Raw genomic sequence first — 275,252 nt, forward strand, 5'->3', positions numbered from 1 at the left:
GGTTGGTTTATGGATTTACAGGGAATTGGGGATGGGGAATGGTTGGTTTATAGATTTGTAGGGGAGTAGCTGGTTAATGCGTTTACAGGAGAATAGGGATGGGGAATAGTGGAGTTATAGTGGAATAGGGATAGGGAATTGTTGGTTTATGGATTTATAGTGGAACGGGCATGGGGAATAGTTTATGGATTAATAGGGGAATAGGGATGGACATAACTGATTTATGGATTTATAGGAGAATAGGGATGGGAAATCACGTTGATTTGTGGTGGAACAGGAATAGGGAATGGTTGGGTTATGGATTTGTAGGGGGATAGTTGGTTTATGGGATTACAGGGGAACAGGGATGGGGAATGGTTGGTTTATGGATTTATAGGGGAATGGGGATGGGCAATGTTGATTTATAGAGAAATAGGGATGGGGAATAGTTTATGGATTAAGAGGGGGATAGGGATGAAAAATAGTTGCTTTATGGTAGAACAGGGATGGGGAATGGTTGGTTTATGGATTTATAGGAAACAGGGATGGGGAATGGTTGGTAAGTGATGATCTTTTAAGCTAAGAAGGCATTTGGCTGTGCCTTAGTGAGGAGGTGGGTAAATCCTGGTTATTTACACAGCAGAAGTTGGGCTCATGCCCAGAACAAACATACCCTGCCCTCTGCTTTCCATCTCCTGCCAGGAGGGTTGGAAATCCGGGCTTTGGGGCTGTGGTTGGGTCTTGCTGCAGCCCCACAGCAAGAACAGCCTGGAGGAAAAGATGGGAATTTGGGCGCCTCTTCTGGATGGAATTGATGGAAAAATGCACCTTCCTCCCTTTGGGGTGAGGGTCAGGCTTCAAAATGCATCCTAAAGCAGCAAATAGGTCACAATTCCCATGACTTTGGGAATGAGGTCTTTGAATGAGCCACTTCTGAACGTTGCAGCCTGAAAACCAAGTCAGGAGCTCATCAGGGGGCACCTCCTAAAAAGTGGATTTATCCTGTATGGAGAGGAAGCTCCAAATAACGGTTTAAGTGATGCTGAATGGAGTTTTCAGGCAGGAATGTCTTGTAAATTAAGTGGGGAAAGGTGTTTACAGAGCCAAATAAAACTACTAGAGAGACACTGTAATGATTATGACAATCATGGTTTTCTATTAAGAAAATTGTAGATGGCTGCATTCCTTTTTTCTTCGTTCAACTCAAGCTACAACACACTTAATTTATTGCCTTCAGGTGCCATGGCTGCATTTTTTAGTTGGTTTGTTTGTTTTTTTTTCTACTATCTTACTTATTTTTATTCGCTTTGAAATATTCCCGTCCAGGAGCTCTGAGCACATGGATGACCCATTGATTGGTTCCACTTTGCAGAGGATAATTGTGTCTAAGTCCCCACCCACCTCCTGATTGCCCAGGATGGAACAAAGTGGGTCGAAAAAGAAAAACAAATGTTCTGCAGCTTTAGAGGAGAAGCCTGGCCTGGAGAGCAGCCAGGGAATAATCTGGGAATCATGGAAAGTAAGAGGTGCGAGAGGAAAGCCCTTTGCCTGCTGCAGGAACCCTCCCTTAACTCCCACAAATGAGGCGTCAGAGCTTTCACCTCGGGAGATTTTGGGTGTTGATTTACGGAGGGGAAAGCGCCTTGTGTTTAACGCCTTACCCAGGGACCAGCTCGAAACAGCGGCACAGCTGCAATTCCAGGATATCCAGCCCCAACGGAGCACACGGGAGCAGATGCAGCAATCCATCCATGTGTTGTGTTCCGAGGGTTTTCCCTGATGGGGGCGGGTGGATGTGTTAGTGGGTGGAAGGGCTGCATTAGCGCTGGGTGATAGACTTCATTCTTCCCAATAATGGCATTTATTATTCATGTGCTAATCCCGCTGTAATTCCTCCTGATGGCTCTGCGGTGGAGGACTCATCTTCGCTGCTGTTTTCCCGCCTGGGAACAGCTCTGGACCCTTTGAGTACCTGGCACCTCCAGGGGCCATCGCTCCACTTCACAGCCCAGCGCCTGGAGAGAGGCAAAAGCAGCTCTGCAAAAGCCCGACCGAGCCGTGCTGGGTTTGTGTTAAATATCCCGGGGGATTTGTTCCAGCTGCAGTTTTGCTGAGGTGGCCTGGCCTCACTTCCCTTCAGCAGCGACAGTGATTCATAAAACCCTCCCGGGGCAGCCTCTGACTCACAGTTCCAGGATTACAGCTGAGGCACTCTGAGATGTTGCCATCCTCCAGCTGGCTTTTTACCCCTGGTCTGCCAGGATTGCCCTTTCCAGCTGTGGGGGGGTCACAGCTGCCCTGGCTGCATCCCCAGTTCGGCATCACAATCCCTGGAATTATCGAATTCTGGGAGCAGTGAGCCCTGACAGGTGATGTCTGAGCAGCCCTTCCTACTTGCCCACATCTGCTGTGGCACAGCAGCTTCCAACACATTGGGAAGATTCATAGAATCCTGGGATACCCTGAGCTGGAAAGGACCCAAGGATCATCTAGTCCTGCCCAGGACACCCCAACAATCCCCCCCTGTCCCTCAGAGCGTTGTCCAAACGCTCCTGGAGCTCTGGCAGCCTTGGGGCCGTGCCCACTGCCCTGGGGAGCCTGGGCAGTGCCCACCACCCTCTGGGGGAAGAACCTTTCCCTGAGATCCATCCCAACCCCCCTGGCACAGCTCCAGCCCTTCCCTGGCTCCTGTCCCTGGTCCCAGAGCAGAGCTCAGCGCCTGCCCCTCCGCCTGCCCTCGGGAGGAGCTGCAGCCCCCGAGGAGTCTCCCCTCAGTCTCCTCTGCTCCAGCTGAGCCAGCCAAGTGCCCTCAGCTGCTCCTCAGACCTGTCCCCATCTCCCTGTCCCTCCTTTGGACACTCCCCACCAGCTTTATCCCTTCCTTCATCTCTTTATTTTATTTCAATCTTCCAAACGGCTGCAAACAGAGCCTCTCATCCATCACAGTCCTGAGGCTCAGGTTCATCCCAAACCCAACACGGGTGTCCCCAAATACACCACCAAAGTGCACCACAGCCTTCTCACCTCCAACAAATCCCTTCCAAAGGGCCGGCACAGCCCCCAGGCGGGAGGTGCTGCAGGGATATTGTGTCAATTGTCAGGGAGCTCCTCAGGGAGCTCAGGGCAGGTCCCAGTTGCTCCAGCCTCTTACACAAGCAGGTCACAGCAAGTGGGCTGCGTGAAACCACCTGGGAAAGCGCCTTGGACAGTCTGAGTTCCTCAATAAGCAGAGCACTTAACGCAGAAAGTACAGAAAAGCAGCAGCACAGCTGAACTCTGTGTTACGGATCTGAGCTGCAATTGTTTCAGGCTGAGGAGTTGCTTTTCCTAGAGTTTCCTTCTTTGGCTCCTTTCCTCGTGATTTTCAGCCTCTTCTCACTAAAGAGGTCTCAAACATCAGTCAAAATCACCTCTTAATGATTCTTTGTCCAGCTTCTGTGGGTTTTAGTTCCTGAAACAGGTTGGAAGAAGAGTTTGTGGCAGCACAGGAAGAGCTTAAAAGTCAATTTGGAAACTGGTGGCTGCAAGAAATGGGCATGGGATAAGTAACTGTCTTTCCTCTTCGTTGTCTTTCCAGGTTTGCAAGTTCAGGTGGCACCAGATTAGTGCTCAGAAAGATGTTCAGGAGCTGAAACACTCCTAAGACCTGTTGGTTCTGAGATCCTGAAACCATAGTTACATGTTATATTTCAAGGAGGGAAGATAAAGCCTTCTGTTGTCCAGGTGACTAAAGCAGAATTAAATAACCCAGCTGCAAATATTGGTGCTTCTGTGCTTTGCTGCTGCAGAGGAGGCTGCTGGAGCAGCTGCAGTTGAAGCAGCTCCTGCATCCCTGTTCTAGAGGAGCAACAAAAAGAAAGCTCCAGGGAAGGGGGAAAATAAATTCTACTTGACATGTACTTTCTGCTCAGCTGCATCATCCTGTCATTGCTCTTCCTGAAGGTGGAAATAGATGATTATGGCATTTGGCATTGATCTCACTCACATTCGCTGACCAGGGAGGGCAACAAGGAAAAAAAAACATGAGCTCTCTCCTAAAGCATGTGCAGTCCACATTTAGTAACTCCCCAAAAATGGTAATAAGGGATATTAATTAATTAATTCCTTGAGCCAGGCTCTAAAATCAAGTGGTTCTGACTGCCCTTTCTCTCTGTTTCCACTGCAGGAAGACTCTGCTTGTGCTTACAGTTGTCAGAGGTGTCTAGAGATGCAGCCAAGCACCAAAACAGGACAGGAGCTGAGGCAGAGATGTCCATCAGGACATGTTTTCACAGAAATCACTGTGTGTGATGACTTCACCCTGCAATTTAGCTGGTTTGAGTCATGGAATAATTGAAATGTTCATCTTGGTCAGCCCTGTGTGGAGATGAAGGACGGCAAAGACTTGTGAGGCTTTATCAGAACACTGGACGGGGTTATCTCTAAAGTTTTAAGACCTACATTTTAAAAGTGATAAAAAAAAAAGGCTCTTAAATCAACCCAACTCCTTCCTTAGCACTTCATCTCCTCACAGGTAACAGTTAACTACCAGTTATCTAATTTTAAACACTCCCCCACTAAATCACCATTTAGCGTGTCAGAATCTATTCTGATCTTTGTGGGACAAGTAATTAGAACACCTTTTCTAGCTGGAAAACTCTCATTTTCTCTGTGAGAACAATTTTGTCTGAAGGTCAGGTTTTCTGCAGACCCACTTGAGCTGGAAGGAGACTCTGCCAGTGCCAAATGGGGCAGGAATTTTAGGTGTTTACCAGCACAGGCAAGAATTTCTTTCCTAAGATCTTTGGGGAGATACCGAACTAGAAGAAAGCAGTCACTGGTTCTGGCCAACCAAAGAAACTTGGGATCCCTGTTTTTCCACTTAAAACCAGCTGGGACGAAGAGAAATTGAATGCAGATGAGGGAACAGATGTTTAAAACGCTTTCAAATCTGATGTAGGGGGTGGAATCCAACGTCACCTGGGAAGGGCTGAGTTGTTTTCTTGGAGCTTGCAGGGTCAAACCAACCAGGAGCTGCTGCTCAAGCTTCCACCTAAAAATAACGTGGGGCTGAGGAGGAGAAGGTTGAGGTGAGAAGAGGAAATAAAATCAGCTGGAGAAGTGGGCTGGCCAAGAGCAGGAGACACAAGGAACGCTCCAGGAACGGCACCCTAGGATTCCTTGGGGAAGAAGAGTGCTCGGGCACTGAGTTTTTATTTAAGATTAATGTTCCCTAAGCCTGATCTCTGCATCGATTTTCCTCTGGGTGTTGCTGCCAGCCACGAACAAGGGGCCATGAGGAATTCCCAGGTGGTTACAAAACAATGAAGTGAAAGAACACCCCAACACCCTCCCCTGGAACAGTTCCTGTTTCGTTTAATTTTTGCTCTCTCCCACAAGTCCATCACCATGTGCAGGACAAGCCGCTTTCCCAGGCAGGTGAGAGGATGGGCAAGGAGTGGCTCGTTTCTCGTTTCCCTTCAGCTCCTGCTGTGCTTGGAGCAGCCAAGCTCAGGGATGAGGAAATGCCCGCCACGGCCCCGGCTTGGCTTGGCTTGGCTTTTTGTCAGCCCTCGTTTCGTTTGGAAATGTTATCAAAACAAACAGATGCCGGCAGGATGAGCGTTAAGACCTGTGTCTAAAGTCTGAGTTCAAGAGGCAGCTTTGCCTGCTCAAACTTCACCCCAGCAGCTCGTTAAAATGCAGATATTCCAAGGAGACTTCCCCACCTCCCCCCCCCATCAGATCGTTCCTGCGATAAGAGCATATTTTCCCACCGATAAAATGAACGAGCCCGGAGGGCAGGGAAGGTTGTTTTGCCTGGAATAAGTCGTAGCCCACGCTTCCCCTTAAAGTGTGGCCAAGGAACCGGTTCACTCCTGAGAACAACCTCTGGCAGAGAGGGATTGCTTCCCTCTTTGTGCTGCTTTATTTTGGGTGTAAATCGCTGTGGATTCAGTCACTCACGGGGTGGGGGGTGCTGCAAGGAGGGACATCCAGCCCTGGCAGAGCTGCTCTTGCCAGGCTGTTTGTTTGAGCTGCAGGAGCCTCGTGCTTTCTGCCCACGAGCCACCCGTGTCTGAACCAATATTTACTCAGGGCTCTGTGCACTGGGATCGTCAGCAATCCCTGCACCCGGAGCAGGGCTGGAACCAGCCACCCGGCCAGATTAGCAGCTTGGCTTGTTTACATTTTAAAAATAATAGAGAAAAAAAAAAAAAAGTACTCTCCAATTTCAGGCTGAGGGAAAGGTGGCAGCTCGAGAGCTCCAGGGAGCCTTTACCCACACACAGGCAGAGCTGTCCCTGCAACAACCTGCCCAGAAAGACCCCTCTGCACAGCACACCCCGGCCTGTGCAGGCCTTGGCACCCCCCAAAAGGGACAAACCTGCTCTGTGACAACCCAAAATCCAAAGAACAGGTGTTTTACGTGGTGTCCCCAAGGGCCTGACAGCAAACTCTGCCCCCGAAGGAGGCACCGAGCTGCCAACACACCGAGGAGGGGAGGCTTGAACCGAAGGCAGCTCCGTTTACACTACTAGAATTTTCCAGTTTTCCCACAGGTTTTCGTTTATGAAGCTGGTCTAGCTTACAGATTAACTTGCCCTGCCTCCTGCTTGTTGTTAACTCTGAGATTCGAAGGGTTGGTTGATGTGGGAAGGTGTGACCGCAGCGCTGGCTGTTTTCCAGCTGAGAGCAGCACCGTGCCTGTCCTGGGGTTTCCAGAGAAACCAGGTTTTAGGGAGCTGTTTCTTCCCACAATCTGTGTCTGTGAGCCCACAATCCACCCCCAGAGGCAGGGGCAGTCTTTGGGGAGGTGAAAAACCCTCTCTGTGCAGAGCTGAGCGGGCGCTCAGAGCTCTTAATGAGACCGACAGATTTCCTGAGGTGCTGAGAGATAAAAAGGTGGCTCAGGGGAAGGCAAGAATCCTTGAAATCGCTGTTCAGGGTTGGAGCCACGACCTAGTTAGTCTGATTTGCTGCTCCCAGTGACTTTTACCCAGTAGTTCAGGTGATGAGCTGAAAACCTCCTGCCTGGGAGATGGAGGAAAAGACAGGGAGTGGCTGTGGCGGCTGAAAATAAACAGGACAGGAGTTAAGAATTCGTGCTGAAATCTGTTTTTCTGGGGTATTTTAGCTACTGAACCCGTTGCTTTTTTCCTCTGGACGTCTGTCTGATCCCCACATAAGTGTTTGTCCATTCTGGGCTCAGGGTTTCCCTGCTGGGTGAGTCCTTTCCCGTTGCTCTGCCTTCCTGCTGCTCTCCTGGACTTTCATCCTGCGGCACAAGAATTTCCCAACTCACAGTTCCTTATTCCCTGTGAGGGTTCCACGTTTGTTTGGCCTCACACACGGACACATCCTGGAAACAGGAGCTGGGCTTCACGTGTTTAACCTTCCAGTGCTTCCTCAGTCCTTCCAGCCCCTTTGGAGCGTGGAACTTCTTCCAATCCCTGTGGATTGGGAAGCTGGGGCTGGGAGAAAGGGAAGGACAGAGGGAGGTGGGAGCTGATCTCACTCCTCTGCTCCCTTCAGGTGCCTCCTCTGACCTCAAATCCTGTGGAAAATGGACTTTCAAAAGCCTCCTCAGCATCCTTTGAAATAGCCAGAATCATATTCTCTTGCACCTGAAACCTCTGTCCCGTCCCTGGGACTGTGGGTGTTCCCCAGACAGGGAAAACAGGAGCTGTGCTTGATGAGATTCCAAAGCAGCCCCTCAGCCCTCACAGCCCCTTTGGAGGCTGGGGGTACTGAGGATGTCTGGGGGGGGGGTCCCTGGGTTGTGTTTGGGGGTCCTGGGATGTCTGAGGGGGTCCCTGGGGTGTGTGTGATGCTCCCTGGGGAGATTTGGGGGCAGTTTTGGGGCATTCTGCTGCAGTTTCTGTCATTTTGGGGCAATTTTGTGACACTGTGGGGCACTTTTGGTCAATTTAGGTATATTTGGGGGTATTTTGGAGCAGTGCTGGGACATTTTGGGGGCAGATTCTGGGCATTGTTTTGTCATTGAACCTGAATTCTCTGTCCTTATCCCACCTCGACTCCCATTGATTTTCATGACTTTTTTTTTTTTTTTTTAAATCTCTGTTGCATTTCAAGATATTTCTGGGAGATTATTCCTTGGCAGTGATAACCATGTTTAATTCTCTTTTCTATTACACCGTGGTTGCCTGTTGTCCTGCTGCTTGGCATTGGCAGGTCTGTGTGTGTTGTGGTTTTAAGATTTTTTACCTCCTGCTGGTGGTCACTGGATGCTTTTCCCCCCACCCAGAGGTAGCTGCAAGATATCAATGTGTAAAAACCTGTATTTATTGTGCTTCATCCTTCTCAGGGTGATGGTGATGGGAGTGACCCCACTGGGGCTCTGCAGGCTCATTGTCACACCACACCAACACCCAAACTCTGGTTTATTTGTGTCTTGGTGTCCCCTGGGATTTAGAAAACCCTTGGAATTTTAACAACAAGCCTTGAGCTGAAGGGATCAGAGAGGACCATGTTTTCATCCTGGTGTCACAGGAGGTATTTCCTGCTGTTGCAGAAGGGCAGGTAACCCCTGATCCTGCCCCAAAAAATGGATCAGCTTTTCAGGACTCCTCCCTGAAAATGTTTAACCTGTTCAGAAAACCCTTCAGTGACGAGAGCCCAACATTTCCCTACACAGTCCTTCCAACACTTCCCTGTCTTTACCACTACAAAATCTTTGGGGTGTTTTTTTTTTCCCCCCTTAAATTCCTGCTGTTCATCCCTCACTCACCCTGGGCAAGAGCAGCTTCTCTCCAGTCTGTCCTTTTTCTTCCATCCAAAATACTCCTTTGCAGCCGTTCCAATGAGCCCTTTTTTCCATGATTTTCTTCCCCCTGACCTCCAGGTCCAGCAGCTCTGTCAGAGGAAACCGTGGGATTGGGGAAAAAACAAGCTGTCCTTCATTTTCCTTGAAAACAACTTGTTGTTGCAGCTCTCCCAGGTTGTTGTTGTTGTTGTTATTATTATTATTATTATATTTCATGTGCAGCAATCTTACCCTTTGTTTTGGTAGGCAGAGCAAACTTTGGGAAGAGCCTCCTTCCCCCTTCTCCTGCTTCTTGTCAGGGAGGGCTCTCAGCCATCCCAAATCATTCCCACACAAGTTATACATGGAAAGCCTCTCTCTGTGACCACCCAAGTGCCAGCACCTCCTTAGGTGAAACCCAAGTGTTTATAAATTCCTTTGCTGGATGTTGGAAAAGGAGCTAAAAAGAAAAAACAATTAAAAAAGCACAAACAAAGAGGGAAAAATTGGGCAGATCCACCTGGGATCGATGAGGATGGTTTGGGGTGGAAGGGACCTTAAAGGTGGGAAGGAGTTTTGGCAAAACCTTGCCCTGCACCACAAAAATGTTGCTTAGAGAGTCTCCCAGGAGTCTGGTTTAGCCCCTGTGTGCTGATCTTTGAGGAGGAGCGAAGGAAATGATTTTTTTTAGGGGGTGAAAATTGGTGGCTTTTCATCTCCCTTCACACCCAGAGCTCAGGATTCTCTCTCTCCACGTGGTTCCCATGGGACTGGTGGGAACCCTCTGTGAATTGGGTGAAGAGACTATTTACAAGGGACAGGACACAGGGAATGGCTTCCCAGTGCCAGAGGGCAGGGTGAGATGGATTATTGGGAAGGAATTCTTGGCTGGGAGGGTGGGCAGGCCCTGGCACAGGTTGCCCAGAGCAGCTGTGGCTGCCTCTGGATCCCTGGAAGTGTCCAAGGCCAGGTTGGACAGGGCTTGGAGCACCCTGGGCTAGTGGAAGGTGTCCCTGCCCATGGCAGGGGTGGGATGAGATGAGCTTTGAGGTCCCTTCCAACCCAAACCAGTGTGGGATTCCATGAAAGGACTCAGGGTGGGAAGGGAATTGAGGATAAAGAGAAAAAGGATCATGGCAGGGCTTTGCAGGACTTTGGGTTGCCCCTGTAGGGCTTGGGCTCCCCTCCCCAGCCTCATGCCCTTGGCTCCAGAGGTGTTCAGCCCCCACTGGAGCGGGAGATGGTGCTGAAGGTGCCCCTTGCTCCCCTCTAAACCTCTCACCCTGAAAATGGCACCAGCAAACCCTCAGGGAGCAATCCCTGCACAGAGCGTGGGGAAGGAGGTGTCCCGGTCGGGGAGGGGGGGATTTGGAGACCCTGTGTGAGTGGAAGGGGCTGAATCCCAGGAGAAATCGGGCAGGAGGAGGAAGCAAACCCTGCAACGATGGTGCTGCACCAACCCCAGACCCCGGCAGCGTTTCCTCCGTGCCAAAGCTGCCCCAACCCCTTTTCCCCTCTCCAAACCCCCGGCCCCGGGCACGGCCCGGTCAGGGTACGGTTTGCTCGGGGCTGGGTGAGGCTGAGTCAGAGCTGGGCTCAGCTCTGGGGGCTGGAGCGGGAGCATCTCCCGCGTTCCTCCCGCACCTCCATCCCCGGCACCGGCGGCTGGAGCAAGACGGGGCCGGTCCCTGCATGTGCCTCGCCTTTGTCTGGGCTGGGTGAGCACAAACTGCCGCAGGGAGGCATTTTAACCACGAAAAAAAAAAATAAAAACCACGCGGGGCTCGATCGTTCCCAGAATCCGTGGAAAATTCCTCCCGTTCCCTCTCCCCTTTGCTCGAGCGGCTCCAAAACGTGCGCGGAGGGGAGGGCGGAGGTGTCCGTGCCTTTGGGGTGGGAGCTGCTGCTTATTAATTCCTGCCTCTAAATGATTTCTGGGGAAAGACTCGCTGGGGGGAAGCGCAGCGATCGCGGAGCGTTTTGGGACCGGCCGTTTAAATGTCAGCGGGAAAAGAATGGGAAGAAATGAATCCCCACTGTCCCATTCCCCATCCTATCCCTCCCCTTCTGGCCCGGGCCAAAGCAGACGGCAGAGGTGGCCGTGGCAGAGGGTGCTGGGCCATCCCTGCCCCGTCCCGAGCTCCCCTGGGCTGGGGGCACTTCCCTGGGCACAGGGGCAGGGAATGGGCAGGGAATGGGCAGGGAATGGGCAGGGATGGCAGCAGGTGATGTGCTGGCCCTGGGCACTGCTTTGGTTCTCATCCCATAAACGCTCTGGGTCCCTCCATCCTTCCACACCCCTCATCCCGGGTGCCCTCCTGCCTCTTCCCCCGTGGATTTGCTTCACTCTGCTTCATTTTTCCTTCACTGCCTTCTTCAGACCCTGCCTCTTTAACCCCCGAATTTCTGGCTCCTTTTCTCAGCCCCCTCCCTGATTCTTTCCCTGGGTTTGAGGCTGGCTGGGATGACTTTTTAGCTCCCTTTCTGAACTCCCTGTGCAAACCAGCACTGCATCATGGGCTGGGTGGGGAGGGGGATTCCTGATTCTGGGATGTGCTGAGCAGGGGATCAAGGATCATTTCTGGTTCTGGGATGTGGTGAACAATGGATCAAGGATGATTTGGGGTTGTGGGATGTGAACTGTGGATCAAGGATGATTCCTACTTGTGGAATGAGGTGAGCAGTGGATCAAGGAGGATTTTGGGTTGTGGGATGTGAGCAGGGGATCAAGGATGATTCTTGGATGTGTAATGTGTCAAGCAGTGGATTAAGGATGACTCCTGGTTGTGGGATGTGGGAAGCAGTGGATCAAGGATGATTTGGGGTTATGGGATGTGGCAAGCAGTGGATCAAGGATGATCTGGGGTTGTAGGATGTGAGCAGTGGATCAAGGAGGATTCCTGGTTGTGGGATCTGGCAAGACAGGGATTGAGGATGATTTCTGATTGTGGGATGTGGTGAGCAATGGATCAAGGATGGTTTGGGGTTGTAGGATGTGGCAAGCAGTGGATCAAGGATGATTTTGGGTTATGGGATGTGGCAAGCAGTGGATCAAGGATGATTTGGGGTTGTAGGATGTGAGTAGTGAATCAAGGAGGATTCCTGATTGTGGGATGTGAGCAGGGGATCAAGGACAATTCCTGGTTGTAGGATGTGGCAAGCAGTGGATCAAGGATGATTTTGGGTTATGGGATGTGGGAAGCAGTGGATCAAGGAGGATTTGGGGTTGTGGGATGTAAGCAGGGGATCAAGGATGATTCCTGGATGTGGAATGTGGGAAGCAGTGGATTGAGGATGATTCCTGGTTGTAGGATGTGGCAAACAGTGGATCAAGGAGGATTTTGGGTTATGGGATATGGTGAACAATGGATCAAGGATGATTTTGGGTTATGGGATGTGGTGAACAATGGATCAAGGATGATTTTGGGTTATGGGATGTGGGAAGCAGTGGATCAAGGATGATTTTGGGTTGTGGGATGTGGGAAGCAGTGGATCAAGGATGATTTTGGGTTGTGGGATGTGGCAAGCAGTGGATCAAGGATGATTTTGGGTTGTGGGATGTAAGCAGTGGATCAAGGATGATTCCTGAATGTGGAATGTGGGAAGCAGAGGACTGAGGATTATTCCTGGTTGTGGGATGTGGTAAACACTGGACCAAGGATGACTCCTGGTTATGGGATGTGGCAAGCAGTGGATCCCTGGTCAGGGCACAGAAAAAGCTGTTGCTTGGCTGCTGGAAGCTGAACTGAACAAACCTCTGGGAAGATCCTGTTGTTATGGGGGGGTGAATTTAGGGTTGAACCCCATGACAAAGACTCAAAATGCTCCAGGAAACTCATCTGGGATCTTCTACAACCCATCCCCATGAATTTCTTTACCCTCCTGTGTTATGGAGCACAGCAAATGTTATTCCCTCTGTTCACAGGTGGGAAATCTGTGGGATTAGCCCTGATCAGATCCCAGACCTGGAGCTCAGCCCAAACCTCCCAAGGCTTTTTTGCACCCAGGACACTCAGGTTGGGCCCTTTGGCCTGCACTTTTGCCTCTCCAATTTGTTTTCTTCTGCTCTGAAATCCCTCCTGTGCCCCTGGTGTCTCCAAAACTCGGTGGGAGCCTCTTCCCAAGGGGTGGAACAGGAGATGCAGATCCTTGGCTGGGGCTGCCTGTGGGATGTGACAGGAGCCACCCAACTGCCACTGCCATTCCCTTCACTCTCCAGTGCTCAAATTCAGGTTTGCAGCAAATCCTGACTCCCACAGCAAGCAAGGGAGGGAAAATCCTGGAATGGCCTGAGCTGGAAGGGACCCACAAGGATCATGAGGGAGCTGCTGCTGTCATTCCTCTCTATTTGTTCTCTTTTTCCCACAAAACTTTGAGCTTTCAGGTCTCTCTGCAGTGCCCAGGCCTGGCCAGGGGACAGCAGGGAGGGACATTTGAAGGGTTTGTTTCATTTCAAGTTCTTTTAAAGCATCTGGGAAGTTGCAGCTGAACTGCAGTAACTCTGCAGTGACCTCCTGTCCCTTCTTGCCTTTGAATTCCTCACTTCCCTCTTTTTCCATGGAAGTGGAGAGCTGCTCTGTTTAGGGACTGGTGAACTCCCCATCAAAGGCATCTCCAGTCACTTTTCTGCTCAGTTTTGGCAATGATTTCACTCACAAATCAAGACCTGAGCTCATGGGACCGGCGAGTTCCGTGGTCGAAGCGATCCCACAGCATTTTTTCCGTATGAATAACCCCAAGAATCCCTTTTTTTGGGCACACCTGGCATCCCACCCTGGGCACAGTTACACCCAGAGGCATCCCCAGGCACCAGGGAACCCAGAGCCCCAGGGAAACTGGAGAAAGGTGGGGTGGAACTGATGTAAATCCACAGTGATTCCACTGGTTCTCCTGGAGCTCCACCAGGATTTCTGTCCCTGTCCCCGACATGTGGGGACACAGCCTGAAGGACAGGGGGAATTGAAGCCAATCTGGGAATTTCCTGGCACTGACCTTCGTGCCAGGAGGCAGAAACTGGGACAGCAGCAGAAGGAGCAGCTGGAGGTTGGATCCAGGTCAGATCCTGCCGTGCCCGGGAGTTTATTCACTGTTTTCTTGCTACACTTCATCTCACATGGTCTGTAAATCACCCTCCCTTTGCACATCCCCAGATCCCAGATTGGCAGAAGTTACACAATTTTACCACCTATGCCCGTTTATGTCCCGTAAATTAAGTCAGTGATGAGCTTGGCACGGGATCTGGGAAGTTTTTCCCGGCAGGATCGGTGTCTTTAATTAAACATCACGGGTTCCTCGTGAATCCTTGCACTGCAAAAAGCCTTCACGCAGTAATTTATGGGAAATCTGGTTTGATGTGCAGAGCTGGGCCCTGCTTTTAACCTTGGACACAATTCCAGAGCTCCCTGGGAATCATCTGACTGTGCTGGGCCTGCGAGTCGAGGGCTGAGCAAGCCCAAGTCTGAATTTAGGGGGAGTCTGAGAGCACAGGCCCTTCCTCCAGGTGGGTTTTAAACCTTTTCCCGAAGTATGGAACACTTGGCTCCAGCTGCATCCCACAGCAATGAGATCCAGGACTCCCTTCCGTGTCTGCAGGTGCTGAGCTCTGCTCTGGGACCAGGGACAGGAGCCAGGGAAGGGCTGGAGCTGTGCCAGGGGGGTTGGGATGGATCTCAGGGAAAGGTTCTTCCCCCAGAGGGTGGTGGGCACTGCCCAGGCTCCCCAGGGCAGTGGGCACGGCCCCAAGGCTGCCAGAGCTCCAGGAGCGTTTGGACAACGCTCTGAGGGACAGGGGGGGATTGTTGGGGTGTCCAGGAGTTGGGCTGATGATCCTTGTGGGTCCCTTCCAGCTCAGGAGATTCTGGGATTCTATAATGAGTCTTTTCTGGATTTCAGCCTGTTGCTTTCTGGTTACATCTGGACCCCAACTTTTGTGCTTTGTGAGTTGGGGGAGGACTCCTTCCTTCCTGGAGCTCTCTGGGTTTGTTCTTTCCCTTCCAAGCTGACATTTTCCTCTCCCTGTGCCCCATTTGCTCCCACACCCACCCCTTCCCTTTGCTTATCTGTGCCTTTTCGAGGGGATCAGAGAGTGCTCAGGGGATTCCTGCAAACACAGGATGCTTTTTATCCACCACCATCCCTCCACCACTGCCAGCAGTTCCCTGGGAAGCCTTTTTGCTGCCTCAGCCCGAGCTGACATTTGCACAGCTCCATCCCCAGAGGTCCCTGAGCAGCATCAGCTCCTTCCCAGCCCAGCTCTGCGCCTGGGTTATGGCTTTTCAAGGAGCCAAAGTGATCCTGGTGGTGTCTGGATCCCACCCCTCCCTCCTGCAGCTGGAGAAAGCTCCAACCAGCAGCAGGGAAAAGGGAAAGCAGGAGGAACATCCCTGGGATGGAGGATTTCCCTGTCTGAGTGGAGGAGTCCCTGCCCAGCCAGGGCACTCCTCCTGTCCCCCTGAAGGATGGGGGGCACAGAAAGGGCAAGGAAAGCTCCTGCAGCCCCTCTGGGCACAGCAGAAGCTGCCCCAGGTGATGGTGCTTTGAGCCACAGCACATTCCCTCTCCTTGTCCAGGGGCAAATCCCGGGGGGCTGGGACAGGAGGGCTCCAGGCAGCTCCATCAGGCAGGAGGTGCCACAGGGCCGTCCAAAAGCTGGGTTTTAAAAAGCAACCCGAAGTGCCAACACGTGGGAAACGTCTGCTTGGCAGGGACACCCCATGTCCAACCCTGCCATGGCTCTCAGGTCCTTTTCCATCCCTTTTCCATCCCTTTTCCATCCCTTTTTCCACGTCCTCGCCCGGTGTCATTCCCACCGCCCTGCCCGCTGAGCCCTGCTCACACAGCGCCTTTCACCGGAGTCTCTGGGCTTTTAACCTTTATTCTTGGAAAATTATTCACTTCTTGGACCTGCCACGGAGCAGTTACTCACCCAAACTCCTCCCCCAGCCCGACTCGAGCAGAAATTCCCACGAGGCAGCATCGGATTCCCCGCGGCCAAACCCCGGCCGGGCCCTGTGCCGGGGCCTGTCCTGGCACATCCCAGGATTCTCAGCCTGGCTCTGCTCTTCATTCACCTGCACAGAGGCTCTGCTGCCTTTGATGCCTCTCCCATGAGATCACAGGGCAGGAGCAAAACACTCCTGGGACGGGATCCTGGCGCCGATGGGATCCTTCCCGCGGGTTCCTTCCTCGCTCCCTCCTCGCCACCGCAGCGCCTGGAGGTGCTCAGGAAACACCTGGATGTGGCACTGGGGGACGTGGGGGTGGTGCTGGTTGATGGCAGGGCTTGATGACCTTGCAGATCTTCTCCAGCCTCAGTGGTTCTGCGGCTCTCTGGTCGCTGGAGGACGGAAGGTCCCAGCGGGGACGATCCCAACAATTTACAGAGCACAGCTCAGCAATCTGGGGTGGTTGGTTCCCCAGCTTGGGATGGATTCTGTGGAGCCCCCAGCATTCCTAAAGCACCTCCTTGGGCATTTGGTAGGGTGGGAAATAACCAGCAGGGTGTTGGAGATGGGTGTCCCCCAACACCACAAGAGCCTGGTGGGGATGGAGAAGGTTCTTCCACCTCACATCTCCAGAGAGCAGAAGTAGTTGAAGGGGTGGTACCTTCTGCTCTTCTTGCTCTTGCTGTTAAAATCCTTGGATATCCACAGCATGGAAACACCTGCAGAGACCTCAGGGACAGTGCCCTGCTGGACCTGCTCCTTCCTGAGGTGCAGATCCCTGAGCCTGGCAGGGATTTGGAGACTGAGGCTTCTGCAGTGTTTCCTGTGGAAAAAAAACACCCCTCGTGGTTCTGAGTGGCTCATTTGGGGCCTCACTTGGGGCTGGAGGAGGAAATTCCTTCAGGCTGTTGTTTGAATTTCAGTGGAACAGGAATAGAAAAAAACCAGCAGAAGTTCTCAGCTGGCTCTTCTCTTATCCCCCAGTGGGCACTTGTGGGGTGAGGAGGAGGGAGGGGGAACTGGTGAAGTGTGAGTGGCTGTGGTGAAATATTTGGTTTGAAGTTCTGCTGCAAAACTTGGGTCCCTTGAAGAGCTTCAGTGCAGCCTCTGAGGCACCACCCAGGGGCACAGCTGGGCTTCAGCCAAAGCAGGGGCTGGCAGGGGACACCCAGGTCCTGCCACTGCCCTGCAGACCCCCCCAGCTGCTCTGCCCACAGCTGGATCCAGCTGGGATGGACGGAGTCACCAAACCTTCGGTGTCACTTGAGGATTCCTGAGCCAGGAGATCCTGGGATCCCACACTGGGTTGGGCTGGAAAGGACCTTAAAGCCCATCCAGTGCCACCCCCTGCCATGGGCAGGGACACCTTCCACTAGCCCAGGGTGCTCCTTTGATCCAACCTGGCCTTGGACACTCCCAGGGATCCAGGGGCAGCCACAGCTGCTCTGAGCAACCTGTGCCAGGGCCTGCCCACCCTCCCAGCCAGGAATTCCTTCCCAATATCCCATCTCACCCTTGAGACTGTTCCCCCTTTTCCTGTCCCTCCATCCCTTGTCCCCAGTCCCTCTCCAGCTCTCCTGGAGCCCCTTTAGGCCCTGCAAGGGGCTCTGAGACCTCCCTGGAGCCTTCTCTGCTCCAGGTGAACCCCCCCAGCATCTCCCAGCCTGGCTCCAGGGGTGTGAGGGCACAGCCAGGGACAGATCCCAGCTGGCAGGGACACTGAGCACTGAGTTCATCTCCTGCTCCTCTGCCCACTCCTGCTCCTGTGTTGCCACTGTTCCATCATTCCATCATCACTCCCAATATTGGTTCTCCTGCCTCGGCTCCTCCCTGGCTCGCTGCCCTTCCCTGCGTGTCTCTGCACCTTCCTGCCCCAGCCTGGGGCACATTTCATTACTCTGGGCCTTTCTTTCGTGCCAAGAAATACCAGACTGGTGTCGTAGACAGTCCTGGGAACTCAGTCAGTCTGTGCTGAACTCTGGGAGCCAACCCCTGCCCCGGAATACGGCCCAGGCTGCCGGGATTGGGGTGGGAATGAGGGTCTGGAGGGAAAAGGGAAGGGTCAGTGCTCACCTTGTCACGTGGGATTGGAGGAAAAACAGCATAAAAACCAGGGCAGAAGTCCAGGCTGGATGATCCCTTAAACTTTTGGGAGCCACTCTGGGTGGAGGGACTTCAAATCCCTTGGAAGATCTTCCTCCAGGAGCCCCCTCGCACTCAGGGTTCGTTCCTGAATCCTCTTCCCTGTCACTCCTTAAAGAGATCCACCAAAACTTGTATTAATCCTGGCAAGGTGGGGATTGCAGCCTGGCCTTTCCAGGGTATTTACTTCCTTGTGGTGATGATGGAGCTGAGGAGGAGGATCAGTCCCAAGGAGGGGCCTCTGTGATGCCAAAGAGCCACAGAATTCCCTTGGAAATCTCCCCCTGGAGAGCTGGGGGGTTCCGCTGGAGAAGAGAAGGCTCCAGGGAGACCTGAGAGCCCCTTCCAGAACCCAAAGGGGCTCCAGGAGAGCTGGAGAGGAACTGGGGACAAGGCATGGAGGGACAGGACACAGGGAATGGCTTCCCACTGCCAGAGGGAATTTAAAAATACAAATCCTGTTGTGTTTACATAAATCTTGTTGTACTTTAAATACAATTTACTGTTTGGGCAGGACATGGCTCGGGAACACACATCCAGCTGGGACATTTTGGGAAAGACCTGGAAAACATTAAACACCATGGGCTTTGATGCCTTCTTCCTTTGGAATTGGTGGCACTGGACAACCCCTGGTCTGCAGGACGGGTTAAGTGTGGTGAGCCAAAAAATTAACAACTGAGAATGTGGCTTTGGAAAGGGAGTTTGCTGCTATTTTGAGGCTATTTAAAGCTATTTTGAGGCCTAAATGGTTCCTATTACATAATGTATTTCATTTGGCATTGCTGGATGAAAGCAGGGAGAGGGAAAGCTGGAGCAGAAGGAACTTCACTCAGAAACCTTGTCCCCAAGTCCCAGCCTCTTCTGTTCTGCTTTTAATCAGGAGTAGTTTGGACACCAACCACGATTTTGGAGAAGGAAAATCGTCCTCAAAGTTTCCAGAGCTCGGAAGGAGGACAGAACTCCCCTGGGAGGACCCAGCAGGTGCCTGGCAGGGACAGAGGGCACCGGGGCAGGTCCTGATCTTGCCAAGGGGCCAAGGGAGCAGAGCCCAGACCCCTCCAGCCACCCCCAAAGTGTCCCCAAGGAACTGAGAACCACGTGGGGTGAGGGAGGGAGGAGAGGGCAGATAGGCTGGTGGGGTGAAACTTCTGCCCTGGGTTTGTGGAGTCTGCTGAGTTTTAATTTGGGAATTCCTTGCCTGAAAAAAACAGAGAAGGGAAATGGGGAATCTGAGAAGCTGGAAAGGCCGCCTGAGCCTGGGGTGGGTGGGGAAGTCCTGTGCTTTGTGCTGTCCCTGCAGGACTTTCCACTGTGCTTTGGGGTGGGTTTTGTGCCTTAATGACCCTCCTGAGACCCTGAAGCTCTCCTGGAGCATCTCCTCCCTTCGCTGTCCCTGCTGCAAACTGGGCTGGTCCCAGGCTGGGGCAGGGGGATGTTTCTCTACACAGGGACTCACTGTTTTGGAACTGGGGGCTCAGGGGGGGTTTGATGTCACTGGTGGTGTCAGGGAGCCCCGGGAGAGGTGCCAAATGCAGCAGGACCTGCTCCCTGTGGGAGCAGAGGGGAGCAGCTCCGTCCTTGGGAGTGGCCTGGAAAGGGAGGAACAGGTTGGCATCCGGCAGCCCCTGCAGTGCCAGAACCTTGATGGGCCAAGTAGTGCCACCCCTCGGGGAAGTCAGGAAAGATTTGGGATTATTTGGGTGTTATGTATTCCCAGGATGTTCCACCCAAAGCTTCACTTTCCCCTAAATCTCCTTGTGCCTCCAGATCCAATGACGTGGCTGTTCCCAGCCCAGAGCCCGATCCCTTTGGGTTGAGAAAAGACCTCCCAGGTCATCCAGTCCAACCCCTGAGCAAACCCCACCTTGTCCCCCAACCCAGAGCACCGAGTGCCACAGCCAGTCCTGGGCATCCCTTTCCCACTCCTGACCACCCTTTCCATACAGAATTCCCTCCTGATGTCCCACCTGAGCCTCTCCTGGCACAGCTGAGGTTCCCTCTTGCCCTGTGGATGCTCCAAGCTGGGGTTCATTAAACCAGGGGCTGGCCTGGGGTAGCACCTGCCCCCAGAGCTTCTCCCTGCCCACTTCCACAGCCTCTCAGACCCAGGAGAGGAGTCAGGAGACCCCCTTGGCTGTGTTTTTGTGGGTGAACCAAATCCCTGGAGCTGCAGGGAGGGCCCAGTCTGAGTTCCTGCAGCAGAACTGGCACCAGATGCTCTCCAGCCCCAGGGCAGGGCAGAGCCTGTCCAGGTACCAGCTGTGGGTATTGGCTCCATCTCTCTCCCTGGGCTCCCTCCTTGTTCCCACTGCAACACCTGGTGCTGGGAAGCCACGGGAAGATCCAGCTTCCCAAGTGCTGCAGGCTCTGAGTTATCTGCAGCTCCTCCAGGAGCTTGCTCAGCTCCTCATGTCTGCAATCCCTGCTGACAGATGGGGATTTGACAGGAGAAGCTCAGCTGGCACAGGGAAGACGTCTCTTCCCTTCCTGTAACTTCCCAAGTGCTCCTTAATAACCCCAGAGCTCGGAAAGGCCCGTGGTTCCTGCAGTCCCACGGGAATAATCTCCCTGCTGGATGCGGCGGCACCTTGGGGGAAGGAGGCAGCAGCGTTGTGTCAGCACAGCCACTGCACAATTCCCACCCCTCCAGGGTGAGAAGAGCTGATGGAGGGGCTGGATCCAGCTGAAAGAGGGATTTGGGGTCAGCAGAACATCCTTGTCAGCGCTGGGGTGTGGCCAGTCTGCCCTGGGGACACCTTTGGGTTGTGCAAGGAACTGGGATCTCCTTCCAGCTGATTTCCTGAGGAATGGTGTCTGTGGGCTCCTCTCTTCCAGCAGGGATTTGATTCCCATCCCTCAAACCAGACCAAGAGCCCAACCCTGCCCTTGGGAAGTGCTCCTTCCGAGGGCTGGAAGGGGTTTGGGATTCCCAAACCTTGGGAACCAGGTCAGGCAACTTCTGATGGGGCCAAGGGTGAAATCCAAAGGGAAGAGCTGCAGCCAAAGAGCAGCAGGAGATCCACCAGCATGTCCAGCTGGAGCTTCTCCCTGCCCAGTTCCACAGCCTCTCAGACCCAGGAGAGGAGTCAGGAGACCCCCTTGGCTATGTTTTTGCAGGTGAAACCGAATCCCTGGAGCTGCAGGGAGGGCCCAGTCTGAGTTCCTGCAGCAGAACTGGCACCAGATGCTCTCCAGCCCCACGAGCCACAGTGAGGGCAGGGCAGAGCCTTGGGGGTGCTCTGTGTAATTCCAAGGCCAGTGGAAACCTGGAAAGCCAGGGAAGAGAGACTATGACGTCAAGCCAAAGCCTGGAGTCAATATTTAGCCTGGAAGCTGCTCCCCTGCCCTCCCAACTCTTCCACCAGCAGCTCTCACAGCCAGATCAGGTTTCCCCCCTCCCAGAGACACTTTTATCAGTCTCAGGGCAAGGGAAAAGCCGGGATTTGGGGAGGCAGGGGGGAAGAGTTTCAAGGGATTAGGAAAGAATTTGCCTGTGGGAATCCCTTTCCTCCATCTGCCTGGGATGAACTGTGGGATGGAGGGGGAGGCTTTGCAGCTCGGCAGGGAACTGCTCCCAGCTGAACATGTGGAGGCAAAACCACCCCTGGTCCCTCCCTGCTGTGGGAAAAGGCTGTGGAAAGGTCCTGGAAAGGGTGAGGAGAGTTCTGCACCCTGTGGATCTTCCCTGGGAGGAGCAGCTCACCCAGGGGAGGCAGGAAAAAAACCCAGGAGCACTGTGGGGAACGTGATTAGCTGGGAGGAAAAGGGCTTTTCGTTTGGCCTGTTGATGATTTTCAGCTTTCACTGTGTCCCTGCAGAGCAAACAGACTTTAACCACCTTAGTGGAGTGGGAATTCAGCTGGGAAAGCTGCCCTGGTTGTCTGAGCACTGCTGGTCCCAGGGGATTTGTCCTCCTCCTCTCTCCATCTTCCCTGTGTCTGTCAGGTCTCTGAACCACCTCTGCATTCCTAAAGTCATCCATCCCCTGCATCCATTCATCCTATCCATCCATCCATCCATCCATCCATCCCTGCATCCATCCATCCATCCATCCCTGCATCCATCCATCCATCCCTCCATCCATCCCTGCATCCATCCATCCATCCCTGCATCCATCCATCCATCCCTGCATCCATCCATCCCTGCATCCATCCATCCCTGCATCCATCCATCCATCCATCCCTGCATCCATCCCTGCATCCCTGCATCCATCCATCCCTCCATCCAACCCTGCATCCATCCCTGCATCCCTCCATCCATCCATCCTCCATCCATCCATCCTTCCATCCATCCATCCATCCTTCCATCCATCCATCCATCCATCCATCCATCCATCCCTGCATCCATCCATCCATCCATCCATCCATCCATCCATCCTTCTATCCCACAGCTGGCTCAGAGTGGGGCCAAACAGGGGCTCCGAGTCCCAGAGGGTCCTTTGCAGCTCCCCAGATGGGATGCTTTGTGTCCTGGGAATGGCTGGGACGGGACATCCCCCTCCCACCCTCCTGTGCCTGTGCCAGGGCTCCCGGGAACGCTGCTGCAGGAACAGGGACGTGGGAGGGATCAGAGGTTTCCCCCGGGAGTTCTCAGAGCCCTGCCGGCCCCGGGGGGGATTTCTCCTCCTCCCTCTCCATGTCCCCCGTGCCTGGCAGGTCTCCGAGCCCCCCCTGCATCCCACAGCCGGCTCAGATCCCCCGGGGGCGCTCCCGGAGGGACAATCCCCGTTCCCGGTGCCCTTTGGAGCCTCACCCCGCGCACCCCGATGCCCGGGGCCGGGGGCCGAGCTGCGGGGCTGGGGCAGCAGCGATTGGGTGCTATTTTGCTCCGGCCCCTCGGGCAGCTGTTGCTGTTCATTACGCCGAGCCGGGGCCAGCCCGGGGCTGCCGGCGAGGAGGAGGCAGCGCTGGGAATCCCAGGTACGGCTTTGGGGGGGTTCGACCCTCCCGGTTGCACGAGGGACACCCGCGGGCCGGGGGGATTTGGGACCCCCGGAGCCCATCCCGGGTGTGTGTGAACCGGGAGAGAGAGAGAGGGGCGGGCGGGGCGGCGATTTTTGGAAGTTTCTTTGATGTGAGTCAGCGGTAAAAGGCACCCCCGGGAGCTCCGTGCAGCAGAAGTGCCGGTGGCAGCGGGGCAGAGCTGGTTATTTGTTAAGAGGTGCGGTTTGGGGGCGTTCAAGAGAGGGGCTGGTGCGAGGAGTGACCGGGATGGATGGTCGGGCAGGTGCGGGGGAGGTTCCCTGGGCAGGGTCGGGATGAGCCAAGGGCTGGAGCTGGAGTTGGGGGCTGTGGGTGACCAGCCCTGCCGTGGGCAAAATGTCCCTGGCATTGGGGACCATCCCTGGCATTGGTGACCATCCCTGGCATTGATGACCATCCCTGGCATTGATGACCATCCCTGGCATTGATGACCATCCCTGGCACTGGTCTGGAGGCTGTTTGGGCTCCTCCATCCTGGGAAAGCCCCAGGGGTGGAGATGTGGAAAGAGGGCTGGGCAGCCCAGCAGGGCTGTGATGGGGTGGCACTGGTGCTGCCACCCGCTCGGGTTTAGCGACAGCCCCCCCATGTGATGTGGCAGCAGGTCCTTGTGTGGCACTGGAGGAAGATTTGGGATGCCCTGAGGCCCCCAACGAGCTGTTGGGTGGGCAGAGAATGCTCAGAGGTGGCCAAGGAGGGGCGAGAGAAGAGGCACCTTGTCCTCACCAGGAGCTGCCAACCGCAGCCGTGGCTGTGCCAGCACCTCTGCCAGGGCGTGGGAGGCTCTGCAGGAGGGGGCTCAGCCTGGCACAGAAGGCTCTTCGTGGTGGTGTGAAATCACGGGGGTGACCTGGGGCACTGAGGGGCATCCACGTGGCACCAGCTCCGTGGGAGCACCAGCCATGCCCAAGGAGCAGAGGAGAGGAGGTCGTGCCCTCCTCCATCTCCCTCACACTCATCTGAGCCCCAAACCTGTCCTAAACCCCAGTGAATGGATGTGAAGCTCAAAAACGTGGGAGAGAAACCCATCTGAGGAAAAATTCTGCATCTCTGTGGCTTTCCCTGGGTCTGGGAACCCCATGGAGGCACCACGAGAGCCCTGGGGAAGCTCCATCCCTTCCCAGCACAGAATGGACCAGACTCACCATCACTCAAACAAACCCAAAGACTGACTTATTTATTTATTAATTTTTATTTATTTACTTATTTATCTTTATTTCCTCTGGAAAGCAAAGATCTTTCAGACCTTTGGTCCTTGGCCAAATAAGCTTTCCTCCTTATTTACCTGTTTTGCTCCCAGTATCGAGTCTTGAATTTCCTCCTGGGAACTGGTGTTTCTTCTCAGTGTTCCACGAGGGGAAAATAAACTGAAAGCAGCTCGAAGAGGGCAGAAAAATTTCCTCCTTCTGGCACCCAGATCCCAGCAGAGTGAGGGCTGGACTCGGAGATGCCAGGAGGGCTGAGGGGTGATGGGATTTGTTGGTGCCTCCTCACCCCTGCAGTCCAGGCAGGGCAGAGAACCCTGAGGAGCCCAACACACCCCCCAGCCCTGCTTTATTTCAGAGCTCTGGGGACATTCCGGTTTTTTCTCCCACTCCACAGCTGGGAAAAGCCCTGAGAGTCATCCCAGAGCTTTGTGACCCTCTGGGGTGCCTTGAGCTCTTCTCTGAGGTCTGGTTGCTCCACGGTACCCGGAACTTCTCCTTCTGCCAAGCCTCCAGACACGTTTGCAGGGTGCCCTGGCACTCCCTGGGTTGTTCAACCCCCTGTGTGCCTTGGCAGGGGGGGAATCACTGTCCCCTCAGGTGCAGCTCCACAGGGATATCCAGGATTTTGGGGCTCAGACGTGCCCGGTGCTCCCATTACACCCCGACCTCCTCAGCCGCTGCCTCCACAGCCCAGGGGTTTTTTTTGCAGCACTAACAGGGGAAACGCGGCCGTGATGTCCCCTCTCTGCAGGCCAGGGGGTGGCATCGAGGTGCCCGCACACCCCCAGGCCCGGCAGTTCCCACCTCCCCGAATTTGTCCCCCAGTGCCCCCCTCTGTGCTTGTCTTTGCCAGATGCCAGCGCTGGGGTGAGCGGCGGCAGCGACAGGAGAACAGGAGCCCATGTAAGTGCCCGAAAAATGCGGGGTGAGGGTGCCAGGGGGGACCCCCGTGCCAGGGCAGGGCAGGGGGATGAGCAGGGGCTGTCCCACGGCATTCCAGCCGGGAAGGCTCTGCGGGGTGTGCAGCACGTCCGTCCCGGGGGGGGACCTGAGGTCCTTCAGCTGTCGCTGTCACTGATCTGTGCCCATGGGCAGCTCTGGGTGCCGCTGGCACCGACCGTGACCCAACCCCGGCCACCAAACCCCACCCGGCACCCAGCACAGACCCCAGCGCGGCTCCCGACCCTGCCGGAGATCCAGCCAGGATCCCGGACCCCGGATCCCACACGCTGCCCTCCGTGGATGCTGCAACCCCGCAGCCCCAAACGCAGCCCCCAGGGCTGCTCCAGGGTGGGGACTCCTCAAGCACAGCCTGGGGGGCCACGGCCACCGCCCACCCGCGTGTGTCAGGGCCGGCTCGGGGCTAAATCCGGCTTAGCAGATAGAAAATAACCCCCAGTTTGGTTTTAAGGCTGCTGAGGGAACACAGCAGTGCCCACTCGGGGTGGCGGCAGGGGCAGCTCAGCCCCCGGGGGCAAGGACAGGGTGGGCACTGCAGGGGTGAGCGGGCAAAGGGACTGGGGGGGGATGGCAACAGGAGCGGGAGGGGTGGAAAAGGGGCTGGGAGGAGCAAAGGAGTTGCAGGAGATGGCAAAGGGGTTGGGAAGGGACACGGGGTCGGGGTCTCTCTCCCGGGTGCTGGGGGGGCCCCAGACCCGCATCGTGCCCCTTCCAAGCCCACCCGGCCACCTCACCCCCTCCCCTCAGGGATTAGAGGGGGGAGTGCCCGGTTGGTGTGTGAGCAGCACCCGGAGCAGCCCGAGCTGAGCTAAACTGAGCTGAATTGAGCCGAGCTGAATTGAGCCGAGCTGAATTGAGCCGAGCCGAGCTGAGCTGAACTGAGCCGAGCTGAGCTGAGCATGCCAGAGCCGGCGTCGCTCGGAGGGGAAAGGAAAGCGGCGGAGAGGAAGCGGGTGGAGAAGGTGGGAGCCAAGGCAGCACCTCCAGGTAGGTGTGGGGGGAAGATTCCCTGGAAATTCCCCGCGCCGGGATGGCCACCCTGGCCTCAGGTGGGGCAATCCCGTGTTCCCAGCCTGCCTGGCCGCGGGAGGAGCTCTGCTCTCCACGGTCCCCTGGCAGCTCAGGGACCTGGGGCTTCTCAGCCCCCTGGCAAATCTCCCTCCTCTTCCTCCTCCTCCTCCTCCTCCCCACCCTGCCTAGATTTTCTGCTGGAGGGAGAACACGGGCAGAGGTTTTCCCAGTGTGATTCCCAGGATACTCTGATGGCCCAAATCCCTCGGGCTCAGCCCCCTGGGACACTCTGCTCTCTGCTCCTGCAGTGCAAACCCCTGGCAGGAGCAGGGCAGGGACCTCCTGCCCCCTGTCCCTTCCACCCCTGCCTGTGTCCCTGTCCCTGTCCCTGCTCATTTCCCTTCCTGTGCCCCCTTCTCTGTCCCTGCCCAGGGTGGGCTGTGCAGGAGAGGATGTCGAGACCCCTTCCCACCCCCCATCCCAGATCCCTTTGGCCCTTCCCAGCTCTCCCATTAACTCTGTTTTCCTCGGGGGGGTCCCCAGTGCCCAGGAGCCTCCCTGTGCAGAGCAAGGCCGAGCCCCCCAGCCTGGACCCCTCGGAGGAGCCGCTGCTCTGGGAAGGGCTCACCCTCAACAAGTGCATCCTGGTGGCCTCGGTGGTGGCCCTGATCAGCGTCACCTTCCAGGTGCTCCAAGGTGAGCTGGGGGCCGCAGGGAGGGGGCCAGGGTGGCCAGACCCTGCTGCCACCCCCTGCCTCTCCACCCTCCTCTCTTCCAGCACCATGCTCCAAGGAGGGGATCACCCGAGGCCCGAGGCAGGAGCCTCCACCAGCACCCCCTCCCCTTCCCGGTGGGTTCAGAGCTCCGCGTGGTCCCAGTCCCACAGATCCAGCCTGAGCTGGGGCCATGTCCCAGGGTGGGGTGGCCCGTGCCTGGGACATCCCACCCAAACATCCATGGCCTGTCCCTCTCCCCTCCCAGAGGTGCTGAGCCCCAAGGAGGAGGTCCCAGAGGTGAGCACAGCCCAGCCTGTCCCTCCGCAGAGCAGCGCAGTGGAGGGGGGTGGAGATGAGGAGGAGGAGGAAGAGGAGGATGACGATGACAGCGAAGCCGACAGCAACCTGGTACGGGGCTGGGGGGGAGCATTCTGGGGAGGGATGGAGGAGGGTCCTGTCCCTGGGGCTGCATCACCACGTCCTGGTCCCCTCTGTCCCCGCACAGGGAGAGCCCTGGATCTTCAAGAAGTGGTTTGGCCGCGCGACTCCAGAGGATGAGGACAAGGACGAGGACAAGGATGGGGACAAGGATGAAGACGAGGACAAGGGTGAGGATGAGGACAAGGATGAAGAACCCACAGATGTCCCTGAGGTGCCACCGGCTGCAACAGAGGTGAAGAAGAGCCAGGAGAAGCAGGAGAAGAAGATGGAGAAGGAGGTGGAGAAGGAGGAAGAGGAGGAGGAAAAGGAGGAGGAGGAGGAGGAAGAAAAGGAAGAGGAGGATGAGGAAGAAAAGGAGGAGAAAGAGGAGGAGAAGGAGGAGGAAGAGGAGGAGGAGGAAGAAGAGGAGGAGGAGGAGCAGGAAGAAGAGGAGGAGAAGGAGGAGAAGAAGAAAAAGGAGAAGAAGGAGCAGAAGAAGGCCCGGGAAGGCCGTGCCGCCCATGCGGAGCGGAGCAGCCGGAGGGAGGCACGAGCCAAGGACAGGACACCAGGGGACAAACCTGGCAGAGCCCCCAGGACCCCCAGGGAGCCTGAGCAGCAGCCCCAGAAGAAACGGGACCGGGAGAGGAAGGAGAAGAAGGAGAGGAAGGAGAGGAAGGAGAGGAAGGAGAGCCGGCGGGAGCGGGACGAGCCCAGGAGGGAGGGGGGGAAGGGCCGTCCCAGCCAGGAGAGCCCCAGGAGGGACTGGAAGCAGCAGAAGGGCAGGAAACCCTGGGAATCAGCTCCGGGCAGGGACAACAGGGCCAGGGAGGGCAAGAGGCGCGACTGAGGCCGGGGTGGCCGAGGGGCTCCATGACACCGGATCCAGGGGGATCCAGGGGGATCCACGCCTGCCACTGCCCTCTGCTCCTGCCTGTTCCCCAGAGACATCCCTGGGTCATGGGCAGCACCCCAGGATCCCTGGGCAGCAGCAGAGCAGCCCAGGAGCCTGGCACGAGCCTCCCCAGGAGCTTTGGGCCCCCCTGGATCAAATGGCCAAAGGTGACCTGGAAGGACCCAGGAAAGGAGCTTCTCTTTGGGCTTCGTGTCACTGCCCCGTCCCCACCCGAAATCCCCCTGCAGGTCCTCTCCACCCACGGGGTCATTTCCACCCAGGGCAGCACAGTGGGGCCCCACTGACCCCAGGGAACAGAGTTTGTCTCCAGACTGTGCAGCTCTTCAGTTACTGGTTTTATTCAAAGCAGATCAAGAGAGAAGAATATCCTGGGTTACAGAACCAGAGGGACGTCGGGGACAGGACCCCCCGACCCTCAGTCGGTGCCATCGCTCAGGGTGGCACAAAACTTGCAGGAAACAGAACCAGGTTGGAGCCCCTCACTGGGGATCCCTTCAGGCTTTGCCTTCACCTGTTTCAGGAAGGAAACACGAGGGCAACCTCACCCAGCACTGGAGCCACTGCAGGAGACGTTCACAGCCCCAACCCACGGCAGGTTTCGGTATTTGCCGAGTCAACAGAGGTTAAAATAAACTATTTTCATTTTTAATAAGGTGTTCAACTGGATATTTAAAAAAAAAAAGGGGGGGAAGAATGGAAAGAAACACCAAGAAAAGCCCTTGTCCCTGGCTGTGTGGGTGTGTTTTCTGTGCCCCCCAGCCCTGAGGGGCTCAGGGCTAACCCGGGTGTCCCTGTGGGGCCGCAGGGCAGGGCCAGTGGGTGCCAACTCAGCCCCGTGGGGACACTGCAAAGCCCAAGGGCTGCTCCCAGCTTTGGGAGGTGCAGCCAGGGACAAGCTCAGGAGCTGCTTCCCAAGGGTTTGGCTCCCTGTCTGAGGGCTGGGCTCAGCTGGAAAGATGATCCGGGTGCTGATGCCGGCGGGGACACGGAGCAGGTGCTCTGGCAGCCGTTTGCTCCCGCTCCCATTAATGGTGTGAGAGCCTGGGAGGTGTAACGGGATCACTCCCTCCCTCCCTCCCTCCCTCTGGGAGCGGGGTCAGGGCAGGGTGCCAGGGGTGTGACCCAGCCAGGAGCCCCAGGCCACGGCCAGTGGGTCCCCACGGCCCCACTCACACAGGGCTGGTCCCTGCCAGGGCATTTGGCCTCTTGCTCTGGGAGTCGAGTGGCCGGGGAGGGCTAATGATGTGTTGGGAAACGGCCAGGGGGATGCTTGGAGGAAGCAACACCTTCCCTTCCCAGCCACTACGGGAGCAGAAAGGGAGGGATAAATAAGCGCACCCCTGGCTGGATCTGCCCAGGCTTTGCCCTCCCCCCACGGCCCCACAGCCCCCCACGGGGTCAGAGCCCGCGGCAGGGGCAGGAAAGGGATCAGGGAGGGACTGGGAGGAGATGGGGAGGGGACTGGGAGAGGATGGCAAAGGAGCTGGGAGGGGACGGCAGCAGGACTGGGAGGGGTGGAAAAGCGACCGTGGGGAGCAAAGGAGACACCAGAGAGACCAGAGAGAGACACTAAAGAGCCAAACCGTGGGGAAAGGACACCCAGGAGCTCCCGTCTGCACGGGAAGCGCCAGCTCCGGCTGCCAGGGGGTGGGGGGCGGGCCGGGAGGAGCCTCACCGACATCCACACTCCTCTGCCACCATGTTGGGGAACTTGCGGACCTCCAGCCCCTCCGGCGAGAGGCTGATGATGAGCTGGTCGGAGTAGCGCACAGGGACGCAGCAGGGCGGGCGCTGCAGCGGCGACCCCCGCTCCTGCATCCCCAGCAGCAGCACCGTGTGCGAGTAGTAGCTGGGCACGCGGGTGGACAGTGGCAGCCTGCAGGGCCCCTCGCAGTTGTTGGCCGCGTACACGGTGGGCATGACGATGAACTTGCGGTCGTGCAGGTCGATGGTGAGCTCCTGGAGGCGGCAGTGGGCCGGGGGGCGGGCGCTGCGGTGCTGCCGCTGCACCTTCCTGCGCTCCTGCCACCGCGCCCGCACCGACTGCAGCGCCTTCAGCAGCAGCAGCGTGTGCAGCTTCCTGGAGCCCGGCACCCGCTCCGGGGCCTCGCCCTCCTCCCCGCCCAGCGGGAAGTAGCAGAAGCTCAGGAGGTGCTGGAAAAGCGCCGTGTTGGCCTGGAAAGCCGGGATGTCCCCCAGCTCCTGGATGACCCCGCGCAGTTTGCCCGTGAGCAGCTCCAGCACGGTGCCCTCGGGCTGCCAGTGCCCCAGGAGCTGCTCCAGCACGGCCCCGCTGTCCTGCGGGAACAGCAGCACCGAGGGCTCCTCCGACTGCACCAGCCGCTCCAGCGCCGCCTCCCCCGACAGGTTGAGCAGCTGGTGAGGGAGGGTCTCCATCGCCTGGAAGTCCAGCCAGTGGTGGGCGCTGGGCTGGGGGGGCGGCTCGCTGGAGGAGCTCAGGACCTGCCGGATGAAGCGGGTCAGCATTCCCAGGAACTGGCTGCTGCTCCCGGGAGCTGGGGATGAAGCGTTGGCCTGGCTCGGGCCCGTGGGGGTCGGCAGCTCCTCGGTCCCGGCCTGGGGTGGGCTGCAAGGAGAACACAGGGAGGGTCACGGGGTCCTCGTGTATCCTGGAGGTCTCACCAGGTCGTGCTCCACATCCTCCTGCCGTGGTCCCGCATCCCCTGCCTCCTAGTCCTTGTGTTTTCCCGTTCCTAAGGCCACGGACCTGAACTGTGGGTACGGAGCCGTGTCCACCACCCCGTCAGCAGAGAGGTAGGAGGAAGGGGCCAAAGCCGCCTCCTCCTCCTCCTCCCCGCGCCGTGCCTTGGCCAGCAGCAGCAGCACCGGGGTCATGCGGGTGAAACATTTGTCGTCGGAGCCGAACAGGAGCTGCTGCACCTCCGAGGGGGGCAGGGGGGCACCTGGGGGGACGAGGAGCGGTGAGGGCGGTAATCTGGGGTCCACGGCATGTCCCCACCCCCTCGGGGGTGGAGAAGACCCCAAAAACCCGAGTGGGGACGCTCGGGCGGGTCCCCCCGGTCCGTACCTCCCTCGGCGCCGCGGAGCGTGAGCGATGCCGAGAAGCGGAGCTGCTCCGGGCCGCGGGTGACGGAGCCGGCGGCGGCTCCCAGGACCAGGTACTGGGTGTCCCTGGACAGGCAGAGCCTCTGCGCGGGGGTGGGAGACACGGCAGAGCCGGGGCGTGGGTGAGACATCCCGGGCACACACCCACTCGTGGGTCCCTGCGGGCCCAGGGTCACCCAGCCCGCGGTGGCCCCGGGACGGTGGCTTTGTCCCCAAGCCCGGAGCTGCTCCGGGAGCCCACGGGACGCCCCGGGTGGGCAGAGAGCCCCGGGGCAGGCGGGGGAGCGGGACCCCCAGACCGGGCTGGGCACCCCGGGCAGCCCCTCCGGCCCTTCGGGAGCTGGGAACGGGATAAGAGCTCCATCTGCAGGCACGGCCCGGCCGGAGGGAGGCACAGACGGGGCGGGAATGCCGGGATGGGATGGCAAAGGGATGGGAAGGGTTGGCCAAGGGACCGTGAGATGATGCCATAGGGACTGGAGGGGGTAGGAAAGGATGGCGAATGGACTGGGAGGGGATGGCAACAGCACTGGGAGGGGTCCAAAAGGGACTGTGAGGAGCAAAGGAGTTGCAGGGGGTGGCAAAGGGACTGGGAAGGGATGGGGAATGGACTGGGAGGGGATCATGAAGGAACTGGGAGGAGACGGTGAAGGGACTGGGAGGGGGTGGCAAAAGAACTGTGAGGAGCAAAGTCGCTGCAAGGGATGGCAAAGGGGTTGTGAGGGGATTGTGAATGGACTGGGAAGGGCTGGCAAAGGGACTGGGGGAGGATGGCAAAGGAGCTGGAGGGCGTGGCAAAGGGGCTGGGAAAGGATGGTGGATGGACTGGGAGGGGATCACAAAGGGACTGGGAGAAGATGGTGAATGGACTGGGAGGGGATGGTAGCAGGATTGGGAGTGGTAGAAAAGGGACTGTGAGGAGCAAAGGAGTTGCAGGGGGTGGCAAAGGGACTGGGAAGGGATTGGGAGTGGACTGGGAGGGGATGGCAACGGTGCTGGGTAGCAGAGCCGGGACATTCCCGCCCCAATCCCACCCTGGCCCGGCCCCCGACCCACCTGGTCCCTCGCCAGCCCCGGGCCCGTGACCAGCAGCTCCTGCGGGCGCCCGGAGCCCTCGGACCGGCCCAGGTAGAAGAGCATCGCGGCCGCCTGCAGCTCCCCCAGCGCCCGGCCCAGCTCCGCCTGGAAAACCAGCTGGAACCGCAGCTTGGCCTGCGCTTCCCACTGCACTGGAACGGGGGAGACACGGGGTGAATCCCTGAATCCCCCCCGGCACCGCGGGGACCCCGGGCGGTGAGGAAGGGGCTTCAGGGCTGAGCCCCGTTCCCACGCAGAGCTGGGACAGCAGGGACAGGGTGGGAAACCACGGCAAATCCCTGTCCCCGGCCCCGGGGAGGTGGCAGGAGGCAAACCCTGCACCCGGAGAGCAGGGGCTGCCACCCCCAGGTCCCCATGGAAAGTTGTCATTGGAGTTGCCATCCAGGGGCTCGGGGGCATTGTGGCCACTGCCCAGGGAAGCGCCACTTCCCCACTGCCCGACCTGGAGAGTTCAGCTGCAATTCCAAACCGCGGGATGGCAGGAAGGGATTTCAGGAAGAGGGGACTCTCTTGCTAGGGATAAAACAGCGGGCTGTGCTCCCCCTGCAGCGCCAGGATCACCCCCGGGATGGGACACGGGAAGGTGTTCCTGGTTTTTCCCTAAGCCTGAGCGGCTCCACAGCCCCCGTGTGGGAGGGGGCTCAGGGCACAGCGGGATCAGCTGGGTCCGACCCTCCCCTCTCTTCTCGGAGTTGGGACAGTGTCCAAACCCACATCGCTGAGGCAGAAAGCGAGAAACACTCATAATCTCGAGAGCAGAGCAGAGACCACCAAGAATGTGACACCCGGGTGTCACCAGGCAGGGACAGAGGCAGGGACAGGTGCCCTGTTGCTCAATCCATCATCCCTGCTAAACCTCCTTAAAAACGTACCCAGAAAGACACAGTAAAGTGCCAGTTTTACAGCGCTTTTTAAGAAGATTTAGCACTTACAATGTCTTTCCCTTATTTTAAAAGGAATCCAACCCCTCAGGTTTAATTCCGTGTTTAAATCTGACTCGGGACCAACAAACAGCATCACCCGCCCCCCATCCCAAAAACCCCTGCATCCTCCCCTCTGTGCTCCTCCCCGGCGCGGGGATGTCCTACCAACCTTCCTCCAGGTGCAGGACGAGGAATCGCTCCGGGCCCGGCTCCACCAGGTGCCCGTGGATGCGCTGCAGGGGATGGGGAGCCGCTCCCTCCTCCGGGGCCGGGCACAGCCCGAAGCTCCGCCGGACGTTCCCGTCCCAGGCGCGGCGCCGCCGCAGCAGTTTGATGAAGCCGCTCTCGTAGTGGGTGAGGACCCCAACCACGTCCAGGTGGCCCGGGGCGACCCCGTCCTGCTCCATCCTCACCCTGCACACCGGCCCTTCCAGCCCGCCCAGCGGCCAGGGGTGCTGGCGGGAGCGGGGCCATCCCTCCTCGGCCGTTCCCTGCAGGCATTTGGCTCCTGGCTCCGGGAAGAGGCGAGCGGCCCTCCTGGATCTCCCCGCCCAGCTGGGTCTGCCTGGTTCCTGCCAACTCGCGTTTTCCCTATTTCTCCCTTCTGCTTGCAGCTCCTCCGGGCTCAGGGAATTCCTGTCCCCCTGCCTGGGCAGCGCCGCAAGGGGAGGGAGCAGCAGCAGGCACAGCGGGAACATCCCGAGAGCGGCTCTCATGGTCCCACCTCAGCCGTTCCCAGCTCTGCATCCCAAACGCTCCCGGGGAGGGAGGACTCTCCCTTTTAATCACCGGTGGCCTTGAGTGGCCGAGGCCCAACACACCTCCCGTGGGCAGCCCCGGGGCCTGTCCTGCCCGAGGGGAGGCTGCGAAGGAGCTGGCTTTGTTCTATTTTTGGGTTTGCAGCTCGTTTTGGAAACGTGCAAAAAAAAAAAAAAAGCGAAGCTGTTTCTCCCACTCGTGGGGACGCACGGCCTTGACTTGGGATGTTTTCTAAAGGAGGGTGGATGTCTGGGCTTGGATCCTCGGGGGGACTGGCACGTCCCATCCCATCAGCACCGGGAGAGAGGGATGAGCCAGACTGGGAGGAGGGGGACAGACACAGATAATGGACAGAAACTAAGTAAATGTATGGAAAGAATTCCCTGTCCTGGCTGGAAAACCTCCCCCTCGGCTGGTACCTCACACCCTGCAGCTCAGAGAGGCCACCCTGGAAGGACTGAGAGTGATGAGGGGCAGCAGCAGCCTGGGGACTTGTAACTCTTCGTATTTCCCTTAGAGGGTCTCACACACATCTTCCTGCATGAGATGCCAATCCTCACTGGAACAGCTGGAATTCCAGCGCCTAAAGGGGCTCCAGGAGAGCTGGAGAGGGACTGGGGACAAGGGATGGAGGGACAGGACACAGGGAATGGCTTCCCAGTGCCAGAGGGCAGGGATAGATGGGATATTGGGAAGGAATTCCTGGCTGGGAGGGTGGGGAGGCCCTGGCACAGGCTGCCCAGAGAAGCTGTGGCTGCCCCTGGATCCCTGGAAGTGTCCCAGGCCAGGTTGGACGGGGCTTGGAGCACCCTGGGCTAGTGGAAGGTGTCCCTAAGATTTAATATCAGTAACAGGAGCATTTCCACGGCCCCTCTCAGGGAATGAACTCCATGAAGGGCTTCGGTTGAATAAAAACTGATTAACGGGGGTAATTAATGGGACACTCAGCAGGGTGACACCTCAGGCCAACATTGCTGAGGTTGATGGAAATGTCCAGTCAGGAAAGGGGTGCCCTGAGAGTCCCTCTTTTTTGCCTCCTCTTTGGAAAATTCCCAAAATATCAGCAGACTGAGAATGTTTTCTGTCCCTAAGGGTTAAAGGACGTGGAGCCACGGCAGCCTTTGCACCCAAACCGCAGGAAAACAAGAGAGGAAGGAAAATGGAAAAGCTTTTAATGAACCTACAGGATTCAGATTCATACAAAACAGAGCCGATCCCTGAAGGGGGGGTGATCTGAGGACACAAAGGGACAAATCCAGCAGGGCCAAGTCCAGGAGGGGCCTCAGTTGGAGGGGGTGAGGGGGATGGTGCCCGGGCCCTCTGTGGGGAGCGGCGGTCGCATCATGGGGGGCAGAGGGGCAGGGGGGCATGCCGGGGCTGGGGGCAGCTGAGGGGGCACTGGTGGGGTGGCACTGGCCCCGAGGGGGCATGGGGGAAGGGTCATGCCCCCAGGGGAGGGGGGCATGGAGTCGGGCAGGGGGGGCCGGGGGGCAGCCCGTTCATCAGCGGAGGGGGCGGCGGCCGCTTCACGGTCGGGGGGCCCGGGGCAGATTGGGGGGAGCCGGGGGCTTCTCCATCTTGAAGTGGAACTGCAGGAAGAACTGGGGAGGGGAGGGAGGCAAAGGGAAGGGAACAATTAATCACGGGACTGTAGAATCCTGGGATGTCCTGAGCTGGAAGGGATCCACATGGATCGTCCACTCCAACCCCTGGCCCTGCACAGACACCCCACCAACCCCACCCTGTCCCCAAGTGCCCCATCCACAGGTTGCTGAACACTCCCAGGGATGGTGACTCCATCACTGCACTGGGCAGCTGTGCCACTGCCTGACAACCCTTTCCATGAAGAAATTTTTCCCAGTGTCCAATTTAAATCTCCCCTGGCACAACCTGGGGCCGTTCCCTCTCCTCCTGTCCCTGTTCCCTGGGAGCAGAGCCCGACCCCCCCCCCCAGGTCCCCCCTCCTGTCAGGGGGTTGCAGAGCCAGAAGGTCCCCCCTGAGCCTCCTTTTCTGCAGACATTCCTGTCCCATCCTGCTGCTGCCAACAACCTCCCTGGGCAAATCCTCACACAGATCACACATGGTCAGACCTCTCTGCCAGGGGCTCCCAGTGCACACTTGCATTGAGGGAATGAAGATCTTCACATCAGAGCAGCAGGGACAGCACTGATGTCACTGTCCCTGCTGCTCTGCCCTCCCTAACCCTTCCCACAGACAGTCCCAGTTACCTGTTTGGTTTCCCTGTTCCAGTGGGTCCAAAACTTTCCTTCTGCTTTGTCGATTTCCCTGCTTGGCACCTGCAGCAAAAGAGAACACAGAGCTATTCTTAGCAGCCCCAGATTAGCTCAAAGGCCCTTTTTAGCCCCAGAGCCTGGGAGATAAGCAGTTATTCCAGGCCTTGGTGAGCTGCTCTGTTGTTAGATGGAGGTGGGGGCAGGAAAGAATTAAAGTTACTTCCCTATCGGTCAAGGACAACCGAAAACAAAAAACCCTCCCTTAACATCTGCACAGGGGCTGAGGAGGCTCCTGCCTGTGCCAGACACCGGGAATTCACAGCTCCCCAGAGCTCAGCAGTCTGGTTTTCAGGCCAGAGTCCTCCAGGAACTCTCACTGGGGCTTAATGACTTCCAGCCACTCCTGACCCCCTTCCCACTCCATTAACCCACAGAAGTTGGAACGGAAATCGAGGCGTTCACTGGGAATGAGCCACGGAATCACAGGATCAACCAGGTTGGAAAACACCTCTGAGATCCTGGAGTCCAACTCCTGACCCAACACCACCTTGTCCCCCAGACCATGATACTGATGCCATGTCCAGTCTGTCCTCAAACACCTCCAGGGGCAGTGAATCTACCCCCTCCCTGGGCAGCCCATTCCAGTGTCTGATCCCTCTCTCTGGGAAGAAATTCTTCCTGATGTCCAACCTAAACCTTCCCTGGCACAGCTTAAGGCTGTGCTCTCTTGTCCTACTGCTGGTTCCCTGGGAGCAGAGCCCGACTCGCCCCAGCTCCCCCTTCCTGTCAGGGAGTTGTAGGGAGTGAGAAGGTCCCCCCTGAGCCTCCTCCTCTCCAGGCTGAGCCCCCCCAGCTCCCTCAGCTGCTCCTGGTGCTCCAGCCCCTTCCCAGCCTCGCTGTCCTTCTCTGGAACTGTTCCAGCCCCTCAATGTCCTTCCCAAACTGAGGGGCCCAGAGCTGGACGCAGCACCAGTGCCAAGCACAGGGGCAGAATCACTTCCCTGCTCCTGCTGCCACACTGTTCCTGAGCCAGGCCAGGATCCACTGGCCTTCCTACCCACCTGGCTCATGTCCAGCTGCTGTCACCAGGTGGACGTGTCAACCAGCACCCCCAGGTCCCTTTCTCTCCAGCCACTCTGTCCCCAGCCCGTGGGGCTGCCAGGGGTTGTTGTGGCCAAAGGGCAGGACCCGGCACTTGGCCTGGTTGAACCTCATCCCCTTGGAATCAGCCCAGCTCTCCAGCCTGTCCAGCTCCCTCTGCAGAGCCCTCCTGCCTTCCAGCACATCACCACTCCCCCCCCAGCTTGGTGTCATCTGCAAATTGGCTTGGAGATGTCTCGGAAGAGAGGGAAGCGTGCCGGGGTTACCTTGAAGGCGATGGTCTCGTAGGGCTCGGCTGCCATGAGCAGGTACTGCCAGCGCCGGTCGGGGGGCTCGATGCGCTGCTCGTAGGCCGACATGAAGCGGTGCCGGGGCATGATGCTCTCGGCAATCTCGGGGTAATCGATCTGGGGGGCACAGGGCACCGTCACAAACATCCCCCTGGCACCCTCCAAGCACCAAACACGGCCCTCGGGGTGGGCACGTGGAGAGCAGTTCCCAACAAACACCGCAGCAAACAGGCTCGGGAGCACAGAAGGATTTGGGTCGGGAGGGACCGGAAAGAACTCAGATGGAAAGAGGGGAAATGAAGGGGAAATTGTTCCCTGTGAGGCCTTGGCACAGGCTGGGCACACTTCCCCATCCATGGAAGTGTCCAAGGCCAGGTTGGACCAGGAGTAACCTGGGCTAGTGGAAGGTGTTCCTGCCCATGGCAAGGGTCGAAACTGGATGATCTTTAAAGCCCCTTCCAACCCAAACCATTCCATGACTCTGTGATCATCTCGTTCCAACTCCTGCCCCTTCCACTACACAGCTTGACAGCTTTGCTCAGGGATCTGCTCTACACAGTCAGCTGTAAAAACCAGGAAAGTAGGGCCTTTTTTTATTATTATTTCTTTCATGGGTCCAGCAAGGATCTGCTCACTTAGCAGCAGTTTCACTTGGATAACCCTGACAGCGAGAATTTTCACCCTGCCCTTACCTGGAAGAGAAGGCTCTGCTGGCCTGTTTCGGGGTCCCTCTGTTTGGTCACTGTAAGGAAAATAGAGAAGATGAGAACATCCCCCAGCATTATTCTGCCCCAGGAAACACATAAAGCTTCCAACAACTAAATATTACAAGATTTTTCTCCCATTTATCAAACAAAATGTCACATTGTCTTTAACCAAAGCTATGGCTGGGAGGGTGATAAGGCCCTGGCACAGGTTGGGCAGAGAAGCTGTGGCTGCCCCTGAATCCCTGGAAGTGTCCAAGGCCAGGTTGGAGCACCCTGGGCTGGTGGGAGGTGTCCCTGCCCATGGCAGGGGGTGGGACAGGATGGGCTTTAAGGTGCCTTGCACACCCAAACTGTTCTGGGATTCTGTGATATTACTGTGTCCAGTCCTGGGCCACTCATGACAAAAAGGACATTGAGGGGCTTTAGGTGTCCAGGGAAGGGAAGGGAGCTGGGAAGGGGCTGGAGCAGCAGGAGGGGCTGAGGGAGCTGGGGGGGGCTCAGCCTGGAGAAAAGGAGGCTCAGGGGGGACCTTCTGGCTCTGCAATCCCTGACAGGAGGGGGGAGCTGGGGGGTTCAGGTTCTGCTCCCAGGGAACAGGGACAGGAGGAGAGGGAACAGCCTCTGGTTGTGCCAGGGGAAGTTTAGGTGGGATACAGGCAATTCAAACCATGAAGGACACCAGGAGAGAGCCCAGTTCTTATTCATGGGCAGAGCTGCTAAACGGGCTAATTAATAGTTCACATCCCAGCACTGCAGGCGCTGCCCACAGGCACCCACCGGGCACCCCCCACCCACCTTTGTAACCTGGGCGCCCAATTTTCACAAACTTCTTCACTTCCACTTTGACCTTCTCTGGGGCAGGTTGGGCAGGGGCTTCCTTGGCTTCCTTGGCAGCTCGCCGGGCCCTGGGGAGGAATTTCAAAGTGTAAGGGTTACCACCTGCACTTGTTTCCAAAGGAATCACGCCTGGAAAACCTACTTCCCTTCCCCAGGGTATCCATCCTTCCCCAGGGTATCCATCTTTCCCCTCACCGAAGGCTGTCACTCAGTTATCCACCCCTGAGATGGCCTTGGTGCCTGACTCCACAAATGCATTTGAGAAGATTTAATTCTTGACATTAAAAAGGAAAAAAACCCCACAGCTAAAGCAAAGTAAACTGGATTCCTTAAAATAAAACTGATAAACTTCTCCCAACCTGTACTGACAAATCCAGATCACAGAATCCTGGAACATCCTGAGTGGGAGAAGGGACTCACAGGGATCATCCAGTCCAACTCCTGGCCCTGCACAGGGAGCCCAACAATCCTACCCTGTCCCTCAGAGCATTGTCCACAATCATCATTTTAATGGAGTTAAAGGTTTATAGATGAACACAATCATCATTTTAAAGTGCCTCAGTAATGAATAAAGTTGTGGTAGAGAATGACTTACAAATTGGTCTGATGCTTCTTCCCCTGGGTATGTGCTAAGTAACTCCCCTGAAATAAAAACCAAGGTAGAAGAAAGTTAAATGAAGGCAGGACTGGAAGATTCGTGTCACAGTGGGGCTGTGTCTCACACTGACACTCACCCTGAGGGTGTTTTCACCCTCACAGCCCAGGTTCTGGCACCTGAAGCTACTGTTACCCCAAAATTCCTGCTGCTGGGATCAGCCCAGGCAGCTGCTCTCCTCACCTCGTTGTTGTGCAGTGTCAGGCAGAGCTTGCACTCGTAGGAGCCCAAGTGATTTTTCATAAAATAGGGGTCCTGGGAAGAGAATGATGGACACGTTACAAGGAAAATCCACGGCAAAGCAACAGGATAACCAAAATACTGCAGAGCTCTCCTGCACAGGAAGAACTGGTCAGGCACTGCCCAGGCTCCCCAGGGCAGTGGGCACGGCCCCAAGGCTGCCAGAGCTCCAGGAGCAGTTGGGACAACGCTCTGAGGGACAGGGGGGGATTGTTGGGGTGTTCTGGGCAGGGCCAGGAGTTGAACTGGATGGTCCTTGTGGGTCCCTTCCAGCTGTGGGTATTTTATGGTTCTATGATTCTACAGCTGAGTTCAGAATTTAAATCAACAGCACAACGGAGCTTTAGGAAGACAGAAACAAAGAGACTCAACAGCAGCTCTGAGCATCGGTGACAGAGTTCCCAATTGCACCAAGAAATGGCAAAGTACAAACCAGTCCTGAGGAGACTGGAAATAACTTCAATACAAAGTGCTGGCACCTCCCTGTCAGCCCCATCCTGAATGTTCCTCATTCAAACCCAACATTCCCAGAGACACAAGTATTTAAACACAATCCACCACTCAGCCTGGAGAAGAGAAGGCTCTGGGGAGACCTGGGAGCTCCTTCCAGGGCCTAAAGAGGATCCAGAAGAGCTGGAGAAGGACTGGGGACAAGGACCTGGAGCGACAGGACAAGGAGAATGGCTTCCCACTGCCAGAGGGCAGGGATAGTGGGATACTGGGAGGGAATCCTTCCCTGTAAGGGTGATGAGGCCCTGGCACAGGTTGCCCAGAGCAGCTGTGGCTGCCCCTGGATCCCTGGGAGTGTCCAAGGCCAGGCTGGCGCAGTGGGAGGGGTGTCCCCACCTTGTTGATGTCGATGGTCTCCAGGGCCAGCTGCCGCAGCCGCTCCCGCCGGTCCCGGTTACTCTCCGAGGCCGAGGCGACGCCTCCGCTGCCCGTCTTCCCTCCAGGGCGGTGCTGGAAATCCATGGTGGGGAATTCTGTCCTTCAGCCCCCTCTGGAGAAAGGGAAGAGTCTGGAGGAAAGCAGGAGAAGCAACGTGAGTGGTGGGTGGGCCTGAGGTCACAGAGTGTTCAGCCCCAGCAGTGAGGACACGGGATGGGAACCCCAAAAACGCCCTGGGAACACGGCAAGGGATGAGATTCCACGTGGAGCGGGTCTGGCACCACCCACTCAGTAAGCACAAGTAAAATGATGCAGAAGAACAACCCCCAGAGCCCTTTCCATCTCCTCAGACACTTCCACACACAGACATATCCCCCAAGCCCAGACTGGGTCCCAGAAAGGCTGAGAGCCCCCCAAAAACACACCACAGCCCACCAGAAACAGTGAAAATCTCCCCCCAAAACACTCCCAGGCCCTCAGTGAGGATTGAGGACCCCAAACATTCCCAGAAAGGGTCAACCCCATAAACGTGTCCCCCAACAGCTCTGCAAGTGTTAAAGGCACCCTCAAATAAGCCCCCCAATGCCTCAGCAAGGGTCAAAGCCCCCCTCAGATACCCACCAACTCCTCAGCGAGGAACAAGCCCCCTCAAGCACCCCCAGTAAGGATCAAAACCACCCCTCAAACACACCCCAACACCTCACCAAGGGTCACCCTCCCTCCCCAAACATCCCCTCAGGACCTTCCAGATCCCCTCACAACCCCCTAAATCCCCTCAGGATGCCCCGGATCCCATCAGGACCCCCCCCCAGGTCTCCTCAGGACACTCCACATCATCTCACAACCCCCTGGATCCCCTCAGAACTCCCCAGGGCCCCTCAAAACGCCCCAAATCCCCTCATGTCCCCTCAGGACCTCCCAAATCCCCTCAGAACCCCCCAGGTCGCCTCAGAATGCCCCAAATACCTTCACAACCCCTAGAACTCCCCAGATCCTCTCAGAAAGCCCCCCCATGTCCCCTCAGGACTCACTAAATCCCCTCACGATGCCCTAAATCCCCTCAGAATCCCCCAAGTCCCCTCAGGACCTGCCAAACCTCGTAAGATCCCCTCAGAACCCCCTAAATCCCCTCAGGACCCCTCAGATCCACTGAGGACCCCTAAAATCCCCTCAGTTCCCCCAAATGCCCCGAAGACCCTCCAGGCTCCTCTAAAACCCCTCATAACCCCCCTTAATCCCCTCAGGATCCTCCAAGTCGTCTCAGGACCCCCCGGATCCCCTCAAGACCCCCCGGATCCCCTCAGCATCCCCTCAGGACCCCCGATCCACTCTAGACCCCTGGATCCCCTCAGGACCCCCCGAATCCCCTCAAGACCCCCGGATCCCCTCAGGACCCCCCGTGATCCCCTCAGGACCTCCCGGATCCACTCAAGACCCCCCTGATCCACTCAGGATCCCCCTGGATCCCCTCACAACGCCCGGATCCCCTCAGGACCGCCCGGATCCACTCAGAAGCCCCCTGATCCACTCAAGACCCCCCGGATCCCCTCAGGATCCCCTCACGACCCCTCTGATCCACTCAAGACCCACCAGATCCCTCAGGATCCCCTCATGAACTCCAGATCTCCTCACGACCCCCCTGACCCACTCAGGATCGCCCCGGATCCCCTCAGGACCCCCTGATTCACTCATGACCCCCGGGAACCACTCAAGACCCCTCGGATCCCCTCAGGACCCCCCCGATTCACTCAAGACCCCCAGATCCACTCAAGACCCTCCCAATCCCCCCCGTTCCCCTCACAAACCCCGGTCCGTCCCAGCTATCGCGCGGCTCTTTTCCTTCTCCCTCCTCCTCCTCCTCCTCCTTCCCCCCCGCTCCTCCCCTCACGCTCCCCGCGCGCCTGCGCGTGCCCGCCGCGAGCGCTTCTGGGAGCGCGCGAGCCCTTCCCGGGCACCGCCCGGGCCCTTCCGGGAACAACTCCGGGAATAACACCGGGAATAACACCGGGAATAACACCGGGAATAACAACACCGGGAGCAGCACCGGGAGCGGGGGGCTCCGGCCATGCGCTACAACGAGCGCGAGCTGCTGTCGCTGGCCCGGCAGCCCGCGGAGAAGGCGGCCGAGATCCGCATGAGCGTGCCCAAGAAAGGCAGCGGTGAGCGGGGACGGGCCATTCCAGCCGGGAATCGATCCCAGCCGGGAGAGGCACCGGGAGAACGGGGCGGTGCCGTGGATGCCGGGGGATCCGGGCTGGAGCAGGGCGGGACTGGGAGAACTGGGATGGGAAGTGGGGGATAGGACTGGCTGTGTTGGGAATGGACTGGGAGAACTGGGAGTACTGGGAAGGGGGGATAGGACTGGCTGTGTTGGGAATGGACTGGGAGAACTGGGAGTACTGGGAAGGGGGGATAGGACTGGCTATGTTGGGAATGGACTGGGAGAACTGGGATGGGAAGGGGGGGGATAGGAGTGGCTGTGTTGGGAATGGACTGGGAGTGCTGGGAGTGGGATCAGGGCGGGACTGGGAGTGCTGGGAGTACTGGGAGGGGGAGTTAGGATTACCGGCGTTGGGTGGGCAGGACTGGGGAATTGTGACTGGGAAGGTGGGGATATGGGCAGGGCAGGACTGGGAGAGCTGGGAGAGGGGATGGGACTGGCTGTGTTGGGTGGACAGGACTGGGAACGGACTGGGAGGACTGGGGAGCACTGGGTGGGGAGAGGGGTAGGACTGGCAGTGTTGTATGGGCAGCACTGGGGAGACTGGGGAATTAGGGCTGGGAAACTGGGGGTAGGACATGGGAAGGACTGGGAGCACTGGGTGGATGGGTACTGGGAGAACTGGGAGTCCTGGAGGGGCAGGAGTGGGGATACTGGGGAATCAGGACTGGGAGAACTGGCAGGACTGGGGGTACTGGGGGTTCCCCAGCTGGAGCTGTGGGGGACAGGGCTGGACTGGAGGAGGGGCACTGGGAGAACTGGGTGCCCTGGGGGTGCAGGACTGGAGGTACTGGATAATCAGGACAGCACTCGGAGTACTGGGCGAGGAGGGACTGGGGAAACTGGGGGTGCTGGAGAATCCAGGCTGGGAAAGGGGTGAAGGTCTGGGAGAACTGGGCAGGAACTGGGGGGTCAGGACTGGCTGTACTGGGTGGGCAGCACTGGGGCTTACTGGGAGGGCTGGGGGGTCGGACTGGGGAGCACAGGTGTGGGATCCAGGGTGGGACTGGGGGGAGGTTCTTGGAGCTCTCCCAGGCCGGGTCAGTGGGCTCTGCCTGCCCCGGAGCCACTGGAGAAGCTGCTCATGGCTTTGTCACCCCGAGGCTGCTTTTTGGAGGAGCAGCTTCCCTCTGTCCCCCTCCCTGTCCCAGCTGCCTCAGCGCTTCCTTTCTCATTATTTTTATTTTATATTTTTATTTTATTTTCATTTTTATTTTTTATATAATTTTAATTTAATTTTATTTTTATTTCTGTTTTTATTTTTATTTCTATTTTTATTTATAATATTTGCTTTTTATTTATAATATTTGTTTTTATTTTATTTTTTTATTTCATTCTAACTTTCTATTTTATTTTTTTTATTTTGGTATTATTTTTATTTTTATCTTTATTTTAATTTTAACTTTATTTTATTTCCTATGTTATTTGTATTTTGGCTTTATTTTTATCTTTATTTTAACTTTTCATTTTATTTTTATTTTTATTTCTTTTCATTTTAATATCTGTCTTTATTTTTTATTTTATTTTTATTTGTTTCTATTTTAATCTTTGTTTTCATTTTTATTTTATTTGTTTTTATTTTAATCTTTGTTTTCATTTTTTAATTTTTATTTTTAAATTTTTTTATTTTAATCTTTGTTTTCATTTTTTAATTTTAAAATTTTTTATTTTAATCTTTGTTTTCATTTTACTTTTATTTCTATTTCCCATTTTTTGTTTTATACTTATTTTAGTTTCATTTTACTTTTATTTCTATTTTTATTTCATTTTACTTTCATTTCTATTTTTGTTTCATTTTACTTTTATTTCTATTTTTTTATATTTCTATTCTAAATATTTCTATTTCTATTTATTTTATTTTTATTTTATGTTAATGGAACCGCCCTTGCAGTGCTGAAGAAGCGCCTGGTGAAGCTCGTGGTGAATTTTCTCTTCTACTTCAGGACAGACGAGGCCGAGGTGTGGAATGTGCTCCTGGGTGGGCTTTGATTCCCTCCCTCTTCCTTCTTTTTCCCCGTGGATTGATTGTGGGGACTGGGAAAGCTCTGTCCCCTTTTCCTGGGCACAGCAGGGCTCCAGGACAGCAGGAGAGGGATGGGCACAGGACACAGGGAATGGCTTCCCAGTGCCACAGGGCAGCTTGGATGGGATATCGGGCAGGAATTCCTGGCTCTGAGGGCGGGGAGGAGCTGGGATGGAATTCCCAGAGCAGCTGTGGCTGCCCCATCCCTGGAAGTGCCCAGGGGATCAGAGGAGCACCCCGGGATGGTGGGAGCTGTCCCTGCCTGTGGCAGGGTGGCCCTGGATGGGCTTTGAGGTCCTTCCAGCCCAAACATTCCATGGAATGCGCAGCAAAGGAGGATTTCAGGCCCTTCCCCGCTGCCTGATTGGGGTCTCTCCCAGTGGGTTGCTCTCGCTCCAGGCCGTGTCCCCTTGCTCAGGGCTGAGGTAGTTCCTGGTGTCTGAGTGTCCCTGGAGCTGTTCCAGCTCCCCACACTCTCCCGCTGCCAGGCAGGGACAGCCCCGACACAGCAGGGCTTGTTTTGTGTCTCCCAGGGAATATTCCAGGGAAGCAGCAGTTCTGTGCTGTCTTCAGGCCACAGTGAAGGCCGGGGGCAGAGTGATTAACACCTCATTAACATCCGCGGAGTGCTGCAGGTCAGACTGGCACTGGAGGCACAGAAAGGTGATTAAAGAGGGGTGGAACCCCGCGGTGAGAGTGAATTATTGCAGAGGAGCACCGGGGTGTCAGACTTGCATGAAAGGCTCCAGGGAAGCGCTGTGGGTTCGGTGCTGGGGGCACTGTGGGTTAAACCCCTCTCTCCGTGTGTTTTCCAGCCCATTGGAGCTCTGCTGCTGGAGCACTGCAGGATCACCAAGGAGGAGGAGAACGTCTTCTCCATCAGTGAGTGCTGCCTGGGCATCGTCCCTGGGCCTTTCCCCCCGGGGGCAGAGTGAAAGGAGATGTTTTGCTGCTCAGTTCCTGCTGCTCTGGTGACAGTGGGGTCAGCCCAGCCCTGCCCCTCCTGGCTGGGTCAGTGCTCCTCAGAGGATTTTTGGTCTCTCCTCCCAGGGAACAAGGGACAGGACGAGAGGGAACAGCCTCAGGTTGTGCCAGGGGAGGTTTAGGTTGAACATCAGGGACAGTTTCTTCATGGGAAGGGTGTTCAGGCTGCCCAGGGCAGTGGTGGATCCACCATCCCTGGAAATACCCAAAAAAACCGTGTGGATGTGGCACTTGAGGACAGGGTTTACTGGTGACTGTGGTGGTGGTGCTGAGCTGATGGTTGGGCTTGACAATCCTAAAGATCTTTCCCAGCCTCAACAATTCCACGGCTCTGTCCCTCAGCTGCCAGCTCTTCCTGCCTGTGCCACGTCCCATCCCGAGCACGGGGCCACTCCAGGGTGTGGGGTTTGCTCAGCTGCACGTGCAGAGCAGCCAGAAATCCCTCCTGGGGGGGGTTTATTGACAGATCTCTGCTGTGCTGCTGCATTTTATCCACCCCCCCCTCTCAGCGGGCTCAGATAAAGCCTCGGTGGGGCTGAACCAGCCCCTCCTCCCGCCGTGCTCCGTGTCCTTGTGGCGATACCGCGGCTCCAGCTGGATCCGTGTCCCCCGGGAGAGCCTTTCATCCCACACGTGCTGACAACAACAGGATGTTCCTCCAAGGCCATCCCTGTATCTTTTGGCCTGGCTGCAGGGGCACAGCTGTGTCTCCTCCCTGCTGCTGTCCCTGCCTCCAAAGGGCCCTCCAAAACGGCCCCAGCGCTCCAGGCTCGCCGGGTTTCGGGGTCTGGGGCTGTGTGAGGATTCCTGAGGGAAGTGTGGGCTGCTGTGGGGCTGGGGCTGTGCCACACTTGGTGCAGCCTGACCCACTCACTTGGCAGCAGCAGCTCAGCCCCCCCAGGGGTCTGTGCAGAGCAGAGCTCTGGGCTCAGGAATCTCTGACATCCCCAGTTCTGTCCCATGTGGAGCCGGAGCTGCGCTGGGATTTGCACGGCACTGCATTCCCAAAAGCCTCCAGCCAGGGCAGCTCGGGGCCCTCTCCCAGTGCAGTTCCACTCCTTAGTGGCTGCTCTGTGCCTGCATCCCAGGCCCTTCCTCAGGGCTGGCTTTCCCTTCGATTTGAATCCCTGGAGGCTTCCCCAGGAGCCTTCAGGGAGTTCCAGGCCCAGGTCTGGTCCAGTTCAGTTGCTCTCACGTTGGGAAGTTGCTCTTCCCAAGGTCTTTGGCTGCTGGAAGCTGACAAATGGCCTGGGCAGCTGGTCCAGGGCACCCAGAGCAGGGAGGGGACAGGAGAGGGGCCAAGGCCGGGATTGTGGCCTGGCAGGGGAGCATGGGCAGCTCTGCCAGGACCTGCCCTGAGCCCTTTCCTTGTTCCTGGCAGGTTTCATCGAGGAGCCAGAGAGGAAATACTGCTTCGAGTGTGCCAGTGAGGAGCAGTGTCAGGAGTGGGTCGAGGCCCTCAAACGAGCCAGGTGGGAAGAGCCGTGGGAGGGAGCTCTGGGATCAGCCTGGGGGGAACCCGGGAGCACAGGGGTTGTCTCCTCCCAAACCAGCTCCCCCCTCCCCCAGCCCTAAATGGCATCTGCAACTTGCCCACGTCCTCCTGTGCTCAGCAGGGTCTGGTCCTGTCTTGCAGCTACGAATTCCTGAGGAGGAGCTTGATTTTCTACCGGAATGAGATCCAGAAGATGACAGGGAAGGTGAGTGAGGCCCTCGGGGTCAGGTGGTGACTGATGGGTGTGGGCAGGAGCTGGGGATTGGTCCTGCACAGGCTGTTTGATCTGGAGGGAGATCCCAGATTCCATAGGGAGCCGTGGGCTCCACAGGCACACCAGAGCACCCTCCTGTGCTCACTCTGACCCTGGGATACACACATCCGTGCTGGAGTGGGCCAAGGATTGGAGCTGGACAGGCCTGGCTGGGCTCCCAGCAGGTCTCTGGAGGAGTTCAGCACCAGCCCTGGCCAGATCTGTGGGTGCAGATGCTGCTCTCACCCTGCCAGGCCCCTCAGAGCATCCCCAGGGGCAGGGGTGGCTCTGAGCCCCTGTGCCCACAGCCCCTGCTCACCTGCTGTGTCCTGGGTCCTCCCCTTCCTGCCCCCCTCACTGGTGCCTCGCTGTGCTCTCCTGCAGGACCCCCTGGAGCAGTATGGGATCTCGGAGGAAGCCCGTTTCCAGCTGGGAACACACCAGCAGGAATTCCCTCACCTGGGCTGAGCTGGCTCCTGAGTCCTGAGCAGGCTCCCCAGGGCCACCCCAACCCCTGGGAAGGACAGCAGAGCCCCACAGTGACCAAGGGACTCTTTTATTTATTACCCAAATCGGTTTTTATTCCTTTTTTTTTTTTTTTTTTTTAAAAAAAGGGAATTCCTTGTACATTCCCTCTTCCCCAGCTGTGGAGGCTCCCTTGTGGTGGGAGCAGAACCCCCTGGGATGAGCAGAGGCAGGGGCTGCCAGAGCTCCCAGCACCTGCTGTCCTCCAGGGCCTGGGGCTGCTGGAGCTCCAGCCCTTCTCCTCCTCCTCCTCCCTGTCCCTCTCCTGAAGGAGCTGCTCGGCTTTCCTGCCTCAGGATCTCCCCTCAATCTCCAAGGAGCCCTTGGGGCTGGGAGAGGGTGCTGTGATCACATCTGTGCTCCAGGGTTAACCCCCTGCTGTCCTGGTGCTGGGCCATCAGGCTGATGGCTGAGCCGGTGAGCAGGGAGGGCTGGGAATGCTCCCAGTCACACTGGGAATGCTCCCACTGACACTGGGAATGCTCCCAATGACACTGGGAATGCTCAGCCTCTGGCTCTTGCCCTTGGGGGTTTCCCTTCCCCTTCCCTGGGCAGGTGTTGTGATTCCTGGGGGCTGGAGGGGTCCCCACAGTGCAGCCCATCTGAGGGGACAAAGGGAACAGTCGGGAACAGAGACAGGGAGGGATCCCTGGGGGCTCCTGCCCCTCTGCAGAGCTGTGGACTGAGCTCTGATCCAGCTTCCCAGGGAGGAGAGGCAGATGGAGAGGTTGGCAAAGGCAGGAGCTGCTCCCTCTGGCTGGAGGTTCGGGCTGCAGGGTGTGAGTTCAGATGGGCATTAACCCTCCAGCCCCTGAGCCACGGCTGCAGCTTCTCCCCTCCTTTGGGAATATCCAAAGGGGCAGACCAAAAACTGTGCCAGGGTCACTGCCAGGGATCCAGGGCTGCCAGGGATCCAGGGCTGCCAGGGATCCAGGGCTGCCAGGGATCCAGGGAACCAGGGCTGTCAGGGATCCAGGGAACCAGGGCTGCCTCCCTGGGGCTCCTGGAAGGGTTAAGGAACAACATCCCCACCCCACCAGCCGTGGCTGCAGGAAGGAAAACTGCCCAGAGATGAGGGAGGAAAGGAGGGAGGGAGGACATTCCCCACACCCAGGGCTGCAGGACACCCCCATTCCTCACTGCCACAGCAGCTCCCCTGGAAGCAGCCCGGGAAAAGCCCCAGGAAAAGCCCCTGGAGGGTCCCAGGTGACACAGCCAGGGTTGGTGGCAGAAGGAACAGGGTGGGGGCCCGAGCTTTGGGGGCTGCAGCTCTGGGTGCTGTTCCCCTCCAGGGTGGGTGGAGCAGCCTCTGAGCTGGGCTTGAAGGGAAGTTTTGGGTCTCTTCCCTCCTTGGCTGGGAATAAATGCCCGAAGGAAGAGCTTTAGTGGCCTGGCCTTCCCTCTTTGCCCCTCCCTGCTGGGTGCCAGCACAGTGACAGCTGTCACCCAGGCTTTCTTTTCAATCTCAAAGCCAAGGTTTTTCCCTTTTCCCTGCCCCAGATCCTCCCTTTCCCTTGAATCATTCCAAGTGCTCCAAAACCTCACCGAAATGAGCTGGGGGCAGCTGCCCTGCAGGAGGAGCCAGGACAGGGAGTGGGATCCAGGGGGAATGTGCAGGCAGATGGCAGCTCCAGGGGGAGCAGCAAGGAGGGATTAAAGGCAGGAACCCACAGGAGCTTCTGCTGGAGGGAATTGGTGTCCTCAGATGGCTTTGAAGTGCATTTTAATCCTCACCAGCTCTGCTTTCCCTCAGGGCAGGGGCACCCCTGACCTGGAGAGGGGACAGGGCAGCTTTTACTGTGAAAAGAGACTGGTCTGGTCACTGGGGGGAGGATGGAAAGGCAGATTCCAGGTTGGCAGTGGGATAATGAGCTGGGATGAGAGCATGGGCTCCCCCACAGCTCCATCCCACAGCCCCTGCCCTGCAGCTCCAGGGGCAGGACAGCCCCATCCAGGCTCAGCTCGGCACTGCTGGATCCTTCCAGGTGTAGTTTGATCCAAACCTCGGGAATTCTGCCGGGCTTGGAGCATTCCCTGCACACAGTCCCGTGTCCTGGTGCCGGAGCAGGACCCCCCTGCCACACCTGGGCACCTTCCCCGCTGTCACCCTGCACAAAAAGGGCATTTTGGTTGCTGTTCTGGGCCACGAGAGCAAACCCCAGCCCTCGTCCAGGAGGCACCAGTGACATTTCTTAATGAATGTAAAACAAATGCTGTGAATGAAGAGTTCCAGGAGCTCAGATCCACTCCGGAGCAGGGCTGGGACAGGGGGTGGGGTTCAGCACTGAGGGGAGATGGGAACTTGTAGACGCTTCAAAATCCGCATCAGCTGCTGGTGATTTATAGACAATTGTTCATTTTTTTCACACTCTGAGTTTTGTATTTCAGTCAGAGCTGGGTCCAGGCTCCCCCAGAGCCCTTTCTCTGTTGTGCATTGCCAATAAATCCTGTTTTAATCTGTGTGGGGCTCAGAGCTGTTCTGAGAAGGGAGGGGTGGTTGCAGGGCTCTCACCTGAGCACCAGCAGCTCCAGGGGCTCTCCAGGTGGGCTCCTCCCCCTGGAGCAGGAGCAGGGATGGGGGGAAGGTGCCTCCCCAGGAGCCAGCTGGGGGTGATGGCTCCACGGTGGGATTTGGAGAGGATTCTCCCTGGAACAGTTTGGGTTGGAAGGGACCCCTAAAGGTCAGCTGATGGTTGGTGGTGGAGCCAGGGGGCAGCTCCGGTGCCAAACCTGTTTGGGATGAGCTGGGTCAGGCCCAGCAGAGCCAGGAGCTAGGAAGGGCTGAGGGAACCCAGGGCTGGTCCTTGGTTTAAGAATCCTGCAGTGAATCATTCCCCTTGGGATAACTGGCCCCAATTCCAGGCCCCTGTGACCCAGTGAAGCTCCACAAGCTCTCGGTGTATTAAAATACAGACACTTTAATATAAAGACAAAACTTCAAAGCATCGTTTCAATTACAAATCAAGGGGAGAGACACCAGAAATTAAGTGGAGGGAGGGGGGAGCAAAAACTAACTCTTACATTGTGGAGAATTAGAAAGGCAGGGTGGAAATATATATATTATACATACATATATACACACCAGAATTCACACTATTTCTATGGAGGAATGAAAGGAATGACAGGACAACTTACCAGTATAAAATAAAATAAAATTTTAAAAAAAAAAAAGCAACCAAAAAAATTAAAGAAAAAGATAAATTAGGGGAAGTTTGAATTTTAAATAATTCAGTTTAATAGGCTAAATTATATAAACTAATTCCTATTCACTAGGAAACATCCCATATCACTGTCCTAAGAAAATGGGTTTTTCAAAAAAAATCCACTGGAAAATGGATTTTTTTATTAGTAGTTAAAAGTTTACTAATCAATTCCTGAGCAACAGCAACCTCATCCTCTACTGCTTTCCCCATCCAAGTCCCACTCAGCGAGGGCAGGCTCTCACTCCTAAAAACTTTGAGTGGAACAGAGACCTAAAGAGTTGGGTTTTAATTGGAAAAAAATCCATCACTTCAAAGATTAATAGGTTAAAAAAGCCAAGCAGGATGGGCCAACCCATTCCACCTGTTCCTCAATAACTCCAGAGACGAGACCTTTAAAACAAAACAAAACAAAAACCACCATTTGACTGCACCAGAAAAGCAAGCAGAGATGTACCTTGAGAAAACCTGGGAACTTCAGGGTCAGCATCTTCCAACCTGGAATTATTTCAGGGCGTGGTTTTTGTCTTTACACCATAAGAAAAACTTGGGAGCCTCTTCAGGAAGGTCCCAAACAGCAAAAGTACTGCAGAAATATCTCCCAGGGTTGGGTTTTTTTTTTTTTGTCTTGGGTTTAAACCCTGAAGTTCTCAAAACCAGCATCTTTTAATGCAATATTCAGTCTAAAATAGATATTTATATATTTATAATGCATAAGGATAAATAAAATATGGCACAGCAACATTTTGAAAACTGGTTCTGCAGCTTTTGGTGAAAACCTGATCCACAAACTACGGAAATGGAGCACAAAAACAAACAAAAAAAACAACAAAGGAAGGAAAAAAAACCCTCTTTAAAACCAGTAAAACTTGGAATCCTCGTTCTGTGCTCCCAAAACCCCCATTCCTGGGAGTTTTCCCTCAGTGCTGCAGAGATAGTTCACAAAAACACTGTCTGGTTTCTGCTCCCCTGAATGATTTCCCAACATTGAGGGGTCACAGCCTTGTCCAACATCCCCCCCTGCTCCAGAGAGACACCAGAAGCTCCCAACCCTGACTCCTCTCCCTGCTTCTGGCTCAGGCAAAAACAACAAGAAAAGCAAGGTTTTCCCCCACAGCCACTCGTGGGAGTTGGGAGAACTCCAAGGTGGAGCCATCCAAGGGACAATAACGGGGACAATCCCCGGGGTGAAGGGTGGATTTCAGCACCAGAAGTCAACAGGTCCTGCAGGACGTGCCCAACCAAAGCCACCCCGGCATCAGCACCAGCACAGACCACCCAATCCCGAGGAATTCCACGAGCAGCACCCACTGGGTCCACGGGGACAGTGCCCCCTGTGCCCAGGGCTCAGCACCAGCTCCAGGCCCAGCCAGGAGGGGAAGGAAGGGCCAGGATGGGAATCACCAGCAGCAGGTTGAGAACAAACCCCCAGCACTGGGAATGTCCTCCTCCAGCCATCAGCAGGACAGGGAAGCAGGAGCATCCCAAGGGCACAGATCCCACAGATCCCACAGTGCCAAGGGTGGGCCCAGGGGAGCTGGAAGCACTTGCTGGCCCTCAGAGTGTGTCCCCCACCTGATCCTGGACTCTCCTGTCACACAATCCCTCGGCTTCTCCTCTGCCTGGACTCTCTTCCATGTGGATAAACAACAGGAGGGGGGAGCAGATGCTGCTTTCCAAAGACACAATCCCAGCAGGAACCAAACCAGCCTGGATGCCACCTGTCCATGGCTCGTTATTCCACGGCAAAGGAAAATTCCACCTTCTCCTGGCAGGGCCAGCCCAGCAGGGCAGGGAGATCCAGGCTCCTCCAAGGGAAGGCTGGGGTGGGATGGGATGGGATGGGATGGGATGGGATGGGATGGGATGGGATGGGATGGGATGGAACACACGCTGTGGTGTGGGGGGTTCTGCAGGAACGGGGGGGCAGGGCTGGCTCACAACTCCTCCCACCCACCTTCCAAGTCCAGGAGACCATCCCAGACAAGGATCACAGAGATCACAGGATAGGCCAGGCTGGAAACACCTCTAAAGGTCATCCAGTCCAACCCCAAGAGGAGGAGGTTGAAGAACTGTCCCCAGCACGCCCCTCAGAAGGAAACAGGGACACCCCCTCACAGCCAGCCCTGCCCAGGCCCAGCAGCTCTGGGTTGCAGATGTTTCCAGAGGTGATGGGAGAGCTGATCAAGCTGGAAACCTTCGTACTGCCAGGTCCCAACTGCACAGGTCACCTCCTCAAGGACTGACTGAAGAGACTCAGCACCTGAGCCAGAGCTGGGAGAGCTTCAGGCTGAGGAGCAGCAAGTCCTGGGGGTTCAAAAAGGGATGACCAAGTGATGCAACCTTCCTGCCTGGGGGGCTTCAGCCACTGGGGATCCCAGAGTCAGACCCTACCAGCTCTCCTCCACCCCCCTGGCAGGGGGGGATCCAGCTCCCCACCCCAGGCTGAGCCCAAACCCCAGCCCAGAGCAGGGGCAGCACAAAGCAGGCCCTGAAAGATGAGGTGCTGTCACCACCAGGAAGGAAGGAAACGAGATGGAAGCACAAGAAAGTCCTTCTGGTCTGCCTGCTCAGGGAGACACGAGTTCCTGCTGATGGGAGGAACCAGCTGGAGGTGATGCCCAGCCCCAAATGTCCTGTACAGGGAGGATGTGCTGCCCTCCCTGCTGCTCCCCCTTCTCCTCTCTCCCGCTGCATCCATCACACTGAGAGGTGAAGGTGTTCCCAGCACTGCCTGTCCAGGCTGATCCATGCTTTTCCTAAACGAAACAGCCCCCTGTGCAGCACCAGGTGATGGTGGGACAGCTCAACATCCCCGTTATCCCACACACCAGCTCAGCTCCGGCACCACAAAGCTCTCCATCCTCCAGCAGTGCTTCCCCACTCTCCCCCTCAGCATCCCAGGGTGCCTCCACACCCCTGGACAGTGCAAGAGTGACTGATCTGCAGCAAATCCCCAGCCCAGGTGCCTCTGGAGCCCTCCCAGGGGACTGGGCCTGGCGAGCCAGAGGAAGCAAATCCCCAAAAAAACCAAAGAGCTTGTTCCTGGAGGCTGACACTGAGCAGCAGGGACAGGTTTCCCTCAGCCCAACACTCAGGAAGTTCCATTTTCTTTTCCTTTTTCTTTTTTGGCAAGAAGATGCATTTCAGCTTCCTGACTGGTGTGGAGGAGAGGGGACCTGTGTGACAGCCACGGCTGGGCCCAGCACAGGCAGGATGTGGGAACACAGAAGGAATTCTCTCTTTTTCTTTTTCTTTTTTTGGCTTTGATCACTCCAAAGTATCTTCAGTTATCACAAACAGGTCTCAGGCTCTGGCTGGGTGCTCAGACAGAGGGGTCAGGGGGTCGTGGGCCTGGAGCCACGTGGATGAGATCCCAGCTCGAAGCTCTTCCCAGTTTGCAGACAGAGGAACAAGTTGGCCAGGGCTTGGGTTTGCTGATCCCTGGGGGTCACTTCCAACCCAGGATTCCAGGGTGCTGAGTGGAACTTGCAAAGCCAGAGAAGAGCAGGGAAGGGGAAGACAAAGCCAGGAATCTCTTGGCCACATCATCTCCCAGCTCACCCAGCACTGACACATCCCAACCTGCACTCCTGGCTCCCCCCCCAGCTCTGCTCTGGCAGGCACCACGTTCCCAGGCCCCCTCTGGGAGCACATCCCAGGGATCAGGACCGGGTCCATGGCACAGGGAAGGTGCCAGGAGTGGGGGAAGACACTGGTGAAGCCAGAGCAGCTCCAGATTCCAGGGGGGTGCCAGGATGGAAGCAGCACTGCAGTGGCAGCAGTGGCAGGTGCAGAGGTAGTGAGGGCTGAGGCTCAGCCAGACTGGATCCCCTTCCAGCACATCCCAACATCCCTGGGGCAGCTCTGATTTCCTTGGGCCTCCCTGGATGACTCTGGAGATCACAAACTTCAGGGCCCTGGGGGGCTGGCTCAGTAACAGCCCTGTGCTGTTATCCAGGGGCTGTGCTGCCCATTCCAGCAGGGAAGCTGCTGATCCACAGCCCCAGGGGACACCGGGGGACAGGGGAAACCCTTCCTGCAGCACCCACTGGACAGCAGAGGGCAAACTGCTCTCCCAGGGTCATGGAATCATGGAATCACTGAGGCTGGAAAAGAGCTCTGAGATCCCAGAGTGCAGCTGTGAAGAGCCACCAGTGCCTGCCCTGCTCCTGGAACGCTGCGAACGCCAGGACAAGGAGGGCCATTCCCACCACAAGGATCTGTCCATCCTCAGCATCCAAGGAGTGCCAGCAGTGCTGGAAAGCAGGGGGGGTTCCACAGGGTGATGAAAAGCTTCTCCTTGTCTTTGCTCTTCTCTCACGGAAGGTACCAAGGATGGGGGGAGTGTCACTAATTGAGGTCTCTGCCCTTCCACTAATCACTCATTAAAGCCTCCAGAGGCCCCAGCACCCTGCCCTGGGCTGGCAAAGAAGCTGGAGCTGCCCAGCTCCCAGCTGCAAAACATCTGGGTGACACTGTCCTCCTGGATTCCAGGACACTGTGTTTGGCTTCCACCAGAAGCTACTGGATGTTCCTCCCTCTCCCCCTCGGAGCTCTGCTGCCCTTCCCAGGCTTTCATCGTGCTGTCAGTCCCTCAGCAGGAGCACCACTGCCCAGTCCTGCCCCACCCACAGAGCAGAAAACATTCCCCAATGTCCCCAGTTCCCAGGGCTGTCACTCCCTTCCCTTCCCAGGGAATGAGGAGGCGAAGTCGGATCCCCAGTTTGCTCACAAAGGCTGCCCAGGAACCATCAACACAACTGCACTTGGCCCTAAATCTCTCCTAAAGTTGCCCTTGGAACGCAGCATTCCCAAGCCTGCTCCTGGCTCCAGGCAGCAGGAGAGCCCAGGAGGGCAGAGGGACCTCAGCTCCTCCAGGGGCAGGAGTTTTCCAGCTGCTGGTGATCCCGGGATGCTCCATGGGGTGCTCACAGCCAGAGCCTGGCTGCTGGAGGAGGGACACTCCCCAGGAGGGATTTAAGGACACAGAGCAGCCACTGCTGCCCCTCAGAGCACCAGGCCCAGCAGGGAGGTGTTTCCCAAAGCCTCAATGTGGTTTTTCCAGTCGCTCCCCTGTTCCATCTGTGGTTGCCTCTCTTGGTGCTCGGCCCAGCTCGAATCAGCCCAGCCTGATTCCTCCTGGAACTCCTCCTCTTCCTCCCCTTTGTGCACTCAAATAAATAACTTTTCACAAGTTCACCGTGCATTGCACAACCTAAAAACGAAAACCAAATACCGGAAAATGGTGAAGTTTTCCCCACATCTCCATAAAAATCGGCCTTTTGGAGGCCCTTTCTGTACACGAGTCACGACACAACCCAGTGCCCCGGCGGGCACAGCCAGGCAGAGCGGGGTGTTTTTGTGAACTACCACTCAGGACCTACTGAAAGCAGAGGAACACCACAGCAAAAATGCACTTAGTCAATAAATGCACAGGGCTAAGCCAGCTCAGAGTCAAGTATCAAAACCCTACCGGAACAAAACACTGGGAACAAAAACCAGCAAGCCAGGGGGGGATCTGCCACCTGCAGCAGGACAGGAAACAACGAGGTTCAGTCTTCCCGAGGCTGGGAAAAGGGCTGGACCCACACCAGTGATGACACGCCCTGTTCACACCCCCACGGGGAGCGACCAGACACGGCTACCAAAATTCACAGTGACCCGAGTGCCACCAGCAAATGGCCCAGAGGGGGAGTTTGAAAGGGGCAGCACTTGGAAATCTCGTGTTCCAGCCATGCCCTGGAGCTCTTGGCCACGCACACAACTCAAACCCACCCGGCTGGCAGCGCCTGGCCCGGCCCAAATCACCCCCCCAGGGAGGGGAATTCCCTCCTCTGCCGCCCACTCTGCTGCCAGCCGGGTGGATTTTGGGATATGAACAGTCAGGGGGATAAACGAGCTGCAGGCCTTCCCAAGAACTGGGTTTGGCATTGGTCACCCCTCCAAATCAGCACCAAGGGTTCAGACTAGAGGCACAGTTTCTGACGGACAAAATAGCACCGAGGAGGCTCTTTACGTCTCTGCTGGTGTGCCAGTCCTTTAGTATTCAGAGAATCCAATAATAACTTGTATTCATGAGTCTAGGTGGAATAAAATAAGTCAAAATTGTTTTTCACTTTAAAAAAAGATAAATACTTTATCTAAACTATCAACAATACAAACTGGAGCTTTAAGCGTTTCTTTTGCCTTTTTCTTTTTTTTTGCCTTTTTTTTTTCCTCTTTTTTTTTTTTTTTGTTTTTTAAACTCAGATTCACAGTAAATGTTTGCTCTGTTGTTTAGGTCTTTTTTGTGTGTGTGTGTGGTTTTTATTTTGTCCAGTAGTAAGAGAGTAGAAACCCCTGCACAGGCCAGGTGAGCACCTTTCAGTGGAAGCCGAGTGAAGTTGGTCCACGTTGTCCTTGCATAGGTCACATTGGGTTGAGGTAGAAATCCTAGTTACCTGCACAACAGGAGGAGAGGAAGAGACTCATCTAAATAAAAGACCAAAACCTGCTGGGTGTTAAGATGTGTCAAGCATTTCTACTCTGCTCCAAGGCCTCCTCAGCCAGCAGAGACGGAGCAGCTCTCAGCCCAGTCCCACTTAGATGGAAGGATGGATGATCCAAGAGACACAGGGCCCCTCAACCTGCAGCTTTTTGAGCTGACAGTGGAACTGTGATGAACTCTGGCTGACCTGGAGTGAGGGAGAAAGGATCCCCCCCGTCCCCAGCACTTCACTGTTTCTACCACACCTTAATCTGCTTTGGATTTTTTAACACCACGAGGGAGAACCTGTGAATCCCAGGCTGGTTTGGGTTGGGAGGGACCTTAAAGGTCACTCAGTTTCAACCCCCTGCTTTGGGCACCTTCCACTATCCCAACCTGGCCTTGGACACTCCCAGGGATCCAGGGGCAGCCACAGCTGCTCTGGGCACCCTGTGCCAGGGCCTGCCCACCCTCCCAGCCAGGAATTCCTTCCCAATATCCCATCTCACCCTGCCATCTGGCACAGAGTGTCCTGTCTCTCCATCCTTTGTCCCAGGTCCCTCTCCTGGAGCCCCTTTAGGCCCTGCAAGGGGCTCTCAGGTCTCCCTGGAGTTTCTCTCCTCCAGGTGAACCCCCCCCAGCTCTCCCAGCCTGGCTCCAGAGCAGAGAAGCAAAGCAGGTTATTTGAGCCCCCAGTGCCAGATGGTTCAGCAAGGTCTGGGCACAGATAATTCCCTCCACACAGGTAATTAATTCCCTCCACACAGATAATTCCCTCCACACAGACATTCCCTCCCAAACCAATGGAACTGCTCGAGTCACAGGGAGCAGGATCACCACCAATCTGCCATGCCCCATCAGTTCTGCTCCCCTGCTCCACAATCCAGTTTTGTCACCCCCCTCCTCTCCTCCATAAGCCATTTTCCTGTCCGTTATCCTGAATTTTGAGTGACCGGGACCACCCTGGCCTCACATCCAGGGGTTCCCACCACACAGAACCCCAACCCTGACCCTCCTCACCAGCCCCACCCTCACTTTTCCCCATCCTGTCTCTGCTCAGGCTCTCCCACACCACACACAGGCTCCTCAAAGCCCGTGGGGAAGGACGGAGGGAAATACTTACGTGCCTCACAAACCCCCCCCAACCCGGGGAGGCTTTGTGGTGCCTGGGGAGCAATTTGGTGAGGAAAAACGCTTTTATAACACAAGGCACAAAGAATCTCTCGGGTATATTGTAATTTTTATAAGCAGCAAAAAAAAAGAAGTGTTTTCAACCACGCTGGGAGCTTTGGGATCAACGGACACAACGACAGCACGGACCTACAAGGAAAGCACGGAGCCAACTCCAGGGCTGGTGGCCCTTGGCAAGCAAGGAGTTGTGTGACAGCAGGATGGCCCAGGTATTGTCAGCACCCACAGCCCCCCACCCTGGGGTGGCACAGTTTATTCTGGAGCTGCCCTGCAGACAAATACCTGCTTGGGGAAGAACGGACACAGCCTGTGGAACCCTCCTGTCCTCCAGCTCCTCCCTGCATGGGGCACCCTGAGCATTCCCTGAGTTCTCATCCATGGGGTGCCCTGCAAGCCCAGGGAATTTGCCCTCCAGAGCCCAAAACCCAGAGATTTGGAGCTGGGTGATTGTTTAGAGCAGCTGCTGTTGACTGGCAGCAAAACCAAGACCACCACGGGCAGGCCCCAAGCGGCACCAGCGGACAAGTGTGGGACAAAAAAAACCCACCTAAAACTCCCTAAAACCACCCTAAAAACAGACATTTCCTCCTGCCTGCTGACCCTCAGGAGTGAACACTGCCCAACAATCCTGAGCACGACCCTAAAAAGGGGCAGAGCAGCTCCCCCTGTGAGCACTCCTTGTCGAGAAATCCTGACTCCCCGAGCACGGAGCGGCCTCTGCCAGCGGGGGACCTCCTTCCCACATTTCACAGGGGTTTGGGCCACGATTTTGAGGATTCTTCCCCCATTTTTGAGCATTCTTCCCCCATTTTTGAGCATTATCCCCCCCATTTTTGAGAATTTTTCCTGTTTTAGTGAGTTTTCTCCCCATTTTAGAGGATTCTACTCCCATTTTAGGGGTTTTCTCCCCATTCTAGAGGGTCCTTTCAATTTTAGAAGTTTCTTCCTCTTTTAGAGATTTCTTATCCCATTTTAGATGTTTCTTCCCCATTTTAGATGTTTCTTCCCCATTTTAGAGGATTCTTCCCATTTTAGAGGTTTTCTCCCCATTTTAGAGGATTCTCTCCCCTTTACAGGTTTCTTCCCTTTTTAGTAGTTTCTTCCCATTTTAAGGGATTCTTCCCTCATTTTAGAGGATTTTTCCCCACCTGAGAGGTTTCTCCCCGAGTTTTAGAGGATTCTTGCCCCATTTCACAGGATTCTTCCCATTTTAGAGGTTTTCTCCCCACTTCAGAGAATCCTTTCCCCATTACAGTTTCTTCCCTTTTTATAGGGAAGAAATCTATTCTTCCCATTTTAGGGGATTCTTCCCTCATTTCAGAGGATTTTCCCCCCATTTTAGAGGATTCTTGCCCCACTTTAGAGGATTTTCCCCCATTTTAGAGGATTTTTTACCCCATTTTAGAGGTTTCTTGCCCCACTTTAAAGGACTTTTCCCCCATTTTAGAGGATTCTTGCCCCACTTTAGAGGATTTTCCCCCATTTTAGAGGATTCTTGCCCCACTTTAGAGGACTTTCTCCCCCATTTTAGAGGATTCTCACCCCATTTCACAGGATTCTTCCTGTTTTCGAGGTTTTCTCCTCTTTAGAGAACCCTTTCCCTTTAACGACTCTTCCTCCCATTTTAAGAGATCCCTTCCTCACTTCAGAAGATTTCCCCCCCGTTTTAAAACATTCTTGCCCCACTTTAGAGGATTTTTCCCCCATTTTAGAGCATCCTTGTCCCGCTTTCAAGTATTTCCCCATTTTAGAGGATTCTTGCCCCACTTCAGAGGATTTTTCCCCCATTTTAGAGCATCCTTGCCCCACTTTCAAGTATATCCCCGTTTTAGAGCATCCTTGTCCCGCTTTCAAGTATTCCCCCCCTGTTTCAGAGGGTTCTTCCCCCATTTCAGAGGTTTGTCCCCCCCACCCCTCCCACTCTCTCTGTGCCCAAACCGAGCCCTCCTGACCCTGGGGTGTCCCCCGGGGGTTCTGTGCCAGCCTTACCTTGCAGAGCCAGCCCCGCCGGCTCAGGCCGGGCGCCCTTAGCGCGGTTTAACCCCCGGCAGGTGCGAGGCCAGCGGGGGCTGCACGCCCAGGGTGACCCACATGGCGCCGGCACCGGTGGGCGGCGGGGCCAGCGCCGCGCGCGGCACGGCCGGGTGGTGCACGGTGAAGGAGGGGCGGGAGGGTTTGTGCTGCAGGGAGGCGAGTTTGAGAGACAAAGAAGAGTTAGACTGGACAGAGGCAGCGCAGGAGGAGGAGGAGGAGGAGGAGGTGGTGGTGGAGGAGGGCAGGAATGTTTCTCCGGCCGGGAGGGACGGCAGGTTGTGCAGGAGCGCGGGCTCGGGGTTAGAAGCGAGCAGAGGAGGAGGGGGAGGCAAGGACACGTTAGGAGGGGGGTGGAAAACGGGCTGCACGGGCGCCCTGCTGAGGGGCTGAGCGGCTCTAGCCTCGCTAGATGTTACTAAATTAGAGGCAGAGGGTGGGAAGGATGAGGATGAGGTGCTGGCAACAGCCTGCAGAGGGTTTAAGCTTAGCACCGTGCTGCTAGAGACAGCACTGCTGCTGAAACTGGCTCCAAACTGATGAGAGGAGGAGGCAGAAGGCACCGCGTGGTTAAAAATACCTGCAAACAGGAGAAGAAAAACTCAGCTTCAACAAGACGGGCTTTTGTACAGTCTCAAAGTGACAAGAGAAACCAAACAAAGAAGCAAAAAAAAAAAAATAAATTAATTAAAAAAAAATAAATAAAGCAAAATTATAATGGTCCAGCCCCATACAAAAATATGCAGCGTGAGAAGGCAGCAAGCGATGGGAGATAATGGTGCAGGCCAGGAGGTACAAAAGAGTCCACTTACCTTTCCTACTGCCAACCTCTAAATGCCACGAGGGAAAATGGTCAGCCCCAAGAACTGTCAGTTCTACAGCACAGAGGCAGGGTTGGGATGAGATTACGTGGTCTTTTAGAGTTGGTTTATCTGGAGACTCAAAGTGCTGCTCTTGCCTCCCCACCCTCCTGCTCCCCCAGCTTACAGGGCAGCAGAGGGGAGCTGTCACTGCAGCCAATCTACGTGCTGAGAGAGGGGAGAGTTAGGATTTCCCGACATGGAGCCTGAGTGAGCATGGACAGGTAAGGAAAACCGCCCTGGACACTGAGAAACGGCAGGTCCAGCCTATCTCCTGGTCCTGCCAGCTTGTCCCCGGTGTGGGCCACAGAAGCCAAGCCTGTGCAGAATCCCAGAAGTGCAAGGTGCATATGGCATTGCCCTTCCTGGCCAAGAAACGCTCTTCGTGTCCATTCAAGAGCCAGAACTGCTAGGAAACTCCCAACACCATCTCCTCTGATGCTCTGCTCCTCCTGGATCACGCTAAATCCACTCCAGGCCTAATCCCAACCTCAAGTTCACAAGTCAGAGATCCTTAACTCGGTACCACGACAAGTGAAATCTGTTACCTGCAGTCAGACCTAAGTTGGTTCCAACACAGCAACATCTGAACAAGCAAACATAAGCAATCACAAAGTCTGGGTGCATTGTTTCATTAGGGTGATACAACAAGCTCATCTAGCAGACAAAGCTCATGAGACTTCACTGTGGGGAACTGAACTCATCCTAGCAAATCCGAGAGAGAGAGAGACAGAGAGAGAGGAGACCGCTTATGTGGGACACATCTGCTTCACATCCTGTAGAAATGAAAGGGTTTCACCCCTGGAGGGGCAGTGTCAGGCTTTCCTTTAGGCCCTGCCTTATACCAGAGAAAGAGTTCTGCCTACCTCCAACTGTTCCACCTGTAACCCCAGGAGAGAAGTTCCCCATAGTGTGAGAATTAGTCAGTCTGGTTGCAGCTGATGACACGTGGACCAGACTGGCAGCAGCTGGCATGGAATTAAATAAGGACTGCAATACTGAGGAGTTTGTCACCGAGTTGAGGTTTGCTTGCAGGGCCATGGGGCCGAGGGGGAACTGCGATCCAGTGGTCAGAGTGTTGAGGAAGGGGTGGTGTGTCGGGACAGAAGACGCTGGGTTGCCTGCTGAAGAAACAGCAGTGGAAAGGCTTTTCCCGTTCAGAAGGCCACCAGACGAAACAGCAGCAGAAATGAAAAGGTTGTGGCCGTTTTTGAACTCCACCTCTCGGTCCCTGCCCTTGCCGGCCTTCCCGTTGTGCTGCAGGGAGCTCTTCTCCGAGGAGCCCCCCGCGCGGCCGCTCAGCTCGCCCAGCTCTTTGCCCTTGGCCCCCGGGCGGCTCAGCTCGTCCCCCTTGGAGCCGCCCAGCCCTTCCAGCTGCCTCTTGTTCAGGAACAGGTTGGTGTCCGCCGCGGCCGCCGCGTCTTTGCCCCGCTGGAAGCCCAGGGAGCAGTTGGGAGCGGCGCCGTCCGGAGCCTTGTGCGGGAGGGCAGCGCCGTCCATGAAGCTGTGCAGGCCCAGCTCGGCAGAGAGGCCCCCGTTGTAGGCGAAGCCGTTGGAGGGGTTGGTGCCGGGGCTGAGCCCGTCCGAGCCCACGGCCAGGCCCTTCCTGGCGTGCGCCGCGGCCTTGGCGCCGTCCAGGGCCAGGCCCTCCTCGGGGGGCGGCCGGAAGGCGAACAGCGAGGTCTGGCTCAGGGCAGAGCCCGTCTGCAAGGGGCTGTCCGTGGTTTTGGTCAGGTTGACGTCAGAGATCGGGGAGAAAGTCGATTTCCATTTGCTGCTGTTCATGTTCTCGGTGCCTTGTGCTTGTTTCCGCCCGTTCAAGCTGCCGCCTGGGCCGGGGAGAAGATTTTGGGGAGGTCAAAAACCAACGTTCACTGGATTGAAGGCATTCAATGCTCAGTTTTCATTGGGAACAGGGTTTTATAAACCCACGTAATCATTGAGGCTGGAAAGACCTTTAAGATCATCGAGTCCAACTACCAGCCCAGCACCACCACCACGGTCACCACCAACCCCTGTCCCCAAGTGCCACATCCACAGCATGTCTGAACACTCCTGTGGATGGTGACTCCACCACTGCCCTGGGCAGCTGTGCCAGTGCTTTACAACCATGGAGAAACATTCCCTAATATCCAATCTAAACCTCCCCTGGCACAACTTGAGGCCGTTCCCTCTCCTCCTGTCCCTCATGCCCTGGGAGCAGAGCCCGAACCCCCCCAGCTCCCCCCTCCTGTCAGGGATTGCAGAGCCAGAAGGTCCCCCCTGAGCCTCCTTTTCTCCAGGCTGAGCCCCCCCAGCTCCCTCAGCTGCTCCTGCTGCTCCAGTCCCTTCCCAGCTCCCTTCCCTTCCCTGGGCAACACCCACATTTTTTATCTCTCAACACCCACATTTTATGAGTCTGATCCAAAGGCAGAAATAACTGTGAAGTCAGCTAAGAGCTCTTAACCTTCCCCTTACTGCTCTGAAAAAGTCTGAGAATGCTGATCTACTCTTCCCTCAGCCTTTGTCCTACAGACCCCTCCCCAAACCCTGCATCACTGAAAACAGTGGTCAGACCTTTGGTGACCTGTGACTGCAGAAAGAAGTGACCCAAAATCTCTAATTACTGGCCACCTGTCTCAGTTATAATTAAGAACTTCAGTCTGCCCAGCAGCAAAGAGAAACCTGCTGCTGACTGGCAGCTTCAGTCAGGGGCACAAACCCAGCCCCAGGTCCCACCACCATCACCACAAACAATTGACACTCCCCTCACGTACCATTTTCAACAGTCTTCTGTGGAGATTTGCTTTCCAATGATATTGTTGCAATTTTCCTCTCAATTCTAGTGGGAAAACAATAAAGGTTAAAGCATTTTATTGCAAACCTTCTGTTGCACATTTACCCTCACAAAGTAAAAAGCTATGACAGAATCTTTGCCAAGATTAATGCACGTTCAGAGGACTTCATTGCTGCGTTTCTTTCAGAATAAGAAGCAGAACCACGTTTCTGGAGTGGTTATTTGTCATTTGGGTTGGGAGGGACCTTAAAGCCCATCTCAGTGCCACCTCCTGCCATGGGCAGGGACACCTTCCACCAGCCCAGGTTGCTCCTTTGATCCAACCTGGCCTTGGACACTTCCAGGGATGGGGCAGCCACAGCTGCTCTGGGCAACCTGTGCCAGGGCCTCCCCACCCTCACAGGGAACAATTCCTTCCCAATATCCCATCTCACCCTGCCCTCTGGCAATTTAAACCCAATTTTCCAGCACCTTAAACAAGGAAAAAATTGTACCCCCAGGCAAGCAAAGGGGGTCAAGTTATTTGATTTTCAGAGCAAAACATCAATAGTTTGGGGCAGGAAATGAAGAATTTTGAACAAAGCTTCAAACTGAGAGTAAGTGGGAAACATCCTTAGAGATCACACACAACCTCAGTGCTCCTCCCAGGCAACCCAGTAAGTAAATCACAAAACCATAAAATATCCTGAGCTGGGAGGGACCCACAGGGATCATCCAGTCCAACTCCTGGCCCTGCCCAGCACACCCCAACAATCCCCCCTGTCCCTCAGAGCGTTGTCCAAACGCTCCTGGAGCTCTGGCAGCCTTGGGGCCGTGCCCACTGCCCTGGGGAGCCTGGGCAGTGCCCACCACCCTCTGGGGGAAGAACCTTTCCCTGAGATCCATCCCAGCCCCCCTGGCACAGCTCCAGCCCTTCCCTGGCTCCTGTCCCTGGTCCCAGAGCAGAGCTCAGCGCCTGCCCCTCCGCCTGCCCTCGGGAGGAGCTGCAGCCCCTGAGGAGTCTCCCCTCAGTCTCCTCTCTTTCCCCAAACCATTTCCACACCAGTCCTCCCAGAGGCCAGACCCTGCCAGCCTTGCAGACACAGCAGCAGCAGGTTCCCACATCCCAGCTCTGCTGCCTAAATACCTTCCCTGTTCCACGTAAGAGGCTCGGGATAATCGACCGGGTCTCCAAGCCAAGGGAACAAAGAGGCTTAACACAGCCCTCCAGTTCAGAGCAGTGTTATCAGCTCAGAGAAATCTCCTGCTGGAGCTGTGCCTGGGCATTCACCTGCTGCTATTGTGCTCATCCTCAGAGCCCTGCTCGTCATCCGATGTCAGGGGGGAGTAATGGACACCGTTGGTCTGAACGAGGGGCTTCTCCTTTTTCAGCACGGGGGGCTGGTCATTGTCCTGGTAAGGAACAGGAGAGTTCTTCAGGGAGTTTTCAGGAGAGGAAATGGCTGTTATTTCTAAGGGCTGGTTAATGTTATTGACCTGGGCAAGAAGGAAAGAGAGGAGTTACAGGTGAGAGCATCCCTTTGGAAACAAGGCATCTTGTTAAGGGTATTAAAGGCAGGTTTAACTCGCTCTAGGACATGCAACAGCTGCTTCTTTAGCACTACATCCCCCCTCCTGCATTAGAACCTGGGGTGAAAGGCCAAATACACCTTGGAAAAACTGCTAATTTTCATCCTTTGATTTCATGTTTCAAGGCAGAAATGAAGACACAGGATAATCCTTTCCCTTTCAAACTGCACTGCAGGATCACACGAGCACAGCTCTATAACTGGCTTCATTAGCAAGAATGCCATATGCTTCTGGCACTCCTAGGCTGTTTAGTCAATCTTAGCTTAAACTATTTTCAAAATATTGACTCTGCAGCCTAAATATCAACTTCAGCGCAGAAACGAGCTCTTTGTCACGAGGGAAGAGATTATTTTGAATTTTTAAGGCTCTGGCAGCGCAGAACTCTTTGCAAGATGCTCAAACTGCTCACCGAGTTCGCAGCAATTCCCAGAGAGCCTTCACACCCATTCCAGCTCCAACACGGCTGGAGCTTATCCCTAACTCTGAGAAGGAATGAGGGATAAGGGCAGGGCTCTTACCATGGAGTTGATGTTGAGGGGTGACCCCGACGGCTGCGTAAAGAGCCCAGACACAGCAGGGAGGGATTTGCGCTTCGGGGAGACCCCGGAGCTCCCGCTGAGATTCCCAGATCTCTTCCTCCGGCCCCGCTTCTTCCCGTCCTGGGCGTGGGCTTGGCCGAGCTCCAGCCGAGCGCCCGCGGGCACAGGGCTGTGCTTGCTGGGAGGGGATTGTTTTACATGTCCTGTATTAGGAGAGATTGTAAAGATGATTCTTCTCTTGGCCTCGGTCTCAGGATCTGCATCAGACTGAAGGTCCCCCTTTGTTCCTTCGGCAAAGATCTTCTGAGCATCTGCAAACTGCAAAACCCCTACCAGGCTCTGGGCACTCAGCCTGGGGCTCGCCGAGTGCTGCTGGGCAGGGGAGCTCTGCCCAGAGTTCCTCGGCTGCATCATTAGCAAAGGATGTTGTGGGGTGGAACTCCGAGACCCTACAGAGTTAAAGAGACTCCCAGAGTCGTCCAGAGCTGCCTGATCAACACTATGGTTAAGATGGGCTGGGCTGTTTGTAAGAGTTCCATTGACTGCCACGGAGCCAGAAGAGTAAGAAAAACCTGTTGAAAGGGAAAGTATAGATCATTGCTGGGGCTGAGCCAGAGGTCACCGTGCTGCGGGGCTGGGAGGGATTCCAGACTCCAGCCAGGGCCGTGGATTACACGGGAACACAACGGCTGCTGCTCCACAGGGCACTGACAACGTGGCTCGGGGTGCTCAGCTGCCACTTGGGGGTCAGGGACTTGCACTGCTCTCCTGCAAAATTCCTCTTATGTGGAGGTCTCCTCTGCTCTCCCCAGTTTTAAACGGAATTCAAGCGCAGGTTTTGTTTAGATTATTACATTTCCTGAAATCAGGGCTCCTCCACTCTCCACTCCTTCCTTTCCTCAAAGAGATGGCCAAGCTCAGCCCTCTCCTTCCCCAAGCAGAAGGGCTCTGCCATGCACACAGCCCAGCTCCTCCAGGTAAACAGCTCGGGAAGTGCCGAGGATGGAGCTTGGGAAGGGAATTCAGGATTTGCCAGGGGGTGCCATGCATGGGTTTGGTGCTCAAGTAAGGCCTGGGCTCTCTGGATAAAAGGGGTGGGTGGGAACATGGTAATGGTTTACAACAAGGGGTTTTTAACACTTCACTGGATTTACAGAACAGTGCAGCCAAGCCCTTTTGCAGAGCAGATGCTAAAACAACCCAAGCCCCTGGGGGTGGTGAACTCTGAGACCAAAGCTCTCTCTGGTGAGGGAGCAGCTGTAGAATCACTTCTGTACCCTAGAACCTACTTTTCCTGGCCAACCCCATTCCCTGAAGGCCACAATCCCCACAGATGAGTGAGTTCAGCAGCAATGTCTGCCCCCAAAGGCATCCCAGTCCTCTCCCATTCGACTTCTTCCTCCCCAGGCACCTGTGCCTTTACAACTGCTCATGAGGCATCTCTTTAACCTTCACCGAGAAATTCATTTTGATATTAACCCCCCCCACACACACACCCTGTAAAATCCAACTTTTAGAGCCAGCCCACCAGCTCCTGGCCCAGCTGGGCAATACCCTGGGGGTCTGTGAAGGTGGGAATCTCTCGCTCCACACGGAGTTTACAGGAGCAGCTCAGCCAAAGGCACCTCAGCCCAACCCCTGATCCCAGATGCCTCCAAGCTGGGGGCACATCCTGCCTCAGAGCATCACCCAGGGGTGCTGGCTCTCAGAGTTTTGGGCCCCAGAACACATGTTTTCACCCAGCACTGCCTGAAGGAGCTGGTAGGGAGCACTGGGAAAACTCAGCTGGGAGCACTTGGGAGCCGTCCCCACACGAGAGCACCTGTGCACAGGTGAGGTGTTACCTGAGGTAGCCAAAGCCAGAGGCTTGTTTCCAGCAGCATTGCTTATGCCATTATGAGAACTAGCACCAATCTGCTTTTCAAGTGTTGCTGAGTCTCTGCTCTGATGAACTGGGCTAGGTGTGCTTCTCTGGGGAGAGAAACAAGGCATTTCAGTACAGCAAACAGCAACAAAATCAACAGTTTCAACCACGTTCACATGCACTGGTTCTACCTAGGGATTGTTTGGAGGAAAAGGCAGATCAGAACGTTGTGGGACAGAAATATTGGGGTGAATTACACTGCAGTGGTGGGCAGCACACAGCAGACCCCGTGCAGAGAGGGAGGCCAGGCTCAGCATCCCAGAATATTTAGGGACCATCAGAGCAGGAATGCCTCATCCCACTGCTCTGCTTCACAGGCAGCAGGGCAGAACCCAAAGGTTGTGTATCTTGTCCCCAGGCCTGGCCACACCAAGTGCCCCAAAACAACCCCACCCTGAGCACGGAGTGTGTCAGGCCACGTTCTCTGGGACACTCCCTGGGGGGGTTTCCTAAAGCAGGGAAAGCTCCTGTGAAGTGGCAGCCTGACCCAACAATGTTGGAGGGATTGGTGCCACCCAGGGCTGCTGTTCTCTGTCTCTGAGGACACAGGCTGGGCAGGCAGTGGTTCTGCTAAAACCAGGAGTCTTCAGCTGGAAAAACGTAATGGATTCAGCACCGTGAATTGAGCCCAGCTCTCCCACTATGGGATTGTAAGGCAGGCACCTGGGGATGGATGGACTCTGAACTCACAGCACCTGCAACACTTGTGGGGCAAACTGGACTATTTTAAATCCCTCTTCCACTGAGAGAGGCACGGATTTGTCACAGGTCAAACAGAGATGGCCCCAGAAGCTCTGTGCTGCAGAGCAGGCACTCACACAGCCCCAAGGGGCTGTCCAAGCCCATCCTCCACACGTGTGCTGAGGACAAACAGCCCTGAGGTGACTGACTGAGGCAGGAACGTTCCCCTCCCAGGCTCCTGCATGACAGAAGGGCTGAGAACAAACTGCCACGTGCACTTCTCTGCTTCCACTGCCCCTCTCAGGCTTTTCCACCCAGCCAGACACTCGAGCCCAGGATCCCCTGAGGCTTTCACTTCCCTTTCCTCCCTGGCTGAAATCCCCCCCAACCCCAGAGAGGGAAATCCTACAGAAGCTCAGAGCAGCCCCAGCAGCCTCCCCCGAGGGTCACACAGCCAGGAGGAGCCCAGTGAAGGTTCCTGGGGCTCAGCACCCCCATTCCTGCCCACTTAGGGATGGAAAGTGTTGACAATCCCTTACTCACCACCTTCTCAACACGGCTAGGTAGGACTACGCTGGCCAGAGGGATACTAACAGGGAGTTTATTGGGCTGCACTGTGCTCAGAGGAATACTGATAGGGAGGCTGGTGATAGTTTCTCCATTACTCACAGAGGTTCTCTCTCTCAAAACCTGTAAATCAAACAGAAAAAAGCCAAGTTCTTTCGGGTGTTATTGCCGAAAAGCTCGTGACAACCTGCTTGTCCCTGCCTTTGTGTCATTCCCCCTCCTTCTGGCAATAATCAGCACAGGCAGGGTGGGGATGGAGGAGCACCAGGCTCCTGGGAATGCAACAGCACAGAAACATGGGAATTCAAGCCACTCATTCCCCAAGCCTCAGGAAAAGGATGCCTTAGGAGCTCATTTCCCTGTGGTTCGGTCAGAGCTCTATGGAAAGATGACAGAATTCCTACCCCGAGCCCCTTGGAGTGGCCACGGCAATTCCATGGAAACCAACCTGCTGCTGGAGGCACCTGCTGCTCTGAAATGAGCCCAGTGTGATCCAGGCCTGGGCCAATTACAGGGACCATTCTTTTGTTACTTTTTATAACTAAGAAGGACTTTGCAAATTCAAGCAGACACTGCCAGGTCCAAATAGCCCCACTGCTTTACTGCAAACCAGTCCTTCAGAGGGAGCCACACCTCTCTCTTCCCCAAACCAACTCCAGTTTGTTATTGTTTTTATTGCACCACCCCACCTGCTGCCTTTTGTGCCATTCCCATGCCCAGCTGGCCCCAGAACGCAGCATTCCTGCCTTCCCTGCTCCTGCCAAGCCTCCCCCTGTCCTGCCAGGGTGGAGCCCACCCCTCACCTTCTCTCCTGCACTGGGTAAGGCCGCTGGGGAAGAGGGCCGAGTTTCCTGAGGACTCAGCTTTATGCCATTTGCAATTCCAGGGCTTGGATAGGTAAGGCCATTCTCTTTGACATGCTCAGCTCTGGAATGGAGACACACAGTTATTACAGGATACAAAAAAACCTAACAACTTTTCCCTTGTACCGAACTCAAAGCCCACCTTATTTACCCCATAAATTGACATAAGTGTTTGCTTTCTCCAAACAGAGCTTTTTAAAATACAGAAAAAATTGAAAACAGTTTTGGACAATCCCAAACAAAGAGTGCCATTAAAACCCACACTTTCCCACCCTCCCCCCTCACCTCTGCATCTCGCTGGCCGCCGCCTTCCCGTTGACCCCGTGGTCTTGGTTCAAGTGTCTCCTTAGTGCTATTTTAGCCGGGGAAAACCTGGTGTAGTCCGGGAGGGCCAGGCTGGTCACCTTGTCTGCCTTCTGCCTGCCGTGGCTGGGGGTGCAGGGCACGATGTCGTGCTCCAGGTGTGAGGAGGGGTACTGGGGGGTGTTCTGCTTGGACGAGGGCCGGCTGAAGGCGTGCTGCAGCTCGTAGGGGGTGGCGTGGCCGTTCATGGACAGCTCGGGGCTCATGCCGTTCACGTGGGGCAGGGGCAGCTTGGAGCACTCCAGCTCCAGCTGGAACCTGCCCTGCTCGGCCTCGGGGTCCCGGCTCAGGTGGGGTTTGCCGTGCAGCGGCACCGGCAGCGGCTCCTCTGATGGCGTGTACGACTTGAGCTGCAGCAGCTCCTGCTGCCGCTGGCTCTTCTCCAGCTCCACGATGCTGATCTTGAAATAAAGAAGAGCAACAGTGATTAAAAGACCACTCCCAGCAATTCTATCACGTGGTGGAGCTCTGCCTCCACCTGCTTCTCAGGTAGTGTCCCCGTTTCTGGGGACGAGGCAGAACAAGGGGACCCAAAATCTGAGACATTAATTTCTACTTTAGAGCAAAAGGCCCAGGTGAGGGGAATGGCTCAGAGGCTCTGGGAGAGAACTTGTCAGATCTTGAAACCAAGCATAAAACATCTCCAACTTAACATATAGAGAATATATATATTTATAGAGAGAGAAACTCAGTACTGCCAGGCACTGAAGGGAAAAGTCACCCCATGCAGAGGCATCCAGCAAAAGGCTGGAGTAGCTCTAGAGCCAATTTCACAGGGAAGGAAAAGCTCTTCACAGAAAGGAGTTCAATTTCTTGTCACTATGGCAAGTGCCATTCTGTGGGAATTGATTCCCACTCCATCCCTGGAAGTGTCCAAGGGCAGGTTGGAGCAACCTGGGCTAGTGGAAGGTGTCCTTGCCCATGGCAGGGGATGGAACTGGATGGGCTTTAAGGTCCCTTCCAACCCAAACCATTCTGTTATTCCTAAATTGAGACATCAACCCACACATTCAACCAACCAGGACCTTTCTTTCCATCAAGTCATGCTTTTTAATTATATGTGATTGTAAACCATGATTCCTTCTTCCACTGCACTACCCAGGAATCAGGACACAGCATCTACTTCCTTTAAAAATTATCCTAAAATACTCTTAACAGAAAGATTAATCTTTGGAACAATAAAGAAAAGAAGAGAAAAAAAAGAAAGGGAAAAAAGGGGGAGAAAGGGTAAAAAAAGCAGCCCCTGGTTTATCCTTTACCACCATCTTTAGTGTAACACCCCTAACTGCCCCAGTGCCCAAGAGGTCACCCAGCTGGTGATTTTGTTTCTTGCTCTCTACCTGCAGTTCCAAACAGTGCTTCTGCTTCTCAGAAATCTGGTTCTTCAACGCCTGCTTCTCCTTCAGCAAGTTCTCCAGGGACAACGTCGACCAGTCCAGCTTCAGCTCCTCACACCGAGCCTTCAGCTGCAGGGACAGGGGACAAACACATCAAAACACACCTTTCACCTCCTCCCCTCAGATGAACACCCCCAGAGTTCTGGCCCAAGGAAGCCCTGGACACAGAGCTGTTCAGGGACACACAGAGCTGTTCAGGGACAAAGCCAGCTGTCACCTCAGCATTTGCTCAGAGCTAATTAAAAGTCACCCCAAAAAGGTCCCCCTGAATTCTTCTGTTACAGAGGGTGGATGGATGTTCAGCCCCCCAGCCATCCCCTGTCCTGCACCCAGAGCAGCATCACCCAGTGCTCAGACCATGGGCTGTACCCACCAGCTGCAGGCTCTGGTTCCTGAGTTCACTGTTGTCCTTCTCCAGCTGTTTGGTCTGTTCTTTCAGCTGCTGGTTGTGAGCAGAGATTTCCTTCTGAGCCTGGATCAGGTCGTTGTACGTCAGAGCTTTCACTCCCAACTACAGGATGAAGAGTGAGAAGGGATCAGTCAGTAATTCCAGGCAACTGTCCCGTTCCAGAGTGGATCTGGGATGATCTGCAGAACTTGGGCAGCTCACAGGAACATTCTCCAAGGCTCTTTGTCACTGCTCAGGGACACCAAGGAAGGACAGAAGTACCTTGTTGAATGTTCCAACCACTCAACTTTAAAATAGGAAGCCAAAATAATACTGTTTTTGTGGAGAGCCCCCACATTTCCTTCTGAGCTTGCACTGGCAACACAGAGTTTGTTCAAGCAGCAGGGGGTGAATCCTTCACTGATCATCCCATGTCTGTGGCCTGTCCCCCCTTCCCCTGGACACAGAGTGACCCACAGCAACCCCAACAACGAGGACAGGACACAGCCAGAGAGGGACACAGATCCCCCATTTCTGAGCCTGATCTGCTGCAAACCAGAGGCTGAAGGCTGAGACTGCTCTGGTCCTGTTCAGCTTTACCCCAAATGTCTGTAAACAGCTGAGGGAGAGCTCCAGTCCCACCAGCCCAGCGTTACCTCATCGAGCTTCTGCTGGAAGAGCCTTTTGATTTCCTCTTTCTGGGCCTGGCAGTGGGTGAACAACTGCTGTGCTGTCCCCAGGAGCTGGGCATTCTTCTCCTGCAGGAGGCAACAGTGAGGAAACACTCATTTAGCCCCAACTGCAGCACAGTCCACCTCGGTAAGATGTTTACACCCGTTTTTTGTAGCATGTTGGGAGTGAACTGGAGCTCTGAGGAGCTCCCCCAGCTCAGCCCCCTGTGACCCTCCACCTGTTAGTGTGAGATACTGAGGAAGTTAAGTCAGCTGAAAACAGCTTTCCAGAAGGTTTTTTTCCTGCTCTGTGGTAAAACACAACCAAGAAATGCCTAAAAACTCATTTTTATCCTCCCAGTGCACTGTAAAGCAGCAGCAACAATCACATCACCCAGGGCAGAAATAGAAGTGGGAAGGATTATCTGTATGAAATCTGTTACCAAACTGGGAACTGGATCTAAATCCCCAGAGCCCCAGTTCATTTTCTCTGCACAACACTCAGGGAAGAGATGCAGTAAATGAAAATACACGGAGGGGGAGGCATGAAGAAAGTCGTAAATAAGCCCAACCAGTTTTACTGCTTGTGCCACAATAACTTCAGGGGGTCACCCGACCCACTCACAGCACATTCCCTGCCCAGAACATTCCTGCTCCCTCATTCCATGGCCAGGCACTGTGTGAGCAGCAAAAAGCAGGACAGGACTGGCTGAAGAGCCTCATTTATGCAGGGATGGAAAAAGGAGGAGGCAGCAAGGAAAGAGATCCCCCCTGTTCTCCAACTTGTGCTGCTGATGCCAAGCAGGAATTGGGCAGGCACTGAGCCTCTGATCCCAAAAAACTGGAGGACAAGGGCAAAAATCACCTTGATCTTTCCCAGCTTTAATGATGCCCTGACTGTGACCCCAAGCAGGGAAGGAGCAGTGCTGGCAAGTTCCTCATGTGCATCTCTGTTTTCAGCATCAGACACTCCCTTCAGCCCTGCCAGGCCATGCAGGGACTGACAGCTCCACCTAAGGGCACTCTGGGAACCAGCAGCTCCTTTTAAAATCATTATTACAGACATTTTTCTTGTACTTCAAACCCTTCCTGTAAGGGGGAGTTATTGAATAAACCCCATCACAGCCCCTCAGCCAGCCCAGTTCTGCCTCTGTGAGGTTTAATTGGCCATGAAAAAAACATTTTCATAGTGAATTCCTCGTTTTAATGTTTAAAAGTATGGAACAGCTGTTGGACACACACACAAGTGGTGACTTTTCTCAGTGTAGGGCACAAGAATTGCAGCCCATCCTTCCCCTTCACTTCATGCTGACTCTCCTGACAAGATCAAGCAGAAGAATCTGCTGGTGAAGGAAAAGAGGAAAACTCAAAGTGCTGATGGACTGGGAAACCAAATGGAAACAAGCCCAGAAGAAAGGTCTGCACTAACACCACATCACATCAACCAGTGCCCAGTGAGGAACAAGGTGGCACAGCGCTCTCAACTGGAAAGAGTTCCCCACAGGGACACCTTTCCCTATCCCAGGTTACTCCTTTGATCCAGCCTGGCCTTGGACACTCCCAGGGATGGGGCAGCCACAGCTGCTCTGGGCAACCTGTGCCAGGGGCTGCCCACCCTCCCAGCCAGCAATTCCTTCCCAATATCCCATCTCTCCCTGCTCTCTGGCACTGGGAAGCCATTCCCTGTGTCCTGTCCCTCCATCCCTTGTCCCCAGTCCCTCTCCAGCTCTCCTGGAGCCTCTTTAGGCCCTGGAAGGTTTTAAGTGGAAGTCAAAGTTTATTGTTGGGCATTATTGGGAAAGGTTCCTCCACAGAAGCACCAGGCACAGCCTCTCTCATCAGGGCTAATTTATAAAGCAAATAAGACATTCAGAATTGAGATAAAGCAAAACAAGAAGGGGTTTAGGCAGGGAATTTCCTCCCTCTGCTGGTGGTTCCATCCCACTGCCAGCTCCAGGGCCTTCCTTGCCTTTCCATGTATTCCAGCCCATGACTTGGTAAATTTAAATGAATGAAGGGCCACAGGGATGCTCCAAGGGCTGCAGCCCCTCTGCTCTGGAGCCTGGAGAGCTGGGGGTGCTCACCTGGAGAACTGAAGGCTCCAGGGAGATCTTGGAGCCCCTTCCAGGCCCTGGAGGTTTATAAAAAGGAGGGAGAGGAACTTCTTATATGGGCAGATATGGAAAGGACAAGGGGCAATGGTTTTAAAGTGCCAGAGGGCAGGGTTTGATGGGATATTGGGAAGGAATTCCTGGCTGGGAGGGTGGGCAGCCCCTGGCACAGGTTGCCCAGAGCAATTGTGGCTGCCCCTGGATCCCTGGAAATGTCCAAGGCCAGGTTGGATCAAAGGAGCAACCTGGGATAGAGAAAGGTGTCCCTGCCCACGGCAGGGGGTGGAATAAAACGAGCTTTAAGGTCCCTCCCAACCCAAACCATTCCATGATTCCATGTCAGCCTTAGCAGGTGGAAGGCACAGAGGGAAGAGGAGATGGGTTTCTCTCCCAGGCTGCAGATTTAGGCACACAAAGAGTTTGCCATGAGGTGCCCAAAGAGTCATTCAGCCTCAGCAGGACCTGGCAGAGCCTTTCCCCCTGGCCTGGGGCAGCTCTGCTCTGAGTTCCACAGCTCCCACCCCCAGCATTCTCCCCCACACTGAAGGTACTTCACAGTCTGGTAGTTTTGTTTAGAAAGGTTAAAAGGGACACCCACCTTTTCCTGCTCCAGTAACTGTTGCAGACTTGCTTTGTACTGAGGGGTTTTCATGTAAGCCATGAACTGCATGTACTGGATCTTAAAAGAGTCTGCAAAAGAAACCAGGAGATGATGAATTTCAACAGAGAGTAAGAGCAATAATCCTATTTACCCCTGTTTGCTCCCCTGCCACCTCTCCCCTCCTTTGCTCTCTTTTGGTTTGGACTGTAAGTCAGGCCAAGCCATTAAAGCTGGATTTAGAACATGCTGGAAATCCATCTCCTGGTGCCAGGGGAGCTCTTGGATCCATCAGCTCCTTAGAACAGGAACTGGTGGAAGCCATGACAACACACTCAGGCAGAGGGAGGTGCTGGGTGTTAGTGGTGTGTTTGCATGAGCAGAGAGGAGCTGAGGGGTTTGAGTTCCTTGTAAGCAGAAATAATAAGAGATGAGCTGTAAGAGCCCAAACCCTCCTGAGCTCAGACCCTCCCCCTCCCAGCACCACACACAGGGTCTGTTCTCCTCCTCCTCCTCCCTCCACACACACCCATGAGCTCTACACCCAAGTTCCTCTCCCCTTTTTGGCTTCTCATTATCCTTTATCTCCAGCAATGACCCCTCCTTCCCCCCAGCCCTCCCACCATTAAAGGATGGAAGCCCTCAGGATGAAGCCCAGTCTGCTGCACAAAACATGGTGTACAGACTTCTGCAACAAAGCCTAGTCCAGACAAGTGTCATTCTCCCCCACCCTGCCACCAAATGTCCCTCTAAATCACCATTTTCCTCCCTCTTTCTCTACAGAAAGAAATCAGCCAAGAACTAAGACACCACAGCAAGAGAACACAAGTTAAGGACATCCCAGATGCCCTTGGTCTCTACACAGACAGGACCATTATATCAGATCCCCAAGAGGATCCTAAACTGGCCAAAGCACAAATAGCTGGGAGGGGACAGACACCAGAAGACCCAAAAAACCACCCTGCAAGTTTTTCCTTCCAACCACACCTTTGTGTGGCCTCAAAATCTCAGACAGCGCCTCATTTATTAGCTCTGAGTTTTGCAGAGGAAATGGAGTGGTGTTCCCCAAGACTGCACCATTTCACTACAAGAGAAGCTTTTCATTTCAAACAAAGAGGTTTCTGACCAGCCATTTCCATTTACAGTTAGGTTGGGTTCCTCCTGAACCCAAGTTTATTGCCTTTTGGGCCGAATGAGAGCTGAAACAACGCCAAAGAGCAAATGCAAAGCAAGACAGCAACCTGGGCAGCAGCAGAAGGGACCTCGTGGTGATGCCGAGGGATGTGGGGAGGGTGGGAAGCAGCTCATCCCTCTCCTGCTCCATGCACCCCATCCCACTGTGGATATTATCAGCCCTCTGACTTACTGAATGTACAGGAACCCCAAAGGAGGGGTTCCCATGGCAAACAAGGTGGGGAATCAGCCTTACCAAGCAGCTTCTGTAGTGCAGGAGGGGTGGGAGTCACCAGGAGCTGGTTGGACGAATGCCGCTGTACTTTCGGAGGTAGTTGGTAATATGGGCTGTGAGGTGACTTGTAGGCATCTGGAGAGGGACAGACACAACCTCAGCTCCTAAGGTCAGTGTTTGGGGCAAGGACAGCAGCTTTACAGGCATTTACAGTGTGGGCTCCAGGACTGAGCTCCACCAAGCACCCCCAGACAGATCCCAGCCCCGTCCCCACCGTCCCGAGGGCAGCTTTGCTGTGGACTGTGCTGGGTTTGCATGGCCAGGGTTTGGTACCAAAAGCTCCTCCCCTGTCTGGCAGAGCCAATTCCAGCTGCTCCAGGATGGATCTGCTGCTGGCCAAGGCCCAGCCCAGCAGAGATGGTGGTAACACCTCTGGGATGATGCATTTAAGATGGGGAAAATGTTACTGTGCAGATGGAAGCGGGGGCAGAGAGCAGAGTGAGGACATGTGAGAGGAGCAGCCCTGCAGAGCCCCAGGGCAGTGCAGGAGGAGGGGCAGGAGGTGCTCCAGGCTCTGGAGCTGAGGTTCCCCTGCAGCACATGAGGAGCCCATCCCAGAGCAGGGGGTGCCACAGCAGGATGGGAGCCCTGGGAAGGCCGTGCTGGAGCAGGTCCTGGCAGGGACCTGCAGCCCCAGGGGAGAGGAGCCCACATGGAGCAGGTTTGCTGGAGGGACTCGTGACCCTGTGGGGGACCCACACTGGAGCTGTTCCTGAAGGACTGGCCCCGTGGAAAGGGACCCACGTTGAAGTTCACGAACTGTCTCCCGTGGGAGGGACCCCAGGCTGGAGCAGGGGAAGGACTCCAACTCCTCTCCCTGAGCAGCAGCAGCAACAAATCTGTGATAAACTGACCATGACCCCCATTCCCATCTCCTCGTGCCCAGGAGAGGGAGGGGTGTGAGGGAGGGAAGATGTTTTTAAGATTTATTTTACTTCTCATTATCTTGCTGTGATTTTAGTAATAAATTCAGTTTATATCCCCAAGTTGATGGTGATCAGTGAGGGATCTCAACTCATGAACCTCTGGATATACTTTCCCTCCCCTGCCCACTCGTGGAGGGCAGTGATGGAGCAGCTCTGGTGACTCGAGCAGGGCCAACCCATGACAGGTGGGCACGGGCAATTTCTGACACAAAACCAAACTGCACCTACCAATAAAGGACCAGAGCTCAGAGCCCCCCTGAACTCACCCTGAGGAGAGGATGAAGATGTCTGGGAGACAGTCTGGGCGTGCAGAAGTTCCAGTGCAGTTTGGTTCTTCTTGGTCTTGCGCTCGGTGCTCGCCGGGTTCATCTTCTTGGGGCGGCCCCGTTTCCTCCCAGCCATTTTCCTTCCTTTCTTGCTCAGCTTCTTCTTCCTTGCCTTGGAGGGAGATGGCTTTTTGACAGAGTTTGCTGCAGCTTTTTCTTCCTCAGCACCAGAATCCTGAGAGGTTTGGAAAAGCCAAAAGCTCTTTAAGCCATTTCTACCTCGAAGCAAACGTTAATGACTGTGTTTAACAGCTTTTAAACTTAATACCTCAGAATATATATATATATAATATATACCTAATACCTGTAACCTTAATGACTTTCTGAAAGCAAACTGATGCATTGTAGTTTAATAACTGCCAGTGAAGTGGCCTCGCTTGGGATAAGTGCTGTTTCCAAGGAGTTGTCATCATTCTCTTCTGGATTTAGTCATTACAGGAAAGAGGGAGGGGAACCTTGGGGGGGATATTGGGAATAAATTCTTCCCTGGCACAGGTTGCCCAGACCAGCTGTGGCTGCCCCATCCCTGGAAGTGCCCAAGGCCAGGTTGGAGCAATCTGGGCTAGTGGAAGGTGTCCCTGCCCGTGGCAGGGGTGGGATGGGATGAGCTTTGAAGTCTCTTCCAATCCAAAACCACCCTGGGATTCCGCTAAATCTGAACCTGTTGCCTGAGAAAAGCTGATTATTCATCCTTTACTGACTAAATCCTTCAAGTGAACTTCACTTAAAAGTCAAAGTACACTCAGTACTGGGTATTTTTGGGCAGGAACAGTCACTCATCTCCGGGGGATTCCACCAGGGAGCGAGGAAGGAAGGGGGTGTTTGCAGGAGAGGCTGAGCCCAGAGCTGGGCTGTGATGGGACAGCCCAGGGGGGACATTCACCCCATCCACCCCCACCAGCTTCCCAAGGGCAGCCTGGGGATCCCTCCCTCGTGTCTGGGCCCTGCTGGGGTTTGAGGGCAGAGCCCCCCCGTGTCCTGCTGAGCCCCCAGCTGAGCCAGGCACGGACAGGACACGTTCCCTGCAGGGAAGCTCCCGAGGCTCACCTTGTTCTCCTGGACCTTGGTCGGGGTAGTCGTGTTGCTCTTGTTTTCCCTCTGCTGACGCCGTCGAGCTGCCTCTTGTTCCTCCTGGGGAAAGGTTGGGAGGATTTCAGTCAATAAATTGTCTTTATCACACACACATATATATATATTTGATACATGTATCGTGCATATTTATCACTTTTTAATACAGATCACTGTGTTTCCCAGCTCAGTTTTCTATAAGGAAAGGGGGGAAACGTATTATTTTTAAATAAATGTTTAATTATTATATTATTTAAATTACATGTTTAGTATTTTAATTATAAATATTCTGGAGTATAATACATTTATATTATTATTTGTGTAATTATATTTATTCTTATATATAACATATTATAATAATTCTTATAATATGTTTATTTTGCATAAATAATATATTTATTTTATATCTTTACAATTATGATTTATTTATTATTATAAATTTAAGTTAAATATTAAATTACTATATTATTTCAACTGCCAAATCAATTTTAATTATCTACATATTATCTATTTTTATATCTCTATTATTATATCCATGTTTATAATTTATATCTAAATTATATTTGTATGTTTGTAATTATATTTATTAATATAATTTAAATGTTATATTGTTGCATTGTTTTTATTTCTATTCTGTTCATAATATATATTTTTATATTTTATATATTTATAGTTATGTTGTATTTATACTTATAATTTACATTGGTTACATTTATAGTGTTCTATTTATAATTGCCGATATAAATATAATTTAAATATTCCATTTAATAATGTAATTTAAATTAATATTAAATTAATATTAAAATCCCAACACTGGTTGGGAACAGGGAGGTGAAGGCTCTGCATTCCCTACCCCAAACCTCCAGCCAGGGATTAAATCCCAATCTCTCCCCATATTCTCCCCTCCCAATCCCACCCCTGTATCAGGTTTTGGAGTTTTTTGCTGTATTTTTTATTATTATTAAATATTTCAGCAGTTTTACCACATCCCCAACTTTTCATGTCTCGATCCATCACTTTAAAAATCTGACGTTTGGGGGAAAAAAAATGTGGAAAAAAAATTTCTGAACAAAGATCTGGAAATGGCAAATCCATCACTCATCATCCCATTCACCTTTAACCACATCTGTCCAGGGGATGAATAAAAAACAAAAGCAGCAACTCTTAAGGTTGATTTTCTCCAAGGCAAACAGGAAATTTCCTCTCTTAGAAAAAAAAAAAAAATCTCTTGTTCTCTCAGAAAAAGAAAAAAAAACAAAACCAAAACCCTCTTTCAAACCTGACATTTCCAAGAGCTCAGTCAAAGCCTTTCCTGCCCCTTCCAGGTGGGATTTAATCCGTGTAAGAATCCTGGAGATTCCAACTCCTCACCCAGAGCATGAGAAAGGCAGGTTGAAGCAGGGAAAGTCAGAATTTCATGGATGCCACCCTCCAATTTTTGGGTTTGGATTCCCAGAAGTCCTTTTTTCATCCCCCAAATTTGAATTTAACAGCCTGAAATCACCTGATTTCTGACCAGGTCAGTCCTGCAGATGAACACCCACCTCAGGTTTTTAATGAAGTGACCTCACCTCATTTTTCTTCCTGGCAATTCCAGCCCCAGGTTATTTCAGATTAACATCCCCAAAATCCTCTGGCATTTTAATGCCAGCTCGTTGTGTGTCCCAGCAGGGACGTCCCAGGGCACTGGGACAGACTCAAACCATCCCTGCCTTCTTTAATTGCAGCCCTTTAATGAAGAAAGGGCTCAGCAGAGCCCCCCAGAGCAAGGTGGGAGCACCTGGAGGCTGCCCCATTAATTCCCCATCAGGAATCCAGGGAACATAATTGAATTAGTGCTTGATGGGCTCTGATGCTTCACTTCAATCAGCTCCTTGCCCTCTCCTAATCAAGAAAATCTGATTTCCTCTCAATCTGGGCATCTGTGACCAAATCCTTCAGTGGCTGCTCCAGTTATTTTATTTTATTTTATTTTATTTCATTTTTGAGTTTTCTACAGTGAATGATTGAAACTTACCCTGAGTTTTGGATTCTTGAGACTAGAAAAATAGTTTTCAAGCTGAAAAGAAAAGGGGGAGAGAGTCATTTTCAAAGCCACCACAGCTGAGCACGTCAGAATAAAATATCAGCTTAAAACAAATGCACAAGTGCAGAAATTCTGACTGGTTTGCCCCTGATAAGCTCCATTTTCAGTCACTCTTTTCAGCCATGCAGCCTGTTGTGTAACAGGACATAATCCAACCTCTACAAGGGGTTTTTTATCATCTCCAGCACTGGCTGGCCTTGTTTGAAGGCTTTGTGTCACATATCTCCCTTCAGCAGAGGGGAATCTGCAAGGGAGTTATTTCCCCTGCCCCCTTGTACTCCAGGATTTATCTCCACTCTGGTTTATTCCTCAACAAAAAGCACTATTAGAGCCCAGCAGAGTGAGGGAAACAACCTTACAGTCATATTGGAAATAAAAATTACTGTGGAATAAATGATTCCTCCACAAAAGGTTTCATTTTTATAGGAGGGTTTTTTTGTTTTGTTTAATTGAAGGGGGAAAAAGAAACAAACAGTGGATGCATCAGTGTTGTTGTGGAGCTTGGGCTGGTCCTAAAACTGGGATTTACTGGTTGGCCAGGACCAAATGGAATGGTTTGTGCAGCACAGGGAGGAACCAGACACAGGGACTGGACTCAGTGAGGGACTGATAGAACAAGATCAGGATTCTGAAGGGGTTTTATCTGTGAATCTTCAGGGAATTCCCAGCCCTGTTCATACCCAGGAGGGGCTGTGGAGCAACAGGGTGGTTTGCACAGCCAGGCCAAGCACAGCCACTCCCTGTAGGTGTCTTACAGGTCTGTAAATCCCTAAAGCACCATGAAAAGCATTCCCAAGGGCAGCTGGAATGCTGCTCCAGGCTGCCCAGACTCACTGTGGTTCAGTCAGTACCATGCAGGTAGTAAGAAATCGGTTTTTTGTTTAATTGACAAAAAAAAACCCAGTGGATGCATCAGTGTTGTTGTGGAGCCTGGGCTGGTCCTAAAACTGGGATTTACTGGTTGGCCACGACCAAATGGAATGGTGTGTGCAGCACAGAGCACAGGGAGGAACCAGCACAGAGATTTCACTCCATGAGGAAGTTCTGGCACAAGACTGTGAGGAGCTGCAGAAGGAATTCCATTTGTGAATCTCCAGTGAATCCCAGCCCTGGCCATACCCATGGGGGGGGGATGTGGAGCAGCCAAAGCCCTGCAGGGTGGTTTGCACAGCCAGGCCAAGCACAGCCACTCCCTGTAGGTGTCTTAGAGGTCTGTAAATCCCCAAAGCACCAGGAAAAGCATTCCCAAGGGCAGCTGGAATGCTGCCCCAGGTGCCCATACTCACTATGGTTCTGTCTATAGTATGCAGGTAGTAGGAGACTGGTTTCCCTGTCCAGGACACGGATCCCTTCAGGGGTGACAGCTCCACAACTCTCATTATAGTGCCAATATCTGTGGGAAGAAAGGGAAAAGCTGCCTCAGTTCTGCTCAGCTGAAGCCACCAGGCACCACCAAAGGGAAATCTGGGTTTCCCATCCTAGAGAAAAGCCCTGCAGTGAGTTTAGAGGGAATTCTTTCTTCTCTTGCCACATCACAATATAGAAAACCACCTTTTATGTCTGAAATCACAACCCAGTGAAATCACAACCTTTCAGCAAACAGGAGAGCTCAGGGAACTTTTCCAGGACCACACACGTGTGCCAGGAGGGCTGAGAGGGACAGACCCGGCCCCAGGACGTCACCAGCCCCTGGAAACCGGGCACTGTGTTTGGACTGGGCACAAACATGGTTTGTGTTTGCTTCCCTGCCTCTGTTCTGCTCTCCACAATTAACAGCTTTGGGATGTGCCCTAAACATCCCCACAACCCCTGAGCCCGTGGAGAAATCACAGAATGCTTCTAATTAAACAGAAATTACCCAGAAGAGGCCAAAAGCGAGGTTTGGGATCCAGCAACCTCAACCCCAGTTTTAACCACACTTTAATGCCTGGTTTTGTTTGTCCAACTCTTTGCACATTTCCATTTCTTCTTCCAGATGGAACTGCTGAGGACAAAGCTGGGACTGAGGGAAATGGTGTTTCTTAAAGCTTTTCTTCCCCACTGCATTTTGTAAATTATTTAAGATCAGGACACCAGTGACATTCCCTCCAGTGCAGGACACTGGCCATGGCTGGGGACATCTCCCTGGAAGTGTCACTTAGGACAGGCCATGGAACAAGGCCCAGGCTCAGCACATTTCCATTTGATATTGGCATTTCCCAAATACAGGATGGGATTAAGACCTAAAATTTATTCCCACTATTTTCCCCAGTTTGCAGCACACAAAGGTCATTTTTTCCCAAGTCCTTTTATCTGAATCCTTGGAATTTTCCTGCTAGTGGGAGTTGTTATCCATCCTTTTGCTGAGCCACCTCTATAATCACCTATTTCTATATAATTTTAACAGCAGCATTCCCTTTAAGCATTAACATCTAAAATTCAGTGTTCTAGAAAACATTCCCAAGGAATCCACAGCCCACGTACCAAAGGACTGGCAAATCCAATGGTTAATAAAGCCCAAAAAACCAAGAGATGCACCCAAAAAAGGGTTTTAAAGGGCAGGTCTGGGGGTGTGACGAGTGGGACATCCACAGCAATCCCAGCCTCATAAAAATGCCTCCCAAGGGCACAGTTTACTTCATGACAGTCCATAAATTCCTGTTCCTGAAAAGCAGTTTGGGAGTGTGAGGCCAAAAGCAAGCACAGCTTGAGATTTGGAACTCAGGGAGTTACAAACCACGATTGCACAGAGAGGGGAATAAGGGGGGTAAATTTAGGGAATGTTGTGCACTGGACACAGTAAATATGTGTTAAAGCCCAGCTTGGATCCTTCTTTTCCTTGAGAAATTTCACGGGATATGGAACATGCTGAGCTGGAAGAGACCCCCAAGGATCACCGAGTCCAACTCCCGGCCCTGCAGAGCTCAACCCCAATTCCAACGAGGGAAGCTTCCAACAGCTCAGAAGCAAAACCAGCACCAAGGGGCATTAACCCCTCAAAAAACCTGCAGGTCAGGTCCCTGCAAAGGGCAACGCTGGCAAACCTGGAGGCTGGGGTGCTCAGAGGGGAAGAAAAGCACACAGGTTTGTTGGCAGCAAAGCGGAGCCAGGGCCGGGGGGTGCAGGGGGAGCTTTGTTTGCTCAGCTCACACACGGGGAGTTCAGAGGTGAACGCTGGGGGGAATTCTCATGGAATGGTTTGGGGTGGGAGGGAGCTTAAAGTTCATCTCATCCCACCCCCTGCCATGGGCAGGGACACCTTCCACCAGCCCAGGGTGCTCCAACCTGGCCTTGGACACTCCCAGGGATGGGGCAGCCACAGCTGCTCTGGGAATTCAATCCCAGCCCCTCCCCACCCTCACAGCCAACAATTCCTTCCCAATATCCCATCTCACCCTGCCCTCTGGCACTGGGAAGCCATTCCCTGTGTCCTGTCCCTCCATCCCTTGTCCCCAGTCCCTCTCCAGCTCTCCTGGAGCCCCTTTAGGCCCTGCAAGGGGCTCTCAGGTCTCCCTGGAGCCTTCTCTTCTCCAGCTGAACCCCCCCAGTTCTCCCAGCCTGGCTCCAGAACTTCCAAGCCTTAGGAATCACGACTGGTGGGGTTCACCTGGCCAGGTTTAATCAGCTACAGCATAACCTGGCACTTCCTTCAGCTCCTTTGTGGCCAAAGAAAAGAATCCCACCCTTGAACCCCTCATTGCTCTGCAGCTGCTCAGCCAGGGCCACGCTGATGGTCCAAACACCAAAATCCAGCAGCACAAACCCCACCAAGAGTGTCTGTTCCAGTGCTGGGGGAGGTTTTTACACACTTTGGTTTTAAATCCATGACACTTTGGCACTTGTGCCCCTAATAATTCTACTTATTTACTCAGCTACTTATTCATTTCTACTTCTTTACACAACTCTCGAGAGCAACAAACCCCAGATAATGAAACAAAATCCCCCCCCAGACACGTTCAGATAATGAATAAACCCCCAACTGTTAATGAACAATAAAAAGGACAACCATACCACTCAAGTTTCGACTGTTAATTCTAAAATTTAGAGGTGCAAAAGGTTTTGAGGACACAATTCTCCCACCTGGAAAAAAGAAAAGAAGGGAAAAAAAAAAGGAAAAGAAAAGCAAAGTCAGCCCCACTGTTTGTTCTAGAAATAACTACTTATTAAATATAACCTGGTACAGAGCCCTGAAGAGCAGCCCCATAAAAGTACCACTTGTACATCATTAAAAAGAATAAATTAGCTAATTCTCATTCTGACAGTCTCCAAGAAAGTCAATCTTTGAGGTGACACCTCAAGGATCACTTTAAAATGACAGATTTAACACACTTGGAAAAGAAAGAGCACGTGGGTTCTCAGTGGCAATCTGAAGAAATTTCAATTATCTCCTTCCTAGTTGGGATCTTTTACACACAAACCCCCAAAGCCCTTTTATTCAAAGGCCATAATCTCCATTTCATGGGTATTTGGGGTCATTCAGCCCAAGGCAGAGCCTGGGCACGTTCTGGGAAGAGAAATAATGTTTCCCCACTGTAAAAAGTGCTTGCACCATCCCCAGCTTGCCACTGCTTTCAAGCCACCCTTCAAGAAGTTTAAAAAAATCATAAAAGAAACCAGTAAAATTAAAGAAAACAGCTTAATTTGGGGGGTTTTATGGTTTGCACCAGAGCCCAAAAGTCCCATTATTTATTTCAGCACAAAGCTGTGCCATGGGAAGCCACAGATTCTTTGCTCACACCACACATTTTTCTTTCCAGAAATAGTTATTTTTGGCATTTCTGCCCCAGCCAAACAAAACTGCTGCTTGTCCCAGTGGTTAAGAGCAAAGAGAAAAGACACCCCGGGCCAAGGCAGGGCCATGGTGGGGTCAGGGGGTGTCCCCAGTGTGCTGTGGCACTTCTAGAGGAGCACCCAGGATGTTTGAACACTCCCAGGGATGGTGACTCCACCACTGCCCTGGGCAGCCTCTTCCAGTGCTTAACAACCCTTTCCATAGGGAAATATTCCATAATATCCAGTCTAAACCTCCCCTGGCACAGCTGGAGGCTGTTCCCTCTCCTCCTGTCCCTGTTCCCTGGGAGCAGAGCCCGATTCCCCCCCAGCTCCCCTCTCCTGTCAGGGATTGCAGAGCCAGAAGGTCCCCCCTGAGCCTCCTTTTCTCCAGGCTGAGCCCCCCCAGCTCCCTCAGCTGCTCCTGCGGCTCCAGCCCCTCCTTCTCTTGCCTGAACACCTCCAGGCCCTCAATGTCCTTCTTGTCATGAGGGGCCCAGGACTGGACACAGTAGTATCACAGAATCCCAGAACAGTTTGGGTTGGAAGGGACCTTAAATCCCATCCAGTGCCACCCCCTGCCATGGGCAGGGACACCTTCCACCAGCCCAGGGTGGCTCCAAGCCCTGTCCAACCTGGCCTTGGACACTCCCAGGGATCCAGGAATTCTGGCCTTGGACACTCCCAGGGATCCAGGAATCCTGGCCTTGGCTGTTGCCTGCTTTGTAGGTTCCCATGGGAGGTAAGGAAGGACCAGCAGCTCCTCCCAGCCCAACTCTGCTCCTCAGTCTTCCCACCCCAAGGAGCCAGGGAGGTGTTAAGGTGGGAAGCAGAAAGCCCAAGAAATAACCCCTGTGTGCAGACACTTGGCCCCAGGGCACAGAACAGCCCCTCTCCCAGCCCAGCTCCCACAGGGACCGGGAATCCGAGAGGAAAACACTTCCACGAGGGATTTACCTTCCTTCATGTTCGCAAATCGCTCCTTCAGCTGGTGATCCACCTCGGGGCCGAAGGCAAAGTTATTCACAAAAATAACACTGCAAGGGAAAGGCCAGGTGAGTGAACAGCGAGCCAAGAACACACCACCCCCACCCCCAGCCGTGTCACAGGGACAGTGACAACCACAGAGCTGCTCCTGCCCAACAAACAAACACCTTCCTCTTGCTCAGGGACCCAAAAGGTCCCTCAGCTTTACCTGCAGCCTGGGCAGTTACATTTAAAACCATTCAACAGGCCCCACTTCATCCTGTTACTTTCTCCCCCTGCATTTAAAATATTACAGTAAAATAGCAAAATATGTTTTAGAATCATGGAATGGGTTGGGCTGGGAAGGACCTTAAAAAGCTCCTGAGTTCTACTCCCTGCCATGGGCTGGGACACCTTCCACGAGTCCAGGTTGCTCCAACCCGGCCTTGGACACTTCCAGGGATGGGGAGTCCACAACCTGTTGCTCTTCCAGCTGTAAATTCCCTGTAGTGCCATAAGACAGTGCCATCTGAGCAATGTTTGCCCTGTCCTAAGCCCAGCACTTCACCCCCAAGGGAGGAGTCAGTTCTTTCTTTCCAGGTTAGAAAATCCAGTGAGGGGGTTTTGCTCCTGGAACAAAAAATCATGTGGAAACACAGAAACCTGCCCAGAACCCCACAAAGGCGTTAATAAATGTGGATAAATGTGTTTGAGAGAGAAACACAAAATGCCACAGAGTGAAAAGAAATAACCCCAGAGCTCAGGGAGTGTTTGGACAACGCTCTGAGGGACAGGGGGGGATTGTTGGGGTGTCCTGGGCAGGGCCAGGAGTTGGGCTGGATGATCCTTGGGGGTCCCTCCCAGCTCAGGAGATTCCAGGGTTCCATTCTGGCATGTTTGTTTCCACATGAAGAGCTGGTTCTTTTGTGAGAGGTCTGAAACCCCCCCTGCCAGAGCCTCCCCACACAAAATGTGTTCAACAAGGACAGGGAATTTAAGAGCAGCAGCCAAAGCTGTGAAAAACCACCAATGAAAAGAAAATGTTTATACACCAAGGGAAAAAAAAAAAAAAAAAAAAAAAAAAGAAAAGCTCTTCTTGCTACGCCTTGCACTTGGAAATTTGGGAAACCCTGCCTGGCAAGGAAAGCCAGCAGGGGTTTCTTCCTCCTCCTCCCCATGTGCCAAAAAAGAGGCCTTGCAAAAGAGCCAAACATATTAATGGGAGTAGAAAACATCCAGGAAAGGAAGGGGAGAAGCCAGAGCTTGCAGATGGGTGTGTTTACACTGCTCCTCCTGGCCCAGCACTCGCTGTGCACGTGCAGGGCAGGGGGGCCCAGAGCTCCCTGATCCCGGCAGGAATTGCCCAGCCATGGGAATGCTGGTCCTGCAGGGCTGGTTCCACGTGGCTCTGGGGTGTGGGGAGCCATGTCCTGCTCCCACCATCGCTCCCTGGGGCTGTCCCAGCCCTGCAAGTGCCCAAATCCAGGCTGGAGCACCCTGGGGATGAGATGGGCTCTGAGGTCCTTCCCACCCAGCCCATCCCGGGATTCTGCAGCAGGGTGAGGTGTGGGGAGAGCACTGAGATACACAATTAGTGCATCATCACCCAAAATAAACACCTGCCAGCACCTCCCCGTGCACTCAGAGCTCCTGCAGCCCAAAACTGCCCTACAACATTCCCTAAGCTGAAGGGAAGTGGCCCAGGCAGCAGAGGAGGCTGCCCCTGGGATAAGAAGCAGCAAAGCCAAACCCCAGGGAGCTGCAAGGCCAGGCCAAGCCTGTCCCCAAATGAAAAGGCACCTCCAGGAGGAATTAAGGCCCATAACGAAGCAGAAGTCAGCAGCCTCCTCCATGGGCTGCTCCTAAACCATTCCCTTGGGAGCAGTCCAGGAATTGCCACAACTGAAGGCTTTCAGAGCCCTCTCTGACAACTCCCTTCCATACCCCACATAACAGGGTGGCCCAGAAGGTCATATAAAAATAAAGAGGGTGTTTTTCGGTTTTTGGTGGTTTTTTTCTCTGCCCATAAGGCTGAAAGAATGCAAAGCTTTAAAAATACAGACGACTTTTATGGCTTTTAACAAATTTTCTCCCTCTTTTTGCTCCCTCAAATGAAAAAAGAGGAGCCTGACCCTCTCTGCACGGCTCTCCACATAAATAAGCCTTCAAGACAATTAGCTGAAATGAATTTTCAATTTAAGTTGGAACAGACTCACTTGGGCCCTTTGCTTTTTATTAAAGGGAAAGTGAGCCCCCACAGCCAAGATAATTAGGGTATTGCCAGAATCCCTGACAGGATCTACAGGGACATGCAGAACAAATGGAGGTTCCTGCTCCTCTGTACAACTAGGATTTATCTTGGATACACCCTTGGATGCAATACCATGGGACATGCATTTAAAGCCATTCTTCCAGTCAGAAAGCAGGATCTAAAGAGGCCAGTATAGGAGTTGGCAGATCAACCACTGGTATTTGCTATGGAAATTCTATATAAAAAGCTGGCCAGGCTCCCAATTTCCATTATACAAACTCCCAAGCATCCAGTTCCTAAAGCAGCACTCAGTGGCTGTACTGTACCTTGTGTTTGCAATTCTCTCCCTCCATTCTTCTGAGAGGAAGTCACCTCTTTCCAGCTTAAAAACAGACAAAGAACACAAAAACACACACACAGAGGAGTTAACGTTGTTCCCTTTCCCTCTGGAGAGGGACAAAGGTGCTGTGCCAGCTCCCTGGTCCCACAGCAAAGCAAGGTTTTGGGGGAGTACAGAGGGGATGAACCCAGGCAGGGCTGGCTCTGCTCAATCCTCAGATCCCAGAGGTGCCTCCCTCCCTGCTCCCACCCAGGGATACCCTGGGAATGGTCTCTGGGAATCCTCAGTGCCTGTGATCCCTGGAGATTCCACAGCTGCTCACCAAGTGGCTTGGGGATGGGAACAGCTCCTGCTGGGAACCCAAACCCAGGCTCTGGTTGAGCCCAACACCCGATTTCCCAGGGTGCTAAATACAAATCCTGGCTGCTCCTACCACTTCAGAGGTGGAAATGAAGGAACAGAAAGGTCTGATTTGGAAAGAAGCACAGCCCTGACCCCAGTGACCTGGGCAGACCTCTCTGATAGCACCACAATTCCCAGGTTAAAGCTCTCCCCACATGAACATTTTCCCAGGGGTGTTTTTTGGAAGCCTCTGCTATGGCACAGGCTGGGGGAGGATGATAAGAAGAGGAGAGGGAACAGTGAGATGCAGCTCTGTAATTAATGACCACTGACACCCCTTGAAGGGCTGAGGTGATGGTTTATCCCAGAACCTCAGAACATCCCAAGCAGGGACAGTGACTGCTCAGGATCCTTTCCCTGCCCAGATTTCCATACAGTGACAGCTCAGAAGAGCCAGCACTGCAGTGCAGACACTGAGACAGCCCCCACAGCCCCCTGGCTGAGCTGGGCACTGTCCCAGGGAAGCACCAGAGCCCCCTCAGAGCCACAGACCTGGCTGTGCCACCACGAGGGACAAAGCCACGGGTGCCAAGAGCGGTGGGGCTGCTCCCATGGGGAAAGGAGGGATAAAAACACACACACAAAAAAAGAAGTCCAAACGTCCTCAAGAGGGCTGAGAACAAGTGAATATTGAGGGTTTTCAGGGAAGAGATCAGGAACTTTCTCAAGAGCTTCAAGTGTTAAGAGACTAAACTGAAAAGAGCAGGTTAGAGCAACACGAGTGAGTCAGAAGAACCTGCTCCACCAAACAGCTGGGCTGAAATGAGATTAAAACTAGAATTAAGGCCTGCTGGGAGGGGATGCACCTTTGACATCCCTGCTCCAGTGAAAACAAAGGACAAGCTGGAGGCTGAACTCTGAGATCTGACCCCACAAGATCCTGCTGGGCAGGGGCAGAATCTAAACCAGGAACTCAGGGCAACATCACTACTGAGATGAGGGGTTTTTCCACCTCATATATGGAAGTATTTTTTCCTGGAGTTCTACATGTGAATGGAGCCCTCCTCTAGATGAATTTTGGAGAGATAATTTTGCCTCCAAGCCTTGTAGTAAACAGTTCCATGGCTGAGTAACCAAGACACAGTCAAAGAAAACCCACATGACAGGCGACCGTATTTATTTTACAACTCTTCCTGCAAGTCAGCTCCTCCCTGGCATCCTCCACACCACCTCTTTCTCAGGTCTCCACAGGGTTTTCAAACACTAACAGGGGAAAGAAAAACATCTGAGAAGCCAGGAAGGCCAACCCTGAGGCCACAAGTTTGAAAGGGAACAAAGGAACCAGCGTAACACGAACCGATCCTGAACTGCTACGCTCCACACAAAGGTCTTGAAATCCAACCTTAGTTGCTGTTGGGCTTTCCTTGGATCCACTTTCCCTGTGTGTTTGCCCTGCCTGTGTGGTTAGAGGAGCATTTATAAGCCAAATCTCCCTGTTTAACTTGATATCACCCGTGGAGGGTGAACGTTTGCAAGCCAGAGCCATTTAACAATTCAAATGAAGCACAGCCCTGCTCAGACACATCTATTTTTGTGTGGCACTGCTTCCCCAGCTCATGCTTAGGGAAAAATCTCAGCAGGAAAAACACTGGAGTGCAGAAATAACCAGATGGTCAAATGGGGCTGGGAGAAAATGGGTTCTTTTTCTTATTTTTCCCCTCTGGAAGCAAGGCAGTGATTCCTGCTCCCCTCAGAGCCAGGCCACAGATACCTGACCATGGGGCAGTGACCAATAAAGGACTCCCAAAAAGCAGGAAAGCAGCTCCTTGCCCATCAACTGACACAGGGAATCCAACAAAACTCCCCCAAAATCCCAGAGGTTCGCAGGGATTTTGAGAGTGAGACGAGAACTGGGGAGGAAAATGCAGCTGCATTAACCCCAGGGCTGAAGCAGAACGTGGCCCAGGAGGGTCATCCAGGGAGAAGGTGACACTTCCACCCCAATCTCTCCACCTCTTCCAGTGTCCCCACCCCCATCCTGCCACTCCCTCTCTCTTGGAAACTTAATCTCCTTAGTGAATAATGAATGGAAGGGACCATCTGTAAGGCAGATATTTTCATCTGATTAGACAATGCAGGAGATGCTTTCTCTAACAGGATAATTAGCTCAGCAAAATCACCCCCAGAGCTGCACTGCTGCTAAATTTAGAAGGCAAACCAGGTTTTTATTCAGGTTTGTTGTTTGGGTTTGTTTTTTTTTCCAGCCAGAAATACACCCAACAGCACCTGGAAGTGGATGAGAAGCAGCAGGTCAGAAGCAGCCAGAGGTGGAGAGCAGGAATTTGGGAAGGTCAGGCCTGGAGGAGGGCTGGGATCTCACCCAGGGCTGGACTGGGGAGTCTCTGTGTGCCATAAATTCACGGGCAGGATGGCTCCTTCCAGCCGCCTCCGTGCAAACACTCGGCTCCCAAATCCCAGCCCTTTCTGCCTGGAAAAGTACACAGGGTTATTTTTAGGCCCCTGTTCTCTTCCAAAATAACTGGAGGCCTGGAGCCAAGCCTCCCAAAACGTGGCACTGTTTCAAAGCCACGGGGGGGGGGACATTGGGAGGGCTTTCCAAAGCCCAGCCCAGAGAGTTTCCCGCTGAAATGGGACCTTCAGGAACACCTGGAGGGAACAGCTGAGCCCTCCCCAGCTGCAGGTCCTGGGGGAATGAAGGGTTAAGGTCCAGCCTCCTCCCCAAATCAGTGCTTTTGCTCAGATTTCCAGGGAAAACAGCCAGCCAGACACCCCAAACCCAGCCTGAGGTGGGGCTGGAAGTTCACAAAGCCAGGTTTGCACTGATTTAGGCACTAAAAGGGACTTGGTGATCTTTGGGGGTCCTTCCAGCTCAGCATATTCTGTGAGCTGGGAGGATTCACCCACAGGGCTTCCCCACGTGCCAGAGGGGTCCACCCACCCAAAATCCCTCAGCTTTGGCAAAGCTGAGCTGTGTTTCCTGCCCTGGGTTTGAAGATTATTGTCACCTGCTGCTAAAACAGGGCTTTGATGGGGCAGGGCAGGAATTGTGTTATAACAATTTTGTTATAACAACCAAATCCGTGTCCTCAGCAGAGCCCAAAGTGCTCTGAGGGAGAAAATCTTCCCCCCACACAAGGGCACAACAGGTTGTAGGCACGGAGGACAACCCCAAAAACGCCCTCCAAGGGGACCCCAGGCAGAGAAGCAGCACTTTGTGCCACACAGCAGCCTCAGCCTCCTGCCCCAGATACCTGAGATGGCTCTGACTTTGAGGTCACAGGAGGATATTTAGAGTCAGGAACCATGAAAACCCATCTGCCTCTTAATTGTGACGGCAGGTTTTAATTTGGGGGCTGCACATGTGCGGAATTCCCCAAGAAGGGCTCTTTAATTAGCCAGGCCTAACGACCTTCCCAAAGTCTCCTGAAAAGAGAAAGAGGGTAAGGAGCTAATTCTGGAAACTTCTCAGCTCCATGGGAGGGAAAATGAGAAGATAAAAGGAGCAGGGACAAAGTGAGATGTGTCAGAAGAGGGACATTCCAGTCCAGAAAGCTGAAGGAGATGATGATGATGATGTAAAGCTCTAAGGAAGGAGGATTCCCCCTGACTGCAGGAGACCAGCAGAGAATGGGATTTCCCCTAACTGAGCAGGAATTGGACACCCACAACCAGGAATGAGACACCCAGAACCCCAGGCAGGTAAATGCTCATTTTCCAGGATTATGAGACCTGCAGCAGCTGGAGAGCAGGAGAACTCCCAGCAGGGTATGAGAAACAACCTCCCTCCCCTGCCCAGCTTCAGGGCTGACCCAGCTGGAGCTCTGCAGCACCCACCACACCTCAGGACACTTTGGCACCAGCAACTGGAGGAACTGAGTGTGAATTATCCCCTGAAGTGACCACACAGCCACGTCCTGCTCCCCTAAAACACCTCCCTGCACATGAGGCTGCCAATTTGATATGGGAACAGGGTTTGTTCTGGGGCTGTTGACAAAATAGGAGGGAAATACAGGTGGGCAATCAGGATTTATTTTAGGTGTCGTCACTGGACTTTGCTCTGTCCGAGCTCAGAACTTGCAGCAGTAACAAGAACAAGCCAGGAAGTGAATTTGAAGGCCTCCAGAGCAATTTAATGAGCAGCAGCTCATTGCCCTTCTCTCCAAGCCTTTTCAAACACAATTTTATTAGTTTGGAGAGCTTTTTTTTTTTGGGGGGGGGACGTTTTTGATTTCTTTACAGTCCTATCAATTTTCTTTTTACACTAATCTGAAAAAAAAAATCCTGTTGGTCGGATTTGGGGCAGGTCACAAAAACATAACGAGGTTGGGGCAGCCCCTTGGATTATTGCAAGGGGCAAAAAGGCCACAAAATATTCCTCAGGAAGTCCCTGGCACATTTTGAGGCTGGAGAAATGGGGAAGAACTACAAGGAGAAGTCCCTGCCCCAGTAAGAAGGAATTGCTGAGCTGCACAAACCCAGCCCTGCTGAAGTGACACAGCAGCTTCTCAGGGGAACCCCAAAATCCCACTTCTATTGGAAAATTACAACTCTGCTGGGCTTTTGGCTGCTAAATTAATCTAAAACCCTTCAGGCCAACCCCTGGGGTTTTTTGCTGCCTCCTGTCCCCCCCAGTTTCTGTTTTCCCACCACCCTCAATGTTCAGCCAGAGCTGCAGGTGGGATTTGAGACTCTTCCCACTGAACTCCTGCCAAGCTCCCTCCCCTCCTCCACCACTTGATTCTTCCCAAAATATTGAGTTTTCATTCCACTGCCTCGAACACTGGGGTGGGATTCACCAGCTGATGACAGACTATTACAAATTTAGGCTTATTTTTGGCGTTTTGGGAGCATTTTGCAGGGACAAAATTGTTTTCCAGGAGGATAAGGAAGCCAGGCTTTCAATTCTGTGCTTTCCAGCTGCATTATGAGACAAGTTGGCTCTGTTTAATGAGTCACCTACAGCAGATGCTGCTGAGGAGCTTCTAAAGAAAATAAACTGGGATGTCTGATGAACAAAAAGTAAATAAAATCTGCCCTGTGTGTCTGCACGTAAAAAAATCCAAACCTGTGTTCAAGCATCACTCCAAGCGACAAGAAACCAATTTTCCTGAAGCCAAAGCGTTTTAACTCTTCCCCAAAAATAAAACCCAGACTGCACATTCAGGGGAGATTTTTACTCCAAACCCTGCAGAAAAGCAGAGTCAGAAAAACCAAAGAACCTGGCAAAAATAAGTCCTTTGTTCCAACACAGCCCCAGACTCTGCCACTGGGAAGGCTCCATCTGGAAATGCTACCCAGGATAGCCAATATGCTTCCAATATTTTATATCCCAGCTCCTCTCCTGCTCCTTGAATTCCCCAGCATCCTCAGGAACAGCTCCTTTCATGTCCTGCCAGCTGGGTGACACAATGGAAAAATGCCATGTGGCCACTGGAGGAGCAGGAATGGATTCCCATCCCCCCCAGCAGCCCTGGGGAGGGAATCATTCCATCCAGGGAATTCCAGGGAGAGAGTGCTCAGAGGCACCTTTCCAGCCTGTTTTCCAAAGGCAGAGCTGGCACAGGCTTTCCTACAAAATGAGCCCTCTGAAGGATCCCAGCAGCCAAAAAAACTGAGGGGGGAAAAAAGGTTGGGAAAATTGGGAATTCCCACCCTGCTGGAACGCTCAGGCCAACGGGGTTCACAGCATTTCCAGGGGGTTCCTGGTGAACGTGTATTTCCTGTTGGACATGCATTTCCCATCACTTCCCAGGGATTCTGAATGAATTCCCAGGTTTTCTTAATGAAAATTAAGGAGGAGGAGAAAGGGAAAAGGGGAAGGAATGGCACAGGACAGTGGGGATGGATTTGACACTCTCATTCCACAGGGCAAAACATGGGGAGGGAGGAAAGAATCTCAGAATCCCAACACCTGTCCCTGTCCCCAGGGAGGGAGATGCCCTGTGATGACCCCCTAACAATTCCAATCCTTTCCAAACCAGAATTAACCACCCCAACACCCTTCCTGAGCCCACAGCCTCCCACTGCTCCTGGAGCTTCCTGCTCCAACCACCAGCCAGAACTTCAGTCCCTGCCATCCCACCCCCCAAAAGCCCCTGTCCCAGTTTTCCACACCTTCCCCTGCCTGGGAAGCAAAGCTCCAGCTTTTGTTCCTACCAGGACACCCCAGAAACCCAAGGAGGAGCTGCCACTTCCAACAGTCTCTCTCCAGCAAAACCCCCAATCCATGGAGAGAAGGGGGGGAAAAAAAAGGGAAAGGAGGTTTAAAACCAACAGAAGAAACGTGGCAGCCCCGCTTAAAATGACATTTTAGGAGGATAAAAATCTCCCAAGGGTGGAAGTGGTTCCAACAACACCACATAACACATCAAGCAAGACAAAGAGAAAGGGATGACTTGGAAAAACCAGGATGCAGGGAAGAGCCAGGGAGCAGCTGTGGTCACACTGCTGGTGGCTGGGGAAAGGCTGGACAGGGCTCTCCAAGCTGGGCACCAGCAGGAGCAGCAGGATTTTACTCACTGTGTATTCTGCGTGTTTTTTCCCATACCACTTCATCCACTTCCTGAACTCCCTGTCCATGGTCTGCAAGAGGGAGGGAAAACAAAAAACCAGCTGTTGGGACATCTCCTGCTTGCAAACCCACCCAAGGAAGGGAGGCCCAGCTCTGTCAGGGCTCCCTGACCCCCAGGACTCCTGGCTGGTGGGGTTGGCTGGAGGGTTTTTTTTAAACCTCAAAATTTTTGCAAGTCTGAGGTGGAATTTTCATCCCTGCCCCTTCTCCTGGGAGTTCCACTGCCCAGCACTAAAAATGGCAGAGCTTTAAGCAGCTCCTGAGCTTCCCACATAATCCCCCAGGGAGCAGGGAGGAGACAGCCCAGCCTGAGGCCTGAGAGCAAAGGGACACCCAGGCTACAGCCAGGTCTGTGGGGTCAGGGGGAGGGCAGGATCAGCAGCCAAAGGATTCCCATTCCCACAGAAACCAGGGATGGCCCAAACTGCATCCAAGGGTTTTGGAGTGATGGAATCCTTCACTCCAGGGCTGCAGAGGATGGAAGGTTCTTACTGGCACCAGTTTTCTATTGCCTAAATGGAGGAGAAAGGAATGAAATCCCCCAATATCCAGGGATCTCAGTGCCTGGAATGCCCCCACCAGCACAATTCCAGCTGGCCCAGCTGGCCCTGAGCAGGACAGGCTATGGAGGGGAACCAGGGGCAGCTCCACTTCCCAAAAACAGCTGGAAAATGAAAATCAGGTATCTTGGAAGGCTGGAAAAAAACAAACCCTCCTGATCTTTAGGGTTTGGTCCAAAGGAGCAGGGAAAGGAGCTAAGGGAGAGTGTCCCTCTCTGGAGACACATCCCTGTGTCACCTGCTCCAGGGGGTTGGAGTGGGTGATCTCCAGAGCTCCCTCCCAACCCAAACCACTCCACCATGCTTTGAGAGGAGACCAGCAGGAATTCTGACTTCCCTGACAGCTCAGAGGTGGTGGAGACCTCCATCAGCAGGTCAGCAAAGGCTTGTGTTGACAGATGTGCTTTAAAAACCTATTCCCAAAGCTTTCCAAAGCTCAGCAGGATAACTCAGAAATCCTCCGGATCTTCTCCCGCTGCACAACTGCATTTTTATTTATTTTTGGAGACAACTTCACTAAAACAAGCCCACAGCACCCTTCAGCTGAAGCTCTTCAAAGCCATCTGCATCAATTATCAGCTCTCATGGTGCCCAGAGAGGCAATCTGAACCAGACACTTAATCCAAGCCCTGCCATGAAGGTTTGGGGGGAAATCTGGTCCCTGGCACGGGCAGAGGAGCTGCACTCAGGCAGCTCCACACCCTCTGACACTGCAGCAGCTGCTGGGTTCTTAAATCTGGCAGGGTTTAACCAGAATAATGCAGAATATCCCCAGGAAACACTCCTGAAACTGGAGGTACCCAGCAGTCAGCACTCCTAACTCTGTCTGTGGGTGGTTTTTCTGTTTGCTGTTTCCACTGAAGCCATGAAGGGGTGTTGGTGAGAGGGAGAACTCCCCTTTAATGCTGATCTTTAAGTTTAACAGCAAAGCCAGAGGGGATTCCAGGCCTTGCAAGTGCTCCCTGATGAGATCAGGATGCTCCCACAGAGGGGCTGCAGAGCTGGAAACTTCCCCTGGGCCATGGCAGGGGAACAGGATGGATTTTGGATCCTTGTCTGATCCTCCTCACCGCTGTGCTGATGCCTTTTTGCCCTCACCACAGAGAGGGAGGATCAAGGAGCTTTATTCTTGCCCTCCCTCCATGGGGTGTAATTTTGCAGCCTGCACAGGCTGAGTCAGAGTGTTTTGCCAAGACAGAGGGATAAATGTCTGGCTCAGGCACTGAGGCAAGAAAACTCCTCCTGGTTAGGCTTGACTGACCTTTGCTGTTTGCTTGGGGCCTTCCAGGTTTGCCTTGGAACTCGTTATCTTTGTGTGTCCCACTGCTCATTTACACAATGAGAAGTGTAAAGAAACCTGACCAATATCAGAGAAACATGGAAGGGTTTGGGTTGGGAGGGACCTTAAAGATCATCCAGTCCCACCCCCTGCCATGGCACGGACACCTTCCACCAGCCCAGGGTGCTCCTTTGATCCAACCTGGCCTTGGACACTTCCAGGGATTCAGGAGCAGCCACAGCTGCTCTGGGCAACCTGTGCCAGGGCCTGCCCACCCTTAGAGTAAATAATTTCTTCTTAATATCTAATCTAAACCTGCCCTCCTTCAGGTTCAGCCCCTTTTCTTCATTCAGGTGCCTCCTGAGCAGTTCTGAACCAGACACCCCACAAAGGCCTCATCAACGAGCCCCTGATGGTTTAATAACTAAATTTAATTACTAATGAGCCCCTGATGGTTTAATAACTGAGCTGAACTTCAGCTCAGGACACCAAAAAGGGCACCACCACCACCACCACCACTGGCAGAACCACGGCCTTCAAAATATGTAAGAGCTATTTCCTTGCTGAATTAATTGCTGGATTTGCTGTGCCTGTGGAGGTTCTGTCAGAGCCACTCCAGGCACAGAAGGATTGCAGGTGTTTGGGTGAAGCTTTTCCCTTTGAACAGGCCCTGTGTCATTGCTGGTAAAGAGCTGCCAGCACTTCAGGGAGATGTCAACGTGCTCTGCAGGCTGGAAGAACACTCCTCTCCCCAAGCACACCCTGCTCCAGCTCTGCCTGACCTGAGAGGGAAAACCAAGCAGGGCTGACCCTCAGCCCAGCCCCACCAGAGCCCACTCCACCCCCACTCACCTCAGCATACTTGGCTGGAATGTCGGCCTTCTCCACTCCATAGTGATGTTTGCAGTTGGTGGCTGCAGCCACCTGAAGCACCACCTGCCCCACACCTGCAGGGGGGAGAAAAACCCCAAACTGAGAGCAAATCTCAGCAGAAACCACTGCAAGGGGAGGGGAGAGCTGTTGGAGCAGAGAGGGCAGCAGGAGAAGAGCAGATGAACTGTGGGGCTGAGCTGCTTTAACTCCCAGTGTCTGAATTCCCACATGGAGGTTCTGTGATCCCTGAAGTCATTCCCACTTCCCAAGTGCTGCTCAGCCTCAAGGTGAGCAATAAAATTAATACTTTTAGCTGCCATCATCATAAATTATCTAATATTTGAGCCTGCAGCACTACAGGGCTTCAGATATGACCTCCTTTACCCTTCCTGAACAAACTATTTTTTTTTTTTTAATTCCAGATGGAAAACAGTTTGTCAGATCTGATGCCTTTCTCAATGTCTCATCTGAACATCAGGAAATTTCAGACATCAGTCCCACTGAGGGAGGAAATAGGGGTGAAAAAAGGAAAAATCACTGAAGATGTCTTAGGGTTTTTGGGGGGAGAGAATTGCAGTCCTTTATTTAAATTTAAAATATATTTTTAAAAAACATTTTTCCCCACAAGTCCTGTATCACACCAGCAACAAAACCCAAAAACATACTTGACTTAAAACTTTACAGCACATCCAGTAAGAGGGGAAATTCTTATTATTTGCACCTTTCCTGCCCTGAACCAAATTTACCAAGAGAAAGAACAGCATGTTCTTACTCAGGGTCTCTGTTCCTTGACTCATACCTGGTTTCCTCACCAACCAGAAACACCTTTTTCCTTTCAAAACTCTACCTGTGGCACTTGTGGTTTGGATTTTGTGGGGTCTCCCAAGACAACTGTTGAAATGAACCATAAAATCTTCTCTGACACACTGACAAGCTAAGTCAGAGGCAAAAATCTACTTCATTTTCGGATCCCACACCGAGTGTTTCAGGTGAGAAGGGTCAAGGAATCTCCTTTTCAGGTAAAGAGGACCTAAAATCCACTGAAAACAGATGAACCCTCGGGAATGCTACTTTATTTTCAGAGCACCATTTTTAACACTGTTTCTTTCTAAGTGTATCCACCAACAGCAACAGAAACCAAGAGCTGTGTAACAATTTATTGAATTTCTGCTGATACTTCAGTCCCACAGAGAACCTTGGGGCATCTGCTGGGTCCGTTTAATCCCGTCAGAAAAAGCAGGGGGGATTATTTAGAAAAGATGCTTATCCTGCAAGGCAATCCTTAGGCCTGGCTCATCCTGCATGACAATCTTCACTCCTGGTTCACTTCTGAAATAAAATCTGCACTGATATTTCAGCCCCACAGAGAACATCTGGGGCATGTGATGGGTCATTTTAATCCCATCAGAAAAAGCAGGGGATTTATCCAGAAGAGATGCTTACCCTGCAGGGCAACCCTTGGGCCTGGTTTAGCCTGCAGGGCAACCCTTGGGCCTGGTTTATGGGAAGGAAGGGGAAAAGCAGGGAACAAGAAGAAGAAAAAGAAGTCGTGGCTCACTCACCGCTGCCCAAATCAACGAACAGATCGTCCTCCGTCATCTTGATCTCATCGATCATCTGGGCCACCAGGTCAAAGGAGGTTTCTCCATAGACCTCTGGGGAGAAGGGCTCGTAGTTGTTGAGTTTCTCGGGGTCGGTGACCGAGTGGTTGTAGACCTGCTGCAGGATGTGCCGGAGCAGCCCGTTGGAGGGACGCGTGTTCAGCTTCATGGGCTGCGTCGTCCCCTTCCACTGCAGGGAACACAGGGACAAGTGGGAACCCAGGTTGTGGATGGCACAGTGAGGGGAAATCCCCTCCCAGCACCTCTCCCAGAGGGGCTGGAGCTGCTTCTTAAAGGTCAGAATGGTCCTGATGGGAGGGCTGGAGCCCCTCTGCTCTGGAGCCAGGCTGGGAGAGCTGGGGGGGTCACCTGGAGAAGGGAAGGCTCCAGGGAGACCTGAGAGCCCTAAAGGGGCTCTAAGAGACTTTGGACAAGGGATGGAGGGACAGGACAAGAGGGAATGGCTTCCCACTGCCAGAGGGCAGGGTGAGATGGGATATTGGGAAGGAATTCTCCTCTTTGAGGGTGGGCAGGCCCTGGCCCAGGTTGCCCAGAGAAGCTGTGGCTGCCCCTGGATCCCTGGAAGTGTCCAAGGCCAGGTTGGATCAAAGGAGCACCCTGGGCCAGTGGAAGGTGTCCCTGCCCATGGCAAGGGGTGGAACAAGATGACCTTTAAGGTCCCTCCCACCCCAAACTTTGACAGTGAAGGCAAACACACCCCAGCTCTGGGCACTTTGTCACCTCACTGAGGGGTCACTCCAGGTCTGCTGGGAACAGGTGGCAAAGGGACAGTTCAAGAGATGCAAAACCCAAGGGACAACGTAAAGCACTGAATAAAGCTGAGAAGGTGCAGAGTTTGCTCACTGATTTTCTATTTACTGCTCGTCACTGAGCTGACACCGAGCCTGTGTCAACACAGGAGCAGTTGGATTCTGCCTCGGGAGCTGTCAGATGGGAGGGATCAGATGTACTCAAACAGGGAGTGGCAGGAAAGAGATGGAAATCAAGCTTCCTTTCTTCCTCAGGAAAAAAAACCTTGTCCTAAGCATAAAAGTTGTTCAGTCTTAAAAATGTTTACCTCCTCCTTTTGATTAAAAACAAAACAAAAAGGGGCAACTCCTGAACATTCCTGTGTTGGGGTTCAGATGCAACTGCAGAGGCTGAATAGCTTGTACTGTTCAGCTGTTAACCAACACACACATGAATCTGAACAAGCACAAGTTTTAGGCCCACAAAATGAAGGAAATCCTGGAAAAAGGTCTTTTTGCCATAATAGTGCACACCTCAAATAATTCCCATAAGCACAGCAGAGGAAAACAAAAAAAAAATCCACCTATACTTCCAAATTCAACAGAACAGTGACATTATTCACTGTTCATGTTTTGCTTCCTCCAGTTCAACCTTTTATGGGGTAAGAGAAGCAAAAAGCTCATTAAATTGGTCTGAAAAGACATTACATTCTCCTTCAGCCAGAGATCCCACAGAACAGAGAGGCTGAACTGTGTGGCAAGGAAATTCCTGAGGCATGGATCACTTCCACAGCACACAGGGGACTTCATATGGATTATTTAAGTACCCATAAGCCACAGATTTCCCCACACAGAAGTTAATCCATGCAAGAAATCCTTGTGAAACATCTCCATGTTAAATGCAGAGAAGCCTTTTCTTCCCCCTGAAGATAACTCAGCTCTTCCCAGGTGCCAAAACAACAATGCCAGAAGTGCACAACAAACACCAACAGCTCCCAATAACCCGTGGTTTGGGAACAAAAAGTGGGGTTTAATTGCTTTTCTCCCTGATTGCCAACTCCTGACTGCCCAGGTGTGATGAAGAAAATGAGTTTAACATCAAGACAAGCCCCCAGAAGGATGGAAGTGCTGGATTTTGGTGATGTTACCACAGTAACTGTGAGTGTGTCCCAGCTTCCTGGTGTTATTCACCCTGTGTGAGCTCAAAGCAGGCAGACAAGAAGGGTGGCAGGGCTGCAGTTGAACACCTACCAACTGGTGGATGCTGTCGATGGCTCGGTTGTACTTGTCACACAGTCTCTGCATGCTCTCAAAGCTGGGGGAGGAAAAGAAACCACACAAGGTCAGCAGCTCAAACAGGCAGGTCTGAACCACAGAATCCCCTGAGTTGGGAGGGACCCACGAGGATCACCCTGGGAGGGTCCCACGGGCATCCAATCCAGCTGCTGAGCCCAGACCCCTCTTTTACCACCACTATTAATTCACTTTATTCTGCCAACACGGCTTTGAGGCCTGGCCAGACGTCTGTTTGGTTGAGTTAGCTGTTCAAATTTACTCATTTCTTAGCCACAAATTACTCATCACACCACCAGAGTTCTCTTTCTGACTCCCTGCTGGCCTGCACCAAGTGTGAGTCTCCCAAGTGTGTCCTCACAAAAGATTTCGGTGTTCCCATGTTTGGTGTGACAAGAATATTTCTATAATGTAAAGCAAAAATACCCAAACCACATGAAAAGGTCACCAGCTGAACTGAAGGAGGTTGGTAAAGTTGTAAGGCTGCAAAATATGCTTTTAGTAGTCACTAAAGGTACAACCTTAAGCTTTTCTGTCTTCTTGCTTACTCTAGGTGGGAGTTTAGGGTTTGTTTCTCTCAGAAGATGCACTGATTTAAGACTTTGTTTCCTTTAAAAAAATCCCCAGTAGATCAGAAGTACATGACAAATAATATCAGTACCTTTATTCTAAGCCATGCTTTGAGTTCAGCCCATTTTCTCTTAATTGGAGTTCTGAATTCTCAGTCATTACCTCTTTTGCATCTTCTCAGCTGCACAGAAACTTAAAGAGACCTGGTAATTTTTCCTCTTTTTTTTCCTGATAATCAGTCCTGAGACAAGCAGATGCTTCTCTAGAAATTAATTCTGGCTTTGAAAATGCAGACAGAGCCAGGGCACAACCTAAAATGTGCCCCAGCAGGAAAGCACAGGGATTGCTCCATGGGCTGCTTGGGATTACGGTCAGTCCAGGCAGATGCCTTAATGACAGAGGGCTGAGAGGATTAAACAAATTCATCTCTGGCCAGGGAAGAGAAGATATTCCAGGGAACATTATCCATTACATAATCAGACCCAGAAAGCAGCAGCAGAACCAATCCAAGGAGTTATGGGGTGACACAGTTAAAGCATGGCCATTGCCAAGGCTGGGGAGGGGAGGGGGGACCAGGTGACAGCAAAAGGGACACCCGAGACTCTTGTGATCCTCAGAGCCACCACACACCTCTCCCAGGAGTTCTGGCCATTCCAGCCCCAGCTTCCAAGAGGATTTGGGCTGCACAGTGTGTGCATTCCCTCCCCATCCTCGGACTGCTCCCCCTGCTATCACTCATTTTTCTGGTAGTTTTTTTAAAAAGGAAATAAAAATAATTAAAAAAAAAAAAAGACTGAAACCATAAGCAAAATTCCAGGTTTATGGCTTCCTGGAGAAGCTGCAGGAAGGTGAGTGGGATGTGACTCTGGGGAACAGAGGGGTTTCCTGTTATTCAGTTTTGCTGCCAACCTCACTGATGGTCCTCAGCTGAACATGCCCAGGGAGGATGCCAGGACTATAAAATTACAGCACTGCAGCCACTGGGAGTAATCCACAAATCCAAACTAATGCATTTGATGACAAGGGAGGCTCAACCTGGATTTCTCCCTTTGAATTTCTCAGGAGGAAGAGAAGAACTAACAGGTCTGGCAACCAAACAGAAAACTGGGAGAGGAGGAAGCAACAACTTAAGCAGATCATGACACAAGTATCCAGTGCTCAGGAAGATTGGGATGGATCTCAGGGAAAGGTTCTTCCCCCAGAGGGTGGTGGGCACTGCCCAGGCTCCCCAGGGCAGTGGGCACGGCCCCAAGGCTGCCAGAGCTCCAGGAGCGTTTGGACAACGCTCTGAGGGACAGGGGGGGATTGTTGGGGTGTCCTGGGCAGGGCCAGGGGTTGGGTTGGATGATCCCTGTGGGTCCCTCCCAGCTCAGGATATACCAGGATTCTGTGATTCCAATTAAAGCAAGGAAGTTTCATCTCTGAACCCCACTCTGCCAGTTGACTCGTGCTGTGGACTTGGACAAGTTCACCTTTCCCAGGAAGGCAACCAAAGAGGTTTTTGCAAACCACAGCTCAAACCCATCCCTTTTCCCAACCTCAGCACAGCTCATTCCATGCACAGAACCTCAGATGCCTCCTCTCAGCCCTCTGTCATTAAGGCATCTGCCTAGACTGACTGTAATCCCAACCAGCCCATGGAACAACCCCTGTGCTTTCCTGCTGGGGCACATTTTAGGTTGTGTCCTGCACATCCCCATCAGGATCTGCCTCTCCCAGCCCAGAGGTAAATGCTACATGCTAAACATTGCTTTTAAGCTGCTTGTGGAACAGGAATTCCCATGGAACTACAGGGATCTCAGAATCCCTCCCTGCCCAGGACACTGGGATGACACTTTCCCTTTTATTTTAGGCTGTCCCACACACAGAGCCCAGAGGAGGGAGGGGAAGGTGAAGCTGCCACAGCTCCCACTGACAGCCAGGCCACGTTCTGGGCAGGAACTGTGAGCTCTGGGCAGGAACTGGGAGTTACTCCACCAGCAGATCCCTCAGTGCCATTCAGATTCCCACCCTGGCCGTGCTCCAGCGGCGCAGATACCGAGCATTGTTGGGGAGTGAGTAATTCCAACCCACACCACGGCCCAGCTCGCTGCCTGTGGAGTTTCCAATTATGTCCTTCATCCAACAGGGCTCTGCCAATGCTGCTGTTACACATTTCCTACCAAAATAACTCTGCAGAGCCTGCAGCCAGTTTGAAAGGAAACTTCAGTGTCTAAGAATAACCAGTGACACCAGTTCACAACACACCGTGCTGGCCCGGCCTCCCAAAACATCCCTCTCACCTTTTTGTGTCATAGTCAATTAAAACATAGTTTTCCATGGCGAGCTTGAGATCTGGGATTTCTTCACAGACCCACCTGGAAGGAGAGAAGAAATAATTAACAAAAGCATTGCCAGTCAAAGTGTAATGATATTGTCTCAGTTCTAGGCTGGCAATGCTGTACATGGAATGAGGATCCTGCACAGCCCTGGAAGCTCAGAGTGCCCTCAGGAGTAAGGCAGACATCCCAAAATACTCATGGAAAGCTGCAACAGCTCACATTTGTACTGAACAAACAGCAAGATGCCCGCAGACATTGGCAGCTCTTGAAACAGCTTCAAAATAAGGTAATAAAATGTGTTCAACGTGCCTAAAAATACTCAACGCCGTGGCTGATGCCAACCCGACATCAAACACGGTGCAGGAGGGCAGCACTTCCAAAGAATGCTGATCCTGTGCTTGACAGAGCTGGATGTGGAGAAGAGATTTCCCACAGCACCTCAAAACACTGTCACCAGCCCCTCCCTGCAGGGCTGTTCCCCTATGGCCGTGTCTGAGCTGCTCCCACACCTCACAGGCCCAGCCCAAGCGGATTTTCCAAAGTTCCCCTGACAAAAGGCCCCTCTGACAGGCTGAGCTGACTGTTGTGGCCACCAGATATATCAAAATGGGGAAAGCACTGCCCTCATCACAACACCTCCATTCCAAGGATGAATTCCTACAGGAATGACAGTTCCTTTAAAATCATATTATTCCCTACTAAAATCATAAAAAATAACAACTCTGGGCTCTACCTCTGCCAAATTTTTCTCTTAAATTACAGGAATTACAGGCAGCAGCTTGATCCTTGTGTGTCACTGCCAGCCCAGGATATCCCAGGATATCCCATGGTTCCACTGCCTCCAGCAGATAAAGGCTGCTTTGCACTGTCACCCCCGCCCCACAACCACCCTGTGGGTACTTTGCCCAAGGCAGCAGGAAAGTTTCTGACACTAATCTTGCCCAAAACATAGTTGGGAAACATCACTTTGGCCCCAAAACCACTTCCTGAGACAGTTCTGGCCTTGCCCTCACCAACTGCAGCCACCACCTTCTGCACCACGTCCCTCTAAGCCCCTCAGAAGGGTCAGGTCAACAACCCCAAGACCTCAAGGCATAAGATGTTACCCCCCTAATCCTGAGGCACTTCTTGTGGCAGGCTCTGGAGTCAGAAAAAGGAGTTTCTCGAGAAGAAAAATTCCCATCTCCAGCCCCATTCCAAATCCTCCCTCCCCCCAGAGCTTGGGAAATGCTCTGATTTTGTGTGTGTGATGTTATCCAGCACTTGGCTCTCCACCTTCTCCCAGGCCACAGGGGAGCAGATCCCAAGCTCAGGGGGGCTCTGCAGGTAAAACCCCTCAGACCTCACCTGTTTCTGTCCCACTAAAGGGTATCAAACCCCCCCAACCTGCTGCAGATCCAGCCCTGAGCCACGGGAAGGATCCAACACCGGCAACAGGAACAGCCTGACTGTGGACAACACTCCCCATCCCTCAGGTGTTTTTTGGGGTGTTTCTGTTCCCATTTCATAGAAGTTGTTCCATACCAAGTCACCTCCTGATGCTGTGAAAGAACAGCAGGTCACGCTGTGACCACGGCCTGTGTTGGGAAATCCTCTGGATCCTGCTCCTCACACTTGTCTGTCACCTTTATCCTCCCACTTTCCCCCCTCCAGCAGCAGAATTCCAAGGAATGCTACAGGGACATCACTGCCAAACAACCCAAAGCAACAGGGGGAAGGGAGGGGGTGGGGAAAGGCAGGACCAGGGCTCAGCACACCCAGTCAGGGCTGTTTTCTTAACCTTGTCTGTCCACAGCTCAAATACAAACTGCTTTAATCAGCCTTCAAGCTGAACATCACCACTCACTCCTAATTCTGTTCAGAACAGAGTGGAATATGGGCAGATGAAACAAAATCTGCTCGCCAGGGAGCTTTGGGACTGCAACAAATTCAGCCTAGAGAAGAACTCTGCAGGGTAAGGTCTGTGTTCTGGCCCCAGACAGCCCTTCCCTAAGCTGCTCTGAGGCTCAGGAAGGGGCCCAGCACCCAACACTCACCGAATGGTCTCAATAATTTCATGAGCAGCATCATGGTGTTTGTCCTGAAACAAAAGGAAAAAAAGCCATCAGGAGCTGGTTTGGCAGGAGTTTACAAGAACCATGATATTTTAAAGAATAATTATCCACGGTATTTTAAAGAATAAATGACACACAATATTTTTAAGAACACCAAGCACACCGGGTAAGGGGCCTTTGGCTGCCACCCAGGCCATTAAAATGAGCCTTTTTAAGTAAAAAAAAATAAGCTGAAGGAAATGTATTTTTCACGTTTCTATGGAGCAGCACAAGACTGACAGGAAGGAACTGTCACTCCACTTATTCCTCTGTCATTCCCTGCCATCAGGAGCTGTGGAGCTGCAGACCTTGGGGGATTACTGGGATGCAGCAGGTACTCGAGTGCAAGCCCCCCACTGAAGAGCTGATTCCATCCAGCATCTGGCACAGGCTCCCAGCTCCAGATGGGCAGGGAGAGTCCAGCCCAGGGAATGGCTTTCTAAAATCAGGCAGCAAACAAACAGTGGGAGAGGATTCAGTGCAGGAGAAACACCCTCCAGCACACGCACACAAAGAGAGGTGGATGTGGAGCCTTCCTCATCAGCTGAAAACCAAACCACACCAGATCTTGTGTGAGACACAGGAGGGGGGTTGATTTAACTTGGGACTTGACTCAGGAGCAACACAAGCACGAGTGGGTTTAGCAAAATCCTCCCAAATTCGTGCTAACAAAGCCCTTGGAGCTGCATTTGTATTTGCATCAGGCTACAAAAAAAAAAATAAATTCTATTTTAGGGAAGCTGCTGGAGTTCCTACACACATTGTTGTATCCAGCCTTAGTTACCAGGGCCCATCTGCACCCAGCTGAGGTTATATTTAGATGTTTGTTTCTGCAAGTGGCTTTGACCTTTTAATTAGAGTCTTGTATCTAAGGACCTTCCAGAGCTACAAGTGTCGGGGCTCTCAAATCATCTGCCTTGTTTCCTGCTGCAGAAATGTCATTTCTGGGGAGCCACCAGGGGGAAATTCTACAGCAAAGGGCAGGGACAGGTAACAGAAAGCAGAGGACTGGAAAGGAATAGAAGAAAAACCCTGGTGGGCAGATGGCAGGAAATGGTTGGATTATCTCTATTTCGAGACATGATATAAATCAAATAAAAGCTTTTTCCATCAGTATCTCAGCTTTCCTATTTCCACCAGGAAATAATTTCCCCTTGTGTAAGCAGTTCATGGATTGGCATCAGCCAGCCTTGCAGAGGTTCTATCAACCCAAGAAACTTGGACACAGCCCTTTGGTTACAAATGCAGGGACAGGGGGAGGGACAGGGACTTTGTACACAGGGAAGTAGTGACAGGACACAGGGAATGGTTTCCCACTGCCAGAGGGCAGGGTGAGATGGGAGACTGGGAAGGAATCCTTCCCTGTGAGGTGGGGAGGGGCTGGGATGGAATTCCCAGAGCAGCTGTGGCTGCCCCTGGATCCCTGGGAGTGTCCAAGGCCTGGCTGGATCAAAGGAGCAGCCTGGGATAGTGGGAGGTGTCCCTGTCCATGGCAGGGATGGCACTGGAGGGGCTTTAAGGTCCCTCCCACCCAAACCATTCTGGGATTCTCTGCCCTCACTCCTGTGTTTCCTCCAGTCCATGGCAGGGGCTGGCACAGCCCAAACCAATGAACAGTCACCCAGGAATGGCAGGTGAGGAATTCCTTTGGCAAATCCTGGCCCAGAAACCAGGGAAGCAACGGCATGAAACCTGCTCCTGCCTCTCAGTGCACACCAAAGGAGAGCGTGTCCTGTGTCCTTTTCCATCAGCACTGCAGGGAGAGCACAAGGGGGGAGGAGAACTTCCCTTTCTTCCCATTCCTCATCTGCCCAGGGTCAGAACAACCCAGGACAGCAGCTCATCCACAAACATCCCCATGAAAATCCATGAACATCCCCTGGAAACCCTCCCAGAGTCACCCCAGCAGAGCTGACCCAGCTCCCCCAGAAGCTGCTCCTGCACAGCCCCCCTTTGCTTTATCCCCAGCAGCAGTTACCCCAGCACAGGGAATTCAGCTTTATTCTGCCCTGGCCATTTCCTCTGAGCGAGTTCTTATCCCTCACTGATGGCTTGGACAGCATGAGCAGAGCTCAGGAGAAACCCCTGGTCCTACAAGTCCTCATGAAAACATCCTAATTAATTAACAGGTTCTTCTGGCTTGGCTTAAAAATTTAAAAAAAAAATCAATTTAAATAATAATAACAATCACAAAGCACAACCTCATGTTGGAATCTCCAGCCAGAAGGGGCCTTTGAGCTTGGTTGGTGTCATTATTTGGAACAATGGAATCCAATCCAGCCCCACATCTACTGCAGTTGAACCCCTCAGGTTGAAACACTTCCCAGGTTTGCTGTGCTCTGTAACCATTCCCTGGCCAAGCAGACAAGCTCCCAAGGTCTCAGGCAAGTCTTGCAAACAACATCCAGTGTGATCTCCTGAGTTTCTTCAGAGCGGAGTTGGAAAATGGAGGAGGGAGAGGGGGAAACGGATCTGGAGGGAACACAGAGCAGTTTCCCCTTTCCTAAGGGAAAATTCCAGCCCAACTGCAACATGGTTGTAGGATTTAATAAGAAGAGACACTGAACAGCCCCAGCCATCACATCTGTGCTCAGGCAGTTGTTTGTGGCACTGATGAAGAGTCTGAAGGAACCGAAAGCCAAATGGAATAGAAACCTCCCCAAATCCCCATCCCTGCTCCAGCCTTTCCCATCCACTTTCCCAGCCTCCCCAAATCGATCCCTGTATGGGCCATTCCCTTAAGAGTTGGACTCAGTGGTCCTTGTGGGTCCCTTTCCAACTCAGAATATTGTGGGATTAAATCCCTGTCCCTGCTCCAGTCTCTCCATCAGCCTTCCAAGAAGACTCACTGGTCTGGGCCAGCCAGCCAATGGAGTTTGGAGAGCAGGTTTAACCTGGAGCCTTTACAGGGGTACAGGATTAAATCAGGGGATTTAATCCCAGAATACTGAGTTGGAAAGGACCCACAAGGACCACTGAGTCCAACTCTTAAGGGAATGGGCCGGACAGAGATCGATCTGAGGAGGTTTGTAGGGTCATGGTAGAGGCTGGGGTAGGGTCAGGGGTTTGGGGAGGTTTGTAGGGTCATGGCAGAGGCTGGAGCAGGGATGGGGATTTGGGGAGGTTTGTAGGGTCATGGCAGAGGCTGGAGCAGGGTCAGGGATTTGGGGACGTTTGTAGGGTCATGGCAGAGGCAGGGAGGATGGCTGCTGATTCCCAAGGGCCCTGCTGCAGTGCCAGCTGCCTGCCCAAGCTGGAACCCTCAGCCAGCCCTGCACCCTCCGAGGTGGCCCAAACCTTCCGGAATTCAGCCACGCTTCCAGGTTGGCATTTTGGGGCAGGTGTGGGTGCTGTGTATCCCTTTTTCTGCAGTGCCCCAGGAGCCAGCCCAGCCTTGCACCCCCCTGCAGCTCAGGCAGGTTGTACCAGGAGCCCTTGGGACACACTTCCCACTGCCTGCAGTGCTGCTGGCAGTGACAGCACCGTGGGCAGAGCCTCCCACCCGGCCCGGCCCATCCCTCCTGGAATCCCACGTGCAGAGGCCCTTTGGCCGAGGCTCAAGAAGCCTCTGTGTTCTGTTCTCAGTCACGAGACGATGCCCCGGTGCTCCCTGTCACGAAGAGCAGCTCCATTCACCCTCCCTCCCCCGGCTGGAAGGAGCTCCCTACGTGCTGCTCCCTGGCCTGGCTGTACTTTCCCCCATGTTCCCGAATTTACGGTGCCTGGGACAAGCCTTGGAATGCTCAGAGCCGCATAAATGGGAGCTTTTCATGAGAAACGAGCCCTTATCTCCCCCTGAGGTGGAAAGTGTTTAAAACTGAAGACTTGCAGATTGGAGTCATTACTGGCACTGCCCGGAGCTGTTCACAAGTTTGGAACAAACCAAACCCAAACACACGGGCTGGGGCTGCTGCAGCCAATTCCTCCCCAGCTGAACTCCTCGCAGAGTTCTGATTTCTTTTTTTTCAACCCAAAGGCTCAATTTTAAATTGAAACGTGAGTTCCTGGGGAAAGTTCAGGAGTTTTTGCCAGTTTTCATTGGGAAAAAAAAGAAAGCCAACAGAAAGGAAGCACTTTGGAGAGAGTCACTTAAAGGAGAATCCAGCTTTCTGGGGAAGGCAGGGGAGCACAGTTCCAGCCAGTTCCCATTCTTCCAACAGGTTCCTCCATCCACATGTTCCTACAACTCCAGTGCCAGGGGGCTGGAGCCAGGAATACACCCAGTGCTGCTCCTCTGAGCACACCAGGAGCCCCCCCAGCACTCACAGCTCCTGTCCCCACACACTGATCCTCCCACACACCCCCCTGCCACCCCTCAGGCCACGAGGATCAACCTTTAAAGAGTTGGAGCTTTCCCTTCACCCCCTCATGGAAAAAAAAAAAAAAAAAAAAAAAAAAAAAAGACATTTTGCATCTTGCAGCTGCAAAGGGGCCCTAAATCTGCGATTTAAAGGCCAAATAAGGCAGTGCCCAAGAGCTCTCCCCAAATGTGTATGTTCAGGCAACCACCATCACTTTCTATAAGCACACACTGTTTGCTAACCCCAAGGAAAAAAAAATCATCAATATGAGCACAAGAAAACTGGAGCAGCCCCAATAATACATATTATGTAGAGAGATCACAGTCTGCATGACATGGCCAGCACCAGACCCAGCTCAGCTCTCTCCTCGTAACTTTGTTCTACAAAGCACCAAATTTCTAATAAAACCAGCTGAACCTGACATTGTTTGGCAGAACAAGAGCAAAGTAAACTGAAAATTAAGAGTTTGCTATGTTTCTGCCACCAGCTGGCAGTGGTAACTTGTAATTCCCCCTTCCCACCCCCATCCCCCCACCCCCCAGTGTGAATGGTTTGGTTACATCAGTAACACTCCCCCCAAAAGTATCCAAACAGCAGGATTTTCATATAATTCTGTGCTCCAGTACCACATCCAGGACTCCTGGGTGTATTTGTACAGGACTAGTTATCTCACAGGGCAACAATCCATAGTCCAGAGCCAATTTCTAACCTAAAGCAACAGTTTTCAACTGGTTCTGTGTTTCTTCCTCCAACACAAAGAACGTGTTCAATTAAATTGGGCAGCAGACGTTGCCTGGAGCAAGAAACACCCCCCTGGTGCCCTTCCAGATTTACATCTTTTTATATTTAGGTTGTTCTTGGGAGACTGTGCTTGTCCTTGGGATGAGACTGAGCTGGGCCTTGGGGGTGAACGTTATTTTTCTAGACTTCATTTCCCCAGGGATGGAGCTTGGAACAACCTGGGACGCTGGAAGGGGTGGGACTGGATGGGCTTTAAGGTACCTCCCAACCCAAATCAGTCTGGGATTATGGGATTCCAGCAAAGTGGGATCTGATCACCTGCACAGGAGAGGCAGCAAAAAGGTAGCCCCAAAATAAACCCTCACAAACCTGAGGGGTAAACAAATGGTTTGAAAACCTGGACGAGCTCTTGAATAACCAAAGGAAAAAATGGAAATACAGCTCAGGTCCCTTCAACCTTTTCCCTCTCACAGCAACACACACAGACCTTTAAACCCCTTTCTCTCCTCTCCAGAGACAGAACATGCATTTCTGAGCCCAGCTTTGGCTGCCCAGACCAAACTGCCCCCCAGCAGCAGCAACCCTTGCACAGGTCGGTGTCTGACTCCCCAGGTCACATCTCCACCCCCAAAACCAGGCCAGGGAACCAAAGCAGCTCTCCAGAAAGGTGCAAAGAGCCCTGGTCCTCCCCTACAAGTTTCCCACCGTCCAGAGTGTGATGTGAGGAAGCAAAGCTGAAACAATCCAGTTACAAACAGATCGATGCCAACCCTTTAATGAGGGTGCTTTGACACCACTGCACTCCCAGAACTTCAGCAGCTCCTCCCCGGCCCCAAACACTGACCCCAGTCATGGATTAACAGAAGTCATTTGGATTTGCCAAATTCTGATCTCCAAACGATCCATTTAACCGGGAAAACAAAAGAGGTCAGTCCCACCGGCCCCTGGGTTTAAACAACAGCTTGGTTGCCTGCAGTGGCAGCTCTCTCCACAGGCAGCAGTCCATAAATCCAAGGGAGAGGAGGATGTTACAGCTGGAGACAAGATGGTGAGCAGAGATCAAAAAGATGGATTAGGAAAAGCCAATCCATCTTGCAGAAGGCTGGTGGGACAAGTGCCTCGTTAATGCCCCCCTGCTCCCTCCATCTGGGGAGGAGGGGCAGCACCGCTCAGGCACCAGGAAAGGCAGCGTGGGCTCCTGCAGCTGCAGCTTCCCCTAGAGCCAGGAGAGCCTCCAGCGTTCCCTGTGGCACACGGATGGCCCGGCACACCCCAGATGCCAGCCTGGCAGGAGTTTGTGTTTCGTCTCCCCCGGGGTTTCACCTCCTTCACACCTCACCCAGGAGTGTGTCCACGGCCAGCACACCCACCCAGGGTTCACGGGGCCTGGGAAAAGCCAAACCCAAAGCAGTTCCAGCTGCTCAGCAAAGGGCAGATCTCAGGTTCTGTGTCCTGCCAGCTCTGCCTTCCATCACTTGGCATTGCAAGGTCTTTGCCTCGGGCTTAAATACCAGTTACACCCTGAGGAAGGGGAATTCTGCTCCGTCCATCACCTCGTGTTGGACAGAGAGCCTTGGTTCAATATGACCAGATTTTATCCCAGATCAAGACTGTGCCATTCACCTTCCCACAGCTACAACCAAAGCACAAGATTTCTTACCAAGTGAGAGACCAAAAGGCTTCTCTGAACCACCCACTTACTGCTGTTCCCTCAACCAAGAAGGCACAAGGCCATCCACAGGAACACATATACAGTGGGATGTACACAAAGAGGCCTCCTGCAGAGAACAGCTTGTGGCCATACTTTTCCTCCCAACCTCAGAGAAGAAAAGACAGGGAAGGGCTTTAAAATGCAGTCTTGGTGGCTCATCTCCCCCCACAGCAAGAGGTAGAAAAGCCTGATGGAGTCGCAGCAGTTTGTAAGCTTATCAATCACCACCCAAAACCAAATGGAAAACACAGAGGCCATTATGGCCATTTTAATAAGGACATCTGAAGGAAAGAAACTGTTGGCCCAAGATCCAAAACACACTGAAAATCACCAAGATAAAGGAGAAAGGCAAAGAGGATGCAGAGTGCTCTGGATGATCACTTAGCGTGGCTGCACCAGGGACCTGCACTGTGGCTGCAGCTCCCGAGCCACAACGCCGCGGGTTTGCCTCTGCACGCAGCGATTCCAACTGTTGCTACGGCCACTGCTCACAGCCGGCAGGGAACGGCTCCCCAGACACCTGCAGGAGGGGCTGGGTAAATACACCAACAGGCACAACCAGGCTGCAGGAGCGGCCAAGGCAGCAGCCACGGGGGACGGGCACGGCAGGACCCGCTGGCCTCGTCTGCGTGAGCAGAAACACCGGCTGGCTGCAAAAATGATGGCTCTGTTCAAGTGCACGGGGAATGGGAGTGTTTTGGTGCAGCAGGGCCTTCACTGGGATGTGCTGCTGCTCTCTCAGGGCAGTTTGAGGTGGTGCCACTGTTCCCACAGCAGGGCAGCCGGAGGGAGCCACGGTGATCCCACGGGCACAGGAACAGAAATCAGCTCTTGCTTGTCCTGGGACAGAGGGAACTGCTGGGCTTTCACTCCAGGGAACGAGGAAGGCACTTCACAGACAGTTTAACCCCACACAGCCACCTGCTCTGCCACCACTTCCCCAAAAGCACCCCTTGCTTTGGGCCACAGTGTCTGTGCTCACACACAAAGGCAGGGGAGGCCTAAGCTGAGACTGAACTAAACCTTTGTGGTGTTTTGGTTCCCTTTCAACCAGACCAGCTCAGCCCAGCAGTGACAAACCCACTGTTCTGAGGGTGAGGGCAGCTCACAGAGTCAATTCTACCTGCCCATGGCCCAGCCACAAACCATCACCTCCCCAGGAACCCTGACAGAGAAATAACCCCCCCTGCAGCGGGACTGGGGAGCACAAAACATCTCCCTTCTGACACCTCCACCCACCCTGACAGAACAAATCTTCCTGTGGAACCTGGGGAGGGGGGACTGCTGGCAGAAATGATCACCCAGGCCCAAAACTGCTGGTGCTGAAGGTGGTCACCGTCTCTCCCTCCACCCCACAGTCTTCCCACACCCTGGGTGGGTGCTGGGAGGAATCTCCTGGAATCTCTTCAGCCACCCGACCCCACAGCCCTGCAAGGAAAACTGGCAGCCAGAGGGAAGCCCCTGAGGTCAACACCACCTTAAATAACCACCTCACAGTCTGAAAGACAACTCAGCCTTGCCCAGCTCTGCCATCCTGCTCCTACTGAACACACCCAAATATTCTACATATCAGAAATTAGCAGTAAAGATCTGTACTCCTTCTGAACACACAAGGCCCCTAAAAAAGGGGTTTGGTGAGGGGCAAAAGTAAAATATAAATGGATGTGGTTTTTCCTCCTTCCAGTGCAGGTTCTGAACAGACAACATCAAATCCCAACCACTTTTTACAAGTTTTACTTTAAATCCTCGTAAATGAGGTATCACACACACAGCAGTGTCTGTGGTAGCAAGCAGGGATGGAAACCAGAGCAGGATCCACACAGACTCCAAATCCAGCTCCAGAGGGTCAGAGGCCACCTTGAGCCACCCCCTCATCTCCCAGGTCTTGCTGCCAACAGATATGGAAACCTGAGGGAAGCACTTGAATCCCAGTGGGAATCCAGCTTTCCAGGAAGCTTCATTCATCCAGGAATGGAAGAGCAGCCCCCAAAGCTCACAGTTTTTGGAGTTTCAGAAGGGTCAGTCACTTAGTCAATAGTCTGACAGTCAAACATCAATAATATTGCTGAGCCCTAAGAAGTAAATGACATTAATGCCCAAAACCTCAGGAAACTGCCCTTCACACTACACAGAAAATACCACAAAAATACTATTAAAATCCATCCATTTTCTACCAAGGAACTTACTGAGAACTTTCAGTAGTGTTTGGTTTGCTAAACTTTCCAATGCTTCATTTACCTGCCGTCAGCAGCCCTTTGGATTTTTCCCCCAACACTGAAAAGTCCTTTCAGTGCACATTTTCAGAGGACTCTCATTCACTCATGAAACGAAACAAACCCAAACACTCTGAACAGGAACTCTGCCGTTATTCACAGATCTGGTCATATCTATGAAACCATCATTTCCTGCTGCAAAATATACTCACCCTCTTCCTATGCTCTAAAAATAACCCCTGCCCAACTTGATATCTATAGCAGCACGTGGTCAATTCTGTGCACTCAGCCTTGTTTCTTGTTCCTCCTCAGAGTCAGTTTGGTCTTTAATAATCACCATGAAAATAAATATATGATGTTCACAATGTGAACTTTTCCTCCTTCTGGGGATCTTTCTGTTAGGAAGGAGAAAATAAGTGAAGCAAAAATACGTTGGGGCACTTTGTGAATATCAATCTGTGATAAAGACACTGTGAGGGACAAAAAAACCCTCCTCAGCCCTGGTCCTTGTGTTGATCATTAGAGTGCAAAGCTTTAATCAGACAGTTAAAGGTTAACCCAGAGCAGGAAGGGAAAAAAAAAAAAAAAAAAAAACAAAAAAAAACAAGCCAGTGTGAAAGGAGGAAAAGAAAGAAGGAAGAGAACAAAATAGACATATGGATGCCTGGGGAGAAGGGTGATTAAATTCCCCATAAATCTCACATACCAAGAGGTAAGATATTTTGCCTAAATTCCCCGGAGGGACACAATTCAGTCCCATCTCTGAGACTTGAAAGGATAATCATCTCCATAGATAATCAGGCTGCCACCAAGGACAAGAGCTGGGGCTGCTCCTGGTGGCACCAATGTCCCTTGGCACCCTGAAAGCTTCCAGGGCTGTGTCCCACTGGAACTGATGGGGAGGTTTGTAGGTGGATAAACTGGAATTGTCTGAGCTGGAACTTCAGCCAGGACAGGAACATTAATCCTCACTCATCTGCTGATGGGAAAAAAAAAAAAAAAAAAAACTGGGAAAAACAAGCAATCTTGGACAGCTACTTTGTCTTCCAGCAGTTACCTTTCAGATAAATAAGTTACATGAAAAAAAAAATAAAGACCAGTGTGGTCTTGAGATGCACAAGAGAACAGCTTTCACTTTTCAGCCAGAAATACTGGGGGGAAAAAGCGCCTGTTAAGTGAACTCATGATTTATCTTGTATCCAACGGGTCAGAGCTGGGAACAAAAGCCAGTCTGAGGACTGAACAAGCACCGATTGTCACCCGGGGCAAGTTCTACTTCAAAGGGTAAAGCCCAGAAGGAAACTGCTCTTCTGTGCTCCCCACGTGCTGCACAATTAAACACTGCGGGGCTCATCTGCCTTCCCCACCTCCCCCCCAGGAGCACATTTTGGGTCCCCGCGGCTCTGGGGAGAGCAGAACGGGCAGAGAAAATGATGCAACTGTGCCAACTGTGTCATTTGTTTGTGTAGATGTGCCGGGCAGAAGAGAAAGCCAAGTGCTTTTGGAATTACCAGGTCATTATCGCCCAGTTCTGCCCCGCTCCAGGTGTTTTTACAACCGGGCAGGGCAGGGGGTGCTGAGAAATCAGAAGTTCGATGATGTTTGCAGACCTTTCCTTGACTTAGAGAAGTTTCTCTGAAGTGATTAGTCATCCCCCACCAAACATTTCCCAAGTGAGCTGCATCAACAGCATCTCCCAGCCCAGAGAAATCCCCTCAGCTCTGCCACCGCAGCCGAATTTCTGGGCGATTACTCAGGGGGTGAGGAGGCTTTGCCTGGCAAAGGCAGAGCAACAGTTTCCCCCCGCTGCCACCCCCTCCCTGGGCAGGCAGTGACTCACATTTCAGAGCAGGGCGGTGGAGGATGGGGGGGGGTGAGAAAACACTGCAACATTTTTTGTGCGCGGCGAGGATCATTTCCAGCGCTCCGGTTCCCAGAGCCGCCCCACACACACAGAGATCCCACGGACACCGCCTTCCCCACCGCCGGCCGTGACTCAGGGGGGCTTCACCGTGACACTCACCCCCCTCCCCACGTCCCACCTGCTGCCTCCAACTGATCCCAGGGAAAAAAAGGCACGAGCAGAACGTGAGGCTGTTTTCCATCAGCTGGGAGTGCGGCACAGGATGGGATGGGGATGGGATGGATGTGGGGCAGGGGGAACCGGACCACCCTCAGCGGCTCCAACCCCAATTTAGCTCCAATTTAGGACCTTCCCAAATCGATCTACAGCACCGTGCTGTGGCACTCGACCTGCCCAGCTGCCTGGAAAGGCAAAGTTACTCATCAGAGGAACTTGCCAGTAAAGCTGGGTGACACACAAAGGAAAAAAGGGATGAAACTCCCAAACAAGGTCTGTTATTCATCTCTCCTGTTGATCTTTCATTTCAAAGGTGATGCTCCCTGCTGGGCTGTGATTTTCATTACCACTGCCTGCCCTTCAGCTTTCCCTGCACAGCACATTCCTCCGGTGACAGAATGGTATCAGCTGGATCAGGACAGTGGAGACAGGGAAAAAACCCACCACAGACACACTCTGCACCCCCCTAAGCCTGTACAGAGTCCAGAAGTACCAGGTTTGTACCCCACTACTCCCAGCAGCAGCCACACAAACCTCTCCTCGTGCGGGGTGATGCTCTGACAACACCCAATTAGAAAACGAGAATTTTCCTGCCATCACAGCTGAGTGGAAAGTCAGCAGCAACAAGGAGGAACACAGACAAAACAATGAATTATTCAAGCCAGACTTCTCCTCCCAGTTGCTAATTTGGAGGTTTAAGCTTGAGCAGCTCGGGGCAGAGGCACCTGACCCTGGCAGGATGTGTGCAGTGGCACAAGCAGGACTGTCCCCTCCCGGCACAGAGGAGGAGCAAGGGAACAAAAATGGTAGGAGATGAAAAAAATGGTATTAACATATGGTAAATAGGGCAGAAGATAAATAAGCTCTTCCCTGTGAGGGTGGGCAGGCCCTGGCACAGGTTGCCCAGAGCAGCTGTGGCTGCCCCTGGATCCCTGGAAGTGTCCAAGGCCAGGTTGGATGGGGTTTGGAGCAACCTGGGAGAGTGGAAGGTGTCCCTGCCCATGGCAGGGGGTGGAATGAGATGAGCTTTGAGGTCCCTGCCAAATCAAACCACTCTATAATTCTATACCCAGAGCAAGACCCTACTGGGCTCCCCAGGGTCTTCCCCAGCAGCAGCCTGGGCTGCAGGAGGAGTTCCCAGGTGCTGTCACTGCACAAACCCTGGGCCCTCACGAGTCAAACAGCGAGGGGGGAACACGACACGAGGAAACCTGAGGCACACAGAGGCTCCCAGTCACCTTCTGGGGGATTGCCATTCACCAGGGAACAGAGCACAGCACCACAGGCAGATGCCTAATTCTGAAACTTGAAAGGACTTGCTCACTATTGGACGTGACGGGCACTGAGTCACTCCCAGCCAGTGAAGGACACGGTGCCACAGCCACTCCAAGCCAGGCCCTCCCTCATCACCTGGCTGTGCCTCCTGTCCCCTGTGTCACCACTGACTGGGATCACTGCAAGCCCTAAGGAGAGGAGATGAGAGCACCCCGGTGTCCTCTCTCTGACAGGCAGCAAACAGGTTTTTCCACATTCACCAGCTCCAATGCTGTGACAGGGTGCAGGCCAGCAAACAGCGATTTTAGGGACAGTTATCAGCCTGAGCAGCTCTGAACCTCCAGTTGCTCAGTCATGCCACAGATCCAGAGTAAAGAAAAAAAAAAAAAAAGGCAACGAAAAACCCCCAAAATCCCCCACAACACCACACAGCCCTTTTTCCCTCCCCCACAGGCAGCAGGCTGGGACTCTAAGCAGGAACTTGTCAAGAGGAGTTCAAAGTCCAACATGAGACACCTCACAGATCAGGCAGAGCTTATCATGGTACGAAAACAAAACCCATGTTTAAACCTAACCCACATTCAGCTTTAACTATAATAAAAGTCCGAGACAAGAGCATGAACCATTTTAAGGAAAATTCCGTGGAAAAACCCTAAATATCCCAAGCCTTAGAACCAAACAGGACTTCACCTGCAGTCTCCATCAGAGGTAAGTACGAAGCAATACCTGAAGTACCACTACAAACACCACCCCCGCTGGCAGCAGCCTGTTTAAGACCACCTGGACCCATTAACTCTCAGCTAAATGCTTCCTTTATTCAGGCCAGCACCAAAATGCAAGTGTTCATGCCCTGTCAGCGGTCTCTGACAACCCGAGCCCGGCGGAAGGCAGGGCAGGTCCGTGAGAGGGCAGGAGTCAAGCGCGCCACAAAAGAGTACACTCACTCCGGCTCTGATTAAGAGGGGCAGTCACCGAAACAGAGGTCAACATCAGAAAATATTTTGTGAGTCATGAGGAGAGATTACTCACCGTGCACCATTCAACTTACTCATCGCGGTGTGGCACGGCCGGCACGGCCTCCTCGGGGCACCGCGGCCTCCCCTTTGAGCCGGAGGAAGGCGGGGGAAGGAGCCGCACTTTCGGTTTTGTGTGCGAGCCAGTGGGAGGCTGGAGCTGCTCCGCCACCGCTCTCCCCTCCCACGGCCCTAATTACACGCGGAGGGAAATACATGTTTCACATCAGCCTCCCCGGCTCTTTTAGCGTCCCAACGAGCTTGGCAGCCGGGCTGCTATGCGGGCTCAGCAGGCTGAGGAGACCCCACTTTTCCTATTTAGACGGGAAATGAGGAGCAGCCCGGCAATAAAGAGCCACGTTATTAATCCAGGGACCCGTTAATAGGGGAGCTCAGCCTTTTACGTAGCGGCACCGACGCCACTAATTTAAGATGTAGTAAGAGCATAAAAATAGCCAAGTTACTCAAGGCAGGGTTACATCACCCCACGGAAGCCGTCACGCAGCAGGTTTACAATACACAGCCTCGGATGTTGGGAAAGATGATCCCCTGCCAGTCCTGCTGATCTCACCAGAATAACCCGCCAGGACCCCGAGCTTCCCCTGCCCTTTCCCTCCAGCTCCCTCTGGAAAACACACCTCACCTAGGACAGGAAACGGCAAGAATGCTGCTAAATAAAACTACCTGAAGCATATTTTCCCCCACACCTGAGGTATCCCACCTGGCTCACTCAGAACCACACAGCAGCACCGCTGGTGAAACTAAGAAATGTTGTGCTTACGTCAAACAGAGCTCTCCTCTCAAACCAAACCGCCTCGGTGCTGCCGGGGAGGCACATCTGCAGTTCAGCAGAGCACAGTGTCAGCAGGCCACGGGCAGAGAGGGATTTGCTTCCAAAGCTCCGGGGTTCATCCGCAGCGCGCGTGTGTGCGAGCACGCGTGTCCCACGCACGCAGCCCGGCCCGCTCCCCGGAGCTGCGGGGAGGGACATCGATGGGCTCCAGATGAACCACGCACTCGTGAATGGCCGTGGAAAAGCCGGCAGTGGGAAGGGGACACTTTAAGGGCAGGAGGTTTGGGGTGTTTCTTACCCACCCCCCCCCGGCATTTCTGGTTAAGAGGAAGAAATTAATTCCCCAGAATTTCTTCTTCTTCTGGGGAAAAAAAAAAATTCTACGTGCTCTGCCATCTTCAGAACCAGCTGCTCAAGTTCTCCTGAATTAACCAAATCCTCATTTCCCGTGCTGCAAAACACACGTTTCACCCTTAAAATAAAGGGGAGGGGGGTGTTGTCGGTTTATCGGTTTTCAAGCCTGTAGGGGATCTCTGTGAATAGACAGAAAACCACCCCTCCCTCCCAGATTAACCCCTGTCCCGTATAATCCCTAACCTCTGCCTCGCAGCAAGCCGCCGCGGGAACACGAGTTAATGTTTGGCGACGCGCAGCCCAACCCGAACTGTGGTCATCGCTGCACTTTCAGTTTCTGACAATTTGAGCGGAGCGCGCGCCCGCCAACACAGGCGGCTGACAGGGAAACAGGAACCCCGCTCAGCCGGCATGTGCCGGGCTCCGGCCCCGCCACCGCCGCCAGGGAGCCTGTTTGGGAAGGCAGGGACACGGCAGCGGCTCCGCAGGGCTCACCGGAGCCCGCAGCCATCTCCCCTGCCACGAGCGAGATGTTCCTAATCGTTCACGCACACACACACACAAGCGCTTCGCGATTGCCAAGAGAGCAGCGACAACAACATCAGCGGTATCAGCTGCCCCAGCCTGCGCGTCCCGGCGTGTTCTCACGTACCGCGGCAAAGCCTGGAACGCAGGGATGATCAACAGTGCTCGGGGCCGGGGGAAAATACACGGGGAGATTTTTCCTTTACGGGCTGTTTCTCTTAAGGTGCTGCAAGCCGGGCGAAAGATCGCTCAGCGGTTGATAGGGAGCCCACACGCGTCCAAAAATACCCTCCCGAGCCTTTCGGCTCCCGTGGGATTGTCACTAATTCGAACATGGACATTGTTATCAAGGTCACACATCGCTCGCCCGGGCTCGGCGGAAAGTCAGGCAACTTAGGGAAAAACGCGGCCGGGTAACTAAAGCGAGGACAAGTGACATTTTATTTGGGAGCACGAGGGCTGCGGCTGGCTCGGAATTCTGCCGGGGGTAAATAAAAAGGGGAGCTCCAAGGGCACGGCCGGAGGGGGACCGGCGGCAGCCCGTGACACCCAGCGCTGGCTCCCGACCCACGGCCGGCGCTCGCCGCCCCCGATTCCCACCCTGCGGCGGCTCCCGGGGGTCCCCGCGACCACCCGGGGCCACCCATCCTTCCAGCGCCGCTGCCCAGCCGGAATCCCCGCATTCCCACCCCGGCTCCGAGCGGCCCCCGCTTTATTACCCCGGCCACACGAGCCCGGCTCAAGGGAAAACACGAAAACTTTTCATTAACCAGTCCTCCTCCTCCCCGCCCTTCGCTTTTAGTCAACCAATTATAAAATGAAATCGGGGATTTGACTTCCAGGGCGAGCGGCGGCGGCACCCGGGGCCGGGGCTCTGGGAGAGGCGGGGGTTGGGGGGGGATGGAAGACCCCGGGGGGCTCATCCCGCCTGAGGGAAGGGGGGGATCACCCCGATGGATCCCGGGAAGGGCCCGAGGGATGGGGGAGCAGCGAGCGAGAGCCGCGGCCGGGGCAGGGCCGGGGGGCGCTGACAGGGCAGGTGCGGGGCCCGGGCCATACTCACGTAGACGGGCAGCGGCCACGGGTACACGGCGGGCTCGGCTCCCACGGGCGACTTCAGCCGCAGCTCCAGCCTCTCGCCCATGTCGGCAGCCGGAGGACGAGGCGGCGGCGGCCCCGCACCATGCTAAGAGGGGCCGGCCGGGGCGGGGTGCGGCGGCCGGGCCGGGCCGGGGGGCGTGTGCGCGGTGCGGGGGCGGCGGGGGCGGCGGGAGGGCGGCGGGCGCGGGGCGGGGGCGGCGGGTCCCGGCCCTCCCTCTATTGTCGTTGGCGGCTCGCGGGGCTCTCGGGCGCCGCCGCCATCTTGGGCCGGCGTGAGGCGAAGCACAATGAGAGGCGCCGGGGCCGGGCCGGGCCGGGCCCGAGCGACGCGACAGACGCGGGAGGAGGGAGGGAAGGAGGGAGGGAGGGAGGGGAAGGGGCGGGCGGGGGAGAGAGGGGCGGGCGCGGCCTCGGGGTCCCTCCCCGCGCCTTCCCTCCCTCCTCCCCTCCCTTCCCCACTGTCCTCAGCTGCCCCCGCACCGCGCGCGCGCTCCCGCAGCCCCCCCCTCACACACAGACACACACACACACACACACACAGACACACACACAGATACATACATACACCCCTCATACACACAGACATATACACACAGACACACAGACACACACACACACACCCCTCACACACACACACACAGACACACACACATACACCCCTCATACACACACACCCCCTCCTCACACACACCCCCCCCCATACACAGATACACACACATACACCCCTCACACAACACACACACCCGTCACATAGACACACACACATACACCCCACACACACACACATACACCCTTCACACACACACACAGACACATACACACCCCTCACACACAGAGACATACACACACACCCCTCACACACACACACACGTACACACATACACCCCTCACACACACACACACACATACACCCCTCACACACACATACACCCCCCTCATACACACATACACCCCTCACACACACACCCCCTCACACACACATACACCCCTCACACACACAGACACACAGACATACACACACACACCCGCCACGGGGAAACACGGGGGTCAGGGACAGGACGGGTGGGGCAGGGGACAGAGGGGCACATGGGCACAGGAGAGGGCTGGGCTGCGGTATGACATGCATGTGACATGCATGTGACATGTATGAGGATGGCACATGGGCACAGGAGAGGGACAGGCTGCGGTGTGACGTGTGTGACGGGGCAGGGTGGCACATGGGCACGGGAGAGGGCTGGGCTGTGGGTGTGATTATGCCTGTGACATGTACGAGGATGGCACATGGGCACAGGAGAGGGACAGGCTGCAGTGGGACACGTGTGTGACAGGGTGAGGGTGGCACATGGGCATAGGTTCAGGACTGTGGTATCACATGGATTTGAGGACAAGGGTGTGACACATGTTACAAGGGCGAGGGTTACACATGGGCACTGGAGCAGGGTGGGCTGCGGTGTGACGTGTGTGACACGCGTGAGGGTGGCACATGGGCACAGGAGAGGGACAGGCTGCAGTGCCACACATGTGACAGGGTGAGAGTGGCACATGGCACACAGGAGTGGGATGGGCCACAGTGTCACACACATGTGTTGGGGTGAGGGTGGCACATGGCACACAGGAACAGGACAGGCTGCAGTGCCATGAGACAGGGCAGGGGTGGAACACAGAGCTCAGGGGCTGTGGAAGGCTGGAGCACCCACTCGTGGCGTGGCACAGGGCTGGCACACACATGTGCTGACACAGGGCTGGCACACAGATCATGGCACAGGGCTGGCACATACATGTGCTGACACAGGGCTGGCACACCCAGGTAAGGTTCACAGTTCACTGAAAGAACAAGCCAAGCCCAGGTGGCTCCTGGTGCAAAGTCTGCACAAAAGTGACACGGGCGGTTTGCACAGGCAAGGGGTGGGTGTGGGGGTGTGTGTGTGGCACGTGGGTGACACTGGTGAGAGTGCCAGGCTGGTGCCAGGGGCTCTGCACAGCTCTGAGGAGGAGCTTTACTGGGATGGGGCATCAAGAGCCCGTGGCAGAGCCGAACCATGGCCTTGAGCCATGGCCTTGCACCGGGGCAGCACCGTGTGTGCACCAGCGTGTCCGTGGGGACACGGGGACAGGGGGACACGGGGGTGGCTCCACTGGCTGTATGGGGTAACCCCGTAGGAGGACTGGGGCACCCCAGCCGGGGCTGGGCACGGGCTGAGCTGGAAAGTGCCCCGGGTGGGCTTGGGAGCTGTGACACCGCCCTGCAGCCCCTCAGAGTTCCAGGAGGAGCTCCGGGACAGCGCTTTGCATTTCTGGAGGTGCCAACCGTGGCCCGGAGCGGTGACAGCCTTTGCATGTCTATAGGTGCCCAGCTGGGCCATTAAATCGGGCCTTTGGGGTGAGAATTGCCCTTTTCCGGGAGGCCTTGTGGGTATGGGGACATCTTGAGTGACCTGCCACCCTGCCCTGGGGCACAGAGACAGGAGAGGATGTGTCCAGGCAGGACCACGCTGGCTGTTTGGGGACACCGTGCCTGAAACGCAGCCAGAGCCTGAGCAGGAGATTCCCCGAGCAGAGCTGGTACATTATTGAACACCTGCATCTCCTGACAAGACTCTGCCTTCAGTGGAGATGAGGAGCTGTTTATTTGGGGCACTTGCACAGCCCTGTGATGGGGACAGGGGCTGGGACGTGTCCCTGTCCCCACAGCCGTGTTCCTGTCCCCACAGCCGTGTCCCTGTCCCCATAGCCATGTCCCTGTCCCCACAGCTATGTCCCTGTCCCCACAGCAATGTCCCTTTTCCTGTCCCCACAGCCATGTCCCTGCCCTGTCCCCACAGCTGCTCCCTCATCCAGAAATGCCTCCAAACTCATCCACTCTTCCCTTTGCATCCTTCCCCCCACCCCCAATGTCCGTACGTGCAGAAAGCTCCATAACTAGGAATGCTTTTCTAAAGAAAACACTAAAATCATCAAGTCAGCAGTGCTTAAACTGCTCTGACTGCCTCTTAAATAATCAATTCATTTTTAATTAGCTTACCACAAAAATTCCATTAAATTTAAATAAATAGACATGGCAGGAGTTCTCCGAGGCACAGCGGGCTCTGTTTAAAGAATTCTCTTTGACTTCGTGAGGTTGGTCTTTAATCACTTTGTCGTCCAAGTTCTTGTGTGGCCCAAGGAGGCTCCTGGGCTGCTAATGAAGAGTCATGGAAGCTTCCAGGATTTCCCAGATGGGTCCAGACCAGTCCCAACCATCTGGCTGCTGTGCAGGAGTTTGGGGCATCACTGCTGGCTCCTGGCAGGTAGTGGCGAGTGGGTCACTTTGGAAGCACCTGCCCTGAGCAGGAGATCATTTTCTCACTCATTGCTCGGAGTTTTCCATTAGGAAGAAGAGAGGGAAGTGAAGAAGGGCAGTGGCCTGTTTTCTGCTGGTTCAGGGAGCTCAGCTGGGCTCCTGGGAGATTGAGAGGCCCCAAGAGCTGGGAGCCCACCTGTCCCCTTGGACAGCTCCTAAGAGCTCTCCGAGATTTTGGGGGGTTGGGTCTGCTGGGGACCTACAGAAAATCTCTTCTGTGTGTAGTGACAGGACCAGGGGGAATAGGTTTAATCTGAAAGAAGGGAAATTTAGATTGGACATTGGGAAGGAATTCTTTCTCCCCTGTGAGGGTGGGGAGGCCCTGGCACAGATTGCCCTGCTGCTGCAGGCAATGGGGGACACAGGGAGGGCAGTAATGACCCCAAGGAATCCTTGGGAAAACGACTCTCCAAGCACCCCCTGCACAAGCCACGTGCTGAGGCACCTCTGGAGCTCATCCCACGCTGGTTTATTCCCCTCGGGGTGTGGAGTCGGCTCCTGCCACACTCCCCGGGCCATCAACGCTCAGGGCAGGGGGAGGGCTTGGCACAGGGTGGGGCCGTGCTGGGCGGTGGGGGGGCTCGAGGTGCAGCTTCTCCAGCATCTCCCTCTCAGCAGCGTCTCATCTGGAGCGCTGACCCAATTTACTTGACAACAACAAGTCGGAATCACGAGGCAGGTTAACACAGGCAGGTCTGTTCCCAGTGGGTTAAATATCCCAACTGGAGCAGGGCGGGATGCTGGGGGTCCACAGCCCTAGGGGTCGGGGCAGCTCCCTGCTCCAGACCCCCCAGTCTGCTGCCCCAGCTCTGCACCCTGGTGCCCACACCTCCCTGCTTGTTCCTAATTTGGGCTCCCCTGGGGTGGTTTCCTCCTGTGCCACCCAAAGCCCATTTTTGGGGCAGCATTTCCTGGCAGGACCAGCAAATCCCGGGCTCTGCACACCTCGTTTCATGGAATGCAGCTGTTCCACCCCAGCTGGAATTGCACATCTCCATCCCTGCTGGCCTTTTGATGGTCCTGTGGAATAGGGCAGGAGGTCTGACACCCCAAACCAGCCCAGCCACGCACAGCCTCCCTTCCCCTCGTGCCGAACAACCCCCGAGCAGTCGGACTTTCCCAAGCCCCGTTTGAATTTCCTGGGGTCCCTCCTGCATTGCACCAGGGAGGGGATGGAGCAGCATCTTCTGCCCCTTCCATCCGTCCCAGCAGCTCCCTGGGCCAAATCTCCCCGGGAATTCTCTGCCTGCAGTTGCCACAACAACAAAGTGATGCAACAGTTCCCTCTGGGGATGCAGGAGATGTCGGTGCTGAGGACCAGTGGGGTGAAGTGCCGTGGCCACGCTGGTGCTGGAGGAGCTCCAGGCAGGGTAAATCCCACCCTGGTTGCCACTCTCCCCACTCTGGTCCTGGCTCTATCTGAGCCCAGTCTGGGGGGTTTTGTCCCCGCTGAGCTGTGGCTGCCGCTGCCACCATCCATCCTCTCCCAGGGGAGGGAGCGCTGCACACGAGGAGCCAGAGCCCCGGATCCAGCCGGGAACGAGGTGGACAAACAAACCCAGGGGGAGCTGCTGTGCTGGGCACAACCCCCGGCACACAAATCCCTGGCTCGGCCCCCGGGGCAGCCCCGGACCCCGTGGAAGTTACCGGGAATGTGTTCAGTGGAACACGGCGCTCCCTCCTCCCCAGCCCTTGCAGGTTCCCCTCAGCTCTTTCCTTTGCCGAGGAAAAACAACCCCAAACTGCTCCTTTTGGGCTCTGCTGGAGCTTCAGCTCCCGGTGCTGCAGCCCCGGTGTGTGAGAGCAAACCCACCGTGCCAGAGAGCCCCGGGAGCCACACAGGGACCCTCTGCCCCCCCATCCCCCACAGAGGGACAGCCAGGCCAAACCAGGTGCTGGGGGGTCCCTGCTGTCACCTCCCACCTCTGCCACCCTCTGTTGTCCCCAATGTTTGGAGCAGCCAGGGCTGGGGGCACCCCAGCAACGTCTCACAGGCAGAGCAAGGCACAGGACCCGGCTTCCCACAGGCTCTGGGCTCTTCCCGGCCTCCAGTGGCTCTTCCCAGATTCCACCTGGCCAGGCTGGGCCCGCTCCCACCAGGCCTTGTCTGGAGCCGGTTCCATCTCTGAGCAGGAAGCTCCAGTGGTTGCTCCTCAGGCTCCAGGATGGCCCCATTCCCACTGTGCCCAGCCCTGTGCCCCTGTTCCAGTGGGGGGATGAGGGCTCAGGGTGGGTGGGCATGAGGGGACCCCCCCAGCTGCCCCTGCAGCAGTGCCAGAGCTGCCCCCCCAGCGCAGGGCCCGGGGCACCCACGGCACACGGAGCTCCTCAATGGGGCCCTTGTCCCCTCTGTGCCAGCTGGCCCAGGGGACACCAGCTGTGCCCACAGCTCACCCGTGCCCCGCACACTGACGGGGGGTGGGACCGGATTTGGGGCACCCAGCACCCAAAGATGGGCACCCATTGCCCAAACATGAGCATCCATCACCCCATTACCCAAATCTTGGACACCCATCACCCCCAACCAGCTACAGTTCATCCGCCACCCAAAGACAGGGCACTCGGCACCCAAACACAGGCACCCATCACCCCCACCCAAACTTGGGGCACCCAACCAGACACCTCTGACCCATCACCCAAACGTGAGCACTCATCACCCGAATCTGGGACACCCATCATCCCCAAACAGCTACAGTTCAACCATCCCCCAAATACGGGGCACCCAGCACTCAAACGTGAGCAGCCACCACCCCAATATGGAGCACTCATCACCCCAAACACAGGGCACCCATCACCACAAATATGGGGCACCCAGCACCCAAACATGAGCACCCACCACCCCCACCCAAATCTTGGACACCCATCGCCCCCAACCAGCTACGAGTTCATCCACCACCCAAAGACAGGGCACTCGGCACCCAAACCCGGGGCACCCTTCATCTCAACACCCACCGCCCTCCCCCAAACGCAGGTCACTCCCTGCCCCGACACGGTCCCCACGCGTGTCCCCAACCCCCGGCAGGTCCCGCCGTGTCCCCTCGGCTCTCCTGGGCCAGCGGCGCCACCTCGCGGGGACGGGCAGGGACGGGCAGGGACGGGCAGGGACGGGCAGGGACGGGCAGGGACAGGCAGGGACGGGCAGGGACGGGCAGGGACGGGTAGGGACGGACAGGGACGGGCAGGAACGCGACACGGGCACCTCCACACAGGGCACCCCACACAGGACACCCCAAACAGGGCAGCCGTCCCCAAATGGGGGGCAGAGGTGGGCAGGGCACCGGGCCGAGGGCACCCAGGGGGTCACTCTGGCACTCGGGGTGCCACCACCCCACGGCACGGCCCTGCCCCTCCCTGCTGGCCCGGGCACCAGTGGAGTGGTGGGTGCCCGTTTTGGGGTGTAACATATTGGGGTGCCCCATGTGGCAGTCCCCAAACTGAGGTGCCCGTGACAGGATGCCCGTTTTGGGGTGCCCCGTGCTCTGGTGCCCCACATTGGGGTGCCCATTCTGGGGTGCCCATGCTGGGATGCCCTTGCTGGGATTCCTGTGCCCCCATTGGGGTGCCCTGTTTTGAGGTCACCTCAGGACTGCGATGCTGGACCAGCCAAGGCCCGGTGTCACCTTGCCAGGGTCACACATGCCCCCTGTGCCACCTGCACTGGGCACCTGGACAGGGGCACCCCAATAAGGGCGTCCCAAAATGGACACCACAAAATGGGCACCCCAAAACGGGCATCCCAAAACAGGGACCCCAAAATGGGCACCCCAAAACGGGCATTCAGTTGGACCCTCAGATGCTGAACAGCCCCAATTTCACATTTTTTCCCTCCTAGAACCCTTCACACAACAATCACAATTAATGTCACAGGGTAAAACCTCCTTAAATTTATCAGGATGTGAAACCCTTGGGAGTGTTTTCCCAGTGCCAGGAATGGGGGAGGAAGCTCTTGGAAGTGCTGCCCTGGGGGAAAAGCAGGAGCAGGCCCGAACCAGCAGCTCCATCAGGGATGTGATGGCCGGGATTTTGTTTTCCCACCCACACCGGGACTCAGGAGCTCCTCTCAGAGCTCTCCCAAGGCACAGCATTCCTTAGGGATCCATCCAGTTCCTTCCCTGGGAATGCTTCCCTGGGAAAATACAACGGGAGAAACAGGAGGTGGCGTCATTTATACATAAAAATAAAATAAATCTGAGCTGCAAAAGCCAGAAAAGACAAAACTGGGAATTTTGAGCATATTACCTATGCCAAGCTGGGAATTTAAAGCTCTAGGTAAAGCTGGGAATTTGAAGGTTTAGGATTCAGCAGTGGCAGTGATGAGGGTTAGAGCCCTGCTCCCAATTAAAGGTGGTGTCAATGATCTCCCCCAAAACCCTCCAGGGTTTCCAGGAAGAAAAAGTCGTTCCTGCCCATAATGAAAGTTTTAAGGCTGAACCAAGTCAGGAAGAGGAATCTTTGGAAACTCAGTCTGGAAGGATCAAGTTTGGAGGCCAAATTTGCCTGTAGGAGTTCCCCACCCCCTGGGCTGCTGCATCTTCCAGCCTGGCCCCCCTGCCTGGCCTGTCCCGGTGACAAAGTGACAGTGTGACAGTGTGACAGTGTGACAGTGTGACAGAGTGACAGTGTGACAGTGTCTGACATTGCTGCAGCGGGCTGGGTCAAGCCCAGGGCTTTTCCCAAGGTTTTTGGGGAGCCCCTAGCAGGGCAGTGCCAGCAGAGGCGGGGGGCAGTGCAGAGGAGCCCCCCAGTGCTGAGGAAGGGGCAGGATCCCCTCCCTGCCCGGGACCCCGCGGGGCTCTGGGCCCCGGGTCGGGTCCTGCAGCTCATTGAACACTCCAAGCGCTGCCTGGGTCGGTGTTTGCTGTTCCCATCCCATCCGGCATGGGAGGATGGGGGACCCCCCCCGACCTTGTGCTCCCGATGGGCGGGGCCTAGGCGGTGTGGGCGTGGTCTGTCGGAGTGGGCGGGGCAGGCTCGGGGGCGTGGCAAGGTGGGCTGTGCTCATACGGGGGCGTGGCCAGAGGGGATGGGCGTGGGTTAATCGGAGTGGGCGGGGCTGACGAGCCATGTACGGACGGAGGGCTGGCTATGGGGGCGTGGTCACTGGGCAGGGGCGTGGCCAGGAGCTATCGGGGGCGCGAGCTAATTGGAGCGGGCGGGAACGAGCAGCTGCACTCGGCTATTGGGCGTGGCCATGGGGGGCGGGGCGTGGCCAGCTGGGCTCGAGGGCTTGTCTAGAGAAGGGCGAAGCGGGTAGCCCCGGTAGGGGCGGGGCGAGAGGGCGTGGCCGCCCCTCGGGGGGTGTGTCCACTCATCAGGGGCGTGTCCATGCGGGGGGGCGTGGCTGGAGATCGGCGAGCCCGGCGAGCGCGCCAGACGCGGTTGGGGGCGTGGCTAGATTTGTAGGCGTGGTCTGAGCGGAGTGGGCGTGGCTGAGAGAGCGGCGAGGCTGACAGAGCCGGTGGGGGGCGTGGTCGCTCAGCAAGGGGCGTGGTCGCATCGGGGGCGTGGCCTCGCCCTCAGCTGACCGGCCGCCATTTTGTCGGCGCCGGAGCCCCAGCGCCGGCCGGAGCTGCACCCGCGGCCGGGGCCGCCCCAGCCCTGCCCTGCCCGCCCTCCCGGGCCGCTCCGTCCGCGCCCCACGAGCCCCTCCGAGCCCCCCGGCATGTGAGCGCCCGGCACCACTGCTCCCACCCGGCTCCGAGCGGCAGCGGCACCGCGGCGGCCCCAGCACCCCCCACCCCGGCCGGGCCCGGCCCCCTCAGCCCGGCGCAGGCCCCGCCGCCGCCGCCGCCATGGCGCTGAAGATGGTGAAGGGCAGCATCGACCGCATGTTCGACAAGAACCTGCAGGACCTGGTGCGCGGCATCCGCAACCACAAGGAGGACGAGGTGAGGGCCGGGCCGGGGGTGTCGCCGCTCGCTGCCCGCAGGGGCCGTGTCTGGGGCGCGGGTGCGGGCCCGGGGAAGGGGGAAGCGGGAATCAGAAGGAGGAAGGTGACGCCGGGGTGTGGGGACGGAGGGACAGGCTGGGGGAGAGCACGAAACTTCACAAGGGAGGGTCACGCTTGGTGCTCGCCTGCCCATTTAGTGTGGTATTGAGGCGTTGAGATCCCTGATATACATATATATATATACGTGTACACACACACATACATGAGGAATTTAGAGGAATAACATAGAGGAATTCCTTCCTCCACAGCCCTCCAGTCACGTGTAGTCAGCTATATGTTCTTCACCACGAAGCTGATCTCCAGGTTAGCTGAGCTCAGTCCTAATTCAGCTTCCAGGTTATTCCCGTTGTGCATCCTCTGACTGAAAAGCCCCTCTCCCGGAGCTCTTTCTGAGCAGCACTCACTTGAGGGTGCTGGCCTGTTATCCCTCAGGCATGAGAGCCACGTGATCAGGAAATTAGTAGAGGTGAAATAATTAGTCATCAGGACCGTGTTATGTGAGGCTCCACAGCGGTGACTGGGAGGTAACGGGCACCGAGGATGTCACTCGTGTTCATCTCCAAGTCAGTCACGACCCGAGAAGCTTTTTTATGTCTGGTGTAACAGTTGGGCTTTGCTGGGGTGTTGGGGAGTTGCTCTGGGTAGTAACAGGCTGAAAAAAAATAAGACTACAATGTCTCTTTATACAAATACAATATCCAAGTGGTATCAGCTGTCCAAAGCAGCTGGAAAAGTTGTGAACGTGTAATTACATTAAATACTTGGAAAACAGATTTTTTTTCATTGTTGGTGCTGCTGGGCTGAAACACAGAATAGAACTTTCAAAATTTCTGGACTGTTCAAATGGTTTTTAAGTCCCTTGTACACAGGGCAAGGTGTTGTTACACTTGGAAACTCCTGGTTTTATAGAATATGCTGAGTTGGAAGGGACCCGTTGGGATCATGGAATCAGGTTTATTTTAGTGTAAGTTAAATTTATGGGTGTTGGTTTGGTGGCAGAGGAAAACACTGCCCTGCAAAATGTGGGGAAGCGTGACAGAAAAGTGGAAAAACCATTTCTGCATGGAATTTGTTGTGAGTCTGATGTTCTCCCCAAACCTGACCCTGCTGAGCTGTGTTCCTGTGAGCCCTCCCCACAGCACTTTGTGTGCTGTGCTGCTTTTAGTAAACCTGCTTTATTCTTTTGTGCATAGGGCAGAAAATGTTTCATCAACTCTCAGGCCTCTGAGGATCCCCCTGGTGAAGGTCTGGGCTGGCCCCAGATCTCTGAGAAGAATGGAACGTGTTCTTTCTCAGACAGTTCTGTCACAAACAGCTTCCTAAAGAGCACAAGTGCAGCATGAGCAGGTTCCTGTGCATCACGAGCCCCTCGGAGCTTGTTTTCAGTCTGTGACAAGAAATGGTTCAAATCCAGTGGCTTTGGTGTCCTTTGGAGCCAGGAAAGAACACACCTTGGGTGATTTTGCAGGGCTCTGTGTGTTTGAAGGAAGTTGTTACTCAATAAATTCACATTCTGGGATTTAGTGAGGTCAGAGCAAAAGTGTTGTCTCTGACAACACATCTTAAACCCTTTAGTTTGGAGCACAAGTGGTAAGATTTCAAAACAGATAACTGTAGGGGTAATTCCTTTTTATATCCTCATGAGCACAGCACAAATTAACCCCCAAATTCCGGGTGTGTTCAGCTCATTAAGACTGGTGAAATGTGTGTGTTCTGTGGCACAGACTGTTTGGGAATCTTTCAAAGATCTTGCCTAATTCCAAGGGCTGTGCCTTGTCCTGGCTCAGCTGGAAAGCTGCTGTTGAGCTTTAGGGCCTGGATTAAACGCTGCCCAGACATTTGCTAACTTTCAGGTGATGTTACAAAATCAGAAAGCTCTTTTAGAGGAAGTAGCTGCAAAAATTCTTCCTCCTTCTCCTACAGTGCTTCCATTGTTCATTGTGTCTGTTAAATGTTGCTCCAGTACTGAGTGTGGCTGATCAACCAACATTTGTGTGTCTCAAGGATAAGTGTTTAAGACACACAGTCTGTCCTGTTCAGAACAGCAAATTAGTTTAATCAATCAGCAGTGTGGGGGGAGGAGGGTGTTGGCTGTTGGTCTCAGCTCAGCAGGAGTTAACTCCACGAAGAGCTGTCTCTGGAAAGGACAGTGGTTGTTAAATGAAAACGGCATGGCAAGAAATGAAGGTGTGATTTTTGCTTCGTTTTATGATTTAGTTATTTTTTATGTGTTGAGTTTTGTCATCCCTTTTCCCCCCCTCACCCTTCTGAGGAAGGAGGGTTTATTCCTTTCCCCTCCCTGCCCAGGTACCGTGGCAGGTGAGTGATTTGTGTTGCACCATCCCCTCCGGGCTGTGTTTGCAGTGCAGGATGTACCGGGTGCTTCTCACCTCGTTTCACACGCGGCTTTCTCTTTGACAGCCCCGCTGTGCTCTCCCTTGATGGGTCTGTGATCCCCCTGTGTCGCTGGGACCCCAAATCTCACCCCCCACGGGAGGCTGCAGCTCTTTCTTGGTAAATTCTGTGTCCTCCAGCTCCCAGCCTGTCTGCAGGGCTTGATTCCCTGTCAGAGGCATTCCCATTGTCCTTCCCGGGCTGTATCCAGGGCTGAGCCGCTTATTTTGAGTTTCAGCCACTGAAGCTGCAGGATGTGAGGTAAGAGGGAGGAGGTGGTTAACACAGTCCCTGTTGTGTGAGGCTTACTGTGTGCGTTTTCCAGTTTTCCAGGGAATGCTGGAGCTGCATCGTGGGCCGAGGGGAAGGAAGGATGAGGTGGCAGCACAGCATTAGCTCCTTGCCGGGTTTGACACGTTGTGTTTACTTTCCAACACCTCGGTCCCTGTGGTGTTTCCCAGAGCCAGTTCAAAGTCTGAGGCAAAGCCAGACGTTCCAAGAACAACCTGATCCTGCTGTGTTCTCCCAACTTTCACTCCCAATACCTCATTTTCTCCCTTTCTTTTGGAAAATGAATCCTTTGGCTCATGAAAGCTGTGAGTCTCATGGTTTTGTCCCCCATGGAATAACTTCTCCCACTTTGTGCCTCCTCCTTATGGATCTGCTACACAGCACTCTCAGCTTGAACCCCAGGCTGTTAGAAGTATGCTGGATTTTTTCCAGGATATTCCAAACTGATAGATGCTGTCTGTTCTCCCAACTGTGAAATAAGGGAAGGGATAATCCTGTGATGCTGGTTGACTCTTGCACAGTGTTTTGTGTTTGCAGTTAAGGAATTTGTCGTTCCCACCAAGGAAGCTGCTGTCAGGTGCTGTGGTGAGAGGCTCCTTTATAAAACTGAAATGATAAAGGAGCAGAAGCAGAGATGTCAATCAGGTGCTTTGTCCTGTCCTGACCACAGCCCTCTGTTTCAGGGGTCTCTGATTTACTGGAGGACACTTATGGAGAGAGAAGGGATTCAAAAAGTCCTGCATGAAATGTCTGCACACTTCTCTCATAACTTGAGAAAATCCCCTCCCTCTTCTCCCAGACTGTGCTGTGTGTGCCAGGATCAGCCCTTTGTGTTCCTGTCAATCGATCCTTTCAGGAAAAAGCATATTAAAAAATTCATTTTGTTCTCTGGGGTGTTTGGTGATAGGTATCTCGTTGCTGGTTTACATTTAGGAAGCTTTGTGCAGAAGCAAGTTGGGGGAGTGAAAGGAGCAATCCGTGCTTCTGGTTGGAAAAAAATAATTCGTGTCAGTTGTTGAAGAGAAACGTTCCACTGCTCAGCCTGGGCAGCAGGTTACCTAAGGACAGGGGACTTGCATTGTTCAAACCCCTTTTTCCCTGAATAAAGGGCTGCTGTGCTCCACTGCACAGCTCCAGCTTCTCTACAGTGATGTCTGCAGGAGTTTTGAGGAACCTTTGAGCATCTCAGCCTGTCATGAGCGAGGCCTTCTAATGCTGTGGCTCCTGGGCCTCGGCCATGGGGGGAGTGTTGGGGTCTGATGGCGAAGGATGTGGGATGGGACATCAGCAGGGCATTTTGAGGAACGCTCAAAAGCCTGTTGGTGCCTGAGGCTGTGCAGTTCATTGATGACTGTGCAGCTGATCAGTCACTGCGTGGCAGATGTGTGTTAATAGCTCTGAAGGCAGCTCATTATTCCACCCACTTTCGAGTGGCTCTGGGGTTGCTATTGTTAATTCTTTGAGTCGCTGGGAAAGACAGAGTGGGAAATAGAAACAATACACAAAGAGGGTTGGGTAAGGACCTCACTCCAGTCTGGGCTGTGTGTGTGTCCTTTCTCACCTGCCGTGTCCCAGGGACAGGGCCTGGAGCGTGGAACACGAGCCAAGATGTGGCTCTGTCTTCCTGCAGGAGCAGCTGAGCCTTTGCATTAGTGCTGCCTTTCATGAGCTTCTTGCTCTCTCCTGTATTAAATATTGCTTAATTGACTGTGCCTAAGTGGGGCCAACAGCTCTGTTCCCAGTCCAGGTTGGTTTTAGCTGTCTCTGCTGAGGGTTTGAAAGGATCCAGACGTGTGGAAGGAAATATTGTGCCTGGCCAGGTGCAGGGCAGGGGAAGAGCTTTCTGCTACCTAAGGAGTGGACTGGCCATGCACTGTGCCTTTAGGGGGGCCAGTAAAGGAACAGCCCAAAAAAATCAAAGTAAAATACAGATAGAAATTCCATTTCTGCTCTGTGATCGTGTGCTGAGACTTACTTGCTGCTTTTTGATGCTGATCTTGGTCCCAGTGCTGAGTGCAGAAAATGGGGCCTTTTGTGATTTCCTGTCATCAGCGGCCACTCGAGTGAGTGAAAAGCTCTTCCTCCACAATGTGGGTTAGAGAGTACATTTGTGTACAGAGAGTACCTTTAGATTGTTCACTGGGGAGTGTTCCTGCTACTGTGTCCTGTTCTGTGCCATGGAAAGAGCAGCAAGGGCAGCATTACAGACAGAACAGAGTCATGGGACCAGTCACAAAGAAGCATTTGTGTTCCTTAGGTTATTAAAAACCTCTGATCAGTGAAATGATTCCTAATCTAAAGGGGAGTCTGCTGAAATCCAGGTGGCAGGAAGCATAAAGGTGTTGGAGTAGGGGAAAAGGTGCAGAAAATAACATGGTTAGTGGTGGTGTCAGTAGCTCATAAAGGTGGTGCTTTTTTTAAATGAGAAGCAAACGTTCAAAATAGCTGAAATAAGTGAGTCCTGTTGGATCCTGAGTGTAACTGGGCACAGAGATGGTTGGGTCATACCAGCTCTCCTCATCCCTGAGCAGGCAGGGTTTGTGACCCCAGAGTTCAGTGCTGGGTTTGGATCAGCTGTTTCTTTTTGATTGCTGTCTCTGGGATGACCTGGATGTTCACACCTGAAAGCTCCCACTGAGCGATCCCCGTGTTAAAAGGTGTGTAAATGGAGGGCGGTGTCGGTGTGGGGGTGTTGAAACTTTCTCCTGGTTGGCTCAGTCTCCACGGCAGGGCTGTATAAAATCCATCACTCCAAGCTATCACTGAGTCAGCTCCAGCCTGGAGAGTGTACCTTTGTTTGGAAAGAATGGTGTGATTGTACAGCAGGGAGGAGTGAACAAACTTACTTTAATGACACAAATATTTGTACTGAATTTAAGAAGTCGGCAGTGGCTGCTAACAACGTTTTTCTTCATTATCCTCCTTACCTTTCCATAACTATAAAGCCCTCGTGGCTGTTACAGCTTTGTAATTTTTCAGTGTTCTGTTTCTATGTAGTATTAGTGCATCATTAAGCATCTCTTTTTGTGATGTTTCCCTCTGAACTAATTCCAGTCAGCTGAGTCTCTGCAACAATAGCTACTTTAGTTCCCTAGAAGGAAGTGGCTGTTTCCTATGCATCCAGCAAAGCACGTGCTTTAATGAAGCCTGACGTGAGCAGAGCCTGAAAGTGCACAGAGGGATGTCTGGAGTGAACAAGTTGAAAAATCTACTGTACAAACACTTGCAGAGCTTTTTGCAAAGTAAGGTAAAAATAAAACTTGGAGTACATCTTGTATTTGCACTTTCATCTGACACATCTCTCCAGGCTTAGAGTTGTCTGCCTGGATATGGTTTAGACAGCAGAGGCCCCTGAGGATTTGTTTAATTGCTGCAATTAAATTAACAAATGCTGTGATCAGACTGGAGATGGATTTATATTAAGGGACTGATCATTCTGGAGATAATTAAGGGCCATCTCCAGCCCCTGTTTGCTGATTCCCACCAGGGTTTGAGGGTTGCTGCTTCCCCCTTCACTCTTGGCCCCTTGGCCAAACCTGCCTGGCAGGGGTCAGGATGGCTCTGAAGTCCTTTTTTGTGTGCAGCAGTGAATTGTCTCTGGCCTGGAGCATCTGAGGGACCTGGGGCTGCTCAGCACCCAGAGGAGACCGGGAATGCTGCTGGTGCTGCCGTGCTCAGCCTGTCTGGGTGTGTGTGCTGGCCTGGGCCTGCTTGGAATCCCTTTGGACAAGCAGCTGTTTCTCCCCTGAAACCCAGCCCTGGTGTCCTCTACCTGTTCAGAGGGCCACGTGTGCTTTTTGTGGTGCCTTAAGGGGCTGTGGTGGTTGGCCTGGGTTTGGTGTCTGCTCTGACAGAGCATCTCTCTGGATCTTTAGAATAAGGTGCAAAGGTTTTCCTTGGTTTGTGGGGCAGTTCAGAATGCATCACACCAGGTTCCAGTTGGTGTGTATAACTTCAGCAAACATGAGGAAAAGAAAAACCTGTAAATTGACTTTCTGCATTCCTTTCAGCGTTGTTTGGCCAGGGAGCCTCGTGATCTCGCTGTGGTTGCAGTGGACAAGGGGGCAGTGGGGAATGCATCGTGTTTCTAATAAATAATACACAAGTCTGCTGCAGATGGCCCAGCAGAGGCTCACCCTGGTGCTGCCAGGGTGTGTCACCCAGGAGCACAGCACATCCCTACCCCAGGATGGGGGAATAAATGCCTGGAAAGCTGGGCAGCAAGGGCAAACTGATGTTAAAACATGCACAGTTTATCAGCAGCTCAGTGGGAGATAAGCTTGGCTTTAGGAAGGTCCTTCCAAGTTGGAACCTGTTTCCTGAGCTGTCTCCTTGCTGACCTTGGGCTGGAATGAGCTCAGGGCACTTTCCCTCTCGCTGCTCACCTCTGGTGTGTTCTCATCTGCTCTGCTGGAGGGAGCCTGAGCAGTGTGTGTGGGAGCACCCTTGGAATTCTCTTTCTCCCCAACCACGGAGAAATCTGAACAAAGGATCTTGTTATTTATCCCAAAGAGTATTTAAACAATGTCCTATTTTTACTCAACATCTAATATGTTGCTTTCTGATGCTTTCCAATGAGTGGAAAGCAGCACCTTGTGCTTGTTCCTGCTCTTGGCTGTTGGTTCAGCTGATAATTCAGTGCTCGTGTCCAAGGACTGCAAACACTGAGAACCTACATAACTACTACAGTGGTGCTTGGCATGAAGTGCTGCTTTTGGGGAGCCTGATGGAAGCCTGGCAAGTGATCCCTAATTCCTCCCAGGCTCTTCCCGAGGCAGCTGATCCGTGCTGAGCTGTACCAGGATCTGCCTGAGGCATAATGAGTTTGGAAAGTTGTTTCCACTCCACAAGGTGTCTGGGGTGTGAAGCATCCTGGTCGTGTCACGTGGCCTGTGTGCCACAGGTAATGTTTGTTAAGGTTATTAAAAGAAGAAAAGAGAAAAAGGAGGGGGTGGTTGTTGCTGGTTTCCTGGAAGTTGATCTTCCTCTCATGTGACATCATCATGTGCTTGTGCTCAGCGTGATTTCATGGAGTTTGTTTCAAAGTCCTGCCAGAAACTGATCAATCCTACAGTGCTTAAAACAAAAGAAATGTCATATTTCACGCTTGTTATTTAATTTCATCTTCTAATTACTCCAAACTTTTGTGGTTTAGAATGGTGTAATTACCCATTTATGTTGGAAAATACCTTGCTTGTTGTGGCATTCACTGTTAATAATCCACTGTATTTAACCCTGACAGAGCACGACAAAGAGGGGCTAACATTTCCTGCCATTTTGCTGCTGTGTCAGGGCTGGAAGGGCTGTTGCAGTGAGTGACAGGTTTGACTCTCAAATCAGGTGCGTTTGGTTTGCTGGGCTGTACCCTGAGCGGGCAGGAAAGGTTGTGCAGGGATCTCCATTCCAATCCCAGGCTCTTCTCATGAGCTGCTGATGGACAGCCCCATTTCCTAGGAATGGACTTGGTGTTCAGATCAGGGATTTTTCAGCTTTGTTCACATTCTGCTTTGGTGAATTCCTCTGGAATTGTCAGCAAACCCCAAGTTCTGTCTTGGCCCCAGCTTGGAATAAGGGTTTAGTGTTTTTGAAAGTTAATTCAAAAAACATGGCTTGGGAAATGAAAAATCCTATAAAGTGACATTTTGGCTTCCTACCATGACCCACTTTCATTTCAAAGGGACTGTGTCTTTGATTCATGATACTTTCCTTTTTATTTTAGCCACTCACACTCATTTAAATGCACATATTTTCGAGGTGAGATCTTGGAATTCTTGAGGAATTCGGGCTTATTTTAGAACCAGCCTGTGTATCTTGTTAATGGCTGTAAAATGCTTCCAGCACCTCTTTGGTGGAAGGCACTGAGAAGTGCAGTTGTGACTGTGCTGTTTGCACAGCTTTGTTGAGCAATCTCAGCTCCATCTGCAGCTGTCCCGGGGTTAGCTGGGCTGCTGGGGTGTCGTGTGATGTGCCTGGAGGATGGCAGGGAGAACAATCCCGAGTGGTTGCCATAGCGTTTCATTAAGGGGCCTTTTCCACCGAGCTGGGAAAGGCTCCTTTCCCACTTGGCAGCCGAGCAGGAATAAAAGAGCTCCTCTCAACTCATTCCCCTGTGCTCTCAGAGCCCTCCAGCTCTGCCCCTGCTGCCGGCCCTGTGCCTGATGGCTCTGCTTGTCCTCGCCCACCCCAAACCACAACACTGCTCTGAAAAGCTGCTCCCTCCCTCAGAGTCTGGCTGGGCACACCAGAGGTCTGGAAATGCTGGCACTCAGAATCTCCCCAGTCCCCTGGCCAGAAGGTGTGAGAGGACTTCAAATAACAGGATTAGCTAGGAATTAATAGTTGAGAGATATATTGTAATTTAATGACTATTGTGAGTATAAACGATGGGGTGAGGCTGTACCTGGAGTCAGTTCTGGGCCCCTCATGACATGGAGGGGTTGGAGCATGTCCAGGGAAGGGAAGGGAGCTGGGAAGGAGTCTGGAGCAGCAGGAGCAGCTGAGGGAGCTGGGGGGGCTCAGCCTGGAGAAAAGGAGGCTCAGGGGGGACCTTCTGGCTCTGCAATCCCTGACAGGAGGGGGGAGCCGGGGGGTTCAGGCTCTGCTCCCAGGGAACAGGGACAGGACGAGAGGGAATGGCCTCAGCTGTGCCGGGGGAGGTTTAGATTGGATATTAGGGAATATTTCTCCATGGAAAGCGTGGTCAGGCACTGGCACAGCTGCCCAGGGCAGTGGTGGAGTCACTGTCCCTGGGAGTGTTCAGACATCCTGTGGATGTGAGGGGACAGGGGTCAGTGGTGAACATTAACAAACGTTGGACTTGGTGATCTTAGAGGTCTTTTCCAACCTTAATGATTCTGTGATTTGTGAGACTTCCAAAGCATTTAAGGAAAAGCTGACCCAGTGATATTCTGGGAGGTATTTATTTTTAATTACCACACCAGGAAATTCCTGTATTGGAAGGGTTTATGCAGAAACAATCAATGCTGGGAAGGATGTCCAGATTCTGTCCTACTTCAATATGTAAATGTGTGTGTGGGGGTTCTCCCCAATAATTCATTGCACTGGGTGGTGGTTCTCCCTTTTCCTGGGTGGTCTGACCCCACTCAGGAGCTGCAGTGGGGCCTGAGGCTGTGGGTGAGTCAGTGGGAAGTGCTCTGGGGCAGGTCCTGCCTGGTGCTGTGCCGAGGTCAGTGATTCCATCAGACAGAGCCTCACTGAGGATCCCCTCCCACCTCCCAGTTCCCTCTGTGCTCCTGTGGGTGCCCAGTCTGGCTGGGTGTGCTGCTTGGGCTTCCCATTTAAAAGGGAGGCTAAATAGATGGGTTTTCCTCATATTGCTCACTCAGGGCAGTGCTGCTCCAGCAGATTAACAAAAAGTTAATACCTGCTGATCCCATAAAGCTTTCTATATTTAGGGGCTGTCATTCCTCGTGGTAGTTTGGGATTTGAGGTACAGCTGTTTTGGAAGGGCTTCTTTCTGCTCTCATAATGCCTTTTTTTTTTTTTTTTTGTGGTCTCAGGTCTGGTGGTGAGTCCTGTAATGCACTTTTGCAAAGTTGGACTGACTGGTGGGCAGGGATCTGGATGTGTCTGGGGGATGCTGGGGCAGGGACAGCCGTGCCAGGCTGGGCACTGCTGAACTTCTCTGGGTCTGGTTGTCTTTATTTCCCTCCCTGCTCACACGGAGGTTTCTGCTCACCCCAAAGGAGCTGCCAGGAAGCTTAAACTGATATTTGGATTGTTTGGGGGTAGATCCAGTGGGAAAGGCCAGTGAGGTTTCTGGTTATGGACACGAGGACTGGGAGCCTGTGTGAGTGCTGTGCACTGAGATCCAGTGCTGACCTCACTGCCTGCCATGTGGACACGAGATCCTCACGGAAGGATCCTGTGACGCTGTCCCAGAGAGTTCTTCTGGGAGCATAAAATATTCAGGGCCAGCTACAATGTGTTGGAGGATCAGTTGCATGTTTTGTAAGTCTCTCTTTCAGCATCTTTGTTCAAGTGTTTATTTTCTCCTCTCAGGTTTTTTTAGTTTAAGCTCAAGAGTTTCGAGTCCTGTGTGAATTGTCTGGACCTGAATCACTTTCAGGTTTAGGATCCCAAATCTTCTGCTTCTGGTGGGAATCCCCTGGACATTGTTAAGCATCTAGGTTGAAAATATCTTTTTGGTGGAAGGTAGTGGTGCTCAGGCAGGGTTTTCTTTGGGAATTAGGTAATCTGTTTCTGACCTGCTTCCTCTGGCAGTTAATTTATTTGGATGGAATGTGAAATGCCCTGGTGCATGAGTGGCTTTCAGAAGAGATTATTTCTCTGCATTTCAGTTTTCATGATTTCTGTAGCAGATACCTTCAGTACTTAAATCATAATTAATTGTGAACTGGAAGAATCTCTGGCTGAGATTTTACTTATAAAGTAAAATCTGTACAGATATTTTCAAATCCCACGTTTGCCACATCCTTCCCACAAGCACAGATGTGATTGTCTGGTAAGACACAAAAGACCAATATTTAAGTGTAAACATTGTGACATTTGGCTCTTTGAATTGCTGAGAAATTCACACAAACACCTGTTATTTATCAAAATGAGTAAATGGCAAAAGGGCTCAACTAAGATGAACTGGGGGGTGTTCATGACTTTCCTTGGAGCTTTGTGACTGGGGGGGCTGGCAGGGAGCACCTTCATCCCTTCAAGCAGGAGGGTGGGTGTGGGTGCACCCCTGCAGGGCCATCATGTACAGGGTGCCCAAAAGTGGAGTAGTATTTTATCAGCATATTTTCCATCAGTCCCCTGGAGTTTGTGGGTTATTAATAACATCTGGGCATTTGACACAGTTTTTGTAGTCATGCAGTGAGCAGGTTCTCTGGTGTCCCACAGGGGTGAGGGAGCACTCCAGGAATGGGGAACTGGGCTTTGTTCAACCCCTGGTGCTCAGATCTCCAGTGAACAACTTCATTTTTGTAAATTTGGGAATCCAGAGCCCTGGACAGTGAAATTGTGAGGGAGAGGGAGGGGAAGGGAAATCCCCCAGGATTGTGATGGTTCTTTTTACCAAGCAGCTCCATCAGAACAGAGTGCCTGCTGAACTGTGTGTGAGTGTGAGATTTGATGCCAGGTTCTGCTGCTCCTGCCCATCTCCAGAGCTGGGGAAGGAACCCACCTTGGACTGTTTGTTTCCCTCAGGCCAAGTACATCTCGCAGTGCATCGACGAGATCAAGCAGGAGCTGAAGCAGGACAACATCGCGGTGAAGGCCAACGCCGTCTGCAAGCTGACCTATGTGAGTGCCTGCTGGCCTGCCCTGCCCTGCAGATGGGCTCTGTGCTGTCCAGTGCCTGCTCTGCTCAGCCTGCACACTCCTGTTCTGTTCCCTGCAATTGGATTTTACTGGCATGGATCAGGGAGCAAATCTGATTTCAGTGAGAACAATTCTATAAAAAGGTTGTTTCTTATCAGGTAGTGCTACGAGCACTTGACATCAGTCTTGTTTCTCCTTGTTCTGTCCTTTGACGTGGAGAAGACAAAAGTAATGGTAAAGAATTATGTTCTGGTTTTTATTAAAAAAATAAAATAAAATCCAGGAAGCAAACTCTTCACACCATTGCTCATATAATTGTATAGCATAGAATCCCAGACTGGTTTGGGCTGGAAGGGACCTTAAAGCTCATCCAGTGCCACCCCCTACCATGGGCAGGGACACCTCCCACTATCCCAGGTTGCTCCTTTGATCCAACCTGGCCTTGGACACTTCCAGGGATGGGGCAGCCACAACCTCTGTTGCCTGGAATTAATGCCAGCTGTTTAAAACTTGTTTCTGGTGGAACTTTGAGACTTCTTTCCTTTCCTGTGAATGCTGTAGAATGTAATATTACTCATAAGCTGGAGATGTCTTACAGTATTATTTTCAACCTCTTGTTAACATCCTCAATTTTGAGAGGTATCCTGATTTCCTCGAGTCTCTGATTTCAGCAGTTTGTTCTCTTGGTTTCTCTGCTCACAGTTACAGATGCTGGGCTATGACATCAGCTGGGCTGCTTTCAACATTATTGAAGTCATGAGTGCATCCAAGTTTACATTCAAGGTGAGTTCCCAGTCCCTGCAGCTGTCCTGGCCAGGCTGCTTCTTCACTGGGTGTCCTTCTAGTCCAGTGGGGAATGCTTGGTCTGCCTCTGCCAGGTGTTTGACAACAGCTGTCAGATCCTTTTAGTGGAAAAAAGCAGGGTATTTTTGTGTGAAGGCCACCTGAGATTCCTAGTAGCAGGAGTGTTTTATTTTGTAATAGCTTTATCATTTTTCTTGAAAGATTTGTTTCGTGCTCTTTCACCAAACAGGGGGGAATGTTGCTTCCTAAGGAATAATTTCCAAATTGGGCTTAAGTCCCTGAAAGTCAGGAGTCAACACAAAGTAAATGTGGTAGGCAGTCCTACCTTATTTCTGCATCTTTGTGGTCACTGAACCCATGTGTTGTAACAGAGTAGAGAAGGTGAAGGTGGTTTATTATCCCTAAACCAGATGTATTATCACTGGAGATGTTACTTGTCTGAGATTGCTCCTTCCCCTTTCCTAGAAAACCCCGTGTCCCACAAACCCAACTGCTCGTATTTTTAACGTTGCTATTAAAACAACCAGTTGTTCTTTATCAAAAACATTGTGTAAATTGACTTTATAACCAAACTGTGCTTCCCTTCCTGCCCTCCTCCAGCGCATTGGTTACCTGGCTGCCTCCCAGTGCTTTCATGAGGGGACTGATGTCATCATGTTGACAACCAATCAGATCCGGAAGGTAAATTTGTTTCACTCTCTCTCACTCTCCCTTCTTGTGTTTTTACATCTGCACAGGTATTTCAAGATGTTCAGGCAGAGCTCTTGGTTTGCATCATTGCACAGGCTGAGGGATTCATGGCACAGCCAGGATTGCCCCTTGTGCTGTCCTGTCCTGTCCCTGGCTTTGTCCAGCACAGCAAGAGCTCCCTGGCACTCCCTGGGCTCTCAGGCAGCCCTGGGACAGTGGCATGGGGAGGAAAAACAGCCCCATTCCTGAGGGAGAAGGAGCACTGCCCAGCTCCACAAAACCTGTGCTTGTGAGGGCTGCTTTCCCTGGAATGACAGATCAGACTTGGGCTTCTTTGGTACAGCTGGGGGTGAAAATGGGGCAGAATGTTTGTAAAGTCCTGCATTCATTTTCACTGAGTTTTTTCAGAGTTGTTGGGTTACAGCATCATTTTCCCATTCCTCAGATCACAATTCTTTTTAAAGCTCTCAAGTTTGATTTTTTTTTATTTTTTTTTTTAAGTATCACTGCTTTAAAACTTGACTTGATCCAGTACAAGATGTGCCCAGATTTTTACTATCTAGGGAACCAAAATGTCTTTTACTTGCTTAAAAAAGATCAGTGGGATGTTATCCAGTATCTTCCTTAAAGAACTAGTGCTTTTACCTTTATCTCTTAAACTGTTCTGCTCTAAATATGAATGTCCCTCCATTTCTTCATTATAGACGACTTGACTTTACTGGATTTCAGTCACTTGCTTTGGCTACTTCTCCCACTTTGTGCTTGAATTTTTTCTTAAAAGCATCTTTTTTTATGCCTTTTCATGTTTCATTGATCCACCAACTTTATATTTTAAGGCTTTACCAGCTCTCAGAATACATTAAAGCCAGGATGAATTGCAGTTTTTTGGATTTTTTTGCTCATTAAGCGGCAGATTTCATTATTCTTAAAGTAGAATCTAATTCCCCACCACCTGCAGCAGGTTTTTGATGTAATGAGATGCAAATGGCCCAGAAGCCCCAAGGCCTGGCTATGTTTAGCTCTCCTGAAGCTGCCTGTGTGTCCATGTGGATCTGGGCAGTTCATCCTGGCAGTTCCAGCTGGGAATGCTCGGTGCAGCTCCCTGCACACTCCTGTTTGCTGAGAGCTGCAGTGCAGGAGGGATCCTGGGCTGCTCTGCAGGCAGAGATCTGGGTTATGATCTGTGCTGAACATGCCCAGAGAGGAATATTAATGGGAAGTGTCTGGAGCTTAGAAAGCCCTGGAGGGCTCAGTAGGATTCTGACTGCAAAGAGGGCCAAGGAAACTTGTCCCACACCCTGACTTGGACCATGACTTTGTGGATGGGAGCTGTGGGTGCTGCCAGCAGCTTGGAAGGGAAATAATCCCATTTCTTTAGTGGATTAAGCTGGTGAGCACTCACCACCAGTGCCTGTTCCCAGCCGAGCTGGTGACACTTGGGCCTTGCCTTAGCAGGGTTAGTGTTTAACACCAGCTTTTTAGGATTTTAACCATGTTGGTGATCGTGTAACGAGCGTTTAAAAATGACTTCCATTCCTAAAATCCCACCAAGGTGCCATCTCTCTAATTGCTTTTATGTTGCAATCATCCATCTCTTGGTTAATTACAGTTCCTCGTGCCCATTATTAACCCCCAGGCTGGCTGCATTTTAGCGGGTGGTAGGGGCTGATAGAAATAATCCCACCAAGCACAAGCTCTGCCTCATTTGTGCTGAGTGAATAAAATCGGTCTGAGAAAATTGTTTCTCGATGTCCTGTGTGATCTTAAATTTTTGAGCCTGTTTTTCCTTTTTTAGGATCTGAGTAGCCCTAACCAGTATGATACTGGAGTTGCACTGACTGGCTTGTCCTGTTTTGTTACTCCAGATCTTGCCAGGGACTTGGCAAATGACATCATGACTCTGGTGAGTGGATGAGATTGAAATGCCTTTTCCCTCTAATAAAAGAATATTAAATTGGTCCAATTTGATAAATAGCTGTTAAATTAAGAACTGATACCTGTGAAAACTGATTCTTTTCTTGTGGTGCTTTTGGGGGAGCATTTACAACCTTAGCTCCAGAGGATCACCTTGAAATACCTGTTAGTTTTGGTGCTAAACAGCAACATTTGGCTCTTGAGTTTCCAAAAAGCAACCGAGCGTCCCAGCAAGGACTTTGGGCTCACAAAGCTCTCCAAGGTGCTGTGACCTGGGAGAGCTCTTGGCAGCCCAGATCTCCCCAGAGCCTGACTGGGCTGTGTCCTTGGCAGATGTCCCACACCAAGCCTTACATCAGGAAGAAGGCAGTGCTGATCATGTACAAGGTGTTCCTCAAGTACCCCGAGTCCCTCCGGCCCGCCTTTCCTCGCCTTAAAGAGAAACTTGAAGATCCCGATCCCGGTGAGTGGATTTTTAGGGAATTCCTGCTGCTCCCACACGTGTGCTTGGAGAGCTGGTGGAGGGGAGGATCCCTGAGATCCTCTTTTGGGCACTGGCTCACCCCATCCAGGGGTAGATGAGCCCAGCAGGGTCCTGACAGATGTTGCCACATTAAAAACACGTCCTTTCAAATGTTCTTCAAACCCAAAGCTACTCAGAGTGTAGCAGTGGATTAAACCCTAATGGCACAAAGCAGCTTAATGGTCCTGGTTTGGTGCTTACTAAACTTGACTTAAAAATACTTCAGTTGATCTCAGGGTTTAGGGTTCTGTTGTTGTTTCCTGGGCTCTTTTACAAAGCTGCAGCCGCTGGCTTGCTGTGGACATACTTAAAATAATTTTACCTCGCTAATTGCATTTTTAAATTTATTTTTAGTTTAATCTTTGAGTCCACGCTGCTGTTTGGGCCCCTCAGAAGTGTCTTGGCAGTTCAGCAGCAGCAGCACAGGAAATTGGCAATTGCTCTGTGTCATATTCACATTTTCACTCAGTCTTTGGGAGGTGCAACAAAACACTTGTTCCAGGAATTCTGTGTGTGATGCAGTTCTGGGATCTCCAGTGATTTTAGGAATTCTGTGTGTGATGTATTTCTGGGATCTTCACTTGGTTTGGGTCTGCATTTAGAGGGAGAAATTTAATTGCATGGATTGGACTGATTTATGGTGGGCACGGCAGATGCACCTTCCAGGGCAGTATTTTTAAAGAGAGCAAACCACACACATCCCTCACCTGCAAACAGAGATAAAAACACCCTGATAGACCTTATTGGAGAGGAGTTGTGCTCTCTGCTGAGAACAGTCCATTTTGAGGATGAGAAGGGAGTGAACTTGTCCAGTCAGATTGTCATTTAAGGAATCATTATTTTGGGGCTGTGTTTAAACATGTCTAAATAACACATATTCAAGAAGCAGCAGTGTTTGGAAGCTCTCTGGGGATGATTATTGATGGTGGTGGTGCCTGTTGTTGACCCAGAGCAGACACCCAGCTTGCTGATACTTCAGAAAATAACCAGAATGAAATAAAATCCTTTCTCAGATTGCTTGGACATCCTTGCCCTTCAGTGCCTCAGCTGGGAATGAGGCCAAAGCATCAGACACTCAGGTCTGAACCTTCAGCTGCTTCTGCTCTGGGGGTTCTGCACGAGAAATGGCCATGACAGTGGAGGCCCTGCTGAGATTCCTGCTTTTCCCTGTTTTCCCAGGTGTGCAGTCTGCTGCAGTCAATGTGATTTGTGAGCTGGCTCGACGCAATCCCAAAAACTACCTGTCCCTCGCTCCGCTCTTCTTCAAGTTGATGACTTCATCCACCAATAATTGGGTTCTCATTAAAATTATAAAACTGGCAAGTCTTCTGCTTTGTTTGGGTTTTAGGATTGGGGTTCTCATTAAGTCACCTTGGGTGTGAAATGGCTTTCTTGCTGGGAGGTGTGGTTAAATAATAAACCCCAGGAATATCTTCTGGTGTTTGTGAATGTAACCAAAGGGAAAAAATATGTTCATAGAGCTTGGTTTAAATACAGTGAGCTGCAGTTGCATCCAGCAATTTATATAATATTTGGATGATGTTTAAAAGCACTTATTAAATCACTTTGTCTGCACTTCTCTTTGAATAGTTTGGTGCTCTTACTCCATTAGAACCAAGACTGGGCAAGAAGCTGATTGAGCCCCTGACCAACCTCATCCACAGGTTTGTGGCACAGCTTGGTTCGTTGGGACTGGGGAAGTGCCTGCTGGCTGGGTCAGCTCCTGGGCTGGGGATGCATTTCCCAGCTCTTTCTGGATTTCAGTGTATTGACTTCAAATATCAAGAGCTGATCTCACATCAGGGCTGTTTCTGAAAAACCTGAGTGAGGTCAAAGACCTGAGAGGAAAGTCTGGGTGTCTGTCAGTGTGAATTCCCCCAAAGCATGGGTGAAAACTGGAGCAATTTGCTTTCCTTTCACTGCATTCTGAGCCAGAGATGACAATGGAGGATGTATGAAAACTCTGGCTTAAGAAAGGCTCAGCAGGTTATTTACCTGTCCTGGTCACCTCACACATTTGGTTCCTGACCTTTTTGGGAGTGCCTTACCCACCAGAGCAACCTGGCAAGGAATATGTTAAAGTCCTTTCTCAGATGTGTTTTGGGAGAGTTCTGACATTATAAGTTCTAAATATAGATGGAATAAAATCGAAGATATTTCCTTGTCCCTTGTTCAAGCTGGTTTGGGGTGTTGTTCTGGCTCTAATTCTGAACTGGAAGCAGGAAGTGGATGCCTTGGAGGCAGTTCCATCTCCCAGTTATCAGGACAGCCCAGTGTCAGCTCATGCAGGAGTTGTGGAATGAAAAGGTTTGTTCCTCTTCACGTGGCAGAGCAAAGGGATGGATGGGAAGGAGCAGGTTTTGAACAGATATCTGTGTAGCTGTGAGAGCAGCTCTGGCCTGACCATTCCTGACCATCCTCCTTGAATTCCTGGCATCCAAATAGCTGCAGAGGAGTTTGGCAGAAGTGAAAAATAGATTAAACCCCCCAGAAAAACTGGGAAAATGGACAATGTCTTCAGTGCTGCCTCTCCCCAACTCCCCAGTTAGACATGCATTTCTTTAGCTGTGAGGACTGAGTGGGGTTTGGTTTGGTGTCCATTCAGTCCCTTTGGATCTCACAGCACTCCCTGAGCCAATCCAGCCCCCTACCACAACAATCATCTTCAATTTGGGGGACAGTCACACTCTGGGAATGGGTTCTGGCTGGCAGGGGTGAGCAGTGTGTACCTGCACACCCAGGGCTCTGCTGCTGGGACGTGACTCACTCCTTGGAGGCAGCCTTGAGGTTCTCCATCTGCCTTATCGTGGATTTTTGACCTTGGGCAGAGGATTTAATTTGATTTTTGGACAAGATTGCTTCAGTGCTCTGTAGCTGGTGCTGAAGTTTGAGTAATGCTTCCTTCCTCATTCCTTGTCACAGTGCTCTTCTTGCTGCTTCTGCAGGAAGAGTTCTGGTTTTTTAAACATTCAGTTTAAAAATTCCCCCCCACCCCAGCAGTTTGTAAGTGGGAATCACTTCATCTATTTGAAGGGATATGGAACAGAATACTGGCAATTTCTTGTGAAGTTCAGGGTGTTAACTTGCTCTAAGATTCTGCTGACAGCTCTTGCAAATGTGCCAGTTTATTCCTTCTTTAATATCCTTGATTTCTGTTGCAGCACCTCAGCCATGTCTCTCCTGTATGAATGTGTGAACACAGTAATAGCAGGTGAGAACTGAGACTTGTAACCTCAAAAAAACCCCGTGATGAACTTTGTCATCAATTAATGCACTTTATAACTGGAAGAAGAGTCCTGGCAAGCTTTGTGTCACTGTGGGGCTGAAATCCTCTGCCAGTGGGTGAGGCACAGCCACCACAGCTGTGTTTGCTGAAGGCTGAAACCAAGTCCAGACAAACAAGATTGTTTGTGTGCAAGCCCCTAAATGTTGCTCCAACTCCAAAATGTACCAGCAGCAACAGAATTCACACAGGGCTGGTGTCTCTGTCAGAGTTTTCTTACGTGGTGATGGATCAGAGTTGTGGGGTTTTTCTATTTTTGATTTTGCAACTTCACAGTTGAAAAACTTGGTGTCTTAGAGGAGATAAGAGGGGGCTGCAGTGAGATGCAGTGGGTGATGCTGGGGGAATTCACCACCCAGGACACCTCAGGGGCTCTGAGGTCACAATCAGAGCCAGCAAAGAAACTGTGAAACCCCAGAGCAGCACCTGCCAGCCCTGCAGGTGCCACTGTCCCTGCAGGTGCCACTGTCCCTGCAGGTGCCACTGTCCCTGCAGCTCTCCCATGTCCCAGGGCTTTAAAATGTCCCAAATAGTCACCAGTGGGACGTGATTTGGGCTGTGAGTCTCTCAGTGGCTCAATTAAAGCCCCAATCCCATCACATTAAACTCCAGGGTCCGTTGCTGCATCTCGTTGAGTTGGGAAAATCCACACTTAAAACCTCAGCTGTGCAGTCTCTACTGAGATATTTCTGTAAATAAAACAGTATTTCTGTAAATAAAAGTGTAAAATGGGCTTTTTCACCTTTTTTTTCTTTCCCTCTTATTATTGTTAAAGTGTGTGAAACTTTTAAGTTGTGTCACAACCTTCTCTCCTTCCCCCAGACCCCCAAAAGTCCAGGCAAACAAACAACAAAATAACCTGTGATATCAATAATGATACATAAATAAACATCTAGATATGACATGTAAATAAAAGAAATACCCCTTTTCCTGTGAGCTGAGCTGGGTGTGAACCTTCAGGTGTTGTGTTGTGTTGCTGCAGCCCCTGGGAGCCCTCAGTGCTGACTGTTTGTGTTCTGTGTTCCAGTGCTGATCTCTCTGTCCTCGGGGATGCCCAACCACAGCGCCAGCATCCAGGTACCAGCCTGGGGTACCAACCTGGGGTACCAGCCTGGCTTTGGGGGGTTGTTCTGCTCTGCCCTGTGCCCCCAAGTGCCCCAGGGGAATGGGTTTGTGTTCTCTGCCAGGAGTTAAGGCAGGAGCTCCCTGCAGTGCCCTCACTCAGGTGCAATCCTGCACACTGAAGCATTTCCTGGATAAATTCTATGATTCATTTGGCTCTGAAATGCAGATTGTCCTCATGTAGAGTTGTCCCAGCTCTTTATTCATCTCCTGCTATCAGGTTCCTCCTCTGAGCCAGAGACCCTTGGTGCTCCACACCCTTCTTTGTGTAACGAGTAAACTTTGGGAAGAGTGACTTTAATCAAAACTTGCAATAAACATAACTTGGTCCTTTTTTTTTCCAGCTGTGTGTTCAGAAGTTGAGGATACTGATAGAAGACTCTGACCAGAACTGTAAGTATGGTGCTTGTCTTCATGAAATCCTTGCTCCCCAAGCTCTGGGGCTGTGTCTGCAAACACCAAACAATGCCTGGGGGGTTTAATGTGGAAATAATTGCACTTCTTTATAGTGATTTTTTTAAAACAAATGAGAGCAATAATTACTGCTCTTTGTGGTCTTGTAAATCTAAACCAGTTCTTTCCATGCCCTGGGATTTCCCTTTTTATGGACTTGCAGCTTGGAAAGCAGTGAGGGATGTTCAGCAGTGGGAGCATAACAGTGAAATGGGGAATGTTGACTTATTTTAGTGACCACAAAGAACACTGGGAAATCTTTCTTTTGTGCAGCTCTTTTTGCTGCCATCTGAATTTGTCTTGTTGAGAACAGGACTGTTACACACCATAAGCTCTGTTCCTCCCTCCTGTTCTCCAAGCCCTTGGTTTCTAATATATAAAATACTTGTGTTAATATCAGTGATAAAACATGAGGTGTGTAAGAAGCTCATGATGAAGATTATATCTATAATTACATGTCTGTCTATGGAATTATGAAATTAAAGGCTATAATCTGTGATGCACAATTCTCAAAAAATGCTTCTCTTCATCACAGATTTTTATTCAAGTGTCTGAATACCAAGTGCTTCTACTGAAACCAGCTTTTAAGATTTCATGCTCAGCACAAACCAGTGTTTCTATATTTGGAAAGAAGTTTTATTTTGTCTTTCACAGTGAAGTACCTGGGACTGTTGGCAATGTCCAAAATCCTGAAAACACACCCCAAGTCGGTTCAGTCCCACAAGGATCTCATTCTGCAGTGTTTGGATGATAAGGATGAGTCCATCAGGCTCAGAGCTTTAGATCTCCTCTATGGCATGGTATGTTCCTACATTTATTTCCTCTCCAGCCCCTGGTCCCTTTAGGAAAGGGCTATTTAAGAAAAACATGCAATTTTCTCTGCCCTCTGCCCCCCTGGAGTTGTGATGACAACTCCCATGTCTTTTCTGGTGCTTATGACAAGTGAAACACCTGGCACAGCTTGAGAGGTCTTTGAAAACTTTATTTGGGACTGGAAGGAGTTTCTCACTTTGGAAATCACCCATTTTGAAGTGCTAGAAGCTCCACTGGATGTCAGGGACTCTTACATTTGTTTCCTTTAGAAGCAGAAATGTTTTGAGCTCCTAAATTTGCTCATCCCGCAGTAGAAGATGAATTTCCTGCTGGGTTTCTGTGCTGCTGTGAGTAATTCTGATCCTCAGCTCTCCCACAGCACAGCCCTGTGCACTTGGGCTGGCTCTGCTTTACCAACAACATCACAGATAATAATTGTTATAATAATTGTTATAATTACTTTAATAACAATATTACACAGAGAGGAAAACCAGTTCCCTTTTGGATTGTGACCAAAGCTGGGACCTGGAGAGGTGGTTCTGGTGTCTTGTTAACACGTGGCATGGGCCCAGCCAAGAGCTTGGCTGCAACTGGAAGGACTTGTCAGTGCAGAGAAGGGCTTAGCTGTGGTTCAACCCTTCAACCCTCCCCCAGGTGTCGAAGAAGAACCTGATGGAGATCGTGAAGAAGCTGATGATCCACGTGGACAAAGCCGAAGGGACGACGTACCGGGACGAGCTGCTGACCAAGATCATCGACATCTGCAGTCAGTCCAACTACCAGTACATCACCAACTTTGAGTGGTCAGTGCAGCCCCTGCTGGCCCTGTGTTCCCCTTGCAGGTGAGGGGGGCTGGCCCGCTGACCCCCCGCGCCCCTCCCGCAGGTACATCAGCATCCTGGTGGAGCTGACCCGCCTGGAGGGCACGAGGCACGGCCACCTCATCGCCGCGCAGATGCTGGACGTGGCCATCCGGGTGAAGGCCATCCGGAAGTTTGCGGTGTCGCAGATGGCCACGCTGCTGGACAACGCCCACCTGCTGGCCAGCAACACGCAGCGCAACGGCATCTGCGAGGTGCTCTACGCGGCCGCCTGGATCTGCGGGGAGTTCTCCGAGTGAGTGCCGCGACTTTGGGTGCTGAAACGTGGGCTGGGGAGCAGGATGGGCCAGGCTTGGTGCCTTAATGCCCCCAGAGTGGGCCTGCTTTCCTGCTCCCTCAGCCCGTGGGTTCCTCAGCTCTTTCTGGCCCAGGCATTTTGAGTGTCTGGTGGTTTTTCTTCTCTGCAGTCCTGCCCGTGCAGGAAACCATAGCAGTGATTCACCAAATATCCCGAGTTGGAAGGGACTCAGGATCATCCAGCCCAACTCCTGGCCCTGCCCAGCACACCCCAACAATCCCCCCCTGTCCCTCAGAGCGTTGTCCAAACGCTCCTGGAGCTCTGGCAGCCTTGGGGCCGTGCCCACTGCCCTGGGGAGCCTGGGCAGTGCCCACCACCCTCTGGGGGAAGAACCTTTCCCTGAGATCCATCCCAGCCCCCCTGGCACAGCTCCAGCCCTTCCCTGGCTCCTGTCCCTGGTCCCAGAGCAGAGCTCAGCGCCTGCCCCTCCGCCTGCCCTCGGGAGGAGCTGCAGCCCCCGAGGAGTCTCCCCTCAGTCTCCTCTGCTCCAGCTGAGCCAGCCAAGTGCCCTCAGCTGCTCCTCACACCCTTCCCCTCCACACCTTTCACCATGTTCTTAGCCCTCCTTGGGCACTCTAACAGTTTTATAGTGTTGTGGGTGGAAGCTGTTGGGTCTTAAGAAGACATTGAAAGAACTCCTTAATCATTGAAGTCCATCCCTGTTTATATCTTAGGGCACATGTCCAGTCACCATGTTTGAATTAGTTCTTTCTCTGTTCCCTGTTTTGCCTTTGAAAGGTTTTTGCAGATCCCAGTCTTCCTGGGAATTAGAAATTGTCTTCCTTTTTGCTCAGAGTTCCTCAGTACCAACAGTAGCTCAGTTTCCAATATTCTTGTATCAACATTGTCTTTTAGCTTTAATAGCTGTTCTTGGCTGTGTGTGCAGATAACCCTGCTTGCCCAGCTTTCATTTTGGTAAATTGAACTAACTGTGTGCTATAGTCTCCTGGTTTGGTGTTTATTCTTTTAATTGTCTTTCTGAACAGTGGCTCCAGTTTAAATTCACATAGTAGATGTGATATTTAAGAAACACTGGTCCAGATCAGACCTTTAATTAAAAAAGTTGTGGAAAGAAAACTGTTGATTAGGAGGCAAAGAGCACATACTCTCCTTTTCAGTGTGATCACATTTTTATTATCTTTCAGTTTATCATAGTCCAGTAACTTTTTTAGCTGTGAGGAGACAGTTCTGAGTCAGAGCATGAGATTTGTTCCAACGAGTGCTATGATCTGTTTTCCTCTGTGAGCAATCCACCACCTTCCCGAGCCGAGCGCTGCCTGCTGGGGTTCAGTTCGGGGGCACTCTCTGCTTTGCAGACACCTGGAGGAAGCCAACCAGACCCTGGAAGCCATGCTGAGGCCCAAAGTGACGACCCTGCCCGGCCACATCCAGGCAGTGTACGTGCAGAACATGGTGAAGCTCTACGCGTCCATCCTGCAGCACAAGGAGCAGGCTGGCGACAAGGAAGCAGCTCAGGAGATCACCCAGCTGATGATCGAGCGCCTGCCCCAGTTTGTCCAGAGCGCAGACCTGGAGGTGCAGGAGAGGGTGAGACACCGGAATTGCTTCGGGGTTTATCGTGGCAGGGCTCTCATTTGTCTTGCAGCAGGTTGTGGCCAGGCTCATTTTCTGTGGGCTGTTATCAAGGGCAAAGCCCAGATCTCATTGCTGTTTGATGCCATCTCTGAGGGCTGCAAGAACTTCGCTCAGAACAATTTAATTTTAAAAGTATTCAGGCACATAAGGACACAAGGAATACCCAGCTAGAAGGGAGGGTTAATGTGGATTTTTTTACACTTATGGTGCTTTTCTTAATTCCCTTCCTGGAATAGAACCCTTACCTTCTGCTGACTTCCACTGCAGTTGATTTGTTTGGTTCAGTTGCTTAATATTACTCCTGAAATTACTTCTGTGTTTGTTTTTAGGCTTCTTGCATCTTGCAGCTGATAAAATACATTCAGAAGCTACAAGCAAAAGAAGTTCCTGTAGCTGAGGAGGTGATAGCCCTGTTTGCTGGTGAGCTGAACCCTGTGGCTCCTAAAGCACAGAAGAAAGTACCTGTTCCAGAGGGGTAAGGTTCCTTCGCTCTCCCAAAGCCTTATTTAAACTTTTAAACTTTTAAATAATAAAGCAAAGTGTGTGATGGGACCCTGAAATACTCAGGGGTACTGAGTCAAGCTGTTTGTTCACTGCAATTCTCCCCAGCCTGGACCTCGATGCCTGGATCAATGAACCTCCCTCAGACAGCGAGTCTGAAGATGAAAAGCCCAAAACAATCTTTCACGAAGAGGAACAAAGGCATTCCAGGCACAGACAGCCAGAGATAGATGAAGAGGAGCTGGCCAGAGTGAGTGAATGTTAAAATGCTTTTCCTTACACAATTCAGTAGTGCAGTGAGTGCTGCTGGAGCAGTTGGAGCTGTTGTGGAGTGTCCAGGTAGCCAGGGAGCTGTTGTGCTCTGTGCAGCTCAGGAGAGCTGATGGTTTGATCTGAACTGATGCTCATGGACCTCAGCAGCTTCTGTGAATGACTGTAACGTGTCTGTCCTCAGCAGTGATCCCACCTTTCCTGCCTCTGACATTTCTGGTGTCACAGAAGGAACTTGTTGTTGATAAGAATCTTCACTTCTCACTGTCTTTACAGAAATGAAAACAAACATTTGAATTGCCATCCAAACTGCCACCTCTAGCAAAGAAGGGTGTTCTAAGGGTTATTGGTTATAGAATCACAGTCATGGAGTGGTTTGGGCTGGAAGGGACCTTAAAGCTCATCCCATCCCACCCCCTGCCGTGGGCAGGGGGACCTTTCACTCTCCCATGTTGCTCCAGTCCCTGTCCAGCCTGGCCTTGGACACTTGCAGGGATGGGAATTAGTTATGGTACCTGTAGTTCTATCCTGGTATGTCCTGACACTCAGAACTGCTTTGTTATGCACAAGCAGCTCTGCTCTTCTCACAGGTAGTTATGTGTATTGTTTCAAAAACTCAGGGAGATTGTTTTGGTACCTTTTCTGTCTCTGCTTACAAACAAACATTTTAACTGCAAATCCTCTCTCGTTTGTAGCGTCGGGAAGCCCGGAAACAAGAGCAGGCAAACAACCCATTTTATATTAAAAGCTCTCCTTCCCCACAGAAGGTGAGTGGGAACTGCACTATCTCCCTGGCCTCCCGTGTCACTGTGTGAAAGCTCCCTGAATGCCAGAGCTGCAGCTTCCTCTGGGTCACTGACCATTTGTGGTGTGTGCTCTGGAGTGGCTGCCTGATAAAACAATCAGTTTTGTAAGTCCTGTTTGTGCTGAGAACCTCAGGAGGGATCTGATATCCCAAGAGCAGCCAGTGCTCTGGAAGTGTCTGTGCAGTTTGTCCCTCTGGGTGATCCAGAGTTCAGATCACCGGGCACCTCCCCCAGAGGTGAACCTTGAACGTGCTCCACGTGTTTTGGTGGCTCAGAAAGTTGTCGTGGTCTCTCAACACCTTTTCCAGGGAAAGAACCTGCTCTGTCCCCTGTGTGTTCCAAAAACTCAAATCTCAGAGTTGATCCTCTGAAGTGGCAGCTTATTAGCAATAAAACACAAAGCAAGAATCCTCCAGGGAGTTGCAGCAAAGCTTTCAGGGCAGTAGTGGGGTTAAAAAACTGTAGCAAGAGAAGGGTCTTCTGTAATAATTATCAGCTGGCTTTAAAACACACTCTGCTGCCACCCAGGATTAGTAACAAGCTGTACCATCCCTATCCTTTAAAATGCTCACTTAAGGGATTGAACTGCTGGATGTTTTGTAATGTCTGTTTACAGAGAGTTGTACTTGCAGTGCTCAGAATGTAACAAATCTCTGTTTTCCCAGCGATACCAAGACACTCCAGGGGTGGAACATATTCCTGTGGTCCAGATCGACCTTTCTGTCCCATTAAAAGTTCCAGGTGAGCTCAGCTAATCTTGAAAATTAATTACAGAAATTTCAGTTAAGCAGAAGTCCTAATTCCTTCTTAGGAATTCCTCCTGAGGTTCTGAAGGGTAAGGAGCACACTTTGATCAGACTCTTAAATATAAATCTCCTTAATTTACATTTGAAAATAATACTTTGCAGTCAAGTTCCTTTGGAGATAATATTAGAAATAGTTGTGATAAAGGACATTGTGCAGCCAAGGCTGTGACATGTAAATGAGGGGGAGCAGTCACCTTAATAATATCTTAGAAGTGGTCAGGTAAATGATGGAGGGGATCAAGAGACTTAGAGTCTGATGGTACAGATACTGTTTTAATACCTATATTCCAATATCCAAAGGCATCTGTGCATCTGATGAGTGGTTTTCAGCTGAAAAGCTGCTGATAAAGTGCAGTGCATTGCAAGGGCTGAGTTCTAAGTGCAGATATTTAATATCAATATTAAATACCAAACATCAAGCCTCAAATATCAAATCCTCAAGGCCTGAAAGCTGCTCTGGTTCCCCCCCCCCCAGGAATGCCCATGTCTGACCAGTACGTGAAGCTGGAGGAGGAGAGGAGACACAAACAGAAGCTGGAGAAGGACAAGAAGAAGAAGAAGCAGAAGAAGGAGAAGAGAGGGAAGCACCACCGGCACAACTCCCTGCACACGGAGAGCGAGGAGGACATCGCCCCTGCCCACCACGTGGACATCATCACCGAGGAGATGCCCGAGGTCAGGGGCTGTGCCTGTGGCCCTGCTGCATCCCTGTGCTGCTCTTGGGATGTTCTGCCCCCACAATTGCCAGCCAGTCTGCAGTTTGGCATCTCCAGCCCTCTGATTCCTGGCAGAGCCGTTTCAGGGGTGACTGAGATGGTCCCAGGCTGCTCTGTGCAGGGGGAGGAATGATTTTTGTGAGTTCTCGTGCACAAAAAAAGACAAAAAATATCCCCTGCAGCCATTAAAAAATCAAAACCACCCAACAAAACAAACAATGTGCATCCCTGCTCTAAAAGTAGTGCTGTCCAAATAGCATTAATTATGCTCTGCTGCTTCACTTTGACAGTAACTTGCTGTCTAGTCAGCAGCTTTGCAGCTGATGGTAATTAATTGCACATGCTAATGATGTCATCTGTGTTTGTTCCTAAAATTTCCTTTAATCAGAACCGAGCAGCAGCCATTCAAATGCGGCAGTTTATGAAGAAGGGGTTTCTGTTCTAAATTAATCTTGTAACTCGATGCTGCATTGAAGAGCATTGTTCCTGTAACTGCCTGACTGCAGCTGGCCTGGGCCAGGGTTAACAGGCTCCAAAACATTTAATTTGGGTGATGTGGAGCTTTAGTGTGGGAATTGCTTCCTCAGTGATGGTCTCTTGATCTCTCCTGCAGAATGCTTTGCCCAGCGATGAAGATGACAAAGATCCCAATGATCCCTATAAAGCACTTGACATAGATCTGGATAAGTAAGTGGCAGTTTGTGTGGGAATTAATGAGCTGCTAATGAGAGCACAGGAGGGCAGGGCTGGGCTGGGCAGGCACAGGCACTGCAGTCCAGAGGGGAAAAGGCTCAAGTCTCTCACCCTGGCTTGGGTGACACCTCAGGTGATGATCCAGTTTGGGCCCCCTCTGCAACACAGGGGATAAAAGCTCAGCTGCTGGATTAGGGAGGGGCTGGGAGGGACAAGAGAGTCACTCAGTGTGACTGAGAGGGGTCTGGAGGCACAGGCAGTGTCACTGCATCAGGTATGAGTTCCTCTCAGCTTTTGGGTGTCCCACTGTGTGTGTGCTGTGACCTGTGTTGGCCCTGAGTGTGACCTGTGTCCGTGTGTCCCTCTGAGAACCTGCGTGTCCACGGGAGCCCCTGTGCTGTGATCACTGCCCAGTAACACCCAGTCTGTCCCACCCCTGTGCCCTGGGCTGTGATCACTGCCCAGTAACACCCAGTCTGTCCCACCCCTGTGCCCTGGGCTGTGATCACTGCCCAGTAACACCCAGTCTGTCCCACCCCTGTGCCTTGTGCTGTGATCACTGCCCAGTAACACCCAGTCTGTCCCACCCCTGTGCCCTGTGCTGTGATCACTGCCCAGTAACACCCAGTCTGTCCCACCCCTGTGCTGTGATCACTGCCCAGTAACACCCAGTCTGTCCCACCCCTGTGCTGTGATCACTGCCCAGTAACACCCAGTCTGTCCCACCCCTGTGCCCTGGGCTGTGATCACTGCCCAGTAACACCCAGTCTGTCCCACCCCTGTGCCCTGGCCTTGCTCAGTGTGGGCCCATTGCTGAGAAATGCTGGGAGTGAACTGTCCCAGCTGTGAGCAGTCCCCACTGAGCTGCTGGAGCTGTGCCAGTGCCAGCATCCCAAATCCCTGCACCCACACTGGCTCTGGGCTGCTCAGTACTGCACATGGAGCTTGGTGGTTTTTTTAGTTGCTCTTTTACGAAATCATCGTGCTAAAAACCATTGTTTCGTGGTCCAGGGATGCCTCCTGTAAAGTTTGGAGTAACTCTCTCCCTCTGGGAAGTCTCTGCAGGCACAGACTTTGGCCAATCACCCCCTTGCAAAAAAGGGAAAGAGCTGTTTGTGAAAAGGTTCCTTTTTCCAAGAGCCCATCGTTCCTCTGGCTGTGCAGGTGCCAGTGCTTCAGGAAGTGGTTTGGATGGAGCCCCTGGATTTGCAGGAGGAGCCTCCCCAGGGCAGGGGATGGGTGCTGTGCTCAGGAGGCATCTGTGGGCTGTTCACTGCTCCATCCTCCATCCCTGCCCGTGGCCCATGGGTGGCTCTGCTCTCCTCTCATGGTTCTCATGTCTGTCCTCTCTCTCTCTCTCTCACTGCTCTGTCTGTCATGCTCACACTCAGTCTGCTTGCAGGGAAGCCTTCCAGGTAAGAACACCTTGTTAAGTGTTGACCTCTGCCAGGTTGGTTGATTGTGGTGGACTCTGGAAATCCTTGAAGGGTTGTGGAACTGCTGAAATCGGTGCCCCTCACGTTTGGGGGAGGGTGTTTTGTCCTTGGCTCTCAGCCTGGTGCCTGTCCCTGTACAGGTGTGTGTGAAACAGCTGAAGGGGGAGGCCTCTTGGCTGCTCACACAGGTGGGGCCCATCTTGCCCTTGTAAAGTGAAAAATTAGTGGGGTCTGGTCCTTTGTGCAGTGTAAGCCAAAAAATTAAGGTATTTGAAGCCACTGGAAATCTTCCTGAACTGCTGTTTGCTGTGCAAACGTGAAAATGAACATTAAATAAAAGCTGAGAAATGGAAAAAGAGGCAAACTGGGAAATTCTTGCTGGTTACTGGAAATGTTTGACAAGAACAAGAGAAATTGCTGTGGTGATTTTTTTCCCAGCTAATGAATTTGGGATACAATGTGAATGTGAACTACTGTTTGCAGTGTAACTGTACTGCTGTGCTGTTTTGGAAACACGTGTCTGAAGTTAAATATCATTTAACTTTTACAGTGTGATAGTAGGGTACAAACTGAGACTGTAAACTTGCAAGGGAAAAATCCTTTAGAACAACTCCCAATTGGAGGGATCTACTCATCAAGAACAACAAACCCCACACCCTTCAAGGGCTCTTTGAGCCGTGCTGACATCCCACTGCTCCAATCCCCACGCTGGTGGAAATGCTGTTTGCCATCTCTGCCCTTCCTTGGAGAGGGATTCCATGGGAATCACACACAGTGTGTTCTCCTGCAGGTGTCACTCAGCCTTGCAGGTCTGTAACTAGCACTTCTAAGAGTTAAAACAGCGAGACTCAGGCTCTCAGTCCCCTTCAGATTGTTTCCTTCAACTTGAATCCTCCGGGGCAGTGCCTGCACTTTGCACAAATAAACCTCAGGTGCAGAAATATGTGCTGATTTAAGATTTACTTATTTTTTTAGTGGGGCCCAGCTCTTTAAAAACAAAGCCCACCTTGTCCTGGCCACCCAGCAGGTACTCTGGGCTGGGGGAGATGTTTGCAGCAGGATGATTAACTCTCAATCTCTCTCTCTCTCTCTCTCTCTTTTCAAGGCCCTTAGCAGACAGTGAGAAGCTGCCAGTACAAAGACACAGGAACGTTGAGACCCTCAAATCACCGGACTCAGAAGCTCCCCTGGTAGAGAAGAAGAGCAAGAAACCCAAAAAGAAGGAGAAGAAACACAAAGAAAAAGAGAGAGACAAAGGAAAGAAGAAAGAGAAGGAGAAAAAGGTGGTAGAGGAGGAGGAGGAGGAAGAAGAACAAAAAAAGGTAATTCTCCAAGCCTTGCATTATTTTAGCAACTGCTGATTTTTTATTGCTGTGTTCGGTTTGTTGCTTAGGAACAGTCACATTTGACAGTTCAAACAGCTGAATGCCTTCAGCTTTTATCTCCTTCAATTTTTACAACCATAACAACAGGTATTTAAAGATTTCTGTTAATTAAGGTTTCCTCAGCCTCCTAAGCCAGCAGAATTCAACTTCACTGCAGCCCACCCAGCAGAGCTGCCAGAGCCCAGCTGGAAGCTGAGTTTTACTGCTATTTTGTGTGTTCTTCAAACAGGGAATTCCCTGGAAAAATACCTGGGGCTCAGGTTTTGTTCTGCATCCTGCCTGTCATTTACTGCAGGACCTTTCAGCCTTGCAGTGTCCTCATTGAGCACCCTGCAGAGCTGCACTGCTCCTCTGTCCTGGGAATGAACACCCAGTGCTCTTGGAATGCCTGCAGATGGTGGGGAAGGGTCCTGGGCACTCACTCTCAGCTGGGTTTGGAAGTGCTCAAAGGCTGAAGTGAAGCTTCTTGAACCTCTTTGCTCCTGATTGTGTTTCAGCACAAGGAGCATCTGGAGTGCTGCATTTCCATCAGAACTTCAGGTTTTAGTTTAGTTGTTACAGAGTCATGGAATGAAACACTGGTTTGTGTTGGAAAGACCTCAAAGCCCACCCAGTGCCACCCCCTGCCATGGGCAGGGACACCTTCCACGAGCCCAGGCTGCTCCAACCTGGCCTTGGACACTCCCAGGGATCCAGGGGCAGCCACAGCTGCTCTGGGAATTCCATCCCAGCCCCTCCCCACCCTCGCAGCCAGCAATTCCTTCCCAATTTCCCATCTCTCCCTGCCCTCTGGCACTGGGAAGCCATTCCCTGTGTCCTGTCCCTCCATCCCTTGTCCCCAGTCCCTCTCCAGCTCTCCTGGAGCCCCTTTAGGCCCTGCAAGGGGCTCTCAGGTCTCCCTGGAGCCTTCTCTTCTCCAGCTGAACCCCCCCAGCTCTCCCAGCCTTTCCTCACAGCAAAGGGGCTCCAGCCCTGGCATCTTTTGGTTTCCTGTGTTGTTTTTGGAGAGGGTTGATTGGTTGGTTGTTTTAAGAATGGTACCAAAACAACCATAATGTGTTTTTTTCTCTTGAAATTCAGGGGGAAGACTTGGATTTCTGGCTCTCCACTGCTCCAGCTCCTGCTCCCACACCCCAGGCACAGGTAACCTTTATCCCACATCACACCCTCCCAGGAAACCTTCCCTGTGATGGTGCCTGGGCTGTGCTGTGTCATCCTGCAGAACAGAGGGGAAATCAGCTCCATCTCCTCAGCTGATGGCTGGGGAGCAGTGATATGTGTGCCCCCAGCTCACAGGCAGTGGAGTGGGAGGTTTCAGGCTCATTCTGCTGTGCAGATCAAGGGATAAAAATAGAAATACAGATGCAGGGACAGCCTTGGTCAGTTTTAATATTGCTGCTGGGGTTTCATATTGAGTGGTTGCATGGGGTTTGTTTCCCAGGGTGAGCTAGACATGAGCAGCATTAATAGACATGAGAGACAAAGTGGGAAAGAGAAAAATCTCATGAATTTTGATTGGAGACGGTAGAGGACGAAACAGGGAATAGAGGGGGATGGATTCCTTGGGAGAAACCTTTTGAATGGTGTCCTCAGGTGATCGTATTTACTGGGTTTCAGAGGCATAAATTTTGAAGGGCTTGGTCCTAATGTCGTGTTTGAAGTAACAGCTGGGGGGGAGAGTCAGTGCTGGGACTTCCTTTGGTGGGAGGTGGTGTTTTTTCAGGTGCACATAATCCCTCTGCTCCTCTCCTCAGAGCAAGCCTGCCCCAGGAGCTGCTGTGCTGGCTGAACCTCAGGAGGGCAAGAAGGAAGAAAGGGAAGAGGAGGAGGAGGAGGAGGATGAAGGAAAGGTAAGTGGCTTAAGTTAAGAGGAAACAGCCTCAAGTTTCAGCAGGGGAGGTTTAGATTGGAGCAAGAGTTCTCTGGGACTCAGCCCTGGATTTAGGGAATGGGAGCTTTGCTTTGGGTTCTGCAGTGAAGGAAAACTTTGCTCAATGCAGAGAGTGCAGAGTGAGGGTGGATTGGAGGTGTCGGGATTGGCACAGGGGTCAGGCTGTCATGGCCAGAGATCAGGGGGGCTTTCAAGGGCTGGGTGTGATTTCTTGTTCATCTCAGCAGAAATCCTCCAAGCATAAGAAGAAAAAGCACAAGAAGGAGAAAGAGGAGAAATCCAAGGATAAAAAGAAATCCAAAAAGAAGAGTCATCCCAGCGAGGAGGAGCCCCCGGCGTCGGTGCAGAACGGAACACTAGAGGATGAGCCACTACCAGTGAGTAGCTGTGCCCTGGCAGCCCAGCCTGGGCACCAGGAGAGCTGCACTGCTGGGGAGGAAGGAGGGGGAGCCCCTTTTCAGAGAAATAAATTACACTGTGCCACTGATTTCTCTCTTGTTTCTCAGCCCATGTCCAGTTACCGCCTTCTTGCTGAAAATCCGTACATTAAAATGGTGAGTTTTGTTCCAGATGTCTCCTCTTTGTGTTCCCTGAGAACAGAGGGGATGCCCTGGGGATGCTGTGGTGACTTTAGGTGGGCACCATGTGACTGAAGAACTGTTTCAATCCCAGGAGGCAGAACTGTAACAATTTCCACCCTTTCGGGTGCCCCACTTCAGTTTTTAAGTTGATGTTTTCCCCACCGCCACCCCCACGGGTGATGAGCTCATCACCAGTGTGTTCATTACCCTCTAGCTGTGCAGATTCCCTCCTTTTGAGCCTTGTTTTGTCCTTGTGTTCTGCTCCTTGGAGTCTCTGCACCTTTCCTGTGACGCTTTTCCCTTGGTTTGCAGACCTATGACATCCAAGGAAACCTGCAGAACGACAGTCAAGTGACTGTGTCTGTCATCTTTGAGAACAAAAGCAGCAGCTTCCTCAAGAGCATGGAGCTAAATGTCCTGGACTCTCTCAACACTAAAATGCTCCGACCAGAAGGATCCTCAGTCCACGATGGGATTCCTGTGCCCTTCCAGCTCCCCCCTGGTAGGCTTTGCTCGGGGTTCTTGGACTGTGGCTGGCCCTGCACTGCCCTCCTGTGGGAAGAATGGTTTGAACTCCCTGCTGTTTGCCAAAAAAACCAACCTGTCTCTGCCTGGGTGGCTTTCCCACAGTTCCCTGGAGAGGATAAAGCTCCTCAGAGCGTGGCTGTGCCACAGGGGGTTCTGTGCAGCAACAGCAAAGCCTTCATTTAGGGTTGGGGGTCCCCAAGTGTCCCAGTTCCTTTTCCAGGCACACCTTGGACTGCAAAATCCCAACATTCCTGAGGAGTTTGCTGTGAGATTGTAAATGAAGCCAAGTTAGGGGGTTGTGAAGCACTGGGATCCACTCTGGGTTTATCCTGGAGCTGTTTGTCCCCCTGTTTCAGTGGCAGAGGCCTCGTGCAGGGAAGGTTTGGGGTAGGGATGTGTAAGGAGGGGAGCTGAGCCCTCCAGGAGTGATGAGACACTGAGAGGAAGGGGACTGGCTTTGCACAGAGCACAGCGGGGCAGCTCAAGTGCTGAACTTCTTGGATTTCACTTCCTTCACCAGAGGGTTAACTGGAATCCTGGAACAGCTCACAGAGGGCTCTGGGGGCCTCGGGGTGCATTTTGGTCCCCCGTGAAAAGCAGTGGGGTATTTAATTTGGTTTTAATTCTGTTCTTCACACAGACTTGTATATTAAAAGGAAAACATAGAAACATTAGAATTCAAATTACCTCTGAAAGCTTTATAATTTCCAGCCATACAAACAGCTTCAGTGTGTGCCACTGTGACATCCTTTGCCCAGGCACCTGCTCAGTAACCTCTACCAAATGCTCTGCTGAGAGACCCAGGTGCTGTAACACTGACTCACCACAGGAGTTGTGTGTGGAGCTCTCTCCCAGCTGCACAGAAAGTTCCAAACTTGGTTCAAAAATAGTCAGCACATAAATGAGTTTATTCTAACCATGACTTAGATCTCAAAGCCATGTTCTGACCTGACTTCTCCCTCTCCTCTCTCCACTGCCAGGAATCTCTAATGAAGCCCAGTTTGTGTTTACACTTCAGAGTATTGTTATGGCTCAGAAGTTAAAAGGAACACTGTCCTTTATAGTCAAAGTAAGTGCAGCTCTCACCTGCTTCTGCTTCCTTTGGATCTGTGTCAGGGAGCTGGAGCTGGGTGGGACATCCTGTGCAGGGAGTGTCCCCAGAGGTCCCTGCTGGCACTGTGTGAGCAGGACAGGCTGGCACAGGGGCCCAGTGTCAGCTGCAGAACCCCTGCAGTGATCTGGAACACGTGGAACCAGGGGCTGCTCCTCCTCATCCCAGTTGGGCACTGCTGGCTGCAATTCATAGAGTTAATGAGGGTGGAAACCCAGACCCAGAGTGAGGTTATCTGAAGGCATTGCTTGAGAAGTATTGACTTGTCTGTGATTATGTGGGGGTTTTGATCTCATTTCAGTACAATTAATGAAGGAGCTGCATGAGCAGCTCAGAGGAAATGAGCAGAGACAGTTGTGGCTACTCCTGACTCAGCCATTGTCTCTATTTTAAGGATTCCTTAAAAATAGCAGGCTAGTCCTATTTTCAGTACCTGAGAATCTGGGAGATGCTCCTTTATTATTTTGCTCAGGAACTGATGAGCTGTAAAATCACATCTCCAAGTGTTAAACTCAGTCTGCTCAGTCTGTTCCAGCAGAGTGCAGGCAGAACCTGCAGCCAGTTGTGCCTCACCTGCACCAACCCAGCTGCCCAAATCCACGAGTGGGCTGATGTTCTAGTGGGATGGTTGTTCCCAGACTGATCCTGCAGGCCCAGCCAGGGCATTTCAGAGGGAACTGAGCCCTGCAGTCCCTCTTGGTGCCTGGTAGGTGGGGGTGGTGCCTCCTCTTGCTGCCTCGGGGCTCTCGTTCATCTCCTTTCCTCTGACCTGTTGCAGAACGATGAAGGCTCAACCCACGAAAAACTAGATTTCAAATTGCACTTCAGTTGTGCTTCATACTTGATCACCACGCCTTGCTATAGGTGAGTGCTGCCCTGGGGGGGCTGAGCCCGAGCTGCTCCTGGCTCGGTGTCCTGGGTGGTGGTGAATGTTGTGGTAAATGCTGTGTTAAAGGGAGGTGTGAAATGGTGCTAAATGATTGTGTCCAGTGGCTGTGAAGGAGCTCCCTGCCCTGTGTGGCAGGGGCAGCTCTGGCTGAGGTCACAGGATGCTCCAGAGGAGTCTGGATTGTCCTTCCCATATTTGCTGCAATGCCTTTTATTTCCCTAGAGCTTGGTGGTACTTAGACCTTTCCATCCAGCTGTGTCTCCATGGGGCACCTTCCCCTTGCATTTCCAGTGAAGGGTTTCCTTCCCTCTCTCTTTTGCAGTGATGCTTTTGCCAAGCTCCTGGAGTCTGGAGACCTGCACATGAGTTCTATTAAAGTAGATGGAATTAGCATTTCTTTCCAGCACCTACTGGCAAAGATCTGTTTTCATCATCATTTTTCAGGTGAGTGTTGCTCCCTGCAGAACCCTCTGCAAAGCTCCCTGTCCCAAAATCTCTGCCGTGCTTGGCGAGCACGACACTCCATGGCCTCAGCAGCCACAGGAGCAGGGGATGGCCAGATTAAAGAAACTTGGGAGATGAGTTTTTTCCAGTTTTTTAATACTCCAAGCAGGCAGTGTTGTTCACAATGAACTCTCCTGCTGTCCCTGGGGCTTCCCTGCAGCCCAGCGAGGCGTGTGACGGGGATCCCATGCGTGGAGTTCAGGCTGTGGGTGCTCCCTGGAGGGTGGGTCTGATCTCCAGGGCTTCATTTCCGTGAGGGAGAGCCCCAGCTCTCCAGCTTTGGATTTACCAATTAAACCCCAAGCACTGGCTGAAGCAAAACAACAGGCTGTTTCATCATGCTCTGCTGTTTGCACCAGACATTGCCTCACTGGAAGCATTTCTGGGGAAGAAATCTGCTCTCTGGGCAGCGTTTGTGCCTTTAGGAGACAAATGAGTCACCTCGTGGTTGTGAAATGTCCCAGCCAGGAGGCAGGAGGAGCCAGGCCCTTCTTAACCCTCCTCCCCTGTGAGGAGCTGCTGTTCCTCGGGGCAGGCAGAGCAGAGGGCAGCAAGGCTGGTGTTAAATGTTGTGCCACTGACTGGGCTTGCTGTTCCTTGGCAGTTGTGGAACGTGTCGATTCCTGTGCATCCATGTACAGCCGTTCTATCCAGGGCCATCACGTCTGCCTACTGGTAAAAAAGGTGAGAGGAGCCAAACCTGCAGCCTTCCCTCCCTTCCCTGAGCTTGGGAACAAACTTCTCCCAGCTTGGAAAAGGGGGGCTGATGGATTTTTGTTTTGTTTTTTTTTTCCTTTCCAAGGGAGAGAACTCAGTATCCATAGATGGGAAATGTAACGATTCCACCCTGCTTAGCAACCTGTTGGACGAGATGAAAGAGACATTGTCCAAGTGCTGAATATTCCCTCTCCAGTATTCCAAGGACAAGGAACACAGCTGAGTGTAAAGATGAGCAGACCCAAGTGTTAAGTTTCTCCCTCGTACGCATGTACTACCCTGGGGCACTGCTTTCAGTTAACTCCACCCTCCCGTGCAGTTTAGGCATTTTAAGGCTGTATTGTTACCTTTTTATTTCACGACTTTTTACAAACCGTGGTGTTAACCCTTTCTAGCCCAAAGAGATCCTGGTGACATGACTGGAGGAGGGGAGGGAGGGAGGGGAGGGCACTATTTATTCAGCAGCTCATGACGATCCCGTGACCTTCCATCCGCGTGGGACGAGGGATGAGCAGGACTTCATCACCAGTAGCACAGTCTGTTGCTTGTGCTTATGCCAGGGAAGGTTGACTGAATCCTTAGCCATGGAATATGTCTTCAGGGCTGCTGTAGTTGATGTACATTTCTAGCAGAGGCTGGTGCTGGACCTGAAGGCCTCTTTTTTTGTTTTGGTTTTTTTTATATATATATATATATGATTTATTATTATTATTATCTCAAGATCTATTGTGATCAGCATATAAACATCCTCCATCTCCTTGAGCTAATCCAAAGGAGCCCTGTGAGAACTGGGATGTTTGAGTTTGTCTGTAGTAGTTGCCTTGAGCCTTAACCTTCTTTTAGTGACAGCTGGAAGAGTCGAGAAGGGCTGGAAATGTCACTGTTCAGTCTCTGCTCCTGGGCCTGCCCCACACCCAGAGCCTGCCAGGCCTGTCCCCCCTGAGCTGGCTCTGCTGCTGTGTTTGATGAGTCCACGTCCATTCCACATTCCCGAGCAGTGAAGCTGTAGCAAGAAACTGGAACTCCAGAGGGGTCTGTTCCTGCACGTGTGTCCATGGCCAGGTTAGAGAAACCCCCGAGCTCTGTGTGCAGGCACAGCCCTGTCCTCCCTCTGAGCTCTGCAGCCAGCTGTCACAGTGTCCCCACAGTGTCCCCACAGTGTCCCCACAGTGTCCCCACAGTGTCCCCACAGTGTCCCCACAGTGTCCCCAGCCCTGCAGATCCCTCCCTGCCCCGGGGCAGGAGAGAGGGATGGGTTGGGAGCCCCTCTCCCAGGCAGGGTGCAGGAAGGAGGGGGGTGAGGAGCTGCTCTCCCTGCCTGGGTGCAGGAGGGAAGAGGGTGGAGTGGGGTTCCCTCTCCAGGTACAGGATGGGCTGGGGGTGGATTGGGATCCCCTCTGCAGGTGCAGGATGGGCTGGGGGTGGATTGGGATCCCCTCTCCAGGTGCAGGATGGGCTGAGAGGTGGATTGGGATCCCCTCTGCAGGTCCAGGATGGACTGGGGGGTGGATTGGGATACCCTCTCCAGTTACAGGATGGGTTGGGGTTGAGGAGCTGCAGATTTGGGTCCTCAGCAGGTTCCTTTGGAGGGAAGGAGGGTCTGAAGTGAAGCCCATTCTGCACCATTGAAGTCTTGTGGAGTCACCACTGGAAATGTCACTGTGTCCTGCAGGGGTGCTCAGCTCATGTCCTTCTCCCCCATCCCTTTCCATTTATTTTTTATCCCCCCCCAGTTTTTCTCTTGCTGTTCCACACCCAGCAAACCCAGAAGTCCTGGAAGGGTTTTGTTCAAGGCCCAGCTCGGGAGGGGTTTGCTCTCCAGGAGGGTGCCCAGGGAGGAGCTGGGTGGGTCTGCACATCTCCAGCACCACCAGCACTCCTAAAAACCCCAAACCCCCCTGCAGGGAGCAGGAGGAGGTGGTGATCTTATCCCTTGGGTGATGTCCTGTGCTTTACACGTGTCCTGTGCTCTTCACACTCTTCCCCCAGGAGGGATTTTGGCCAAGGCTCTGCTCTGGTGCTCTGAGTTCGTGGCCAGGCCCAGCTCTGGGTCTGACTGAGCTGCTGGGACGTGGAGGGTTTGCTTTTGGTCAGCCTCCCTTGGTTAGCCAGTTGTGTATTAGAAACTCAACATATTAAAATTGTCTTAAAGGATAATGTTCCTCAATTAGTGGTTCTTTTGTTTTTTGGGGGTTTTTTGTTTGTTTTGTTTTTTTTTTTTTTTTAAATCCATGGATGAAAACTGTCACTTTAGCATGTAGAGTCTCTTACAGAATCCTGTGCAGTGATTCTAGAATTTTGAAACTGTATGATGTGTTACATTCACAAATTTATTTGCTATCAACATTCCCTTAAAAAAGGAAAAAAAAAAAAAAAGATAAAGAAAACAACATACCACAAGCTGCTGTAATGATTTTGTGTCAAGATGATCCAATAAACTTTGAAAACAAAGTTAATTTTTTTGGCTTTGTAAGTGGTCCTTGTATAAGACCCTTCCAGTTTGGATGGACCCAAAACCAGGATGTGGATTTGCCCCAGCACTGAATGATGTGTCTTTGGGGCAGGTTAGGAGGAATCTCATTCCCAAAGCTCCTTGCCTTCCACCAGCAGGTGAGGAATCCCTACAGCACCCCTTTGGAAGGCCCTGGCACCAGTGTGAAATTACAGGGAAAAATAATTCAGTCTCAGTTAAAGCTGCATTAATTGTTCTGGTTTTTGGATCGTGACAGCAGCTAAAATCTGATATTTGGGAATATTTGGGAAAATGGGAGCTCTGCTCTTAATGAGGCCACAAATGGGCCCCTTCTGTCTCTTCCTCGTGGCAGAGGTGACATCAGTGACACTGAGCTGAGGGTGAAGGCGCTGGCACTGCCTGCCCAGGGAGGTGGTCGAGTGTCCCTCAGCAGAGCTGTTCCAAAGCCTCCTGGACACAGCCCTGAGTGCTCAGGGAGCCAGGTGAGCTCCAGGGGGTCCCTTCCACCCCCAGTTCCATGATCCTGTGCCCTGGACCAGGCAGGAGCTGGCAGTGCCTCTGGCACACGGGCATCGTCTGTGCCAGGGAGGAATCCGGGCAGGGAGGCCCTGGGGCTGGAGCAGGAGTGGGATCAGCTGCTCTGCAGGAGCAGCCAAAGCTGCTGGATGAGGCTGTGCCAGCTGGGAACGGGGAGAGTTGGAGCTTCATCCTGGGGGCTGTGGCACAGCTGGGCTGGGGGCTGGGAGGGTGATCTGGGATCTGGGGTCTGGGGTGGGCTGGGAACACCCAGGGTGGGTGACCTGGGGCCTGGGGTGGGCTGTGAGCTCCTGAGGGGGTGAACATCCCTTAGAGGATGAGCTGGGGGGTTGGGGTGGGCTTGTGACCACCTGGGGTCAGGGGATGGACTGGGGGCTTGGGTTATGTTGTGGACACTGAGGGGGTGAAGTGGGGGTTTGAGGGTCTGGGGGTGGGCTGTGACCACCCAGGGGTGAACTGGGAGTTTGGGGGTCTGGGGTGGGTGGGCTGTGAGTTCCAGAGGGTGAACTGGAGGTTTGGGGGTCTGGGGTGGGTGGGCTGTGAGTTCCAGGGGGTGAACTGGAAGTTTGGGGGTGTCTGGGGTGGGTGAGCTGTGAGTTCCAGGGGGGTGAACTGGAAGTTTGGGGGTGTCTGGGGTGGGTGGACTGTGAGCTCCAGGGGGTGAACTGGGCTCTGGGTGGTCCCAGGGCACCCCAGATCCCTGGACTCCCTGTGGTTGGTGTCAAAGGCCTTGGAAAAACCCTTGGGGTGCAGGATGGGGGGTTGGGAATGAGCTCTGGGGAACAGCCCAGCTTTGGTCACCGCTTGTTCTGGGGCTTCCCAGGGATTTCCCGCTGGAGTTTGCCCATCCTGAGTGAGAAACTCCCTTTGAACCCCCCCTGGTTCTGCTGCTTCTCCTCTGTGTGACCTCAAAGTCCAGGGCTGGGGCTTCCCAACCTCCATTTCCTTTTTCCTTTGGATTTGGGAGCGTTTTGGCCTTTCCAGGGCTCGTTGTGTCCTTCTGATCCCCTGCCCTGCGCTCTGTCCCAGCTCCAGCAGATTCCATGGATTGTTGGTGCTGAGCATCCCTGCTCCCAAAAACCCACAGATATCAATTAATAAAGGAGAATCAATAAAACAGAATAAAAGGATAGAAATAAGCAGAACGGAATAAGCTTAAAAAATAATAAAAATAAGAAAATAATAAGTGTATTAATGGGAGAAAATAAAATAGAAGAAGGGAAATGAAATAGTGGAAAGGAAATAAGTAGTATGGAATAAAAGGAAAAATAAAAAATTTAAAAAAGAAGGAAAAATGAATAGAAGAAAAGGAAATAGAGTAAAATAAATAGAATTAAATAAAAGAAATAAAAATAAGAAAAAATACATATATTAATAGAAGAAAGAGAAATGAAGTAGAATAAGGTAAATAAAAGGAAATAGAGACAATGAAATAAGAAGAAAAATTAAAAAAAATTTAAAATTAATAAAAATAAAATAGAATAAAATAAATATATTTGAATAAAAGGAAAAATAAAAAAGTAATATATAAACATCAAAAGGAAATAAAATATAATAAAGTAGATACAATAGAAGAAAAGGAAGTAAATAGAATAAAAGGAAAACAAGTAATACATAGAATAGAATAAAATAAAATTAAATAACATTAAGATAACAAGAAAAAGAAATAAAGGAAAGAAAATGCAACAGAAAACAAATAAAACCAAATAGAAATGGAAATAAAAACAGGATAAAGGAGATAAAATAAACAGGAACCAGAATAAGACAATAAAATAAAATAGATAAATAAGATCAAAACCAATAAAATAAAATAGAGTGAAATAAAAGCATTGGAATAGAAAATAAAATATGGGGAATAGAAAATAAAATATGGACATAGAAAATAAAATATTGGAATAGAAAATAAAATATGGACATAGAAAATAAAATATTGGAAATAGAAAATAAAATATTGGAATAAAAGTAAATACAAATAAAATATTGGAATAAATGAAACATTGGAATGGAATAAAAGGAGGCAGAGTAAAATAAAGTGGAATAGTTGTTCCAAACTACACTAAACCAGGACTCGCCTCCCCGGCTCAGCCCCCGCCCCCCCCTCCCGGCCCCTCCCGCGGGGGCGGCCCCTTTAAGAGGAAGTAGCTCCGGCCGCGGGCGGCGCGCGAGGCGCGAGGGCGGCGGGAGCGCTGCGGCCCGAGCGGGGGGTGCTGCGGCCCGGCCCGTGCGCGTCCGCCGGAGACAGCGCGGCCCCAGAGGTGCGGGGACAGCGGGGACAGCGCGGGGGCTGGGGGGGCTCTGTGGAGGAGCACGGGGGGACCGGGGCGGGTTTGAGGCGTCTGGGGGGGAGGACAGGGGGGCTTGAGGGGTCTGAGGGGAGCGGTGGGGTCTGAGGGGTCTGTGAGGGAGCACACGGGGTCTGAGGGGGCTCGGAGCACACGGGGTGTGAGAGGAGCGGGGGGGTCTCTGAGGGAGCACAGCGGGGCTGGGGGGTCTGAGGGGGAGCACTGGGAGATCTGAGGGGAGTAGGGGGGTCCGAGGGGTCTGTGAGGAGCTCGGCGGGGCTGGGGGCTCTGAGGGGGCTCTGAGGGAACACCGGGGCCCTGGAGGGGTCCCCCCCTCCCCCGGCCCAGCCCGGGGGTCCCGATCCCCCCTGCCCAGCCCGCCTGTCCCCCCGGGCCGGGCTGAGCGACCTGTTGAGCCGCGGCCGCCGCATCCACGCGCTGGTCTTTAATTATTCGTGTTAATTATTTGCGTTTCCCTGGGCGGGAGGCGATGGCGAGCGAGGGGCCGGGCTGGGGGGGAGGCACCGGAGCCCCCTCGGAGCCCTCCCCGGGCAGGGCATGGATGGATCGCGGTGTGGATGAGGGTGTGGATCTGCCTGTCCCGGTGGAGGTTTGAGAAACCCCTTGGATGTGACGCTGCAGGGACATCCCCGAGCAGAGCCCTGGCTGGGGTCGGGTGGGGGTTCGCCTGCTGCAGGGTTCACGAGCAGCCCGAAGATTAGTGACGAGGAAAAAACCAACACCACAGAGAGCAAAGGGTTTGCTGGCACAACCCTGAAGTTACAGTCTGTAACTTCCCTATTTTATGCCATCTCTTCCCCCCCTGACCTCCTCCAGCCCAGCTAATGCCTGTTTCTGTTGTAGGCAGAGGCTTAGCCCTGAAGTTTAAACTCCTTAATCTCTGAACTGCTCGGGGAATGGGGAATTTTCCAGTTTGGTTTTTTTTTTCAGGTCACAGCTCAGCTGTCAGGAGGGAGAGCTCTTGAGGAGAACTTGAAAGCAAACTCTTGCTCTGCTTCTGTCTCTTGCTGTGGGCTCAGGAATGCTGATCTTACAGAGCTGCCTCTGCTCTGATCTGCAGTACAGTGAGCTCAGCTCCTCCAGAGAAACCTGTGTGAGAAGGACAGGCGGGAGGAAAGGGCAGGAAGCTCTCCAGAGGGAGAGGAAAGGGGATCTGAAGTTGTCCAGTACAGATGCTTAGGAAAACCATCTCTGTCATGGGCCCTGCTGCCAGTGAAAGGCAGGATTCCCTCCTCCAGGTGCTTGGAGCTGCAAAGTGGCCACACTTTCTCGATTTCCATCCCTTTTTTTTTTTTTTTTTTGGTTTAAAACCCGTTTTCTGGTCTGGAAATCTTCTGCCAAGCCCCAGGGCAGGGGGGGATTTTTGCTGGGAGATGTGGAACTTCCCCAGCCACCTGTTTATGGCAGTCCCCAGGGCCTTGTCCTTGCACTCTGCTCCCTCTCCCAGCTTTGGACTCGCATCCAGCTCCCAGTTTGCCTGGTGCTGACCCCTGGACTGTGAATTCCGTGCTTCACATTCACTTTCTGTCTTAGTCACTTGTGTGTGGGGTGAGCCTGGGGAGGAGGGTGAGCTCATGGCTCCTCAGGATGCCCACAGAGGGAGGAGAGGGGCACTGGGAGGGCCTGGTGTGGTGGCAGAAGCTGGAGCTGTTGGTTCACAGGGAGGAGCCGGGGGCAGGTGCTGAGCAGGGAGCCGGTTCCCCGTGCCTGGCTCACCCTGGAGCTCCTGGGATGCTCCCTGGGACACGTGTGGGGTTGTGCAGTGACCTGTGCCATTATCAGGAACGGAAATGGGCTTGGCTGAGGCTTGGGGAGCTCGGAGCGGACTCAGCATCCTGAGCAAAGTTCTTCCTGACTCCAGCCGCCTCTGGAGCTCTTTGCCAGCTGCTTCCCTGTGCACATCTAACGTGGCCCTTCCACTGATGGGATGGAAGTACCAGCTGCACTAGAATGGGGTGATTTAGTGCCATTGTGGAGGTCAGACTGGCCGGTCTGTGCCATTCTTGGTCACTCCTGCTCCTCTGGAAGGATCGGGGGTCTCCATGGCCACACTGCACAAAGGGAGGATGTCCCTTGTGAGCAGTGAAAGTGCCTGGGGTCAGAGCAGAGAGGCTGCAAAACCTTCCCAGTCCTTCCCACAGTGCTCAGCTCTGAAGTGCCTTTGACTTCTGAGTTTTAATTTCTTGTGAGACAGGGAGGTATTTTGTGATTCTTGAGCCACAGATGCTGCTGTAAGTGGCTCCAGACCCAGCTTTGCTGGAGGTTTAGCAGCTTATCTTTAGGAATACGTAATATCCAGCTAATGCTGTCAGTGCAGAGTGCACCTTAGGCTGCGCCTTTATCCTGCTTTTTCCAGGTGCCCCTGGGAGGCAGAGTCATCCCTGAGGCCTGATGTGCTCTGCTGCCTGCTCCCCTTTGGAGCCTGGGCTGGGCTGGAAGTGCTGCCCTGCTCCTGGTGGAATTGGGGGGATTGTTGCTCTGGGTACCTGCAGCAGAAGGGAGGACAGAGCAAAGGCTGGAAAAACCCAGCAAAGCAACACTTTCCTCGTGTGCAAAGCCAGAGCGAAAAATCCATTACCCTGTGACAACTCTGACTTCCTCCAGCGGGCCTGGCTGGGCTCCAGGGGCTGTTGTTGAGTCAGTGTGAGATGAGGCAGCCGTGGGGACGCTCCGGGTGCTCCTGTGGGTGCCCTGTGCTGATTCCAGGGAGCCCCTGGGACAGAGGATGAGCCAGAGCCATCCCAAACAGGGTTGAGGTGGAAGCTGGTCCCGTGGCTGGGCACTGTGACTCTGCTCTGCAGGCCTCTCTCGGAGCTGCCATTGCTCCCTCTCGTTCCTCTGGCTGTGGCAGGAGGTCCTGTGGTGTGGCTGGTGTTGAGGTGATCTCCAGCTCCACATCCCTGGGCTCATTCCAGGCCTGGAGCTGTGCTGATGTGGTGGGTTACTGCTGTATCCCAAGGGGAAGAGAGGCCTCGTGGGCCTCATCTCAGGGAGAAACAATCCTGCTGTTCATCCAGACGCGTGACGTTGGCGTGGGGAAAGGGACTGTTTGTCCATGGGATTATCCACGAGCTGGGGAAGACTGGCCGTGTGGCCAGCTCGTGCTCCAGCTCAGCCCTGGGGAGATCCCAGACTTCCTAGGATCCCAGGGGGGGGATCCCAGACCCCCTGGGACCCCGGGGGGAGATCCCACACCCCCTGGCACCCCAGAATGGCTGGTAAAGTAGTGGCGTTTGCTGTAGTTTTATCATCCTAATGCAAAATTCGTGCTCCAAACTGGTGTGACCTTTCACTTGGGTGGGGGCAGATCCCAAAGTTAGGGAAGATGGAACTGCTGCTGGCTCCAGAATATCCCTGTCCAGTGAGGATGGTTCTGTGGAGCCTGCAGAGTGCATGGAGAGATGAGCAGCTCAGCTGGGCCTCAAACAGCAGAGTACTCTGACAGCCCTGTGGTGGGACAGGGAGGGCTCTTCCCAGAGGAGCAGGCCTGGGTCCTGGGAAAGAGGGAGCTGCCCCTGGCTTGCTTCATCCCAGAAACACTTGTGTGTGCAGTTAACCTGCGTGCTGGAGTCATGACCCAGCCTGTCAGCTCAGCACAGCCCTGCAGGGATCAGCTCTGCCTCCACACGCAGCCCGTCCCGCCGGGATCCGTGGAAACCTTCGGGCGGCTCTGACATTGCGATGGGTGCCGATGGCACGTAAGAGGCAGCAGAGCTGGCCCTGACTCAGTGACACCCGGGGCTCCCTGCAGTCACTGCTGCTCCACGGGAACAGCTTGGAATTGCAGCATCTGCTGCCTGACCTTCCCCTTGGGGGAGGGGAAGCAGAAGGGACCTTTTGCAGAACTTACTTTTGTCCCCTCTGTGGCTGCGGGGAGGAACAAACCACGCTGGAAATTCAGCCTTCCCTCTCTGCTGCCAGGCAGGGTTATCCAGCCTCTCTGGCTCTTGCTCCCTCAGCATCCCCCTGCTGTGTGAGCTGTGTCATCCATAACGTCCCTCCTGCCATCACCCATGGTCTGGATCTAAATCCTGAGCTCAGAGCCAAGCAATGAACTGCCTGTCCCTCCATCTGCCCAGGATGGATGGAGTTGTCTCATTTCTGGGTGACCCGGGCTCTGCCAGAGCTGCTGCCCCCACCTCCCCTGGATCTGCTGCAGTCCCAGCCATGGTTTCATTTATCAGGGCTTTTCCCTTTGCTCCATTAACCAACTTGACTTTGGAATTGGCTGGAATGCTCAGCCTTGCAGGGGCAAAGGAGATGCCAGCTAAACCCAGCATAACTATTTTTGGTCTTTTATTATGCTCCTTCCTTTTCTCATGCAAATGGTCATGCAGATGGGCTCAGCCTCCGAATGGCTTGGGGGCATGTAAGGAGCCTGTCCTGCTCCTGGAAAACCAGCCCCTTTCCTTCTAAACCAGCCCCTTTCCTTCTAAACCAGCCCCTTTCCTTCTCCTAATCCAGCCTCTTTCCTTGAAGGGCCGGGAGTTGTGGGCAGTGGCTGGAGAATTGATGTCTCTACAGTTTCTGACTTGGGAATTTCCAAATTGTGCAGCAGATTGGAATCTCGGGGCCTGGGGGTGGCTGGGACTGGCAGGACTTTTCTTAAAGCTGACTCTGGTGAAACACAAAAGGCTCTTTGTTCACCCAGACCTTGGGAATTCGGCATTTCCAATGTGCTCTGGGTTTGTTGTGAAGGCTGCTGCTGAAGCAGATTCCAAAAGAAAAATGTGGATGTTGTCCTGCAGAGCAGCAGAATCAAGGGGCTGGTGTGATCCCAGCCTGGGGCTGGAGGTGCAGCTGAATCCGAGCTGCTCCTTTTCCAGTAACTTCCAGCAGCTTCTGCTGCCGGGGCGGGGCGTGGAGGATGGCAAAGGAAGGTGATAGCGAGGGTAACACCGTGCCTGGCTGTCCTGCAGCAGCATGGAGCCGTCCTGCAGGAGCACAGCCAGCTTGCAGAGGGGAAGGATTAGCTTTTGGGAGAACACTGGCAGCTCTCGGGGCCGGGAGCTGGAGGTGGTGCCAGACAGGAAGCGGCTGACGTGGAAGTGCCGGCTGGCCGGGATTATGAATGGCCAGGCGTGTCTGCCAGCCACGCTCAGCCCTCCCCGCCCTACCCTGCCCTGCCCGAGGTAAGCACAGGGTTGAGCTTTGCTCCTGGTACCACAGATCCATCCCAGGGAGCAGCTGGAAGCCTCGTCCCGGTTTGTTGCCAGACTGGCTCTGGGAGCGCAGGGACTGCCATTAGTGCCACCCAGCCCGGCTGCTGGAATCCTTCTGCTCCCTGCTGGAATCCTTCTGCTCCCTGCTGTCCCCACTAAAACCTCTCTTTGGGCATAGAAAACCGGGATCAGCCTGTCCCGAGACACTGGGCTGGTGCAGAACAGCCACGGGAGGGGATCTGTGAAGGAAGGGGGATGGGATTATGGAAAAATCGTGCGTGTGCGTCCCTGGTGTTCTGTCCGAGCTGCCTGTTTGGAGCCGCTTTCCTTCTTGGCCTCTCTCTGTGAAGTTTTCACTTGAAGTTCTCGGTGCACCCGAGGTATGGGGGCTGCTCTGGAAAACACGGGGGCTTTTGTGTCCTGTGCTGGGAGCTCTGGCCTGAGCAGTGGGGTTAAGGACACTGGGAATGACTCGGGGGGGAAGTGGGATCGCCCCCTCTCCTCCGTGGGGACACAGGGGCTGTCACAGGCTCCTCACCCGCGGGTGCAGTTAACAGCAGCTGGACGTGGTGTCATCTGCCGGGAAAGCAGCGCGGCTCTCCCGAAAGGAAAGCGCAGAGATCCTTATTTTTGGGAGCTGTGCTGCAGGGCCGTGGCACCAGGAGGCAGCAGGATGTGGCCGCCCCGGCGCGGGGGTCACGGGGAGGGAAGTGGCCTCATGTCTGACCCCTCCCCAGCTGCCGGAGCCTCCGCACTGGGGCCGCCCATCACACGGGGAGCTTTTTCCCCCCCTCTTTTGAAGAAGGAAGCTCGGCCTCGGTGCCTGCCAGTGCTCACAGAGGGTCAGAGACGGGCTGAGTGATTGCAGGGGTGAGCTGCCGAGGCCAGGAACGCAGGTAGGAGCTTGCTGACTGCTGCCTGGCTGTTTTGTTTGTTTTTTTTTTTTTTTTTCCCTGGCTTGCTGTTTTCTCCCTGGCTGTAGTTAAACCCCTGCGTGGTGCCGGCAGTGGAGGGGAGCGAGGGGCGTTGCTTGGCAGGCGCTGACGGAGCAGTCATGAGACTCCTGAAGTCCTTTTCGGGCCAATCTGCCTCTGTGGGGAGGGCAAGATCCATCGGGAATGCTGCTGGCTCCTGGAAAGCCTCGGGATGGCTCCAGCAGGGTGCGAGTGGAAGCTGTTTCCAGGTGTTTTGGAGGAGTTGACTCTCCCCTTTTCCAGGCTCTTGACTACCTGTAAAAGTGACCAAGGGGAGGGAAGCAGCTCCTGGGCTTTGTCTACCCGGAGCTGGTGTTGGAGCAAGGCAGCTCCATGTGATCCAGCATTCCTGGTGGGGGAGGAGGAATGGCAGGGCACTGCCAACAGCCCTGGCAAACCTGGAGCTGCGGGAGCAGGGAGAGAAGGAACTTTGGGGAAGGGAGGGCCAGATGTCAACACTCTGGGCAGGCACATCCAGCTGCCCCTCCTGTGTCGCTGGGAGAAGCTGGAGGTGTGGCTGTGCCTGGACACCCCTGGCAGGGCTCCCTGCAGGGCTGTGTGATCTGGAGCCCTGGCCGAGGTCCTCTGGTGGGTGACGTGGGCTGGGAGCTTGGCTGGCTGGGAGGAGGAGTCAACTGAATGACCCGAGGTTGGTCTGAGAGCAGGGAGTGGTTTTTCCCCTCACCTTTGAAGCTTGCTGATACCATGCAGGTGCTTTGCATGTCCCATTTCTCAGTTGTCCCTAACCTTTCCTTTGCCTCTTGTTCAGAGGCAGTGTCACTGCTGCCCGGGCTGTGATCCTGCCTGTGGAAGTAGGTGTTGTACAGATGATATCATCTCCCAGCAATGTCAGGGATGCTTTGGTGTCTGTGCCTCTTTAGTTTTTATTTTTTTTCCCTAGAGCTGAGTGTTTCTTTTAGCTCAGTTGCAGTCACAGACCATAATTAAATAGGCTGCATCTGCTTGAAGTCTCAGCTACTCATTTTGCTAATGCCTGACACAGATGCTGAATCGTCTGAGAGACAATTGCTGCTGTGTCGAGCTCCCCAGTTCTCATGGATGATGTGGCCATAGGATCAGGGATTTGTTTGTAGGACAAATACTGCCTCCATACCAAATAAACTCTGACCCTGACACGTGTGAGGGCTGGGCAATCCCCAGCCCTGAGATGTTTAACAAGGGCAGGTCCTGGATCCTGCCCCTGGCCCAGGGCAGCCCTGGATGCAGGGACAGACTGGGGAGTGAGAGGCTGGAGGGAAGGGCCCTGGGGGTCCTGATGGGTGGCAAGTTGGATCTGAGTCAGTAGAGTGTCCTGGCAGCCCAAAGGGCCACCCTGTCCTGGGGGGCATCAGGCCCAGCATCACCGGCTGGGCCAGGGAGGGGATTGTCCTGCCCTGCCCTGACCTGGGGCGGCCTCACCTCGAGTCCTGGGGGCTGTTTGGGGACCACGGTGTCAGAGGGATCTGAAGCTGTTGGGGAGGGTCCAAAGGAGGGACAGGGAGATGGAGAAGGGTGTGGAGGGGAAGGGTGTGAGGAGCAGCTGAGGGCACTTGGCTGGGTCAGCTGGAGCAGAGGAGACTGAGGGGAGACTCCTCGGGGGCTGCAGCTCCTCCCGAGGGCAGGCGGAGGGGCAGGCGCTGAGCTCTGCTCTGGGACCAGGGACAGGAGCCAGGGAAGGGCTGGAGCTGTGCCAGGGGGGTTGGGATGGATCTCAGGGAAAGGTTCTTCCCCCAGAGGGTGGTGGGCACTGCCCAGGCTCCCCAGGGCAGTGGGCACGGCCCCAAGGCTGCCAGAGCTCCAGGAGCGTTTGGACAATGCTCTGAGGGACAGGGGGGGATTGTTGGGGTGTCCTGGGCAGGGCCAGGAGTTGGACTGGTGATCCTTGTGGGTCCCTTCCAGCTCAGGATATTCTGGGATTCTATGAAAAGTCTCTCCATCCTGCTCAAATGACGATTTCTCTGAAAAATGATCAGTGTTTGTTTCTTGATGTGTGTGGCGAAGCCCAGAGGATGTTTGGTTTTGCCCTTGCGTTTCACCCTGTCCTCCTCTGTGCAGATCCTACAGAAAAGCAGCAGGAATGGGGTCAAAACCAGTAGGAATGGAGTCAAAGCAGTAGGAATGGAGTCAAAGCAGTAGGAATGGAGTTGTGCTGCTCCAGGGTCACTGCTGGTGCTCTGGGGAGGGCGGTGCTCCTGCCCCTGCGTGCCTGCTTGTGTCAGAGGCCGTGTTTTCCTCCATCCCCACCACAAGGAGCTCGTTGCGTGCAAGGCCTTCTCTGGGACTGATTTGCTGCTGGAGAAACCATCTGCATCCCCGGCACGTGGTGCCCACATTGCTGGCTCCGTGGGGGCTGGTTCTGTGGCGCGGGGTGGGCGCAGCCCCCGGAGCTTCCGGCCCGGCCGTGCCGCAGGATGTGGCCAGGCTGTGACACAGCCCTGCCACCAGCGCTGCTGCTCGGCTTCCTCACTCCCCCTGGGCCTGGTCCTGCCTCCCCACAGCGGCCCAGCGGGTCACAGGGGCTGTTCTGGCAGCAGCAAGGCTGGGCTGGGTGGGGCTGGGGGCAGCCTGGGCTGCTGGAAGGTGTCCCTGCCCATGGCGTGATCTTTAAGGTCCCTTCCAACCCAACCATTCCACGATGAGATGTGTGCCATGGGCTCACCTCCCAGCCCAGGGAGGATCTCCCTGAACCACACTCTGGTTTCTCCCAGCACACGTCGTGGCCCGTGTTGCGACAGGAGTTGGGATCTCCCCGCTCCTGCACGGAAGAGGTCACTGAGCCCATTCCCGCAGGAAACGTCGAGCCTGTTCTTAGTGGGATGAACTGGAGTGGTTTGGGGTTTCTTCCTCGCTGTAATTAAATAAGAAAACAAGAGGCCTTGGCTTAAAGCTTTTTTAATCTTTCTCCAGAGAAGAACTGCTGATTAGCACTGCGGCATCTGGTAGGGACGGGCTCGATTGCAGCGATGGCAGTCGTGACCTTGAGTTTGGGATCTGCTTCCCAACATTTGAGGACACTGTTCACCTACTGGAACAACACTGGGGCTTCATATAAATCTAATCTAAAATTCTGCTTGGGGAAAGGGGTTTGTTTGCTTGTTTGCTTATAAAATTATGAAAACTGACTTGTGCTATTTAAGGCATCAGCTTAATTTCTGCTACTTTATTCATTTCTGTCCATGTAAAGCACATGTAAAACAGTATTTTTGGTACACAAAGCTTTCTGCTTTAAGCCTCCATCAAAGAACAGCCTGACACAAATTCTGCAAGGGGCTGGATGTGGGAACAAAGGAGGTATAATTAGCTACAGATAAACAGAGCTGTGTTTCTCCTCAGCATCCCTTCAGATCTTAACTTGGGTCTCACCCTTGGAGCTGATTCTTCTCCAACAGACTGGAAGAGGAAGATGAGGGAAAGCTCATCGTGAAGTGAGCTAAACTGAAGTGAAAAATGTGTTTCTGGTGTGTGTGCACCTGCAGCAGAAGCTGGGGCTGCTCTCAGGGCTGGGGTTATTTCAGGAGATTCGCTTTCCGGGCGCCTGAGCTGTGACTTCTTCTTCTGGTTCCCCTCCACCCTTTGGTTCCTGTCTCTCACCCTTTCCCCGCCGGCTGCTCTGCTGGAGGGTGTCTGGCAGCAGCTCCGAGCTGTGCTGTGGGTTGACATGACCTGACCTTTTGGGTAGGTTTGCTCCCAGAGGGGGAAGATCAGGTGAAAAGTCGGGTCCAGGTGAAACCCAAGTGGTTTTTACCCTTGTTTGGTGCGTTGGAGCTGAGCAGGAGCTGAGCAAAGTTTGTCTTCGTGGGGCTGGGGCTCTTGGTGCAGTGATGTGGGGGGAGAGGCTGTGAGGCCTTTCCCTCAATCCTACATGGAATGTGTCAGGAGTTCCCTCAGTGGGGCTCTGTTCAGCCCAGGTCACCCTGACAGCCGCTCTGCTCCAGCTGGGCTGGGAAGGGAAGGGGGAGGAAGGAAAGCTGGCATGGACTCCCCCTCCTCAGATGGGGGCGAGAGCCCAGATGGCATCCCAGATCTCTTCCTATGGGATTTACACAAGGTTTCCTGTCGAGAGAGCTGCTCCTAATCGCTGCCCTTCTGTGCCGTGTTGCAGCTCAGGACCAGATGAGCAGAGGGAGGTTTCTCTGAAGATCAGAGTCGCCCCGGCCGTGCCTCCGGCTGTCCCCGCGGCGGGCCCGGCGCAGCGCGAGGAGGCGGGAAAATGTCCCACGCTCTGAAGCAGGTGTTCAACAAGGACAAAACCTTCCGGCCCAAGCGCAAGTTCGAGCCGGGCACGCAGCGCTTCGAGCTGCACAAGAAGGCTCAGGCCTCGCTCAACGCCGGGCTGGACCTGAAGGTGGCCGTGCAGCTGCCGCCGGGCGAGGAGCAGAACGACTGGGTGGCCGTGCACGTCGTGGACTTCTTCAACCGCATCAACCTGATCTACGGCACCATCAGTGACTATTGCACCGAGCAGTCCTGCCCCGTCATGTCGGGGGGGCCCAAGTACGAGTACCGGTGGCAGGACGAGCACAAGTACCGCAAACCCACCGCCCTGTCGGCCCCCCAGTACATGAACCTGCTCATGGACTGGATCGAGGTGCAGATCAACAACGAGGACATCTTCCCCACTAACGTTGGTGAGTTTGGGGTCCAGCTGTGGCTGGCGGGGAGGGAGGTGGGTGCAGAGCCTTCTCCTGGAGCCTGTTTCTGTTCAGGAGGTGCTGCAGAGCTGTTTCCTGCTGTGCTGCTCCCAGGAGCTCTTCCCAGCTCCTGTGCAGCGCTCAAATACCCAGAGCTGCACCAGATCCCCCTTGGAGCCGTGGGCACCTGGAGGAAAGCCCAGGCAGGCCGTGCAGATGGGAGGCTGCCCTTGGAGCACGGGCTCTGAGGCAGCTCTGGAGTGGAGAGGCAGCTCGTGCTCCTGCAGATCAGCTCTCCTGGCGCTCACTGCCAGCCTGGATCCAGGCTCTGCGTCACCTGGTGATGCTGCCACGTGCCCTAATCAGCCTCTTTGTTGTTAGAGGCTGCTTTGGCTGCCTCTGCCCCTCCAGAGGGGTGGGCTGCTGGCACAGGCCCGGAGGGAGGGGCCGTGTTTCACCTCCTGCCAGGGCCCTGGAGAATTTGGCCTGAGACACCTCAGTCTGCATATCCAAGCACAGCTTCTCTGGGTTCAGGATGGAGATTGCTGGGGTTTGTTTATTTTGTGTTGCAGATGGGAGAATCCATTCCCTAAAGCATCAGGTAAACATGGCTGAGCCCCTGCAGAGCTTCCATCTCCTGGCATGCAGGAGACAAGGAGCAGCAGAGCTCCCTCCCTCCTGCCCTGGTGTTTATCCCACTGAGCTGTGACAGGATGCAGTTGGGCACTGCTTGGGGCACGTCTGCCCCTCGAGCTCCTCCTCTGTGCCAAAATGCTGCTTCAGCCTGCTGTGGAGTGGGCAGAGGTGGGAGGAGGGCCGTGAACAGCTGAGAGATCAACCCCCTGGCCAGCCCTTCTGCTGTGGGGAGCACACAGGGAGTGCTGGTTCTGTTCCGGAGGCAGGACGAGCTTCCCACAGCACCAGGGTTGTGGTTGGTTGGTTTTTTTTCTCTCAGTTGTTACTGTTTTCAGTTCAGCTTTCAAGCAGATCCTCCCCCTTCACACCGACTGAAACATTGCAGCTCTCTCAGAGCACTGGAAGGGTTTAACTGGCCCTGGTTCCTCCAGGAACAGCCCGTGTGGACTTTACTCCTGATATCCCACCGAGGTGCTGGATGGCCGAGCCCCTGCTGTCAGGGCCTGGGCAAACACAGACCTGGTGCCTTTAAAGAGCACCTTAAAGGCTTTTAATTTTTAACCAAAGACATATCAAATTAAGGGATAACTGTGGGGAGGTAACAACACCAACCCTTCCCTTCGGGAACTTGCTTGGTCGTATCTGGTGTTTTGCACTGTTTGTATAAATGTGTCAAACAGGAGTAGAGGAAAACTCTGACTGAAACAGCTGCAGGAAATCTGGGCTCTGCTTTCAGTGCCAGCAGTGCAGCACTCTGTCACTTAAAAAAATCCATGCTTTTGAATAATCTGATCCAAAGGGAAGCAAAAGGGAGAGGGGAATGGACATTGCCAGGGACAGAAACCCTTTTGTCTCAATCTGCCTATTTTACCAATTCATTTTAGCTCTGAGGAACCGGTTTTAACTTGACTGAAGATTTCTCATGGCCATTCCTCCCTCCCAGGTACTCCCTTCCCCAAGAACTTCCTCCCAGTGGTGAAGAAGATCCTGTCCAGGCTCTTCCGGGTCTTTGTCCACGTCTACATCCACCACTTCGACAGGATCACCCAGATGGGCTCGGAAGCCCACGTGAACACCTGCTACAAGCACTTTTACTACTTTGTGAAAGAGTTCAATCTCATAGACACCAAGGAGCTGGAGCCCCTGGTGAGTGCCTGGGTGGGCTCAGGGGGCTGTCGGGGTGTGCAGGGTGGGGGAGGCACAGAGGGCTCTGGTACCTTCTGAGGAGGCCCCACCTCAAATCCTGGGGGCAGTTCTGGGCCCCTCACTCCCAGAAAGACATTGAGGGGCTGGAGTGGATCCAGGGAAGGGGCTGGAGCAGCAGGAGCAGCTGAGGGAGCTGGGGGGGCTCAGCCTGGAGAAAAGGAGGCTCAGGGAGGACCTTCTGGCTCTGCAACTCCCTGACAGGAGGGGGGAGCCAGGGGGGTTCAGGCTCTGCTCCCAGGGAACAGGGACAGGAGGAGAGGGAACAGCCCCAAGCTGTGCCAGGGGAGGTTTAGGTTAGATATTAGGGAATATTTCTCCATGGAAAGGGTGGTCAGGCAGTGGCACAGCTGCCCAGGGCAGTGGTGGAGTCACCACCCCTGGAAGTGTTCCACAAACGTGTGGATGTGGCACTTGGGGATGAGGGTTACTGGTGACACAGCAGTGCTGGGGGAATGGTTGGACTCCATGATCTTGGGGGTCTTTTCCAACCTTAACGATTCCATGACTCTCTTCTGATCTGGTTGCCCAAATTCAGCACCAGTTGGCCCTGCAGTTTGGCTGCCAGCAAACTGGGAGTCAGGGCTGGGGGCAGTTGCTCACTCCCAGCAGCTGTTTGCCTCATCTGAGGGCTCTGTGTGATCCCAGCACCGTCAGCCATCTGCACATGGATGGATAAACCCCCCGGGGTGTGCTGGGAATGGGAATGGTGGGGGGAACACAACCCTGCCCATCCCAGAGCTCTGGGCAGCAGTGTCACCCCACACCTGGGAAGGGCACTGCCAGCGAACCACAGGGCAGCTGTTTCCATCCACCCACCCCCTCACCGGGCAGCCTGGACCCTCCTTCACCCCCCTGCCCTCTCTGTGCCTTTGACAGAAGGAAATGACCTCCCGGATGTGCCACTGAGCTCTGACCTTCCTGCTCCCACCTCGGCGCCTCCTGCGAGGGCCCAGCCCCGCTCCCGCCTCGGAGTCGCCGCTCAAGGGGAGAACAGAGACGTTTTCTTAAAGAAATGATATATTTTTAATGAGTTTCGATGTAAAACTGTGATATTGCAGGAATATTTTTTTAAAGATGCTTTAGATTAACTAGTTTTTTATAGGAATTTCTATTAAAAAAAAAAAAAAAGAGAGAGAAGAGAGAGAAAAATATGTTGAGGGCCATTTGATGGGAATGTCCGCTCTTGGACAGGGGAGGAGCTGCCCTGAGCTGCCCCTTTCCCTGTGCCCTGAGTGAGCTGAGCCAGACACTTCATTCAGAGCTGTGTGTGGAGCTGGTGCTGCCATGGAAGCAGAACTTCCCTCGGGACACCCATTCCCACCCCTGGAGGCAGGGTACCTGGGGGCTGGGGAGGGAATGCTGGATCCCCGGGGTGCTGCTTGGTTCCAGCACCTCTTCCACGGGCTGTGAGGCCAGTTTTGGGCAGAGCTTTGTGCCCAGGGCTTGGCCCTGCTCGTGTTCCCTTCAGATGAGCTGGGAGCAGGGTTTTCCCCATGGTTGCTGCTGGTGGAATCTGCCCTGCTCCCCTGTAGGAGCAGCTGAACAACACAACAGCAGCCACCTGGATGACAGAGAGAAGAAGAAAATACCTAAAGCAGAAATATTGTAGTCCAAGCTCTCCAGGCAGGCAGATGTTCCCCTATCTCCCCACATACCACACAGCCCCACGTGACTGCTTCCAGCCCCAGAGAACAGCCATGCTTCAAGCAGCTTTGCAGCCTGACCTTGGGATTCTTTTCACACACACACACAGTAATCTTAGCTCTGGCTCGCTCAGAACCACAATATTTTTGCTTTAGTATTTTCTTCTTTTACCATCCAGGTGGCTGCTGTTGTCTTGTTCAGCTGCTCCTGCACTCCCCTGGTGCAGCTCAGCGCTGTCCCCACGGGGATCCACTGGCAGCCCTGGGCCAAGCTGTGGAAATGAGCAGAGGGACAGGGAATTCCTCCCACACCTCATGGTACACTGACCCTGCCAGGAAGGACCACTTGCCCTCCGGCCTCGCTGGCCACGGGGATCACATCCTGCTTCCCTTTAGGGTGCAGAGCCCTCTCCCTCTTCCCCAGCACTGTGCCCTTGTGGGACCAAAATCCCTGGTGTGCAGCCAGAGCCTCCTGGCCTTGCCTGCTGCTGGCACAGTGAGAGCTCCCAGTGCCCCCAGTAGGTAGGCGGGTCTGCCTACGCTTGGGACCAGTAAGAGAAAAGGTTTCTATGAACAGTGACCAAACTACCACTCACCACTCCTTCCTCACAAAGTGTTCCCGTGCCCTGGAACGTCTGTACATACGTGACTCCTGTTCCTGGGCCGCTCGTACAAACACCCCTCGTGCTCTGGAATGGAACCAATAAATTATGTTGTATTTACACAGCACATGTGACGGCCCCTTTGTCACAGCCCTCCTATCAGCAGAGCAAACACGGCTGCTGGGAGCTCGTGGGGCTTGGGTGGGGGTTCCTGCTGCTCTGGGGGGTGTTCCTGCAGCTCGGGGGGGGTTCCTGCAGCTCTGGGTGGGTTCCTGCTGCTCTGGATGGGTTCCTGCTGCTCTGGGTGGGTTCCTGCAGCTCTAGGGGGGTTCCTGCTGCTCTGGGGAGGTTCCTGCAGCTCTGGGGGGGTTCCTGCAGCTCGGGGGAGGTTCCTGCTGCTCTCCAGGTGCCAGGTCAGGGCTGGTTCCCAGGGCTGTGGAGCTGCCCCAGCACCCCGGGGTTGTCCTGACTTGTCTCTGCAGTGCCCCTGTACCCGAGGGTTGAGCTGCTCTCCCAGCTCTGCAGCTCGGGTGGAAGTGGGAGGGGAGGGGAATTCCTGCACAGTGGAGGTGCTGGGCCCTCCTGAGCACCCTCCAGCCCCTCTCCCAGCGTTCTGTGGGTGCAGCTCAGCTGGAGGAACTCGCTGTTCCGTGTGGACTGTCCCTCTGGCCACGCTCCCCCCGGTTTTTGTGCCCCTCCTCACTGGCAGAGCCCGAGACACTCCCAAGTCCTTGGTTTAGGGTGAGCAGTGCCCAACTACACCAAACCCCCGGGGTGTTATCGGCGTTATCCCCACCCCAAATCCCAAACACAGCCCTCTACCGGCTCCTGGGGAGAAAACTGGCTCCGTCCCAGCTGAAACCAGGCCGCCTGCAAGGACCCGAGTGGGGCTGCCGGTGGGCAGTGAGCGCTGCTGGGGCAGCTCCTGTGGCTGTTCCTCAGCTTTCCCTTTCCCTCCCACCTAGAATGCTGGGAGGGCCGTGCCCGGGGGGTGAGCAGCACCTTCCACGGGGGTGCAGGGCCCTGCCGACCTCTGCCCCCCTTCCTCTTTTGGGGGAAAGACCCGCCCACCTCCGTGCGAGAGCAGCTCAGCCGAGGGAGGGGGAGGAGGGGAAGCACCTTCCTGGGAGATGAGCCGGGCTGCGGCTGAGCCCGGCCCCCGCAGCCCCGGCGCTGCAGGATGCTGCCCAGACAGGTCTGCAGAGCCGCAGTCGGAGCTCAGCCGTGCTCTGCCTCTGCCTCGGCAGCCCCAGCCCTGCTTTCATCTCCCGGTGCTTTCATCTCGGGTTTACTCACTCACCCCTGAGCCCCAGCTGAGAGTCACTGCAGGGAGGGGGTGACGCTGAGCCCCCAGGGCTGAGCCCCCAGGGCTGACCCCCTGAGCTGAACCCCCCAGGCTGGTCCCCCAGTTCTGAGCCCCCAGGGCTGACCCCCTGAGCTGAACCCCCCAGGCTGAGCCCCCAGTGCTGAGCCCCCCGAGCCGAGCCCAGCCTGGCGAGCAGGTTGACTGTGAGTGCCCAGGACCCCTCTGCACTTTGATCTCTGTCTCCCCGGGCTCGGGGGGTGCAGAGGCACCGGGAAGGCTTTGCTGAGAGCCCAGGGAACAGATTGCCAGGGGCTGAGGCGAGCAGGTCCCGTGCCCGGGGCTCAGGCAGCCTCCCCTCTGCGGGGCTGAGCCCTTCCCAAGAAGCACAGATGGCACCTGCCCCGGAGCTGGAGCGGGCACGGGCTCAGGGCACGGAGGGGGCTGCACTGCCGTATGTTCCCAGGGAAATGCTGCTTCCCTTTGGCTCAGGACAGGTCACCCACTGCTCCAAGGAGGCAATGGCTCACCTTGTGCCTCTCCCCTCCGGCCCCCCAAAAGCTCAGCAGCTTTAGGGCCTCAGTTCTGCCACAAATCCCGATTTAGGATCCTGCCAACGACATCAGTTTGTGACACATGAGTGATTTAGGGTCACTCAAAGAATCACCGTCAACGTTCTCAGCAAAAGTTGTTTTCATGTGAATTTGTGAGGGTGATTTAACAGAGTTTGATGGCGAGGTTCCCCCTGGTACTTCCTACCAGACTAAGGGAAATCGAGTTGGAATCAAGCTGGAATGATTTACTAAGAGACCAAAGATATAAAAGGGTAAGAGAGACCCTTCTGTTGAGTGTGAGGTTTAGAAAGCCACCCCCTGCTTCCTAAACTCCTGATGGAGCTTAGGTACACCCAGGTCCAGTTTCAGTCTCAGTAAACTGGGACAACAGTTTACATCTGCAGGAATTCACTGCATGGATTTGGTGTTCATTCAGTGTGATGTCAGGAACTCACCGAGGAGCTGCTGCAAACAGGGGTCCCTCCACCTTGGGAGAGGAAGGATCTGTGCCTCAGGTAAGGAATCCCAGACCCTGAGGGGCTTCCCAGCTCCAGGGGAGGTCGCCAGGAGCTTCCAGGCAGGGAGAGCTCCAAGGCACTCACTGGGACTGGCTGGTGGTGGGATGAAGCCACTGGCTCACAGTCAAACAGCACCTGAAGGGAAAGGTGCAGGAGACTCCTTGTGCCCACAGCTTGCTTTGTTCCTTGAAAAATGAGCCTTGGAAAAGCCCCCCGCTGTCCATGGGTTAATCCCAGGATGGGTGTTCCAGGCTCACATGGATTGATGCTCCCTGGGTCACTCTGCAAATTCCTGGGTCCCCTGGGGCTGCTGGGCCCAGCTCTGGCCTTTTCCCTCTGGAACCTGGAGCAGATCCCCCTGGTTTGGTTCAGGGCTGGAGCACATCCATCACCAGTCCCATTGGGGTTTGCTTCAAATGGGAAGCTGGGGAGGGGGGGCAGCGGTTCCACGGACCCCCAGAAACCAGCCAAGAGGGGCTGGGGGTCTCCTGCAGCATCTGCAGCCCCGTGGCTGTGCCCATGGGGTCGGTGCAGGAGCCACGTCCCGCTGGGTGAGGAGGGCAATGTCCCCAGCCAGTGCCACCTGCCTGGGCAGCAGAGCCTGCTCGGAGCATTCCCGGGCCTGTGCTGTGACACAACCACTGCTGAGGCTGCCTCATCCCGTGCTTTCCCCCCCTGCACCTTTGGAGTTGGGAAGCAGGGCACAGGGTGGCACAGGAGTGTCCCTGCACGGCTGTGCCCTCACAGCCCCCAGACCTTGGCAGCCCCGTGGCCTCCTGTGCCTCCGTCCCTCGTCCCTGCACAGGCAGTGGCAGCTTTCCAAGCGCTCAGAGATGTGCCTTTTGTTTGTCCTATTTTCCCTGGACAGCTGATGCCTCTGGGCCCACATTCCCCAGGGTCCCTGGCAGCCCCCCAGCCCCGATCTGCCACCACCTGCCACCTCCCGGGCACAGGAGCAGGGCCCTGGCTTTGCCCCGCTCCACTTTTGGGCTGCCTGGAGAGGTGACAGCCAGTCCTGGGACAGGGAACAGTCACCAGCACGGCACGTGCTCCCTCTCCCTTGTATGGCACAGCCAGGCCAGGGGCCAGCAGCTCCCCAGCCCCGTGCCAGGAACATGGGCAGGACCTGGAATGCTTCTGGGAAAGCTCTGGAGCGGGGAGCGCACGTCCCGTCCCCGGCTCGGGGCTGACACCGATACCAGGGGCACCTGCTGCTCCATCCCCTGCCAGCCCTGCGGGGACAGGGCCCTCCTCCCCCAGAGCCTCACCAAGAGGTGCCCCAGGATCACTTTTTGTCCTGGTGAACAAATCCCCAGAGGCTGCTGGGACAAAGCCACCGGCACCCACATCCCCCAGCACGGGGTGTGCAGGCCCCACTGCAGTTTCAGTGCCCTTTCCAAGGGAATTTTTTGGTGGTTTGGGACTTTTTCTGCTCCTCCGAGGAAATGGCCTGAAGCTGAGTCAGGGCAGGGTTGGGGCAGATCCCAGGGAAAGGTTCTTCCCCCAGAGGGTGGTGGGCACTGCCCAGGCTCCCCAGGGCAGTGGGCACGGCCCCAAGGCTGCCAGAGCTCCAGGAGGGTTTGGACAATGCTCTGAGGGACAGGGGGGGATTGTTGGGGTGCCCTGGGCAGGGCAGGGGTTGAACTGGATGATCCCTTCTTACTCAGGATATTCTAGGATTCTGGGATTCTAAGGAGTGGTGCAATGTGCCAGCCTGCACGTCCCCAGTCACCCCATGGTGACATCATGCAGTGGGTCAGGGCTGTTCCTGTGGATCTCACCCCTTCCCAGGGAACTGGGAGGATGGAGAGGGGGGAAAAGAGAATGGGGGGTTTAAAAGCAGCAGCTTCTCCCATCTGCTGCTCTCACCCAAGGCGGGTCCCCCTCTGTGGCACAGCGTGAGCCCCATCCCTGCCCTCCTCCCCAGACACCCGAACCTGGAGCTCCCAGAGCTGCCACCCCTTGCTTTGGGGGCTGCAGGGGTTTCCCTCCCTGGGGTGACTCTGTCCAGCTTCCCAACACATCCCTGTGCCACCCTGAGGTGACTCTGTCCAGCTTCCCAACACATCCCTGTGCCCACCCTGGCCCAGCCCCACTGCCTCCATGGCCTTGTCCCCAGGGCTTTGGCTGCTGTGGGGTGGTGGGGCCAGGACTGGCCATGTCCCCCCTGGGGGATGGGGATGCTCCCCACTGAACTGGTGTCTCCCCTGAAAGGCTTTTTTGGGGTGAAACCATCCCAGGGGGTGTTTGTCCCCTCCCTGCAGCTCCAGAGATGGGTTCTGGCTGCTCCTTCACTCCACGGCACTTCCTCTGGGAAACTGAGGCACAACACCCCCAACATCCCCCAACACCCCACAACACCCCACATCACCCCACAACACCCCCACAACACCCCCCCTGTGGCCACCCCTCCCCACTCAGGGTGTCCCACCACTGTCCTGGAGACCCTGGGGAGTGCTGGGGGGTCCTGGGGAGGGGGGACAGCCCCCAGATGTGGGTGCAGAGCAGGAGCTGGCAAAGCCAAGCGGGGTTTGCCCCGAACCCTCCCTGCAGCAGATGGGGAGGGAAGGACCAGGCCCACGTCCCTGGGGAGAGTGCCAGGATGGTGGGATGGGGACAGTGGGACTCGGGGTGTGCTGGAGGCCTGGCTGGAGGGTCAGACCTGGCTGGGCACTGCCCAAACCCCCTGGCAGTGGCAGGGCAAGGAGGGAGTTTGGGGGACCCACTGGCACAGCCTGTGTGTGCCTTGGACATGGGGGGGCTGTCCCGTGTCCCCTGTGTCCCCCGTGTCCCCCAGCCCTCCCTCCCGTCCCACCCCAGCACCAGCAGTGTCAAACCTCCAGGTTTCTGCCCGGCAGGAAATTCCAGGGTTTTTTTGCAAGATTTTTTCGTTTGACACAGAGCCAGGGCTCCAAATCCTCCCTCTTCCAGGGCCGGGAAGCTGGGCCCTCCTCAGCCCGGGGAAATAACACACGGAAAAAGGAGCTTTATTTATTCTCCCTCCCAAAGCAGAGCAGTGGGGTGGGGGAGGGAAGCCCTGGAACCCCCCAAGCAGCCGCCTGTCCACTCTGGGGCTGCCCCACGTCCATGGGGAGAGGCAGCCACGCGTGGCTCGGGGCACAGAGGGGTGACAGGGTGGCCACAGCCCCTCGAGCTGCCTCTGCTCCCCGGCCAACAATAGCTCCTTCCGGCACGGCCCCGCTCACTTTCCTGTTTTCCCCCGGCCGGGCTCCCAGAGCTGCTGGAGACCCCAAAAGTTTGTGGGTGCTGCTGCTGTGCTGCGTGTCCCGCCCCCTGCGTGTGCTCTGCGTGTGTTCTGCGTGTGCTCTGCGTGCTCCCCGTGTGTTGCTGCCCCCCCTGCACACCCAGTCCGTGCCTGCTGTGTGCCCCGAGCTCCCCGTGTGGCCCTGGCGTGACCGTGGCACGTTCCCTGTCTCACTCACCACACACACTCTACACTCACCACACGCTCCCTGCACACTCATTACACACTCAAGGGGAGGTTTGCAGCCGGCTGTGGTGAGAATGTCGGGTCTCAGCTGCCTTGGGAGGGTGCTGGGACACGCTCCCCGTTCCCTGTGCTCCCCTTCCCTGTGCTCATCCCTGCAGCATCAGCCGCTGGCACCCAGGGAATGTGCACCCATGTGGGGCCGGGTGTGCACAGACTGGCACACACTCACACTCACACACTCACACACAGGCACACACACACTCACACATCCCTGTGTCCGTGCACACACACAGACACTCACACAAACACACTCACACTCACACTGTACCACCCACGTTCCCCCTCGGGGCCAGCTCTGTCCCTCTCCCCGCAGCCCCAGAGGGTTCAGCCAAACGCCCCTCCCCGGGGTCCAACTCGGCCCCTCCCCTCCAGCCTCACTGCAGGGGATTCTGAGCGCTGCACCCCCCGAATTTGGGCCCACAGCAGGTCCCCGTGCCGCTGTCTCCCGCTGTGGGCACACCCGTGCCCACGGAGGGTGGGAAGGGCCACACCAGCCCCGAGGAGCCTTGGCACTTCACCCCCCAGCTCACAGCACAGGGCAGCCCACCTTTTTAATCCAGAGAAACACACATCCCACCTTTTTAATCCAGAGAAACGCGCATTTGGACTCGTTTGAGGCCCCCCCAGCCCCCTCCCTCCTCCTGATGGCCACAGGAGGTACAAACACCGCAGCAACTCCCGTGTCCCAGTTTCCACCAGGATCCACGCGGGGAACACGCCGTGAGTGCCCCAGCACAGTCCCTGTGCCCCCTGCAGACCCCCCGGGGATGGGGCAGCACTACCACCACCCCCAGCCTGGGCTAATTGGGGAGCCCTCATTAGCAGCACTAAGAAAGAAAGGGCTGGGACAGGCGGGCTTGGGATGCGGAGAGACCATCGGGGCCTGGAAAAGCAGGAATTTGGGCTGGGGAGGGGGCTGGGGGTGTGAGGGTGGCCAGGGCCCCACCACGGTGGCCCCACCGGGCTTTGGGGCTGCTGATCCTCCCCAAAAACACCCCACCAGCTGGGGAGGAGGAGCAGTGGGGGAGGGGGCAGAGCGGGGCGTGGGGGAGGGAAGCCGTGGGGTCTGGGGTGCTGATGACAGCGAGTGGGGGTCCTGATGGCAGTGACGATCCGGGGTGCCAATGGCAGTGAGGGGCCGGGGTGTGGAGTGTGCAGAGTGTAGCACAGACTGTATAGTTGAGGGGGAGTCCAGGGTGCTGTTGTCGGTGAGGGGGTCTGGGGTGACGATGTCCATGAAGGGGTCTGGGGTGCCGGCGACAATGAGGGGTGTCCGTGGTGCCGCTGTCGGTGTGTGGGGGTGTCCGTGGTGCCGATGTCGGTGTGTGGGGGTGTCCGTGGTGCCGATGTCGGTGTGGGGGGGTTCTGTGGTGTCGATATCGGTGGGGGTGTGTCCGTGGTGCCGATATCGGTGGGAGGGTGTCCGTGGTGCCGATATCGGTGGGGGGGGGTTCTGTGGTGCCGATGTCGGTGTGGGGGTGTCCGTGGTGCCGATATCGGTGTGGGGGGGTTCTGTGGTGCCGATGTCGGTGTGGGGGTGTCCGTGGTGCCGAGGGGGGGCGGCGGGCGCAGCCAATGCGCGGGTTGGGCGGTGAAGTCACGCCGGCGGGGCCGCAGCCATTGGCCCCGCGCAGCCGCTCCGCGCAACGAGCGCGTCAGTTCTCAGCCCCCGCTGGCGTCACGGGGGGCGGTCACACACACAGAGTCACATACGCGAGTGGGGGGGGGCTCCCACGGGGTCACCGAGCCTGAGTGGGGGTCCTGCTCCCCACCCCTCATCCCCCCAGTGCTTGCCACAGCCCGCGGGGACAGAGGGACGTGACCCCCCCTGCTCTGCTCCCCCTCCGGTGCAGGCCGGGCCGAGCACTGCCCCACTCGTGACATGTGTGGGCTGGGGGGACTCAGGGGGCCCCCAACCCCTGCCCTGAGTTTCAGGAACACGCAGCCGGAGCGTCCTTGTCCCCGGTGCAGGGGGGTCCCCAGGGGGTGTCGCTGTCCCCGGGGGCAGGACGGGGTGCCATCCCTGCTGTCCCCACGGCTGGGGGGTGTGGGGTGTCTGGGGGGTGTCCCTGTCCCCAGTTCAGTGCAGGGGGTGACGAGGGGGTGCCCTTGTTTGTGGGTGCCGTGGAGGGGGGGGAGGCTGGGGGTGCCCCTGTCCCTGCCTGCAGCTCACGGGGGTGCCCGGGGGGGTCCGGGGCCCCGGAGCAGTACGGGAGGGGTGAGGCATCCCCGGGGGCTGTGAAAGGGGGTTTGTGTCCTCAGTGGGTCCCCGAGAGGGGTTGGGGTGACCCCGGGCGGGCCTTTTGTGCCAACCGGGGGGGTGTTTGTGTCCCTGGTGGGTGCCCAGGGGGGTGTTTGTGCCCCCACTGTGTGCCGGGGGAAGTCGGGGTGTCCTGAGGGGGGCAGTTTACGTGTCCGGGGGGTGTTTGTGGCCCCGGTGCAGCACGGGGGTTGTCCGGGGGTGTGGGGGTAACCTGGTGGTTCTGTCCCCCAATGTGCCCAGGGGTCGGGGTGTCCCCGGGGGGGGGCTGTTTACGTGCCCGGGGGGCGGAGGGGGCTGTGTCTTCCGTGGTTGCCCGGGCGGGGGCAAGTTTGTGTTCCCGGGGGGAGCGTTTGTGTCCCTGGGTGGGCGCCCGGGGGGGTTGTTTGTGACCCACGATGAGTTCCCGGGGGGAAGGTGTGACCCCCGGGAGGGGTGTCCGTGTCCTCGGTAGGTTCCCGGGGTGTGTAGTCCCGGGGGTGGGAGGGAGGTATCTGTGTCCTCTGGTGTGTCCCTGGGATTGCTGACCCCGGGGTGTCTGTTTGTGTCCCGGGGAGGTGTCTCTGTCCTCGGTGGGTGTCCGGGGGAGGTGTTTGTGACCCTGGGGGAGGGAACTTGTGACCCCGCTGGGTTCCCGGAGGGGGCGGGGGTGTTATGACCCGGGAGGGGGGTTTATGACCCCGAGGGGTTATTTACGACCCCAGGGTGGGCTTTGTGCCCTCGGGGTGTCTGTCTGTGTCCCCAGCGGGGTGTCCTCGGAGCAGGGCGCGGCGCGGGGGGTGGTGGCGGTGCGGGGTGGGCGGTGCGGGGGCGGTGCGGGAGGGCGGGGCCGTGTCCGGGGCTATAAAGGCGGCGGGGCGGGGGCGGTGCGTCCCCCGCTGGCGGCGGAGCGGCGCGGAGCGGAGCGGGCGGCGGTGCGGGGCTGGGCTGCGGGGCTGCGCTACCACCAGCAGCGGCGGCTCTGCGGGGCCGCGCCGGTGAGCGCCGGGACGGCACCGGGGTGAGGGGGTCCCGGGGAAGCGGCCGCAGCTTTTGGGGGAGGGGGCAGCCCGGCTGACCCTTCCCGCCCCTCCTCTCCCCGCAGGTCTCGGCCACCCCCGACTCCCTCCGGCTCTGCCCGTCCCTCCGCCTCCTCCCCCGCCGCCCCTCCGATTTTTTATTTTCCATACACCCCCTCACCCCAATTTCTCCCAGCAACGCCGCCCCCCGCCCCCCCCCGCAGCAAGATGGTGCAGAAGAAATCAGAGATCCCGGGATTCCACCGTTCCTTCAAGGTAAGGGGCTGCTCCCCCCCCAGCTTCCCGGGGATGCTCGGAGGGGGGTGGACACTTGGGGGGGCTCCGAGGCCGGGGTCGTCCCGCATCGCTGCATCCCCTGCACGGGAACGGGATGTGTGTGTGGGGGGGAGACCAACCGCTTCCTGCCCCCCCCTTCTCCCCGGCACCCCCCGAAATTGAGGCGCGGGGGGGCCGCTGCCACCCAAAGCGGGCAGCGGGACCCCTTTGTCCCCCCGTGCTGGGGGTCGGGTCTGTATCTCCCACCCCCGGGTGGGCGCTGGGCTGCTGCAGCTCCCACGGGGGTCCCCGGTGGTGGTGGGGGCTGCACTGTTTCCCCTCCCAGCTGCACCCCCTCGTCCCCCCCCGGGGCTCCCCGCGGGTGGGGGAGGGCTCAGGGATTCCCAGGCCCGGCCCAGGGTCGATCCTGCAGCGCCGCCCACCCTGGGGTGCTCCGGGTCCCCCCAGCCCTGGGCTGTCACCCCCCCGCCATGCTCCGGCCACTGTCACCTCAGGGGGGGTGCGGGGGTCGCTGCGGTCCCGCTCCTTTCGGTGCCTCCCCCCCGCATCCCCGCACCCCCTTCCCGGCTGCGGATCGGGGGGACCTTTGTTCGGTTTCGCTCCGGCCCGGGGGGTCCTGGGGTCCCCTGCCCCGCCCCCTCATTGCAGTGCCCCCCCTCCTGCTCGTATGGCCCCTGGCCGGGGTTTGTGTGTCCCCTTCCCCCGGGGATGGAGGGGGACCCTCGGCTGTGCCGATGGAGCCGGTGCGCAGCCTCCCTCCCCAGACCTTTGTGTGGCGGTGCTGCGGCAGCTGGCGGGGCCCCTGGCCCCTGGACCCCCAGCACCCCTGTACTGCCCGTACCCCCTGTACACCCTGTACCCCCACCTGGAGGCCTCGCCCCCCCCTCCCGCCGGGGCTCATCCCGGGGGCAGTAGCTGCGGGGCGATGCTGAGCCCCCCCAGGTGCAGCGTTTTGGGGAGGGGGGAGCTGGCAAAGCGCAGGGCAGGAGAGTTTTGGCCGCTGGAGATCCGGAGTGGTGCTTGGTTGGGGGGGGGGTGACGCCAGCGGCAACCCCCCCCACACACACACCCCGCAGGGCTGGGGACCCCCCCGGCCCCCCCAGGGCTGCAGTAAACAGGCACGTTCTGGGTGTTTCTGGCGGTGACCGGGGTTGGCCGTGCCGGGGTTGGCAGCCGGCCCGGGCACCGGGCGGGTTTGGGAACGCCGCTGGAGCTGCCACCTCCACCCAAACAGATTTCATAATCCTGGGCAGGACGGGGCCCTTTTGCCCCCCCAGCACTGCCCCGTCCCGGGGGGGGAGGGGAGGCTCAGGAGAGGGGGGGACAGAGGGGCTCCGTGTCTTTGGGGGACCGCTGGGGTTTGGGGAGGGGGAGGCAGTGAGTGCCACGCCCTCCCTTCATCCCGGGGTGCAGGAGGGTTTGGGGTGAGCCCCGATCCTGCGGGGTTGGGGGTGTCCCACAGCCCCGGGGACACGAGGCCCACTGGAGCGGGACAGAGCGGGCTCCCCCCGCCGTGACCTTGCAGGGAGCTGGGAGGACGTGGCTGTGGTGGCTCCGGAGCCCGTCCTGCCCTGTGGCCTGTGTGCCTCCCCCTCACTGCAGGTCAGGTCTGGCTGGAGGTTTGGGGTTGGGTTGTGCGGGCGGCCCCGGTCTCTCTCATCATCCCTCTCATCATCTGCCGCGTGCTGGCCTGGGGGAACAACCCCACAGCACCTCCCCCAGCAGGAGATGGGGGAGCCTTCCTCCTCCTCCTCCTCTGGCTCTGCATGGAGCTCTGCCCTGTCCCTCCATGAGCCGGTGTCCTGCACCCCGGGGGGGTGAGCAGGGTGTGTGCCAGAGCAGGAGCGTGCTGGGCTGCATGGCGGGGGTGGGCAGCCGGTGGTGGTGGCCGATCCAGTGGCTGCCCCCTCACTCCAGCTCTTGGCTCCCACAGGGACAAAACCCCTTCGACCTGGAGTTCGACCAGTCCAACCACCTGGAGCCCGTTTTCAACTTCGAGTGCCCGCCCCGTCCCGGTGAGCGTTGGGTGCTGTGGGTGCCTCCCCTGTCTCTGGGATGTTGGCCCTTTGTGCTCCCCCAAAAGCTGTGGGGGCTGCCCCGGGGCAGCAGAGGTGCTGACGGGGGGTGGTGGCTTTGCTCTGGCACAGACATGCCTTCAAGTCAACCCATCGACATCCCTGACGCCAAGAAGAGGAACAAGAAGAAGAAGCGCTGCAGGGCCACCGACAGCTTCTCGGGCAGGTTCGAGGGTGAGTGGGGTGATTGGGGCAGGGCTGGGCCCTCCTGGTGCCCCCCCTGGGGAGGTGGAGCTGGCAGCTCAAGTGGCCTCTCCCCTGCCAGATGTTTACCAGCTGCAGGAGGAGGTGCTGGGAGAAGGGGCCCACGCCAGAGTCCAGTCCTGCGTGAACCTCATCACCAACAAGGAATACGCAGTGAAGGTGAAGCTCTGCCTCCCTCCCACCCCCCTTTCTGTCCCCCTCTAATCTGGGGCTCTCCCAGCTCCCAAAATCATCTGCTGCCGGCACAGGATGACTTTTTCCCAGGCTAGAGGGGCAGGGCTGGCCTGTGCAGGTGCCACCCTGTCCTCTGCCACCACCCAGCCCCGGGTCACCCCCTCTCCTTTTAGCTACGCTCCCCTCCCTGTCAATTAGGGCAAGACTGGAGCTTAAATTAACACTTGCAGCGTGTCTGGGGATGTGGTGCTGCTGGCAGGGTGGCCACCTCCTGCTGTCCTCAGGGAGGTCTCTGAGCCCTTAGGGAGGGTGTTGCTGGAGGGGTTTGGGGTGAGCCAGCTGCTTTTGGGGCCAGGGGTGGGGGTGCCCTGCATCTTGGCGGCTCCTGGGCACGGCACAGGGGGGGCTGTGTCCAAATGCCAGGGCAGCTTGGCCTCCCCACACGCCGCAGTTTCCCCACTCAAAGACTCCCACCACCACCCCTTTGGGGTGGTGGTGGGGGTCTTTGAGTGGGGAAACTGCGGCAGCAGAGAGGGCTGTGGGTGCAGGGGCGTCCCTGAGTGGGATGGGGCGAAAGGCCCTCGGCTGGGGCGTCACAACGGAGCTCTCTTGGCCCCGGCCCCCGGGAGGGAGCGGTTTGGCACCGGCGCTGCCGCGCTTGGCACCCGCGCCGGGAACAGCCTGTTCTGCTGCCTCCAGCCTGCCGGGCTTCTCCCCCCCCGGGGGTCCCCCTGAGCCGTGGGAGGTGGGAAAAAGGGGAAAGGCATGGGGGTTGCCCCTGGCCCCTCCCTGACAGCCTCCCCTGAGCCCCCCCTCCCCTTTTTCACCTTCCAGATCATAGAGAAGCGGCTGGGACACATCCGGAGCAGGGTGTTCCGGGAGGTGGAGATGCTGTACCAGTGCCAGGGACACAGGTATGGCTGTGGACACAGAGGGGTGGGCTGAGACCGGCTCCTGACACCCGTGGGGTGCAGCCTCTGCCCCATAACCCCTCCCCGTGGCCCTGCTGGGAGCGTCCAGAGGGGACACTCAGTGGTTTGCCGTGGCCAGTGGGTCTGCAGTGGCCACGCTGGAGCTGGGCCGGGCCGAGCCCCTGCCGTGCACTCGCGTGGGGCAGGAGGGTCTGCGAGCAATTAGGGAGGAGCGGGGCGGGCGGGCGAGTCCCTGACTCCCCCCTGGAATGCAGCCAGGGGGGCCCTGGCCGGGTGGTTTCAATCAGTGGGAAGGCAGTTTTCCCCTCCCAGGACGTGGGCTGGGGAGGGGGGGGCCCCGGGAGGTGTTTTGGGGGGATTGCCGGGACTGATCCTGCTGCTCCCCCCAGGAACGTCCTGGAGCTGATCGAGTTCTTCGAGGAGGAGGAGAGGTTTTACCTGGTGTTTGAGAAGATGAGGGGAGGTGAGTGCAGTGCCAGGCTCAGGGTGGGGGGCTGGGGAGGGGGTGGCAGGACCCCCACAAGCTCCCTCTCTGCTCTGCCTTGGCCCCAGGCTCCATCCTGACCCACATCCACCGGAGACGCCACTTCAACGAGCTGGAGGCCAGCGTGGTGGTGCGGGATATCGCCAGCGCCCTGCACTTCCTGCACAACAAAGGTGAGCCCCTGGGAACCCCTGGGGTGCCCTGTGCCCTCCCGGGGGTGTCACTGCCCCCCCAGCCCCCTGCCCAGGGGACGGTGCCTGTCCCGGTCCAGCCCAGCTGCACCGCGCGGCTCTCTGTGCTGCGGATCCTGTTCCTCCGGTTCGTTGGGACTCGGGGCCAGCAGCGATTCCTGCCCTCTGCCCTGAGTGCAGGCGGTGATTTGGGGTGGGGAGGGAGGGGTCCCTGTGCCACCCCCAGACCTTTTGCTGTGGAGCTCTTTTGTGGGGGGGATTTTTGGCCTCATTGGCTCTTCTGTTCCCCCTCCCTGCCAGGGATCGCACACAGGGATCTGAAACCGGAAAATATCCTGTGTGAGAGCCTGGACCAGGTGAGAGGGAGAGCTGGGCTGGGTGCTGGGGGTGCTGCCTGGGGATGAGGGGGTGCAGGAGGGTGTGTCTGTGGGTGATGGACACGCTGGGGTGCTGCCAAGGGGGCTGGTGGGCATGGAGGGTGCTATGTGGGGGTGGTGGACGCCACGGGATGCTTCCTGGGATTGTGGGTGCAGAGGGGGTGATCCTGGGGGCTGTGGGCACAGTGGGGGTGCTGCTGAGCGGTCACAGGGGGTGCAGCCCCAGGGACACCCCCAATATGCCGCAGCACAGGGTGGTGTGAAGCAGGACAAGCCCAGGCATCGACCAGCTGGGGCCTGGAAAGCACAGGCTGTGCTCTTTGGGGGAAAAGGGGGGGCTGCCGGGGCAGGGGGGAGGTCACCAACCACTCCTCCTCCCCACCCCCAGGTCTCCCCGGTGAAGATCTGCGACTTCGACCTGGGCAGCGGCATCAAACTGAACGGCGACTGCTCCCCCATCTCCACGCCGGAGCTGCTCACCCCGGTGAGCGCTGGGTGAGGGGTCAGTCCCTCGGTGGGGGTGTGGGGTGGGAGGGTCCTGCAGGTTTCGGGGCTGGGGCTGTGCGTGGGCACCCCCCTCGCTGATGCTGCTGCGTGTCCCCCCCTCGCATCCCCCCCGCGCCGTGGCAGGAGCGATGCGGTTACATAAGGCGGGGGGGCCGGGCGGGGGGGCTGGCGCGGCGCCCGGGCTGCCGAGCGAGCCTCGCTGAGCTTGCTGAGCCTCGCTGAGCCTCGCTGAGCCTTAGCAACAGCCCGAGCCACAGCCCGAGCCGGCGCGGCGGCTGCGCGGGGCTGCCCACGGGAGAAGTGGGTCAGGAGCGGGGCTGGGAGTAGGGAGGGTGCTGCGGGAACACCCCCTGATTCCTGGGCTGGCCCCCCCATCCTGCAGGTTGGACACCCCCGAAGCTCGCGGGGTGACCCCCGTGTTGCACAGAGCCCCCCCCTCCCTCCCCCCGCTATCACAGAAAGCTGCGCTCGCTTTATCTGCAGCAGCAGCAGAAGCAGCAGGTCCCGCCCAGGGCTGGGTGTTGTCCCGCACCGCACCCCCGTGTTTTTGGGGTGCGCACGTGCTGGGGGAGGCGGAGCCCGGCTGGTGCGGGGGCACAACAACAGAGACGGGGTGGGGTGGGCAAAGCACCCCGACCCCCCTCGTTCCGCCGTGGGTACCCCCCTTCTGGGCTGGGCTCGGAGCCTGTGAGGTGTCCCGAGTTCCCCGTTCTCAGCCCGAGGGGGGTGTCTGCCCCGTTCCCACCGGGATCAGCCGTGCCGCGGTGCCGGGCTCGGGGCTCTGTGTGTGTGTGTGGAGGTTGTTTTGCTGCGGTGCCATCAGCTGCTGGGGCTGGGGAGGCCCCCGGTCGGGGAGAGGCCCCTCTCGTTCCGGGGTGATTATCTGCTGGCTGCAGCTCTTTTCTCGCCCTGGTCACGAGGCCCGTGTGGGCTGCGGGTCATGTGCTGGAAAGCCCCAGAGTCCCTGGAGCGATCGGGGAATGGCTGGCGCTGCCTCCCCTTCCAGCGGGGTTAACTCCTCCCACCCCGGAGCCTGAGCCTCAGCCTGCTCCTGCTCCTGCTCCTGCTCCGGTTGCACTGCCTGGAACGGGCAGGGGAACAGGCAGAGCAGGATTGTCCCTCCGTGTCCTGCAGCCTCTCCCAGGCGATGGAGCGGCCGCTGCCCTGCTGAGCCGGTTGGGTGGCTGTGGTGCTGTGGGGTGTGGGTGCTGTGGGGTGTGGGTGCTGTGGGGTGTGGGTGCTGTGGGGTGTGGGTCTGGCTGTCCTGCTGCTGCCCTGTGGGGGGTTGCACCCTTTAGGCTTTTTTTTTTTGTTTCCCTGTGGGGTGGCAGCCGGCTGTTGGGTGACCCCGGAGAGGCAGGTCTGTGGCATCCCCTGTGCTGGGAAACCCTGTGGGAAGATCTGCCCTGGCAGGAGCAAAACCAGGGGAGCAGCCCTGTCTGCACCCTCCCTTCCAGGGGTGCAGCCCCGTAGCTCTGACCCCCCCTTGGTGCCCGCCCTTTGGGCTCACCTGCCTGTCCCCACAGTGCGGCTCAGCCGAGTACATGGCCCCAGAGGTGGTGGAGGCCTTCAACGAGGAGGCCACGATCTATGACAAGCGCTGTGACCTGTGGAGCCTGGGGGTCATCCTGTACATCATGCTGAGCGGGTACCCCCCCTTCGTGGGCCACTGCGGCTCGGACTGCGGCTGGGACCGGGGCGAGGCCTGTCACACCTGCCAGGTACGGGGGGGACCCTGCACTGCCAAACCCACCCCCAGTTTGGCAGCGGCGCCCCTGATTGAGCCCCTGTGATTGATTTTTCTCCCCCCCATCCTCCTCAGAACATGCTCTTTGAGAGCATCCAGGAGGGGAAGTACGAGTTTCCCGACAAGGACTGGGCGCACATCTCCTTCGGAGCCAAAGACCTCATTTCCAAGCTGCTGGTGAGAGATGCCAAGAAGAGGCTCAGCGCAGCCCAGGTCCTGGAGCACCCCTGGGTGCAGGGGGTGAGTGGTGATGCCCCCTCCCTGCTCTCTGCTCCCAGAATTGGGGTGGGGGGACACCCCCCTATGGGCTCCTGGCTCTGACCGGCTGCGTTTCATTGCAGTGCGCCCCGGACAACACCCTGCCAACCCCCATCATCCTGCAGAGGTGAGTGTGGGATGGGGACCCGACCAGAAATGCTGCCCCAAAACCAAAATCCCAGCCCTGAAAATCCTGGCTCCTCTCCTCAGCACTGCTGTCCCCTCCTGCTGCTTTTGGGGGCTCTACCGCCCCAACTCTGTCTGGGCAGCGGTGGCTGCTGTGAGTTGGGTCCGAGCCGAGTTTTCGGCGCCTGACCACGGCTGGCACATGAGGAGGGACACGCTGCCCTCCCTGCAGCCCCCCTGAGCCCCTGCCTCCCCCGCAGGAACAGCAGTGCCAAAGAGCTCACCTGCTTCGCTGCCGAGGCCATCGCTGTCAACCGGCAGCTGACGCGGCACGACGAGGACGAGGAGGACGAGGCGGAGGAGGAAGCACGACCCATCATCATCAAAGCTACCTCACGGGCCATGCAGCTCTCCCCCCTCCGAGTCCAAGCTGGCCAAGCGGCGGCAGAAGAGCAGCCTGGCCAAGGCAGTGGCCGCCGGGCAGCACCTGGTGGCCCCGCTGGTCCTGGTGGCCGACCAAGCCTGAGCGGTGCCCCCTGCACCTGCTGGACCCCATATCCCCCTCTTCTCCTTCCTTTCTCTCCCCTTTTCCCCCCACCCCCACCCTCAACCCCACCGTTTCTGGCTAGCGACAAGATCAGGACTCGTCCCTGTGGCTGGTTTCCAAGGTTTTGCTGATCTTGTAGGTCTGGGGGTGGGAGGGTTTGTTTAAGATCTTTTTTTTTTTTTTTAAGGTATTAAATCAAGTGTGAGGTTGCTTCACCCAGGGCACACTCAAGGACATCTGACAGACACACGGACTTTTGTTCCCCGACTCTTGGTTTCTCCTCTGACATTTCCCCCCCTCCCCGACACCAAAGGACTCTTTGTACCCGCGGCTGCTTTGACGATCTCAGCTCGTTTCATACTGTGAACAAAAGACCCTCGGTCGCGTTTCCAGCAGCGGGAGTCGCGTTTTAACCTCGTCCCTCCCCCCGGAGCTGCAGGTTTTTCTCCGCTGTTGGGGTAGATCCCACAGAACCCCCTGTCCCGGGGGGGTCTGGGAGGCACCTCCGTCCCGTGCTGGGGGCTGTCCCTGGCTCTGCTCCGGGGGGACACGGTGGGTGTTGTGCAGGGAACCACTCGGGCCGGGGGGAGACGGTGCCAGCGAGGGAGCAGTGCCCTGTCCCGGCGAGCCGCCCTCTCTCCTCGGCATCCCAGAATAAGCTATTCACTCCCTTCCTTTCTTTTTCCTTTTTTTTTTTTTTTTTTTTTTCGATGATTGTTGGTTTTAAACTGCTAGCTGTTGTGCTCTGTGCCTCTCTACAGGGCACAGAGAAACGTCTTCCTTTGCTCCCTCCCACGCTCCGGGGGTAAGGTCGGGGGATTCACCAGCACCCAGGACTGTGCTCTCGTGCCAGGGCAGGTGTTGTACCCCCTGGTTCTGGAGGGGCTGGTGGAGGAGGTGTGAGAGGGATGAGGTGGCCAGAGCAGCCAGGAACTCCCTCTGGGAATAATTGTGCTCTGTGGAAAGCAAGGAGCTGCTTCAGGGGCGCCGGGACCCGCTGCGGGACAGGGAGACCTGCTGTGACCTCGGGCTGGCCCCGAGGCTGCCGTGACAGGAGGGTCTGGGGGCACACAGGGTGCCCAGTGCCCTGGGGATAGCAGTGGGGGAGTAGCTCAGGATGTGGGGCTTGAGGGTTTGGAGTCGGAGCAGAGGGGAGTGCTGGTGTGTGTGGTCATGGATGTGCATCCGTGCTCGCAGTGTTCAGGTGGTGCCCTTTCCTCAGGGCTTGCTTTGGGGAGGGGAAGGAATGCAGGGCAGGGAAGGGCTTGGAAAGCTGAGCAGGGATGAGGCCCTTGGCTGGGATCTGGGTCTGTCCAGGAGGCAGTTGAGGCCAGACTGGCCTCCAGCTCCCCCCAGCACCCCCTGCTCCCCACCATGGCCACGGCTTGGGCCACCAAGCTGTGCCCACTGCCACCCCCCCATCACAGCCCCTGCCCACACTCAGTGCTTGGAGCTTTATATTTTGCAAAAGCAGCCTCGTGTGCCCAGGTTGAGGGTTTGGGAGCTCTGAGCTGGGGGGAGAAGAGGCTTCCCTGGGTCTGCAGCTGAAGTCAGTCGCTGTCTCTGGAAAAAAAAAAAAAAGTTCTCCTTTTTATTTTAAGACTGCTGACAGCAATACTATGCAATATATGTTGTTTTTTGTTTCAGGGAGGTGTGTGTGAGTTACCTTGGGGGGAGGATGGTCGGGGTTTTGGTGGAGTTTAGAGTTTAGGGCAGGGGCCGTCTTCTCTCACCCTTCCTGGCCTTTCTGCTCACCCAGGGGGGGTCAGGGAGGGCGGCTCCATCCCCATCCCAACTCCCCCAGAAACTGCCTCCCCCTTGCAGTCAGCCCTCTCCCAGTGGGCTGGGTGGGGAGGAGCGGGTGAGGAGGGGAGACCCCCCCACGCCAGCACTGGGACACCCTGGAGAGGCCTCCTGTAACCAGAAAGGAAAGAAAGAACAGAAAGAAAAAAAAGTCCACCTTGATTGTACATTGTTACTTTCTTATAGCTTATTTTGTTTTATCAGTTGTAGATAATTCCTCGTTGTCTTATATTAAGAAATACTTGAATGATGAACAGTGCAGCGATGCCTTGGGCTGGTATTGTGACGCTATCGGTGACGCCGCGCGGCGCAGCCTTTTTTTAACAAGAAAAAAAAAATCAAAATCTGTGGGAAGGGGATGGCAAGGGGGGGATTGTCTGGGATTTATCTGTCCCCTCCCTGTGCTGCTGATGTTGGCAAGCTGAGTTGCCCCCTTTTTTCCCCACGTTGTTTTATATGAACACGTGAACTCTCTGGTGGAGGCGGGTGCGTGGCCTGGGTGACCCGTGCTGTGCTGGGAGCGTGTCCCGTGGGCACCTGGGGTGTCCCTGGCCAGGAATGTGCAGCTGGAAGGTGCTGTGGGGGTTTGTGGCGAGGGGGTGGATGTGCCAGGGGGGCACCCGAGCTCGGCCCAGGCTTGGCTTGGTGTTTGGGGCGGGGTTTCGGTTTGTGGACCCGGCGCTCGGGGGTGACCCATGGCAGGGTCTGGGTGTTGGGAGAGAGTCTTGAATTGCCTCTCGAGCTGGGGATTGACTCTGAACGGCTCCAGTGGGACTCGTGGCAGTGCTGGGCACCCCTGGGTGCCTCAGTGGGACGGGGATGGCTGGGGGGACCCTCGTGCCAGTGCCTCCCCCAGGGCGGTTTCCAGACAGATGCTCCCATGGTCCAGCACCAGCGACCCCTTCTCCCCAACACCCTTCTCCCTGCTCTTCCTCTTCCCAAGCTTTTCCCTCCCCATAGAGCATCTATCTTGGAAACCAACTTCAAAGAAGATTATTTTTTTTTGCCTTTTTTTTTTTTTTTTTTAAGCTGGAAACTTTAAGCATTTTGGCTTCCTCTCCTTCCCCCTCACCCTTCCTTCAGCCAACTAACTCGACTTTAGAACTGGTTAGAAACGTTTACTGTGAAGCTCTAACTTTTTTTTTTTTTAAAAATCAAACCAGGAGAAGCTTTCTCCTCTTTACAATTGATGAAGACTGCCAAAGCTGGTTCCACAGGAGTCACGTTATCGCACTGTTGGTTTGTGCAGCAGCAGCCTCTGCCCCGAGGGGCTGACTGGGAAATAAAACCTGAAAATATTAAAAAAAAAAAACAAAACAAAACAAAAAAAAGACAAAAAAATCGACAAAAAAAAACAAAAACAAAAAAGGAAAAAAAAAAGAAAAACCCACACAAAAATAAGCACTTTACTTGTATGTACCAGGTGACCTGATACAGCTGAATTGAAGTTTTCCTTTATAACAATTGTTGATGCCAGAATTTTGTATTCTGTTTTGTAAGAATTTAATAAAAATGCATTGAGACCTATGTGGTGGGGCAGGTGCTTGTGGCAGGTGGAGTTTAGGGGCAGGGGGCGGATTGGGCAAGGTGGGAGGGGGAGAGAGACCCCCTGGGTGTTCCCACTGTCGGCCTTCCCGGCTTCCAGGAGCTCCTGGGAGTGTGGGTGGAGCGGGATCCAGGAATAGGGGCTGGCCCAGCTCCGGCCCTGACTCACTTTTCCCAGCGGGATGGTGTGATCCCTGACTCCCCAGGGGGAGCTGGAGGTCACAGCAGGGCTGTGCTCCCTGCCAGCTGCAAACAGCTTTGGGGAGGCTGCTCTGTCCCACTCGATCCACCCCCTGATCCGTCCTCCCCACCCATCCACCTGCCAGGGGGTGGAGGGGGGAAACTGAGGCAAGAGGGAGGTTGTGTGGTGGGATCTGGGAGGGTTGGGGGAAGGGGTGGGGACTGGAGGTTGAGGATCAGGGTGTGGGAAAGGGCTTTTTCCCTGGGCAGAGCTGCCCTTGTGGAACTTTTTCCAACATATTCTTATTTTTAGGTATTTTCTGACCTGGCAAATTGCTTTTGCTGCCATGCTGGGGGGGGATGGAGCTGCAACCCTGCTGTGGCAGGTGGGGATGCCCTGGCTGGCACTGCTGTCCTGGCAGACCCCCTGCTTTTTGGGGATGGGCTGTGGGGTCTGCCATGGACCAGCTGCTGCTCCCAGCTCTGAGCTGAGAGAGCCCCACACCATGCCCTGAAATCCGGGCTCACTGCTTGGGAAATGGTGCTCCCTGCAGCATCTGGATCCAGACAGGGCTCCTCCAGGGGCCTCCCCTGCCTGGCTGCTCCAGGATGGCCCGTGCTGGGAGCAGAGCTGGGGTTCCCTGGATGCAGAGGATGAGGAGTGTCCCCCAGCCCCATCCCATGGTGATGTTCCTGCCTTTGTTGCACAAAGCCATCGCTCTCTCCTGGACCTGGGGCCACCAACTGATGACCTTGGACATTTTAGGAGCATCCAGCTCCTGGCTCTCCTTCCCTGTTGAGTGTCCTGCTCTCCTGCCCCTCTTGTCTCCCCACCCAGAACCCCCTCCTCTCCTGCTCTTTGCTCATGGGTTATCCTGCAGAAAATCCACCTTCCCAGATTCCAGGTGGATCCCAGGCAGGTGGTGTGCCATGGGCAGCTCTGCTGCAGAGGCTGGTTCAGGTTTTAATCCCTGGAATTCCTCTGTGGGTCCCTCTTTGCCCCTTCCCTGCCTCCCCCAGCCCCAGCAGTGCCCAGGCAGTTGGATCCCATCCCGGAGCACGTGCGGAGAAAGGGCAGCCCTGAAAATAAACCCAGCTCCGGGTCAAAATAACCTGCGCTGCTCCGGGGCCTGAGCATCGGCCCAAAATAGGCTCCCCCGGGATAAGGGCACTATAAATACCCTGGCATGGATTTGCAGTGGAGAAAAGCCCTGCAGGGCAGCAGAGGAGATGCCACCCACGCTGGCCTGGAGCAGGGGGGTCACTGCGGGGCCTGCGGGGTGGCCTGGGGGCTGCAGGGGGGCCAGGCTGGGGGGGACACGGTGGCTGTGCCAGTTCTCAGGATCTGACAGAGCCAGAGGGTCCCAAAGGGATGGGGGAGGCTCTGGGGTCACACCTGGGTTAGCCCAGGGCACCGAGGGGGGTGGGCACGAGGGCACATGAAGAGTCCTCGGTATTCTGGGTCTAAGCCTGGCTCTGCTGGTGACAGAGGATGGTCCAGGTGATTAATCAAAGTTTTGGTTCGCTATCTGCCCAGAAACCAAAGTCTTCTTTTCTTTTCTTCCTTTCCTCACCGAAGGGAGGAATGTGCATTCCCTCAGCCCAGACCACCCTCCTGGACTGTCCATGAGCCCCAAACCCACGCTGGGCACGTGGAGAGGACGGTGAGAAGGGCTGTCTTGGATCAAAAAAAGATTTAGTTTTCCTTTTTGTGCTTTTAAAATGTTTTCTGGGAGGGAGCAGAGAAAGAAAGAACCCCTGTGTGCTTTGCAGTGAGTCACCTCTCCTGTCCAGGCAACCAAAACAAACCAATTTGGGATTTTTTTGGTAAGAGGTGTCACTCTGTGGCTGGTGTGTGTAGGTTCTCCCTCTGCAGGTGTCTCAGGGAGTGAGAGCTCCCTGGCAGAGCCCTGTGTGCAGGTCTGGCTCACAGGTTTCCTCTGCTGCCTGGACAAGCCCTTGGTCAGCCTCGTTTGTGGCTTTGGATGGTGAAGGGTGGCTTTTGGAGAGCCACGTGGAGCAGGTTTGGCGTTCCCACAGGATTTCAGCTCCCCGTGGGGTCACACAGGCCTCGGGAGCCACATCCAGCTCTGAGCACCCCAGTGCCAGCAGTTTCATTCCAGCTCCTCAGAGCCCTGTGCACCCCAGACCCTTTATTCCCAGCCCTGGATGTGGTCAGCGCTCCATCCCCACCAGCCTAACCCCAGCGATCCAACTGCTGGAATGAGGCTTCTGCTCCCCCTGCCCCAGCCAAGACAGCGCTGCCTCTGCCCAGTGCCCGATCTCTGGAGGAATCCGTTGGCTGTCGGATCCACAAATAACAACCCTGTGCTCCCAGGTCTATTTTTGGGATGGTGCAGCCTCCTGCATGGCACCAGTGTTTGTGTTTCCCCGGTGCTGGTCCAGGGTTGTGCAGCAAACACCTCACCCCATCCCACAGGGCCGAGGCGAGTGTCCCACAGGGATTTCTGCGCCATCTGGATTATCCCTGATTTCCAGGGCCGTGTTTCCTTGCCCTGGACCTGAGTTGAGCGTCTGGCTCCTGCCACAAGATAAATCAGCCTCGTGTGGTTCATCACGTGCCAAATGACCGGGCTGTGTCTGGAGCACTGGCACGGAGCAGGCTGGTGGTGCTGACATCAGCAGCGGACTGAGAGGGATCCAGTGAATGCCAAATCCCCTCCCTGTGTGATGTCCTCCCTGCCAAGGCACACCAGCCCCTCAAAGACACTGCAGGTGCTTGAGGGTGGCCATGGATTTGCTGGGATGTGGGAGCAGGGAAGGCTGTGTGGAGAGGCCTCAGCCTCCATCACCTCCCTCCCCACCAGCACGGGTTGGGCTGGGTGCTCCTGCACCTCCTGGGCAGGGGACGTTCCTGCAGCACTCCTGGAGCTGGAGGAATGTGGGACCACGGAGCCAGTGCCCAGCACCCACTGCCTCCTGCCAGAGGTGCAGCACAGCCTGACTGTGTAAAAACCCACTTTTGGTGGTTTGGGGTTTCTGTCCTGACTGCTCTTGCAGGTAAAGGAACACGCCCACCTCATGTGCTGGTTGCTTTGCATGAAGAAACTGCCAGTGCAAAATGCAACACAGAGAAAACATGTCACTGGAAAATGTAAAATATATCTGCCAGTAAGGCTGTGCCAAACCAAAGGAACCTGCACTGTTTGGTGGCTTCCAAACTTAGTCTTGGAGCAAACGAAACTGCGAAGTGCATCCCTCACCAAAGCTCGCTCCTACTGCCAGATCTCACAGTGCATCCCTGCTCTGCCACACTCAGCGAGAACAGGAACACCAGGAGGAAAACTCTTTGTGATAGAGGGCGGATAATCTTCTTCCTCCTTTCGGAAAAGTGTGCTCCTTCTTGCTTCACCCTTATTCTAACACACACAGACACACAGGGATGAGGCTCCGGGCCCCTCCTGCCCAAGCATCCAGCCGGGCACAGCGAGGTTTCAGCTCCCTCTAATGTCCCTGGCCCGAAAGGAGGATCCCGGAGCGGGACGGGCCCGAGCAGGGAGCGGGCGGGCGGCCAGGCAGGAGCGGCCCGAGGGAAGAATGCGACGCCGAGAACGTGTGGAAGCGGCTGGGCCGGCACAGGGGGAGCGTGTGAGTGCGATGTGCCGAGACAAACGGCCCGAGAGGGGAAAGGCTGCAGCGCTGCGGGAGGCTTAATGCTCGGTTAGTAACAACAAATGAAAGGTTTCACAGCAAAAAGGACCGTTCCTCTAAAAATTAATACTTTTTAATACTCTAAATAAATACTCTAAAATACTCAAAGTGTTTCCACAGGAAACAGGAGTTTCCCAAACTTGCCCACGTGAAGCGCAGCTTTAAAAACTGCAGCAGGTGAAGCAGAAACGGGCAATTGGTAACAGAAATACAAAGCAAGGTTGGAAGCTCTTGATCAGAATCGGTGGTGTGGCACCACCACAGCGTCCGGCTGCGGCGTTCATGGTGAGACCCTGGAGCTGCAGGAGGGCGTGGAAGCACTGAATCCATGCAAACAGCACAGAATCCATACAAACAGCACTGAATCCATACAAACAGCACTGAATCCATACAAACAGCACCCAGTCCGTACAAACAGCACCCAGTCTGTACGAACAGCACCCCAGTGAGTGTCACAGCAGGTGTAACACCGAGGCACAGGAAGCAGAAGGGGCAGCCAGGCCATCTCCCCGCTGACATGTCGAATCCCAGACCACAGGAATGGATGTGAGCTCAACACAGATCAGGGGACGGATAACGGGGAGAGGGGGGATGTAATTACCCTGCGAAGAATAAATCACTTTAACGGTTCAGCTGCTGAGATCACAGCGAGGCAGTGGCACAGCCTCTTAATTAATCTTCTGCTTCGCGGCCTGTTCCTGCCCCTGCTCCATCTCCACCTCACCCTGGTGAGGATGCTCCATGGTGGGGACAGAGCAGATCCAGCAGGATCTTGGGAGCAGCAGGGCATGCCCAGCTGAGGGATCAGCCTGCCGGGGGGTCAGCCTGTCCCCGAGGAGAGCTGTGCCCCCTGCTCTGGGCAGGGTGGTACCTGTGGTGATCCTGGCAATGTGGTGTCCCTGCGGTGCTCCAGGCCTGTGTCAGCGGCAGCAGTCAGGAACTCTGAGGGAATTATTGTGAGGAATTGCTGGGCACAAAGCAGGTCTGGTGATGGCAAAGGCCCTGGGTCTGCTGGTTTGGGAGAGCATGAAGGGAGAGTTCCCCCTTCACCTCAATCCCACCCACTGCCCCTCTCCACAGCCCAAACCTCCCTAGCTACTCAGCCCCAACACTGACCCCCTTCAGCACCACAAGTCCCAACCTCCCCTCCATGAATTCCACCCCCATTTCTCATCCCTTCACAAACTGCTCTCCGGGCCCCCTCACCCCTCATCCTCCCCAGAATGACCCCCTTCACAGGATGGCCCATTTATCCCCCAAAATTGCCTTTTTGGGATTGCTCCACCCCCCACATTGCTCCTCAGGGAAATGAGAAGCCTCTGCTTTGTCTCCCAAACTGCCCCTCAGGGATTCCTCCCCTCACTCTCCACATTGTTCCTCCTCCGCAATCAATTCCTTATCCCTCAAAACTGCCCCTCAGGGATCACCCCTCATCGCCAAATCTGCCCCTCAGGGATTGCTCCTCTCACTCCTGCACACTGTTCCTTGGAGAATTGCCCCCTTTTCACCCAAAACTGCCCCTCAGGGATTAATTGTTCCCCTATATTGCTCCTCAGGGAAATGCACCCGTACCCTCCAAACTGCCCCTCGGGGATGGCCCCTCGTTCCCATCAGGGATTGCTCCCCAATCCCTAAATCTGTCCCTCAGAGATGGCTCCTCATGCTCCTCAGAGATCGCCCCATCATCCCTCAAACTGCCCCTCAGGGATCGCTCCCTCATCCTCCTCAGAGATCGCCCCCTCATCCCTCAAAATGCCCCTCAGGGATTGCTCCCTCATCCTCCAAACGGTGCCTCAGGGATCACCCACCAAAACTGCCCCTCAGGGACTGATCCCCTCACTCCCCTCTATTGCTCCTCAGGGAAATGCACCCTCATCCCCAAAATTGCCCCTTGAGGATGGCCCCTCATCCCCCTCAGGGACTGCCCCCTCATCCCCCAAACTGCCCCTCAGAGATGGCCCCTCATGCTCCTCAGAGATGGCCTCCTTCCCCTCAGGGATGTGCTCTCATCCTCCTTAGAGATCGCCCCCTCATCCCCCAGAATGTCCCTCAGAGATGGTCCCTCATCCCCCAGAATGTCCCTCAGAGATGGCCCCTCATCCCCCAGAATGTCCCTCAGAGATGGCCCCTCATCCCCCAGAATGTCCCTCATGGATCGCCCCCTCATGCCCCAAACTGCCCCTCAGGGATGGCCCCTCATCCCCCAGAATGTCGCTCAGGGATCGCCCCTCATCCCCCTCACGGTTTGCCCCTCATACCCCAAACTGCCCCTCGGGTACCTTACCCTCCCCAGAGCTCGCCCCCGTAGCTGTCACCTCCTCGCACCTCCCTCCATCCTCCCCCTGCGCGCTCTCCCCGCTCCCCTCCCGCCCGGCCCCGCCCGCCGCCCCACGCCCTCTCCCCGCCCCGCCGCCGCCTCCGCCGCTCCCTCCTTCCGTGCCCGGCCGGCGGCGGCGCCCGCCCCATGCGCCGCTGCTGCCCGGCGCTCTGCATCGCCGGCACCGCCATCGGCACCGTCGGCACCACCGCCACCATCGCCCCCGTCCCCGTCCCGCCCGCCGCCGTGTCCCGCCCGCCGCTGCTGGTGCTGGTGCTGCTGCAGCGCCGCCCCGCGCCGCCCGCCCCCGCGGCCCCGCCGCACAAGATGGCGGCCGGAGGGAGCGGCGGCGGCCCCGGCGGCCTCTCCTCCTCCTGCCCGCAGCCGCCGCCGCCCCCGCCGGGCAACGGGGCCGCGGCCGCCGCCTGCACCAACGGCGCGCCCGCCTCGCCGCCCGGCCTCACCTACAACCAGAGCGGCGCCGCCGCCAACCCGCCGCCGGCCGGCGGAGGCGCGGGGGCCCGGCGGCGGCGGCGGCGGGGGCGGCGGGGCGGCCGGCGGGGCGGGCGGTGCCGGCAGGGCGCTGCAGCGGGAGCCGGTGTACAACTGGCAGGCGACGAAGCCGACGGTGCAGGAGCGGTTCGCGTTCCTCTTCAACAACGAGGTGCTCAGCGACGTGCACTTCCTGGTGGGGAAGGGCCGCGGCTCGCAGCGCATCCCGGCGCACAGGTGGGGCGGGGGGTGCCCGTGCTGGGGGATGCGGGTCAGGGGTCCCGGTGGCCCCGCGCCTCGGGAGGGTTGCGGGGGGGCGGCCCGATGACCTTGCGGGAGGGGGGTCCCCTCACCAACCCCCCCCCACCACGCTGCTCCTCAGGGAATTGCCTCTTCTTGTCTCCCAAAACTGCCCCTCAGGGATCGCCCCTCAACCCTCGCCGGGGATCACCCACTCATCCCCCACCCTGCCCCTCAGGGATTGCTCCCGTCGCCCCCCACCACCACCACGTTGTTCCTCGGGAAAATGCCTCCTTATCCTCGGAACTACCCTCCAGGCATGGTCTCTCATCTTCTTCAGGCATCGCCTCTCGACCCCCAAAGTGCCCCTCAGAGATGCCCCAGGAGGGCCACGGGTTGGGTGTGGGGGCTCCCCCGCACCCTCGGGGGTGATGCCCCGGCAGGGAGGGGGTTGCAGGGGGGCAGGGTTTGAGTTTGGGGCAGGGTTTGGGCTGCTGCGCCGTCTCCCCCGAGAGGGGAGAAAGTGGGGTTGGGAAACTGCATCCCACATTTTATCCCCTTGCTGGGGGATACGCACCCGGATCCGGAGTGTGGGACCTCCCCCAGCACCCTGAGAGGTGACTCTGCCCCTCGTCGTGGTCAGTCAGTGTGGCCCCAAATCTGTCCCGGTGTCGAGTCTCTCCTCATGGTCCCAGCCCGAGGATGGCTCTGGTGTTTTGGGGTGTGAGTGTTTTCCCTGGAGGGATGGGGCAAGCACAGCGCAGAAAACCCCAAATCCCTGGATCTTGCTCGGAAGTAATCCTCGGTTTTGTGGGTAGTGGAGGCGAGGAGGAGCAGTCTCCCAGCCTGCCTGATCCCTGCCGACAGAAATGGATCGGGGAGAGCGTCGGGGGTGGAAAGGAAAGGGCAATGATTTGAGAAACCCCAGATTTCTGCCACGACGTTTTGTTTTTTAAAATAACCTTTATTGAATCTTTCCCCAAGCCCTGTATTTTGGGGGTGAGTGCAGCTGATGTAAAGGGCCGTGTTGAGAATGACACCTGAGCCTGAGCAACCCCTCGAGTTTGACGCTTAAGGCCGAGCTGCCATTTAAGAGTTGGCAGCTCAGAGGAGCTGGGACTCGCCTCCACCTGGATGATGCAGAACTGATGTGGCTGATTGACACGGGGCTGGATCCTTGAGGGAGCTCTGGAGGATCCGTGTGTGCCACCCACTCCCCACCACCCCAGGAAGGGCATCCTGAGCAAGAGCTGTTGGTCCAAAGACCTCCCCTCCTTTAACTGGCGGTGAGGGAGGGTCCTTGGTGTACCTGGAAGTGCCGCTTGGCAGAGGGAGCCTTGCTCCAAACATCTTCAAACTATCACATTTCTCCAAAGTGCTCCCGTTCCTGGAAGTTCCCCCTTCCGATTTCCCCTTTTCTCCCGCTTTCAGGACAAACCACACTTTGTTCCAGGCTGGTTTGAGCGCTCAGGGTGTCAGCTCTGCTCTCTTATAATTTGAAGCTTTAATTAGTATTTGAGTAAGACTTGCTCCTGTCCTGAGAACTAGGCTGGGTGGTGAGGGGCGACGTTCAGCCCAGAGATAAATGGAAAATAAATGAAGCTTTAAAATAATAATAATAATAATAATAATAATAATAAAATTGGGCCCTGAAGTGAGATGCTGCTTAATTGCTCTGAAATCCATCTGGTGCTCTGGGTGGTAAAGATAGGATGGAGTGTGTCACACCGTGCCATCCCATCTCAGGATTCTATGGGTTTGAGCAGAACTCGCCTGTGTGCTGCTACAGTTGGGATATCCTGTTGATTCATGAATTCAGAAACAAGAGAGCCTAAAATAAAACCACCCAGACCCCTCCTGTGCTCAGCTCTCCCACAGCAGCCCGACAGCAGACGATGCTTTGCGCTGGAATTGAGTCACAAGCGCAGATTTGGTTGGAGAGGCACCTTTGGCTTCAGGGACCAGGGCCGGTGTTGGGCGTCTGAAATCATAAAATCAGGGAATCACAGCGTTGTTAAGGTTGGAAAAGATGTTTAAGATGGTCCAGTCCAACTGTCAGCCCAGCACCACTAACCCATGTGCCACATCCACACGTATTTTTTTGAACGGTCCCAGGAATGGTGACTCCACCACTTCCCTGGGCATCCTGTTCCATTGCTTTTACAACCCTTTCTGTGAAGACATTTTCCCCAGCACCTCATCTAAACCTCCCCTGGCACAGCAGCACACAGCTCTCAGGGAAGTGTTGGTGCAGTCTGGTTTTCCTGTGTCGCTTTTCAGACCAGGCTGGGTCCCAAGCGTGGCTGCAGGAGGAACAGATCCTGGACAGGGTTCTTGGAGCCAGTGTGGGATCCTGTGGCTCAGCAGTTCATATCAAGCTGCAGAGACAGACAGCAGAGCAACTAAGAGCAAACCTTCATCTTGTGTGTGCAGGCTCAGTTTGTAGATTAGTGGTGTAAGTGCCTCTGCTGGGTTGGACTGAAGCTTCTCCCATCAAGCATCTGCAGCCGTGAGGAGATCAGATGTTGTCCATCTCCAGGAGGCTCCAGACCCTGTGGAAGTCCCCTGCCTGCCCTGGGACAGGCTCTGTCTCTGAGCCTTGAGCTGGTTCCCTCTTGCTGCTGAATCAGCCACAAGGAAGGTGGAAGGGCCTTCGTTTTTTAACACGCCAAGGCCAGGCCTCGAAGCGGCGCCGACGTGCCCAAGGTCAGCACGTTGATCATGCCCAGCAGTGAGGGGAGAAGGGCTTTTTTTTGTGTCTTCTTGCAGATCTGCTTCATCGAGCACAGCATCAGTGAGATTAGAGATGTCTAAAGCTCGTCACCCAGGAGCTGCACGGGTGTCATAATGAGGCTTGTTAATTGGCCAGAAAGCAGGGCTGGTGTGGTGATGCAGCCCTGGGACATCTGCAGCTTGGGAACAGCCTGAGGAGGATCCTGGCTGCTGTTTGCAGGAGTCTCTTCTGAGCTCACCCTGTCTTTTCCTGGACCCTTAGTGACTCTCAGTGCCCGCAGCATCGTGTACTGAGCTGTCCCACGGCTCAGCTCCTGTGCAGGGCTGTTCCTGGGGGCTTTCTGAACCTGCCTCCTGCTCCTTTCCCCTGGGCTCTCCATCCTCTGCAGCCAGCAGATGATCATCATTCATTAACCTCTCATCACCCCTGGTCTCACCGAGCTCTGTTCCTGTGCCAGCTCCTCAGGAACGGATATTTTAGAGTTTCTCCGCAGAGCAGCGGGTGGAGCAGGGAGGTGGCACAGCTGTGCTGGGGTAGTTGTGGTTCCTGAGTGGTTTCTTGTGTTGCTGGTGTTACCAGTGCCTGGAAAGGGAGCAGGACTGGTGGGGGTGCAGATCAAACCATGCTGGCAGCTGGAGGTGCCCAGGTGAACGTGAAGCAGTGAAGATTTTGGGTAGGAACCATTTTCATCAGAGGCTGCTCTCTGTTCTTTGGCTGTGTTGTACCGATTTCTCTGCATCCTTTCAGGAGCCCACTTTGTTTTTGGCCACCAGAGTGTTATAAAATAACCCTCTGTTGAGTTCTCCCATCTGAAGCAGAGCCCATCTCTTCCCTCTGCAGGCCTGCTGTTGGATTGTGCATCCCTGCTCTTCTGCTTTTCCTGGAGTGTCTTTAGGGCAGCTCTAAATGTTCCTTTTGGGAAGACTAAGAAAACAACCTGAAAACAGAGATTTTTTTTTTTTTAATGTTAATTGTGCTCTCCTAATGTTTGAAGAGAACTTCACATGTGGAGCCCTGTGTTTCTCTGGCACCTCCTGGGATCCCGTTAGGGGCTCGGCAGTTTACAAAAATCTGACTGATTTGTCCCTGACTGAAAGGAAAGCAAACATTTCAGAGGGTTTTTTTTTTTTTAAATGAATGCCCTTTTCAAAAAGCTTCTGAAAGCTCCTGCTCATTGAGGCCCTGTGCTGTGCTGGCTGCGAGGATGAAAATTGGAGAGTTCAATTAATATATGTTAATTTTGAGTAGCAGACAAAGCTCGCGATTGTCCCGTCACTGCTCTTGGAGGAACAAGGATTTTTGTTTCATCTGGCAGTTCTGGTGTTGTGAGGAAGGTTTTTATTTGTTCCTGACGTTCTTCTTGAGGCTGGTGTGAGGGAAATGTGCGTGTGTGTAGCTTTGGGTGACCGCTGGGGTTTGTCCCGAGCTCCCCGAGCCCATCAGGAACAATCCAACCAGCTCAGCAGCCACAGGAGCCTGGCACGTCCAGGGGCTTCACTCCACTGTGTCCATGGGAAGCCTCCTCTGGATGGGAGGGCAGTGGGAAGCGAGAAAATGAAAAAAAATGCTGTTTAAATGGAAATGTTCCCGCTTTTCAAAGGTCGTTTGGTACTAAATCTGACTGGAATTCCCCTTCAGTGTTGGACTTCCCTTGGGCTGCAGGTGCTGGAGGATTTTGCCTCGTGTCCTGCTGCCCTGCATGGATTTCTGCCCACAGTTCTTGATCCTTCTCTGTGGAAGTGGGCATCAAACTGCTGCTGCAGGAGCCTGGAATGTTCCAGCTCCTTCCTTTTCCTAGTTGGTGGAGAAGCTGCTGCAGTCACCTTCTGCCTCCCCACACCTTCATGCCCAGGGCTGGGTTTAACTTCAGGGAGCTGTGGGATTGCAGACACCAGCAGTAAGATTAATTTCCTGGCAGGAACTCATCTCTGCACTTTCAAGCAGGGAAAGTTCTCAGGATTGCTTTTCTCAGCCCTAAGGCAGGAACAGCAGCTTAAACTTACACAGGCCCCCCAGCAGCCCCCCAGGAGGTCCAGGCCTCCTCCTAAGGCAGGAGTTGGTGTTTAGCAGGGAGGGAATCATCATCTTGTTCTCATGGGAGTGCTGGAATATCATTTTTGGTCTCAGACCTGGTTTGTGGAAATTCGTGCTCCCGGTTTCTTTCGGGCCGATAAGGTGTCTCTCCCACGTGAACTCCCAGTGTGTGGGAGGGTCTGTGTGCACCTCAGGGTGGGGGTTTGCTCTGCCCTCTGGGCTGAGCCTGGAGCAGGTTTTGCAGGGCTGGAGGCAGCAGCAGGCCCGGGGAAGGCACCTCTTGGGCTCCCAGTACAAATTCCTGTGCTGGGAGCTTGCCCTGCTGTCCCCAAGGATGTGTCCCTGGGGAGGAGGAGAGAGGATGGAGACTGCCTGGTGACAGGTTTCCAGTAGGTGACTGTGTGGAATTGCACCTGGACTGGGGCTCTGCAAGAACCTCAATTCATGAATTCAGCTCTTTCTCGGCTTCTCAGCCCCCTCCTGGGGAGCAGCCACGTGTGTCCTGTTCTGTGAGGCCTCAAATGTGGTCTGTGGGGACCCTTGGCTGTGCTGTGTGCCGGGACAGGGCTCAGAGGGAAGTTCCTTGCAGCTTGGGTGCTTTGCAGTGGGGAGCAGCCAGCCTGGCACTCCCTGCTCTTGCAAAACACTCCAGCTCTAGGAACGATTTGCTTTCCCTGAGGGTGGCTTTGGGGATCAGCAGCAAGCCTGGGATTTTTGTTGTTGTTTTTTTTTTTTTTTTTTAAATGGCTGTGATTTAACATCAGGTTTTTGTTCCTTTGTCTTTCACCCCTAGGTTTGTGCTGGCTGTGGGCAGTGCTGTCTTCGATGCCATGTTCAATGGTGGCATGGCCACCACCTCCACAGAGATTGAGCTGCCCGACGTGGAGCCCGCTGCCTTCCTAGCCCTGCTCAAGTAAGCTGCTCCTGAAGTACAGGAGAACTGGGAAACAGGGACTTACTGTGGAAAAAAAGGTCTCTAATGAAAGCAGGGAGCTGTTCTGCAGAGTGGAGATGGTTGATTTTCTGAATAAAATACTCCTCTGATCTGTTCAAGGGTCGATGCTGGTGTTAAATCTCCACTTTCTGGGTAAAAGTCGCCAGACTTTTACTATTTTTGTGCTACTGCACAAATATATATGTATATATGATGTCAGCCATTGTCTCATAAATTATTGTTCGTTAATTGGTTTGATTTGATCCGAATCAAATTTGGAGCAAATTCTTTGGGAGAAAAGAGGAAAAGTAAAAGTGATCCTCTGAAAGCTCTCAAAGTTACAAATACCTGGAGCCTGTTTAGGTTATGAGCAAGTTCCAACAGGTAAGCAGGGGTATGAAATTCATGCCAGCCATTCCGTGTGGTTTCACCCTTTGTGTGGGATTTATTCCTCTCTGGGAGAGCTGGATTGGAGTTCCCATTTCCAGGGTGTGTTGCTGGGGAAGGAGGAGGAGGAGGAAGGGGCTGGAACATCCTATTCACCAATTCCTTCAAGCTTGGCTGGTGCTGTACAGCATCCAGCAGCAATCCTGAATGGATGCTGGAAGGGCATTGTCCTGCTTCTATAGGATTTCTGTAACCCACTTCCAGGGCTTTCCAGTCCTGTGCTCTTGACATGTTCCCTGCCTGCTTCCCATTGGGAGCAGTGACTATATATAGCCCTGGCACACTTTTTGCTTTACCTTCAGACAGTGCCTTGGTCGTGCCTGTGCTATCTGAGAATATTTTACAATTGATCTTGGCTGGAATGAAAGGCCAGAAATAATTGGGAGCCCCGAGCCCCCTCCCCTTTGGCTCCCTTCAAAGCAGGCAGCAGCACGTGGGGAATCCCTCTAATTGGTGTGTGCCTGCCAGGCTGGTGGGTCTCTCTGGAGTGCAGGGTTAGTAGTTATCTTTAAATCTTAGGGAGGCTCAAATAGCACGTGAATTAGAGGCAAAAAGTCACGTCGTTTCCCTGAGATTTCAGCACTTGATTGACCTGATTTTGGAGGAGCCCCAAAGAGATGAGCTTAGGCGGGTTTCAGCTGAGGTGTGTGGGTCTCCTCAGCGCCTCTGAGCCTGCAGCTGAGCTGCAGCAGCAGTGCCCATGGCCCAGGGACAGCCCTCAATGCCCATGGCCCAGGGACACCTTGGGTTGCTTAAATCCAGAGCTGGAACTGCTGCTTTTGAAGTGCTCGGAGCTGGAACGTGCCAGAGGAGCTTTGGGTGCTGGAGCTGACCAAGTACGTGGTGTGAACCTTCCCAGAGTGACAGCAGCCCCTCCAGACACCGATATGGAGTGGCAGCTGATCCTTACATGTGTCTCTGGACCTGGTCCAAGCCATGATCTAATGCTGTAGGATCAGGAGCTTATCCAGGGACAGGGTGCCCATCCTGAACGTTCTGCAGAAGGTCCCGTCTGGGTACTGGATTGTGGTGGTGTTTGTGGCTTAGTGGCCTCTAACATATCTGCTGTAAGTGTGTAAGAGCTCCATTTTTGTTATTATTATTTCCAAGGTGACCCGAAGATAGGAACCCTTTTGGTTGCCCGGGATTATAATCTAAATGTTCTTTTAAATTGATAGCAAACTTTCTCACGGCTCAGGCCTGTCCTGTGCCCTTCAGCACCCACTGTTTGGACTGCTGTAAGCAGAAATACAGACGTGATGCAAAAAGAGACACTCACACAGTCATTGCAGTAAATAAATAGTTGGGTTTAGATCCACTGTGTTCTTTTAATCCTGGAATAAAAGAGATTGCTCAGTGCAAAGGGGGCTGGGGGGGATGTGTGTGCGAAATACATGGCTGAACCTGATGCTGCTGTTGACAGATGCTCTGGGGCAGCACAAAAGGCTGCTTTCAGCAGAGAGAGTGCTTCCCTTCCTGTGAATCCTGCTGTTTGTGCTTCCCTGAACAGCATCCTGGCCCTCTGTGGCTGGAGGAGCAGGAGTTCCACCGCTGCAGATGGGAATCCTGCCTGGCATCCCGCTGGAAAAGCCCTCCAGGAGCAGCAGCCACACAATGTGCTGCTGTGTCCCCTTCGGAGGAACGCAGGAGGAGAAGTGGCTGGGGTTTCCCAAATATCCCCTGGAAGGGGAATGCCAGGCACAGTGAACACACTTAATGTTCCATCTCTGTGCTCTGTGCCTTGGGGATCCCGACTGGCAGATGCTCCTCTGGCTGAGGGGAAGGCAGTGAACAAAAACTGGGCATAGGCTGCTCAGTCTGGGGAAGGGAAGGTTTTGGGGAGAACTTTGAGGCCCTTCCAGAGCCTCAAGGGGCTCCAGGAGAGCTGGAGAGGGACTTGGGACAAGGGATGGAGGGACAGGACACAGGGGAATGGCTTCCCAGTGCCAGAGGACAGGGTGAGATGGGATATTGGGAAGGAATTCCTGCCTGTGAGGGTGGGCAGGCCCTGACACAGGTTGCCCAGAGCAGCTGTGGCTGCCCCTGGATCCCTGGAAGTGCCCAAGGCCAGGTTGGAGCACCCTGGAATAATGGAAGGTGTCTCTGGCCATGGCAGGGGATGGCACTGGATGAGCTTTAAGGTCCTTCCCAACCCAAACCAGTGTTTCACTCTCTGATCAGGACCATCAGCAGTGTGTCAGTGGTTTCACTGAGCTCAGCCTGTTGGTTCCTGCTCTCCCTGGGCAGTGTGCTCAGGTGTGAGGGAGCACAGTCAGGCTGCCTCTGTTTTTCCACAGGGGTATGGATGTTCTTCCTTGTTTTGGCCTGGCAGGGAAGGCTGTGCTTTGCTGCAGCCTGGCAGCCTTTGTCTTTCACTGCAATTAACTCTTGTTTCTCGCTGCAATTGCCTCTTGCTTTGTGCAGTGAGGTCACGTTGTGAGCTGCACTTCACACCTCTGTAATGGGATGGAAGGGTTTGATCCATAGAATGAGGAGGAGAAAGTGGGGTGAGGGCAAAGCACCTCCGTGTGCAGAGGGTGGGTATGTTTTAGCACTTCTGAGCTGGCACTGTGAAATGGAGCTCCTCTTCTCAGGGAAGGATTCGATTTTTGTCCTAACTGAACAGCCAAAATTGTGAATTTTAAGGGGGGCACTTGGCCAGAGACTGTTCTAGCCTGCTGTAAGTGGAGGGTCAGAGATTAAAGGATTAAAGGCAGTTCCAGGTGCTCCAGTGGGTATCCCAGCTATTGAAAGTTATGCTGTAAAGTGTCTGTTACAAAAAAAAAAAGAAAAAAGAAGCTTCTCCTTTGGTCAGGCAGAGTCAATGGAGAGGATGTGAAACCCTTCCATCTCCCTGGTGTCGGGAGTGGGGCCAGGACAGCAGGCAGAGGCACAAACATGTTTTTCATGAGTTTTCAGGGGTTCCACTCTGTCACCTCAGTGCACCACAGTGATGTTTGTTTGCCTGTTCCAGGTTCCTTTACTCAGACGAAGTTCAGATCGGACCAGAGACTGTTATGACAACACTTTACACAGCTAAAAAATACGCCGTTCCAGCCCTCGAGGCTCACTGTGTGGAGTTCCTCAAAAAAAACCTCCGAGCAGACAACGCCTTCATGCTGTTAACACAGGTGAGTTGGGGGGCTGTTGGCCTGCAGCAAGGCCCAGCAGCTCAGCAGGAAAATGGGAATTTTCTGAGTGTTACCAAGCTGCTCAGCCCGAGTGGAGCAGTAATGGGGCAGTCTGAATTCTTCCTCGCAGGGGTCTTGCAAAGAACAACAAAACACAGCAAATGTTGCTGCTCTTTCAGCTCCCTGTTCTGCTGTGGGAGGTGATTCCTTCCAGAGTGCACGGAGTTTACAAGGTGGGAAGATTTCACCTGCTGGGAAGAGGAGTGGGATGAGAGGATTTCCCTGTGTTACAGATGCAGGACGGGTGTGCTCTCTGTGCCCTGTGTGGCTGCTCAGCCATTCCTTGGAGGGGATTTCTGGGCAACACTTGCCCTGAAGTGGAAGAAAAAGCAATTTTTTCACGAGTGCTTTGGTTGATTTTCCCTGGAGAGGAGCAAGGTGATCTCTTCCTCAGCCTGTCCCTGCTCACCCTCCTGCACTGCAGGCCCAGACCTGGAGCCTCAGAGCAGCTGGTCCTCTGCTCGCTGTGGGGCCAGCTGCACACCCTCTTGCCCCTGTGCCTGCTCCATTCTGTAGGGCTGGGCTCCTCCATCCTCCTCCACACCAGAAGGCAGTGTTTACAGCTTTGCTTCTTTTGGAGGAGATCAGGCTTTGCGTGCAGGTTGATGAAATGAGAATCCTCCCCGTTTCCCAGCCCCACCTTCTCCCTCTGTGCTGACAGCTGATGGCTTCCTGGTGGCACCCCCAGTGCTGCCACCCGTGGGGCAGTGTCTGTGGCACTGCACCCTGCTCTGGGTGCTGCAGGGACAGGCAGCACAGGCATTATGTGCAGGTTTCTTTCTTTTTGGAATGGGCTGACTGGACTCGCCCTGGAGGGACATTCCTGCTCAGCCAGCTCAGGAGAGCTGCCACGGAGTCTGATGGGAGACAAACCTTGCAGGGTTGTTTTCCCAGCTGCCCTGAGCTGGGAACCACCACCCCAAGGTGGTCTGGCTCTCAGGGGTTGCCCTGACTTGCCCAGCATTTCTGTCTGCTGGATTTTCCCCCCTGTCAGGAGTACAGGTGAATCTCTGGCTGTAGGCACCGTGCTGGTGGCAGTGGCTACACCAGTACTTTTGCAGATATTGAGGCAGTGCTGGCCTGAAGCAGTCAGGGCTGAGCTCTTTGCTGGGGATTGGGCTGGGATTTTATTTTGAGTTTAAATATTTGGATCAAGTTGTTACAGTAGTTCCCCTGTAAACACCTGTCACTGCTTGGGTTCAGCTCCTGCTGCCACACACCGTGTCCCTCCTCACACATCCTCCTGAACTTGGCCCTTTTCCACGTGCCATAAACTGATGAGGCAGCTCCAGGACACGGGGGAAATCCACACTGCACTTCCCAGAGGAACATTCAGGACTCACAGGCTCTTGCTTGGGCAGCGGCAGCCAAATCTGCCCTCCCGCCTGACGTGTGGCAGGACAGCTGTAACTCCTTGGCTGCAGCTCTCCCGTCCTTTGGGTTCAGCAGCTGCAATCTGAAGGATCAGGAGCTGTTGGCCAAGAGCTGGGAGGAGATCTCCCCTGGAGGCTGCAGTTTTGGGGAGATGCCTCACACTGGCCTTTGCCTCGTGAGGGTTGGAGGTGTCAGCTCGTGGTGCTGTTCTTCCTGCAGGGATGTTTTTTTTGTGGCTTGCTCAGTCCCTGCACCCGAGTTTGGACCTTTGGCAAGGCCTTTAGGTTTATGGGGACTTCCCTACAGGTGACAAAGGTCCTTCTTTGGTGAAAGAGGAAGGTGCCCTTGTTTTTCAGGTGCCAGAACCAAGGTGCTGCCTGGCACTGAGGCAGCTGAGATGCCAGATGGGGAAAGGCTGTCCTGGTGCCTTTTGTTTGTGACACATCCATTGTGGCTGATGACCAGTGGTGACTCCCATCTAGTTTGTGTTCACTGTTGCTCTCTGTTGAGTCTCTGAGAGGTTTGAGACCAATGTGCTTTGGGAAGTGTGTTGGTATCTCCATGACTGAAGGGATCTGCTGTCACAGTGCTCCTGTGTCTGGACCTTCAGTGTGAAAATCTGCCTGTTTTCTGCCTTCCCTGCATCAAATCAACACCTGGCACAGTCACTCACAGACCTGAGAGAGATCTCGTCCAAGGCATTGCCCAGAGATCACAGAGCTGAGATCGTAGAGCCCCGAACCTCCCCTGAGTGTGTCACTGCCCAGCCTGCCAGTCCAGCAGCTGTGTCACCAACAGCACCTCAAGCAGCTGCTGATCTCTGGCAGAAACATCAGTGGCAAACAGCCTTCCTAATTGACTGTGCCCCGAGGTGGACCATGCCCCTCCTCCGTCCAGCCCTGCATCCCAGTGTCCCTGTGCTCAGCAAGGAAGTGCAGCCTGCCTGGAGCTGCTGAGGGGGAGAGCTCTGTGGGTGTAGGGGAAGTGCTCACGTGTCACAAGAGCCACTACAGTAGTAAAGCCTGAGTCAGTCACGGCTCTTGGTGCCAAGAGTGGAAGGCACTGGCAGTGCTCCAGCCCCGGGAGCAGGTGACAACTGCTGAATCCTCCTTGGGCTCTGAGAAAATACAGGTTTTTCGGCTCTCTGCACTTGACATCTTGTCATCAAAACTTGGCCTTGCTGAGCTCTGCAGCCCACGAGCGAGGGTCCAGCAGAAGCTGCTCAGAGGTGCCTTCTGAGTGGTGGAATTCCCAGCCCAGGACACGAGTTTTAGCCCCTTGTCTGTGGCAGTGAGTTCAAGTTCTGGTGTGTTCTTGTTAGGTGTGATGTCAGGGCAGTTCCTTCCTGAACAGCAAAACCAGAGCACTGGAAATAAGAGGGCATTTAGTGATTTTTGGGTGTTCCAGCTCGTTTTCTGCTTATGCTGGGCACAGGGTTGGTGACACATGGCAGTGCAGGGTGACCTGGAGTGGCAGCACTTAAGCTGGGCAGAGAAATTCTGAGCAACTCTCCGAGCTGTGTGCAGGCTTTGCTTGGAATAGTAACCTATTTTGGGGAGAAGCCTTTAAGGTAACTGGATTAGAGTGGCTGTTTCTGTGCAAAACATGGAAATGCACTGAGCAGGCTGTGTCCCCCCCCGGGTTGCAGGTCTCCCTGGGACACAGGCACCGTGATTTTGCTAAGACAGGAGATCAGTGTGGCAGTTCTTACACAATTAAGCTGTCTCTGCATATTCCTAGAGCGAGCAGGCCTGGAGCCACCGGGCAGAACTTCCTTCTGAAGATAAAAAAGGCTGCAAAAACGGCCCCTGCTCAGCTGATACGGCCAGTGTGGCGCTGGAAAGTGCAAGTGGTGCCCGCGCCGGAACAAAGACGTGCCTGAAGACACGCACAGCTGAGCCAGAGCTGCTGCCAAACAAGCAGAATTTGCTGGGGTTTGCCTTGTCATGCTTAACTGCTTGTGAAAGGCCCAGTGGATTCCTGGTGCAGCCAGGCATGGCATTGCTAATGGAGATGGGCTCTGGCAGGGGAAGGGGGTGCTGAGTGCAAACTTTTTGCAATGGCTTTTTCTCTTGATCCCCCTGAGCAGGCCCGGCTGTTTGACGAGCCCCAGCTGGCCAGTCTGTGCCTGGAGAACATAGACAAGAACACCTCAGATGCCATCAATGCAGAGGGGTTCACAGACATTGATCTGGGTAAGCTCTGCTCCCTCCCCTGCTCCCTCTCTCCCTGCTTTCATAACCAGCTCGTCTCTGCAGTTGTCACAGGTTAATTCTTGGCTCTCTGTGGCTCTGCTGTTCTGGAGCAATCTGTTGAACAGTCCCTGGCATGAAGTGGCTGGAGACGGGGCATGTGCCAAAGAACTTGCTGGCTTGCCTGCAGAAATGCCCTGGAATCTGCTTACTTTGGTGCAACTGGAGTTTTCTGGGCATGACACAAAGCCCATTTCCTGTGTTGATGTTGGCAGGTTTCGGGTGGGCGTAACTCGCCTTTTTTTGTGCAGTTGGCTTCGCTCCCCGAGTCCTTATGTCAGGTTTTGGAGTTAAAAAGGTGGTGTGTTTTTGGAGTTGAGAACTGGCTGTTTTAATTATCCTCCGCAGTTTCCAAACTCGCTGGGCGCAGTTAATGAACATTAAAATTCAGACTTTAACCTTGCCTCTAATGAGCTGGGCCGTGGAGGTAAGGCCTGGGTCACCTCCTGGCTCTCAGGCTGCTTGTTTCATCCAAGGCAGTTGCACTTCATCCTCCTGCTCTTGTGTTAACCTGCCAATTAGATGGGCTGTGTTTGCAGCTCCGGTGAGTGCCCTGCTGATGGACCACGTGGATAAATCCCTCTCTGGGGGGCTGCAGCAGCGCTTTGGGGAGATGCCGTTGGCTCAGCCCTCCCTGGCTGCCCTGGGGTGACGTGGGTGTGTCTGTGCCGTCCCTGCAGACACGCTGGTGGCGGTGCTGGAGAGGGACACGCTGGGGATCCGCGAGGTGCGGCTCTTCAACGCCGTGGTGCGCTGGGCCGAGGCCGAGTGTCAGCGGCAGCAGCTCCAGGTGATCCCGGAGAACAAGCGGAAGGTGCTGGGCAAAGCTCTCTCCCTCATCCGCTTCCCACTGATGACTATTGAGGAGTTTGCAGCAGGTAACTCAACAGAACCCCGGGCTTTGCTTTCTCCCCACTGCAGAGAGTCAAGTGACGGGAAAGGGGCTTTTTTTCTCTGTGTATCCTGCAGGAAATTAAATAGGAAATTATCCCCCGTTCCCCTCCATTCCACCACAATCTCCCCCATCACTCACTCCCTCCAAAGGGGGCTTACAAGAAGGATGGAGAGGGACTTTGGACAAGGGCCTGGAGGGACAGGACACAGGGAATGGCTTCCCACTGCCAGAGGGCAGGGACAGATGGGATATTGGGAAGGAATTGTTCCCTGTGAGGGTGGGCAGGCCCTGGCACAGGTTGCCCAGAGCAGCTGTGGCTGCCCCTGGATCCCTGGGAGTGTCCAAGGCCAGGTTGGATCAAAGGAGCAACCTGGGCTAGTGGGAGGTGTCCCTGGGGTTGGATGAGATGGCCTTTAAGGTCCTTTTCCCACCCAATCCATTCTGGGATCCATTCCTACTGATTTACAAGATTTTCTGTGTGAATGCTGTTTTCCTCTGTGACCATTCCCTCGTTTTAGAGCCCGTGGTGCTCCCTTGGGAGGAGCAGAGGGATCCCAGCTGGCTGTTTGTCCTCCTGGCGTGGTTGGATCTGCTGTCCCACTCCCCTGAGAGCAGACTGGGGTTCACCTGCTTCCCTTTCCAGCCTCTCCCAGCATTTCACCCACACAAAGCTGATGGAGCTGCAAGCAGCTGGTGTTGATTGTAGCCTGCTCCCGAGGAGGAAGGGGGATGTTTCTCCCCATCCTCTGCCTGTAACACAGTGCTGAAGGCCTTGCCATTCAGGGCAGAGCCCCCCACCAGACAAACTTGCAGAATGTCCTGTGAGCTGAAGGCTTGGTGTTGTTTAGTCTGTGTCCCAAAGCATTTTCCAAGTTTACACGAAGATCCCGCTCTGCAAAGACATCCAAATCATTTAACAGTTTTCACTAAAGGCTGCTTTGTTTTGTTTTCATTGCCTGCTGTCTTTGACTTCATCCTCTGGTGATTGCCTGGGGATTGGGAGCTGGCAATCAGCTGGAATGGTTCTCATGCTGAAAACCTTTTCCAAAACTCCAGCTTGTTTTAGGCTGCAGTGCTGTGAACAAAGGAGCAAACAGGGCCATTCCCCCCTTCCCTGAGCAGGTCACTGCTCAGGGCTGATGGCACCCTCTCCACCCCCTCTTCCCCAAAAGCCAAAAAAAAAAAAAAGGAGGAATTCTACAGCAGTGGTTTCACCAGTTCATTTTATAACCTGGTATCAAACGTGGGGTTTTGCATGAAGATGTTTTAACTGGCAAATGAGTCCCTCCCTTCCCCCAGAGCAGGGAATTTGGAAGAAGTTGAGTTGCAGCAACGTGGGATAAGTTCAGACACGATCAGTGAGGCTTGTTTTTTGCTGAGCAAAGTATCCCAAAGCTCATTTACCTGTGAGCAGTTGACTTCTTTAAATTCTTCCTTCCCTGCCCTTTGCAGCCTTGGACTGTGTTTTGTCTGGGGAACATCAGGCTGGATTTAACCCACTGCAAATACTTGTGGACCAACAAGTGGCTGGGGATTTACTCCCCACCTTGAAGAGCACTTAATTCTGTTGTTGCCTCAGCACACAGTGGTCTTGTTTCTGTTCAAATAGAGGTGCAGAGAGGCTTTTAAATCTTGGGCTAAAACACTGATTTTTAGCTGCTTTCACTTTTGAAGGTGTTTGAAGTCGTTTGCAAAGCTTGAGTTCAGAATCACGGAGTTGTTGTCCAGGGAAGCTGTGGCTGCCCCATCCCTGGAAGTGTCCAAGCTTGGACAGAGCTTGGAGCAACCTGGGCTAGTGGAAGGTGTGGGACTTGTGTGAGCTTTAAGGTCCCTCCCAACTCAAACCATTCCATGATTCTGTGATGACTCTGGAAAACCATCTTGTTACCGGAGGAAAAGCTGCGAACGTGTTTCAACTCCTGCTAAAACCCACCTGCCCTCTTCCCTGGGTTCTGCAACAAGCAAATGCAAGATGAGAGTTAAATGCCCAAGGGAAGGGGCTTCTCAAAGCAGGCCATGAGCTGAACCACACTTGTCTTGAGTAAAAACACCCTTAAACCTTTGGAGTTGATGGTGGGTGGGTGACATTCCCTCTCACTGCCCTTTCCATCATCTCAGCCGTTGGTGTGGATGTTGGAAATTCCTGTCTCTTGCCAGTGTTATCATCTCCAGAGAGACTGGAGCAAGGATTAGCTGCATGCTTTAGGTTCTTAATCCAGTCCTAGCAGGCAGATGCAGTTGGGCTGCCCAGAGCTGGGTGCTCAGCTGCTGTTCTGTGTCCGTGCTCCACGCGGAGGCTCCGTGATCCGTGACTGCCGTGTGGGTAAAGGGCAGGCACCACGTTTGTCTGGGCTTTAATGTCCTGATGCACCGGTGGAATTCCATCTGTGATGGGGCTTTGGCTCGCTCCCAGCTGCAAGTCGGGCTTGTAAATCCCATGTAAATCCCAAGGGGATCCCTTCTGGTTGTGCAGATTTGGGCACCACGGTGTAAGAAGGATGTAAAGCGGTTGGAGAATGTCCAAAGGAGGAACAGGATGCTGGGGAAGGGTGTGAGGAGCAGCTGAGGGCACTTGGCTGGCTCAGCTGGAGCAGAGGAGACTGAGGGGAGACTCCTCGGGGGCTGCAGCTCCTCCCGAGGGCAGGCGGAGGGGCAGGCGCTGAGCTCTGCTCTGGGACCAGGGACAGGAGCCAGGGAAGGGCTGGAGCTGTGCCAGGGGGGTTGGGATGGATCTCAGGGAAAGGTTCTTCCCCCAGAGGGTGGTGGGCACTGCCCAGGCTCCCCAGGGCAGTGGGCACGGCCCCAAGGCTGCCAGAGCTCCAGGAGCGTTTGGACAACGCTCTGAGGGACAGGGGGGGATTGTTGGGGTGTCCTGGGCAGGACTGGATGATCCCTGTGGGTCCCTCCCAGCTCAGGGTACCCCAGGATTCCGTGGTTCCTCAGGGCTGACGGCATCTCTGCTTCCCTCCCCGCGGCAGGGCCGGCGCAGTCGGGGATCCTGACGGACCGGGAGGTGGTGAGCCTGTTCCTGCACTTCACGGTGAACCCCAAGCCGCGGGTGGAGTTCATCGACCGGCCACGGTGCTGCCTGCGGGGCAAGGAGTGCAGCATCAGCCGCTTCCAGCAGGTCGAGAGCCGCTGGGGGTACAGTGGGACTAGTGACAGGATCAGGTCAGCACCCTCAGAGTCGTGTTCTGAGCCCTCACCCTGCTCCTCAGCAGCCCTCACCCCCCCGGGGGGCTGTGCTAGACCCCGACTCCCACCCTGGGAACCCCGCAGGGAACGGGTTTGGCTGGGTAAAAGCATCCCCTGCCTCTTTGTTGGTGCCACTGTTGGCAAAGATTGCCCACAAAGGTGGCCCTGCAGCCTCTGGAAAGGGACAGAAATAACCCCCCGGTGGCTTCCTGTAGCTGTAGGGACACGGATGGGGTCACCAGGCTTCCCCCTGTGCATGGGGGGGATGAGGAGCCTTCCCTGCTCTGTTAGGAGTGTCAGGGTGGCTTCTTGCAGCCCCTAAGCACCCTGTTTGAGGGAGGGGTTGGGATAAAACACTGCTGTGCTTCCTGCTGATGCCCAGTTTGTTCAGACCTGAGCTCGTGGGGAACCAGCAGAGCTCAGTCATGGGAACAGGGACTGGCAGCTGGGACTGGCACAGGGTGCTTTTTGTGTGGCCAGGGAATGACAGCAAGACAGGAAGGGATCAGAAGGCCTTGGTTCTTTCCTGATCCGTCTTTGTCTTGGGTGGAAGGGGCCTCCCAGCAGTGTAATTCTTTACAATTTTTAAGCCTTTTCATCACTGGTTCTGTTGCACATCACTGGAGCTGTTGGTTGGATCCTCTGCTCCCTTCACCCCCTGACAGGAGATGGGACTGGGAACACTCCAAACACTTCCTGCTCTCAGATCTAACGCTCAGAGACCTTTTGGAGCCTGTGTTTGACTTCCAGGTTCAGCCTCTGCAGCATCAGGGTCAGCTCCAGGACAATATTCCGTGCTGGCTGCAGAGCAGAGGCTCCAGCCTGGCCCGGGTGTTTGTTCTGGGAACACCCAGGGGCTGAAGGAGTTGGTGGATGGGTGAAGAAACGCTGTTGGCAGCTTGGCAGTCAGGGGTCAGTGTGAGCTGACAAACTGGTGGTTCCTTTTCTCTGAAGGGTTTCAGCCCTTAGGAAGAGTTGCATTAAATCCATTAAATGGTGGGTTTGATTAAACCATAGGTGTAAAATCAACACAAGTGAAGGTATTTGTGTGTCAGCCTTGCACTGAAGCAGTTACAGGAGTGGCAAGTTCGGGCTGACCTCCCTGCTCTGTTCCTGCAGGTTCTCAGTAAACAAAAGGATATTTGTAGTTGGGTTTGGATTATACGGATCCATACACGGGCCAACGGATTACCAAGTGAACATACAGGTAATTCTCTTCACTGCCTTAAAAATCCTGCTTGTTGGAGGGGCTGGCAAGCCCCTTGTGGTGAACTGTGGTGTGTGTCCCTGGGCAGGGGGTTGGCAGATGCAGCCAGGGCCAGATGGGGCACTGGGATCAGAGGGATTATGGTGCTCGATTTTACGCAGCTCCCGTTCCACGCGTCACTGCAGCATCTCCCCGGGTCTGCTCCCAGCCTCGGGAATGCATCTCAGGGAGCTGGGGGGCACTCTGGGGAGGGGCTGTGCATGGTTTCCAGCCCAGGGCAGGCCAGGGCTGAGCCCTGCTGTAGGTGACTGCTGCGGGAATAGCTGGTGCCAAGCTGCACAAACGCAGTGGGGCAGCCACGATTCCACAAGGGAAGAGCACAGAGGAATTGCAGTGCTGGGCCTGGGCAGGGCCCCTGTGCAGCCCCACGTCACCAGGGCCCTGTCTGGAGTGATGGGCTGGGCTGAGGGACACTCAGTTGTCTCAGGTCCATTGTGACCCTGTGCAGAGAGCGGGGTGGCTCAGGGGGCTCTCTGGGTTCAGGTGTCACCCCTGGCTGGGTCCCTGCAGAAGGGCTGTCCCCAGGAGCCACCCCAGCACAGCACAGTCTGCCTGCATTGCCAGGGGCTCAGCCTGGTGCCCTGAGCTCCTGGGAGAGAAGGATCCAAGCACAGTGTGCTGTCCTGCATCCAGGTGGGGTGAGGAGGGGCTGTCTGGGACCCAAGTCCAGTGAGATCAGAGGTGCCAGAGCAGCTGTGGCTGCCCCAGCCCTGGAAGTGTCCAAGGCCAGGTTGGATGGGCCTTGGAGCAACCTGGGCTGGTGGAAGGTGTCCCTGCCCATGGCAGGGGGTGGCACTGGATGGGCTTTAAGGTCCCTTCCAACCCAAACCATTCCATGGTCACAGCACCAGCGGGGATTGTGTCCAGTGCAGTCGGATGGGGCTGGTCCAGGTGGGAGTCCCTGGGGCTCAGCCCAGGGCAGGGCCACCCCTGTGCAGGGGCAGGGCAGGGCTGTGGCCGTGCACTGAGGGGCTGCCACGTGTGCTGCAGATCATCCACACGGACAGTAACACGGTGCTGGGGCAGAACGACACCGGCTTCAGCTGCGACGGCTCCTCCAACACCTTCCGCGTCATGTTCAAGGAGCCCGTGGAGATCCTGCCCAACGTCAACTACACGGCCTGTGCTACTCTAAAGGTACCCCGTGGGCTGGGGGGGCTGCTCGGGGCCTTCAGTGCAGCCCAGGCCTTGCTCTGCCCTCTTTAAGGCCTGTGGGGCAGCCTCAGAGGGCGGTGTGATCCTCACCTGGTGCTGCCCTGAAGCTGCTTCATCACTCACAGCCGGTGCTGGACTGCTCTCACAGCACTGAGCGGGGGATGGGGGTATTTTTTGGTGCCAGTTCTGGGGATATGTAATCCAGAGCCTGCTGCAGTGGCCTCAGAAGGTTCATGTTTAGCTGCTGAGATCTGGTTAAATGAGTGGTAAGTTCTGACAGAGAGGAGGGCAGAGCTCAGAGCACCTGAGGTGCAACTCCAGGAGGAGGAGAGGAGGGAGGAACTGAGGCCTCCAAAGCTCGTTGCTTCAGGCCAGGCTGTGAGGCCAAACCCCCGGGAGCCCGGGCAGGCCCTGACCTGTTCTTGTCTCCCGTGGCCCCCGCAGGGTCCAGATTCCCACTATGGAACCAAAGGACTGCGCAAGGTGATCCACGAATCCCCCACGACGGGGGCCAAAACCTGCTTCACGTTCTGCTACGCGGCTGGGAACAACAACGGCACCTCCGTGGAGGATGGACAAATCCCAGAGATCATCTTCTACACATAGTGCTGCTCCCAGCCCAACCTGGACTCGACTGTCCCCCGGCACCTCCCGAACTGAATCTCTGGCTGAGTTTGACCACACCAACTGGAGCCACACTAGCCAAAGGTCTCGGTGAAATCATTTCAAAGCTCATGTTCTGCCTTGTGCTAGTGCTGCTGCTGCTCTCAGGTGCCAGCTGAGCTGGTGTCCCGCTGCCAGCCAGGCTGGTGTCCCAGTGCCAGACGAGCTGGTGTCCCAGTCCCATTCGTAGGTTGTCTGTGGCTTGTTGTTTCTCACCTCCTGATTAACCCTTATCTAACAACGTGCGGTTTTTTTTGGACTGTAATGAATGTAGATGCTTTTCCACCAGTCAGAAGCAAGGAAACGAGTGGCTCTGGTTGTGGTTTCACCTGGCAGGAGATCCCCCTGCAGACAGGCACGGGCAGGGCTGGGGGGCCCGTCCTCTGTTCCAGCTCAGCAGGCGAGGCCAGACCACTGGGGCTCGGCCAGCCCGTGCCCAGCACCTCCCTCCCTCCCTCCCTGCAGCCTCAGCACTCGCAACCACCTTCAAAACTTGAGGAAAGTGGCCTCTTCCCTGAGGCTTTGCTGTTCCAACACTACATCATCCTGAGGGAGACCTCCAACCCACCCCGTGCCAGAGGGACTGCGGCGCTTTCCTGCCCTTCTCCCCGGTCTGTGACAATCAGTTGGTGACAGCGAGGTGACCTCCCTGTGGAGAGGCAAGGGACAGGCCCTCCTGCATCCTGAGTCCCCGTGGTGCTGCTTCCAAACCCCTGTTTCAGGCACCTGGGGGATGCTCAGCTCACCCCCGGGCAGCCCCAGCACAGGGCACCTGTACTGGTCAGTACTGGTGTTTACTGGTTGTTACTGGTTGTTGCTGTGCTGGTCCTGTCAGAGGGTTTGTCAGTGGAAGCAGAAGGGCACCTGCCTCACCTGCCCCCTGTTCCTGGGCATTCCTGCTGGTTCCATGCCTTCCCTGCGTTCCTGTGCCCTGTGGGAGCAGGGAGGGGGGCTGGCTGTGCCCCTGCCTGGTGCCTGGTAACGCAGCAGATGGACAGGGATGCACCAAACGGTTCAGGAGAGCGTGGAATTCTCCCTGCCCGTCTGTGTTTGCCCAGAGCCTGTGGAGGGCAGGCCCAGGAGGGAGATGCAGCACTCACAACATCACCTGCTGAGCTCAGTGACCTCGAGGACACCCCTCTGTACCCGTGCAGGGCTGGCTGCTCCCCCTGGGGTGGGGAGAGGTGGGTGCTGCTCCTGGGGCTGCCTGAGCAGCCCCACAGTCACTGCCTGCTGGGGGAGGCCACGGGACCCTTCCTGCCCTGCTCTGCAAAGGAAGCTGGAATTAAGCTCAGCTTGGCTGCAGGACTGGATCCAGCAGAGCCTGCGTGGGACTGGCTGGGGTGGTGCTGCCCCAGAGCTGAGTTCCCCTCATGGACCCCCTGCTCTGCTCCAGCACGTGGAGCTGTCACCCTCCTGCCACCGGATTCCACTGCTGGAACTCGAAACCTGCTTGTCCTTGGCTGGTGCTCCTTTGCTGGGGAAGGGAATCCCCTCCTCTGGCTCAGTGCTGGGGCTGTGCCCTGTGCTGGGAACACCCTGCACCTCCTCACCTGCAGCTGCCAGAGGTGCCCAGAGCATGTCCTGTTCTCCAGGAAAACAGTGTCTTGTCAGCCTGACTCCAGTGGGATGGTTCTGATATGGCCAGTACTGAAAAATAATAGAAAAAAGGAAAAAAAAAAAAAAAAAAAAAGAAAAAAAAAAAAAAAAAAAAAAAAAAAAACCCCCAAAACCCAAGTGGGTCCATGACTTGGTGACTGAACCTGACTCTGTGCAATGCAAACAGTGTTGTGAGGTGGATTCACAGCCCGGGCACCCTCGGGATGTAAATAAGCTGCTCCTGCTCCTGCTGCTGCCTCTCCCAAAGGTGGTGGGGATGTCACTGCTGGCACCCAGGGCCCCTGTTGGTGCCTCCCCGGGGGGCTGATCTGGGTTCAGGTGGAAATGGCGGAAGGATGGGATTTGAGAGAAGCAAAGCCGCGCACTTGGCTCTGGGAAGAGCAGGGTGGGGCTGGCCCTGCCCGGCCGTGGTGGTGCCCTCCCTGCCGCTCTTCCCTGGAAGCATCTGTTCTCTTCTTTTGTTACCCGAGTTCTCATCCCAAATCCCACCTTCCTGCCCTCCCCCCACGGGGCAGGTCTGGCAGTGGAGGGAGAGGAGTCAAACTCTGAACGACACCCGAGCAATTTCTTGTTCTTAACGGCTTTTCCTGCAGTTTGATGCAATTCTGGCTTTTGTAGATAGATGAATGTAATTCCTTGTTGGACATGCCTGTTCCCAAAAGTATGAGCCATCCTGTTGTACCACGTCACCTTCCGAGCGGAGCGGGGCCGTCCCCTCCGTGCTCTCGATGAATGTATCCGATGCTCTCGTCCCGTGTTCACACTCTGCTTCTGGCCAGCTTTGTGATTTGTAAATAGGAAACAATAAAGACGCCCAGGTTGTCTTTACGAGGTTTCTGTGTGATCTGAGGAGAGTTTGGTGGCTGCTGGAACGTCAGAGGGAAGGAAGGTGGAGGAGGGCAATCTGTGCTGAGCTGGCTCCCCTGGCCCTTCTCCCCCAGCCCAGGGTGGGGGTCCTCGGCTTCCCCCTCCATGGGGTGTGGGCTGAGCCAGATCCTTGGACATCCCAAAGATGGGGGAGCCCAGACCTTGTGGGGACGAGACCCTGGTGGATCCTGTGTTTGTCCAGGGAAGGGAGCAGGGTGGTGCTGGGTGGGTGCTTTCTGGTCTGTTTTATGACTGAATTTCTTTAACCTTAATTGAAGGGTTTTGACAATTAAATGCACTAAAAGCTGCCTCAGCCTTTGTAGGGGCAAGCCCGGGTGTGGGGGTGAAGGGCTGCTCCCTGCCATGGGATTCCCAGCAGGGAGAGGCTGCGGGAGCAGGGATGAGGGCTGGGATCGGCACAGCCCCTTCCTGTGCCCGAGGGAGCAGCGGGGCCGTGTTGAACGTGACCCCCCGGGCTGGGAGCAGCTTCCCACCCGCTCCGGGCTGTGCTGGAGCTCCTCACCCAGCACGGGAGTGGGGACAGCCCGGCCCGGTCCCTCTGCTCGAGGGCGCTGGGTGCTGTGACACGGTGACCGTGCCTGGATCGCGCCCGGCTCAGCACAACGTCCTGTCCTCCCTCCTCCTCCTCAGCCGCGAGGCCGAGGGCTCCCCACAGCCCCGACCCGGATGTGGTCTCAGCCTGGACCCCCAGTTCTGAACCCTGCCCTGAGCTCCAGCTGGGAGCTGCCTTCCTGCACCATCGCCTTCCTCCCTCGTCCATCACCTTCCTCGCTCATCCATCGCCTTCCTCCCTCGTCCATCACCTTCCTCGCTCGTCCATCACCTTCCTCGCTCGTGGGCGTTACAGGAACGTCCACCGGGAACCTGGGCAGGGTCAGGCCGGATTTGCTCCCCTGATCCCACCGCTCAGCCTCTCCTCCTGCTGCCTCACAGGAGAGAAGAGATGGATCTTTAGCTCCACAGGGCTCAGCAGCGGGAAAGGTCCACGGGCAGGGGACAAGGAACCCACCCCCCCATCAAGCACAGAACGCAGAAGCATTGGGTTTTAAAGATTTTTTTTTTATTATTCTTTTTTGGTTTTATTAAAAAAAAAGCCCCTAAATTCTATGGCTTCCAGGAAGCATCAGAGAAATTGAAATGCCGTTTCTGTACACTTGGTTTTGTTTTTTTTTTTTTCTTTCTTTTTTTTTTTTTTTAAAGCAGTAACTAAACTCGCAATGGAACAAACGCTCTCACGTACAATCGCAGTATTTGGACTCCTCGCTGGAAGGACAGAGAGTCCCGGGCTCGGGCCGGGGACGGAGCCGGGCACACCGGGAATACCGGGAACACGGAGCCGGGAACACCCCCAAGGCCGCGCCCCTTCCCCTCCGCGGCTCCTCTTCGGGCTCCGCCGGGGCTGCTCCGAGCCGACGTGCTGAGAAGGGGCCACTTCCAGTGAAAATTTAAGGCGATTTTTTTTTTTTTAAAGATTTGTTTGTTTGTTCGCCTCGCTGGGGACACGAAGGCAAACGTTGCACGTCCCCTCCCCGCCGTGGCCAGAGACACATCAGCAGCTGGGGCTGCCCTGCCCGGAGGAGCCAAAGCCGGGCTTTGACATCCCGAATTTAGGACCAAGAGGGGCCCCGGCGCAGTTCCCTCCCCAGGGCCCCCGCGGGAGACCCCCGTGTCCCCCCAGCCCCTCCCGAAATGGTCAGTTTGGACAAATGTTTCGAAGCAGCCACAGATGGTCCCGTCCCCCCCCGCCCCCCCAGCACAGCCTCAGCCCCTCTCTGGGGGCAGAACAACAGGGTTTTGGTAAAGATAAGTGTGTGTCCCCCCCAAAATGTGTCACAATCAATACACACGACAGCGCACGGGGTCAGTCACGTGGGGAGCTGCGGTGCCCTGGGGGTGGTGAGGAGCACGGGGGGGTGTGGGGGGTGTGTGTGTGTCAGTTCCAAAAACTCCAGTTCCTCCCCCCCAGGGGCAGGCTGGGCCCTGGCACCGGTGCAGGATTCCATGGTGGGAGGATGCCATGGCAGGAGGATGCCATGGTGAGGGAATTCCACGCTGGCAGAGCCGGTCCACCCCGCTGCCCTTCACCGCCCCAAGCTCGGACTGTGAAAACCAACGCTACCCCTGCCCACACCTCCAACGTCCAGCCCCAAGACACGGCGAGGCTGCTCTGCTGCCCCTCCCTGCTCTGCCACCGCCATTCACGGGTCCCTTTGGTCTCGGCCGTCCCTGTCCCTGTGTCCCCCCCGGCCCCCGGGAGTCTCCGACCCGCTCCCGGCGGGCCCGGACGGCGCCTGTATTGCTCACAAAAGTGCATCGTAAATGAACTGTAAACGCGTTTCCTCTCCCCGCCCCGCGGCCCCGGCTCCCCTCGCCGGGCGGAGCCCGAACCGTTGTCACCGACGGCCTGACCGAGGGGGGACCCGGCGGGGGGCGCGGGGCGGGGGCCCGAGGGAAGAGCAGAATTCGGTAACACTGAAGATGACGGTCAAAGACTGACGACTCAGCACTCTGCACCGAGACTCACTTTAAATTAACTTAAGAGACAAAGAAGCAACAGAAAAAAAAAATATTCCTCCTTAGCCCACTGCTCTCGAAATTGTCTTCGTCTTCTTCTGACAGCGACGGGTCAGAGTCTGTAGTTGATCCCCATTTCAGACTAGTTATAGACTCAAAGCAAGTGACGCCGTGGATTTGTTTCGGTTTCCTTTTTCTTCTTCTTCCTTTTTTTTTTTTTTCTGTTTGACGGACGCAGGAACTTCAGCGAAGTTGGGCTTGGTTCGAGTAAACGGCCACGCGCCGGGCGGGTGGCGGAGGAAAGGACAAGCAGTTTGGGGAGGCCCCGCTCCCCAGCTGCGCGTGGGGCGCTGGGGGAGCCCGTCCGGCCCGGCCCCCCCGTCCCCGTCCAGCCCGAGGGGCCGCGGGCTCCGCGGGTCAACATCCAGCCACGGCCAGAGGGAGAGGAGCCGTCGCGGCTCCGCCCGGCCCCGGCTCACTTGCGACGCTTGGTGGTTTTCCTCTTCCTTCTCTTGAAGAAACAGCAGCACCTGGGGACAGAGGGACCCGTCAGAGCCTGGGTCGGGCACAGAGGGCGCGGCACCCCCGTGGTCAGCGGGCACAGGGACCCCTCGGTGCCTCGGTGAGACCCCCACGAGGACAGAGCTGCTCCGGGAAGTGTCCCCACTGCGTGGCAGGGGCTGGACCGGGGACACCACGATGGTCACGGCAAGTGACACCTTTCACAGCAAGTGGCACCAGGCAGGGGAGAGACACTGGCCACGGCATCCAGTGCCAGCCATGTGGCCAGAGCCAGGGGCTCCGGAGAAGGAGCAGCCGGATCTGTGCATGCCCTCTGTGCAGGAGCCAGGTGGGAAGGGCCAGGTGGGATGGCCCTACAGGGACACCCTTCGGGGATGCCAGGAGACAGCTGGGCTGTTCCTCCCGCAGGGCACAGGACAGGGCACGGGACAGGGCACAGGACAGGGCACCGCGGGGCAGCCGCCAAACCCGCCCCCAGCGCGGCCCCGGGGAGGGGCAGCGGGGCTGGGCCTTACTTTGTATCGTCTGTCACCTCCACCTCGGTGGGGGCTGTGATGGGGGCGTTCGAGTGTCCTGCCGTCGGGTCGTCTGTGTTCAGCTCTCCGTTAGTGGAGCTCATCACCTGGGGACAGACGAGAGTCAGCGGGGGTAGCCCGGGATCCACAGCCCCGTCCCCTCCCCGCGGCGGGGGGGCAGCCCAGGAGACCCCCGGGCTCTCCCCAGGAGCACCGAGGTCCCTGAAAGCACAGGATGGTGCCCTGGCCCACAGCACAGAGCTCAGTCTCGGTGCTGAGTTCCCCCCCCCACAGCACCAACACGAGAGCTCCGATCCCAGCGCCTCCGGGAGGATCCCGGCTCCTGGGAGCCCCTGCACATCCCACCGGGCGAGGGGCTTGCCGGCAGCTCCTTGTGCAGGAGACACAGCCCGGGGAAGCCGAGAGCTCCAAGGAGACCTTCCCACGGCGGAGCAACCGGACACGGCTCCTGCTCCCCGGCCCCAAGACCAGGCACCGCCGGGCCTGCGGGACCCAGCCCAGCGCCCACCCCGAGGGGCCCTGAGCTGCCAGGGCAGCAGGGTCGGGCGAGTGCCAGGCTCGGGGGGACATCCGAGCCACCAAAGCGAGGACAGGGCCGGCACAGGCAACTGGGAGGCGCCCGAAAGCCCTTCCTGTGCCCGCTGCCCTCAGGCAAAGCCAGGAGCTCCCTGGGGATGCACAGGGAGGCTCCCCAAGCTGCTCGGCCCCACTGAGGAGCCTCAGGCTCTCCCAGACCCACGGAGGAGCTGCCACCCGACAGCCAGTGCCCAGCCAGCGGGGCCACGTCAGGATACAGCCCCCCAAAACCAGCCCGGAGACCCCCGAGCGTGTCCCCCCCTTCCCCGCAGCGCCGGGCGCAGGCGGAGCTCGGCAGGAGGGTTTGCGGGGCGGGAGCGGGAGCAGCGGAGGGGAGGGACAGGAGGGACAGGAGGAGCCGGGCAGAGCTCGAGAGGGGCATTCCCTCGGCTCCCCCCCGGCCTGCCCGGCCCCGCGGCGGCAGGAGGGGCACAGCCGAACGAGCACCATCACCGCGGAGCAGCAGGAACGAGCGACAGCGGCGGGGACCGAAGCAGAGACGGAGGGAGCAGCGCAGGCCCGGCCGGGGGGACCCGGCACATGGATGTCCCACCATCCATGCGGGAATGGGCCCCCAGGCCCGGGGGGGCAGAGCGGCAGCGGGCGGGAGGCTGCGAGGGCGGAGAGCGCGGGGCTGACGGCGCGAGTGCGGGACGGAGGCGGGGACACACGGCCAGGGAAGGGAGGAGAAGCAGGGTCGGAGCCGGCGCTCCGGTCAGGGAGGTGCCCTGCTCGTCGGGCACTGCTGGGACGAGCGGCACTGAGGGCACAGCGATGCCCACCCAGCTGCCACACTGCCGTGTGGCACAGAGCCAGCTCTCCATCCGTCCATCCATCCACCCATCCATCTCCAACTGCCCTCCCAGTCCCCTCAGCAGCACCAAGGGAGCCTGGCAGCCCCCGGGAAGCAGCACCAGCCTCGTCTGCGAGCCGTGACCGTCACGTCACACACAGGGGACAGGCAGCACGTGCTGCAGCCGAGGCAGGAGCCCGGGGTGAGGCAGGAGCCCGGGGTGAGGCAGGAGCCCGGGGTGAGGCGTGGCCCCGGGGCGGGGGAGCGGGGCTGATCCCGGGTGGCTCCGCTCCCTCCCGCGCCCGCCCCTGCCCTCGGCGCGTGGTTTATGTACCTGGACGGACCCCCCGAGCCTGCCGGCTGCCAGGTGAGCTCCCACAGGCTCCTCGGCAGGCTGCCCACCGGCCTGAGGATCCCACAACTCCGTCCCCTCGGGCGGCTGCTCGCGACAGGCAGGAGGAACAGAATGAAAAGAAAACAAAAGAAAAAGAGGAAGAATGGGGAAGAGAAGGGAGGAGTGGAGGGGAAGGGATGGGAAAAGTGGCAAAAAGGGAGTCGAGAAAATAAGACATGCAAAAGCAAAACCATGACCGGAGCAGATCGGGTTTGTGGTTGCGGAGGGCGCTCGGTGCAGCACCGGCCCGGCGGCTCCCAGAGAGGGGACACCGGGGGCTGTGTCCCCCTGCCACCCACACACACCCCTCACAGCCGCCCCCAGGCAGGGTGGAGCAGGGCCAGCCCCGGGCTGGGCTGGTGGTCATGTTTGGGAGCGGGCTGGGGCGGCAGAGCCGGGCCCAGGCGGTGCCACAGCCGCTCTCCATGTCCCCAGGACGACGCGGAGCCTGGTGGGGCCAGTGTGGAGCAAACTCTGCTGCTCCTCCAGGGCAGGGGATGCTCGGCTGTTCCCACAGCCAAACCCTCCCCTGGTGAGCAGGGCACGGCCCCAAGGCTGTGGGGACACCCTGTGTCCCCAGGCTGGGCACTGCTCCCATGCTCCAGGAGCTCTGTGCTCTTCCCACCGCTCTGGAGAAGGGATGCTGAACACGGTGCCGGAGAGAGCAGACCTTGCTGGGAGCGAGTTCCCAGGAATGAGCCAGAGCTGATCTGAAGATGTTTCTCTCTCCCTAAGGAAGTGATTCCCAGCCCCTGGCCGGTGAGAGCCAGGGCTGTGCCAGGCTCCAGGAGCAGCCAGGATGCTCCAGGGGCACTGCTGGGTGGGGAGCACAGGGAGCTGCACCCCTGGCTCCAACCCCTTTGCAGGACCTCTGCTCCCCACGAGGTTCAAGAGGATGAGGTTTGCTCTGGGTGCCAGCATTCCCAGAGCTGTGTGTCCTGCACCAGGGCAGGACAAGCCATGGCACTGGCCCCAGAGAAGGGCTGGGCAGTGCAGCCCCTTTCCCACAGGCAGGGATCTGCTGGCACAGCTCTGCCCAATCCCCGCCCTGGGCTGCTCCCAGCTCAGTTCCCTGTGCCCTGGGCAGAGGCAGCCCCAGCACGGGGCAAAACACTGCCAAGCCGCCCCACCAATCCTGCCCTCCCTTATCCCGTGTCACCATCCCTTGTCCTGTGTCACCATCCCATCAATGGAAGTGGCACCACAAGCAGAGCAGCGAGTTACCCCCACAGGACACGGTGCTGGGGACACAGGTCCTCAGCCTGAACCATTCCCTCACCCACCACCCCAGGCTGGCCCTGCAGCTCAGTGGCTGATGCCCAGGCCCAGCACCCCCCAGCCCTGCCACAGCCCCCACGGTGCTTCCTCCTGCTTCTGCCAGGCCACAGGGACACTGCCCTGGGCCCCCACGAGCCACAGGCCCAGGGCTGTGCTGGGAAGCTCTCCACAGACAGCACTGGGGGAAAAGGAATGTCCAGGCCCGCCTCCAGCCCAGGCTGCCCATGCCCATGGTCACTGTGCCCCGGCCAGGCTGCTCACCTGGTGTTTGGTGTGTGGCTGTGCTTTGTCTCTGTTCGGGGGCTGCACCTGCACCTCGCTGTGCATCGTGCCAATGGGCGTGGGCTGGGGACACAAGGACAACGTCAGTGCCAGCACGGAGCCCTCCCGCTGCCCTGCATCCTGATCCCACCTCTGCCCCAACACACGAAACCCCCAGAACCAGCCCTGATCCCAGTCCCTACCCCTGTCCCAATGGCTCCACGTATGCCCACGGAGGGTGCCCATGGCAGAAAGTGAGGTGCCAGCCCCGCTGCTGGGGTCTCCTTGGCTCCAGCAGCCTCCCATCCCATCCCTGTGCCACAGCTCCGACCCGCTGGCACAACAGCTCCAGCCTGGAGCTGGGGACCGGTGAGGATGGATGGAGTTGATCCCTCGGGCACAGGGGACAGCTGGGATCTGCATCCTCCCTGGCTGCTGGCTCTGGCCCCGCTGCCCCTGGGGTGCCCTCTGTGCCACCCAGCCCCTCCCCACTCACCAGAGGCTTCCCTGCCCAGTCGTATTCGTAGTCGAACACGTAACCGTTCCTCTCGAACAGGTCTGTGAAGAGCTTCCTCAGGTAGTCGTAGTCGGGCTTCTCGAAGAAATCCAGCCGCCTCACGTAGCGCAGGTACGTGGCCATCTCCTCTGCGGGGACAGGGGGTCAGGGGCCGGGCACGGGGCTGGGGACAGGGCCAGGCAGGGCAGGGCTCTCACCTGGGAAGTTCTCACAGAGCACCTCCACCGGGGTGGCTCGTTTGGTGTCGCCGATCTTCTGGTACCTCTCCTTCAGCGTGTCGGCCTGGCGGGGACAGGGGGGTCAGCGTGAGGGCCGGGCACCTTCCCGGGGAGGGGCAGGAGCTCACTCCCAGGGAATTCCCTCGCCAGGCCAGGTCTGGAGGACAGCCACCAGGGAGTCCAGAACAGCCACTGTGAGAGCAGCTGGGAGCCCCAAACAGGGACACACACGGACCCTACAGCTGCTCAGCACAGCGAGGGCCTGGCACGGAGCTCAGATCTGCTGGGGTGCCAACCCTCCAACACCCTGAGGGCCAAAGCTTCCCCCCCGTGCCAGGGCAGGGCCAGGCCCACGGGCAGCATGAGCTGGCAGTTACCTTGAGGCCTTGCCAAGGAAGGCTCCCGCGGAGGAAGTACATAAACATGTGCCCTAATGCTTCCAGGTCATCCCTGCGGCTTTGTTCTGCACGGAGACAAGAGAGACACGGGCATGTTCCCACTGCAGACACTGTCCCTGTCCCCCCCCAGGCCTTGCAGAACCCCAAATGTCCTGCCAACACCCTGAAGAGCAGGGGAGGCAGTTTGTCCCCAGCCCCACCTCTGAGAGGGTGGATCTCATTCCCCGCGGTCCCTCCCCCTCTGCCCCGAGGAAAGGCTGCCCCGTGCCCAGCTCACCTTTCCCGAGGTGGGTGTTGATGCTCATGTAACGTGCCGTCCCTGTCAGGCTCTTGTGCTCTCGGTAGGGGATGTGTTTTTTGGTCTCGGGGTCAATGTACTCTTTGGCCAGGCCAAAATCGATGATGTGGATGGTGTGCTGCCGCTTGCTGCCCGGCCGCCCCACCAGGAAGTTCTCCGGCTTCACATCTCTGTAGATCAGGCTTTTGGTGTGGACATACTCCATCCGTGTGATCTGGGGCACAGGGAGGTGTCAGTGCCAGGGCACAGACATCCCTGCACCCCCTCCCCTGGGCCCTGCCATCTGCCCTGCTTTCCCCGGCCTGGCCATCCCCACAGGATGAAAGGAGGGGAATGTTGGGTCATCCCGCCCTGGGAGACAACCCCAGCCCAGCTGCACCTTGGACGCACAGGGAGATGCTCAGAGAGGGGCTGTGTGGGGGTGAGGAGAGCCCTCCTTGACCAGGGAGGGCGTGAGGAATGGGAGGAGTGGGCTGGGATGTGCCCCCCGCAGCCTGCCGGGCACTGGCTCAAACCCCTCCTCCCTCCATCTCCCTGTGGGGTGACCCCTGTGCCCAGCCCCTCTTGGTGCCCCAGGTGTGCCAGGTGAGCCGTGCAAGGCCCCAGGGGAGGAGCAGGGGCTGAGCTCACCAGCTGGATGGCGATCATCAGGACGGTCTTGAGCGTGAAGGTGCGATCGCACAGATCAAAGAGATCTTCCAGGCTGGGTCCCAGCAGCTCCAACACCATGGCGTTGTACTTCCCGCAGGGGCCAAAGTAGTAAACCTGAGGAATTCCTTCTGCAAGACACGGAGCAGGGGCTGTGTGGGGCTGCAGCAGGGCCCTGCTGTCACAGTCACACCACTGCCAGGCAGGCACAGGGGCTGCAGAGGGGGGCTTGGCCTCACACTGCCCTCCCTCCTGCTGCAGACAGCCTGGCTCTGCTCTTGCAGGCAGCTCCATCTGCATCCCTGACTCTGATGCAGGGATGGGGGGTGGGAAAGAACTAAATCAAAAGAGATCAAAGATTAGACTCTGTGTAAAACCAGCCCCTCCCCGCCGAGCAGATGGGCAGGAGCTGCTCAGGCCGGGAGCGAAGTTGCAGAGTCACATTTAGGGGAAGCCTCTCCCAGCAGGGTTCCTGGCAGGCAGGACCCCACAGCTCAGCCCAGCCCCATACCTGCATTGCCGAGCTGTTTGTAGAACCGATACTCCAGGTGCAGCTGGGGGGCCCGGGACTTTATGGGTTCCTTGGAGGACAGAAGGAGAACAGTTAAATAGGGTGTTCAGGGGGTCTGGGTGTCAGACACCTCCTTCACATGCTGGCAGCAGCTGGAATGAGCATTTGGGGTTGGGAACAACTGGTGTAAAACAGAGATGAAGCTGCAGGGGATGATGAGAGAAAATCAGCCCATATGGGAGCCAGATCCACCCTGGCCAGACAGCTCTGGATGCTGGGGTAGCCATTAATGGGAGCAGGTACCAGTGGCACCACTGCTCCCTGAGGTCCCTCTGCTGCTGGCACTGGCTGAGCACAGCACAGGCCATGGGCAGGGTTGGGAGAGGAGAAGCCTCAGCTCCTCCCTCGCCAGCCCCAGATCACCCCACCTGCAATGACGTGTGTTCCCAGCCTGCCCTGGATTCTGAGTGGTGAGTGGAGCTCCCCCCGCAGCCTCCCATCCATCACATCCCAACCCGCTCCCGCTCCCATCCACCACATCCCAACCCCCCCTCCACCCTCCCCAACTCCTGGGGAGGGGCAGCATCCTCCTTCCCCATGGCCTGAACACCCACCCCTCTCTCCCCAAGCACGGGGGACTCCCCCCTTTGACAGCCACTCACCAATTTGATCGCTACGTACTCGTTGGTGTAGAGGTTCTTTCCTGCAGGGAGACACAGGAGAAGGCGATGGAAAGCAGTCCCTGCACCACCCCCACCACAGCCCCTGAGGGCTCCCGGGCTCAGAAACATTCTGAACAGGTTCAGCAGCTCCCACAACACCTGAACAGGCCTGGAGGCACGAGTGGGAGCAGAACCCACTGTGGGGAGTTGCAACACGCCTGGTTATCACCTCCAGGTGGGGGATGTGGGTTCCTCTGGGATGGGCAAGATGCTGGGGGCCGGAGCCAAGGCTGCTGGGAGGGGGCAGCATCCCAGTCCGGGCCTGCAGGGATGTGACTGGGCAAGGCAGGAACGAGGCTGGGACTTGGTGCTTCTCCCCTCATGGACAAGGGGCTCTGGGAGGGGGGCCAGAGCCAGGGGACACTGGGCTGTGGGTGGCCAGGAGGAAGGACCCCCAGGAGCACCTGGCAGAGCTGGAGTCGCTGCTGGGGATGGCACACACGTGTGTGCATGTGTGTGTGTGTGTACACACGTGTGTGGATCAACCTCATCCCTGCGGATGCTCCCACCTGCCCGAGGGTGCAGGGGAAGGCAGGAGCAGATCCATGGAGTGACCCAGACTGTAGGAGGAGCTGCAAAGAGGGCCAGGAGCCTGGCTCTGAGTGCCCAGGGGAGCTGAAGGGGCAGCCCCCTCGAGAGCTCCACCCTGCACTGGCCCTTTCCCATCCGTACCCTCAGAAAGGTTGAGCTCACAGGGTCTGCACGTCGTCCAGGGGTGCCTGAGAAAGGGTCACACCCGGGCAGTGTCAGTACAACCTCTGCCCAGGCCCAAAAAGGGCAGAGATGAGGGGTTTGCAGGAGCAGATCCGAGTGTTTCCTGCCGGGGAGGTGGGAGTTAACGGCAGCAGGTTCCCTTCGGAGCCGGCAGACACGCGATCCCGGTGTATCTGATGGAGCTGCATCTGTCTCCTCGGATTTTCTCCAAGCAATTTGCTTAGGGAACAAGCTCCTCCTGGCATAAGATTTCATCTGCTCTGACTGCTGCTCTCCACCTGAAGCAGCAATAAATCCTCGCCGGGTGACATCAGAGCCAGCTGCTGAGCGCCAGAGTCGGCGGCAGGATTACGGGAAGAGGGATGAATGGGAGATATTAATGGAGTGGCTCCTCCCCGGGATGGGCTCTGCAGCCAAGGAGGGGCTCAGTCCTGCTGCCTCCCTGACCCTCTCCCATCCCAGGGGACCTCTGCCAAGCCACTTTGTCTCCTGCCTCTGCATAAACCAAATCCCTCCAGACCGATTAGGGTGATTTGGGAGGGAGGAACGTCTGGCGGGCACAGCCTGTGCCAGATCCAGGGGGTTTGGCCCATCATGGACTGGCATTTCCTGGGGAGGAGGGAGAACATCCCCCAGGCCTGTGAATGGCTCCACAGAGGAGCCCTGCAGTCCAAAAGAATGACTGCTGCCTTCAGGGAAGAACCTACAACCAGAAAAACTCACAGCTGGGTTTTCCCTGGGTCTGAAGGGGGAAAAAATGTCAGGATACCTCCAAAAGAGCTCAGCACAGCAGGGAGGTAGAAGGGATGGAGGCAGGAGCATCCCCAGTAGGGCTGAGATTGGAGAACTCCACTCTGTCCCTGTTAGGTGTCATCTGTCCTGTCCCCACCACACTGTCCCCTCCTCCATGGCTCACTGGTACAGAAAGACACCCACAAAACTGCTCTGGGAGCTGGCAGTGCTCTCCCAGCCCCAAAAACGAGTCCAAATCACCCAATACTCCCCTGTTCATCCCTTCCTGTAATGCCCAGGAGGCCTGGACACAGCTGATGGGCAAGAGGGGGAGCAGCGAGAGCACAGACTGCCCAACCACCCCCTCTGCTTCCCTCCCCCAGCTAAAGGAAGGTGCAGAGAGCAGAACCACCAGCCTGTCATTAGAACTGAAAAAACAGGACAGAATAAGCAAGAGAGCGAGGAGGGAGGATTGAAGGGTCCTTCCACGCCAGGGAATTCCCCACTCCATCTCCTGGAGCAGCTCCCACCCAGGCCTCAGGCAGGCAGTGCTGCAGGACTGGCAGCACAAAAGGTGCTTGTGAAAGCAAACAGAAGAGAAAAGTGTCGAGATGGGGAGCAGAAAGCAAACATCTGTGCTGCAGAGGCCTCTGCCTGCTCAGGGCTGGAGGTGTCCCCGAATGCAGCTGCAGGACACGGCGTGTGGGAGCAGAGCAGAGCCAGGCCTGGGCCTGTGCTGTGCTGCAGCACCAGAGGTGGCTTTGCTGTCCCCTCCGCAGGGATTTGGCAGTGCTGGGCTCCAGCACCTGCTCCTGCACATCAGGGTAGCCCGAGCAGGAGCTGAGCACTGCGCTGCTCCCGGCCTGCTCCCCATCCAGGCGGCCTGGAATGGAATCACGGAATCCTTCAGGAAGGAAGAGCCCTCTGAGGTCATCAAGTTCAACTGTCAGCAGCACCACCACGTTCACCACTAACCCATGACTCCAAGTGCCACATCCACGCTTTCTGAACAGTTCCAGCAACGGTCACTCCACCACTGCCATGGGCAGCTGTGCCAGTGATTTACAACCCTTCCAGAGAAGAAATTTTCCCTAATCTCCAACCTAAACCTCTGCTGATGCAGCTGGAGGCTGTTCCCTCTCCTCCTGTCCCTGTTCCCTGGGAGCAGAGCCCGACCCCCCCGGCTCCCCCCTCCTGTCAGGGAGTTGCAGACCCAGAAGGTCCCCCCTGAGCCTCCTTTTCTCCAGGCTGAGCCCCCCCAGCTCCCTCAGCCGCTCCTGCTGCTCCAGCCCCTTCCCCAGCTCTGTTCCCTTCCCTGGACACGCTCCAGCCCCTCAACGTCCTGTCCTGAGGGGAACAGTGAGCAGTAGTGACACTTCCCTGTGCCCTGCCTGGCACTGCCCCTCCATTGTGTCACTGCAGTGCCCGTGCTGGGAACCTTCGTGCCACGGCCCTGCAGCAGCAGCAGCAGCAGCAGCAGCACAGAGCTGTGCTGGGCACAGCTGGGCACTGGCACAGGAATTTGGCTTCCCCAGTGGCAGGTGATGTGGAAGAGGAGCACTGGATAAGGCAGCCAGGCCAGCCCAGCACTGCCAGCGCTGCCTCAGGCCGGGCAGCGACAGCTCCTGTTAAACCAGGGGTTTAACACCATCAGAAATAACCCCAGACCTATTTCAGAGTTTGACCTTCCTCCAGAGGAGGCTCCTGAACGACCAGGAGGAAAACCAAGCACGAGCCACCAGTAAGGGCAGCAGGAGCAGCAGGCAGAGAGTGCCTGGGCCCCCTCCAGAGACACCCCTGATGTACCTGCAGTGTGTGCTGGGCCTGTGGCTCCCACCTCTGCCAGGCTGAGCCCTTGCAGGGAGGTTGGAGGGAGGACTCTGCAGGGCCCAGGACAGCAGGGTGCCACGGGCAGGGCACTGACACACACCACCAAAGGAACCTTTTGTGGCCACCCCCGTGAGCAGCAGGGATGCTGCAGGACAGGCCCGGGAGCCAGAGCTCAGGAGAGCCTGGGAATGTCCCCAGTCCCTTCAGCTGGGACAGGGCCCTGGCACAGTGCAGCAGTGACCTGCTCCTGGCTCACACACCACACACACACCCACCCCCGGGGTCCTGCCCCCAAAATCCTGGGTTTACTTTTAAAAATAAATTAATTTCCAGCCTTTAACTTCAAAGGAAAAGGTTCCAGGCTGCCAGCAGAAATGCAAGCAGCGGGCTGAGGGGAGAGGGGTGGCAGCAGAAAACCTGCAAAAAGCACATTTGCAGGAGTTTACTGTAGTGAGAACAGAAGCAGCAGCTGCTGCCAGGTCCCCACCCTCCCCTGCACCCCACTGTGAGCTGAGGCTGCCCCGGGGCAGCTCCATGGCACAGCCTGGCTGGGGCACTGCCCTTGGGCCAGGCTCAGAAGGGGGTCAGCAGGGAGGCCCCTGCCCAGCCCAGGCAGAGCTCAGGGGAGGGGCCTGCACAGCACCCCAGCTGCTTTGGGGTTATTTGGGACCTTTCTGGTTAATGCCTGAGTTTTGCTCCTCTCCACTTGCCCCAGCCCAGCCCAAAGCACCCCTGAGCAGCTCCAACAAACCCTCGCTGGGAGCAGCACAAGCCTGGCCTGGGCACAGGAGCTGGCAGGGGCTGAGGGCTGCAGGTCCCAGTGCCAGGGCACACGAGCCACCAGCCACACTCCTGTCACCCTGCTGTCACCAGCTTCCTGCTGCCCTGTGTTTCAGAGGGCAGCATCCCACCCCAGCACTGAGGTGGGCTGGCTGTGGGCAGCGGGGAGCTCAGGGGGCTGCAGGCACTGCCCAGGGATGGGATTGGAGGGGCCTAGGAGGAGTTGGGATGGCATTGGATCACAGTTGGAAGCTGGCAGGGGGAGGGACAGGCACTCAGCAGCTCGGGGTGAAGCACCAGGACATCAGCAGGGAACAGGACCCAAACCTGCCCCCCTGCACCAGAGGAATGGGACAGCCACCCCCCTGCAGCCCCCAGCCCAGCTCTCCAGCCGTGCTGCTCCAGTGAGGAACTGGCCAGCAGTGCTGCTGGGCTGGGGCAGGGCCTGGCACTACGGCTGTGCCTTGCCCAGCAAGGCTGCCAAGGCCAGCAGGAGCGTGGAGAGGCAGGATCCACAGCACAGCCCTGGCAGCCCCAGCTCCCGCACACGTCATTCCCCTTCTGGCTTCCCACAAGCGCCTTATGCCATTTTTATTTTTAATATTTCATCTTTAAACAAATCATTTTAGGTTTTGGACACCTCTGTGCCTGGGAGGACACTTGTCTTGATCAGGGGCAGCTGAGCTGAGGCACTGTAAGGACAGATCACCCCATGCCTCTCAGGGTGGTGGGGAAACTGGGCAAAGTGTTGTTTTAGGAAGACAACATCACCTTCCTCCACCCCCACTGCTGGGAGCTGCAGGGGTCACCTCCATGCAGGTTTCTGCAAGATCTCCTGGCTTTTGGTAAGAAAAGTCCAGAGAAGATCTGGGAGCTTTTCAACACTGAGCTACAGTTTGGCCTCTAAGCCCAGCCTGCCCTGAGGACCAAACACTCCATTCCCAGGGGAAAACTGAGTGCCCAGCAAAACAGCATCCCTACTCATCACAGCAGGATCCCTCTGGTCCCTCGCCATTCCTCTGCAGCTGGAGGGATCCCTGCTCCCTGTGAAGCCCTGGAAGCACTGCTGAGCCCTGCTGCAGAGGGAGGCACACCTACGGAAGGGAGATGTGATTTTAGGAGAAGAGCCACATAGCTGTGGCTTCCCCTGCCGTGAGGAGATCCTGTGCTCAGGCCTGCCCCACGTTGTGGCCAGGCCCTGCAGGGTGTGCCAGGGCAGGGAGACCACGTGAAGGGACTGGAAGCTTCTCTTGCTGGTGGCAAGGACAAACCCTCGCTGTGAGATCGACCGCTGCGGTGCCTGGAGCGAGAGAGCTCCCTGCTTGTCCCTCCAGCCAGGAGCAAACCCAGCCCAACTGCTCCCAGGGCCCTGCAGAGGCTCTGCTGGGAGCAGCACAACTGACAGCACCACAGACAGCCCTCAGATCCCTGCGACACTCCTGTCCCCTCGGTGGAAACGAGGGAGGCCAAGGTGGGGGGGTCACAAAGTAACAGCCACAGCTCCAGCCTCCTGCCCAGAGCAGGATCCTGGAAGAGAGCTCAGACCACACATCCACTGGGGGATGCTCGCTGGCTAGCAGGGAAAAGGAGGTGGAAGGACACAGGAAGACCCTGCAGGGCTCAGAGCCCTCGATTCACCCCCTCCCTGCCGGCTGTGCAGGGACTGAAAGGAGCTGGGGACTGAAAGGAGCAGTAAAATTCCCAAACACCTCTCCTTCCACAAGCCTTCCACAAGGTCTGGAGGAAGGCTCAGAGCTCCTCAAACACCAGGAGAGATGGATGCTCCTGTGTGGAACACGGGAACCCCCTGGCTGGATTTTAAAGAGGGCATTTCCCCAGCTCTGCAGTCAGGGGTGATCCCGTGAGGATGTTCAGGGACAGGCCTGGCCACAGCTGCCATGAACTCCCCCCAGGCAGCCCAGCCAGGGCAGGTTTAGCTCAGAGCTCGGCTTGGGAAGGCCCTGCTTAAAATACCACGGAGCAACAAGGCCTGTGGCTGTCACAGGCTCCCAGGACTGGCTCTCTGCCCCTTCCCAAAGCGCTCACAAGGCTGGGGCTGGCAGGGATTCCATCCACACATCCAGTGTGCATTCCTGGAGACACCCAGGCTGTGCTGCGGTGCCTGGCACTGCCAGGCCTCTCCCAGCTGCCTGATGCCAAGTGAAGGGTTAACAGCTCGCTGAAAGCCTCCTGGGACATTCCCAGTCGTGGGAGAGGAGCAACCTCCCCACCCTCCAAACTGGAGGAGTTTCCTGATAAACTTGGTTCAAAATGGAAAGTGACCACAGAAGGTGCTTGGGTTTCATTCCTCCCTTCCTCTCCCTTGCACAGAGCTTTAGGAGAGTCTCCCAACCAGCTGCAACAACTGGAGAATTCACCCAGGATAAAACACTGACCCTCCTCCCTAGAGGTTTGTCCCAGCACAGTGAACACCCTCAGGTCCCCACAGGCTCCATCCCCTCTCCCGGGCACAGTGGGAGGGCAGCACCCTGGGCACAAGCAGGGGGAGACCTGGTGAGCACACAGTGGTATCCCCTAAAACATTCCCTGTGGAGTGCTGCTGCATTTGGGGGGACACCCAGCCCGGTGTGGGCCACCACCAGCAGACAAGGGCGAACCGTAACAGTCTCCCTGACAAACCCAGAGGGCGACAGGCACGGGGAGGAGATGGGAACACCTCTGTGGTCAGTGCTTTGGGCTGGGCTGGGCCTTGGAAGATCAAGCCCGGCATGAAGGAGGAGGCTCTGCAGGAACGAGGGCAGCGCGTCAGCACCGTGTGGCCCGTCAGCACCCCAGTGCCAGCGAGCACAGCTCCTCCCTCCTGCCAGCAGCAGGAGCAGGGTGCCAGGGCAGCTACCCCGGCAGGTACAGCGAGGACAAACACGACCCTTCTCACCTAGACGGAGCTCCCCGAAATTGCCGCAGCCGATCTTCTTGCCGACGCGGAAGTTGGGACCCACCATTAAGACTCCCGAGTTGGTTCCAGCGCCCCGGCTTCCATGACCGCTCCTTCCTCCACCTGTCTTGGACATCCTTTTACCTTCCTCCAGCTCCCCTTTCCCTCCTCTCTTATCAAAATCCATAAGTTTGTGATACCCCGGCCTCTCCACGGTTACGCTGCTGCCATACAAATCCCAGAGCTGCCGAAAATGGGTGGGCGAGGAGGACACAAGCAGGGCTCTTCCTGGTTAATACACCATCCCGGGGAGCGGGGGGAGGGCAGGGGGCGGAGAAGGAGGGCGAGGCGGCCACCCAAGGGTGCTGGGCTACTGAAATGTTAGTGCTTCCCGAGGTCCCGCCGGGACTGTCATCGTCGCCGCTCACAGGGAGGTCTTTGGTGGAGAGAACATCCTGTGGAGAGGGTGCTCCCAGCGCGGCTCCTCGGGCTCCCAGCTGTGGAAAAGGAGAGGGAGACGCGTCAGTGCGAGGAGCCCGAGGGGCACAGAGGGTTGTGGGCTCCAGGCTCCCGCCCCCAGCTCTGCAGGGCCCCTCCAGCACCACAGAGAATTCCCACAACGATGACAACTGAGGGGTGGGAGGAGCTGGGACAGGTATCAGGACCATCACAAGGTGCCTGGTGTTCATAAATAAATAAATAAATAAATAAATAAATGAATGAAAGCCTGGCCGTGGTTGGAGGTGAAATGTTTGATGAGCATCTCCCTGTCAGAGCCAGTTGGGAGTGACGTGGGGACAACAGTGTCCCCATGGGGAGGGGCTGTTTGGAGACCTTTGGAGGCACCAGCCCAGACACTCTCCAGGCCAGGGACTCCAGGAGTCCCTCAGGAGCAGAGGACACACGTAAATCCTGTGTTACGGGGCCCACATCAGGCCTGGGACTTCCCAGGAAGGGAAAAGAGGATGTTCACCTGCCTGGGACGGTCCCTGTGGGTCCAGAGGCCACGACAAGCTGAGTCAGAGCACTTCCCCTCAGCACCAGCCCCTGCTGTGGTGGGCTGGGACCTTCCTGCCAGTGACCCTGCCCGGATGCAGCGGGTTTCTGTGGAATGACCACGCTCGGGGCTCCCACGACAGTCTGGACCCAACAGAAACTCAGGACTTACCAACACCCTGCCCCCTTCCCTGGAGAGCCCCCGGTCTCCCTTGCTGCCTCCTCCTCTGCTCTTACCAAGCAACCTGGATGTCTGGGCTGCTGGCAGCCAGCTGGGCAGACACCAGTGTGGCACTCACTGGGAGCACCCGCTGGCCCTGGGAGCTTGTCCACACACTGGGAGGGCACTGAGAGAGACACAGACCCACACCCCCCTACACTTCACCACCTTTGGTTTTGCTCCCAGTTTGACCCTAGGAAGCCTCCCCACCCCTCCTTGTTCTCCCTCCCAGCCCCACTCCCTCCCTCACCATCTTCCTCTGCTCCTCTCCAGGCTCCTGTGACACCACCAAAAGCCCCCACGATGCCCCCCAAGAGTTCCCAGTGCCTCAGCCTCACGTTAACCCCGGGGGTTATCCAAGCAATCCCCTGCCCCTCCAGTGTCAGCTCCAGGAAATGAGCACCCTGATGCTTGGCCAAAAACCCTGTAGAACTTTTTACTGGCTCTCAATAGCTATTAATAACAACAACAACAAAAAAAAAGCTTCTTGTGCTAAAGGGTGCGTGGGGGGAAAAAAGACACCAAAGCCAGAGCTCAGCAGGGGGAAGGACCGGCCGTGTGAGGGTTCATGGGAGCTGCCCCCCATTCCCAGCCCTTTCCTGACACCAAATCCTCCTCCTCAGGGCCCACCACGCTCTCCAGGAGGGGCTGGAGCTGCAGGCTCTGAAGGGGCAGTGCTGGGACCACAAAGCCCATCCTGCCTGTTCGAGGACAGGGCAACAGGGCTGTCATGCGGGACGGGAGCCCCGTCCTTCCCCACACACTCCAGCACCTCTGGAGCATCCCCAGAGCACGGCAGGCCAACCCCTGGGGACCACCCTGCTGCCCCCAGGGCAGGCCAGCTCCTGCCGGGCCATTCCCTTCCCCCTCCCGCGGCAATTCCCAGCCCGTGCCAGCAGGAAGCGGGGTGGGAGCGGCAGGAGCGGGGTGGGAGCAGCAGGAGCGGGGTTTCCCCGCGCTTTGTTCTGCCCCACACGTGACATCCTGCCCATTCTCCGCTCCCCCGACGGTTTCCGCCGCGGGCTCGGCACACGGCGGTGCACAAATACCCCCCGGCCGATCTCCCACCTCCGCCAGCCCCGCGGGAGGACACCGGGAGCCGTTCCCGCACCAATTCCACAGCTCTCTCCCCGGCCGAGGGAGGGGGAGGCACAGCCCAGGCTGCTCCGCGAGTTCTGGGTTTGAATCCGACCCCCGTGCCCAGTCCTGGGGCGTTCCGGGCCGGGCTGTTGGCACAGGCAGAGCCCCGGGAGTGCCGGCGCTGGGGTTATGTCCTTTGAAGAGTTCCGGGCCGGCCTCTGCGCGGGGATGGCGGACAAGGAGGTGAGGCAGAAGGGGAGAGTTAAATCCCGTTTCCTGCGAGCTCCGGGAGGCTGTGCCGTCCTCCCCCGGCAGCGGAGACCGGCCCTGGCAACAGCCCAGCGTGAGGCAGCTGGGCCAGGTTAACATCCAGCAAGGCCACAGCCCAGAGCCGCCCCCTGCAATGCCCCCTTCCCCAAATCCAGCGGTGAGAGCAGCAGGACGTCACTGAACCGCAGCCCAGTGAGTCAGGCCAGGGCAAGCGATGCTCCCTCAGCCTCTGCCCACCAGCGTCCCCACGGCTGAGCAAGGGCTGGGAGGGATCTATTTTAACATCCCACGGAGACACAGTGGCTCCCTGGGCCTCGGGACAAAAGCAGGACCCACCTCTGTGCGGTGTCAGTGACTGCTCGGGTTTTCCACCCCGTGCCATAAAGGGATCTCTGGCCTTTAAAACTGAGAGCAGCCTAATTAGGAACAGAAACTTTTGGGAAAATCCCAGGACTCCCAAGAGCTCTGGAGCAAACAAAACCCGTGTTTGTTAAAACACAGCAGCCTCTGGATGAGCAACGGGGACCCAGACCCGCCCCGTCCTCCCCCATGGGGAAGATGCCCCCGATAAAACTGATGTGACATCGTTCAGTTTTGCACAGGAATCCTCACCCAGAAGGTCAGACCGAGGCAAAGCAGCCTCAGGAAAGCACCCTCCACGCTGGATTTTTTGGCCTGGGATCAAATCTGATGCAAGATGAGACTAAGAAAACTTGTTTCTCTCTTTGGGAGGGAGGGGGAAGAATAAGGGAAAAAAACCACACAAAAAACCAAAAAAACACAAACCCTGAATTGGCCTGAAGTTTGGCAGAAGAAATTCCAAAGCAAGCTGTGGTCTTAAAGCAAATAAGCACTGCCCTGGGGTGTTTGCAGGGCCAGTGCTCCGAGCCAGGATCCTGCAAGGGAAACAAACTGCAGGCAAGTGCAAGGGGATTCAGCAGCCCCTGAAACAGAACCCCAGAAACACTGCAAGTGCCACGAAGGGGGAAAACCCACACCCCTTCAGAAACCCAAAGAGGGGGTTTTCGTTGAAATCCCAGCTTCTTTTTCTTTGCCATCTGGTTTGGAGCAGTTCAGGGCTGCTCCAGCCGCATTTACAAGCTTTTCCCCGCGGACACAAAGGTGAGAAAAACGGATTGGGGGCTGGGAGGAGTCATTGGTTATGGGTTTTTTTCCTTAAAAGAAGAAAAAGCTGCAATTCTAGTGCTACCCCTTGTCTCAGACCAGAGACTGGGACCAAAATACCAAGGCTCGGGAAGTTCCTGCCTGAATCTGCAAGTCCAAAACGCTGAAAATTTGTCTTTTTAAAAATCCCTTTTCCTGCAGAGCGAAACCTCCTGGTGGCTGCCGAGGAGGGACTCGTACAAACCATCTGGGGCACATTGTTCTGGGCCCTTTGTACACACACCATGTTCCTGCCTGAATGAGGAGGTTACAGCTAAACGGGGCAAGACAAAAGAGGGGAAGGAGGAGAGGAAAAAACAGCGGCCCAGAGCAGGGAAGTGGCTGGGGAAGGTCAGGGGGCAGGGCCGTGGTGCTCTGGGTGTCCTGGGGCAGCCTGGCTGGGCCAACGCTGCTCCCTGCCACAGTCCTGATCCCCACAAACCTTGGGATGGCTCCGTGGAGCCGGTTTCCCTCTGTACTATGTGCAGGCAAACAGCTGCTTCCAGATGAGAGGGAAGGGAAAGCTGCTTGAGAGCACAAAAGAGAGAAGCCCCTGACACTCCGCAGCTCCAAGGATAGATCACTGCCAATCAGAGGCTAAAAATAATCCCAAACACCCCAGTGATGACCCATCAGCTGGCTCCCAGCGCAGAAATCCAGACCAAAAAGCAACCGGTGGCCTTACACAGCTGGAACCGAATCCCAGTAAATTTCAGAAGTTGAGGAGGCCGATGAAGTCTGAGCTTCCAGGGGAGATCAAAAGTCTTAAAACAAAGCACAGCCTTAAAAGCTCCTCGGAGTGAAGCTGCAGCCAGCCCCAGGTGGTGCCTGCGAGGGGCTGGAGTTAAGCAGTCTGTACCTGAGCTGCAGTGCTGACAGCCAGCCCCGCTCCCGAGGGAACAGGGACAGCTGTGCCCCCACACAGAGCTCTCCCAAAACGAGGGGCCGTGCAAAGCCTCACCAGGCTTCCCTGTAATGGCACAGCCAGGGCCCAGCACACATGGCTGGGTCACCTCACACTTCCCATCCAGCAGCACTCCCAAGTCCTTCCCTGCAGGGCTGCTCTCAGTCCCTTTTCATCCAGCCCATTTCTGTGCAGGACCTTGCCCTTGGCCTTGCTGAACTTCCTGAGGGTCTCATGATCCCAGCCTGTCCAGGATCCTCTGGATACCCTATCCTTCCCACACCACACACCTTGGTGCTGTTGGGCAAACTTGCTGAGAGTTTGGGATTTTTGGAGGAAACAAGACAGCAGTTAGGAGGGTTTTTGTTGTTTTAAACAAGGAGTCCTTCCCAGACTTGGACTTTGGGCAGTTCACAGCAGCCTTTTGCTTGGGCAGCAGGAGAGTTGTAAGCTGGAAGCATGAGCTCCTCTCCCTGCTTTTGCTGTTGGGCTGTGGTGATCCAACAGGTTCCAGAGGGATTTCCTGAGCTTCCTTCACCCTTGGACACACACCTCTCCTCTGAGCCAGGACAGCAGCTCACCATCAGCTCCTTCCCACACGCTGGAGAGGCTGGGACACATCCACTGGAGAAAACTCATCCTGGCCCCTGCACAGGGAAGTATCCCTTGTGCATGGAGAGGCAGCACTCGGAGCTCCCTCCCCCTGGGACCTCCACCAGCGACAGCTCCAGTCATGGGAGAGCCAAAGCAAACCTCCCAGGCCTGCAGAACATTCCTTCCTTATGGCAAAGGCAGACTGGCTTGTTCTGAGCCCATTTCCTCCCCATCCCTCAAGGAAAGAGGAGATTCAGTGCTCTGAGGAGCTCCAGGAACCTGGTGGAGAAGGGAGTTTCTGGACGTGAACATCTCACAGGAGGGCTGTGCCAACCCTGTCGGGACAGAGGAGCAGCTGCCTCTCGCCAACAACAGCCCCTGTGGAGGAGCTGGAGCAGCAGGACAGGGCTGAAGGGGCCTTTATCCATCCCACAAACTCCCTTCAACAGCAGGCAGTCCTGGAAGCAGCCACTTTCCCAGCAGCTTGTGCTGACTGCAGCCACAAGAACATCATCCCTGACCCAGCAGGTCGGGTTCAGCAGCGACGGCTCCCCGGCCTCCTCCCGATCTCCAGCGCTTTTCCAGCTCCCAGCGAGGCTGGAGCCAGCACAGCTCTGTTTACTCCCTCTCCTCCTTTGTAGGTTGGTGTTGGTGTCAGCACAACAGGAAGCTCTTGTTAAATAGTTTGTTACTTAACTGCTGATGCAGAGCCGCCGGGGAACCCGCGCGGAACGTGCAGCGCGTTCCGAGCGCCGGGGCAGCCTCGCAGCTCAGCTCCAGGGATTTGAGAGCTCTTGGCTCTGCCACCACCTCCCCGGGGACTCGGGCATGTGCTGGCTCCCTGGCCCTTCACATCCTGGCCCTCACACTGGGAGAACAACTCCCCTGCGCCGGCCTCGTCCGTTCGAGTCCCTGGAGGGGCGTTTTGGCTCCCGAACGGTGCTGAGAGCTCAGCAACCTCCCCCCGACAGAGACAAGAGCCCAGTGACTGACTGAAGGAATTCCCCCACCAGAGAGGAACAGCATCCCAGGAAATCCACCCACCAGACCTGCACACACACAGGGACAGGGGCCCACTGGCAGGGAACATCCATCAGTCACAAAGGTACCGTTTGGATCCCCACGTCAGGCCTGTGTGTCCCAAAGGGCAGCCCAAAGCCCGACAGCCCATCTGCCCAAGCACCTGCTCACAATCCTCTGCATCCCTCAGCCCCCAAACACACACAGAGCTCATCTGAGTCATCAGTGACACCTCAGACACAGTCCTGTCACCATGGCCACTGCTCTAGGAGTGTCTGAAGCACAGTTCCCCTTCCACCCAGAGCAGTGCTGGCTGATTCCCCCCTCAGTGGGGTTTCACTGTGGCCCCACAATATTTACAATCAACAAATCTGCATGGGCAGTTTGTCCAAAACACAGGGTTTTTTTCCCCATCCAAGTTGTTTCCTATAAAGAAGGAAAGAATAAAGCCAAAGCTCATGTTTCTATCACGATTCCTTCTGGTGGTTCAGAGTTAAAAAAAAAACAAACCCAGAGACAACCAACCCACAAAACCCCTAAACTGTAGCAGCAAAGCTTTTAATCCAACATGATCCAGGCATCCTTGTCCCAACCCTCCCCTCCCTTCCCAGCTCTTTGCTGAGAAGGCAGTCGGGGAGGGGAGAGGAGAGGAGAGGACTCTGCCTGCCCCCAGAGCACCCCCAGCCTGACAGTGCCCTCCTGCCCCTGCCCCCACCCAAGTCACAAAACCACCAGGATTTAAAAAAAAAAAAAAAATCATTAACAAAATAATAAAGCATTTGGTTTCTCCCCAGAGTTAAGCTGTGCTGGGAAGAAGATGGATTTTTTTCTTCCTGGCTTCCTCTCCCAGCTCTCATGCCTATTAAAGTTTTCTCTAAATTAGAAGTGTTCTCTTGTTACTGGTTATTTCCCTTCCCCAGGAGATTTTCGAGATGCTGTGAACTCTGGTCAGCTCTCAACCTACAACAAACCAAGCTGCAAATTGTTTCAAAGACATTTTCTCCCAGCCTTTTCATGGATTCCTCGGAATTTCCAGTATTTTTTTTAAAGGTCTGTGCCACATCATCTCCTCTGTAAGGACGACAAGAGCAGGGCTGTACCCTGGCAGCAGGGACACCACCAGTTTTCAGTTTGGAACCAGAAGGCACCACCGAAGAGCTGGTAGGAACTCAGGTGATGGATGGGGTGAATTCCCTGCACTGGTGGGATTTTAAACCAAACAATGTCCTCCTTTTGGGGTGAGCCTGGGAGGGCTGTCCCAGCCACGTGCCAGAACACCCCTGCACCTGCAGGACCTTCACCCTGAGGTCTCACCACAGCTCAGGGTGGACGAGGAGAACGCCTGCCCAGCAGGCAGGGCTGTGTGTGCACAGCAGCAGCTTCCCAGCAGCAGCTCAGCAGGAATTATTCTGCACCCAAAAATAATTAAGGGGGAACCAGGCCCTTCTTTACCCTTTAACCCCCTTTTACCTCCATTCCCAAGGAATGGGACACATTGGATGCACGTTTGCTCCCTGCTCATATGAGAAGAAACGGAATCTGTGATTCTGGCAGTCCAAATTCAGAACAACCCAGATCCAAACATCCAAACCCAGATCAACCCAGATCCCAACATCCCAACCCAGAACAACCTGGATTCTCAACATCCAAACCCAGAACAACCCGGATCCTCAACATCCAAACCCAGAACAACTCAGATCCCAACATCCAAACCCAGAACAACCCAGATCCTCAATATCCAAACCCAGAACAACCCAGATCTCAACATCCAAACCCAGAACAACCCAGATCTCAATATCCAAACCCAGAACAACCCAGATCCCAACATCCAAACCCAGAACAACCCAGATCCTCCTGTTTTTGAACACAAATCAGCCTGCAGTCAACAGGCACCTCCTAAACCTCTTGATAAGAGCAGCCACAAAGAAAGCCTCACGAAGCATCTCCACCCCTGTGAGCTGCCAGTTTGCTCCTGGCTCACTGCAGGATTTCACTCTTTTCCTTGGATCTCCATCCAAGGCAGCTACACCTGGATGGAAAACATTAACTGTGCTCTACCAAGGAGCCGGAAATGCCACGATGGAAATTTCAGCAGCAGCACAGGAACCCAGCAGAAAGCTGAAAATACTTCTCTAGGAAAAATAATAACAGAAAAATAATAACACACATGCTAAAAACAAGGCCAGATCTGAAACCTAGACTGGAAATAACACACCCAGCCCAAGTCAGACAAACTCATCCACGAACCAAGTGTCTAAGGGAGTAAATTTGCCTTTTGGGGCCCATCAGCCACAAATTTAAACTTCCAGCTACAGGATTCATGGCCAGCAAACACACTGAAGCTCTACCAGAGATGGCCTGAAGGGAAGGAGCTTTCTGGCTGACCCTACAGACCCCACAAAAGGGCTCTGTGTTTTGATTTACACCTTTTCTGACACCTGATAGTGCCCAGTGAAGCCCCAGGGCAGCCTCCTCGCAGTTCTTGAGCTGTGTCCACCTTGGGAGCCATTCCCACGGTTCCCATGCCAGATCCACAGGGCATGGACACAGCAGTGACACCAAACCACCGTGGGGTGCTGGGGATGCACAACCCCTGCTTGCAGGAGGGGGAGCAATTAATACCTGACTCCCCCTTCCCAACCAGCCCTGCCATCACACCTCTGTGTGTCACTGGCATCTCCCACTCCTGGATCCTTCCACGACCACCATCAGCCGCTCTCGGGGCTGCTGGGCCAGGAGAGGTTCTGGCACACCCGGCTGGGAAGCAGCAAGATGAGCAGGTGACCCATCCCACAGCCCCACTGCCCCTGCCAGTGTCACTCTGGTGTCCAGTGTCACTCCCTGCTCACAGCTCTGTCTGGGGAACTGCAACTGGCTCTGCTCTTCCCGTAAGAGGAAAGGCACAGGTGACAGGCAGGGGACCAGAGCAGAAGCAGCTGAGCAGAATCTGCCACCTCTCAAGTACCGAACAAGCCCAGATGGAGGGCGGGTGGTTTCGGTTTTGCTAACGCGGGGTCGGGAGCACCGGAGGAAAGGAAGTTCACTCTGGACAAAAGCTCTGCTCTGGCTGGGAGACCTTAAAAGGCCAGGCAGCAGAGTCCAGCTCCCGGTTCTCCGTCCCTTCCCATCTGCTCCAGCCTTTCCGTGGGACAGGCGCAGGCACCGGCCAAGACGTGACGTTGCCTTCCAAGCCCCCGCTCGCCACGGCAGGAGCTGGAATCAGTCGGGAATGTCATCATTCCACGCTCAGTGGGCTCAGCCCACGCCGGGTCTGGGGGCTCTGCCAGAGGGTTTCCCAGTTAAACAACACAATGGATCCCCAAGCTCCAGAGAGACACCGGATCCTAATTAAATCCATGCTGCTGCTGCAAGGCTGGCCTGCAGAGGAACCAGCTGCCTTCCAAAAGGCCACAGCAGTTGGTCAGCAGAAAGCTGTTTACCAGGGCCATGCCTTCCACCTCTCCCATTCCCCCTTCCACACATTCACTGAGGTAAGAGCAGAACCTGCCTCTTTTCCAGCCAGGCCCATCCTGCCCAGTCCTTGCACGGATTTCACTGTCACAAACACGCTCATGTTGGGAGAGAGCCTGCAAAGCTTTCCAGTCAAGATCCAACACTGCTGTTTAATCCACTGGTGCCCAGAGCATAAAGCTGAAGACTCAGCTGCACAGCCAACACTGAACCTGAGAAGTTCTGGAGCAGAACAACCCAGCCAGACCTGGCTGACACACTGGGGAAGGGCAGGTCCCTCAGGCTCACCTCCTGCAGTACCTGGGGTTTGCTTTCACGCCTGGTAACTCCTCGCAAAACAGGCTCTGTCTGCACGCAGGTACCCAAAGGACCGTCTGTATCCCAAATCCCTGAGTCACATCTGTGCCCTGGGAAGCAGAGAAGCCCGAGGAGAGCTCCTGCTCACACAGCTGCTGAACACAGACCAGAGAGCCAGAGCCCAGAGCACCTCCTGGGCTGACAGCCCTACCTTGTCCTTCAACCTCTGCCACCACACACGGAGCCTTTCAACCAGTTTTGCTTCAGCTCTGGGGAAAACCCCTGGACAACTCAGCCACCCTTCTACTGCCCTGGGAGGCCAAACAGGGACAGATCCATATGTGCTCCAAGCATCTGCCTGGCCTGCAGGACCACGTGGATCCAGCTGGCTGGTGAAAGCCAAGCAGTGCCTGTAGATGAGGAGTGGGAGCTGCAGGAGCACTGCTGGCTCCTCTCCATCCTTGCCCAGCACCACACGAGTTTTGAGAGCAGGTTGAACTATGCTGGTTCAGGTGGCAGCAGAGGGAGCCCCTCCAAAAAAGCCTTTCTGTGGAAGGGATGATCCTACTCGTGTCACAGACACACAGATTCCCTGTAACCCAGATCACAGCCTGGCTGTGCCGGGCCACGCTCCAGGAACCAGGCAGGAAAGCGCTGCCTTCAGATGTCAGGTTTCTGAGTAGGCAAGCTCCCCTTCCACCTCCTTCCTTCCCCTCCCCAGAGCTCACAGCCAGCTTTGCAGTCCCCAGGCAGTGGGGAAAAAAAAACACCTCTAGACAAATAGGTAATTTTCACCCAGCAGCTGGGAACAAGCACTTCCATTTCACATCTCCCACCCGAGGCCGGAGCACCTCCTCCTGTGCTGCTGCAGCCTGAAATAAGGTTAAGACCATCTCTACCAGCACAGCACTTCCCCAGCCCTGTCCCTGAATACCCCCATGCCCTCAAAAGCCAACACTTTTCATAAAAACAAGAGCTGCTCGCCTTTCCCTGGATAAGGGATCTTAAAGCACTTCCCGGGAATGGATGTGGAAGAAGAGCTGCCATCGCTTCCCAGATAAACAGGGAAGGATCTCTCCCCCTCTGCACTGCAGCCAGAGGTGTGCTGCACCTTGGCTCTGCAGCTGAGAGCTGCCCTCTGTCCAGAGGGCACAGGCTGCTTAGGGACAACCTGCTGCAAGAGGATTTGACAGCCAGCCCAGAGGAACTGCAGGTATAGACATGGAAGAAGTATCTGAGGAACACAACAACAGCCCAGCAAAGCAGAGAGGGGGGTGCTGCAGCAGCTGCCAGGCTGTGTGCCCACCCCAGAGCTGATCCTGAGCCCCCCTGCCCGGCATCTCCTGGAGTCAGAGGCCACAGCGACCCACGGAGAGCAACACGCAGCTGGTACTGCCACCAAACCTCCCAGGGCAGGGCAGCCTTTGGCAGGAGAGTGTCTGCTTCCCAAGCCACTGTGATGGGCCCATTTCCCAGCCTGGCATCCAGGCTGCCCTGCCCTGCTTGCTGTCTGTCAAACCTCAGGGTCCTCCCTGCCTCCCTGAGTTTGCAGTTGTGCAGGAGAGCACAGCTGTGTTGAAACATCAGCACGCAGATGGCTCGAACAGCAGACTCCTGGAGAATCCCAGCCCGTGCCATCAGCTCTTCCCACCAGAGCAGGGAGATGGGAAGGAGTCCTGCTCTGCCAGCCCTGGGACAGCCCAGCCATCACCACAAGGCCAGTCCATCACGAAGCCTCGTCACACAGAGTGCTCTCTCCACTCCCCAGAGGGCAGAGTAGAGCCCACAGCCCTGGGTCTGCAGCCCAGTGACAAGGACCTAGAGCAAGAAACATCCGTCCTGTTTGTGCAGCCACAGGCCCCCAGGAGAGAAAACGAGGCAGGACGTGACAGCAGCAACCCTCACAGTGTGACCCAGTGCCATCATCTGCACCCCCTGTCACAGGACACAGCCCGTGGCAGCCCCAGCCCCTCAGCCATCAGTGCAGCCGGGGGATGCCACAACAGCTCCCTGCTGACAGAGTTTCATCCACTCCTTCCTCAGCTCCCTCAATTCCCAGGGATGGGAAGGTCAGGAGCAGCTCTCACCCAGAGAGCAAGGACGGGGACACCCCTGCAGACCCCAACACCCTGAGTTAGGGACTGCTCTGTGGGACAGTCCAGTGGGGCTCCCCAGAGCAGCTCTGCTCTCCCAGTGCCAGCCCCTGCCTCCCACCCAGCCCCTCTCCTGCTGTGGGCATCACTGGAGGGGGATGCTGCCCATGGGATGGGTGATCCATGGGGACACTGCCCACGGGCTGATCCAGGCCTCATCACGGCAGGATGAGGCTCCAGAGGGAGCCCAGGCAGAGGCGTTTTGGTGCTCATGAGTCAGAGGGGCTGAGCACGTGGTGGAGCGAGATGATCCCCCATGTGGGAGAGCCCCTCACAGCTCTGCTTCCAGAGCACGAAGCACAGCCCCAGGAGCAGCGACAGGGAGCAGAGGACACAGGAAGATGGAGCCATCCAGGCAGGGTCTCACAGGGAGGGCTGTCAAGTGGTGGGAGAGACACGAGAGCAGAGGAAGAACATGACCCTTTTGAGGATGTCCTGAGAGATCCCACGGCCTTGAATCCCAGATGAGCTTCCTTCTGGCACTGCGAGGGATCAGCTGGAGCCAGGACAAGGGCTCAGTATTTGCCCTCCAAAGTAAAAGGGACATTTCCCAACCCCTTTCCTGTAACAAAGGCAAATCCCTGGATGTCTCTCTTCCCCTCCCTTCCTGCCTCAAGCCCAAGCTGGGTCTGAAAACCTTTCATCCACCTGGAAGAGATTTCCTCCCTGCAGAGGAACTTGGACAGCAGCACGGGCGAGCCTGGCACGCTCCTCCCCACGGAGTGAGGCAGCAGTGACGCACTCAGGACTTCTTCCTCCTCACAGCCTTTGGATGGGCTCCTAAATAACCTCAGGAGCAGGAGACTGGGACCAGCCTGCTGCCCTCAGACTCTCACACCAAGGGTCTCCCCACAACACAAATGGATGAACAACCCAGAGCATCCCCGCTCGCTCCCGACTTCCAGGGAGCGGGAGACCAAAGCTTAGCAGAGCACCAGCAGTGGTGCCATTTCCCCTCCCTGCATTCTCTGAGCAGCCACAGAATGAGCAAAACAACTCCCTCCACACACCCTCTGCACATCCTCTCGTGTGCAGGGGGATCCTGGCACAGCAGGGCAGACAAGGAGCCTGAGGCAAACCATCAGCACGTTGCACCAGCCTGACAGTTTCTGTGCCTGGGCACAAACCTGCTCCGAGAGCAGGTGATGTTCACTCTTCTGGAAGCCACCATCTCTGGAGGGCAGGACAGCCCTGCTCCCCAGCTGGAGCCCCTCTGCATGTCCCCAGCAGACTGTCTTTGTCTCCTCTGAACCCCAGCTTTCCAGGCAGCCACACGTGAGCAAACCCCCTCTGTTCCACCGGTGATCTGGATGATTCCAGGTGTGGCTGCTGCTGCTCCAAAGTCCATACCTGACACCCCAAAAGAGACCCTGGCCACTGCCCTGTGCTGCCATCCACACCACGGGGCTCCCAGGGCTGGACATGCACCTTGTTCCCCCCCAGCAAGCTGGGAAACAATCCAAGCAGCAGCATTAGCCATCTTATCTTCCTGGTGTCCCCAGCCACAGCTCCAAGGGCTTTCCACACAGCTGATCCAAAGGACCAGTGCCCCCCAGCTCCTCGCAGCAGCTGGCTCAGAGTGTGTCACCACGGAAGGGTCATTGGGAAGAGGGAACTGAGGCACATCACTGCCACACGTCACCCAGAAGAGCAAAGCCCAGTCCCCAGAGGCTGCTGTGCCCTCTGAGGTCACCTGAGCACAGGTCCCTTGTGTGGACAGGGCAGTAAATGGGCACAGGGCAGTACAGCACAGCCCCAGGAGCAGGTCAGGGGCCTGGCCCAGTGATTACCAGATTGGTTTCAGGTTTGTTTCCTGGTTCATGTTTCCAGCAGGTGGATGGAGCAGCAGTGCCTTCCTCCTTGTGCCACCCCATGCAGAGGGACACCAGCTTACATTCATCTCCTGCTTCCTCCCCTGCTCTGCCCCTCCAGGGCTCTCAGCAGGCAGTGGTGTGGGAAAGGGGGGGCTCCCAGCCCAGCTGGGGAGGGAGGCTGAGCTGTGCTGCACCACCCAGAGAACCCCATGCAGAGCCAGGCAGGCACTGGGAGCACTCCCAAAAGCTCAGCACTGCAGCCTAAGCCAGGAGAAGGTGCTGCCCATGGGTCTGGTCTGGCAGCTCCAGGCGGGAATTCTGTGTGGCAAAGCACCCAGCTCCTGCCAGGAGACCCTGAGCACACCTAGGAGGCTTTGAGGAACCAGACAGCTTTTCCCTGTCACCATCAGCAACACAGGCTGGACATCAGGGGGAATATCTTCACAGAAGGGGTTGTTAAACACTGGAACAAGCTGGCCAGGGAGGTGGTGGAGTCCCCATCCCTGGAGGTGTCCAGGGAAGGACTGGAAGTGGCACTCAGCGCTCTGGGCTGGGTGACAAGGTGGGGATCAGTCACAGGTTGGATTCAAAGGTCTCAGAGGTCTTTTCCAACCTAATTCATTTTGCCATTCTGTGATCACTTCTCACGGACAGTGGCTGTAACAGATTTGCCCAGTACCTCAGACAACAGGGCTCCTTCCCCATCCTGCCTGGGGAGCAGGGCAGGGAGAGGCAGAGACAACACTGCAGGAACGACCACCACAGCTTCATCTCCCACCTCCAGGACTTGGGAGAGGGAAATGGGGGCAAGCTGAGCACTCTGAAAGGGGGAAAGGGACCCACAAGGACTAAACTCGGCGGGTTTGAAGCCATTCCAGCCTGGCTGCCAAAGGCCTGAGCGCCGAGGCAACGAGCTGCGTGTGACAGCAGGGTTCCCCCTCCTCAGCCATCTGGGGACTGTCACTCTGCAGAGATCTGCCTGGCCTGCTGTCATGTGTATCATTACCAGCCCCTTTTCTGTCAGCAGGATCTGGGTTGGCACAAACACTTGCAGTAGTAGGATTTATTTTTCCCCATAACCCACATCCTCTTGACAGAACCAGGTTAGGAAGCAGCTGCGCCGCCAGATCTGGGGTGGCCTTTGGCAAGGCAAGGCCCAGCAAAAAGGGGTGCCTGGGTCCAGGTATCCCTTCTATCACCAACCTACAGTTAATTGCAACTTCCCCACCTCCCCTATGCTCACGTGGAGAGGGGGATCAGCACCAGCTCTGCTCTGTCCCAGCCCAGTTCCTTCACTCCAGAGCAGGCCCTTTTCCCTGGAGAGCCCTGAGCAGGGTGGGTGGAAGGGGTGCCATTCCCACTGGTGACAAGGGCTGTTTCCATTTCTGGGTGGCAGAGCTGCAGCACTGCCACGCTGAGCTGTCCCACATTCCCCCCTCTGCTTCCCTCCCCAGGCTGCTCGAAGCCCCACACATTTCCCTTCAAGTGACTGCCAAACTTCATGAATTTGGGAGGGGAAGAGGAGGGGGAGGGAAGGGTGAGCACCCGGGGGGGCTCACAGGGAAACCTCTCCCCAAAGAGCTGTCAAACCCCTCGTGCTGAGATGGCAGAACCTCCCTGCTGCAGAGTCACACAGTAGCCAAGTCGCTGCCACCCTGGCTCCCAGCTCTCCACCCCAGCAGGGACAGCATTCCAGAGCCACAGGCAGGACCCACAGCCCAGACCAGGAGGAGATGAGAGCAGCACCATGCAATTACCCTTCCCTGCAGCGTAACTGGGGCAGAGGGAAGCTCTGTGGCACGACAGCACCCATCAGCTTACGTGAGAGCGTCAGCAGCACCTTCGGGGGAGCAGCGAGCGATCCATGAGGTGTTTTGTCTTCCCACCCCTTCCATTTCAGGACCAACCAGCTCAATCCACTGCCGTTTTCCTTGCAACCTCTCACAGGCATGGGAGCAACCTGTTTATTCCACAGACAAGGACGGGGAGCGTCCCTGAGCCCAGAAATAAAATGGGGGGTAGGGAAGGACGATTCCCAACTAACTGGGACAAATTCCTAAGGCCTGGACAAGCACCCCAGTCTGCTGGGGTGGGATAAGCTTCAAAGCAGAGGGAGCAGAGAGCTCCATCCCGTTCCTGGTCAGGCCACAAGCTGTTCAGAATCCTTTCACTGCTCCATCCCTCACGTAGAGGATCAGCCTCACAACCCTCTGTTAAGCACTGGAGCAGCTTTGTGGATTAAGGACTCTGGTTTGTCACCAGTCTCTCCACAGCAGAGAGGCACGTTCCAGAGATTGTTTCTCATCCTCCCTCGTCCCCCACCTGTGTGCATTTTTGTGCACGGGATGAGATGGCCAGGACTGAAACAGGAACAGCACAGGGCTGGCCACAGCTGCAAAGGTGGTGCTGTGGAGTGGGAAAG

General features: G+C 55.2%; 10 protein-coding genes across 21 annotated transcripts in view; 6 read left to right on the top strand and 4 right to left on the bottom strand.

The window, feature by feature from the left end:
* The first annotated feature begins 25,615 nt into the window (after positions 1 to 25,615).
* LOC126643202 (nucleolin-like) lies at positions 25,616 to 28,674 on the top strand. Its single transcript, XM_050321446.1, has 5 exons — positions 25,616 to 25,946; positions 26,514 to 26,666; positions 26,749 to 26,820; positions 26,952 to 27,094; positions 27,192 to 28,674. Exons 1-5 carry the CDS (start codon positions 25,859 to 25,861, stop codon positions 27,954 to 27,956), a joined length of 1,221 nt encoding a protein of 406 aa, XP_050177403.1. The 5' UTR covers positions 25,616 to 25,858; the 3' UTR covers positions 27,957 to 28,674.
* Positions 28,675 to 29,362: 688 nt separating this feature from the next.
* AMH (anti-Mullerian hormone) lies at positions 29,363 to 33,998 on the bottom strand. The gene is made up of 5 exons (XM_050321410.1): positions 33,300 to 33,998; positions 32,166 to 32,338; positions 31,072 to 31,192; positions 30,751 to 30,946; positions 29,363 to 30,609 (listed from the first exon to the last, which is right to left on the bottom strand). The coding sequence occupies exons 1-5, from the start codon at positions 33,844 to 33,846 to the stop codon at positions 29,694 to 29,696; spliced, it is 1,953 nt and encodes a 650-aa protein (XP_050177367.1). The 5' UTR covers positions 33,847 to 33,998; the 3' UTR covers positions 29,363 to 29,693.
* Positions 33,999 to 35,044: 1,046 nt separating this feature from the next.
* Positions 35,045 to 42,710, bottom strand: SF3A2 (splicing factor 3a subunit 2). Its single transcript, XM_050321457.1, is given in 11 exon segments — positions 35,045 to 35,374; positions 35,377 to 35,436; positions 35,439 to 35,490; positions 36,119 to 36,187; positions 37,492 to 37,632; positions 38,208 to 38,257; positions 39,018 to 39,127; positions 39,655 to 39,701; positions 39,898 to 39,969; positions 40,801 to 40,972; positions 42,648 to 42,710. Coding segments are annotated over 10 exon segments (930 nt in total). The 5' UTR covers positions 40,927 to 40,972; positions 42,648 to 42,710; the 3' UTR covers positions 35,045 to 35,171.
* Positions 42,711 to 42,802: 92 nt separating this feature from the next.
* PLEKHJ1 (pleckstrin homology domain containing J1) lies at positions 42,803 to 50,803 on the top strand. Its single transcript, XM_050321483.1, has 6 exons — positions 42,803 to 43,001; positions 44,955 to 45,022; positions 45,902 to 45,968; positions 47,452 to 47,542; positions 47,707 to 47,770; positions 48,203 to 50,803. Exons 1-6 carry the CDS (start codon positions 42,908 to 42,910, stop codon positions 48,284 to 48,286), a joined length of 468 nt encoding a protein of 155 aa, XP_050177440.1. The 5' UTR covers positions 42,803 to 42,907; the 3' UTR covers positions 48,287 to 50,803.
* A 438-nt stretch (positions 50,804 to 51,241) lies between these two features.
* Positions 51,242 to 125,240, bottom strand: DOT1L (DOT1 like histone lysine methyltransferase). 8 transcript variants are annotated; one of them, XM_050321352.1, is made up of 29 exons: positions 125,064 to 125,240; positions 108,938 to 108,981; positions 106,863 to 106,937; positions 103,969 to 104,032; positions 101,930 to 102,155; positions 100,347 to 100,441; positions 97,604 to 97,666; positions 90,708 to 90,763; positions 88,122 to 88,201; positions 86,406 to 86,474; positions 83,702 to 83,808; positions 82,347 to 82,388; positions 80,309 to 80,392; positions 79,202 to 79,436; positions 77,971 to 78,084; positions 76,542 to 76,633; positions 73,818 to 73,919; positions 73,147 to 73,284; positions 72,717 to 72,842; positions 71,299 to 71,777; positions 70,954 to 71,077; positions 70,127 to 70,273; positions 68,823 to 68,949; positions 66,958 to 67,550; positions 66,141 to 66,346; positions 64,851 to 64,915; positions 62,961 to 63,923; positions 61,193 to 61,814; positions 51,242 to 57,986 (listed from the first exon to the last, which is right to left on the bottom strand). In XM_050321352.1, the coding sequence occupies exons 1-28, from the start codon at positions 125,142 to 125,144 to the stop codon at positions 61,231 to 61,233; spliced, it is 5,181 nt and encodes a 1,726-aa protein (XP_050177309.1). In that variant the 5' UTR covers positions 125,145 to 125,240; the 3' UTR covers positions 51,242 to 57,986; positions 61,193 to 61,230. The 8 variants fall into 8 exon arrangements, 6 of the variants coding, with proteins under 6 accessions (XP_050177309.1, XP_050177310.1, XP_050177308.1 ...); XM_050321353.1 differs by having other exon boundaries at positions 66,141 to 66,262; positions 101,930 to 102,158; XM_050321351.1 differs by having other exon boundaries at positions 101,930 to 102,158; positions 125,064 to 125,239.
* An 8,866-nt stretch (positions 125,241 to 134,106) lies between these two features.
* Positions 134,107 to 174,037, top strand: AP3D1 (adaptor related protein complex 3 subunit delta 1). Of its 4 annotated transcripts, XR_007629692.1 has the most exons (33): positions 134,107 to 134,329; positions 146,257 to 146,352; positions 147,073 to 147,153; positions 147,775 to 147,855; positions 149,660 to 149,767; positions 150,112 to 150,241; positions 151,481 to 151,620; positions 151,892 to 151,965; positions 153,463 to 153,512; positions 154,612 to 154,661; positions 155,051 to 155,099; positions 155,814 to 155,959; positions 156,627 to 156,775; positions 156,858 to 157,088; positions 158,468 to 158,699; positions 159,077 to 159,222; positions 159,357 to 159,498; positions 160,214 to 160,285; positions 160,990 to 161,065; positions 161,606 to 161,805; positions 162,460 to 162,533; positions 165,081 to 165,297; positions 166,441 to 166,503; positions 167,115 to 167,210; positions 167,476 to 167,628; positions 167,758 to 167,805; positions 168,145 to 168,334; positions 169,341 to 169,429; positions 170,250 to 170,335; positions 170,683 to 170,804; positions 171,469 to 171,548; positions 171,667 to 172,943; positions 172,985 to 174,037. XR_007629692.1 is itself a non-coding variant. In XM_050321365.1 (32 exons), the coding sequence occupies exons 1-32, from the start codon at positions 134,234 to 134,236 to the stop codon at positions 171,760 to 171,762; spliced, it is 3,663 nt and encodes a 1,220-aa protein (XP_050177322.1). In that variant the 5' UTR covers positions 134,107 to 134,233; the 3' UTR covers positions 171,763 to 174,037. The 4 variants fall into 4 exon arrangements, 3 of the variants coding, with proteins under 3 accessions (XP_050177322.1, XP_050177323.1, XP_050177324.1); XM_050321365.1 differs by having other exon boundaries at positions 171,667 to 174,037; XM_050321366.1 differs by having other exon boundaries at positions 134,110 to 134,329; positions 167,479 to 167,628; positions 171,667 to 174,037.
* A 2,710-nt stretch (positions 174,038 to 176,747) lies between these two features.
* Positions 176,748 to 191,430, top strand: MOB3A (MOB kinase activator 3A). The gene is made up of 4 exons (XM_050321481.1): positions 176,748 to 176,846; positions 187,133 to 187,658; positions 189,241 to 189,443; positions 190,380 to 191,430. The coding sequence occupies exons 2-4, from the start codon at positions 187,241 to 187,243 to the stop codon at positions 190,407 to 190,409; spliced, it is 651 nt and encodes a 216-aa protein (XP_050177438.1). The 5' UTR covers positions 176,748 to 176,846; positions 187,133 to 187,240; the 3' UTR covers positions 190,410 to 191,430.
* Positions 191,431 to 201,067: 9,637 nt separating this feature from the next.
* On the top strand, positions 201,068 to 208,937 carry MKNK2 (MAPK interacting serine/threonine kinase 2). The gene is given in 14 exon segments (XM_050321438.1): positions 201,068 to 201,168; positions 203,123 to 203,204; positions 203,337 to 203,438; positions 203,530 to 203,627; positions 204,477 to 204,556; positions 204,964 to 205,037; positions 205,127 to 205,231; positions 205,550 to 205,605; positions 206,015 to 206,110; positions 207,660 to 207,854; positions 207,956 to 208,120; positions 208,222 to 208,265; positions 208,525 to 208,671; positions 208,673 to 208,937. Coding segments are annotated over 14 exon segments (1,410 nt in total). The 5' UTR covers positions 201,068 to 201,120; the 3' UTR covers positions 208,791 to 208,937.
* Positions 208,938 to 218,475: 9,538 nt separating this feature from the next.
* Positions 218,476 to 241,649, top strand: BTBD2 (BTB domain containing 2). Its single transcript, XM_050321418.1, is given in 10 exon segments — positions 218,476 to 218,847; positions 218,849 to 219,057; positions 224,622 to 224,741; positions 228,184 to 228,340; positions 231,864 to 231,969; positions 232,707 to 232,904; positions 235,900 to 236,092; positions 237,236 to 237,323; positions 238,374 to 238,520; positions 238,983 to 241,649. Coding segments are annotated over 10 exon segments (1,752 nt in total). The 3' UTR covers positions 239,145 to 241,649.
* Positions 241,650 to 244,218: 2,569 nt separating this feature from the next.
* The window catches only part of CSNK1G2 (casein kinase 1 gamma 2), a 39,853-nt gene continuing 8,819 nt past the window's right edge, over positions 244,219 to 275,252 (bottom strand). Inside the window, exons 2-13 of one of the 2 annotated variants that reach the window (XM_050321440.1) lie at positions 258,848 to 259,344; positions 251,836 to 251,876; positions 251,174 to 251,243; positions 250,645 to 250,793; positions 249,994 to 250,228; positions 249,696 to 249,781; positions 249,298 to 249,382; positions 249,080 to 249,228; positions 248,584 to 248,667; positions 246,985 to 247,089; positions 245,261 to 245,367; positions 244,219 to 244,753 (exon numbers count right to left, since the gene is read on the bottom strand). In XM_050321440.1, the coding sequence (XP_050177397.1) occupies positions 244,699 to 244,753; positions 245,261 to 245,367; positions 246,985 to 247,089; positions 248,584 to 248,667; positions 249,080 to 249,228; positions 249,298 to 249,382; positions 249,696 to 249,781; positions 249,994 to 250,228; positions 250,645 to 250,793; positions 251,174 to 251,243; positions 251,836 to 251,876; positions 258,848 to 259,034 (1,353 nt within the window). In that variant the 5' untranslated portion in view covers positions 259,035 to 259,344 and the 3' untranslated portion in view covers positions 244,219 to 244,698. The remainder of the gene's footprint in view (positions 244,754 to 245,260; positions 245,368 to 246,984; positions 247,090 to 248,583; positions 248,668 to 249,079; positions 249,229 to 249,297; positions 249,383 to 249,695; positions 249,782 to 249,993; positions 250,229 to 250,644; positions 250,794 to 251,173; positions 251,244 to 251,835; positions 251,877 to 258,847; positions 259,345 to 275,252) is intronic. The other variant, XM_050321441.1, reaches the window with a different exon arrangement.

Source organism: Myiozetetes cayanensis, unplaced genomic scaffold (genome assembly GCF_022539395.1).
Source record: "Myiozetetes cayanensis isolate MyiCay16 unplaced genomic scaffold, myiCay2020 scf26, whole genome shotgun sequence".
NCBI classification, from domain to species: Eukaryota; Metazoa; Chordata; class Aves; order Passeriformes; family Tyrannidae; genus Myiozetetes; species Myiozetetes cayanensis.

What these genes read in the sequence shown, in the direction of transcription:
- PLEKHJ1 (XM_050321483.1), top strand. Translation starts at nt 42,908, where the DNA reads ATGCGCTACAACGAGCGCGAGCTGCTGTCGCTGGCCCGGCAGCCCGCG. An exon ending in CGTGCCCAAGAAAGGCAGCG is followed by an intron (nt 43,002 to 44,954) that starts GTGAGCGGGGAC and finishes CCGCCCTTGCAG; the next exon opens with TGCTGAAGAAGCGCCTGGTG. An exon ending in TCAGGACAGACGAGGCCGAG is followed by an intron (nt 45,023 to 45,901) that starts GTGTGGAATGTG and finishes TGTGTTTTCCAG; the next exon opens with CCCATTGGAGCTCTGCTGCT.
- AMH (XM_050321410.1), bottom strand. Translation starts at nt 33,846, where the DNA reads ATGAGAGCCGCTCTCGGGATGTTCCCGCTGTGCCTGCTGCTGCTCCCT. An exon ending in GCTCCGCGGCGCCGAGGGAG is followed by an intron (nt 30,947 to 31,071) that starts GTACGGACCGGG and finishes TCGTCCCCCCAG; the next exon opens with GTGCCCCCCTGCCCCCCTCG. An exon ending in GCTCCGTACCCACAGTTCAG is followed by an intron (nt 30,610 to 30,750) that starts GTCCGTGGCCTT and finishes TTCTCCTTGCAG; the next exon opens with CCCACCCCAGGCCGGGACCG.
- DOT1L (XM_050321351.1), bottom strand. Translation starts at nt 125,144, where the DNA reads ATGGGCGAGAGGCTGGAGCTGCGGCTGAAGTCGCCCGTGGGAGCCGAG. An exon ending in TCGACAGCATCCACCAGTTG is followed by an intron (nt 102,159 to 103,968) that starts GTAGGTGTTCAA and finishes TGTTCCCTGCAG; the next exon opens with TGGAAGGGGACGACGCAGCC. An exon ending in AAAAACACGCAGAATACACA is followed by an intron (nt 90,764 to 97,603) that starts GTGAGTAAAATC and finishes TCTGTTTTTAAG; the next exon opens with CTGGAAAGAGGTGACTTCCT.
- LOC126643202 (XM_050321446.1), top strand. Translation starts at nt 25,859, where the DNA reads ATGCCAGAGCCGGCGTCGCTCGGAGGGGAAAGGAAAGCGGCGGAGAGG. An exon ending in AGCCAAGGCAGCACCTCCAG is followed by an intron (nt 25,947 to 26,513) that starts GTAGGTGTGGGG and finishes GGGGGTCCCCAG; the next exon opens with TGCCCAGGAGCCTCCCTGTG. An exon ending in CACCTTCCAGGTGCTCCAAG is followed by an intron (nt 26,667 to 26,748) that starts GTGAGCTGGGGG and finishes CCTCTCTTCCAG; the next exon opens with CACCATGCTCCAAGGAGGGG.
- AP3D1 (XM_050321365.1), top strand. Translation starts at nt 134,234, where the DNA reads ATGGCGCTGAAGATGGTGAAGGGCAGCATCGACCGCATGTTCGACAAG. An exon ending in TGTGAACACAGTAATAGCAG is followed by an intron (nt 153,513 to 154,611) that starts GTGAGAACTGAG and finishes TCTGTGTTCCAG; the next exon opens with TGCTGATCTCTCTGTCCTCG. An exon ending in ATGAAGAGGAGCTGGCCAGA is followed by an intron (nt 159,499 to 160,213) that starts GTGAGTGAATGT and finishes TCTCGTTTGTAG; the next exon opens with CGTCGGGAAGCCCGGAAACA.
- MOB3A (XM_050321481.1), top strand. Translation starts at nt 187,241, where the DNA reads ATGTCCCACGCTCTGAAGCAGGTGTTCAACAAGGACAAAACCTTCCGG. An exon ending in CATCTTCCCCACTAACGTTG is followed by an intron (nt 187,659 to 189,240) that starts GTGAGTTTGGGG and finishes CCTCCCTCCCAG; the next exon opens with GTACTCCCTTCCCCAAGAAC. An exon ending in CCAAGGAGCTGGAGCCCCTG is followed by an intron (nt 189,444 to 190,379) that starts GTGAGTGCCTGG and finishes TGCCTTTGACAG; the next exon opens with AAGGAAATGACCTCCCGGAT.